The sequence below is a fragment of the Salvia hispanica genome, chromosome 3 (genome assembly GCF_029641045.1).
Source record: "Salvia hispanica isolate PSC_SH4W2 chromosome 3, Shi_PSC_v1, whole genome shotgun sequence".
Taxonomy (NCBI): domain Eukaryota; kingdom Viridiplantae; phylum Streptophyta; class Magnoliopsida; order Lamiales; family Lamiaceae; genus Salvia; species Salvia hispanica.
Window position 1 is genome coordinate 28,912,754 of NC_142694.1, and position 221,722 is coordinate 29,134,475.

Genomic DNA, 221,722 nt, shown 5'->3' on the forward strand with positions numbered 1-221,722 from the left:
ATAAATTAAAAAGGCTCAAGTCAAAAACGACGAGCAAGCAAGACCAGAGTACAAAACTCCCGAACTAAAGAAGCGCCAAACAACAATTGTCTACCCGACAGACCATCAAAATAAAACACGTCAACGGCCAAAAAACCAACACACCCGCCCAAGCAACCGAAAAACTAAAAAGAACCCACAACCAAAAGACTAATACATAATAAGAGCATCTGCATCAGTGCTCTTAGCTAAGAACAGACATCATGCAGTCGGCACGGCGAGTACCCTGCTCGCCGCTGTGCTCTTGCGAACGACACGGCCCTGCTCTTAGCTAAGAGCACCGCCGTACTAAAGAGCAGGCCTACGCGGCGCCTCCAGATTAGCTCTTTTTTATTTCGTTAAATTTATTTTTTCTTAAATTCATAAAAAATCAAAAATAATCCAGAAAAAAGAAAAAAATAATTTGGATTCCCAAAAATATAGCTGTTTTTTACCCCTTTTTCAATTTTTTTTAATCTCAAAATCATCTATAATACCCACATTCATCATCCATTCTTTACATCAAATTATCTTTCATACATTGCTTCAATTTTTTTTATTATGAATTTAATTATATAATTTTAATTTTTTGGATTTTAATTGTATAATTTTTTAGTAATTTGTAATAGTATTACGGGTACTTTAAATTTATTTTAATATTGTGGAAATATTTTTAGTAAATGAAGTATTTAAATTGAATAATAGAATAGTGAGACCTTGAGCATGCTCTTGCGGAAGAGCATAGATCAGGGTGTTGTGCTCTTACAAAAGAGTGGAGAATAAAAAAATGAATAAAAGTGGATCCGAGCCCACATCGATCCATAGATAGGAATGCTCTAATAATATTTAATAGTATAAAAGACTAATAATTATATAGGCATTGTATTATGCTTTAATGGACTTCTATCAGTTGTTACACAATTTTTTATGGGGTTCAATTCTAGCTATACATAAAAGGTGTATTCTAATTTAATAACTAATAAGCATTGTCATTTGATTTTTCATAAACTTTCATTGATTCTTGTCTTGATTCTTGTTTTTTAATTAAATCTCCTTTCTAACACTCCATCTCAAATTGAGAATCGAGTATTTCGATACTAACTCACTATAATATTCAGTTCGATTATTTATACTTGTATTCAAGAATTGTTCATTTTTTTTTATTAGGCGTATAGGCTCAAATATAATCAAGAATTTTTTCAATTTTCTCTGTTGACAATTATCTCTCCATTATTACACAATGATCAGAGTGAAAACCAGTATGTCCCTCTCAAAAGTGCGAATAATGCTATGTGGCCATAATGTGGCCAGCCGCACAATGGCATTTTTGTAAATAATTATAAAGGTCAATGCAATAAATTAATAGTAATAGTTAGTGCTAAGATAATTTTACTTATTTACCCTTTTCTCAATTTTTTACTTCAAATTTAAGTTTACAACATTCTCTCCATAATAATTTATGCACAATTTATGATATAATTACGCACAATTTTCGTCAAATTATATGTAAGTTGTATTGGAAATAATCATATCATACCTATTAGATAAATTGTGGTAATAGGAGTATATTTTATGATAAATTAATCTTAAACATAATGTTACTCCTAGCTATTCTAATTTGGTAATCAATTTTCATGAATGTGCAAAATTATATAATTGTATTGCATATCATATAAAGTATGCTTATATACTGTATTAGAATTGTGTCTATGTCTTCTAAACTGTAAATATAAGTCACATATTAATATTATAAATTATTGCGTATTTTAGATACTACTGTATTATGTAAAATAATTTCATTTGTTACATTGCAAAATAACTATATTATATAATTATCATATTATTGCAAAAATAACTATTATATGACATAATACAACTTACACAACAATAACTAAACTTGCTAATAATACTAATAATAACATATAATAGTAATAATATTGACTTGTATAGATAACATGGATAAATTTTAAATGCAAAATACATTTAAGGGTCATTGTACTAAACTACTTATAGGAGTTTGGCCGTAATGGTATATTAGTAGCTTTATTTCATTATTATATACTATATTATGATACCATTTAACATTTCGTTACAAGAAGGTTATATTGACAATACCAATAATAATAACAAATATTAAAAATTATAAATACAACTTCATATTAATATATTGTTGCTAATATACTATTACAACATGGAGTCATGTAATATTATGAGTTATTATTGTTATTGTCGCAATTATCCGATAATTATAGGTTTTAGCTAATCAGATATTAATCAAATTATAGGTTTTAATATATTTAAATTTTGATTTATATAAATGAATTAGATATTAATCAAAATTTGATCTTAAATTCAAGAACAATTAAAATTAACATTAAAAATTTACATTTGAATCAGTATCAATTGGACCCCAAATGAGTTGAATAATCTAATAATATTATTGCAAACGTGTAAATGACACAACCTAGGTTTTCAAATTATTATAATGATCATTATATTTTTATAAATAATTGAATTATAAACGGTTAATTCGTCTCAATGTACCTAAATAGAGATATTTTCATATATTTTTCTATTTACATTATCATGTTAGTATATTGTAACGAGCTATGCTAGTTCTATTGATTCCAGTTAATCGGTTATATATTTTCGCTCTCTATTATCGAAGTCACAATTGAATCTTAATCGATTCCTACACTAATTTATCAGTTGAAAACAAACTGATTAGTATAGAAATCAAAATAACCAAAATCAAGTAGTAATATTCAATTAACACTTAGAATTCAATAATATACTATGGAATACTAATATGGAATAATCCACACCTAAAAAATTAAAATAAATCAATAGAAATTAGGAATAAATCCAAGATCATATAAAAATTACAATCTCATGGATGATTAATTGAGATCACCAATTGAATTAAAGATCAATCAAAGACTAGCCATCGATTCTTAAAAAATTTAAAAAGTATACTCCATCCATCCCAACTTAAGTAATTGAGTTATTTTTGACACGCATTTTAGAAAAATGATAATAAATGGTTTAAGTGGATAGAAAGTAAAGTAAGAAAGAGAATAATGTAGAGGAAGTTATTCTCCTTCTTAATTTACTTTCTCTCTGCTATAAGTATTGAGGAGTATCATTTTTTCCAAACACCAAAAGAGAAATCTATCACATAAGTTGGGATGGAGGGAGTACTTGAATTAATTTTCACGTGCAAATATCATTTATCTTTGATTCAGTTTTTGTAATCATGAATTTCAATGTATAATAGTATTATATTATAGATTCAATTGTATATAATATTGTATTATTGAGTTTGTTTATAATAATAAAAATTTGTTGCTTTGTAGGAGCGCTTATTGTATCATTTATATCTTTAATTCACTTGGTACAATTTACTATGCCATTCTCCCATAATAGATGTACACTTTCCTTTATAGTTTGTCCCACAAAAGATGTCATATTTCTTTTTTTGAAAAAAATTCCTTTCACATTAATATAAAAATACTATTTAGTTCTCTCTCACATTAATATAAAAAAGTTTTCTCTTCACTCAACACATAAAACAACATCTCCTAAAATTCCGTGACATTTCCCAAGTATGTCATTTATTATGGGACAGAGGGAGTACTAGAACCGCCTAATGCTATTAGCATTTTTCTTTTTCATCTCGTCTCAAACTACTTGCACTATTTATATTCTAATAAAAGTTGATTAAGTATTTTCTTATTAAATGTCCCATATTACTTAAATACGATTTTATTTCATTTAATCTCCAACCATCAATTTTATAGTATATTATTGTATATAAAATAATTTTATTGTATAATGTTTACATTTATTCTATTTAAAAGTTATTTAAATATTAATGTTAAATATAATAAAATTTAAATTTTTTCATTTGTAAGTGAACCTAAATACATAATGAATTTTAATATCAGGAAGATATTTATATTCTAATTTAAAAGTAGTTATATATTAAAAATTAAATAATAATAATAATAATAATAATATATAAAACATGAACAAAAGTAAAAAGAAGAAAGAAAAACCGGAAAGAAATATGACACAAATAAACGTACACATACACATTTCAATATTTCCAAGATTATTTAGTATTAATTGTACTCTACTCTCTATTTATGCAGAAGGATATATTAGTCTTAAAAAATTTATACTTTTAAGATGACCTGATTTCAAGTAAATTAGCATTTAATATACAAATTTTTATTAATATTTTATTTTTATGGCCGGCCATATTATGGCCATTTAGCATCACTCCAAAAGTGCATAGGTATAGACATTCATTCATTAATTAAAATAATTACTACTATATATTAATTTTATTTAATAGGTTTTAGTTATAATAAATTAATAATCTACTCTAGCCCAAACCTGTGCATAATAGACTTCCGCCTCTCCAAAATATTACCACCAAAAAGCCCACACTTTACTCTGCACTATTCAATAAATGCCTCATTTTGGAATTTTTGTGCATGCAAGAGCATCCACAATAGTGAGGGATTTGGGCGGACGATCCGCGATTATCGTCCTCGGGCGAGATCGTCCAACCATTGCAGGAGGACGATGCATTGGGCGCCCGAGTGGGACGACCGAACTGGGTCGGTCGTCCGATGCGTCGAGCGATGCATCGGGCACCCTTTGCAAGGCGTCGGACGAGGACGCCCGAGGATGAGTGCGACATTTTTAATTTTGTTTCTTTTTTTTATTCCAAACTCTATAAATACTCCTTTCCTCATTTACTTTTTTTCACACAATACTCCCTCTTTTACTCCCTTTCTCTTCTCTTTTCACTATTAAGTATGGATCCGAGCGAAGAAGATGATATGAGCAAGAAGTTAGATTTAGATGACTAATTTATGTTTTTTTAAATTAAGTGTGATGTAGCTTTTTTTAGTTAAGTATGATGTACTAGTTTTTTTTTTAATAAGTAATGTAGTTGTTTTTTAAAATTTGTGGTGTTTAATACTCTATAATATATTTTGGTATTTTAGTAATTAAAAACAAAAATAAAAAACAATAATATTAAGAATTAAATGAAAATTGAGTTTAATTGATAGGGCGAAACCATTGCCGAAAGAAGGGCCGGACTAAAAAATGCTGATGTGACAACCATAGAGCGCCCACTAGGGCATCCAAACATGCTCTAAGACCTCTTATTGTGAAGACCTTAATACATCCATTAATTTAATTCCTTAAAAGGCGTTGAGAATTATGAAGAAAAATTGATAAAAACAAAAATTAATACTCCCCCGTCCCAACTAAGTTCAGTCGTATTTCTTTTTGGGATGTCCGAATTAAGTTGAGTCATTTTTCTTTTTAATAAAAAACAAAACATTTAATCACTCTTACTTTATTGCATCACCTACTTTATCTTTCCTATTTTATCATTTCTCCTACTTTTCAACACAATTTCTTTATCTCCTTGCCCAAAAGTTTTACTCAACTTTATTGGGACGGAGAGAGGATAATTTATGTTCCATTTTTCTATTTTAATTTTACAATACCATTTTAATTCCTCGTTGAGAATTATGAAGAAAATTTGATAAAAATAAATAGTAAAGTTTTAGTTCCATTTTTATATTATAATTTTATAATATTAGTACGATGAGTTGGTGGATAACAGAAAAAATAAATGAAATTTTTATTACAGTGTACCAAAATAATAAAATAAGATATTTTTATCTCGGATAGAAAATATACAATTATAATAATGTTTTGTTTTAAAGCTTTTTTTACTTACACCTCACGCACATACACCTAGGTGACTCGACCGAGTCACATAACCAGCTCAAATCGAGTTATGCTTGGTCATCTTGCTTACAACTTAATGACATTTTCATTTTGAGATGTTCGCTCGAAATGATAAGTTTCTAAAAAAGGAAAATTGTAACAGCTCGCCTTCCTAGGGTACAATAAATGCGGCGGCTGCTACCCAAACGGACTTTAAAGAAGTTTAAAGTAAACATAGGCTAGAGTTTCATTCAAAGAGTGTTGACCAAAAGATTTAAAAGAACTATCAGAGTATTTAAAACAATAACTTAACCTAGAAGCTTAAATGAGAAAGAGAGAGGGGTATCTTAAATAACGATCAAAAACTCAAGAGTACGACATAATATCCAAGATAAAAATCACAAGAAAAGGGCTAAGGCCTCAAATCGAAGGCAAGATGCAAATATCCCAAAAATAAATCCTAAAATGTATCAAAATTCAGCGGAAGGCGACCAAGAGAAAGAATAGCTATGTATGAAGACACAACTACACTTGAAGTTCAACATTTCCATATTAATTAGTAATCATGCTCAACACCCGCCACCGCTCGTCATCGTTCAACCTGTACATAAGGAAAACACATGCAGGGCTGAGTATTTTGAAATACTCAGTGAGCTCATTGCCAAAACACTTTATAAGTTATGCCACCCTTACCAAGTGAACTCGAGTTTTAAGCAGTTAAAAGAGAATATCACGAGTATCACAAAATATATTTTCCATAGACTGGCCAGTCAAAATAACTCCCCATTTTCCTCAACAAAAATAACAATCACAATCATTCCATGGTGCGACGAAAGTGTGGCCACACTTTTCGCCCACAAGACCGGCCGACTAGTAAGGACGGCTCTCGATCCCCTCGTGTACACGGCCTGGTAGGGCTTGCGGCCCATACTCAGACCCGAATTCGTATAAGCATATCCAACATCACATTTAAACAAACATAGGCATGGCATAACAGTTAAACCACCCTTATAACACCAAGCAATATTTTTGACAAAATAAAAAGAGAGTTTTAAGAGTAAAGCCCACCTCGACTGCTTAGTTTTCAAGTAGTTTCGCTTTTCCGTTATCCGGCTTCGCAACCAAAGTTTCACCTTTTAATCACATAGGCACATATCACAAATTAGGTTCAATACTACTCTTACTCATGCATGTCTCAATATTTTTTTCTTCCTTTTCACATTGATTTATCTTATCATTACTAATTAATCAAGATCATGTTTATCTCACAAGATTATTTAGCCATCAAATACACACACACCACACACACATACACGACACACACACCACACACACACGCACGCCACACACACACACCCACATGAACATATTCCCACATCCCTTTTATCCCTCTTTCACTCAACCAAGATGCATGAGGGTTCAAGAAGACCGATTAATCGGTTAGAAGAAGAAAAAGAAGAAGAAAAAGAAGAATAAGAAGAACTCATAAACAAAATACCTTTTTAGAGAAAAACAATCGGAAGAAACAAAGTAGAGACTTGGTTCTTCAAGTATCTTGGCGTTCAAACTCTAATTCTTCTCAAAGGATGACAAAATATTGGAGTGTGGAAGAAGAAAATTTGAGAGAGTGAGGGGGGGAGGATTTCGAAAATTATGGGGGCTACGGTTGGGGTTTTGGTTCTTATTTATAGAGTCCAACGAGATCTTTAGAATATTTGGTAAGATTTTATTCTCCAAAATTAAATAAATAAATATTGTGAAGTAGGGAAGAAGAATTAACAAAAATAGATCCTAGGGCAAATCTCCTAGTTTTCGAAAATTATGCTTCTAAGATGGCCAAGATTTTGTTTTGGTATATTTTACGGAGTAGAATAAAATATCACGGAGCAAAATAAAAATAAGAATTCTCCCAATCTTGGAGTAAAAAGTGGCGTCCCTATGCCTTTTAAATAAGGCATGGATTTTTAAATATTGTCTAGAATAAGTTAAGGCAAGATCTCTTGAAGTATGGAAAGATTTGGTAGAATATTTAAATTCTAGGTATGGAAGGAAATCAAATAAGGGATTAACTAAAATAAAATAATTCCTTCCTTCCCACAATAGGTGATTTTCGAAAATCACCAAAAACAAAGGGGCTCGATTTTTCTCTCTTCAAAAGGAAAATAATTGGGTCTTGGACTTAATTTGGATACATATCTCAAGAATTAAATTAAATCCGGAAAAATAGAATTCCCTCTCCAAAAGTCCAAGGGGTTCGAAATTCTCAACAATTAGGTGGCTAGTATTTATGAAAATTTTCTCTAATATTCTCACTCACCCTTAGGCAATTAATTTACCACATAAATCTCATAATTTAATAAATCACATGGCACATCATAAAATCAATAAGTTTGACTTTTCAAACTTTCAACGCAAACCCTAGACTCAACTCGGCCATAGCATCACATGCAATAAATGCATTCACGACTCCACGTCATCAATAATAAATTCTAGGGCTCTAAAATTAGGGTTCTAAATTCCGATATGTTACAAAAACTTTACACTTTTTTACTTTTTTCTCTTTTCGCTTAACTAACTTAATATTAGTAGATGTATTTTTTTTCATTACATAATTTTAAAAATAATTATTTAAACGAGTTAAGTAAAAGAAGAACAAAGCAGAAATAAAAGGAAAAAGATAGAGATGAGAAAGACTAAGAGAGCAAAGTAAGAGAAAAAAGGTGTATTGTTATTTCTAAAAAAGGAAACGATTCAGCTACTGAGACAACCAAAAATGAAATACGACTCAACTTTCTTTGAGATAGGGAGTACATAAAATATTGCGAGAACGACTAATTTGGACTAGAGAGAGCACTATACTTGAAAGTACACGCGCATTAACACAATTAAAATAAGAAATTTGGCATGCTCTTTTCTCCTTATAAGACATGTATTCCTTCCCCCCATTTTTTAGGCACCCACTCTAAAAAAATGCAACCCATTCCCTCTTAAAAACTCCTCCACACTCCGCCATGATCAGCCCCCACAAATTAATCTTCCTCATAGCGGCGGTCTACGCCACTGCCGCGGCCGCCGAAGACCGCGCTGAAGCCGAGGCGCAAGGCAACAAGAGCGAAGCCCTTAAGCTCAAACTGGTTGCCATCGCCTCCATTCTCACCGCCGGCAGCCTCGGCGCCAGCTTCCCCCTCCTCGGCCGGAAGCTGGCCGCCCTCCGCCCCGAAAACGACATATTCCTCATGGTCAAGGCCTTCGCCGGCGGCGTAGTGCTCGCCACCGGCTTCGTCCACATCCTCCCCGACGCATTCCGGAGCCTGACCTCTCCCAAATTCCCCTTCTCCGGATTCATCGCCATGGCTGCCGCCATCGCGACCCTCGTGGTCGACACGGTCGCCACCTCCTTCTACGGGAGCGTGCACTCGAGCAAGGACGAGGAGGCGGCCGGCGACGCCGACTCTGCCTCCGGTCCCAATGGGACCACGCAGTCGGATATTATCCGACAGCGCATAATATCACAAGTACGTTTGTTCAGCGTACATTTAACCTTGATGTTCTTGATTCCATAGTGTTTTTATTTTTTTTTTTCTTTTTTCTTCTTGTCTTCCAAATTTGAATGATGATGAAGGTGTTGGAGGTGGGAATGGTGGTGCACTCGGTGGTCATCGGGATATCGCTGGGGGCGGCTCGGAGCGCCGCCACGATAAAGCCGCTGCTGATTGCGCTGTGTTTTCACCAATTCTTCGAAGGGATGGGGCTTGGAGGATGCATCTCACAGGTATTTATATACGTAGATAAATACTCTCCAACAATATTTTGTAGAATCATCGAATTTGGAATAATGCATATGTTGACATAATGTTGTTGGTGAGAAATTATATGAAGTCATGATGCTAGAAAAGTTATTCTCGTCCCCACCGTGAATATGTGAAGAACAATTCTGATTCATTGAGGCCACCAATTAAATTTTAGACCCCTAAATTTTGTCGTTGTATGTCAATTTGAAAATCTGAAATTCTAAACCATTATGTCGGTTGATAAATTTTAATTTTGATCCTATATGGCAAGAATTTCATTTTTCTTAGAGTCCACGATAGGTGGAACAGCAACGCCATAAAAATACTTGTTTGCCTAGTCATCAACAACCATAAAAACTTTTAATATTTTTATATTTAATGTATTTTGTTATATATAGAGTTTATTTTATCATTCATTAAATTGAATATATTTTATATATTATTATATAATTTGTAATAGTAAAATAACAGTGGTTCATTCGGTTGGACCGATTGAACCATGAACCAGTTTGGTTCACTCACCGATCCGATTTTTAAAACATTAGTTTGAAGTTTATATTACTCCATTAGGGAGTTTTGGGGTTGGTTATCCTACAATCCCTACATAGCGAATTCGTTACTTACTTAGAATCAAAAACAATAAATTCTTTATGAAATTTTATGAATTTATGCCCTTGGGGAGGGTGTGTTCCAATTGATAATCGGGATTCAATCGACAAAAAACTAGACAAGACCATCTCTAGATAATATAGTTTCAATGATAATGCAAAACTCATTCTATTTTGAATTTTTGAATAAGATATATGCGCTTTTGAGCTTACATTATAATAAATCCAAATATTTTTTAGATTTTATGAATATAAAAAGGAAATGGATAGATAATATTCTTTTAAATATGATTATGATGTAAATGGTTTGAGTGAAATTACTATTCCCTAACATAATTTGTGTTTGATATAAATAATTGAATACTGATCTAAGTAGCTTTGCAACATTTATCAACATGTAACCAATATTTTTATTACATGAGGCCCTCATCAGTTTTCTTTGCTTGGACATAATTAATGTAGTTAAGAACTCATTCAATAAACTTTGGGTGTTATATTTTGATACTATAATGGAGTATACGATTGTGTATTTTTATCTCCTAGTGTGAGCCCTTCAAAATTATTTCATAATATAAAAATTATGAAGGGTTTCGATATTCCAAAGTTCCAATTCATCTGAATAATTTGAATAAGCAGGCGAGATTCAAGTGGCTTAAAACTGTGGTTATGACGGTATTCTTCTCGGTGACGGCCCCAGTGGGGATCGGGATTGGAATCGGGATTAGTACCGTCGGAGTGACAGTTGAGGGCGTGTTCGAGTCAGCATCGGCCGGGATATTGATATACATGGCCCTCGTCGATCTATTAGCAGCCGATTTCATGAGCCCCAGGATGCAAAACAATGTCAAGCTTCAATTGGGAGCACATATTTCTCTTCTTCTTGGTGCAGGATCTATGTCCTTTCTAGCTATGTGGGCTTGATCACTATTTCCATCATCACCCTTTTGTAAACTTTGGGACTTACTACGTCAAAACAGTATTGTTATACTAGTTTGTATTTGTGGATATATGTTAATTAATTTTAGTAAACTTTTTCTATAACTTCTCAATCTGAGGATATGGGGCTGAGAACTATTTGTCTCATTTAAATATCAAGGTAGATCTCCTATTTCATATACTATCATATATGGATGGATGTAGTGATTTAGCTGGATTTTTACTCAATGGCCAAAATGCATTCACTTTACCACACAATTAGGGGTGGCAAAATGGGTAGCGGGTTATGGGTAATTCCCATCTCATCCCGCTACCCGCCAGGTATTGGGTATCCGTTATCCGACGATAACGGAAAACGGGGCGGGATCGGGTAGAGTGTTTTAGAGTTTTGCAGGTAGCGGGTATTTTGCGGATAGCGGGTATACCCGCTAGTATTAGTATTAGTCATATTTCATCTTTTAATACTTCCTCCGTTCCATATTAATAAAAGTGTTTCAAATAGTTAAAGTGGAGAAAAAAAGGTAAATAGTTAAATTATAATAGTCATATATGCACTCATTTTGAAAAATTAAAAATAAATAGTTAGAACAGAGAAAAAATAAAGTAAGAGAGATAATAATGTAGAGAAGATTATATATATTATTATTTTTCCAAAATGAGTGAAGAAAATGAAATGCCAAGGTGGAACGGTGAGAGTACTTTATATAATCTAAGATTTCATTTATAATATTTTTATATTCCAACAAACATACAATTGAAAACTCATTGGAACTAGTTATAGAGTGTCCCCTCACTTTTATTCTTAATCTATTTACCGTTTACCATCGATATTAATAAAGTAATATAGGGAACATTGACGGTTATTATGGTTTTCAATTTTTTTACTATGATTTCGGGTCGGGTACGGGTACCCGCAATGTCGGGTACGGAATACCCGACACGGGTATCGGGTAATCCCGGTATATCGCGGGGCGGGTATTGGGACAACAAATTTGGCTAAAATCGGGTACGGGTACTCAACTTGTCGGGTGCGGATACCCGCAGATAACCTGTTTCGCCACCCCTACACACAACTAAAAGTACTATGGAGAACTTCATTTATCAGTGTTCACTTAATTTAATTCATATAATTTGCAATTATGTATATATTTATCATTACACAAATTCATATTTAAATAGCAGAAAATTAGAGATTCATTAAAACTAAAAGTATACTATAATTTAAAAACATAAAAAAACTATATGACTTAAATAAAAATGCATAATTAAAATAAAATAGAGGGAAAATCTTTTTGGTCCACGAACTTTGCCAAAGTATCATTTTAGGTCCGTCAACTTTGAAAATATCATTTGAGGTCTGCCAACTATGGGTTAATATCAATTGAAGTACTTTTTTACAAGTTTTTCTGGACGAAAGTACCCTCAATATCTTTAAGGGTATATATTTTTAATAAACTTATCATATACTCATATTTTTTATAAATATCTTTACTATATATTTTTGATGATTTTTCTAAATATAATTTGACCTTCAATATTATCACTTAATTTTGTGACATGCAAGAAAAGATCCTTGTTCAATTTTTTATTATTAAAGAAAAGTTCTTTATTCAATTTTAAATTTCTTTAATATAAAAAATTGAAGAAACAATTTTACTTGCATGTCGCAAAATTAAGTGATAATATTGGAGGTCAAATTATATTTAGAAAATTCGTCAAAAATATATTGTAAAGATATCTATAAAAAATATGAGTATATGATAAGTTTATTAAAAATATATACCTTTTAAGGTATCGAGGGTATTTTCATCTAGAAAAACTTGGAAATATTAAAAAGAGGGAACTTGTTTTTTGGTCCACGAACTTTGACAAAGTATCATTTTAGGTCCGTGAACTTTGAAAATATCATTTGAGGTCCATCAACTATGTGATAATATCATTTGAAGTACTCTTTTACTATTTCCAAGTTTTTCTGGACGAAAATACCCTCAATACCTTAAAGGGTATATATTTTTAATAAACTTATCATATACTTATTTTTTTATAAATATCTTTACAATATATTTTTTACGATTTTTCTAAATATAATTTGACCTTTAATATTATCACTTAATTTTGTGACATGCAAGTTAAATTTCTTCTTCAATTATTTATATCAAAAAATTTTAAAATTGAATATAGAACTTCTTTAATAGTAAAAAAAATTGAATAAGGATTATTTCTTGCATGTCACAAAATTAAGTGATAATATTGAAGGTCAAATTATATTTAGAAAATTCATCAAAAATATATAGTAAAGATATTTATAAAAAATATGAGTATATCATAAGTTTACTAAAAATATATACCCTTACAAATATTGAGGGTATTTTCGTCCAAAAAAACTTGGAAATAGTAAAAAAGTACTTAAAATGATATTACTCCTTAGTTGATGGACCTCAAATGATATTTTCAAAGTTTACGGACCTAAAATGATACTTTGGCAAAGTTCGTGGACCAAAAATGATGTTCCCTCTAGTAAAAAAGTACTTCAAATGATATTAACACATAATTGATAGGCCTGAAATGATATTTTCAAAGTTCACAGACCTAAAATGATATTTTGGCAAAGTTCGTGGACCAAAAAAGATGTTCCCTCGATAAAACAAAACCATTATTTTTTTCACACCCATAAATCACTCTTATCCTCAGTTTTCTATCTAAATTCTCTTTAAAAATTTTGTTCACTATAGTCAGCTAGAACAACCACCCATGGTCTCAATCAGGGACGGATCCAGAAATTCTGTATAGGTGGGGCAAAATTCCATACAAAGACATTTTAAGGATTTTAGAAGGGGCATTTATAATGGTATTTCAAAAAAATTTTAAAAATAATGATCAATATAGCACTAATGAATTTTTTTGAGGTGGGGCATTTGCCCCTTGTATGTTGCATGTACATCCGTCCCTGGTCTCAATTTTATTCCAACATGTCGAATTTTCTGATGTTGGCAGGAACCCTCGGAGCTCAAGATGTGTACATCTCTCATATGTCACACATGCCTCGAGACACAGTCGTTGGATGGCATCCAAACCACAAACGATCAAGCCAATGCTCGTGTTGCCTTCACCCAATAAGAGGAAACTAGAAAGTTGTTCGATGTGTGAGTCGACTTTTCGGAGGATCTGATAGTCGAAATTTCCTACAAGGCAAAGATGTTTTGGGAGAGAATTGTCGAGACGTAGAAAATGTCACAGCCCCAAGGGGCTCCCCCACGGTCCAACAAGAAGTTCGGGCTCATTTAGAACGAGTGAGCTCTGAAGTTCAAAAGTTCTATGCCATTTTCAACAACGACGAAAAGCGATGTGAGTACGGGACGTCCCAATCGGATATTTTGGCTCATAATCTATCAAGAAGACGAAAGAAGTTTTTTCATAGTTGTCTTACCCTGGATAAAGGTTAAGCACATCGACAAGTGGGTTGGTGCCTAATGGTATAACGTCGAGTTTGAGGTCGGCTCTGAACGATCATACAAGCATTGCGACCCCGACACACGAAATGGTTGAAATGAATAGAGGCTTTTTATTTAACTTATTGGATAACAACTTAAAGCGAGACACTAGCCAAATGTCTGAGCAAGCATTGGAGTCCCACTGGAATTTTGTTTTAAGGACTCGAAAACGAGCTTATGCTCTAAATCATACTCCCTTCGTTCCAAAGCAATAGTCTCATTTTTGACATTTTGATTCATCCGATAAAATTAGTCTACTTCTATTTTTGGCAAAGTTTTTCTCTCTTACGTGGTAAACTTCATTCTCCACTAATAATATTCCACTCACTTTTTCTTTCTCTCTCGTACTGTTTTAATCACGCATTAAAACACCAATGTCATCTCTCTTAGGGAACTGATGAAGTTATATTTTTTATCACTTTCAGTAATATAGTATAGGAGTATAATTTTAATACTTAAATTATGTATTTTTTGAATTCCAATATAATGTTAATTTTAGAATTTTATGAATTTCAAATTTTAATCAAATTTAAATAAATAAATTACAAAATAAAAAAATATAGAAAAAAACAAATCAAGTGGGACCATAAATAGTGAAGAGGGAAGATGAGCTGTGAAAGTTGTTTCTTAACTAAAAAACTGTACTCCTGTAATTAGTGATTAATGCTGGTGAAGGAATTATTCGTGACAATTATGATTGACCTTAACTATAGACTCTCTTCCTTTCCCTTGTTTGGTCTTTACTTGAATGATGAGATATTACCCTATTTTTGTAGTGTTTGGCCTGCCTGCCCCACAACTTTCATATAGTAAAAAAGTAAATCGATTTATACAGAGTAGTAAACTTAGACGAACATATCTATCCTCTCTCTCACACACACTCTGCGTTCATCTCCAACCAGAAAATGATACAAGAGCTTTGTTTTTCCATCCAATATAAACAGCATCATTGGCCTCTGCTACACCATAACTGGGGCTATACTCTTTCAACATATCCCTCACAGCAGTAGTAACAGATGGAGTGATTCGAATTTGTGAAAATCCAGCCATTGATAGTCTCCACCTCCATTTACCAAAGACCTCGTGTCTCTCCATCCGCTCGTTCCCCTCGCAAGCTATTATGCTGACGACATCCTTCGCCACACAATGCTCCTCTGCGTTAATCCGTTGCATGTCGTCTCTTGCCAAGGCTGCTGCATCTATGCACTCGAACATTGCTGCATAGTAATCCAGAGTCTCACGAAATCGTTGGGAGAAAGTAGCAGTGTTGGTGTTGGATTCCTGCTCAACAAGGGTCATGACCTTGGGAGACAAGCTCTTCACCAGCCTGAGGAGCCGGTCTCGATGATTGCTAGTGCTCACGCTTTCATCCGGTATGTGATGCAGTACGTAAGGGAAGTTTACAGCCACTGCTTCCCCGTGCTGTACGTTGAGATTCTCCAGTTGTACATCACACACTGATGTTGCAGCGCCATGGAATTCGAAAGGTACTCCACACGACTCGGCTAATTGGGCTAACCTCTGACCAACTAACTCCAACCCTCCACCTCGAGCATGAGCTGATTCCGAATCATCTACACCTGTGATGCGAACATATGGTGGACCACCAGGCCGCTGAGCGACAGCCTGAATGAAAGACAACCATTGACTGCCCTGTGCAATCTGAAAATCGATGATGTGGATTCTTTTTTCGTTTTCCATGGCTTCTCCAATGACAACGCTGGCAGACGTATAAGCAAATCTGTAGAATGGCAATATTTGAGCAAGCAACTGCATATGAGACATCAAGTCGGGACCTGACGGTTCATCGCATTTCAACTTTTTGCAGATTAAGCTTCCTGACGAAAGCAACCTTGCCCTGAGCGCTTCCAACATGTACGCACCTAATCTCTGTAAAGGTTCGCCTGATACCGAAACCCTTTCCTGTATCATGTCCAGCAGAGTTTCCGCAGCTGATGCTGCGATCTTTCTCTCAGAGAAAGAGATGATATCAGCTTCAGATATTACTTCAGCACAGGCTATGAGCAGTTGTTTCAAGTCCATATTCGAGGCCATCTCTATGATTCTATGGTACCTAGTGGAGTAACAAGGCTGCGCCGATTCATCAGTTGAGGATCCATTATACATACTGCCACATTCAGGTCCCATGGACTCATTACTCAACAGCCATAGTGAATCAAAAGAGTCATTCAAAGATGAACTATTATCCGATGAGTGATGGATATCTGACACATAAGAATGAGAAAGTAGCGGAGAGAAGGGACTCTTATTGGAAGAGACGCTCGTAACTGTAGGTGAACTGAAGACAGCGGAACCAGTCACTGGTGTTGATTCCAGAGTGTAGAATGGTTCAGCATAGGCCTGAAAAGAAAGTTCAGTATCCTGGCTTTTACTCGGTAGAATGTGAGAACTGTGGACGCTTGAACATGCTAGAGCTTCCTGGGATGCCTTCTGCATCACAAGAATCGATACAATAAACTACTTTTCCAGGAAGTTGACTAGAAACCTTCTTTCGGGATCAACCTTCTTCTGACTATAAAGTCGCAAATGGCAGCAAGGTACTCTTCACAAATAACAAGAAGGGCGTAGATCTACGAGCTCAGGAAGATTGCAACTATATCAACCTAGCATTCAATGGAAAAAAAAGGTAATGCATTTCGACAATAGAAAGTCTTAGTATTAAAATAAACTAAGAGCCTTACAAAGATGTCAAAAAAAGTAAGGGACATCCAATACATGTAACTTTGCACACATATTTTCCTGCCAAACTGAATTAATTAAGAAGCATATAATCCAATTCACAGAGTCAGCTCTGCCGATCCAAACAAGTAAATAGAAGAAAAAGGTTTCAAATATTTATAAACTACTCATGCTTCCCTTCAACAGAAACAATGAAACTCCCACAAAGTTTTCAAGTTTGAAATTTTTATTATTGAGGCATTTTATGCTTCACACCTTGTTTTAAACTCCACTATGAAAGAAATAATAAAGCTTACAGATAAAAAACTGAATGCATGCATACAATACACTTAGCGGGACTTTTCTATTCAAGATTAATAGTAATATACAACATGATTGAGCACTAGAATATCTCTAAACACTTAAAAAAATTGTTATAATTGTCAAAGTTCCAACTGTCGCATATTCGTAAACATCATATTAGAGCATATTATTTTCATCTATCTAGGCTCCTTACTAGAAAACGCCCTCTAACTGCATCTTTGGGATGAATTTAGCATTTTTCTTAAACTTATTGCCCCTTTTAGTGCTTTCTTTTTGAAGGGAAAAAGGATATTGTTCTTATTGTCAGGCAGCTAGCAGATCCTTTACTTTTATGAATCTATATTGGAGCTCAACTTCTACAATAGCAAAGGGTTACAGGAAATTACATTCAAGTTAGTAAGTTACATCTTTTCGTCCTTGTTTCTTACTACAATCTAAACGCAATTTCAGTAGATTCAATTTCATGGTCAAAAAGAAGCTAAGATTAACTTTCTAGATGAGCATAACCTATGTTCCAAGGAGTTCTGGACCTGTAAAACTACAACAGTAAAACTAAAGAAAGCAACATATGGTGAGAATCAATATAGAGACTACTAGCATATTACCCATTAATTTGTCAAATTTAAATTACTTCCGGAGTTCAAGCCAAACAAATCTAACGATCTATATACCTATATTGGACTGAAAATGAATGCAATCGCCTGAAAACAAAAGGTATAATCCAAATTTTGACCACACAAATTTATGTTAGAAAGCTGAAATAACTCAACGGAAAGGCGGAATAACTTCCTCCAATCCAATATATGACCACCAAGTATAAGAATCAGTAATAAGATGCTAAAAAGATACTGTAAAAATACGAAAGACAAAAAAATTTGCACAAACAAAATCATCTTCAACCTAGAGTAGTACTATTTTAGATTATAAACTAGGAAGGATAAGAGAACATATAAAACAGAGAAGAGACTGCGTAGGTAGAACATACCTCGAGATAAAAGAAAATTGTGGAATATTGTTTTTGATTCGAGATTAGTCAAACACAGAGAGAGAGGAGTATATTTTGTTCAGATCATGTGAAATTGAAGAGAGAGAGAGAAGTGGTCGAAAAGCGTGGACAACTAAAGTAGAAAAAGCAACAGCCATCACGTGGTGATATTATTATGATTTATGGTCTTCTGCTCTCCACTTTACAAGTACTTCCAATAACTCAGACTCACTTCCGTAAAGTAATGATACTTACAGTATTATACTCCCTTTGTCCCAGAGAAGTCGACACACTTTTTTTTTTTAGTTTATCCCATAAAAGATGTCACATTTCTCTTTTTAGAAAAAGTTCTCTCTCACGTGAATATAAAAATTATATTTTCTCTCTCTATTTAACACACAAAACAAAACTTCTTAAAATCCCATGCCATTTTCAAAGTATGCCAACTTCTTTGGGACTGAGGGAGTAACAAAGGCATGGATCACCTGCCTTGGCAAAATACCTGCTGTGCTCATCTCTGATCTACACTAATCCAAACCACACGAAATGAAAATAAAGGAAATTAATGAAGGAAGGATGTAGTTGGGCACAGCTGTGATTTTGCTATTACACTATCATAAATTAGTCTAACTTTTTATCTAAACAAGTCTCGTCCTTGGGAGAGTCTTATTTTACCATTTTTATTCGTAGTCTCGGTTAAAGAATTTCATCTAGAATTTATTATATTTGAACATAAAATTTAACCTCATTGTTGATTTACACTCAAATGTCATTACTTTATATTTTTTTAATGCATTTTGTACTATTGTTTATGTTTATATTTCATTTTTTGAGAAGGTATATAGATGAAATACCTCTTTTATTTACCATTCCTTGTTGGAGATGCTCTTATACGGTTGATCTAAATTGAAGGAGATGATTAAAATTTTTCCAATTAGGACATAGATAGATCAGACCATTCACAATATCTCCGATTCCTCGTACTTTATCAATAGTATATTAACACTCGGAGGAAGAATAAAATGAGATTAAAAATACAAAAAATATTTTTATACACTAAAGAGGTGTTCGGTTTGCAAGATTGTATCCGAAATTAAATTAAATTTGTAGTGTGTTTGGTTCATGAGATTTAACCCCAAAACTCAATTCTAGATGAATAATCATGGGATTATTTTATCTTGAAAATTAAACACCACCCAATTAGATCATTTTAAGACCGTTTTAGTTATATGAATAGTTTGAACCCTTATAAATCAAAACGATCTAAAAATAATCCTCCTTTTTGTGAACTAAATTGATCTAAAAACAATTTAATTGATATTTAAAAATGACTTCCATGTTTGATTATTCATTAGGTTTTCATTATTTTTTTAATCGGATTGTTGAGTTTACATGTTTATATCTATTACTATATGTATAAAAGCAGAATATTTTTAAAAATATTAAAAAATATTATTATGAAAATTGTACTCCCTCCGTCCTTAAAGAATATGCATTTAGAAACGACACGAGTTTTAATATAAAATTAGTAAAACAGGAGATATGTAGAGAGAAAAGGTAAGAAAAATATTGTTAATGGGAAATGAGTCTCACCTTATTAGAGAGAAGAGACTTTCCAAAATTAAAAAGTGCATGTTCTTGTGAAACGGAGGGAGTAATAAAATTTAGAAAGCGAAGAATTTTTTACATCATAATATAGATTTAACCATATTTTTTCTATTTTCTCTTCTATTCTCAATAATATTCTTTGAAATTCAAAATAGTATAATAAAAAAGAATAAATTTTTGATATTATTCGCGTTATATAAATACTATAAATATAAAAACATAAGACAATTTAATTAAAAAATATATTTAAATAAATGTATATAATGATATGATTATGGTAATTATAGCAACAAAGATTTATAGTAGTTATAATAGTACTAGTACTTGAAAGTTTAAACTTATGGCAATAAAGATTTATAACCATAGTAAATTTACTATAAATTTATAAATTCATAAATTTTAGTAAAATATTTATTTATCAGTATATATCTTTATTATATATTTTATGGTTATGATTATGGGGAAATAATATATTTGCCAATTCAATACTTAATTATTAACTACAATTAAATAATAGCCATTAGATATTCAAATCAAGGGCCTAGATCAACAGCCCCGGAATGTCAATACGATAAAAAAACGTCAATAAGGGTATTAAGGTCAATTTACAATAAATTAGTTGTAACTAACTTTTGAAAAATATCCCATAACTTTAAAATGAATATAACTTTATCGATTTAAATTATTTTTTTCGCACAACATATATCAAATTAAAGATAATTTCATTAGGATTCTAATGAGATCTCACTTGCATATGTTCCAATGTCAAAATTTGAAAAATATTTCAAAAAATTTCATAAATTTTTTTAACAAAATTGTATTAACAAAATTTCATAAATATTTCATAAATTTCATAATATGTTAATAGGAAATTGTATTGACATTGTGTTTCTTTTTCTAAATTTGTTAGTTGCTAGTATTATTTTTTTAATATTAAAAAATGAAAAACAAAATTGCACATGGCAAATTGTAGACCACAAGATTTTTAAAATCATGTGGTCTTAAATTAATTGTAGTTAGGAATTAAATAATGAGTTAGCAATTTATCACTTCCCCTATGTTTATGTTTAGTATAACTTTTAATAGTTTTATTTAATTATATCGTAAGAGCATCCCCATCCGTGCTCTTAAGAGCACGGGGGTGGGTCCGGATCCACTTTTACTCCTTGTCCTTAGCTAAGAGCACAACACCCACATCCGTGCTCTTCTGCAAGGACAAGCTCAAGGGTCCCACCATTCTATTATTCAATTTAAATACTTCAATTAGTAAAAACATTTCTAATTTATAAAAATACAATAAAAAATAAAAATTATATAATTAAAATCCTAAAAAATAAAAATACATAATTAAAATCCTAGAAAATAAAAAAATATATAACTAAAATCCTACAAATTAAAAATTATATAATTAAAGACTAAAAAATACACACGTGGAAGACTAGTCCTCTATCCCCAATATTCTAATTGAGACTCTGTATCATTCCCACATGTGTTGCAAGTTGGTCGGGAGTCATGTTAGACGTATCGTTCATATATAGTTGACCCAAGAGGGCCTGCAACGAGTTGTTCGGAGGTGGAGGAGGCACAAAGGGAGCGGGAGTGGGGACGGATGGAGTCGGGGCGCGACGGCGGGTGGCCGTCGCCTTCTTCCTTCCTTGCGGCCGGCGGGAACTGCTCGGCCTAGCGTCGGGGCTACCCAAGTCAGTGGCGTATCCGGGGGGTATTTGGGGGTACAACTGTACCCCCAAAAATCAGAATATTAATACTATTTTCAGGAAATTAATTTAGTCACACTACCTTCCTTGTGGGCTGAGTTCGAACCCCAATAAGCTCAAGTATTCAATATTATTTTCTTTTTCATTATTTTCTGGTATATGTTAAGCATTTGTATTTATTTTCGTGCAAACTCGCACCCCCATATCAAAAACTCTGGATACGCCATTGACCCAAGTTAGTTTCGTCAAGCTGGGTAACCACATCATTGGAGGCGCCGTCGGATAGGGCTACCGACCTCGACCGTTTGCTAGAGGAGCTGGAGGAGTATGCTACTACGCCGCCCCTATACTTCGGATGTTGGCGCCCCTCTTGCTAATAACTAAGGTACTTGAACAATTTCAACTCCATGCGTTGGTAGGTCGCCAAGGCGGCACTGATGATGTCGAGCTCGCTCGAGTTGCTCCCCGCCGACCGCTCTTCCGAGAGGTAATACCTCTGGAACTTACCGATTGTCTCGTTGCATCTGAAGATGCAATCGAGTCGGAGTCGAACCAATCGTGGTTCCAACCGCGATTGCCGGAGGGGTGATTGCCGGAGCCGGACATTGTGTAGTGTGGTGGGAATTTAGATGAGAGAATAAGAGAAAAAAGATGAGAGAATGTAGATGATAGAATAGATGAGAATGTGATTATTTTTTTTTTGTTGAAGTGGGGATATTTATAGATGAAAATGTGAATTTTGGGGAAAAAATTGCAAAATAAATTAAAAGTGGGTAGAAAACGGATATAATTTTTTGGGAAATGGGAAAATATTTTTTTTTATTTAAAAATGTTTTTTTAAATTAATTTCAAATTTTTTTAAAAAAATTGAATATGCCAACGGCTAAGCCGTTGGCCAATCAGACAACACCACGTAAGGGTGTTCAACGGCATGGACGTGCTTTTAGCTAAGAGCAGCGCAGTGCCGCTGGCACGGACGGACGGCTTGCAGCGGCGGACGAGCTCGTCCTTATTAGTATGATGAGAATTACTATTTGAATATGGTGGGCTAATGTAATGACTTGTGATATATGATAAAGGATTAGAAAACTGAGTAGAAAATTGGAAAAAGGAGTAAAACAAATGTATTTTGAGTGTTCTGCATAGTAGAAAAATGAGATGGAGATTAAAACATATCCTTAGTGTTTCTTATCTCATACCAGTGCAGAACTTAGTTTTCGACATATTTTAAGATGCATCTATTAATTAAGATTACTCTTCCAAAAGGTCTTTCAGTTTTCCATTTCATAATATGCTTGCACTAAATGTGTATTTGTACTAGTTATGTATTGTTGACAGATTGAATGTTTATTTGCTAATTCAGGCTCGGCATAACAAAGCAATTTCTCGTGATACCTGGTCACAGCTTTTGGAATTTGCAAGGGTAGTTAATGAATACAAACTCTCTCTTGCATACCTTCATGCATATCTTCCTATTTCCCTCCCCTCTTTAATATGTTACAGTTGTGTACTCATTGAGTCATTGCTCGCCTAATCCCAATTTGAATTTTGACCAATTTGTCTTCACTATTTGCATTTCCACCTGCAAATAATAATGGAAGAAAGTGATCTAATATTCGCAACCTGTATATGCTCTTCATTTTACTTCCATGGAACCCGTAATTTGTGATCTAATCACTGGGTGAATTCTATTCCACCCTTTGAGGTACAACCTTTTCCCCAGTGATGTCTTAATATCCTCAGCTTGATATCAACTTTTCTCTTTAGTTTGAAATCCATGTGACACAGGATATATGTAAAAAATACCAGCAGCTCTGGGTAGAATTCCACTAAATAATACTGGCTGTTCTGGATTTTTTTGCTCTATAAATGCAGATAGTGGACCCTGCATTATCAAACTATGATCAAGAAGGGGCTTGGCCATATCTGATTGATGAATTTGTTGACTATTTGAATGAATGTGGTATAATTCAGGAGGACAAGTTGAGTGATTGGTGCTTCAAACTTTGAATGCTTAGTTGTGTATTAATTTATTTCTGTGTTTCACCTTAAATTGATGATGTAAAATTGAGAGAAAGAACTAATACAATTGTGGGTTATACTGTGGGTCTTGTTCGATATCACACATTGATATCCTATTTGAAATTGGTTTGGTTACTTTGATTGCTAGCGTGTGCTGGAAATATGTTGTGGAAAAATGTATTCAGTGGCCTTTGATTCTAATGCATTTATGACTTGTTTTTGCTCTTCCGAATATGATCGTATGAAATGTCTTTTTTTTTACAAAGATAGTTGCTTTCTCATTATCACAACTTATTACCTGGGGTACATATTTTGGTAAAAGATGACATGCAATATGCAAAACTATATAGTGTAGTAGGACATGCGACTAGCATTACAGGAATGCGGGAGATCAAAGCATCAGTGAGAAAGCATGGTAAATGGGAAATACGAACATGGCAAAATGGTCACACATGTATGGGAAATACAATTCTAGAGGACATGCAAATATTTCTTATGCAAAACTTGCTTTATGTGTTAGACATTAAATGGAAAATGATGTTGATTGTAAGTCATCAACCATTAGAAAGGATGTTTGTGATAAATACCACATGAAAATCTATACTAATACTATAATGGGACAGTTCTAAAATAATTTACAAAACTTCCACTAAACACTACTTGGGTGGGAAAATAATTAGATAGATTTGCATTGTTTCACTATTTTTCTCTGATAAATTGTCAAACTCTCTCCAAAGAGATTGTAGTTTCATAGGAATTACCTTGTCATTGCCGTGATCCTTCCTTCAATATATTCGTTGGACACCATGGATCCTTGGATATAGTATGAATTTGATAAGCCCCTGTTGAATGAATATCAATGTGTTTGCATCTCACTTCACATTATTCTTAAAGTCATTTTGCTGATTTTGACTACATGCCTCAGTTAGGGTGCTTCTGCATGTACCCATACATCGCCCTCACCAAACTAAATGCATCCGACCACCCTCGCCACCGCTGTCAGTCACCGCCGCTCTATTCCTACCCAACGGACTCCCGCCAATTCTCGCCGCTCCCCCGCTATCAGAGTCTTCGTTGTCTCCGACGGGCATGACTATGCTGCCGTGACCTCCGGGGAAACATAGTCTTGTCCGTCGAAGACAATGAAGCCACCGGCAGCGAGGGTGCGACGAGAATAGGCAGGAGTCCATTGGGTAGGAATAGAGCGGTGGCAACTGACGAGCGGAGAGATTAGTCGGATGTACCACTGCAATGTCTGGAATAAGGCATTTAGTTTGGCGATGGTGGTGTTTGGGCACATGCAGAAGCACCCGGGCTAAGACATGTAGTCAGAATCAACAAAATGACTTCAAGAATAATGTGAAGTGAGATGCAAACTGTTATACCAAATTTTTGTTGAGTATGTGAATCAGTAATAGTGCTATGACACTTAGATAATTAAAAGAGAATATGAAATAGATATATTTGACTGTATAATGAATATGATTTTGATTGAATGAACGAAATAGTAGAGATTTCAATGGTATATATAGATGTCTCTAAATATGAATCTAGCCTAATACATGAGTCATCAACAAGGTACATGAATCTTCATTAAATACATGAATGAATTCATGCATAAATTGACCCAACTTAATAATTGTGCAAGTTACTTTTTCAACAACATATATACATTAATTTCGAAACTAATTATAGTTTTAAGATTCAAATCAAGCCCCATCGAACTCGACAGTTCCTCCTCGCGATCATCGCCCCCAGTCCACAGCTCTCTCTCTTCCCGGTTTGCGCAGGAAGGCGTGGGGCTGGACGCTGAGGGATCTTGACATGGAATCTCGGAAGTATCTGACCAAACCCCTCTCCCTCTTGTGAGCATTCTGGTGGCCGCCTAAGGGCTTGTAGCTTTATTAATTTATGATTTGTACAGATGTATAGTATTAATTGTTTTAGAAAAAATTAGATGTTTGGTAATTTATAGCTAGATTATTTAGATGACGCTCGGTTCGTTAACGAGGTACAATATGCAATAAGTTATACTTCCTCCGTCCCGCTTTAGCAGTCCCATTGACTTTTCTGCACTCGTTTTGTAAAAATGATAATAAATAGTTAAAGTGGAGAAATAATAAAGTAAAAAAGAGAATAATATAGAGAAGAGTAATATATACTTTCTCCGTTCCATAATTATAAAAATATGGGCATATAATATGACACGAAAATTAACATAAAATTAGTAAAGTAAGAAAAATGAGAGGAAGAGTAGTTACAGTAGTGTTAGTAGATATTAAGACGCCATTATTATTAGTCTTTAATAGTGATATAAGTCGTAAATAACTTGATGTATATGGATAATAAATTAGGATAACTTTTCATAAATGGAAATGCCTATATTTTTATGGAACTGACAAAATTTGTTGAAAGTACACGTATTCTTATGGAACGGATGGAATATTGTTTAGAACTAAATTAGTCATAGGGTAATGATGAGATTATATATCATAAGATACAATTTAATCTTTGTATTATGAAGGTGGACTAATCTTGAAACGCAATCAAATAAGAGATAGATTAATTACTATATTTAATTACAAATAACTGCAGGTGAGGCGTTTAATTAATAACCTACAGAAGAACAATGACGTATATTTATTATTAGTAATTTTTTTCTTTGCATTCAGTTTTTGAAGTTTTGTTCTTGTTAACAAGTGCTAACAAGCGCTTATCATACTATCAAACTATAGCAAATAATAATACTTCCTCCGTCCCACAAAATTATGGACATTTGGGACGGCTCGAAAATTAATCCACAATTAGTAAAGTAAGAGAGAGATAGAAAGAAAAAGTAATTATAGTATTGTTAGAGAAGAATATGACTCATCTTATTAGGGAGAAAAAAGTTAGCAAAAATAGAAAGATGTCCTTTTATGGGACGTTCTAAAATGGAAAATGTCAATTTTTATGGGATGGAGATAAGTACTAATTTTTAGCATTTCTCCATTGATCCATCGTCACATTAGTTAGTCACCTCCATCCCCCTACTCCTTCAAGAATCTAATGGATTCTCTTCAAAAATCTATTAGAGTCATTCAAGAGTCTTTTGAGATAATCAAGCTCTGTATAACTGCGATGGCCAGTATCTCATCGTCGGAATAGTCGAGAGGAAGGCACGCGCAACCACTAGTAACGTGTTGAGGAGGACATCAATAGCAGAAGTAGAATATTAAAGTACACTATTTTTCTATTAGTAAGATCTAGATGTATTTTCTTGGAAGTATATGAATAGAATGATGCACTTCCATTACTTGGAGGTTAAGCAAGTTATTTTTGGTTTTTGTTTATTTCCTAAGTTAGTAGAATTAGTAGATGGAAAAATACTAATTGTTTTTCCCTCTATTAAATTAGGATTTCCTTTTTATTTATTTCCTTTCAGTTACTATCTCCATGCCCCAAATTTTGACACACTTGGACTCGGCACGAGTTTTAAAAAATGTAATGGAAAGTGAGTTGAAAAAATTGGTGGGATGTGGATCCTACTTTTAAAGTATTACTCCCTCCGTCCGCGATTAGGAGTCCCAGTCACTTTTGCACACTCATTTTATAAAAATCATAAAAAATAGTTAAAGTGGAGAAATGGTAAAGTAAGAGAGAGAATAATGTTGACAAGAGTCTTATCAACATTATTCTTTTTTTTACTTTATCATTTCTCAACTTTAACTATTTTTTATCATTTTTATAAAATGGTTGCTCAAAATTGACCGAGACTCCTAATCGCGGACGAAGGGAGTAGTTTAATAATAAAATGTGAGTAGGAATGAGTTAGTGGAATATGAGGTCCACTACTAAAAACGGTAAAAGGTGAAGTTGTCAAATTTTCAGGGACGGACCGAAATAGTAAACTGTGTCAAAATTTGGGGGACGGAGGTAGTATTTCCTTTTAGTTATTTCCTTCTAGTTTTATTTTCCATAAGTTTAGGATTTCCCTTTGCCTATATAAAAGCCTCATTGTTGAACTTAAAAGACAGACTTGATTATTAATTTTACATTGAGTTTTATACTCTGAAGTTCTCAATTCTTTGAATTCTTTTTACCAGTTCAGTCACTCTCTATACGTTTCTGCATCATAGAACTAATTTGTATTTGTTGAAGAATAATTAGATAGTTAAATTATACAACAATAATAGTGTCTGAGGAAACACTAAAAGCAACTTTATCTAATTGAGTTATCAAATTAACTTACTTCTATCACTAATTGGTGTTAGGATAAAAACATAACAGGATGTGATCAGTTTTCCCTCCACATATTAGATAAATGTTCTAAAAAATGAGATCGTACGGTTTATGGAATGAAAACTCACCGAGATATGATTAGTTTTCCCCTCACATATCAGGTATGTTTCAATTAACAAGATTGTACTTGCAGGGATACTGTGCAAATAATCGATGTTGTATATATTGAAATTAGTCAAGCTAGATATCGTATATAAGAAGAGTAGCCTAGCTAAATATCGTACAAACAGAGATTACCCGCTAGAGCTAGCTAGCTAGCAATAATGGCGAAAAGGAAATAAGGAAAAAGAAAACGATGGGTGCGCGTGCATTATAAATAGTTTTAGTTAAGATGATCGCTTGTTGAAACATCAATTCTAAGAGCCTAAGAGGGGCATCCTTTTATAATTATAGTCATGTTCACGTGATGTAGGGCACCCAATTGTTCAATACTAGATCTCCAAATATGATGGTAGTGCGGTTAACGTTAAATTCTTTGAAGTTTTTTGTCCGAAGAATCTTTCTTTCCATTTAAACCTTTTTTCTAATATAGTATCTTTTAGGACCAAGACTTTTTTGACATGAACAAAACGACCGTACTTTTGTCTTGTTGTTAGTGAGTTTTTATACAAATTTCATGTTGATTCCCAAAAATTTTTTGTTACAAAAGAGGGCAGAGAGCCCTTAGACTCAGAGCATTAGCAATGGTCCAGACTAGTGTCCGGATTAGCGGCCGCCACATTACCATTTCTTAGTCCGAACCTTCCTCCTGCAGTGGTGCTGACTAGTTGCCGGATTAGTGTTCGTCCTTTCAATTTTATATTTAATTTTTTTTTTGTTTTCAAATTATAAATAACAAAATAATATATAAAACAAAGCGAATTTAAATAAAACACCTACATTACTTAATTTAAATAAAAACTACTCTCTCCATTTTTTAAAAATAGCTACTATTTCCATTTTGGGTTCTTCCTTGAAAATATAAATTTTAGAATATTTCTATTTTAGGACATGGACCCTACAATCCACTAACTCTATTTTCACTATTTTTTCTCTTCCTCACTCTTGCTTTACTCATTTTTCTTTCATCTCTTACTTTACCAATTCTTTTCACTTACTTTATCAATTGTGCATTAAAAATCATGCCGTTTCAAATGTTTCTATTTTTTGAATAAGGAGGGAATACGTTACTTAATTCTTTATAAAAATTATATTAATTAATTTTTTTGAAAAAGAACTACATTACTTAATTTTAAAACAACCTACACTCTTACTCTAATGTAAACCCAACTTCTTCGTGATGATCTCAATCATGTCTTCATACATCTGTCGTGTGGCCGGGTCGGAGGTGCAGCCACGAGCGGAGGTCATGTCAAGTGGCAAGTAAAAAAATGAGGGAGTGAATATAGAAAGTGAAAAAAAAGAAAAACGCATGAACTCGCCCGTTGGCCTGCAGTGGTCGGACGAGGCACCGTCCACGGGCGAGGAGCTCGTCCGCCACCGTGCAGTGGGAAGATGAGGGCGGATGAGGCGACGGACGAGGCATCGTCCAAACGATCTCGATGCTATTGTGAATGCTCTTACGCAAATATTACAAACTATCCAGCTCGAACATGTGCAATTCCGAAGCGATCGCTCAAAAACAACAATACCTAAAAACTTGTGACCAAAAAAAATACTCCCTCCGTTCCAAAAAATGAGATTTTATTTAGTGTTGTTATGTGAATAAAGTGAATAAAATAAAGTAAGAGAGAAGGAAAAAGTAGAGATAGTAATGTTTTCATATTTAGAAAAGTGTCATTTAGAGTAGGACATCCTAAAAAGAAATATATGCTACTTACAATTGGACGAAAGGAGTATGCCGCATGTAATGGGACGGAAGGAGTATGTCACATGTAACCGGACAGAGGGAGTACTTTATTCTTTCTCTTACTTTACTCTCCACTTTAATTTTTAACACCAATTTCTTAAATCTCGTGCCTAAAAGAAATGTCTCAACTATTTTGGGATGTATGGAGTACATATATTTATGTAACGTCAGCTATAAATACTCCGTTTAGGATGTGATTGCAAACTCATCCCTTAAGTGCTAACTATAATTAATTTAAGATCATAGGATTTTAGAGATCAAATGGTCTATAAGTTGTCTTTTGCAATTTCGTTTTTCATTTTTTTATATTAAAAAGATAATAAAAACTATCAGTTTAGGATTTAAGAACACAATATCAATATAGTGCATTAAATATATCAACACGAAGACATGGGAATGTCAACACAATTTCATATTGACATTGTACAAGCACTGTATTGACATATTATGTAAGTGTATTGATATAAAATTTCTTTACAAAATTTATGAATATTTATGAAAATTTTATTAAATTTTGACATTGAAACATAGCGTTGGAATCCTTATAAAATTATATTTAATATATGTTGTGAAAAAAATAATTTAAATTGAGAAAGTTATATGCATTTAAAGTTTTGAGATATTTTTCAAAAGTTAATTATAACTAATTTGTTGTTAATTGACATTAATACCTTCGTAATCTAGTTGATCTTGACCCTTAATTTAAAGATGTAAGAGCATCCACAATAGTATACTAGCGCGCGGACTAGCGACCGGCGAGCTGCTCGTCCATCGCGCTAGTCCACTACTGCAACCGGCGATGAAACGGACGACCTCTTGTCCGTCGGATAAAGCGGTCGTCCGTCCTCTCGTCCATCGGCTAGTCCGCTATTGTGGGATCCCAACGGACTAGTGTTTTTTTCGATATTTTTTTTTTCAAAACTCTATATATACGGCTCGTTGCACTTCATTTTCATTTGCACCACTTGTATTAACGAGTTTCTCTTCTTTCTCTTTACATTTCTCTCTACATCCTGAATGGCTGATGCGGGTGGTAGTGGTGCGGGTGCTGATGAAGTACGCCGATGAATTAACGAAGAGTTGCAGGCCTATACGTCCGCGGAGATAAATCGCCTGATACAGGCGGTCCTACAGCAACAGCAGCCGGCGGTACCTCACGCCATCCAGCATCGAGCTGTAGTTGAATAGGCGTTGGTCCGACCATCAGTTTCGCCGCTAACGGCAACAACACAATTAGAGGTACTATTTGGCGGATGTGATATACCCTAGGTGACCCGTCTTTGTGAAGACGAGATCCAAAGAAGATCTACTTTGCGCAACGACAAGAGTCAACGCGCAAGGATGTGAAGCGGACATTTGGCGTGCTCCAGGCTCAATGGGCGGCGGTGAAGGGTCCAACACGGTTATGTATGACGACTGCATTGCTGATGTTATGTGCGCGTGTATTATCATACACAACATGATCGTCAAACAAGAAGGTCTAGAACTGACTGATTGAGCCAATGAAGATGCTGATGTTGTCAGTCCAAGTCACGGCGTGGTCACCGCCAATGAACTAATGAGGATACCTCACAGGGACGCTGATTGGGTCCGTGCATTTGCCGACATGCGCCAATAAAAATCCATATTCGACTCCAGTAGGATATAATTGAAGAGTTGTGGGCGCGGAGGAGTGCACGTTGATATTTATAATATAATTTGTGGAAATCATTGTTTTTTTGGTTGATTTGTACTTTTTCAATTGTTTTTTTATTTAATAAAATTATGATTGCATTTTCTCCGTATTCGTGTCGAAATTTTAATTCCGTATTTGTGTGAATTTGTAAATTTGTTTGTTGGGATGTCCTAGTACTTGTCCACTATTATGCAGTGAGATTTTGTAGTGATGTGGCAGTGCAGTAGAATGTCCTAGTGACGTGGCATGAGATGTTTTTTACTAGTCCTATGCTAGTCCACAGATGCTCTTAAACCTATATTATTTAGTAGTATTATCAATTTACAGGGTGAATTAGAATATAAAACACTCCTACTACTTATATCCATTTGCCAATTGAAAATAAAAAAAAAATAAAGTAGAAACAATATAACAATAAATTGATCGAAGAGAAGAGATCTCTCTACTCCAAAACCCCTCAACAGAATGAGAAGAAGCATCTCCAAAATCCCTTATCGCCCTTCGATTTCCGCCGCTCTCTCCACCTCATCAGGCGGCGGAGGTAGAGGCCGCGGCGCTCCTTCACATTTCCAGTTCACCGTCGACACCCCACCGGAAGACGAATCCAAAAATTCCAACCGCGACGCCGCTTCTCCGCCGCCGCACGGCCATGGTCGCGGCAGAGGTATTCCTCCTTCGTTCTCTTCCTTCGTCAACAATGAATCAAACCCCTCCACATTCGGCCGGGGCCGCGGCATTGGTTTTGTTCCCCCAAATTCCTTCTCGCCGCGGCGAGAAGAATCTGCAATTCAATCGCCGCAACAACCTAATCCCAAAATGTCGTTCCTGTCGAAGTACGAAGAAGCAGAATTGGATTCCGCTGGATCAGAAGCTCCTCCTGCCCCAATCAAGTCGGTTCCATCGAGTATCTTCAATGTTTTGTCGGGTGCTGGTCGGGGGAAGCCCGACACACCCCCTGCGTCGCAACCGGAGAAGCCGAAACCCCGTGCTTCGGAGCAGCGCCGGTCATCTAATGAGGGCACTGCTCGAGTGCAGTTGAGTGAAGAGGAGAAAGTGAAAAAGGCGATGGGAATATTGTCAAAAAGAGACGTAGGTGGAGGGGGAGCTGGCCCCGAAGTTAGAGCTGAAAGATGGGGAGGAGGGAGAGGAAGTGGACGAGGAGGAGGAGGCCGGGGAAGAGGAAGAGGGATGGCGAGAGGAAGAGGAGGAAGGGGAGGATACGGTGGAAGAGGAAGCCGAGATGATAGATATGGGGATGCAGAAGATGAACCTGCTGAGTTTTTGGGGGACCCGGCTGCTGAGGAGAAAGTGGCTAAGAGACTGGGGCCGGAGGTTATGAGCAAACTGTCAGAAGAGTTTGAGGAAATGTCGAGCAGAGTGTTGCCGTCTCCTATGGACGAAGCTCTTCTGGAAGCATACGAAACGAACATAATGGTAATCTGGTTTGTTTTTTATTTAGATCGGATGCCTGAGATTAGTAAACTGGTTGCTTATGTTGGGGTTTGTTATGCAGATTGAATGTGAGCCGGAGTACTTCATGGAAGAGTTTGGCACGAGCCCCGATATTGATGAGAAAGCTCCTATTCCTCTTCGTGATGCACTTGAGAAGATGAAGCCATTCCTTATGGCATATGAAGGGATTCAGAGTCAAGAAGAGTGGGAGGTAAAACTTGTACCTACTTATGGTTCCTGTCAATTTAAATATATAATTGGTTCCTTTAAGCTTTTATTATGTGTCCTAAATTAAGTAGGGCACCTGATGATTTTTCATTTGAATTCTGAAACTTAAATGTATAAGTTTGTCCAGAGAATTGAACTTTCTATGTTGGTGGTGTGCGGGGTAATTTATATAGGTCACATATATTTAGTACTCCCTCAGTCCCTCGCTAAGCGAGGCTCTCTTTTTTGCACTCTTTTTGAAAAAATAATATCCAATAGTTAAAGTCGAGAGAAAATAAAGTAAAAGAGGAAATAATGTAGAGAAGACTCTTCTTTACATTATTCTCTCTCTTACAATATTAAAGAACTCTTTCAAGTCCTGGGAAATCAGAACTCGATGTTAGTAATTGTGATTCTGTTCTTAAAATGGCAGAGGTAAGTAGCAGGATGTTATTTTAGGGGAAAAGCTTGCAGGAGACTGAAAAAAGCTCCTTTTCTGCTATAATGCCCTTTTTGTGACCATTCTGTACACCTTTTGCATTTGTCTTGTGGGGTTTTTAGTAGCCCCCATTTTGCATATATTACCTCATTATTCGACTTAGAAATCACACAGTGTCTGTGTCCACAAATAAGTGAGGTTTGTGAGTGAGAAAGATTGGATGGCTTTGTGCTTCAAATTTGGAGGGTCCCTGGTCATGGTAATCAGTACAAGACGGCTCCATGGTGGTGGAAAAATTGAAAGATATACAAGATAAAATAAAAAAGTAGATGAAAATTGTAATTTTGGTTTCTGCTTTCCTGAGTGGTACAGAATATCTGCATGTGTTGTTGATTTAAAGCTAGTATTGGTCTTAAACCCTAAACCTATTTTTCTCTTTTTCCTTTTATTTTTGGGTCAGGTTTTGTAGTTTCAATATGTTTTGTCTCTAGCCTGTACTGGAACAAACTGGAGATTATGAAATCTGAATGACTCATTTTGAATACTCGGCATTATTTAGGAAGGTTCTGAAGTTGGTTAGTGCATCTATTATTGGTTTTATGATTCTTACAACTTCATTTCTTAACAGTGCACACAAATAACATATGTAGTACTCCCTCCGTCCCGCCATAAGCGAGGAGTTTCTTTTGGGCACGAGATTTAAGAAAATGTATTTAAAGAGTTAAGTGAATAGAATGAAATAGAGAAGTCAAGAGAAGAATTAAGTAGGTGAGAGAATAAAGTAAGAGATAGGAAATGTGTTGCTTTTTGCTAAAAAGGAAATGCTTCATTTTAGGTGGGATGTCCCAAAAAGCAATGTGAATCGCTTATGGTGGGATGGAGGGGGAATAATTTGGTTTCATTACAAGTTTTTTCACTTCATTATTATTGTCATTGACTTAGTGAAAACATCCTGAATAAGCAAACACTGGTTTAATACTAATATTATTAATGAGATACTAAAAATGAATAGCTTCTCCTGCTGCTTTAGCATATTTGATAGGAAGAAAACGCTAATGCCTCATATATAATCAAATTCAGGACACTGATTAATTTTCTGTTGAAGTTTTATTATATTATTATTATTATTATTGTTATATTATTACCATAAATATTCTAGCTGGAGAAAGCATGTAAATTATTTTACGTTTGCCTTGTTTTGCATCAAATTACGTTCTCTGAGAGAGGAACAAAGAATGAGATGGCTTGGTTTGTTTTGTTTTAATTCTGCCTTGGATATGGTGATGGTCATATTGTTTTATGAAGTATTCCGTAATTTGTTTTAACAATTTATGCATTTTTAGTTACTCTATGAAGGCATGTTTCGATTCTTATTGCAAGCATGTTGCTCTGATGCGTTTCTCACTCTTGTATTCTCTTATTCCATGAGATTAGGATGTTCATACTACATCCTTTGCATTAGTAACTTTACTGGTTTGACTTATATTCTATCTAGGAAATTATGGAAGAAACAATGAAGAGGGTTCCTCTTATGAAATCAATTTTAGACCATTATGCTGGTCCAGATAGAGTGACTGCGAAGCAACAACTAGGAGAGCTTGAACGAGTGGCTGAAACTCTCCCAGCTAGCACACCTGCTTCTGTGAAACGTTTTACTGACCGTGCTGTTCTCTCGTTGCAGGTAAAAACTCTGGCATCTTGAATGTATTAGCATGTAGGTGGCCCCTTGATTTGGGTGTAGCATGTTTTGGATGACTTCTTAACTTGGGTTGAGCTATAATGAGAGGCTCACTGGATAATGATCTTGTTGCCAGCTGTTGATAAATGATTAAATTGATAGACTTGGGGTGAATTTATTTAGACAAGAAACAATTAGAAATTTAATTCAACACCTCACACAAGGAGTAACTGGAAAACTCCTGCCATAGTGTAGCTATTCTTGAACCAATGATAAACCAGAATTAATAACCCTAGATGAAAAACAAAATATAACATACTAAGCCCAGCAACATTTTTATCCATCCCAAGCCAAACTTCCATACATTTGTTTTTCTGGTTGTCTATATTTTGTTATTCTATGTGTCTCATTTCAATGATAATCTAGAGTTCAATATCTTTTATTCTCGTAGTAGTTTTGTCTGACATTCAAGCTTTGATTCATTGGAAATTTGAATGTTTTAAAGGGGCACTGTTTCTGTGTATGATATTTCATAGTATCTCATTGTTATCTCGTCTTTTTTGTATTTAACCAATTGGAATTATACAGAGCAATCCAGGATGGGGATTTGACAAGAAATGCCAATTCATGGATAAGCTGATAATGGAAGTTTCTCAACAGTACAAGTGAGCTTTGGATCCTCGTATATATTCTGCTTAAAATGAAACTTGATTCTTCCAATGATTGAAGAAGGGCTGTCACTCGGTTTTGTCCTTTTAAAGTTGATCGCAGATCAAGGTTGTCGGATTATCTTTTTGGATATTCTTCGTGTAGGAGATTTTGTCCTGAGCACTCTTGGATTAGTTGGTACGTTTCATTTCATAAGCATATGCCAAATCCAACATTTATCACAGAGCATCAAATTGGTCAGAGAAAGGATATATGTTTTGAACCTCAAGTTGGTGCTTAGCAAATTTATTTGAGTTTTTGGCATTGGGTTTGTGATCTGATCGATTTAATCATTTCTTTGTATTTATCATATGCTAGTGTCTTGCCACTTGAGGATCATAGGGCTAAGTTATAGACTGATTTGCTGGGTAGGAACGAGTCCCTAAACTCAATGTTCCCAATTTTCTGCAATATTTCACCCTTTGAAAATGAGAGAGTAAACGAGAGTGAGTCGATCTACTTATCAGTGGATCACTGCATCTTGGCACATCAAAACAGGTGGGGTGGGTCTTGACACTTCTATTAAATTGAGGGAGGCTCCGTTTCTTTTCAATCATACAAATTTATTTCAATATCTCAAATAGATATTTAGAATTTCAAATATCCCACATAGGATTTCACTTTTCCATTTTTGAACAAAGTCGTCCTCATATTAACACCTATAAAAACTACTTTAATCTTTCTACTTAAAACACAAAACAAAACCTCTTAAAATATCGTGTAATCTCACAAGTATGACATCTTTTGTAGAACAGAGTATTATACTACTACTTTTTTCAATAGAGAAAAGTAAAGATGACTAATGTTTTTTATTACTAGTTTTGTACAATGCATATTGCAAGTTTGCACACAGATGAAAGTGAAAAGTATTTGACAAAAAGCTTCATATTTTACATCCCATATTCTGTTTTTCGAAGAAATTTTAGGCGAGGATTTGCTTAGTCTTGCACTTTTTAGCGGCAATTGACTGGTTCTATGTTCATTTTGGCCAATACTCAAAATTAATCATATTCGCGAATTAGTGATTTCTAATATTGAGGATTCTAACTAATTAAAAATACTTTTTCCAAAAAAAAAAAAATGTGACATCTTTTGTGGAACAAACTAAAAAGGAAAGTGTGACATCTTTTGTGGGATGGAGGGAGTAGTATATTGCAAGTGGACTGCGACGATCGTATAATTTTCGTTCATTACGAAATAAAAAAATGGCATTTTCTCAAGGAAAAAAAAGTACGCATGAAAACTTGACAACCACCAACTCTCTCTGAGTATTTTGTTTACCGTTATTTCATATTTGTATTATGGAAATTTTAGTTAATTTGACTTAAACCCAAACCTTATACTCCCTCCGTCCCATTGAAGATTACTCACTTTCCTTTTTGGTTTGTCCCAATCAAGATGACTCATTACTTAAAATGGAAACACTTTTATCTCTACTTTATTCCCTTTCTCTTACTTTACTCTCTCCTCTTACCACACAAAATATAACTGCATAAAATCTCGGGCCGCCCAAGGAAGGGGTCATCTTCCTTGGGACTGAGGGAGTACTATATATACGCCCCCTTCTTACTAAATCTGTCTCTGCCTCAAATTGTTGGATCAATTCTCCAAGAATGGGGCGCGGGAAATTAAAAATGGAGTTGGTTAAGAAGGAGAAAGCAAGATTGGCAGCTTTGAAGATGAGAAAGGGAGGCTTAGTGAAGAAAATTGAGCAACTCACCACTCTCTGCGACGTCCCCGCCTGCATGATCATCCACGACCCCTCCACCAACTCCTCCTTCATCTGGCCGGATGATTTCGCCCAAGTCCGCCGCCTCATCGACTCCTACAAGCCCAATCCCACCGCCGATTTCTTCAAAGGGCGGCAGAAGGAACTCGCCAAGACCAAATATGACGATAGCCTCGACCTCATGGACGAGTCCCAGTTGCTGGAATTGGGCCAGGCCGTGCGATCAAGAATCGACTTCTTGTCGATGGTGAAGAAGGAGATTGATGTGGTGTTGGATTTGGACGAGTTTGAGCACATTGATCAAGATGATATATTTTCTGCTGCTGATGATGTTATGGTGAAGGAGGAGAAGGATGTGCTTATTGATTTGGATGAGATTGAAGAAATTGATCAAGATCATATCTTTTCTGCTGCTGATGATGTTATGGCTGCAATGGTGAAGGAGGAGAATGATGTGTTTATTGATTTGGATGAGATTGAAGCAATTGATCAAGATGCTATCTTTTCTGCTACGAGCGCCAACACTCAACTTCCGGTGCCGGACTACTACTGCCCGCTGCCTCTGAATCAGCCGACGCCGTTCATGGATCACAATTATCTCGACTATGCGAATGAGAATGTGAATTGGTGTGCTGATCAAAATCTCAACTGTTCTTCAGTGGATGTGAATTGGTTTGCTGGGGATGGTGGTGGTGTCTTAGCTAGCTATCTCTGGCACTTGATGCTGCTGCTAATTGTGTATCCCCATTTTTTATTCTCTTTCCTTTTGTGGATCTTTGCCACTTCGGAATTTTGTCAACTTAACTGTATATGGTTGAGTTAGGCTATAAATTGTTAATATTCAAGAAGAGAATTGCACTGTGTTTTCCATTATCATTCAGTTACATAGTATAAAAAGATCCCACTTTTGAATTTTCGGTTTTACACAAGCTCTAAAGCAGAAATATTGATGATGATGACAAGAAAGGATAACGCTTTTTTTTTTAACAGGGGATCTTCAAAATTACATGCTACACAAAATTATACTATATCCAAACATAAGTTAATCAGACCCTCATATAGTATTTAGTTGTGGGTAAAAACTCAGAAAGCTTTGCAGAGATAGTAAAGCAAATCTATGTAGATTTTCAAGCATCTTCTTTTTGGCTCTTATCTGTCTGTAAACTCAGCCAATTGGTAGTCTGCAGCACCATTTTGTGCAAGCTCTTCTTCTATGACTTGAGCTGAACAGATATAAGAAGACTAACATAACTTCATCTCAGTATATCATTCATCTTCATCATATTCTTTCATCGATTGCCGAAACACCAGAAGCAAGGGCTGCTCTAGTCTCCCCACTGATATAAATTTGATTTAATATGGTGCTTAAATTACAATTTTAGTGTTTTTTTGGGTATGCTGTAAATAGTTTGGGCCTTGTAATATTTTGAATATGAATGCCTAAGTACATCAATTGCTGAACTACTATTAAATACTCCAAAGCTTTGACTACAATACTTGATCATGTTCTTCCATATTTTGGATTACATACATATGCAAAAATGCTTCTGGTTTTTAAATTTTTTACTATTGTTTCCAAACTGATTACACTTGTAAAATTTATCATCAAGAATTGAGCCTTGGATGTTTGCCTTGTCATTTGTTTTTTCACCTATGTTTTGCCTCAGTTCATAATCTATTTCAAGTTTCCTACATGGATGTGATGCTTTGAACATGTGTTGCGAAGATATTCACCCATTTGTTGTTTAATGTATATACTAAGTGCATGTTTGGTAGGGATAACGGTAAGATAGTTAAGTAATCATGGTTAAACTCGGTGTAGCTCACTTGGTAAAATATTTTCCCTCCATCTAATAGGTCGACGATTCGTGCCATCTGAGTGTGTGTGTCATGCGTTTGAACCCAATATAAACAGTATACTTAAACTCATTTCATACTTAGAATATGCCATATATATATGTATACACATACAAGAAGTGAAATTCACAAAGAAGGAACAACTAATGTATGTCCACATTATTCATAATTTTCATGCAAGCTAATTTTTTTTCAAATTTAATATGCAACTACTTTTATGATAGTTTTGTCATAAGCACCCATATATAGCGCAATCGCCTCCCTTATTTGCCACCCCCTCCGCCTCCATAGCCACCCCCGTGGCCACCGCCATAGCCACCTCCTCCGCCACCGCCATGGCCTCCCCCATAACCACCCCCATGGCCACCCCCATAGCCACCTCCTCCACCACCCCCATGGCCACCCCCATAACCACCTCCACCTCCATGGCCACCCCCATAGCCACCCCCATGACCACCCCCATGACCACTCCCTCCATAGCTTCTGTACCCTTCTTGGTTGACGATGGAACTTGTCTTCTCAGTATCTATAGCTGAGTAAATTCACATAGATCAAATATAGTTAGATTGAGTTACCAAATTTTTTTTTGGATTGAATAATAATATTTGAAAAACAACTTATATTTGATAAATCATACTACTACTTGATAATTACAAACAAATTGAAAATGAGAAAAAAAAAATAGCTAAATTCTTTAGGTAATTTACAATATTGATCATAATTTTAAAGAGAGTGTACAATTTAAGGGTATTTTTTTTTATATATAGTTTTCCTAATATTTGTTGGTTAAGAATTATTTTAGATGTACAAATCTACATATAGATGAAGTTCGAAGTTTATTGTTTCTTTTTAAATATAGAAAGTCGAATTTTGTTGTTAAATGGAAATGTTTGGTAATGTATTTATATACCATAATTAAAATATTAATTCTTTTACCGTTTATCCTCATATTGCACGTTTGTTTACAAGAAAGTACTAATAAATTGGGTTATTTCTCCTCTCATAAATTATATACGCTAATGGACTTGGTTATGCAATGTTTTATGGAATGGAGGAAGTATTAATGTTACAATACTTTTAAATGGATAAAATAAAATAAAATTTTTAACAGAGTTATCTAAATTGATCGTGTTCACACTTGATGCTACTCCTATTTAGTTGTGTATTAATTTGTAATTTATTATAATCATCAAATCAATTTGAAATTGAAAACTTTTAAAAAAAGTACTGTTCAAGCAATTTGCACCAGTGTGATCATACAACTCCTCTATTCCATTTAAATGGCCTATTATATTTAGTAATAAATGTTCATTAATGAGCTGTTCGATAAAATTAGAATGAGAAATCAGCTTTTTTTTGGGAGAACACGTTTTTGTGGGGTTTAATTTGGGGTGGGAATACGAGTATCTGTGGATACCCGACTCGAAAAAACCAGGTACCCATACCCTAAAATAATCTAAATGTCTATCCAAAACTCGACCCGATATATTTTCGGGTATTCCAATACCCGTCTCGGGTATCCATATCCGACGTATCGGGTACCCAAATACCCGACTCTTTACATGCGTTAATAACTAATAAAAAAATCAAATTTTATATATTAATATAATACGGAAATATTTAAATTGACTAATATTTTTAATGTTGCATTTATAAAACTAAAAAAAATGGTCACTTTTATTTTAAAGTATACGATTATATTTATGGGAATTGGTTATGCAATATGTAAGTAAAATAATAAAAGTTACACATTTAATTAAACTGTAGAAGCAACAGATAATATAATTCAAAAGTCAAAATAATTATTCCAAAGGATGAATGCGAGGAGAGAGTTTGGAGAAACCGTGACCTAGAGTAAGAGAGATTGACTTATTTATATAAATTTAGAAAAAGTTAACTCAGTAAGTTGGAATTAATAAATAAATTAGTCCAACTCTTGAAGCCCAAAACGGCTAAACCTAATTTTTAAAAAAATTTAAATAATAAATTGGATATTCGGGTAATACAATACCCATTCGGGTTACCCAATACCCGATTTATCTTAAATTTCAATATCCAATCTCATACCCAATCCCATTAAATTGGATATTGGGTATCCAATACCCGGCGGATATCGGGTTGAGTACGGGTAAACCCAATACCCGATATTCGTATTCCCACCCCTAGGTTTAATTATATGTTGAGTTTCTGATTTGAATGGTGATGTAAACAAAGAGTATCAAACTTTTCCATAAAATTTCAATATTACCAATTAAATTATTTTTATGTGCACACTATTATTCATTCTATATATTTGTACTTGCTCTCAGTCTATGAGTTCCATTTTACTTTTGTACAGAGTTTTAATAAATGTAAAAGAAAATAGATTGTAAAGGTTAATCATGTAAAATGTGATATCTACTTATTATTTCTAATAAAAATGAAAATAGACTTTCCGTATGAAACGAACAGATTAATATTTATTGTTATAGAAAAGAAGCTTACATGGATTGACGACATCTGAACCAACTCTGTTACCATTATAGTCATCTCCACCGCCATAACCACCACCGCCTCCATAGCCGCTACCACCACCGCCTCCATTGCCAGAACCACCTCCATAGCCGCTACCACCACCACCTCCATTGCCAGAACCACCTCCATAGCCGCTACCACCACCACCTCCGTTGCCAGAACTACCCCCATAGCCACTACCACCACCACCACCTCCGTTGCCAGAACCACCTCCATAGCCACTACCAGAACCACCTCCATAGCCATTGCCACCACCTCCACCTTCTCCATAGCCACCCCCACCGCCTCTGCCTCCTCCGTCACCATAATCATTGTAACCGCCGCCACCTCCTCCTCCTCCTCCTCCTCCTCCTCCTCCTAGTCCGTATTCACCGTGTTTAAAACCTCTATGGTGTAATTTTCCAAAACATTTGGAATCATTTACAGCGGCCTCATTACTCCCTTTACCCTCATTACCTAAAAAAACGCGGAAATATAACATTTATCTTTATTCTATTCAAAATTTAGGTAAAAAAGTATTTAATTGCACATATAAATCATATAGAAATGATGCACATAGAGCTTACGTGGGACATCGATTGTGTTGGAAATGCGAGTCGAATCTGAGAAAACAAGAAGAAGCATAACACTCAAAATGGCAACACCAATATTAATTTTGAAACCCATTTTTGTAAAGTTTGCAAAAGAATTACACAAGTGATGATATTAGTTATATTTCTCTTGCCTATTTATAAGCAATTGATACATGTTTTATTGGATAATTTATGACGAGGCCAAAATTAGTTGGCTGTTGAAAACAAGAGTCACAAGACTAATCCAAGTCCAACCTATCTTAATTTAATTAGGTAAGAATAACTAAATGCTACTAACAATAGTGTTGGGACAATAATCTAATTTTACAATTATTACCTAGAATTCACTAATCCGAGTCAAATTTATTGTTCGTTTTGTATTTCATTTATAATTTTTGTGTTACAGAATCATTATTTGGGGTTGATCATTCCTAACGACAAGAATTTCATATTATAATATAATTAATTAAGATTGTATTATATAAGTAAAAATTTATTTTGGTATAATTATAATAATGAAATACAAATAATGTGACATAAATTTGCGACAATGGATCTCTTAAGTTGTTGTGACGCTTTTAGTCTTTTTATTTTGTTGACTTAGTGTCATTCAATGAAATGCAATCTACTAGTAACAACTTCAATAGCTATATACTATATTTGAATTTTGAGAAACTCTACATTGTTATTTTAGCTTCTTAAATGTAAATTTTGGTAAAGTATTTGTTACTATTAAATATTAATCAGCAGTTAGATATTAATGGAGAACTAGATATAGATATGTACGCCTGTCAAATTGGGCACTCGCGGATACCCGATCCGAAAATTTTGGGTACCCGTTCCCGAATTTTCAAGAATTTAATACCCGATACCCGACCCGAAAATGATTTCGGATACCCGACTCGGGTATCCAATCCCGATTTAAGATTTTTAGATTATTTTATTTTTATTTTTTTAAGAAAATAAGCTACAAACTTTTAAAAATACAAAGTTGTTCGAATTTGATACAAACTTAGAGTAGTTCAAATTTAAGAGAAAAAAAACTACTACAAATTTTTAGAAATAAAAAATTCATAAGTTTTAACACCCCTTATTCATCCATAATAAACATCTCAATTCATACATTAATCCAAAATATGACTTAAGAGTGAAGGATTTTGGGAGTACATTTAATTAATTAATTTGTAAATAATATAATAAATACATTTATATTAAATTTAAAAAATAAAATATAAAAAATAAGGTTTTTCGGGTAATTTGGTTATACCCGATCGGGTATCAGATTATCCGATACCCGATAATCCAAAAATCCTATACCTGAACCCGATTCCGAAACCCGAAAAATCGGGTATCGAGTATCCAATTACCCGATATTTCGGATTTGGATATTGGGTATCCAATTCCCGATATCCATTATTGCCTCAGAAGTCAGAACCCGTATGGTAATCTCCAGTTCTCCACATAATTTACAACTTAAATTCGGAAATGACAAGTAAATATTGAAAAATCGTCACAAACCTCCTTTTCTTTTCTTTTTTTCTATTGCAATTTCTAGATTATTATATGATAATTTTTTAACTTTCCATATATAGAAAAGAAATAGAAAGAACGTAATCGCTTAGTAAAACTTTTAACTGAGTGTTTACTAGATTCAAATATTCAATTACTTGGATTTTAGAGGTTACAATATACTTATTAGTTCTACAATTAAATTTTAAGCTTTACTTTTTTTTGCAAATTTAATGATTTTTTCAAATATTTGTAATTTACTGTGTTCTTTCCATTTCTAGCATTTCAAACTTTCAAAATCACACCGCTGTGTGTTGTCACAGTCTTAGACTACTAGTTACAATTAGAACTTTTTCAATTTCTTCTAAAAATGTTATGATATAAACATATGTCGTATTTCTAATTTGATATAAATATTAGTAGAATTTTTGGTAAATTCGATGACGAAAGATTGCTATGATTTTTATGGTCCAGATTTTTTCCACAAAAGATTCTAAAAATGAAAGAACACTCCTACAAGAATAACTTTGCTTACATTCAATATTTATTGTTATATTTTTAAATTTTTTTCTTCAATGTTAATATATATTGGCCAGTGTTTCTATTAATGTAAGTGTTACTTTAAATATATTGAGTTGAATTATTATATACTACAGTACTAATTATATATTTGTAGTACTATAAAAAAAAGTTTTCATCATGAAACATTATGGATCCCATATAAGATTATGTAGTCAGTGTGGATGAATCCTAAGAATAAATGCAATTTTATCATATCCATGGAATTTAATTAGATCTTGTTAGACTAACAATGAATTTTATTTGTGCGACATATACAGCTCATCTAAACGACTCCCTACATATGTGTATATTAATATACAGAATTACTTGTATCGTAACAAGGGGAGTGATCAATTGATAACTCATCATTTAATTGCTAACTACAATTAATTTAAAGTCATAGGATTTTAGAAAATGTATGGTCTACAATTTGCCACGTGTAATTTTCATTTTTATTAATAAAATAAAAAAAGACAAAAAAAAAAATCCAAATTAGGATTTTGGATGAAAATATCAATATAGTGTTTCGAAAATATCAACACAATGCTTTGAGAATGTCAACACAATGCTTTAAGAATGTTAACTCATTGCTTATATTGACATTCTACATGTTTTATATTGACATATTTTATATAGTATGTTAACATTTCTGCTGTACGAAAAAATTAAAAAATTTTGAATTTTTTTTAAAATTTTAACGTCGGAACATATGCATGTAGAATATCGTTGGAATTCTTATGAAATTATCTTTAATTTGATATATGTTATATGAATTTAAAGTTTTGAGATTTCTATTAAAAGTTAGTTATAACTAAACATGTAGTTAATTGACATTAATACTCCTATTAATATTTTTTGAAATTAATCCTATGGCTTTATTGACATTTTTCATTGATCGTATTGATATTTAGAGATTGATGATCTAAGCCCTTAATATGAATATTCAATAGCTATTATTTAATTGTAGTTAACAATAATATATACGTCATGAGTAATGATAACTTAATTATTACGTAATATATTTGGCTGACTAATTTAAAAATGAAATCGTCCATTTTCCTTAAATTAATGTTACTTTTCTACCACTCAAAAAACACTTAAAACGGAGTAATAAATTAAGTCAACTTTGACGAAACTTCTGTATTTTAGGCCTCTTGGATATTAATTTTGGCGGCTTGAATGTGGAAATAGTATTAGTAGGATGGAAATAGTATTAGTAGGAGCCCGACCTATTATTAATTGAATTAAGATAAGATAAAATTCCCTTTCTATACTCTCACCCTTAATATTTACTCCACAGTTTATGTACACACGAGTTTTGAAATGTCGAGGGATGGAAAATTATACCGAAATACTGGATTTATCGTACCGAAAATATCGATTTTTCGGTATACGTAATTTTTGGTACGGTATCATACCATACAGAAAGATTCGGTACAGTAACGGTATTAGATTTCCTATACCGCCGTATACCGGTATATATCGGTACCGATTGATTATTATACATATAAACATATATTTATGTTATATTTATACTAAAATTTAAAAAGAATAACTGTATAAACAAGATTTGATTGTGATGAAGTTTAATTGTTTTCAACCTTTTGAAGTAATTGAACACTAGAATTGTTTTTTTGAATATTTTGGGTATAATAGATTTTTTCTGGTATAACAGGTATAACGGTATGTCGTACCGCAGTTCGGTATCGCGAAAACACAGTATGATAACGGTATCAAAAACTACCATACCGAATTTTCGGTATACCAAACTCTGATATACAGAAAAATTCGGTACGGTATCGATATGTTATTTTGTCATACCGTAACTTTTGGTACGGTATACGGTATGACACTCATAGTATGATATACCGTACTGAACCACCCCTAATGTTGATGGTACTTTTTAGTATGGTAGCTACTAATTACGCAGTATTAATTATAACTAAACTAAAAAAGTTCCGAGTCCAAATTTATTTTTCTTTGAAAAAGTAAATAACCAAGTTTACCGAAACTTCCACGCATTAGTTAAAAACTTACTATCTGTATGCGACTAGAAGTCCCGATTTTCTATTTTTATCCGTCCATGAATAAGAGTCTCATTTCAAAATTACTACTATAAATAGCAAATTGGTCACATATTCCACTAACTCAATCCACTAACATATCATTTAAAACTAATGTATACAGGTTTCATATTCCATTAATTTTCTTTCATTCACTTTTTTTAGCATTAAAACTCGAGCTGAAAAAAATGGGACACCTATTGCGGACAAAGGGAGTACTATTATATTTATTTGATGAAAAATAACTTTGGCTAAATAAGAGTCGTGCTTAAATATAGCGTTTATATCATGCAGGTATAATATCTGTTTTCTTTTTATTTTTTTTACTTTTAATACTCATATTGTCACCAATGAGATTTTTTTTTTTTGAACGAAAGAAATATTATATTTTGCTAAAAAATTAAATGACTCACTTAAACAAGGCATCCTAAAACGGAATACAGACTCGCAAAATAGAGGGAGTAACTATTTAGAAACTCATTTGAATCAACTAGTAAAAACACATTTACCTCAATCCAAAGCGAAGATCGCATTTTTTTATAAGAAACTAGTATCATCCACGTGTGATGCATGATCCATTTTCTTTTATTTAAACTTATTTATAATGTAAAATGATTTTATAAATTCATAAAAATATCATTATATGAAATCTGAAAGGATAAATATATAAAATAAAAATAATTATTAAAAAATATAACACACAAATATATTGATAGGTGATTTTGGCAAAAAAAATATACATACATATTATTACTAACATTATGATATTTTAATTAAATTATTTATATCTATTTTATGATTAGTCAATCAATTCATAATCTTAATTGATTTTTGATTCATCTCATAAGTTATGGTAAGCTATGGAAGTAGGTAATTAAATCACCACTTTTATACATTTCTCAATCCCATCACAAAATTTTAATGAAATTTTATATTTAAGATCGGCAACTTGGTCCTAGAATTCCCTCAGCTGCCCCTTGTTAATACACCCGCGTGATGTTCCTCCGTGCGTCGAATAGCTCGCCGGCGAAATCGCTCGACTCCTTCTCCTTGTTAAATGCCTAATCACATATGCCAAAATAACTCGATTTATCAATGAAATTTAGTGGAAGGCAGTTAAGAAACAATATATTTTTAATACGTTGATATTCAGTTTTAAATTAATTAAATAAAATTAGAATCAATATTAACAATAAACAATGAGTAACAATTTTAGTTATATGAAAATAAAAAATCTATACAAATCAATATTGAAGCATAATAAATTTGAAACAAATCACACACTATAATGTTTAAATATTAAATCATGGAGTAGGAAGATAAAAATCTATCACAATAAAGAATTAAACAGATAATTACTCATTAGTTTTAAAACTTCTTTATACACTACATTAACTTTAAAATTAAAATCAATCTCATCATTATAAACTAAAAACTTCAATGCTTCACAGTTCGTCACTCTTCAACAGAACTCATAGGTAAAATAACTCGTTTATCATCTTTAAAGCCGCCCACCTCACCTAAAACTACAATAAAATAAGGAACAAAATCAATTTGCAATACACAAAATCAATAATCAATAGCAAAGCATAAGATGAGACCCATGAAAGTACACAATCGAACAATTTACACCACACACATTCGATGAAAGGACCAAAAATATTTTTATTAGAATTCTAATCAAACGTTTAAATCAAATTTAAATGACATAGTAAAACCTTCCACTTACTCCACTTAATCACACGTGATATAGTAAAATCCCCAACTCACTCCACTTAATCACACATTTAATTACAAGAATGTGTGTGAACCAAGTCAAGGAACACTACTTAAAATACCTCCTATTCGTAAATTTCACATTAAACACACACATATTCACACAGACACATATGTATAAGTACATTCAACATAGTAAATATAACATATGACTAAGGCCAAACCAAGTCAACAATTACTATTAAAACTCCCTTAATTCACTAATATTTCTTAAATTTCAACCTAAATATCCCATTCCAATACAGATCAAGAACACAGACACAATGTGTGTGATATAATGTATGATTACTGGCGAACCAACTCAAATATTACTCCTTAAACTCCTTTAATTCACTAAGCTTCCTTCAATTCCACACTAAATATCTCATCTCAATCCCACAATAAACTCACACAAGAGACAACACACACGCATATTTGTGGGCAACTGCACAAGCGCACCTAATTTTCACACTTCCTTCCCCAACATCCTGAGCTCTCAATCTCCCAATATCTCCAGCCATATACTCCATATCCGTCGCCGATTAAGGCCCCGAATAACTGCAAAAACATGAATTACTGATTTAAGTCATCATTCGCAGTCTTCTCTAACACTTTGCTACGCATAGGATCGTAAAATATACAAGAAGACATCTATGACATCCACCACTCCACTAATCTGGACTGCTTCATGAAGTACCAACATATTACCGATAAAATATTGAGATAATGTCCCATGTTTAATTTTTTTCATTAATATTACAAAATAATTAATTAAATTTAACACCATAGTCATGAATTAATTATAGAGAAACAAAATAAATTAGTTAAATTCCATCCCTACAATTATGGAATTCAAATTTACATTTACATCCATAAAATAATTCCATCCCTACAATTATGGAATTCAAATTTACATCTATATAATAATTTAGCTTCATACAAAATAATACAGGTAACGATTCTTTTAAAATGATTACAATTAAATTATAATTGATATACCTAAATTCCCCAAAATTCTACTTATTTTCCTAAATACTCCGAAAACTTACCTTTGTTGTATAGATTAGTAATAATCGTGCCTCTGTAAAAAATACAATTTTTCCATGGCAATATAAGATTATTCATTGATATCAAGAACAGTGTCTTTCGAAATTAGCCTATTCATATAAAACAACATATCCATGCACTTTTAATAGTACATTTTTGTGTACAACACAGGAACAACAACTGCAGCTAGAATCATCAAAAGGGACAAGCCAAGCAGCATCACTCTTTGATCACACTTCTTCACCAGAGCCACTGTTTGGTTAACTTTCTCCGACAATCCTGGCCATTCAATTTTGTTAGTAATTTGGACAACTAGTTACACCAATATTATGAGACCGGCATCATAAGATGCCGTCAATTGGAATCTGACGTGACATCGGAATTTTTAGGCGCTTTCATTGGCATCTAAAAATATGATGCCACGTCAGTTTTGTTGCGAAAATCGTCAAAGTTGATGTATTTATTCACAAATTTTATATGGGAAATGATTGGATTTAGGCCTTACTATCTATTGTGAATGATGATAGACCTTGCTTTGCTGCTGCTCCCTGCAAATGTAGCCAAATTCAAGTTGGAAACCATAAAGCAAAGCAACTGACAGTCATCTCATGACACAAATTTCTCCACTTACAGAAGATGTATCTTGCTCCAGCTTGCTCATCTTTGCAATCATACTGCCATAAAATTGTGCTTCTTTCCTGTTGTATTCCTTCACTTTCTCCATCAGAGTTTTGTATCCCAATTTCACATCCCTATCATTTTAGAGAGATTATAAATCTTTGCCAATTACCGTCTACGTCAACGCCAAACTTCAAAAAAGAAGGATAGAGGTTAAGGAAGGGTACCTATTGTTAGGATCTATCTCAAGTGCTTTCTTGATATCCTTTTTGGCCAATTCAAACTCAACCAGATTGATATATGCTTGTGCCCTCCTATAAAGTGCTTTAACATTGTTAGCATCAGCTTCTAGCACTTCACTGCATAGATTTTTCGCCTCCTTGTAATCCTTCAATTTCAGTTTGCAAGCTGCATTGTTGAGGTTGCACGAGGCTTTGAGCACTTTGGCCTGTTCCTTCTCTTCCTCACTGAAAGAGAGGTCATACACAATAAACCCCACAGCCTGATAGCAATCTTGTTAGATTATTATTTGGCCAGAATTCATGGAAATTAATTTCAAACAATTTATCACGAGCTTACCTTTTCGTATCTCTGAGATGCTCGCTCATATTTTCCTGCTCGGAACCATATGTTTCCCTCCTCCTTTTTCTTCCCTGAAGCTGCAATCTTTTCCTCGTTGTTCATATCCCAGGATTCCTTTTCCTACAAAGATGGGATGTTTTTCTAATGTGATGCCCGAAAACATAGCCAATGGGAAGCTGAATGATTAAGAGTACAGATTCCATAATATCACCAACCTTAACAAAGGAAACCATCTCAACTTCATAATGTACAGCAGAATTTCCGGGTACGACAGCGAGCTCCTGTGTAGAGCCCGATTGCCCAAATGCATATTCAGGTTGTATTATTACAAGGGAAACTTCTCCTTTCTTCATTGTCTTTACAGCTCTATCAAGACCCTCTATTACTTGGTCTGAGGTAGTATTTTTATAGGAAAATCACAACACTGATAAACCAAAAGAAAAAGAAAATGCTTCTAGAGTTGTAGCATGCTATTACCTTCATCCACCCTAAACTCAAATGGTGGCTCATCATCGTAACCTTTTCTCAAAAAAACCGTTCCATCAGGAAGCTTTCCAATTAATTTAACTGCCAAATCACAGAAATAAAGAATGTTAAGTATTGCAAATGTGCAGTGTCGTTTATCTTAGAATGAATTTGGCAAAGTTCAATGCTCTACGGCATTCATGAGGGACATTCTCAGCATGTGTGCTTAAAAGTCAGCCATAAACATAAATACAACTTATTGATCAGTAATATTCATTTCTTTCTAAATTAATCAAACCTTCACCATGATATCATTCACTAGTATGCTTTTTAATTTAAAAAATGTCAAAAATCACTCATGTACAGCTATGTCCTACTCAGCATCTCATGTTTGCCATCAATAAAATAAAGCTAACCACACTAGACTTTTACTATGTGCAGATATACATCTTACCGTGAACAGTGGTACCATCATTTGGACAATCGTAACCCTCTCCCTCCTTCAAAATCTTTTTAAGAATTTTCTGGTCTTTGGCAATATCAGTCACTGTTATCCAGGACACCAATTCCAAGTTAATTTGAAGAGACGCATTGGGTGGAATATTGCCTTCATCACTGCTGACTGTTTTTCCCTTTTCTCCGAATCCATCTGTTGAAGACAGATATAGTGTAAATCTAATTGAGCCTCTTCTAAGATAGCCTTATCAACTTTAAGTCACTTACATTGAGGCTTCACGGTCAGCAGTGCTTTTTCTCCTTTCTTCATCGTCTTCACAGCTTTGGAAAGGGCATCACAGAAATAACCTGCACATAACCCATATAATATCATAAATACATCCTGCTTCACAGCTCATGCTCAGAACAACAGTAAGGATGTTCAGTTAACAACACATACCGTCTTTCACTGTAAATTCCACCCCATCTTCTTTTGACACTACTGTACCATCTTCAAGCCGGGCTTCATATTTAACTGGAATAGGAGATAAAGAGCAGATGTCATTAAAAACTCTTTAGTGCAGAGATAGATATTTTAGAACACAAACCATATACTTCATCAAGGTCTTTAGGATTCTGCCAGCCCTCTCCTTCAGCCAATACTTTCTTGAAGATACCACCATCCTTGCATATGTCTTTAACACTCGTCCAAGAGAGCAACTCTACTTCGAACTGAAGGGTTGCATTGGGAGGTATGGTTGGAGGGGATCCAGACTCTCCATAGGCAAGCTCAGGAGGAATGGTAAAGAGAGCCTTTTCACCTTTCTTCATAGTCTTAATTCCTTCATCCCATCCTTTTATTACCTGGCCTGCATAAGAAAAAGAAAGACCCATTCTGATCAGAAATCTCTCAAATCTCAAGGCTGCCATGCATTCATTAAATGATAGATAATAATGAAGTTCAGAGTCGAACCATAATCATTCATTTCAAAACTGAAAATACTATGGCATGTCAAACTAATTATATCTAATTGCAAATGAAAAAACTTGTTTATGATATCAATATTGAGGAGAATCAATGATTGATATTCTTAATCAAAATAAAGTTTTTGACATTAGCTCTTATGTTTTTAACTTGCAATGAAGTTAATCATCAATATTTTACCTTAAATAGCATATAATCCAAAGTAAGGTTAGCTTAAAATAGATTTTCAGACAGGATTCAGACAAACAAGATAAAACCAGGATAATCTTTTAAGTAAAATCTCAGATCTACATCTGACAAATTGGAACTTCAAATAGCTATTATGTTTGAGCAATGAATACGCAGGTATATGGAAAACTTTTCAGTCTACGAGGCTTGTATTATCCACATTAGGATCCAATACATCCAGATCAAAGGATGTTATATAATCCTGTTATACATCCAGATTATATATCTTACATAAACCACTACAGTTTTATAGAGATTTCAAATTTAAATTTATCGTGATTCTAAGAAAACCAACAATATATCGAAAGATAGGTCAAAGGATGCACCGGACGATGCAAACTCGGACTTATTCAGTGTTCTATATATAATAAATCAATGTGGATAAACTGATAACATAGTGCCAAATATAGTAGTATGAAAGTGGAATATATTTTTCACCTTTGTCTCCTTCACAGTAAAATACATTTCTACTCAAATGTTTAAATTACGGCTACTCTGTTGAATCAATTAAAACGTAGGAATTATTTTCACTTGTTGCCTGCAATTTCTATGTATAATGTGGCTCTTTGAGTTCAACATATAGCTTATTTCAAATTGAGCAGGATTAGTACGAACTTTGAGCAGAGCAAGAACTATCTGCTTAAGATCAGTTGTTTGCAGCCAGTTATCGAAGCAGTATTTTTCACCTACATTGGAATCTAATGTTAATGATGCAAACAAATACAGTTTAGCCAGACAATAATCTCATTACCTAATTAACCTAATATACTGTAAAACCAAGAAAATTGATTGTATTGGAACATAATCCATAACATGTTGGATGTGGATTAAAAAATGCATGATCATAGTAAAAGACAGAAACCAGCATACCTTGGCCTAACTTAAATATGAATGGACTGCCACTGTCGACGCTGGAATCAAACTTAGTCCCATCCAGCAAAGTACCCACATAATGAACTGCATCATCAGATTAAACAACACCCCGTTAAATACACGACAAATGAAGAGAAACCATGACATCCCAAATAAAAAAAGTATTACCTTGGACATCATCACCGGATTTGGGATTCTCCCAGCCATCTCCGTCTTTGAGGAGCTTCTTCTTCAGACCGTTGCTGCCGATTTGTGTCTCTTCTCCCACTTTGAGAATCGGGTCTACCTCTGGAAGGTCAGCTGCCTCCATTTCATTGGTCCCAGCCGCTGGGAACTCAAAATCGTCATCCATATCGAAAGCCATCTATGCAAATAGTAGCAATATTTTATCACGCGGAGAGAAAAAAATAGATTGATCGCACCATCTAGAGAAGGGAGTTGGATATGTAAATGGGGGAGTGTTTCTAGAGACTTCTATGCTCTCTCGTCGCCTCATCGCCATAGTAGACTAGTAGTAGATGGGTGTTTACTCTAAACAATAGCCCAACAACTGTAGAATTTAAAAATACTGCTATTTAACTAATACTCGTCATTAAATATGAATTCATATTTGATCCAAATTTATTAACACTTCATGATGATTATATCAGGCAGTAGAAAATAGAAAATGTTTAAATTGTGAATATTTGCAGTACTTAATGTTTTGAGTTAAAATAAAAAAATTCAAAGCATCATTAGTACTACTACGAAACAAATAAATACTAGAAGTAGTAAGTGATAATTCTAATATTTGAAAAAAAAGAAAAGAAAAAACAATGAATAAAGTTACAAATGAAAATTTGGCAACCTTGGTTTGAGGGGACACGCTTATAATTAACACAAACTGACGAAGTTGCCTTTAAATTGTTAACCATTAATCCATTATGGTAGCTGATTCACTAACTAAATTCAAGAGTAAATAAAGAATTCGATGTTTTAACTACCTCGTTTATCCAAATTTGACTTGGTTAGCACTTGCATAAAGTTAAATTATACTTTCATGGACTTCATTCTCACTAGTCCATAATGATAATGAGCAACTTAGATAAGTATATGTTTCCCATTCATCCAATAAATTAGGAGTCCGAGTCCCCACAAATTAAATGAAAAATCATTATGGGTACTCAAATAGAACAAATAAGAAGTCATTTTTATATAAATCATTAAGCGAATCTCCAGGAAATTGTCAAAACACATCAGTCGATATCAGTAAAACTATCAACAGTTGGAAAAATGTGAATTACTAGCTGCTCAGATACTAGCAGATATCATATGAAACGGCACCATCCTATATACATGAAAAGCATCCTTAACCGGGTGATTGCCGCCCACGTCCAGTGCGGCCACCTCTTACACTACGGCCACGGATTGTTCGGCCACGACCTCTGGCTGGTGAAGAAGTAACCCCTCCCATGCCAGCCTGTCTCATTTGTGCTCGCTGTTTTGCTCTCTCCTGTAGATTAATGGTTGTTGAACCACTGTTCAAAGGCGACACGGGTGTTCCACCTGTGTCCTGTGGGGGAGTCGATCCAGCTTGATCGGAAGATCCAGCATCAACAGTAGAAACAGTAGTGCTAGTTGAAGCTTCCTCAGATGGAGGATTGGACGAACCAGGTGCCCTGTTGGTTTCTGCGGAAGAATCTGCACCATGGTTAAGCTTATCAGAACTGTCAGTTTCAGCTATGGTCTCATTTAAGTCACCTATCTTCTCTTCCTCAAGTGTCTGGGATGGATTAATCTCCTCATCTTCCATGCCCAATGGTTCAATACTAGGTGATTTCTCAGGATCAGTTGATTGTTCGCCTTGAAATTCTTCATTTCCTGGCCCTCCTGTCTCATTAATTGCACTGCTATCACCATCATTGTCAGTAAAATCTCTAACCAGCTGCTCCCCCTCTTCTTTCTCACCACCTGACTCTACAACTATGCGCTGAATATCTTGTTCGGTTTGATCTCTCAGTTGATCATCAGATATTATACTGTCAGTTGGTTTCTCCAAGTCTTCATCTGTGGCATCGACTGTTTCACTGAACTCTTCATCTGCTAATGGCTCATCAGTTTGATCTCCTCCAGTGTCAAGCTCATCCTTCTCAACAACTTCCTCACTTTGCTGAAGGTTTCCCATATCATCTGATGATTCTACAGAGATAACAGCTTCAGGAAGCTTTGTAGGAGCAGCAACTAGTTCATCACTTGCCACCTGTAGGCTATCTGGAGCTTTTGGCTTTTTAGGTAAAGGTGCTGGGACATCAGAGGCAGTTTCTTCTGAAGTGAGCATCTCCTCTTGCATGCGTTTACGTGCAGATGCTGTTGTGGGAGCAGTTTCAGTTCCTTGACTTTCTGTACTATGGGATGGTAATCCAGTATTAGATTCGTCTCCTTCTGTCATCTCCACATCCCCTTGAGGATCTTTGGGCTTTGTAATATTAGGACGCACCAGCTTCCTTCCCATTTTCAGGGTTGCCTTTGTCAAAGCAGGTCTTCTCTCTTTCACGTCAGCTCTAGCTGCAGGAACACTGGCAGCCGGAGGTTCAGGGGTTTGGAGTGATGGTACAGCTTGACCAGGGGGAACTGCACCAGATGTTGCATTATCAAGAGGTGGAGCATCGGTCGTGGTAGAATCAGGACCAGTACAAGCAGACTGTGCTAATTGTTCAAAATTATCTACAGCCTGGAAATAGGCGGAAGCAAAATCATCCAATATATTACTAGAGAAATGTTGGACCCCGGACGCATTCTCTGATTGACTGCTTCCGGGGTTCTTTATTTTTTCCACTTCATCTTGAAGAGCTTTCAAAGCTAATTTATGCTTTGTAAGATCATCTAAGAGTTTCGTCTTTTCTTGATTGACATTCCCACGAGAGTCAGATATTATTTTCCGGATGTTTTGAAATTTTTCTTTTTCTTTAAGATGATCTTTTTCTTTAAGATGGTCTTCTTTTTCTTTCTTCTGTTCATCTCTTTGCTTCTCCAGTATTCTTTCTAGTGTTTGAATCCTGGTATCTTTCGCCTTTTCCCTCAGCATATTTTCTCCTCCGGAATCAACAGTGGTTCGTTTTACAAGTTTAGCCTCCTCCAGTTGTTTCGACAAGGCCTGTCTAGCTTCCTCTAATTGTTTGGACAAAGACTGGACCTCTTTGCTCATCTCTTCTTTCTCCTTTTCAAGATTATCAACCTTCCTTTTAAAGTGATAATTTATCCGCTTAAATTTATCAGATTCAGATTTCAGAGAAGCTGCAGTTTGTGACACTTCATTAATCTTGTTCTCTCGTTCACTCACTTCAGTTTTGCTTCTAGCTAGGTCTCGCTCTAGAATTGATACTGTTTCCTGCTTTTCTGATAAATGTTTCTTAACCTCCTCCAACTGACTATCCTTTTCCCCTAAACTCATTTGAATCTGCTGGAAAGCTTCCTTCGACTGATTATATTCATTGACATCAATTTCCTTGCACTTCTGTACCAACTCATCTATTCTGTTTTCATGATGTGTTTTTTCTGCCTTGAAGATTTCAATTTCTTTTCTGTACGCTTCCAGCTCTCTGTCTCTGTTTTTAAGAAGCTTCTCCAAATTCTCAATTGCAATCTTAGCATTCTGAAATGTTTCACGAAGTTTCTGGCATTCTTCAAAATTATGCCGGTTTTCCTCTCTGAGTTGCACATTGCTTTCACGCAATAAAGTTAGCTCTCTGACCTGTAATTGAAGAGATTGGAATTCGTCCTGTGTATACAATGATGCCCGTGATTTCTCACGTTCTGTTTGAAGCAATGTCTGTACAGACTCAGCTGACTTCAAAGCGCTCTCTAACTGAGATTGCAAACGATGCTTTTCTTGTTTCAATAATGAGATTTCTGTTTCAGCTATTTCCTTTGACCGTCGGAGATAGCTCAAAACATTTTGCAACCCATCATCATCTCCAACGTTCTTGGAATTGCTTCCAGAAGCTATTCCTTTCTCCTTCTCAGCCAACTTAATGTGCAAGGCTTCAAGTCGACAGTGCAAAATCTTGTTCAGTTCATTTATTTCAGCATACGTCTTATCCGCTTCATTCCTGTATACTTCAATAGCTAACCTTTCCGTCTCCCACTTAGACTTCAGCTCCGCCTGCAAAGACACAATAATTAGAATCTCACAGACTGCATAAACCTCTTGCAAGAAGAAACAGCAGAACAATACTAGGATGGAATGCAGTCGAAGTAGCATAAACGACTTGCAGTGGACCCAAAAGTCAATAGCACATTGAGCCTATATACAATTTGCGATATTTGCTTAGTGTAAAGTTCAATGTAATAATTTATAGGTTCAGTGAAAGCGTTCTCACATATCTCAAACTATTCGAACCACTCCTTATACATATACACATACGATACCTAACTATGCCACAAGGAAAATACGAATTTTTTGTACTTCTCAACTTCATTTGTACAATCAACTACTATTATGCTTCCAAATTATTAACACCTATCAAAAGAATAAAAGGGAAAATCACATATGCAGTAGAAAGGGGTAATACATTTTCTGTTTTGAGCACATCCACCACTTTACGGAGCTCAAATGCCCCTTTTTGTGCAGAATCCAAGGCTTGTGAAGTTTTCGTCAGCTCTTGAATGGTTTCTGACTGTAGAATAACCTGGAAGAACAAACATAAAAAAGTATGGTGATATCTACCTTTTCAGAAAAACAGCTACTGGAAACAAAATATTGTAGATACATAAACAATAAAAATAAACCCGAAGCTCTTACATTGTTGTGGAACAATTTGTTTTATATAAGATAATTTTTATTACAAAATCAAAAAGAAGCATGAAACATATACGATGGCTAAACCTCAAATGGTGGAAATGGTTACAAATCAAAAATGTCATTGCAAGTACTCCCCCCATCCCGACTTAAACGATTACATTTCATTTCGGCACGGGAATTAAAAAGTGATCTTTAGTTAGTTATATGGGATGATAATAGAGTAGGAGAGAAAATAAAATAGAAGAGAAAAGAGAGAATAAAGAGAAACAATTAAGTATGAGAGAGACTAAGAGTTAATTTTTGCCAAATAAAAATAAAAAGAAATGTGTCACTAAGTTGAATACACATCACTTATCTTGGGACAAAGGGAGTTCGATGATATAATTCAGACATATTACACCTTTAATACACATTGTAACATAACAAACCTTATGATGACCATATAAAATATTAACACTAACAGAGAGCAAAGTGGCACAGAAGGAACCTGTCTCTCATAGTTGTCTTGAGCAGTTCGCCATTTCTTATGTTCTGACTCCAACTCTTCTTTCAATGCAGTGATTTGGGATTCCATTACCACAATCTGTGACCTGTCAAAGTACAGGAAAATTAAACTTGTTATTTAAGATAATTTGGCATGTAAGAAAATAGTAGTATATGATATTTACTCTTATCTTTTTTTACTAATTTTCTTTTGACCTAACCGCTAGTTTGCATATTCCTATTGTTTAATGATAATTGATAACTAAATTATTACATCATGCTTATGACTCTGGCCTTACATCTCAGTAGCAAAGAGTTCATTTTTTAAAGATAAGATACAACTTTTTTTAGAAAGACAAAAGTTAGAACTTATGAAGGGGTGACAAATTTTCCCATCTCAAACAGATAACACATAAAAGACAGTAAATCCCTGTCATTTAAGACACACCAAGCAATTATAATCTTCAATACACCTGCTCGCTCTACAGAAGCTTCTTATCCACAGAGCCCAACTATAAATCAGTAGCAACGATTTCAATGCTCTTTTGCCCAATTTTCTGTCACAGTGGGAGTTAAGAGTAATTTTGATTTGAAGCATCTTTATTCAGAAACACCAACAATATATCAGTATAAAACGTTGCAATTTTGGTTTTGCCTAATTCTGTCATGCTGAGACAATTCAGTAAATTTTAAAGTTATTTGAGCCCCACCAAGCAATTCAACACTTGACTACTCTAAAGCTCTTCATTATCAGCATAGACTAACTATACAACAGTAGCAAAGTTTGCAACGTTGCTTTGCCAAATTCTGTCATGAATTCATGATGGAATGGTATTACCATCACGCTATTAAAGCTACAAAAGAAAATTTGCAATTTAATCCAACATAATACACCAACTAGGTTTTGTTTTCCTAGTTTATTTGCATCATCTCATTTAATCAATTACTCTCTGCAAATTTCCCACATTACTGGAATCACTGGCCAGGTCCAACTGGACAGCTTAGTACATAAACTTTGCCTACTTTCCAGTATCACACACAAATTAATATACCTTGACATCAGCTTGTATGTTCTCAGACATTCAAAGAATACTGTAAATTACCCACCAACAGGGTGTCACATAGGGCATACGAAAGCTTACATTTTAACAGAATAGTCATCCTTCATACTGGCAATCTCGAACAAAGCACCAGCAAGAGCCTCTTCTTTCCCAGAATTTGCAGAAATAGCCTCTTCAGTTTTCAGTTTACATTCACTCTCAAGTTCACTAACATGCTCCCTGAGCAAATGAACCTCATTCTCTAGAGATCTCTTTAATTCATCAGCCTATAACACGAACACATAAATTGCATAGGAAAATGATGTCAACAAAGCACACAATTAAGGGAGAGTAAATGCAGCAATACCTCTTTCCTAAAATTCTCATGGGCCACCTCCAATTGTTTGAGGGCTTCTTCATTGACTTGAGCAATACTCTTGTACTGGTGGACAAATGAAACTAAGTACTTCTAACTAGGCAGAATGTAACCACCCAAACAGGACAAGAACATACCTGAAGCATGTGATTTTTGCTTGCCTCAGCTTCCTCCCTTAATTTCTGAATTTCATCCCGGAATTTCTCCAACATCTAAAACATGACCGTGAACAATACAGTTTTCAGTGTGTAAGAAAGATGTGTTCGTTACAGTCAAGTAAAGAAATCTAACAAACATTTACAACAATTAATTTTAGAGATTATTTTTAGCGTGGCTTATGATTATAGTATTTCTAATTTAATTAGATAACAATATTACAAGTTCAGTTCGAAGAGAAAGAATACAGGAGCTGAGATTTTGATTAATCAAGTGTAGGAGACTTTAGTCCACACAGATTCCTGGATGATCAATTATAGGTCAATCCTTCCATACAAACATGTTGGCAGAATCTTCTCAAAGAAAGATTCTTGAAGTGTTGCAAGCCCACGAGACGGTTATCAGAAACATAAAAATATACCAAAAACTGAAAGCAGTGATGTTACAAGGCTACAAGCTTACAGCATGGTACTACAGCTACAGTGCCTGACCGTAAATATTCCTAGACCAATGATGAAGCAGTTAAAACAGATGAGCTAAATCTCTGAATTCCTTCATTGTTATTCACGAAGTATTCAGTTTATTCGAGTACTCTTGTTTAAACAATCAGTGTTAGTTCTCCTTTTACAAAATTTTCCTTCCGGTTCCCTTTTATTCAGTCAAATTCATATTGGAACTTCAAAATTTTGTTACTTTTGTTGGTTCTTCTTTTACTCTAAGACTATCCATCCTTGACCCAGATTGCCCATACAAACTAAAAACGGAATAGGTGCAAACAGTAACTCCATGAAAGACTAGAAATAGTACCATGATTATCCAATATAAAAACTTTCAAACATATGGCATTTACACAGACAATCAATTTCAGCTAATGTATTCTCCAATTGATTAGGATATCTAAAAGTTAGTGTAAAACCATGATTTCAGAACCCAATTCCATAACCACTAGCATGAGGATTGACCAAGGAAAATCAATGTGTTTTTTGTCGTACTTATATGACTTTCCAAAGCCATATATAATTGCATGTTTTAGCATTTGCAGAGTGTAAAAGATGACGGCAATGATCACTGAAAGATGGGACACATGTTACAAAGTCAAAAACATTTATCTGCACCAAATTGTATAGGGTATTGTTGGCAATTGAAACATAAAATGAAAGTAACAATATCCTATATCGGTATACACGAAGAGCTTAATCCACTATATAAGTCTCATGGCCCCCTCCTCCTATCACCAATTGGTTTTAGGATGGAAAACATGGATTTCTACTCACCCCTTAAAAGGCCTTGTAAGGGGGAGGGTTATCCACACTTATATAGATTAGATGGGATCTTCACCACGTCGATGTGGGACAGGATTTAGAGAATTTAACACGCCCCCCCTCACGTGTGGGCCGGAAAGGACATCGGTCTTCCATCACGTGGGTAGGCAAGAGAAGAGATAAAGAGATAAATCCATCATCGGCTTGGGCCCGCTCTGATACCACATTAGAAATGGGCCACTCACCCCTTAAAAGGCCTTGTAAGGGGGAGGGTTATCCACACTTATATAGATTAGATGGGATCTTCACCAAGTCGATATGGGACAGAATTTAGAGAATTTAACAGGTATTATTCAAGTCAGCACACGAAAGACAAGATAAGAACAAATATCAGAAACCTGAATGTTGCAAGTACCTTTTCAGTAGAAGAAGAAGATAGTTGACTATCAACACCATCGGAATCCTGCAGTGTATAGAAAACTATGAAAAACAATATGGGAGAAACATATAGTGTCTTGAGATTAAAAAACCTCTATGACTCATCAACCATTTGATAATATTCATGTCGAAAAACTGAAGATGTGTCTTGAAAAGTGACAACATAGAGAGATTTCTGAAATTTTTTAACAGCTGTTTAATAATTAATTCAGAATTCACAGAATTTAATGGTATTTGAAATTTTCTGTAACTAATATTACCACAAAAAAAAAATTAACCGAGGAGAATATCTCACTAATCCTTTGAACTAGTTATGAGGGAGGAGAATATCTCACAAGAGTTCATAACATAGGGAAAAAAAACGCTTTCAGAATATAACTAATTACCAATTAGCATGATGAAAGAAATTGCAATTTCATTCATAAATCATAATGGGATTCCTTGTAAATGCCAGACACGTGAGCTGGCTCTTCATGTACATCATTAACTTCACAACATCATTCCAATTTCATTCCATTCTCACCTTATTCCATTCATGCATACCAATCAATCATCTAAATTCCATAGAACTCTTGAACTAGTAGCATAACTAATGAACTTGCATGCAAATGTGAATTATTATGAATGTCGATGCTAATAGCAGTTCATCACTAAAAATCTTTAATACTTTGATGTATATCATGCATGATTGTTTCCATACTATTTTCTGACTTTGTTATGTGGGAATGAGGCAAGACAGATCCAAAATGCCTAGGTCATACCTTTGTCCTTGTAGATTCCACAATCTTCCCCAGATCAGAATAACGAGCCTGGATAGCATATTCGGACCAGTCAATAAGACCATTGACAAAGAAAAGAGAAAAAAAAAGATGACAGCATAAATTCAATATAACAATCACTAAAAAAACTGAAGCACCTCTGCAATTGCTGCTCTAGATTCAGCATTTGCCACGGATCGCACAGCAGTAGCTAATTCTTTATTTAACTCATCAACTTGTTTTCGCGCATCCTTTAAACTACTATCATGCTCAAGAGAAAGGTTCCGAACAAGATCTCGTTGTTCCTGAAGTTCTCTTTTTGCCTCGGCCCATTCTCTCTGCGTAGAAAGTATTTTATAATGTGTAACCAACAAAAGGAGCTTTTTCATGTTGACAAACTTCAGAATTGAATCACAAGACTTGTATGCATGCTGGCAATGTTTGAGAAACCATGTTCCTGTCAACTGTCTCGATATGCAATAAATCACAGTAAAGAAGTACCTCAATTTTGTTTACATAATCTTCTTGTTTTCTCCTCTCAACACCTCTAGCCTCCTAAACAGTGAAGATGTATTAGTCACAACTGCTAACCATAAAGAGTAACAAGATGGCGATTAAATAGCTACCTCCCGCACTTCCTCAGCACTCTGCATGGTGTCCAGAGTAGCCTGAATAAAGATACAAGCACGGTTAAAATATTGTCATATCAAAAGTGCAGATTACATATATTCAATCATTTGAAAACAATGATGTCGAACTTGCTGAGTCCGGATACCCATGTAGGTATCTAAAATGAAGTCCTAGTTATATTGCATATTTTTAAATACAAGAGAAGCTGACCTGAAGCCAATGAACCCTCTCACTCAAACTACAAACTTCATCAGAAGCTCTTTTCTCAGAGTTCTGAAGCATTTCTTTTTCTTGCTTCAAAATTGATACCTAAACGAGCAAACAAAATTTGTAACCAATAAGAATTAGAGTTAACATGACTAAAGAGAGAGCTAAAAGGATACCTCCATTGTAAACTTCCTAGATAGTTCATTGGCAGCATCCAATGAGTCAGCACTTTCGCGGAATTTCCTTTGGTAGTCAACTATTATCTGAGAGAACTCAACATTTCTCGCTCTAATTCCATTATGCTCTTCCCTCTAGTGTAAATCATAAACCAAGCAGATGCATGTCACGCAACAGATAAAAAATTTACCCAACACTTACAAAATAGTCCAAGAAAATAATTTTCCAAAAACTTCCACAACTAAAAGAGTTAAGCCACTCATAAAGTTAAAGCTCCAAAAAAATAAACCTGTTGCTCAAACTCCTTCAGAAACCTGGCAAGTTTTTCTTCTGCAAAAGTTGCTACCATTTGCAATTTATCACGATCAGATCGCAATGATATGATATCATTCCTGAAGCATAAGAATAAATATACAAGCCAATTAGTATATAAAGCTAAGCTTAATGACCGAAATAACTGTTAATATATCCAAGAGTACAATTTAGTTAATGTGTTAAGTTAATACTCCCTCCGTCCCAACTAAGATGACACACTTTCCTTTTTAGTTTGTCTCAACCAAGATGACACATTTCTATCCAATTCATACACCCAACCACTTTTTTTTTCTCTCCAATTAAATATTCAACTCTCTTTCTCTCTCCATTTAATATTTACATCCACTCTTTTCTCTCTAATTAACCACATTAACCAACAACTCCTAAAATCCCGTGCCGGCTAAGAAATGTGTCATCTTAGCCGGGACAGAGGGAGTACTAGAAAGCATAGGAAGTCATCTTACTACCAGAAGCATCATCATGGGAATCATAAGAAAATGTTGTGAAAATCAACTAAAAACTTAATTTCCTCAGCATTCTCAATTCAATAGTGAAGATATTGGAATTACATTAATTTCTAAAGAATTGGTCTGAAATCAAATCCCATTAACTTCAAAGTCCATGTATCTTGTTTACCTATATGAATAACCAAGTTCATCAACTTCACAAAAAAGAAGTAACCTTCGTTCGCCTGTCCTCTCTGAGACAGATCGTCTTCATCAAGTTCCTAATAATACTATCAATTTGCTTCTGCTCTATCTAGTAAGGTATAGCAAAAATCTAGGAATTCCAATCAACAGTAGTGGGACATAGTCTTGGACAAGGTTTACTTCATTGCTAAAGTCTTATCTGAAATATCTATTAGAAAATAGAACTAATGAACTATACTCAAATATAACTGCATTGCCCCTGGTGGCATATTATGAATTACAGTTCTGCAGTTAAGAACTTTACAGTGTAAGTAGATGTTGATGAAATAACATATTGGTGTAACAAATTTTCTCAAACATTTAGCTTCATAGGTAGCACCAATCATATCAAAACAGGTATACATAATGAAGGTACAAAGTTCATACATAATGCTGCATTAAATTCCACACGTAACACCCAATTGGGGTCGGAATTCAGAAATCATACATCTTAGTAAATGAAGGAGCCATAATTTCTTAACAACCTAAAATACTGTAATACCACTCTAGGCATTAAGCCATTAACATTTTGTAAGTCGTCTCCATATTTGAAATTCCATTAACCAGTCAGAGAGAACATGCAAGACCCAAAGTAACAGTATATAGCTAATATACCAAGATCTGTTGATTGATAATCCAACCTGATGCTCTTCAGACATCAGAAAATGTCTTACTTGCCCAGGGTGACCTATAAATTTACTTACATTGTGCAAGACTGTAAGATCAATCATGCTTTACCTAAAGTTTACTTCACCACTATGGAGGTTGATAGTCATAGAGCCAAGAAACTTTCCATTAGCTTTAAAAGAAAAAAAGGGAAAAGGTGCAAAACTCATCTTACAGCCACAAAGTTACTGAAAAGAGTATCATAAACAAAACCAAAATTATGAGCAAGACAACATAAGTAAGAAGTAAGAAGTAAGAAGATAAAACACAAGCATATCATATGCTTACTTGGACTTTGCCAAATCTTCTTCCAGACTTCTCAGACGCTCTAACGTATGTTCATGCTTTCTTGATGTCTCCTATCAATTATCACATTATACAAATAAGGCTGAGGAATTCGAGAGAGAAGAACAAATGTATGTAATAATTATCCTAAGGAGATTTTCATGGAACCATACATGGATACTTTCTTTTATAGGTATAATCTCCCTGCTCCCTCGCTCTGCAAGATGAATATTGCTAATAAATCACCAATTCTTTAGACAGAAAATGTTGCCTTTGGAAACAATGGAAAAGGGAAAGCTTTTAAGAGACTGTTGTAGAAAACCCCAGAAAATGGACAAAAGCTCCAATAAAAAAGATAATGTATGATGCAGTGTTCATTAGTTAGAAAGAAGAGCCTAACAAAAAGGAAAAAGGTTATATATGCAATGTTGGGATATACAAATGCTGCAGATTTCATTTGAAACCCAGGTAAAGCTATTGTATAAGAAGCAACATAGAAGTTAGTTTGTCCAAATCCAATATTAGAAACATATATTCATAAAAAAGTATCCAACGCTTGTTCAAAACTTCTAGCTACATTGACTTCTAGTTTATTTTAAGAAGTCCTGGTAATAGACGATTCTAGTCCAAAAATTCATATGATGATAGCCCTCCTTCACTTTTCACTTTCTTTGTTGTCAGTATCTTCATGATTTTGTAATATCTGATAGTTTTAGTAAAAACACTTCCCAAATGTCCAATAACGTAACAAAATCCAAGACAGTCTAGTTATGAAAATTCAAGAAACCCTTGTAATAGACAAAGACACTTCTAGTCCATACATTCATATCCCTCCTTTCATTTGCCTTCTTTCTAGTCAGTATCTTCCCGGTTTCACGATAGTAAGCAACTTGTTAACATAGACAACTACACAGCATTTTCGGAATGCCGAATACGATAACAGAATCCAAGACACACTTAGCATTAATGGAAATTTACTAAAATTTGCAGGAAGTTAGTGGATGAATAAAGGACATGAGATTGAATACAGCAAAGAACATATAACAGAAAGAAGAACCTGGAACTGTTTCAAGCAGATGAATAGGATAAGCACGGAGTTTTTGCTCCTCTTCATACAGCTTCTTGTACATGGCCACCTATTTTCATATCAAAATAACTTGTACAATATAACTTCAACTCGCACAAAAAAATAGTACTACCTCCATCCACAAAAAATAAACAAAGTTGTAAGTGGCACAATTTTTAATGTGCAAAGAGAGAGAGAGAGAAACTGTGGTCAGCGTAGTACTCCCTCTGTCCCACTGAAGATGACCCGCTTTTACTTTTAATTTGTCCCACCCAAGATGACCCATTACTAAAAATGGAAACCCCTTTATCTCTACTTTATTCCATCTCTCTTATTTTGCTCTCTCCACCTAACACACAAAATAAAACTACATAAAATCTTGTGCCGCCCAAGGAAGGGATCATCTTCCTTGGGACGGAGGGAGTATTAGTGGATTGTTGGGTCCACATTATTAGTAGTGTTAGTAGTGTTTAAAACTTTCTATTTTTAGAATTAGTCTAATTTTGGTGGACGGCCCAAAATGGTAAGACTAGTCTATTTTTTTGTGGACGGAGGTAGTATGAGATTCACAACCTAGCATTTTAAAATTCTTACAGAGGTATGAAGTGACTCAATCATGCTCTCCTGTTCCTCTGCCCTTAACAATACCACATTAACTTTAGACGCAGTCTCTTCCATATGCATCTGAAGCTCCTTCCCATATTTTTCCTGCAAGTGTATCAAGATCCAAAGTTTAATATCCCAAAATAAACATGATATAGAAAATATAATACATCAGATAGGCTGCATATTGCCTTCAACTCTGCTCCATTATCTGCAATCTGATCAGATAAGTTGTGAACAAGACTGCGCAGCTGGACATTCTGTTCAACTAATCCATTGATGTCTTTGAAGGTTAACTGCAAAAGTAAAAAAGTTCAATGGCCATAAACTCCTCACTCAAATATGCAAGAAAAATGGACAACCATATACCAGGTGGTCTAATATGATGTTCTCAGCTCTAGATTCAGAACCCGCTGGCACAGAAAAATCACTAATGAGCTCATCATCTTGATAAGGGGTAACTGATCCACAACGCAACTGAACATCCCGACACTCTTTTAACAGTACAGCCACCTAAGACATCAGAACAAACAGGTAATGAATATAAGGGCTTTCAACTTCAACCATACATTACCTACTAAAGAAAGATACATTATCTGTGTACAAAGTTAAAAATTCAAAATATCTATTTTCAAAGTCTCATCGTATCAAAGTATTACCTATAATAAACCAATAAAATATTATTGTATCTGGAAAATGAAATCTTTCAGAACCAAACCTGTTGCTGGAGCTCAACGATCTCCTTCTGAGCAATCGCGTAGTCACGCTCCTGCCTCTTTAACTTAGCCTGAAATAGTAATTCGAACAGCAATAACGTAAAGAACAGTATCCAACAGAGCCAATGTGCTCAGCTAAAAACGTTTCGAAACAGACCAAAGGACAAACCTTGAGATCCTGAATGGTAATCTCCAGAGTAGAATGTCCAGATAGTGTCTGCTGCAGTTTCTGATCTAAAGCAGAGTAGGCCTCGACAAGTCTTTCATGTTCATCTACAAAAATAGCTTATTGCTTATGACTTTGACAAAGCGTATAAAATTTGAGGATGGACTAAAACTTAGAAAAAATGTGAAGCACTCCTTGATTGCATTAAAAGATTATATAGGCATTTCGATACATAAATATTATATTCAAGACGGTAAGAGAATACAAGAATAGAAGGTTAACACACAGGAAAGAAGGGAAGGACAGATTGACAGGCCAGAGTATATATAAGAATCAACTGGTGCTTATTAATTTATTAATGTGTCCATAACAAAGCATTTGATAAAAAACCAAAACTGCTTCATACAAGCATCGTATACCTCTTTCATCCATAATTATTCCAGCTTTTTCTTCTATTTCATAAAGTACCTAACAAACGAAATCAGAAGGTAAGGAAAGAGTAGTAATTCAAAAAATAAAATAGTATTAAAATTACTTCCAACAGCTGCAATAAAGCATTTATATTTCACTGAGATGACGGTTCAAAGAAATCATACACGCTCCAATATAGCTTGGGATTGCTTTCTCCCCAACTGTTCATGCCGTAGAGCGTCAACAGCCTCTTGATATTTGGCATATATTTTCCCCAGCTTCGGAAGGTACAGGAAGAACAATGTAAGGAAGGATCAAAAGAGTCAATCAATGAGCTAAAGTTAGCCCCACGAACTTTCTTTGTACAAAGTACTAAAGTGAATATTATACTGCTCTCTAAGATATACATAAACAAGAACCATAAAGACATAGTACTCACACTCCATCCATCCCTAAGAAGTGAAGCTGCCAATGCAGTTCCAGAAACTCCGGCAGGAATGCTAGGAATAATTGCTCGATCATCCAAAACCATTTCATCAGTATCAACTGAATTTGTCAATCTAAAAGAAAGAACATACAAACAGTCACTATCATTTTGGATTTAGTGCATGTTAGGTTCAGAGAAACGCAACCACACAAATTTGATTGCATGGTCAAAAACAGCTTTTCATCGATGATGTTATATGCAACCATTGTTATTATGGTCAAATAGACAAAGCGAATGGGTATAAGCTACATTATTTTTTCCTAAAGCAAGTAGCCAAATAGCAATACCAAATAGCAATAATAAGCAGGCATACTAAATTGCATTATCAAGTACTACCTAATAAATTCATACAGCAATGACCCTTCAGTTTAGATTGGTGAAGGAAATGACAGGCTGAAAATTCTAAAAGAAACAAAATAACCAAAAAATTGAGTATATACTCAGAATTATTGAAGGCTTGGATTGCAAAATCACACTCCATCCAGGGTCCGATTAAATTGAGGCAATCCTAGAATTATACATAATAATTTGTGTATCTCAAATGACTAAACTAATTTCGAGGAAACACATAATAAAAGTAAGCCAATCTGCAGAACGCAACTTCCAAATTAACTGCAACTATACTAGAAAGGTAAAACATAACAGAGTTATGAGCTATGTATATGAGCATAGATTTGTCCACCAAGCATATGTAGAACAATATCGCATAAATAAATCATATACCATAATGTAGTGGCATATTTCCCTCTTATACAGCGACTTTGACCAACTTAACTATGTACTAAATATTGGAATGAGGGTCAAGAGACTACAAAGGTGCCTGGTTGACCCGTTTGGAGACAAGGGAGTGGAAACGGAATAAAAAATGGTGGTTGATACAAGGAATTGGTTGATGATCAGTGATTTTTCATATCTCATTCATTTGAAATTAACCATACGTCCATACCACCCCCTATGTTAGGACTTAGGACTTAGGAGGCATTCCATCAATTTTATTGCCATTATATTTCCCATTTCCATTCCACCAATTTCATTAAGCACCAATTAAGAAGAAAATACTCCCTCCGTCCCCAAAGAACATGCACTTTGGGTTCGGCACGGGTTTTAATGCAAAATTGGTAAAGTATGAGAGAGGTAGAGAGAAAAAGTAATTAAAGTATTGTTAGTGGAAAAAGGGTCCCACCTCAGTAGAGAGAAAAAGAGTTTCCAAAATTAGAAAGTGCATATTCTTGTGGGATTGACTAAAAAGGAAAGAGTGCATTTTTTTGTGGGACGGAGGGGAGTACTATATATTGAGGATTCCGAATAAAGAAAGAGCCAAGAGCTGATCAACATATAACTAAGTCAAGAAACCTCCAAGCATCTGCTGTCTCACCATGAAAATTGGGGAACAAAACTAAAATAAGGGAAAGCACAAATATCAGCTTGTCAAATATGCACTTAAGTGCATTTAAAGGTCCAAAGCAACTCACAAGCCAGTTGTAAAACTACTCAGAGGAAGGTGTTGCAGCTCATTTCCTCTTTTTAACTTCTCCAATTCTGTTTGGCAACTTTCTAGCTGATATTTCAAATCAGTAGATTCCTACTCCAGCAAAAAGACAATGAATGCTTGTTAAATATGGCACAACCAGGAAAATTGAACAGGAAAACTAATGAAGAACTTGCTGACATACGTACCTTTTCCACTTCCTTCCTTGCAGACAATTCTTTGTCAAGCTTATCTTTATATTCAGTTTCAACTTGATTTAAGTGAGTCTGCATAGAAAAAGAAACATAAATTATAGCATCAATATGCATAAAATATTTAATGAAGCAAACTGGTTTAGAACATAATAGCTATAAGCAAAGCTCACTTCAAGAGCCTTGATGACTCCCTCAAGTTCTCCTGCCTTCTTGGACCATTCCTCCGAACTTTCTTTATACAAGTCAACAAGTTTGGTTACCTACAAAGATAATGGCCTTTAGACTGCATGGGTACAGCAAACTGATATGCATATGCATAGATGACTCTTTTCACTCACATCAATGTAAATTAAAACATAAGAAATACAGAATATTTAACACATTCGAGATCAAAATGTAATGACGATCTTTCCAGCCTAAACCTCTTCAGACTCTGGTAAAAATGATACATGCATCCATAACCAAGTTTTCTTCAATTTAGAAATTGAGCCAATCAGATAACTATCAAAAAGGGATAACACAAATCCTAGACTGACTGAGTGTCACAGTGTGCAAACATTTTTACTCAATGCATTGCTAATCTTTATATTACAAACAAATATCATAAACTGGGGTGACTAAAAGTATTTTCACCCAAATATAATCAATTTAGAAGAGATGAATGAAATTCATGCAGCAGGAAAGATAGGTGTCTGATTCAATCATTCAGATGAAATCATAAGCATGACTACAATGTGAAACTCACTGTTGAAATTTCAGCCAAGGAACGTTGCTCTGCGCCTGCAGCAGCATCTTTAGTTGACAACAACTCCTATACAAACAAGACAGATATTAATTTAACATTGATGTGACTGATAGAATTTGTAGATTAGATATGGAACAGGAAGTCGGGAACACACTCTTTCTACCGATGCCAGTTTCTCCTCCAACTCCCTCACTCTGTCTTTGTGAAATTTCAAAGAATTGGCACTCTCCTTCAATTTTAGCTCAAGCTGGAATAATAATAACAACTAAGGTAATGAAGCATATTCCAGAAAAATAAAATCACTATGCATGCTAAAACTATTGAATCATTCTTCCCTTTCTCAAGAGGTACAAGAGAAACTAAATCTTACATCTGCAAGTTTACCAGAAACATCAGCTTCACATTCTCCATATTCTTTCCGAACCTGGATCAGATTATTAACCTTAGTCGTCAGCTCCTCATTAAGCCATGAATTATGCCTCTCAAGAAGCTCCTTCTCCTGGCAGATCCAAATCAGATGATATTATTAGTACGACTACCAGTCTACCATACACCAAACTGAAGTCCACTAGGAAAGAAATATCAAGAGGCAATCTTTACAGGTCTAAGTATAGCAAGCATAGTATAGCAAAAAACATGGGAAAAAGAATTTTCAGAAATCAAATCAAAATATTCTCAATATGAGGGTCCACCAAGTACACATACTTTTGTAAAACATGTGCTAAATACATTTGACTTGTCCCACCTGTAAAATACGGTCTGATGTTGCATGAAATCGCCCCAATTCAGATTCTAGGTCTCTTATCCGTGCATCTTTTGATGCAGCATTTTCAGTCAAATCAAGCTTCACACCAAGACACTCAATAAATAAATATGCAAGACTTCTTGTTATTGATGGAGCTTGGAACTTGCTCAGCATTCTAAAGCAAATATTATCAAAAACATTCTTGTCGAAAATAAAATGAGAAATAGGTTACGGAGACTATAGGTCACAATTCAATGACCTGCACACATGGAGCAACATAGACTGAATGGCTGATCAATGTAGTCCACTAAAGCCCAATAAAAACATATAGAGGTAAAATCAATGAACTATGACTGCATACAATTTTATCAAGATAACTCTTTATTGTGGCATTTCTCTCGTTGATTTCCAAGTCCCTTTGTTCCACCAACTCCAACAGTTGCCTCTTCGATCGATGAAGCTCTGATGCTTCCCTCATCAGCCTCTCTAGCTCCCCATCTTTTTCAATCTAGTACCAAAACAGAAAGCAAACGCCAGTTAACAATGATCCAACCATCAACCAAACAAAAAAAGTAGAAACGAAGACTCACAGACTGAAGGAGAAATCGCTGCTTCTCGACTTTAAGCTCCGCAATTTCAGCATCGCGCTTTTCAAGCAAAGCATTTATCTCGGAGTTGTGCAGCAGGAGGGAGGAGTACTCCGCGGAAAGGGAGACATATTTCTGTTCGTTGAGAGCGCACGTCTGCTCGAGAGTAATGGAGGCGGCGTCGGCCTCCGCCTTCACCGTCTCTATTTGATTGAATAGTCCACGGATGAAATCGTCCGCCTTCTCCGTCAAAATCGCCGCATCGTGCGAGCACCGCCGGAATTCTTCGTCCGATACGAAAAGCGGCATCTTCGATTCAAACGGAAACCTCTTCAGAAATGTATCTCATTCAGATGGAAATCAACGACGACGGAAAACCCCTAGATTTCAAATTTGATTATGGGGATGTTTGCGTTTTGGCCTTTGGGTGAATGCTAGAAATGGAGGGATGCTGGTAACTATTCGAATTTAGTGAGTTTATACTAAGCCCAACAATATTAAATCAGCTTATGATTTGGGCTCTCAAATCACAATATAATTATAAATTATTATTTTGTACTAGTATATGATTAGGATAATTTTGTCATTTTCATAATTTCTGACAATTAAGAAATTTCCCTATTTTAATCTGATTTTCCTTTACATGATTACCCTATTTGAGTAAGGCATACTAGTAATATTTTTCAAATCCAATTTCAAAAAAGGAATATAGTCTACCTTTTCTTATATTTCCATAAATTAAAATATACTCCATAATTGAACATTGTGATTTGATTCGTAAATTTTATCAGAAACAAATCATATTACATATAAACTTCAAGGGAGGTGATCAATTGCTAACTAATTAGCAATCTAAAATTGAGACTAATTTTTAACCATTAAATTATGAGATCTTGTGATTGATATAATACCAAATGTAATATATTTTAAATTTAAATAATTATTAATCAAATTAAAAGGGTATTAATGTCAAATCCTATATGTATAACTAACTACTTTCTCTTTCCTCAAAATCATCTCAAATCTTTAAATTTACGTAACTCTCTCAATTTAAATTATTTTTTCGCAAAAAATATATCAAATTAAAGATAATTTAATAAGGATTCCAACGAGATCTCAAATGCATATGTTCCGACGATATTCGGGTGATGAAATTTGATAAATTATATTTCAATTTCGTACATGTTGATAAGCAGTTTTTATCAACAAATGCAACAAAAAATCTCAATATATTGTAGGCAAAATCTCAATATTATGCATATCCAGTCTCAATAAAAATGTGTTGATATTTTCTTGTCCTTGTATTGATATTCTAATGTTATATTGTTGATATTTGTAATACACAATGTTGATATAAAAAAAACACCCACGAAAATTATCATATGATAACATAATGACGATATTACCCTTTTATTGATATTTTGTCTACTATTTATTGAGATTTGTGAGCTTTAATCTCATCCACTCATTTTAAAATCCAAGAGTGGAGATTTAGTCTTGATTTTGAATTAGGGTGCTATAAGCATTAGAATAGGACCCTAAATTTCAAGGTCTAAATAATAATAATTATTATTATTATTATTATAATACCACAATTTTTAAGTTTAATATTTGTATAATTTTAAAATATTTTAAAATTTCTCTATTTCTTATGATAATATGGAGTACTACAGAATATGAAGTAGGAGTACTAATTAATTGTATTTAGTCTAACTTTTTTCACACAAAATTTCTCATAATTGTATTTAGTCTAACTTATTAGTGTATTAGGAATGGCAATTTTCATACTACCTTATCAAATTTATTCACTAGGCATACAATTATACTCACAAAGGATATGTCATTTTTTAATTAATACACAAATATATAATAGTATAAATTTTCAAATGATAGTAATTTGTTATATAATTTGTATTATTAATATCAGTTTTGTATAAGCTTAGCAATTTCAGCATTGATCATACATTTGAGGAATGTGTTATGAACGTCGATCCCACTTTGAGTGGTCATTATTATACATCACTACTAATCATATAGCACATTGAAGATTACAATTACAAAATTAATCCTCAAATAATTTTATAACAATTTAGTAGAGTATTATATAATTCAGACTTTGAATATCAATATATACACTAATTATACAATTGAATGTTGTATCACATGCATTGGATGCCACAACCTATGTCCTTTATACATCAAGTGGCCCAATCCATCCAGCACAAACAAGAAGGCCATTCCCGTTTGAGAAGTAGTCGAGCAGAAGTCGTCCCATGAGACCAATAGTTGGCATGATATGCTTGGATGGTCTGAAAATCCCTGTTCCTATTATAGGATAGTTTTAAAAAAGTATATTTGGTCACACAAAAATACTCTAAACTAGAACGCAATTAGACAGATAATGGATAGGATAGTTGAAATCCTAACTATACCTTAAATGGATCAAAAAATAGTACTCCTACTCCACTTTTTATATTGATCTTGATGACGGCTCGCAACTTTGTCAATCCACCAGTTGGATTCGAACCTTGAAAGCAAAAACCTAATTCCAAGCATGCCTTAGCCAAAAGCAAAATCCTCAATATGATAGAAATTGCGAAGGGGGCAATCCCAAAAACACGTTATCACTGAAACTAATATTACTCTCACCTAGAGACCAACGGATGAAGACATGTTGGGTGGGGGGTGGGAATTTGAAATATTTTATCGGTTTTGAACCTGTCGAAAGCAGATGTATCGTGATAGGAGATTGAGGAAGATATGGTCATGTAATGCCATAGAAAGAATTAAGTGACAAAACAAAAGATATGTATGATTGCGGCGGTTAAAAGTATCGTCAATAGTGAAAGAAATTTTAGTGACACTATTACCTAAGCATATAGTTTGTGAATAATAAGTTAGTGACACTAAATATACAGTTTCGTGAATAATAAGAATTTTTTCTCAAAAAAAATAGATTTCACAAAAAGAAAATATTAGTATAAAATATATTCAAAAATTATAAATAGAGTTAAATATTGAGCATTATGCTATAATAAACAACACATTCTTTGGACCTCACTTTACCATTGCTGGGGATTGGTGCCCCTTGCACGGCGGAAGTAATGCATTCACAGATAAATCATACATGTGAATCTATTTGACAGATTATGAGATCAATTTATCACATGTTAAACAATCAATTGCATGCTTTATCACATGTAATTCACAAATAAGGAATCAAAACCCTAATTCATGAATTCCTATGGATTAGGGTTACCGAACAGATTCTCCGAAAAATCGACAATTGCTTGCGCTTTCTCCATATGATGTTCTTCGTACTCAACCACGAATCTTCTAATTTGTATCCCGAATAATCTGACCTTTGGGTGGGCAAAGCTTGTCAGAATCAAAAGGACTTGACTAGAAAGAAGACTGAACTTCAGTTCCATGAAACTGAAAATTTCGTCCACTCCCTGGAAGAGGGGGGCACGAATTTTTAATTATTAACATTTATTAATTAGTCTTCTATTTAGTCTCCTTTTAATAGAGTTATGTTGGGTCAGATTAGGATCCATGAAGGTTGGACCTGGGTCAAACCTGTTGGTCTTTTACTAATTAAATTGAGCCTCAATTTAATACAAGCCCAAACAGAATATTATTATCATCCATTATGGGTCTTATTCTAATGCTTATAGCACCCTAATCCAAAATCAAGACTCCCTTGGATTTTAAAATGAGTGGATGAGATTAAAGCTCACAAATCTCAATAAATAGTAGACAAAATATCAACAAAAGACAAAAGGGTAATATCGTCATTATGTTATCATATGATAATTTTCGTGGGTGTTTTTTTATATCAACATTGTGTATTACAAATATCAACAATATGATATAAGAATATCAACATTAGTACAAGAAAATATCAACACATTATTATTGAGATTTTTACATGGTTTTATTGAAATTTTTTGATGTATTTGTTGATAAAAATCTGGGTATCAACATTTACGAAAACTAAAATAAAAAATATCAAATTTCATCATCCGAACGTCGTCGGAACATATGCAATTGAGATCTCGTTGGAATCCTTATTAAATTATCTTTAATTTGATATATTTTTTGCGAAAAAATAATTTAAATTGAGAGAGTTACGTAAATTTAAAGATTTGAGATGATTTTGAGGAGAGAGAAAGTAGTTAGTTATAATTACTACATGTAGGATTTGACATTAATATCCTTTTAATTTAATTAATAATTATTTAAATTTAAAATATATTACACCTGACATTATATTAACCACAAGATCTTCTAATCTAATGGTTGAAAATTGGTCTCAATTTGGGATTGGTAATTAGTTAGCAATTGATTACATTCCCATCCACTATAGTAGTATAATAATATTGACTTTCCGTCAAATCCCAAACTACGAGTAATCCGATTTTACCTCTTTAAGATATAAATATCCATTAATTAATTTAATTCTGCTATTTGACTTTAATTAATTAATATCTTTGTCCAAGAGTTGTCTAGTTCAAAATCTTTATTTATTATTCTGGAATAAATTACAACCGGCCGGGTTTCTGAATAATAAAACCTTTTTTCGAACACCTCTTGAGGATATTATCAAACTGGACTCACCCAGCACACGATTCATTGTAATAACAATACTAGCACCTCTAGACATTGATCACCACTACCCAAGATATCAGGATTCTTGGATTGCGAAAAATCCGCACCATTTGATAAATCAAAATAGTGCATAATCAATATCGTATGTTCAATGCTATATCTACAATGATTAAGAAATAACAATCACCGAGACCTCGTCTTTCGATAAATAGCAAGAAAGACTTATCTCAACTGTTAGATCCTTCAGTGCTATACCACACCGGTGTCGTTTATTTCCTAAGGTAGGGAAACATGCGGACTGACACTGCAACCTTTCACGATAGGTAGTCAAAGTCTATCTAGGTTGTGAAATTCTATTTCTCTTCTACAAAGGACCGACTGCGTCACCTTCTGTGAACATCGTTCACGACTAGTTTACTATGTAGAAGAATCAGACTTATTTGTTTCTTGTACATTTAAATGTTTGATAAACATCTTATAAATGTACAAACAAACATCAATGCGATAAAATTACTTCTTCTCGCCTTGGGTTAAAAGTGGATTATAGAATATATTGAATACAAGCAATTCTATCCGTGCAACATGCTCGAAATATGCTTTCCAATATACCAATCCTAACAACCATGCCCAATTTGTTGACCCCTAACGTTGATAGACTTGATATTTTTATTAGTTCAATTTGGCTTCCCAAGCTACCATGTAGCTTCACCAAAATTTGAATCCGAAAGCAGTCATCATCTCACAGGCAACGTGTGCCAGTGCCTAGGCCCCTCTCATCAATGGGAAGGCAAATATTGTGCAATGATGGATCCAAAAATTAATTATCATGTGATCGGACTTTACATCAACATTATCGAAAATCCATAATTATTTACTAAATTAATAAATTGGAAATGTGTGAATTACATTTATATTTCTCTATTTAAAAAATTACGAAACTACATGGAGTAGTATTTTATTAGATCTGTAGGGTCACATTAAAGATACTACGTAAATTGATGTAAAAAAAATAAGTCTAGAAAATTCTGAAAACCAAACTATTTATTTTACCATGAAATTGTATATTGTGTTTTACGACTACAATATAATAATATTAAATTTATAAATTAAATGCAGCAGTTATGAATCTACAAGGACCAACCAACAACCTTAGCTCCCTCGTTGAATATGAAAGCCAGCTCTTATAAAAAAGAAAACTTGCACCAAATTCATCATTCAATTATGCTACTCCAATTTCTCAATTTCGGCGGCGGCGGCGGCCTCCGCTTCCCCAACCTCCCAAACCCCAAAAATGCCCCCTCCGCCAAAACAACTCCCATCTCCTCCTCCCCATCTTCAATCCGCTGCGTCTCTCAACTCACCGGCAACGGCCTCCCCGCCCACGACATCGCCGCTATTTTGCACAACAAAGTTCGTCTCCTTCGCTTATAGCTTGGGTTTTTTGTTTCTTTTTATTTTTTGCAGTTTTTCAAAGGTGCTGCCTTTGTTCTTTCTTTCCAGGTTCTTGTATCAGCAGTTGCCTCTGCAGCAGTTGGGCAGCTCCTCAAACCGTTTGCTTCCACCGTTTTGTACGGCAAGAAATTTGATTTGAAGACTGCTTTATCATCTGGAGGATTCCCTTCTACACATTCTTCTGTAATTCCACTTTCTTTCCTTTTTTTACTTTGGTTTGGTGATTGGTTGAATTTCTATTAGTTTATTGCTAGTTGCTTTGATCTAACTAGGCTTTTATTTTTAATCCAGTCTGTTGTGGCGACGGCAACTTGTCTTGGCATGGAGAGGTAGTTATTGTTTGTAAAGATTCAGTTTTTATCTTCAGTTTTTGTTGAAATTGGTTCTTGATCAAATTTTTAGCATAAATTGATTTTTTTTATTTGATATGCAGAGGCTTTAAGGATGCACTTTTTGGTTTAGCTGTGATTTATGCTGGCCTTATAATGTATGATGCACAGGTTTGTTTCCATAGCTCACTACTTTCTATGTCCATTGATGCAAAAACTGGACCTAACTGAAATGCTGATATTGAAGCTTTGTGAAATCATAACTTTGAAATCTTGAAAATGGTGATGTTTAGTGGCCGTAAAGATAGTATCTTGCAAGTGGAATGGGGATGCTTAATGGGCTTAATGATAGTATCTTGCATGTGAACTGCTGGCTCGCTTTTTCTAAGTAATGGGGAAGAGGTTGGAAAGATGAAAATGGAAGATTATTTTGTTTTAGAGAGGAATGGGCCACTACTGTATTCTTTTGTTGAGTTAGGCAGGTTAGTTGGAAATTTAGTGTGGAGTATGAAATAGATCGGCTCTTTTTATTTTCGGAGTGCTACTGTGAATGTGGTCCTCAATTCTGTATTTTAGTCTTACTTCTTATCTCTGAATGTTGGACCTGGATATGCCTAACTTCCTGTCTATGTCAATTAATTATTCAATCCACCAACGAGATGCTCGTTTAGCAAAGTAGGGATGTCAAGAATGTACATCCATGTGTGGCCCTTTAGGTTGTTGGGTAAACTGTAGTTTAGATCATTGTATTCTCCTTTTGTATGATGGTCTGTGGATTGTGACTGTATATGGAGGCAACTTTTAGATGCAAAAGGGGTGATTGCGTCTAAATATAAGATGTTTTCTCAACTTCTACTTTTGCACAAACTGAATATTATGCCTCAAAATGCAAGACCTCCGAAGTATTGTTGAGGTGCAAGAAGTACCTATATGGCTTCAACGGCCTATGTACTAAGCGTTTTAGCTTGGTGTCTACGCAACTGCAAAACTGATATATTCCCCTCAAATCATCAAGAGAAATTTAGCCAAAAAAAGACTGTGATGCTGATTTTATGCACAAGTCCCTCAGATGTTTGTATTGCTATCATAAGCAGCTTAATTGTTTGTTTTATGAAAACATGCTACTTCAGCATCATGATTTTAACTGCAGGGAGTTAGAAGGGAAGTTGGATCTCATGCTAAACTGCTGAACAAAGTGGTGCCAAGAAGCAGATTCTACACGCCTTCCTCTACAGACGATGCAGATGGTGTAATAAATTCATATTCCAGAGACTCATCTCCAGACTTAGAGATCACTGATCCTGTTCTGTCAGAGGAGTATACCTCGTTGCAGAAAAAGCAAACGAGTTCTCTGTTGCTCGAGCCTGACAAGCGGAGGCGTGTAAGACCCTCGGGTGTAGTACCTGATGGGGAATCGGAAATTGTAGCATCTTTGTTGAAGGAATCGGTCGGCCATACAGAGGTTGAAGTTGCTGCCGGAGCCTTTGTAGGTTTGGTAGTGAGCTTAGTAGTGTGCTCCTACTTATAGTACTTGTTGGTTTAAGTTACACCATTCATGTACCAATAACATACATACATATGTTACATTTATCTCAATAAAATGCTATGCTCTTCTTATTGTATGGAAATTGATATTGTTCGGTTTATTCAGGGAATAAATAAAGAATTTCAGTAAGATTATTTTTATATCGCTAGTTCATTTGTTTTGATATCTAAAATGTTAAAACTACTGTATAATATCTGATGAAATAAAATAGCATATCTAAAATGACAGAAAGACAAGATTGAACTATCGCATTCATTCATCTGAACTAGACATACAACAAGGTGACAAAAGAAACATGCATCAGAATGGATTAATTGTCTCTATTGGTGACCCTAGTTTTTGCCTGCAATGGATAACCCGGATAAATGATCCGACTATTCTCTTGCCAAGAAATTAGAATCTTGCTCCTGATAAGGAGGGCTCGAGCTCGAGTCCAGCACTGAGTGGCTCAGAACCATTTCTTGTCAGTGCTCCCACGTTGCTTTTTCTCTGGTCTCTCGCTTGGGCTGGGAAGAGGTGAAGACACATGACAATTAGAATCAGGTGTCCGTGGCTCATTATGAGAGGAGGACTCGTCGACCGAAATGCTCTTGACTGGATTACATACTTTGGAAAGCTTGTCAGCAAACGGGGGCTCAGAAGTTGCAGCAGGGGTCCCTGGGTCAGTTTTGTTCTCAGAGTCGGGGAAAATTCCCTCCAAGGCAGGTGCTTCTGGGAGAGCTCCACTTAGGCGTTGTTGTTCTTCAATAATCTTTTTTAAATACTTTCCTTGAGCTTCTATCCGCAACTGCAGCTGCCTCTGCACCTGTAAGGTTCTCTAACAGTCATATATCGCATAGACACTAAAAGAAACAAGCATCTTTCGCAAAATTCATTGCTCCACCTGTCCCCCAAATTAGTAAAATAACAATACCATGCATCTTAGTTCATTAGCTAAGAAGACTTCTCTTTCAATTTGTTTTCCATGATGAAGTGTGAAATGAACATAAGTCACACAACAGGTCAGGAGCGTGATGTACATAGATAGCATCTATATGGAGCATATACGAAGAAAAAATCTACGAAAAAATAACAGTGTACCTCCAATTGCTCATGCAATCGCTTTTGTACCTCCATCTGCAGCTTCAGTGCTTCAGTTATTTGCATTCCCCTGCAACGAAAAAAAAAGTTCCTTTAGTGAACTGTCATAATATATTCACCATTAAGGAAGATACATCAATCAATAAGAATGACGGAGACTACAAAATTGAAATATACTACTATAAGGAAATACCAGAAAAGGGTAAAAAGGATATCAAATGAATAGTTTCCAAGTTATTTTAATGAGAAACTATAAAAATGTCCTAATTGTTTGATGCACTTACGATGAACTATCTAAGCCAGAAAACATGTCTCCAGAGTCTTTCTTTTCAGCTTTTGTTCCTTCGAAAGCATAGCATATATGAGTAAATATATTAGTTGACAACAACAATAACTTCTGCAAAAAAACCAAGGTATTATAGTTACTACCTGCGCATATAAACAATACAGTCAAGAAAATACCTACCATCAGAGGAAGAATCTGGAAGATAGTTGGCAAGCCGGTATTTCTGTGGGAGATTTTAGATTAGTGCTACACACTACACTGATGAACAACACTAGAGAGGGATCTGATGGTGTGCATACCTGTAAATGACTTTTTACATGGTAAATTGTTAGTCCTTGAACCCCCATAACTCTAAGAACGCCTTTAGGAGTAGCCCCTGAAACCAGTAGCAAAATATCAGAAGACGATTTCATCCAAACGGCTATAAGGGTGTCGGAGTAAGACTCTCCATTTAGGCCATCCCTTTAAAATATAAAGATGTTCAGCAATTTGGGATTTCTAACAAAGTCTGTTTTAGGGTGCGAGAAATAAAATTTACATACATGGCCAGTGAAAGTCACACGATAGTGCAATTTCTTACAGGTTTACAGCATATTATGATGTATGGAAACTCTTCTTACCCTCAACTATTACATGCCAAATTAAACTCTCTCCAGATTGATGGAACAATGTATCTCCAGCTAAGCTAGCAACAATTTTTGGCTTCTTCTTATGCTCTTTTAATTGGGATACTGATTTGTTAATCTTTTCCTATTGTTACTAATCCATACTATTTCAGTCCCAATAGTAACTGCAAATGTGGCTTGATCCAGAAACACTTACTATCTGGTCCACCGAGTTGTGCGACAGCATCAACAAACTGCTCATGAAGCTCATGGGTCCAACGAAGCCGGTGCTTTGACGCCAAATTGGCATTGCTGGTCACATTGTTACCTCCACCCATAGAATCCATCATGCCCGTACAGCAGTCTAGCAGCTTATTTTGAATTACTGCATCTCCCCGACCTAAATTTGACCTAGAAAAAATACGAGCCAATAAACCCCCAAATTAGCATGAAAAATACTAGTCAGCCACACACTAGAGCATGAGAATCCCTACACTAGAGCATGAAAATCCCTTATTCGTAGCTCAAATCTCAAAACATGCACTAAAAATAGTTCTTATCATCGTTATTATGAGCATACTGCTATGTTTAACATAGTTAATATGCAATCTATAGATTAAAGAGAAAAAAATCATATTGCTTCAATTAAAATAGTGTCGAAATGACAAAAGCACAGCTTCAATGTTGCAACCTCCAACAAATTAACCAGAATTTAGCATATAGCATCAGAAATCAGCATTCAGAAAAAAATTAAGAGTTGACCAAAAACATGGAACCCACAAAAAACAAAAATAGTTCCAGATAATCGGGCTTAAGTTTCCACATCAAAATTTAAGAAATAGAGAGAAAATTCTCACACAGATCTGCAGAATTCCACGGCGCAGCAACGAATCAGTGGGGTGGGCAATACTGCATAAAGCAGCGATGAGCTAAGAGAGATATTGGCTTTGGCTCTGACACCAGGAAATTTTTTGACTGGACTTGCTATTTTTATCAGTTTTTGGCGAATATTAGTGTGTGAGTACTTATTTACTTCATATAGTAATAACAAAATTTGTGAAATTTTTGAATAAATATGTGCACGCCTGTACATAAATTTCTTCTGGCAAGATAATTTCTAAATAAGTATTGAAACACATGAAATTCGAAAAGAAATTGTAATTAAAACAAATGCGTATAAAGAATTAATTTATAAACACAATTTATTAGAATAAAGAAGTAAATATAAAGACTAAATTAATAAATTGAAATGAGAAATAAACTACTGTTGACCTCAATGTTTATTTATTTAATTTTAGTTGTGATTGTAATTGTTGGTGTATTGCTATCTGCCTATCTCTATCTTTTTACTGAGATGATGGCTGCTATAATTTTTGAAAACTTTGTAACGGGGAGATTATGAACCTTCTATTTTACTAATATATTTTACTCTAATACTTTGTTAATGTGAAGACTATAAACTTTCTATGTTATTATTTTATTTTAAGGCGAGACTTATTTTCTATTAACAAACTTCAATTATTTTTTTTTCTTTTTCACTTTACTTCATAATCAACAACTATCTCTTCTAAGTTTCATATTTGACCGGCCAATTGTGGAGACCTTGTGGCAGATGAATGGTGAAGCTAGAATTTGATAAGAAATGACTAAGCAATTTTTTCTAAAAGCTTGACGTCGAGTAAATGCACTTCAAACTCGTAGGCACTAGCAAACTTGACGTCGAGTTGAGGACTGAGCAAAACAATGTTAAAATGCAAGCTAAGATGCTACATTACAATTATATAAGTGACCGAGAATAAAGAAATACTTTGAGTTATCATGTGATATCCATCCGTACCTCATACCTTTTCTTGACACAAGTCGAGGATGTGAAGAATCATAAAATTAAATCACCATTTAAAACAACCATTATGCTAATGGTAGTTTAAAAAATGGCAAACAAAAATATGAAATATAAAATTAAAAATTAATTATATAAAAGTAACTATCTTGTTTTTGGATTAATCTAGCCTCCAAATATGGGCATAATGACTTAATAATGCAATTGATGTAGCAAAGTGGTAGGTATGTAACCAATGGTGATGTCTTTTCTAGTTTCATGTTTTCTTTCTCCTCAAAATGATACAAATACAATACAACTTAGCTTTCTCCCTAAGATGACGGCGTTTCTAGTTTCATGTCTTCTTTCTTTATATACAACTAACCATACATTCAAGAAATGCAGCCTCTTAATTCTACCTTAGCAATTGAAACCACACTGGCCTTGCACAGCCCTCTTCGAGGCGTCCGACGTGTGGGGGTTAATGCGGACCAATAACAACGACACGATGGAGGCAAGGAGGACTGACCAGACAATGATGATGGTCGGGGTGCAATTCTGTCGTCCGAGGAGACCCATGAGGAAGGGGTACAAGTGGAAGATCACCCAGATGGCGAAGAAGAGCTTCCCAAAGAGCGGGTCCCACGACTGGTACCCCAATTGATGGCTTACGAGACATTGGCCACAATCTCGACGATGTTGAACATGAGGACCGTGGTCAGGGGGGATGAGGAGGGTCGTCCACTTGAACACGTAAAGCTCCGTGAAGTAGTCGTCCTCGTTGAACGCCTTCAACGTGACCGACATGACCGTGAAGTTGGTGTCGATCCCGGCCAGCACCTTTAGAAGACCTTAGAAGACGACGAAAAAATACGCGGATGTCCTGTCGGTCATCCAAAACTGCTTGTTCCTCCACCAGTCCTCGATGCTGAATCTGCTCCACCTCATCTCGAGTATGCCCATGGTGAAAATCGAGATGAAGAGGAGAATAAACCACATGCTAGCGAAGTTGCTTATCTACACAAGGATATCAATTCGGAGTTAGATATTGGATATTCATCCCCACGAGATGAGAATACCGATCATAATTGTGTTCATTAATAACCTCGAGAATGATAGATTTGTTTGTAAGATGACATATAGAAAGAAGAAAACAGTAAGCGAACAACTGAATCTAAGTGAGTGGAAACGACGGTGTTAACATAGGTGAGCCTCTCCAAGAGCTGCAGTTTTCCATTGTGGTCGTACTATATATAGGAAATACCTGCTAAGCATAATCTTAATGGAGCCCAGAGCCCAACGAGGCACCTGGTTGAGACGAGCAGAAGGATTGATAAATGTTGGGCGAGGAGGCATGCAGTAGATGGAAATCCATCTGTGAGCATGCATCTTAAACCCGGTCAAAATATCTTCTATTACGAAACCATAGATACGCCCGTTCTGATTAAGAGATAAATATTTATCAAGAACTCATCTTTCAGTAGATAGCATAAAGACACGTCTTGCTGTTAGATCCGTTCAATGCTATACCACACCAATGTCATCTTATTTCAGTAAGGCTTAGAAATATGCAGACTGACATTGCAACCTTTCACCATAGGTAGTTTAAGCCTATTTAGTTTGTGAAATTCTTCTTTTTCTTTGTTCATAACTGACCGTGTTACCTTAAAGTGGACGTCGTCCATAACCGGTCTACTAAAACAAAGACTTAGACTTTGTTAAGTTTCTTATACATTTAAATATGTAATCTAACAACCATTAAATGTAAAGCATAACAACATTATAACAAAAATAATCTGTTTTATTCGTTGGAAAATAAAATAAGAGTTTTTACACTATTCAATCATTTGAAAGATGATTTCTAGCATACAAACTCTAACATGCACCTCACCAAGAGTGAACTCCACGCAATGCAGAGCTTCCAAATAGTGCTTAGGCAAGTGGTCAACACCATCTTCTCGTGGAAACACCATAGCAATGTCAATTTGAAAAATATTAGGGTTGTTAATGTGTTGGAGCATCAAATCCATGTAGCTATTAGGTTGCAACATAGTGATAAACGAGAATTTGTTTTTACCATCGTTCAGGAGCACCAGTCTACATATCCCTGTAGCTACTCAAACTTCCCATGGAAATACCGGAACAATGCCATCTTGAAAAAATTGGAGTTGTTGAAGTGTTTGAGCATCAAATCAGTGTAGTATTTATATCGCCACAAAGTGATAAGTTAAAAAGAAATTTGATTTCCCATCATGACTACGTGATGATGAATGCATATCAGTCCAAATGAACCAAGATGACGATTGATGTGCGAAGTAGTTTCATCATAACTTTGCATGTAGCATACAAGAAGACAAGCTCCCCTCAATATCCTCGCAACCACTTCATCATCACCGATGCGTTCTAGAGGTCTGGCATAGAAACTATGGATTTCGGCTATCCGGTTGAGAATCTGCCCCAAACTTCCGTCTTTGTGACTGTGTGGTTAGAATTGAAAATTTTGAAATTATAGAGTTTGAAGGAGTTGTCCCGCCATCGGTTGGAGCTGCGGGAAATATGGGATGAGGTTAAACAATAACATTATTTTTCATGCTTGTATTTAACCGGTGGAATGAGATGTTAGTGATGTGGGGTGAGAAGATGTGATGAAGACGTTGAAGATGCGAATTAAACTCTTTAGTGTGAGGGAATTGGACAAAATCCAAAAGTTGACTTTTATCACTTGCTAGTTGTCTTGTCTTCCTTCATTTACTTTTTATGCCGATTTGGGTTGATCTATTTGAAATGTGTTTGTTGAAATACTATCCCAGTCTCACAATAGGAGTCGCATTGGTGTGGGCACAAGTTTTAAGAAATATAAAGAAAAGTGGGTTGAATAAGGTAGTGGACTATGGGTCCCACTTACATATATTAGTTTTAGAATAAAATGTGATTAAAATAAGTTGATGGAAGTTTGGCCTATTTACCATCTATGGTAAAAGTAAAATGTGACTCTTATTATGGGACAGACCGAAATGACAAAATGTAACTGTTATTGTGGAAAGGAGGTAGTACCTATTTAATTCCTTAGACCATGTGCAAGAGATTTGGAGTTGAGATATCAAACTTGTTGTTCGACTTGTTTTATTTGAGATATTATTAACTCGTTGGTACTAAACCCTAAACCCTCATCTTTAAAAAAAAAAAAAAATTAACTCCAATATGAAGGAGGAAATTACAAATAAACTCCTAAGGAAGGAGAAAATTACAACTGATGTCAAGAGGGCTTGAACTCGGCACCTCATACATTGATGTCTAAGCTCATTGCCGCTAGGACAAAGGCTCTGGACCACCGGAACAATATCATCTTGAAAAATATTGGGTTGCTGAAGTATTGGAGCAACAAATCTGTGAAGTTATTAGGTCGCAACAAAGTAATAAGCCAAAGGGTAATTTGATTTCACTTCCGTTGAGGTGCAGCAGTCCACAGATCTATGTCGCTACTCAATCTTCCCATGTAAACATTGGAGCAATGCCATCTTGAAAAATATTGACTTGTTAAAGTATTGGAGCAGCAAATCCGTGCAGCTATTAGGTCGCAACAAAGTAACAAGCCAAAAGGAAATTTGATTTCCCATCATGACTATATCACGATGCATGCAAACTAGTCCAAACAAACCAAGCTGGCAAAAAAAGGACACTTCCACGAATCTATACATATATAAAGCCACAGTTTTGGCTGGCCCACTTTTCCCCTCCAACTTTAATAAAATTTGGATTTATCATATTAGATAACTTTTTGACTCATATTTTATCTAAATATATTACATGCTCTCATTGTTTTGGCACATGTAAAACAATTTTAGGTTATTAAAAGACATTTGAAAGATGTGTAAATGTGCAAAACCATTCTTAAGGGTGTCTCCAATGGCGCCCTTCCCACTCGCCCGTCGGCGACGTCCGACCGGACGGGCGCCATTGTGGGCGGGAAGGGCGCCCACGCCCGTCCCGAGTGACCCTGTGATGGCCTCGCCCCTCCCGTCGATGGGCGAGTGGGACGGGCGCCACTGTGGCGAAGGTCGCCCGTCCCACTCGGACGTCCGACATTTCAATTTTTTTTTTAATTAATAAATAATAAACTCTATAAATAGGGCTCCCCCAAATTCATTTCATTCACCCCACTTGTGTTAACAAGTTTCTCTCTCTCTACACATTTCATTTCTACTACAATGGAGTACAACAGAAACTCCCCCACCACGAGCGGAGGGAACACACCCTCGATTCCCATCGGCGCGGAGGGAAATTTTGCGGGGATGAATCCCCAGATGGCGGGGATGGGCGGTATGCCGACGATGACTCCCCAAATGTTCTACAATATATACACGTGGATGAGTCAAATGGGTCAGATGATGCCGGGGGCAGCGGGTATGCCGACAAATATGTCGGGGATGGGTGGGACTGCGGGGATGGGCGGTATGCCGCCAAATATGGCGGGGATGGGTGTGACTATGCCAGGGGCAGCGGGCATGGGCGGTATGCCGCCAAATATGGCGGGGGTGGGAGGGATGGTGCCCGGGGCAGTGGGGATGGGCGGTACGCCGCCAAATATGTCGGTGAGTGGGTCGATGCAGCACAGGAGCCCGAGGACGCCTGGGGAATCTGTCTATCGGCCATATATAGATTTGTTGGCCGATGACTCCCCTTCTTCTGTTCCAGAGACTCAGTACGCCGGCATCGAGACTTTCTCTTTTGAGGATCTGGGGCTATCGCCGATCCGTGAGACTCCCCAGGAGGAGGCGGGGCCTGTAAGGGGCAGGAGAAAAAGCAAGGCCACGGCCAGGAGCGCGGGTAGGGGCAAGGGCAAAGTCCCGAGCTCTTCCTCACACACGGGGATGGGAGGGGAGGAGGGTGTGGATGAGACTGAGCGGAGGACGATCTGGACCGTGTGGGAAAATGCCGCGCTTGTGAAGGCATGGGTCGGTGTTGTAGAGGATCCCTACACCAGAGCGAACCAGTATGTTGAACGAATGTGGCATCGCATCAGTGCCGCCTACTACGCCAACAAACCGCCTGGGGCGAAGCCTCGCATCCCCGAGATATGCCGGAAACAGTGGCTCCGATTGAGGCCTAAGCTCAGTCGTTTTGCCGCAATCTACCAAAACAACATGCGCATGGTAAGCAACGGCATGTCTGAGGATGATGTGCGGAGACAATCCTTAGCCCAGTACCCCAGCAAAGACTCGGGGATCAAAGAGTTTGACCAGTGGGAGGCCTTTCTCGTGGTCAAGGATTCGCAAAAATTTGCTGTGGGTGTCGAATCGGGCTGGAAGTGGACGAAGATCAACTCTTCCGGTGAGTACAGCAGCAGTGCTAGTTCGCACGAGCTCCCCGAAGCCGAGGAAGTGGCCCCGCTACCACGAACGGACACTCGCCGTCGTCGTCGCCCGATGGGGCAACAGGTTGCGCAGCGGATGGCGAGGGGAAGCGGCAGCGGCAGCGGGTCCTACGAGGTCGAATCGGAGGTCCCCGCCGGAGAAGATGACGACAGCCTCGCCCGCGCGCAGCAAACGAAGACCCTGATGCAGATCACTTTGAAGTGGTATAACACGCACGATCCAGTCTTGAGAAGGCTGTGCAAGGAGATGGTCGACCGATGTCGGCGCGATTTAGGGATGCCACCCATTGATGATGATGGCGTCGAGATCGGGGGCGGGGACGTCGGAGGTGGCAGCGGCACGGGCGACGGGGACGAGGACGAGGAGGAGGAGTGAAAGCCGAGGGGATTATGTAATTTTATTTTTACTATGTTTTTTTTTAAATTATGTAATTTTTTTTAATTATGTAATTTTGTTTTTTAATGTAATTTTCGTATTTCCCGTTCGTATTCGTGTCGAATTTTATTTCCGTGAATTTACATTTTATTTCCGTGAATTTAAATTTTAATTGTGAATTAATTTAATTGTGGGAAGGGCTAGTGATGTGGCAGTGGAATGGGAGGGGCTAGTGCTGACGTGGCATGGGAAGGGCGAGTGGGAGGGGCGCCGCCGAAGACACTCTAAAAATTAGATAACTTTTTAGCTAATAGGTCAAATCATATGAACTGGTGTAAAGTAACCACGTGAAAATAAACCCCAAATGACAATGAAATTATGAAAATACAAGACTGTCAATAAACTTAAATAAACATTTGGGTGATACAAATTATATTTTTTTCTCAGTTTTTAGGCAATATTCACAATTGTCAGCTTCAATAAATTATCAGTTTTTAGGCAATATTTCTAAATTATCGTGCATTGTTGAGATATCCCAAAAACCATTGAATACTTCAATAAATTGGTGTATAATAATGTAAAATTTTCATTTTTTATTTTTTAACCACTGTGTAATAATGCATTTATTCTTTATACTAGAGAATCATATTTTGAATCAATCATGCAGAAAAAGTGGATGAACTGGTCCATTTTTAATTCAACTTTCAAAACTTAGAGACAAAAATCGAAGCCTTGCCTCTATAAATACCCTTTCCCACAATTGATGTTCAAGCAATTTCGAATTATAATATGTTTTGTATGTATTGATTTCATGCTTTTTTTCTCTGTATCTTTTCTATCATGCTTTCTTTCTTAGTTATGTTAATTCATTTTTCTATAGTTTGTTATCTTTCTCCAATTTGTTTATCTTTTTTTAGTTTTGTTACCATCTATTATATTAAATCTGAACACTGATAGCCACTCTCATGGTAGATGGGAAGATGAATCTATTTCTCTTGGCAAATGGGAAGATGAATCTATTTCTCTACTTTAGGAAACTACATGCCTCTTTCTGAAGAATCAGATGAAAGATGGAATTTATTCAACATATTTAAGTGTATAAACAAAATGGTAAGACAAAAAAGTATATAAAATTGGCAGATTATGCCACAAAAACAAAGCATATGAAAGAGACAACAGAGATGAAAAAGATGAAAGTATTTTCCAAGATTTTATCATCATATTACAATTTATTTTAAGAATTCGGACGGCAATTTCTTTACTTCCTTTTTGAGAATGTGGAGACAATGCGACCGAGTTGGTGTCGGGAGAATCTGTTGCAGTTTATAGAAAGTATAGAGGGAAAACATAGAGAGAAAAGATTCTCAAATAAGATGAGAGAAAATATATTTTCTCATTCATTCAATATGAAAAAGAGATGTCAGCCAGCTGCAATGTATTCCTGATATGCATAGGTTTGATGATTCCTTCCAAGTATTTCTCCCTCACTGTGTGGCAGTCTATCTCAATGTGCTTCGTACGCTCATGGAAGACCGGGTTGGAGCAAATATGCACAGCAGCTTGATTATCACAATATAAAGGAACAACTCTTTCTCATTTTATACCAAAATCTGCAAGGAGATTTGATGCCCACACCACTTCACAACTAGCTTGAGCCGTAGCTCTATACTTAGCTTGTGCTGAAGATCTTGAGATTTTATGTTGTTTCTTAGCTCTCCAAGATATCAAGGAAGATCCCAATAACAAACAATAACTAGTCATTGACCTACGGGTGTCAGGGCAAGCAGCCCAATCTGCATCAGAAAAGATACTCAACATTGGTTCTGTCCTTTTAGAATAGAAGAGGCCATGTCCAGGTGTTCCCTTGATATATCTGAGAATTTTCTCTGCAGCTAACCAGTGATCTTCACAAGGTTTAGAGACATATTGACTTAGTTTATGAACTTCAAAAGTCACATCTGGTCTAGTGATAAATAAGTACAAGAGTCTTCCAATTAATCTTCTATACTTGGATGGTTCTTCCATAGCTTTTCCTGCTTCTTGCCAACTGTTTGGTAGGACCCATGGGAACAGAAGAGGGTTTACATCCCAGCAAGCCAGCATCTCTCAGCAAGTCCATTGCATATTTCCTTTGTGAGACAAGAATTCCATCTATGCTTCTTGCAATTTCCAGACCAAGGAAATATTGGGGAATACCCAAATCTTTGAACTTAAAATGTTGAGCCAAGAACTCTTTGAACTTCTCTATTTCATCTTTGTCACTTGTGGCTATCAAAATATCACCAACATAGACAACAATGCCAAAGAAACCAGACTTGCTTCTTTTGTAGAAAAAGGAATGATCCGAGGCTGACTGTTGAAGTCCAAAACCGCTCAGAACTTCTGATAGCTTGAGATACCACTGCCTAGAAGTTGTTTTAATCCATATAAGGACTTCTTGAGCCTAAAAATAAGTTTGGTCCCTGGTTCTGATTCGACCCCCTCAACAGACAGCCCAAGAGGCAAGTTCATATAAATTTCTTCTTCTAAATCTCCATACAAGAATACATTATTTATGTCAAGATGCCATAGATCCCAATCATAAATTGCTGCTAGATCTAGCATGAACTTCACAGTAGTTAGCTTAGCCACATGAGAGAATGTATCTAGAAAGTTCACACCTTCTAGTTGAGTATATCCTTTTGCAACAAGCCTTGCTTTATATCTCTCAACTGTTCCATCAGCATGGAACTTTACCTTGAATACCCACTTGCAATCGATAGGAACTTTACCTGGTGGTAAGGCTGTAATGAAGGGGTTGGCAGCGGAAGCGTATGCATAAATCAATTACATAATAATCAGATCTCTATTTAGCGGATTATTTAGACAAATTCTATTCGCGTAATTATCTCACGTATCATGCTGATAACTCAAATAATAACATGCTTTAAATTAAATGAAACCTAAAACATGTTGTTCTAAGGTTTAGCCATTATACCTTGATGATTCTCCAAAGAATCGAAGATAGCTAGCGCCTTCTCCACGTGAAGATCTTCAGTACAAAACCACGGATCTTCTGACTGATTCCCGAACTGTGAACTGATATCAGGGTGGGCTGATCTCACCAGCGCACTAGGACTTAAATAGAGAAGACAGAAATCCTTTCCCACGGAGGAGAAAAATTCGACCTCTACTAGGAATAGAGAGGGCCGGAAATTTTGAGAGAAAAACAAGTCTATATTCTGTCTCATTTATTCTCCTATTTATAATAAGTCACATATTGGGCCCGGTCAGGGATCTATGGAAGGCTTTGGATATGGACTCCCCCAATTAGCTTTTTACTAATTAAATTAAACCCAATTTAATATAAGCTTAAAATTGGAATATTACGAGCAGCCACTACAGAAGTAATACTGCACTCCCCATCCAAATCCGAAATTACAAGTACTTCGGGTTTCCAATACTTTATATTTATTTCCCACGCTTAAGATAGAAACATCCATTAATTAATTATTGTCTGCTATGGACTTAATTAATTAATATCTTATTTATTCCAAGAGATGACTCAGCAAGAAAATCTTATTTATTATTCATAGAGTAATTAAACTCCAACTAGCTAGGTTCCGAATAATAAAACCTTATTTCAAGCTTCTCTTGAGGATGTTATCAAACGAGACTCATCTCGTGCACGATTCAACATAATAGCAATCCTAGCACCGCTAGATATTAATCACCACTACCCAATATACCAGGTTTATTGGGTTGCGAAAAACCCGCACCATTTGGTAAGTCAAAGTAGTGCATAATCAATACCGTATGCTCAATGCTAACGTACATTGATTGAGAAATAATTTACGAGACCTCGCCTTTCAGTAGATAGCATAAAGACTGTCTCGCTGTTAGATCAACCTTTCACGATAGGTAGTCTAAGCCTATCTAGGTTGTGAAATTATTCTTTTTCTTTGTTTAGAACTGACCGTGTTACCTTAAAGTGGACGACGCCCACAACCGGTCTACTAAAACAAAGACTTAGACTTTGTTAAGTTACTTATACATTTAAATATGCAATAAACATCCATTAAATGTAAAACATAACAACATTATGACAAAAATAATCTGTTTATTCATTTGGAAAATAAAATAAGAGTTTTAACAATATTCAATCACTCGAAAGGTAATTTCTAATATACAAACTCTAACATGTAATATACCAAGGGTTGGTTTTGTTTAGAGCAGACAATTCATCTTGAATGGCCATATGCCACTCTGGTATAAGAGCTGCTTGAGAATATGTGGCTGGCTCAAAGACTGCAGTCATCAAAATGATATATCAGAGGTATGATGTGGATAGATTTAAAAGTGTGAAGTATGAAGATATGGGATAAGGAGTTGCCGAAGAGACTGAATTACAAAGATAAACAGTCAAATGAGCTGGTGGACTGATCAACCTGCCAATCTGGTGGTGAGTGGCTGATTCTGATTATTTTCAGAAGATGTGGAAGAGAGGCTATTATTTTGTGAGGCTGAAGAGTCATTAGGAATGGTGACGAGAGAGTTATTTGGTGCGGCTGAATTATTTTGTGAGGCAGTGAGATTAGAGTCTAGAGTCTGGGAAAGTGGATGGAAGGTGATGGGAATATGGGAATATGGCTTCATGAAACACAACATTTCGAGTGATTATTTCCTGCATTATTTCTATGTTGAGGAGTTTATACCCTTTATAACCAGGAGGGTATCCCAAGAACAAACATTTTGAAGCTTTGGTGAGAATTTATCCCTGTTTCTATGTAAGGTTGAAGCATAGGATAGGCACCCAAAGACTTTTAAACGTGAATAGGAAGGCTGTTTATTGAACAATATCTGGAAAGGTGTGGTGTTTTGTGGGAGAACAGAAGAAGGTGTTCTGTTTATCAAGTAAGCTGCAACTGCAGTCACCCCAAAATTGCACAGGTAAATGTGATTGGAAAAGGAGGCTCCTAGCTACATTGAGGAGATGTTGATGTTTTCTCTCCACCCTAGCATTTTGTTGGGGTGTTTCAACACAAGAATGTTGCAAGATGGTGTCAAACTGAGTATATAAAGAGGGTATAGAAAACTCTGGGGCATTATCAGCTCTAAGAACTTTTATTTTCTTACTAAACTGTGTAAGAACTGAGTGAGGATATCATTCACATCAGATTTATGTTTCATCAGAAAAGTCCAGACGAACCTAGATGCATCATCAACTATGGTGAGGAAGTAATGAAATCCCTGAGTGGTGCAAGGGCTGAAAGGACCCCATACATCATAATGGATTAAATCAAAGGTTGGTTCTGCCATGGATTGAGAAGGGGTAAAAGCTAAACGTAAGATATCACATGTGCCAGATATCACAAACAGAGATATTTTTATTTGGCAAATGTAAGATATTAGAAATACATTTGAGTTTATTTAAGGAAGGATGACCTAGTCTCATGTGCCAAATGTCAACAGAGACTATAGAGTTTACAGCAGGAACAGATGATGAGGAATTAGAGGAAATACCAGAATCAACAATAAGGGTATAGATATTGCCAACACGTTTACCCTTCCCAATCAGAGTCCCCCGTGAAGTTTCCTGGATTGTGAGGGAATCATGATTAAAGTTCACAACACAAGGCAAGGAAGAAGTTAAGGAGCAGAGATTAGGTTAGAGGCGAAGGAAGGCACACAAAGCACAGAGGAAAGAGTAAGTGAAGGTGTTAGCTGTATATTGCCTATATGTGTCACCACAACTGTTCCACCAATGGTTAGATTAACAAAGGCATCATTTACAGGAGAGTATGAATCAAATAGAGATAAATTGTAGCAAACATGATGAGTAGCACCAGTATCTATCAGCCATGAAGGAGGGGAAGTAACAGTAGCAACAAAGGGTGTGAAAGAGATTGTACCAGTAAATTGAGGAGGTGTTATCTGAGATGATGAAGTGGATGAATGTATGAGAGCGGCAGAGACATTTTCTGGTGAAGGAGTTTGAATTTGGGGAGGTGAGGATATGCCAAGTTGAGACTGCAGGAGAGCCATAAGTTGTTGACATTTTTCCATAGTCGAAGTCAGAGAGCCTGCTGTAATGGAGGAATTTCCAGCCACATTTGAGGAGGTCTTATCACCATAATCAGCAGGTTATCATCCACTAAATTGACTGATTTCGGTTGTATGGAATCCTTAGACATAGGCTTCCCCCTGCCACGTCCAAAACTTGGTGGAAAACCATGCAAAACAAAACAACTATCAACAGTGTGATTATTTTTACCACAATGAGTACACAACCTCCCTCGGCCATAAGATGAGGAAGCAGCATTAACGGCGAACAACTGCTCGCTTGCAGAGTGAGGTGTAGATCCAAAATTGTGATCCAAACTTCTCTGCCTCTCCTCTTGTACAACCAGGGAGAAAGTCTTAGACAGAGACGGTAGAGAGGATGTTAGATCTGATTTGAGAGAATGAAGGATTGAGACTGATGAGGAATTGCATCGTGTAAGCTTCCTCTTGAGAAGCCTGCCACCTCCGTGCACTATAGCAACGGCAGGTAGAGCAAGTACACCAGGAAATTGACCGAAAATGTTTAAATTCATCCCATACAACCCTCATATTAGTAAAATAGGTGCTAACATCATTCTGACCTTGATTGAGATTCATTATTTGTTGTCGAAGCTGATAGGAACGTGCTGAATCAGATTGAGAGAAGCAATCGTGCAAATCTGTCCAGATTTCATTGGCGTTCCCCAAATACATCACGCTTGAACAAATATGCGGCAAAACCGAATTCCTGAGCCATGAAACGACCATACTGTTGCAGCGAATCCACTGCGGAAAGAGTAGATGATCTTCATCTGGCCGAAGCAAGCCACCATTGACAAATAGCAGCTTGTTTTTAGCCAACAAGGCGGTGTCGACCGATCTACTCCAGTTGAGATAATTTGAGCCGATGAGAACTTGTGAGAAACTAGCTGCAATCCTAGGACTATCGCTTAGATGAAGGTAGTAAGGACTGGAATTGTCCTCTAAACCACATTACCACCATTGCCGACATTATTTCTGGCAATATTTCCGGCATTATGTCCGGCATTACCACCTCGAGCCATCACACAATCAGAGAAAGAAGTGGAATTCAAAAAAATTTCACTGATACCATATAGAAAGCATAGAGAGAAAACATAGAGAGAAAACATAGAGAGAAAAGATTCTCAAATAAGATTAGAGAAAAGATATTTTCTCATTCATTCAATATGAAAAAGAGATACATGAGTAGCTGCTTATTTATACTATTAGATCATCTAGCTAACATGCAACACGCATGCACGCGGGTGCATGAGAACTGACCGCACAGAAAGAATTCTCTTCTAACTAACTTTAACTAATTCTCTTCTTATTTCACGAGCACACTCTTCCACTTTATTTATTATTTCAACTCTTATATTTCAACACAGTTCTACAATCTACACCCTGAAGCAAAGCTCCCTCCATTCCCTCATTGTAGGACGTCATCTTGTGCCTGAGCATGGACAAGGAGACCGGCAGGGGAAGGGTAATGGAGGAGCGGTGAGGCAGAGCGGAAGGCATGGCGGTGATGCAGGCTGGTGGGCTTGCCGGCGTGATTGAGAGAGAAAGAGGGAGAGGGAGAGTGCAGGCGCCGATTTGGGAGAGAGGGAGAGAGAATGAGACGCCGCTTTTTATTTAGGGTATTTTAATTTATGGAGTATAATTATTTGGGTTTATTTATATTAAAATTATAATTTATGGAGTATATTATTTGGGTTGTATATGTGTTGAATTTTATGATTTGAAAAATTTATAATATCGAGTTCTATATTGGGTGTTATGAACTTTGTATCATTATATTTATGTTTTAAAAATTAGATTTGATATTTGGGCTGTATATTTTTTAATTTAAATTCTTTTTTGTAATTATATTTATATACTGTTAGTCTTTAATTTGAGTAAAAATTGGAATTGAGCTAAAGAGTATAATTTGCCTTTACTTGGGTCAAAATTGAAGTTTTATTCACTATTGTAATACTTTTTAAAAATAAATTAATTCATAAGCTATATGAGAATACAAATATAAAATCTTTTCAATTTTCATCCTATATTTACTTCGCTAAAATATTTAAAATACATTTTAATTAGTCTTCTATGTACTCCATCTGTCCAAAAAAAATAGACCATATTGTGAATGGCATAGGTTTTGATATGGAATTGGTAAAATAAGAAAGAAGAAAAAAAGTAAGAGACATAATGTTAGTAGAATGTGGGGTCCATAATATTAGTAGTGTTTAATTATGTTAGGTAGCAAATGTGGGGTCATTTTTCAAACTTGGTCTATTTTTCGAGGACAACCAAAAATGGCAAATATATTCTATTTTTCGTAGACGGAGAAAGTAGTATTTTAGTTAGTCTCCAATTTATTGTATATAATTTTAATTGGTCTCTAATTAAATAAATACTACTACTACTTCCTACCTTAAGGGCGCGTTTGATTGCCCAGATATGATTTGTCTAGATATGATAGTATATGTGGATTTGTCGGATATGGCTGATAGAGCTTATCACACTCTCAACTTTGTTTGCCCTGATAAGGGTTTTAAGATAACATAAACTGCTTTTGATATGCATAATGGAAACTAATGATAAGGGCGCGTGATGAATGTCATATTTGTCCTCATTAAATTAGATTATTTCCATTATTGTCCTTGAAAACCTAGATTATTTTAGAGCGGCGCACAATTTTTTTTTCATCTCGCGCCATTAACAAAAATCTTCCGACTTATAATGCTGAAAACAAGCCAAGGTCTGCAACTTTGGTTGCTTACGGTTTGAAGACCCTAAATCCGACTATAACACATGTATGTAAATGCACACGACTTCATCGGTACACCTGAACTTATAGGCTTGCATTCCTTGATAGTAGATTGTTAATTACTGTCAATTATGTGTATAGGTTTACTTACAAGCATCAGTGTTAAGGTTAATGTGTTAAAATTGATTGACGGTGTTTTAGTCAAAATCCCAATTTTGCGGCATGTGGATCTAAATTTTCGCTTCCATAAATACTCCGACTATCGTGTGCCTACATATTTGAAGAGACCTACTAATTGCTTATTAATGGTTCCTAAAGCCGTGCCATTTCCGATTTCAGATAGCGTTTGCTTGATATGGCATCCCAACACATTGATGTTAGCGACGACGATGGTAGCCCGGAAGGTATAATTGAATTAATTTTTTTATAAAATATAAATTTTACACATTTCAACTGGATATTTTGATAGTCTTAGCAATTGGGTGTATTTTGTATGTGGTTGTAGGTAGCAATGATCTGGCAATGAACAGGAAAGCTGACCGGTCACGACGCATATGGTCGGTTCGTGAGGAAGAGATCCTAATGGCTACATTGAATGAGCTTACCGCTAATGGATGGAAGTCCGGCAATGGATTCCGCAATGGCTAACTCGTTCGCGCGAGGGAGGCGATAATGCGTGAATTTCCCAATACGGATATTTTACCGCACCCGCATATCTACTCAAAAATTACTACATGGAAGAGGAACTACGGATATTTTACCACACCCGCATATCTGCCCTCTTTCATGAAGAAGATCTTCGTTGATCACAGCTTGAACGAGTTGGTTAATCATTTCTGAATGCTTTGCTTTGCCTATCATGTTACCGCAGCATATCGCTTGTCTGTTCTAATTGAAATTTCTGCATAATTGTAGCGCATTCCACTGGAATTTGTGGCTCTTCATGGTGCGGATCTGTCGATTGACCGTCGTCTCACCACGGCCCACGGGAAGGTTTGGCCAGTAAGGCTATTGAAGATCGCTAGTGGTTGCCACTTCTACACGGGATGGTCTGACTTCCGCTGTATTTACAACATTGTACACGACGATGTGCTTACGTTTACTATGGTGGACGCGTGCGTATTCCATGTGAAGCGCTACGACCCGAGAACGGGATGCCCTCGTCTCGACGATGTACAAGGTAATATTTTGCAAACATCATGTATACCGTTGTGGATGGTTTTTTGCCTCTGAACTGTAACATATTTTCAATAATATTTGACTAGATCTACGATATAGAGATTCCGACCACAACGATGCCCCGGATGTTGACACATCCGCCGACTACGAGCCATCGGACACAGAAGTGCTAGTCTCCTCGGACGACAATGACTATGCACCGGAAAGAGTACTGGTAGATGTTGATGGATGCCGACTTTCACCATTACTCTAGACAGGTCAAACATCAACCGGACCTTGGAGATTCCAATGGCTTTCTGGCGCCGCCACATTCGAATGATTTCGCTTGAACATCCGGTTTACTTCAATGTGAATGGAGACACTTCGTTTGTGACTCTCGAGCATAGTGACACCAAGATTTGGGTGAAAAAGAGATGGAGACGCTTCAAATCTTTCCGCAAGCTGGTGGTCGGCGTGCAATGCCACTTCAAACTCATTGATGCGAGTGATGTTCAGTTCTATGTGTGGTTTGATCGTCCCTAAATCAGTTGAGGTCCATCTATTTGTATCTTTTAGTGTATGGTGTGTTATAGCTTGGTATTTGGTGATGGTAGATCACCCCATTTTCCTGATCGGCTGTGGACTATATTAGCGTGTTAGGAGGTTATGTAGAAGTTGGTGATTGTGATTATTTTGCTACATTCATCACAATCAGATTAATGTAATGTATGCATCGAGGTATTGATAATGTTTATTCACTATCGCCTTCTCAGATCATTCTTGACCGAAAAAGGCTTACTCACATGCCTTTTCTTTATATTTCAAACGAAACATGTGAAACGTCGATGGCTATGGTTAAACTCGACATTCATTCACCATGAAATAACTTAACCAAAATGCATAAACAAAACATCGATTATATATGCGGACAAATAATTTGTTCTCAATACAACAAAACTGCAAACATTAGACCAATGTGATAATACAACAAAGTAAAATGAGTCAGACCATAAAATAGAAACTAAAACGTTGCAGCATTACATAAACCAGTACTCGAGATCACTTATTCATCACACACGTCCCAGTTCATCCATGAGTTCTATCGACCCACATATCACGTGCAAGATCATCCCTTTTTTGGGTCCATATCGCTGATGCTTCCACGCTACTAATGTTGTCACACCCTAATAGAGGGTCATTTTCATTTTCCTCGTCGATGTCAGCCTCATTGGCTAGCTCAGCCTCAACGGGATCAACCACCATTTCACTACGGATGAAATTGTGTAGAAGAAAGCAAGCAATTATGAGGCCCGTTTAACTTCTATCGGATAAAAGCTTGCGGATCGGAGGATACCCCATCGCATCTTCAGCACCGCGAACGATCTTTCAATGACATTCCTAGCCTTGGCGTGTCTAAGGTTAAACAACTCCTCTGGTGTTTGGGGTGCTTGCCTCCCAACGCCCCATTCCTTAAGGTGGTAACAGACAGCTTTGTATGGCGTCATGAAACCATCAGCGTTGGGATATGCATTGTCACATAGGTAGTAGCATCCTAAAGAATGAAACGAAGATTGAATCAAATATTTGTATACTAAGATATTAACAATCTACTTAACATTCCCTTTAGGAACTTTAAGACCTAAGAGCCTGCTTATGGCGTCCCTTAAAATTCTAGAATCAGCTGCGGAGCCTTCACCAAAAATATGTCATGGAGTGTCAGGATGCCTCGTAGCACGGTGTGTATATATTTGGAGACGGTCTGGGATGATCTCATAAAATTGTGCCCTACTATGCGCGATCTCTTGTGGTGGGATAGAACACACAAGAACATAGCGACCTGTTCTTCCACAGTAACTACCCTTTGGTCGATTAAACCCACACGGTCTCGAAGTATACGACATAGTCGCCCAAATGTGTTCCTATCCATTCTTAAATTATCAATACATGCCTGATCTGACACCCGAACAAGCCTGTCCAGCTGGCGTACATGGGCCAGAATGGAGTCCAGAACCTCTGACTGGCCTAAACGATTCCAACGTCTTCGCTTGCGGGTTTGCGGGGTTATCAGTGTGATCATAAAAGATATGAGTAACAAGTTAAGTTGGTAGTTCCTTATTATCTCTTCAATCATAACCAGCATGGTAGTCATGTCTGTTTCTGGCCCGAAATCCTGATTCATATTGCAACTCAATAAAATACCAATCAAATATCTACAGAAAACTAAAGAGAACTCAATTCCAAATAACAACGATCTAACAAAAAGAGGCTTAATTTTTAACACATCGTACTAATAGGTCGGCCAACTGGGTGAAAAAAAAAAAAACAACATTCAAGATCTTATTGGCATACGCATTCTACTGTCAAAGTGCATCCAACTAAGTTCCATACATCTACCCAGATTAACTATCGACTACCAAGTAGCGCACTGCACCGAACACGGTGGAACAGACCAATGACGATATAAACAAATAACCAAACCAAAAGCATTAAACAGACTATGCACAAATGCAAGGCCAACCGTTCAGAAAATTAGTATCTATACATTCAAATCATTGGGAATTAGGTCCTGCTGAAGATTGCCTAACCTTTCTGATGTCTTCATCGCTAGCCATTGAGATCCGACTTGCAGATGCCCAATCTTATTAATTCGGTACAAGCAATATCGGAGACATTACAAAATATTTTTTGCGATTACAATTTGAGAAGAATGTTTGCAATTCAACATTATTAAAAATTGATACAAGAAAATGCACTTACAATCTGAAATCGGCTTGGGCAGACGGCCGGAGAAAAATAAATTGTAAAATAAAATAAATCGGCGGCGATATCCTCAAGCGCGGCTAGAATATTGAGGTACATATGAGAAAGGGTTATATGGGGATTTAATGGTATCCTCACTGTCGGGGTTTGCAGCACACCAGCTTATCGGAGTCGAAAACCGTGATAGGTATATACAGGAAAACATGGTTGGTATCTTAAATTCTTCCGGGTTGGAAGGTGTATGCCGGGTCATCGTGTAACAATATCAGGGCTACCAAAGCATAGATACGCCCTAGATAAGGACTCTTATCTTACCCTCTTCGGGCAATCAAACACGCCCTAATTAGAGATAAATGTGTTATGTGGAGAAAATAAAGTGAGAGAGATTAAATAAAATATAGATAAAGGTGTTTCTATTTTTAGTAGTAGGTCATCCTGGTTGAATAAACCAAAAAGAAAAATGAAACATCTTCGGTTGGACCAAAGGGGTATCAATTATGATATACTCCCTCCGTCCAGCAATAGCAGTCCCATTTCTAAAAGGCACGGGTTTTAAGAAAATTTTGGAGTGTGTAATAAATGGTGTGTGATAGTGGAATTTTGGGTCCACTTAAAATATTTAATTTATAAATTCATCTTTTATGGTGCAATAATTTTTTTATTTTAGTTTTTTTTATCACTATTTTTATTCCAAATTATCCCACAATCAAAGTAAACAAAATTCACTAATTGTAGTCACAATATGAAGATTTAAACACCAAGAACGGAGCCAAACCAAACCAAACCAGCTCAAGGCAATACACGCAGCAAAAACCACACTTTAAATCAAACCCAATCTGAATCGATTTCAAAAGATGAGATTAATGAATCAAATCTAGCACCAAACTTAAATCAAAGATCAAAAATCGCAGAAAGGCAAATTCCACTATTATTACGGAGGAATAATTCCTTCGTATTTATAGAAATTAGGGGGCATAATGCACATGGATATAGTAAGTCTCGCTTGTGCTGGTTTAATGGTAGTCTTTACATTTTCCCTTTCACTCGTAGTGTGGGGAAGAAGTGGACTTTAGAAAGGCAACAAGAACAGACTTTTCAAGAACAATTTTTTTTGAAATTAATACTCCAATACAACAATGTTTTGGATCTTTGTCCAAATCAGGCACAGAACCAGTCGAAAAAACCTAATTACACTTAACACAACAATTAATTTTAAGAAGAGGAAGGGGATTAGGGTTCGCTGAGAGAGAGAGATAAGGGACAATTTTTGGACTGTATTCCAGAGAGAAGGAGATGACCGATTATGGTTCGATATGGGGTGGAGGAGGCGGCGCGGTGGAGGCGGTGGGCGATGAGGAGACGGTGGAGGCGGCGTGGTACGGCGGCGTGGTAGAGGCAGCGTGGTGGAGGCGACGGACGATAAGGAGGCGATGGCGATGGCAGCGGCGCGGTGGAGGCAGCATGGTGGAGGCGGCGGTGGAGGCGGTGGAGGATTAAGTTTTCCGAGAGAGAATGGGAGAATGAGAGAGAGAATGGAAATTAGGGAATCAATTTGGGGGGTTTTTGGATGGCATTTTTGAAATTTAAGTGAATGAGTAGGGTAATTAGATTGTCCAAATATGGTAAGTAGAACCGGGACTCCTATTCCCGGACGTCCCAAAATGGAAAAACGGGACTTCTATTGCTGGACGGAGGAAGTACTATATACTTTGTATTCCCTTATTATTACTGTATTCTACATGTTGATAAACTTCTTCATTCTATCTATCATGAAACTTATTAAGTTATTGTTATTGGTCAGATAGTTTTGGACTTTGTGTAATAGTTATTTTTTATATTAAATTTCTTTTAATTTAAATATTTAAATTTATATCTATAAATAATATTTTTTATTCCAATTTAGTAGTATATAAAATTATTTAGCAGTTTATTAATTTATATAAAATTTTATTTATATTTAATATTCAAGTTATATAATATATAATTATATCTTTATTTAATTTACTAATGGTTTGTGGTTACTTCTAAATTTTTTATTTTTATGTATGCATACTTATGTTATGTATTGAAATATTTATTTATTATTATATGCTTTTTTTTCTTTTTGATCTTTAGTCGCATCCTTTATCTCATCTTTTATCTGTAAATCTTAGTCAAATTAACCCATACTCTTTAATCCTTAGTTGCTTATTTCCTCTTTATCGTTTTATTATTTTATTTTACTCCATTCATACCAGAAATTAAAATTGTATAAAATCGTTTATCAAATATGACATGTTCCATTTAGAGTGGAGTGTGAGACACATTTTTCTTTTTGTTATTGTTTATTGTATTTTTAACTTTTTATAGTGGTATGAATATTTATTTTAATTAACACATATTCTTAAGTATAAATATTATTATATTCTCTTTATTCTTTTTTAAAATCTACTTATCTTAAAACTTATTTTCATTATTTGAAAATCTTATATCTCGTGCATAGCACGAGTGATAATACTTGTTCTCAAAACATACTATCTTTTTTGTTATCCTGATAATGGACCCTTTTTGTATCCTTTCTTTTATAAATTATTGTTTGAACATTTCTCGGAATCTCGACCTCTCTAAATTTCTTCTTGCCTATAGTATACACTTCCTCCGTCAACTAATTGACATAGTATTTCTTATTTAATAAAAAAATTGATACAATTTTGTTTTGTTAATAGAGTAAAAAGAGAATAAAGTAAAAAAATATTTAAATTAAATAAAAAATGATGTCCTATATACTTTTGAAAATGTGTCTAAAGGTATTAAAGAAAAATGTATGACTTAAAATTAGACAAATAAAGTGTATATAAATCTTGTCCATATATTAATTGGCCAATTATTTTCTTCATCTTCTCATTCATCCATATCTAGCATTTAAAAATGCGGAGTGCCTTTACGATGACATAAAATATTTCTCAAAATTAATTTTCTTTCTTGTAAGATGGCAATATTTATTAATATAGAACAGAATATAAGTTCAAATTTGGTAGTAGTATAATTAATTAAAAATAGAAAATGTAATAATAGTAGTAAATTCATTCAGTGTTTGTGTCTGGTTACATGGTCTACGAACGATTCCAATTCAGCACGAGCAGCGCCGCCTGGCTGAGCACCCCGCCTTACAGCAGCGCCCAGCTCCTTCGCCCTCCGCCGCATCTCAACCCCTTCCTCCGACGTCATCAACTTCCTCACCACCTCCGCAATACTCCCCGCCTTCACAACCTCCTTCCTCTCTCTCCACTCTCTCACCGCAACTCCCACTCTCAACACTTGTGTAATCAGCTCAGTGTTCCTGGGCTGATCCGAATGCATAGGCCACGCCGCCATCGCCACTCCCGTCGTCACACTCTCGATGCACGAATTCCACCCACAGTGGCTCATAAACCCCCCTATCGCCGGATGCGCCAGGATCTGCGGCTGCGGCGCCCACCCTCTCTCCACCATCCCCACCCCTTCCACCCTCTCCTCGAACCCCTCCGGCACCCTAGCTCGCCGGATCTGGTCATCAAACACGTCGCCTCTATCGGCATCTCTCAGCACCCATAAGAATTTCACTCCGCTCTGCTCCAATCCGAAGGCGAGCTCCCTGATTTCATCGTCCGACATCGAAATCGTGGTGCCGAACGCAACGTAGATCACGGAATCCGGATCGTGTTGATCGAGCCAATCTAGGGTTCTGTGAGATTGATTTTCATCCGGCGGCGGCAGGATCGGAGCTATCGCCCAATTCCGCACCGACTGTTCTCTCTCTAGCATCTCCAGATACGGCGATTCGATCAATCTGCAGGTGTTGTACAGATCTCCGGATCTCAATTTCAGCGGCTCCTGTTGCAGCATCGTGAGATTTCGGATCTCCTCCGGCAATTCGTCCTCTTCGAAAGAGGATACCGCTTTCAATTCGTCTCTGGCGAAGTAGGAAGCGAGAGAGTAAGCAGAGATGCACCAGAGCGCGTAGGATTCGGCGTTAGGAATCGAGGCGACGTCCTGGACCGCGGCCGCCATCATCGAGTCGTGAACGACGACGATTCGCTTGAATTTCGCGGCGACGTCGGTGAGGAAGGCGGCGAGCGGTTCTCGGAGGGCTAAGGAGGCCGTCCAGGCGGGCTGGAGCTGCGTGGGGAATTTGATTGAGGAGTTAGGATCGGGGAGAGGAGAGGCGAAGGGAGGAGTGGGAAGGTCGTGGAAGTGGATTTGGGCGACGTTCAAGCCGTTGAGGCGAGCTCGGGCTTGGCGGTTGTGGATGGCGGCGGCGGCGTAGTAGACGGGGAGGCCGTGGGAGGAGAGGAGGGCGGAGATCTGAAGCAGCTGGTTGAGGTGGCCTTGCCCCGGAAATGGAACTGTGATCACTGCAATTTCATGCTTCTCCATTGAGGTAAGTAAGCTCTTTGATGATGCTTCTCACTTTTCATTTCTTATCGTCTTTATATACCTGAATTATATATCTCTTAGGCTCCAACCAATTGAAAACACCAAATTTGACTTCGCCACTGCAAAAACTCATCCACTATTTTTTGCATTTTCATAAAACTTTACATCGCTAATTTATTTTAATTATGTTTCATTATAAAATTTAAAGGGAATTACATATTTAGTCCTATATATTGTACTAATATTATCTGTGGTTTCTATTTTTTAAAAATATGACATATAGTATCGATGAAATGATTTTTGCGGTTGTTGATATTTTAAAAATAAAGTACTCGGTAAGAGCTTCAAATTCTTGAGTTAGAAAAAAATGGTTGAATATATATTTTAATAAGGAGAGAGTATACCTAACAGTAAAAGCTCCATGTTCTTGAATGAAAAAAATAGTTGAATATTTTAATAAGAAGAGAGGAGATAAATTTATTTCCTAATATAAAATAAAAGATGGACATTTTAAATGGGATGGGGGAAGTATTTATTTATATTTTTTTCATTAGAGAGACAATTATCACTTTGACACACTTGGTTCATGCATTCCTACTTTACTCTTCCTAGAAACTTCGTCAACATCGCGACACATACTTAAAGGAAAATGAATGAATCAAAGTGATAATTTCTCTCATGAAAAAGACATAAATAACCCTTAAGCCTTGATGATATTTTTGGTCAAAAATGCAAAACTCCCGTCGGTGATATTATATCAATCTCGATTGAAGGTCTAGTGATATTTTTGAAAAATACGAATCCAAAGATGACATTAATACAATGCCAATAGACTAAAAATATAGTTCTCTCTAAAATTAATATACTAATAGAAAAAATTAAGATTTGCATTTTTTTTTTTTTTAACTCTGTATTATTTCTTAAAATCGTGTGAGAAAGGTGTGCTTCATGTTGGTGGATATCATGCAGTACAGTGTGTTGGCCCTTGGATTTGGGTTGATTTATATTTTGTAGATGCTTGCTTGATTTCCAAGAATATCTTGGAGAAAAAGTTCAAAAACGTGGGGAGCAAGAATGTTCTTTTGAGAGATTTTTGGCTTTTTGAGGTGGGTCAAAGTATATTCAATTATACAATTAGGCCTATAAAAATCGAATTTTAGCATTCATCCATCTCATATCCATAGTCCGATTTGGTTGCGACTCATTCATCCATAAATTTATCATATAGATTTACAGATTTATATAATTCTTTTGATTTAAATTAATTTTTCTAAAACTATACTCCATTTAAATTTTTACGATTATTGACATTAGAGGATGTCTGTTGACGTAGTGGTGTTGACATTTTATACAATAACTATTGACATAGTAGTAGGGTATGGTCATTATATGTTTATCTCTTCGTCAAGTTTGCACGAAAACGCCTTAGGCAGCCCCTTCCGTATATTTTGAAACCTTCACCCTAATTAATATTGATGTCGTCATCGTCGTCTCCTCTTAATCAAGGACGGAGGGAGTAGTTTATAAGTAATGCGTAGTTATTCAATTAAATACGGTATTTGATTATGTATATTAATGTTTTTTGTCCTCAAAATTAGATTACACACAACTAATAATGTGGACCCCACATTTTACTAACACTACTTACAATACTTTTCTTCATTTCTTACTTTTTCTCTTATCTTTCTCTTACTTATACTATTTGCATATTAAAACTTGTATCTTTTATAAGTTTGACTATGTTTTAGGACGGAGAGAACATCAAATTAAAGATTATTTTATAAGGTCTCTAATGAGATCCTAATTGCATATGTTCAGATAGATAGATATTGATGAAAATTAAAAAATTTTATTTGAATTTTTGTATAATTCAATAAAAAATTTAATATCAACTTATCTATCTCAATATAATACATAAACAATAATCATAATACTTTTTTGAGTAAAGGCCAAAACTGGTCTTGAACATATGCTCATTTTATGATTTTGGTCTTATACTTTATCTTTTGAATTCTTGCATCCTGAACATTTCAACTCGGATCACAATTGGTCCTACACTAACAATTCCGTTAATTTTAAAATAGTTTTAACCCAATTTTGACCGATTTTTAAAGGGTTTTAACCCGAATGGGACCGTTAAAAAAACATCAAAATTGGTCAAAATCGGGGTAAAACCGTTTAAAAATTGACGGAAGACCAATTGTGATTCAAGCTGAAATGTTGCAAAAATTCAAAAGATGAAGTACAGGACCAAAATCATAAAATGGGTATATGTTCAGGACTACTTTTGGCCTTTACTCTACTTTTTTATTAATATACTTTCTATTTCAAATTTTTTTGAAGGTATCTTTAGCCCTCATCAAATTAATGTCTTTAATGTTTAAATTGCTGGAGGTTTAACTCTTTAAGGGAAAGAAGGGCTGGAATTTAAAATCGGAGAGAAAAAAACTTACAACAAGAGCGATATGGAGTTGGGAAGAAGTTGAATTAACAAAAGTTGTTGAATTAATACAATTATAATAAAATTGGAAAAGTCATTCTCCTCCTACCTGTATAAAAATGTGTAGCAGTTTTTTGTGTTTATAAGAATAGTAGAAAGTGTCAGAATATTAAAACTTGAAGTTATCATCTTTTTTTAAAAATAATTAGTCATAAATTTGATAAGTATGCATTTTTTTTTATGATATATATAATATACTCCCTCCATATCAAATTAATTTATGTATTCCCTCCGGTCACGTAGTAAAAGAATTTTATTTTGAACACTTATTTTAAAAAAATAAAGAGTAACAAATAATTAAAGAGGAGAGAAAATAAAGTAAGAGAAACAATAATGTAGAGAAAATTCTTCCCTACATTATTGTCAGTATTCTCTAGATTATTGTCTCTCTTACTTTACTCTTTCCACTTCAACTATTTATTACTCCTTATTATTTTTTAAAACGAGTGCTCAAAACGAAACGCCTCAATAAGACGGATGGAGTATTTCTTTCGGGCACGGGATTTAAAGCATTCATATCCGCCGTCCCTTATCCATCCTGCTCTTAACTAATCATGAATCTCACACTACTTTTTACCCCATCCCTTCTTTAAAAGACAATACTTGCAAACATTTTACCTTAACCATTCTCTCCTTTCACTATTCATGGTTCCACTACTTCATTTACAATTTAAAAATGCAATTAATAATAAAATATACTTTAACAAAACTTCACGAAAAAAACTGAAATTTACATTACAATTTGCTAAATATAAAAAAATACATAAATAAATTGCTTTATCTTTTGTAGTGATATTAATTTATCATCTTCTGATTTTTTTTATAAACTAATTTAATTCTTCATTTTTAACAGCATTTAAAAATTGTCTTTCAACCCTCGGCTTTAATAAATGTGTGTGTCTAGGCATGGATCACCTGATACACTTCCTATTCCGTTTGTAATACACCGTTTAAAAGTGGACAAATGGAACCTATATTAATAAAAAATCCATTCCCTGTACAACCTCTCTCCTCTCTATTTTCTTTTTTACTATTCCAACCGTCCAATAATAAGAGTCATATTTGGTTTAGACGAGTTTTAAGAAATGTAAAGAAAAGTATTTGGTTTGAACGAGTTTTAAGAAAGGTAAAAAAAGTGGATTGAATAAGTTAGTGGAGGTAAATCCCACTTATACATATTAGTTTTTTTTTTTTTTAAAGTGAGTGGAATAAGTAGGTGGATGTGAGGCTTATTTAATATTTATGGACTCTTATTGTAGGATGGACGAAAATGGTAAAATATAATTCTTATTATGAGATGGAGGGAGTATTTTTAATATAATTAATTGCATAAAAAATGTAATAGTAAGTTAATTAGCTTTACCAAAAATTTGAACGTGGAAAACGTGAATTTTTTCTAGAAGTATTCTTCTTTTCGAAAAATGTAAATTTTTTGTACTCTAAACAACCAAAGCATATTGACTTTAAAGTGAAAAACCCAAATTTTAATTCTCCAATAAGTTATGCATTTTGTTATTTTTTTTAGGAATCATATTAACATTTATATTCTATTTTATATATTAAGCTAATATAGTCCTTTAAATTATAGTCAAATTTACTTCAAAAATACAAAAAATAAGATTTAAAACAAATCAGAAAAACTTATACGGAGTACTACCGTTTTATATTTTTAAACGATCAAATACATTATACTTGCATCCTAAATATAATCAATCCTTTTCAAATAAGTAAAAATTTGACTTTAAAATTGGATCAAGTCTAAATTTTGACTCATAAACCCCACAATACACTAATACTAGTAGTACCTTTTTTTTTCTCTCTTTTACTTTTTTCCATTTCTCTTATTTTATCAATTGGACATTAAATACTTACAAGTTTATCTATTTTTTTAGGACAGAGGAAATACACAATGGACAAGTGAACCCTCGACTATATAAAGTGCATATTTACACAAAACCAAAATCCCTCTTCTTCATCTTTTTCCTTAATACACTTGTGAATAGTCATGGAAACTGAAATAAATTGGAAAAGAAGAGAACATTAGCCACCCTTGCCAAAAGAGATATGCCAGCATCCTTGGCTTTCTTCGATAGAGTAGCTTGATGAAAACAAATTCTATCTTCAACAAGATCAGTCATTTGCAACAATTATCAACATGGCTAAGCATGTATAGAATTCAAAGCTCATTCCATAATAATTTCATACTTGAATGGTTGAGCATTACGCTGCCAAGATCTGTGTTGAAATGCTGCTCCAATAGAAATAAAAATGATCTTTGTCAAATGGTGAATACTTTATTTATAGCTTTGTGTCAATGGATCCCTAGCAGGTTTATACTATCATAGAAGCCGTACATCAAAGATTTCAACTACAGCTGGATTCAATCAGCAATCATCCTGTCAAGGTGACTTCCAAATGCTCTCCAAAGACCACCAATGGATTCATCTTTGAAAGAGCTTCGCGTGAGTATCTCACGCGCCTCAATCGGTGCATGAATGAATTTAAATATTTACAAGTTTTAGGTTAATTTTGAATATTTATAACTTTTAGGCATAACTATTTTAATTCATATAATTATAAAGGCATGACCATTTTAATGCAGATTCTTTTTAACATTAAATTTTAGGGTTTTTGGCTTTAAAAATCAAAAACTTTCACTGAATTCCGGTTTTTCCCACGAACTATGAGATTGGTTTTTAAAACCACGAACTTTCACATCGTTTGCTATTTTCCAACCCGACTCGAATAACACATTTCCGGTGCAGAAGCTGTCCAACGTGGACAGTCGCAAAAATGAGATGGACGTCGGTTTTATGACCCTTAAATGACGTTGTTTTACCCTCAATCACAATTAAAACACTTAAATGATCAAAATCAATCAAAATCTCGTAAACCCTAAACGAAATCGTCAGATTCGAATTCAGTCAGATTTTGTTCATCTTCATTTCGAATTCAGTCGTTCCTCAGGTAGGCGAATCAATTTTGGGTGTTAGGGTTTCATCTTCAGAATCGTCATCACAAATCGTCCGCACAAATCGTTCTCAAATGTGCTATTCGGGTCGGGTTGGAAAATAGCAAACGATGTGAAAGTTCGTGGTTTTAAAAACCAATCTCATAGTTCGTGGGAAAAACCAAAATTCGGTGAAAGTTTTTGGATTTTAAATCCAAAAACCCTAAATTTTATATCAATATTTAATGTACTAGTAAAGTAACTGAAAATTTGTGAGATGATGCTTAGTGGCCGAAATTGCTCCCAATTAATTTTCAAATTTTATTATTAATATAATAGTGTAAATAATGGAACGTCCAACTTTATTATGCATTTAATATCCAAAATTTATGTAAATTAAATTGTAAGATTTGGAGTACAATAGTCAATGTTTAAATTTAATAGTAGTAATAACATGTTGATATAAAATTTAAAACTGTCATTGTGGGGTTTTAATATTGAGGAAATTAAAAGTTGTTACTCCATCCGTTCCACTTTAGCAGTCCCAGTTATTTTTGATATATTTAAAAGTTACGAGATGAATTTGAATACTTATAAAATATTTAATAATAGTTATAGCGTGGAATTTGTATTGAGGTGGCTGTTATAATTTCATCCCATTATCTATACATATATAAAAGGGGAGTTTTGGGGGTATTTATGGAATTAACAAGGGACTTTTGGGGGTATTTATGTAATCACAATTCTTGACACTAGAATGAAATTCTCACGAAAATTAATTAGCTTCTGCCACATGAAAAGGTGCTATAATTTCTTATATTCTTTGACATAAATGACATTTTTTAATTCTTAGTTTGCTTAGTTTCGTTCAGAATGTGTAGTAATAATAGTTCGCTCTTTTTAATTATCATTTCATTTTCTATTTGTGGTCATTATTAATTTTAATGGTTAATTCTGATTTATTGTAATAAGCAACACATTTTTATTAAATTTGTGGTAATTCATGTATTTTGTTTAAATAATACACTTCTATCTATCTATACACATATAAAAAGGAAGTTTTGAAAATATTTACAAAAACTGCCTAACTAATTTTAAAATTATAATCTAATTAAAACTATTCTTTGTTAATGAATTTAAGGGAGTTAATGGATACAAATAAATGCCGTAGTATTATTAAACATCACGTTTATTGAGAGAGAAACAGTTTTTCTGTTTCAAAAACTCCATGAATTCCATTCTCTTCTACTTCCCACACATTTATGCCATTAATTTTCTATGCTTCTTTCAACTTCTTTTCTCCTGTAAATTCTGGTATAGATGATGATAATGGATATGGATGGATGAGGTTTTTTGAAGCTGCGCGACAGCAATGGGGAAGAGAACCGGGAGTTTCGGAAAGAGGAGGAACAAGACACACACACATACAACTGGAGTGTGAAGGCCATCCGTAGAAAGACCACCGGAACTGGTCGCACGAGGTACCTCCGCAATGTACCCCTTAGATTCAAGACCAATTTCAGAGAAGGTACCAAGGCTGCACCAAGGAAGAAGGCCGCAGCTGTCTCTGCTTAAGGTCAAGGGTGCATTTGTTCCTGCTTATCTTTATTTCGATCTTAGATAGGGATGTCAATGTAGCCTGCAACCCGTGAGCTGGTCTGAATAGCCCGCCAAATTTATAGGATTAGGGTTGAACTTTTATAACCCGAAAGAAATCACAACCCGACAAGCCCGCACCCGATTAACCCGCAACCCGTTAGGGCCAGACCCGAAAACCCGATGAGCTGGCCCGGAAACCCGATAAATTTTTTATTATTGCAATTTTTACTCCTAATTCGACATTTCATTGATTGATTTTATAATTATAGATAACTAAAAAAAGCAACTTTCAATTTTTATATTAAATATATAAATTATATATTGAATTTTTATTAATATAATAATTGATAAATAAACTAAAAACTTTAAATTCACTAAAAAATTATTTAAATTTCTAAAATATGCATTAAAATTTTACGAAATATCTCAAATATTAGTATTTGATCATGTTTATGATTGAGTTTAAGCATATATCTCACGTTTATCATTATTAAATATTTTACATTTTATGAATATAACTAATTTTCATCATTATTTATGGGATTGATCGCATGTTAATCTTATCGGTAGCAACCCGATTAACCCGCTGCACTAGCCCGAAACCCGAGCTTTTAGGGTTAGGGTCGAACTTTTATAACCCGAAAGAAATCACAACCCGACTAGCCCGTACCCGATTGACCCGTAACCCGAATAGGGTTGGCCCGAAACCCGGTGGGCTGACCCGATTGACATCCCTAATCTTAGAGGACAGTTTGATTTTTGGGATTGACATTTCAGCACCTTTTTTTATATAAGTTGTTACATTTTGTTGGTTAAAAAAAATAAAATAATGGATATGGATGAGCGCTTGCAAGATCTCTTGTAATCTGCCGAGAAAGGCTCTCGAGTCTCGAAGTGCTATGCGAATGCGAGCGCAAGAATGGATTTGATATTGATCTTTATTTCGATCTTAGAGGACAATTTGATTTTTGGGATTAACATACTAATTACTAGACATGGACGGTTTCAAGCTTTGAGAGCATGTCAACCTGGAGATGGATCTTGCAATCTGGCGAGCGAGGCTCTCGAGTCTCGAGTCTTGATTTGCTACGCGAGCGCAAGGATGAGTTTGATATTGTGTATTTTCATTATATTGTTTACTATAAATGTTTACAGCCTCTTACTTATAGAAACAAGTAAGGCATACAAATAAAGCTCTATAGAACTATTTTTGGTTGCAATATAAATCTAATATTGAATTATTTCCTTTCCTTTTTTTCTGTGAATTGTTTCCTACTTTGACATATTCTTGACTAAAAAATCGATGTCAATATCACAATGATCAACAAATTCTTTAGTTAGCTTTGTATTTTTATTTTTTCATGAATTAATTAAAACGTTAGAGAAATATAATATAGATGATGGTCACTTTTTAACATTATGAGTTAGTAAAAATTGAAAAAAAACAAAAAGTTTTTAAAACAAAATAACATAAATGATATTGGCTTATCAAATCTTAAAAATTAATATTGACGATGGTCATTTATTTAAGACAATTTGCTAGTTACATATTTACAGCCAAGCTTTAGGTAAAAAAAAACTCTACTATCAATAAGGATTATCAAATAGGCCGACTAAGTGTAAAATATCGAATATCGAATACAGATCTAAAACCCCCAAAATAGAATAAGTGATCAACAGAGTAAAATTGAAGTGGGACAAAGGGAGAATTTTATTGATATTTGGCTCATTTGTTGGTCATGATGAGTACTCCCTCCGTCCCGGATAATTCGGGTCACTTTGACTGGGCACGGGTTTTAAGAATTGTAATGAAAAGTGGGTTGAAAAAGTTAGTGAAATGTGAGTTCTACCTTTATATATTAGTTTTATAATGAAATGTGAGTAGGAATGGGTGAAGTGGGACAAATTATGTGGGACGGACCGAAATGAAAAACTGGGACGAATTATCCGGGACGGAGGGAGTATATTTTAAAGTTAAGGGTTTAGGATTTAGGTTTCAGGGTTTGGGTTTTTAGTGTATAGGGTCACTAGATTAAAATGAAATGAAGCACGACCAAGAAGTGTCTCACCAGTGCAATCTTAAATTATAGCTCTTGATAAACAATATCTTAAATTAATTTTACATTTCATATGCTACAAAGTTGGGGATTTTCAGTTTTTCGGTAGTATATTTTAGTCATTTACAAAAAAATGTTCTTATTTTTGAAATAATTTTATAAAATAATTATTATTGTTGGATATTTAGAATATATCTATCTATATATACATATATAAAATGGTAGTTTTGGAAAATTTTAAAATAATGTTGTTTTAATTAAAAATTATCTATCAATTAAAATTATTTTTATTATTTGAAAGGTCAAATAATTATAACTCCATATATAAAATGGGCCAAATATCAATAAATAAGAGGCTGTAAATATCAATGATAAATGCAGTTTCATCATTTAATTTAAAATTAAAAATTAATATTTTAAAAATATATTAATCTGTGTATAGCACAGACGTGATACTAGTAATAGTTAGAGTGGAAGTTTTACTTATAAATGTTTATGAATTTGTATTAGGTGGCTTTTACAATTGTGATTGACCCTTCTTAGTTTGACAACGTGTGATGCAGTTAGAATGTGCATCAGATGACTCCATAGAATGTAATCCTTCCATCTGCGAATAGGAGTCTCGTTTTGTCATTTTGGTCCGTCCGCGAAGCTGAAATTTTGGTCCGTCCACGAATAGGAGACTGAAATATGAGTAGGGATCTCAATAGATCAATCACAAAAGTATATCACCAAGAGGAGTCATTATCTCCTCCAACCAACCAATATGAGAGCAGAAGCTGCACATCCAGTAAGCATTTGATTCATTATCCCGGTCCGCGAAGAGTTTGGAAGAGTTCCGGAAGATGCGCATTGGTAAGCTTGGTCCTCTTGCTGATCTCGTGCTTCTTCTTCTTCGTCTTGGGCTTGGGAGGCATGCCATGAATCTCTGCAGCAGCCCTCCTCTTAGCGGTGTTCGTAGCAGGTTTCATCCCATTCTTCTGAAGATCCCTCTCGATATCGAGCATGTCGCGAGGGAGTTCGATCCCCTGGAACAATTGCTTCAAATCATCATCCACCGTGATGGAAGCTCTAGGATCATTTGGGTATGCTATGTCCTCTAGTGAATCGGACAGCAACCAAATTTCGCCAGAACCTTTCAGAGCCTACAAAATGCTAATGATCAGTAGGCCTTCGTTGAGTTTTCAACAAAGAGAGGAATACGCAGTTTAGAAGAGGAACACAGTGTGATGCATGAAAAATGTAACCCAAAGCAGCTCAAATCCCTAGCATGATTTGAAGTTCCTGCAATTAAGGTTACCTGTAGATCATCAATTACAGCTGTGTACGAATCCTCAAGATCTTTAACAGCAATGCCCTCTGGACGCGTCCGGATCAATTGAAGAAGATCAGTCTTAGTTTGCAACTGATGTTTGGACTGCAAATGAATTTTTTGAATAAAGATAAAGGTCAGGTGCTGAGAAAAAGGTGTGATTTGACCAAGGGCATACAAATATATGTGACCTCACCTTATAGACGAACCGCTCTCCATCATAATGCACTTTTGGATTGTTCCTTAAACTGTCAAACACGGCTTTATTCCCTTTTACATCCACATAGCACTCTTTATTTATTTGATCAGGAGTCAAGGCATCCCTCCTCTGAACATGAATTGTTTAAGTTAGATGTACTAAACTACTTTTGACCAGCACCACTTTTTAACAGTAAATAAACTGCAATGAAACTCTAAGGTGTAAAGGAACAGATAAACTGATTGTAAATAACTACAAAGTAGTTTGTTAAGAAAAACAACAAAGGTGCTGAAGGAAGTTCTACAACTAGTCAAATGAGCAAAAGTTATGAATCTATTCTCAGTATTATCATCAGATTCATGCCAGAAAATAAGAAGAATGCAAGTTTAAGAATTGTGGACAAAACAGTTCAACCAAGATTCATTTATAATGTAGTCTGCAAAACTATAAGCACAAAGCCACAAACATATCACTACATTTCCTAGTTCCTAGATGGGTTACTTAATGCCAAACATATCGACATTATTAACTGTTTACACCAATACAAGTGAACAAACATCTTATCAAAGCACTAACCAAACAAAAAGATATTGCAAATCATTTACGTATATGTTTTGAATCATAGGCACATTTTTTATGGGAGAACATTTGTAGTTGCAGAATGGAGCTCTAGGTATTGCCAGATAGTACATACTATTTATAGATTGCTAGCTTCTATAACAAAACAGAAATAGGACAGAGCTAGGATGAAAGAGGTAGATACTCTCCTATCGCATAAAAAATACTTATACTCAATCACTAGCAAGTATATATGTTGTTGTGACTAATTGATGAGACAATGACAAAGGTACATAACTGAAGCAGAATGATTTCTTTGCATGTATTAACATATTATATGGAAAGCTGAAAAAATTACTATGAGATATCACTGTTATTTGGTTGCATACAAATACTATACCTTAAAGAGCAAGTTGATAACACGTCTCATCTGGGCCCCTACAGGAGCTTTCCTTATGTTATTTATTTCTTGAAGATGTTCTGTATTTTCCGAGAACTTGGTTGGAGCTACAGCAGACTTTGTATTTGCATAATTTGGCGTGCTTAAGGGCATAGACCGTGCTTTAGTATTTCCTGCTCTAGCTGCTGTGTTACCAAGCGTTGCTTGAGATTTCTCTGGCTGTTTCAGATATTTCGAAGACGCCATCTAAAGGAAAACAAGTATGCACATAACTGTCGAATGTCAAAATATGTAACACAGCAATCATAAAACATAGCCAACAATATTCAACTCTACTACTCAATCCACTAAAAAAGTGTCATTGGATGAAGAAACCAAATCTATATCTATGTACTACAATGAAACCACTGCCGCTCTTTTTCCCCCAAAAATATGTAAGTTTATTTTCATCAAATAAACACACGCAATACGAACAGGCATACATGAGAAAATAAAATTATCTAGGTTTTCATCGATTGATTGATCACGAGGTGTAAAATCAATTAAACAAAATAGGAAACAATATTGCAGAGAATGGATCGTCAATTGCAATACGGATCGAAATTTATACATATATATGCAAAAAATTGTATATACACAAGATATAGATTGAAAAGCAAAATTGGAAAGGGTGAACCTCCGAAGTAGAATCTATTTGTCGGCGGCACTGGAGAAATATTGGGAGGCACCGTAGGAGGAAGTGGGGCGACGGTGTGAGAGCTACGGCGGCGATGTGAGTCGGAAGTTTGTATCGAGAGAAAGGCGTTATTAGAAGAGGCGAGAGAATAATGAGATCAGATTTTGAGAAATATATGACTCTCCACATATATTTATAAATGTGGAAATATAAAACACTAATCATATAACTATGGAAATAATCAATAGTTTCTATCTACATACTTAAATATAGGCATGATTTGATTTTTATTTCTTTTTTACATTAAACTACTGAATAAATATATAATGATTTTTTTTACATTAACCTACTGAATAAATATATAATCGTTTATATCGTTTTGGAAAAAAAGATAGAAAAATAAAATTATGGTCATGCTTTTATTTTGTTTACAAGGATTTGTTTATTCATTTTACTAAGTTCTAGTATCATTTTTTTTATAGATTTTAACCACAATAATAATATTGTGGAAGGTACTAATTTTATTATACTACTTTTTTAGTATATTTTTATCGTTGTACCAATTATCCGATTTATCAAATACGTGAAATTAAAGTGGATGCAATTCCCCAACCTTGAACCCGCCCGCGCCTTATAATTGCGGGTATCAGGTTGGGTCAGGCTGAAATACTCAAAAACCGGTTTGTCATCTAGCACAAAAAATATACTCCCTCCATTCCTTCATAGTTGAGTCATTTTTCCATTTCGGAAAGTTCCCTCATAGTTGAGTCATTCCATATATAGTAACTTTTTCTTCTTTCTTACTTTACTCTCTCTTATTTTATTCTCTCTACTTTATTCACTTTTTACTTTATTCTCTCTACCTTTTTCTCTTTCTTATTTTTTAATCTATTTATTTAACACACTAAACATTCATTTCTTAAACTCCGTGCCGAAAAATTCCACCTCAACTATGAGGGAACGGTTACTTTCATTTCAACATGATCCAGAAAAGTACAATTAAAAAGGTAAACTTCAATAATCATGTCCGTAGTCTTGGATGCATCTTTTGTTGCAACATTGCTCATCGCAGTCTTCACAAAGCCCATCTTGAAGTGTACATCTTTTTGCAAATGCCTATTCATACCTCGAAAAAAAAACATAAAAATAGACATTTAATTAATGACCAAACACCCAAAAAAATCTACATATATTGTATTTTAAACTCATGTTTGAATATAAGTAATATCCGTATGCCATAAACATAATACTATAAAACAGATAAAACAACAATGTAGCCGTATACGGTATAATGAAAAATTGAGTAAATTTACAAATGATACCATACACTACATGTAGTATGTGATAATAAACCTGAAATTAAATTAAAATATGTTTATCAATTTTAGAAATGTTAGAAATATAACAAAAATGAATTATTAACATAAAAAAACATTCGCATAAACATATAAAAGTGAGTTATCAATATAATAATTATCCATCAATAGAAGATAGAAAATACTTCCCTCGTTCCAGTCTAAGTGACACATTTATTTTTTCGCACTTCTTTTGTGAAAATAATAAAAAATAGTTAGAGTGAAGGAAAATAACGTAAGAGAGAGTATAAATTATACTCCCTCCGTCCCACGTTACTTGAAACATTTTTTTCGACACAGAATTTAAGAAAGTTTTATTTAGTGAGTTAAATAAAGTAGAAAATTGAATAAAGTAATAGAGAGGAGAGATGGTAAAGTAAAAGAAAGAATAAAGTAAAGTGTGATTATGATGTTTTGTTTTTAGCCGAAAAGAGAAATGACTCAAGTAATTTGGGACAATCCAAAATAAAATACGACTCAAGTAACTTGAGACGAAGAAAGTAGTAGTTACTCTATTTATAATTAAATTGATCATTTAGTATTCATTTAAATCTATACAATTAGATTGTTACCACTCTAACATATAATAAAATTAAAAATCTAAACACTAAATCATAAACTTAAAATCATTTTAACTTCCCTTCACTTATGACGTGTTTTTATTACCATTATATGACATTTATGATAATTTCCCTCAAAACTCCCATTCTATTTAAGTATCAAATTATTAGCAGAAAACATAAAATAAAAAATTATTTATTAAAATTAACACATAAATATTGATTAAAATATTTTGGATATCCAATACATAATATGTAATCACATTACACGAATAATTAAGCATATGCAAGTTCAAAAGTGATACACCATCAAAAAAACTGAAAAAACGTAAATAAAATTCCGTATGAAAATTAATACAAAACATTAATTTATAAGTTTCGGAGAATATTCCTTGAAAAAGAAGCATGTTTTACTTTGTAAAATATTACATGGATGTCACAATTAGATTGAAATTTATAGATGATTTTGTGGCTTTTGGTATTATCAAAATGGCTTTTAGTGTTCCAAATCCTAATATCGGCTATTATAAATTAAATGCCTCAGTAATTATTTGGACCATTTAAATAGGATTGGTTGATTAAATAAAAGGATTAGTAACCGATGAAACGCAACTTCATAAAAGGGACGAAAATCAAGAATATGATAATAACAATTTCATTAACAAAAGCAAGTTTAATTAAATTATAATTCAAAATTTAAAGTGGCAGTTTAATAAATAACTCTAAACATACTTTTTGTGGATCCTTGATTGTGTGCCAATGGATAATATTAGTATGGTGTAAGTTTGCTTTAAGCTTTTTCCATCAATGATATTATCTTCACTTCTTTGTTCTTCCTTTCCTAATCTTCATCTATTCCCTTTTAGATCTAATTTTTATAGTTAGATCTACTTTATCCTTTTGTTTCCTTTTTGAATTGAAAATCAAATTGCTAGACCAAACACTAATTTGGAATTAATCTTGGGTTAATGGATAACATGGATCCATATCAAGGTTAATTTTAATAAAAAAAAATTTGTTAACCCAATGTTAATCAATTTGAGGAAATTGATATGTTTTATAGGTCAGATTCAAATGCAAATTTGACCCAAATATTCAACCACTGAATATGACCAAATATTCAACCATTGGTGAATTTGATCCAAATATTCAACCAGTGAATTAGACTTAAATATTTTTCTGTGATCGATTTGTGTGTCTAGAACCAACTTTAGGCATATCACGCGGTCACAATTATTACTTTGTGTATAATCTAATGCTACATAAGCCAATTCAAATGATTGATTCAATTTAAAATAAGTTAGTGAAATGAGATGAGTTACGATAAGTTGTGAAATGAGATGAGTTACGATAAGTTGTGAAATAAAATAAATAAAGTTGAGCGGCGGGAATATGAAACAACGCAAAAAAATTGTAGCTTCTCGGCGGACTCCATGGTCTAGCAGAAACTCCCTTTGACCTTGCCTCGTCCTAGAAGAGACTCACATAGAATCGCATTGCCCTCAATAGGGCATCTTCAACCTGAAGATATTCTGGAATATGGTACATTTTTCTCGTCATCGTACTGAGCAAATTGTGGAAGTCAGCGACGGATGAAAGGGCTTGTGGCGGAAAGTTGGATGGAGGATAGGTTGGGCTTTAGGGACAGGTAGTTGGCCATCTATGACCTCTTCTGCATCTATCACTTTCGCATCATTGCTTGCTTGATCTTCGCCAGGGCCAATGTGGCTGCCGTGATCGGACAGTGGCTCTTCATTGTTGCTATGGATGCCAATTAATCCCCTCCATCATCCTAGGTTCTATGGATGTTGGTGCTCTCTCCACTGAGACTCCAACATCAACGTTGGAATCTGTGTTTGATCGTCTTGATGAGCTTGGATCGTCGAGTTTGGATTCGGGTTCGGACATACCACCTCAGCTCCCGGGGATTGTATCGTCGAGTTAGGGTTTGGATTCTTGTCTGGGTTCATGTATGGGCTTACCACCTCAGTTCCCGTTTGAATTGATTATGTTTTGTGTTTACTAGTACTATTTTGTGGAAATGAATTGTGTTTTTGTTTGAAGGGGAATTGAACAAGGATTTGGTGAGATTATGGTGGCATATGACTTGAGGTTATAAAAGAATAAAATACAACTCCATATACAAACAAGATTTAATAAAGCATTTCTTGAAAAATTCAATATTTAATTTATTTTCTTTGGATCATTATAAGATACATATTGATATGTTTTATGAGTAAAATTCACCATTGAACATTCCACCGGTGCCAATGAATTTAACCCAAATATTTATAGGAGCGTAACACTCGATTGAACTTCAAAATAAGTTGGCGAAAATAATGGGATGCACTTATACTTAAATTTTTATTTTTAAGAGGTGATTTAAATAGTTTATACATATGAATTCGTCCTCGAAATTGAACTATAAATAAATAAATAATAATAATAAAATTAATTTTCTTCTATATATTTTCAAAATTAATAGTCTTTATTCTTCTAGGTAAAATTAAATAAGACATAATTTGAAAAAGATCATAATATTTATAATCAAAGGTTTTTTTTTTTTAAATCTACTGTAAAATTATATATGAATCTGATACTCCCTCCATCCCTAATAATTCGTCACTATTTGACCCGGTACGAGTTTTAAGAAATATAATAGAAAGTGAGTTGAGAAAAGTTGGTGACATATGAGTCCTACTTTCATGTAATAGTTTTATAGTAATAAAATGTGAGTGAGAATGAGTTAGTGGAATACGAGGTCCACTACCAAAAGTGGTAAAAATGAAAGGTGACAAATTTTAGGGACACGCGAAAACGAAAATAAGTGAAAAAAATTTCAGGGACGGAGAAAGTGTCAATCAAAAATTTCAGAATTATAAAATAACTCGACTAGCTAATGAAATTTGAAATTAAATATATAGAGAAAAAATAACATGAAAATTTTAGACAAATTGAGTTTCTAGTCTTGAGCTTTGCTGTTAGTCTCAAGTTGCGTTTGGGAACGTAGGAAACAGATAAACTTTTCCTCTAAGAAATGGATGGTTGTGTTTAGATAATCATGTTTATCAAAATTTTGATATTTTTTTAACTAAATGGATTATTCGATATAAATATCTTGTTCCTTACTTATTTGATCTTTTTTCTCATGTAGAGTTTCTAAGTCAAGTTTTTATGAGAAAAACGAACTCCACTTTTATAGGATAAGAGCATCTCCAACGGCGCCCTTCCCGTCGGACGTTGGAGAGGCTTCCGGGAATGGCGTGTGGGACGTCCGCCATTGGGGCGGCGAGGGGCGGACGCGGACGTCCCTTAAGGACACGGGAGGGGCGCGATCGTCGGTGGAAGGGCGTGTGGAAGGGCGACGCGACGTCCGCCATTGTGGCGAGTCGCGGACGTCCGGCGCGGACTTCCCAATTTTTATTTTTTTAAAAACTCTATATATACGGCTCGTTGCTTCATGTCGAAATTTTAATTCCGCAACGTAAATTGCATATTTGTGAACTTGTGAATTTTTTTTATTGCGGAAAGTCCGCGCGTGAAGGGCGATGAGAAGTCCAGATTGTGCAGTGGAAAGTCCTTGTGACGTGGCAGAAAGGTGGGAAGTCTTTGTGACGTGGCAGGAGGTGTTTTTGGGAAGTCCGACAGAAAGAGCGATGGGAAGAGCGTAGCATTGGAGATGCTCTAAGGAACTTATGTTGAGGAGGCAATGACGAATCCAAAATACCGAATTTGTGGCGTTGAGAAATAGTTAATAATATAATAATATTTAAATGATTATTGTTTATATTAGTAAAATTTGAATATTGCTTTATTGTTTGGCAAGGTAATTAATTAATGCGAGTATTCATATTTTTAAAAATAGAAAAATCACTTAAAAGCATTATAAAATTTAATTGTTTGGACGGTTATAATTTTTTTAATGTTTTTGTTTCATATCATTATATCATTCTAAATATGTGTTTGTTAACTTCTAAGTATACTATTTTGTTTATTTGTAATTTTGTAAATATTATTATTATTATTATTATTATTATTAACTACAGATAAAACTAAAATTAAAACTAAAACTAAAAATTAAATCTAATTAATCATACTAATTGAGTAGTAATTGACAGGGTCATATTCTAATACTTATAGCACCCTATCAAAATCAAAATCAAATTTTCATCCTTAGATTTTAAAATGAGTGGATGAAATTAAATCTTACGAATCTCAATAAATAGTAGACAAAATATCAACAAAAAGGTAATATCGTCATTATGTTATCATATGATAATTTTCGGATCGGGTTCGGGTATTGAGAATTTTGGAATTTAAATTATTTTTTCTTAATAAATTATATATTTTTATGATTTCAAATTTAAGTAATTAAAATATTAAATGTAATTTAGTTAACTGTTAGTTAATACTATTTCTTATACGCCCTCCGTTCCAAGGAAGATGACCCCTTCCTTATACGTAGGGATGTTAATGCAACCATAATCCGTGGGCTGACCCGAATAGCCCGCCAAATTTATAGAGTTTGGGTTGAAAATTTATCCCAAAAAAATTGCAACCCGATTAGCCCGCAACCCGTTAGGGCCAGACCCAAAAATCCGATAAATTTTCTATTGTTCAATTTGTTTTACTCCTAATTGGAAACTTTCATCGATTATTTTTACAATATAGATAACTAAAAAAATAACTTTCAATTTTATATTAAATATACAAATTATATATTAAATTTTTATTACTATAATAATAAATATATAACTTAGAAACTTTAAATTCATTGAAAAATATTTAAATTTCTAAAATATACTTTAAAATATTTAAATTTATGTTTTATTTTACACAAATCTCAAATATTAGTGTTTGATTATGTTTTTGTTCGAGTTTAAGTATATATCTCAAATTTGTCTTAGTTAAATATTTCATATATTCTATAAATATAACTAATTATCGTCATTATTTATTGGATTGATCGTATGTTAATTTTATCAGTATCAACCCGATTAACCCGCTGGGCTAGCCCGAAACCCGAGCTTTTAGGGCGAGGGTTGAATTTTTATAACCCGAAAATATCACAACCTGATTAGCCCGCACCCGATTGACCCACAACCCGAGTAGGGTTGGCCCGAAACCCGATGGGTCGGCCCGATTGACATCCCTACTTAGACGACACAGGATTTTATGCAGCTTTATTTAATGGGACGAATGTAGTACTAAGTTACTGTAGTCCTAAATTAAAAAAACAATAGTGAACTATAAAAATGGTCTCTAAACTATGAGTTTATCTCGCCCATAGTCCCTAGACTTTAGAAATATCACCAGAAGGTTTATCTCAAATTTGGCCCTTTTGCCATTTTTTGATACGAAAATACCCTTTTGAGCATTTGGGCGATTTGGTCTTTTTACACTTTTTACATTTTAAATCTAATATTATGTCAGTGATGTACTAAATCGGATATTCTTTCAAAATTATCATTCTTCTTTCCTTTTGTCATCATGCACTTTGTTTCTTTATTTCAATATTTGATTTAATTTTATAAAATTAACAAAAATAATAGTTTTAATCAATATTTGATAGTGTCTAATATTTAATCAATAAGGTATAACGACGCCTTAGTTTTAATCATAAATAGATCATATAACACGATTTATTTTGAAATAAATATGCATCTAATATAAGACTAATATAATTTTCGTTTATTAATCTGAAAACAATCATAATTAACTAGAAAATTTCAACAAACATATTCCTATATAAAATTTTTAGTAGTATCAAATTTTTAGTCAACTTCATAATATTTAATCACAAGCAATTATAACAACCGAACGAAGGCTAAATAGAATAGCTCTTATTTTTAATTCATGATTAATATTATTTTTCTATACTTGTTCAATTCAGCTGAATATTATTAAATAACAAAAATTAATAATTTTAATCAATATTTATAATGTCCATGAATTAATAGTTTTAATTACAAAAAAATTATTGATAGTTAAAAGTTAAAATTTAAAGTTTAATTTTATAAAATTAAATCTAATATAGAAATAAAGAAACAAAGTGAAGAATGACAAAAGGAAAGAAAGATAATAATTTTGAAATAATATCAGATTTAATATATCACTGAAATGCGGTGTGATCAATTGCTAACTCACTCCTTAAATTTAAAAAAAATAAAAGACCTATTAAATTTAGGGTTTTGGATCAAAATATCAATATAGTGTATTAAACATATCAATGTGATACTTGGAATATGTCAACATAATTTCGAATTGACATTTTATATGGATTATATTGACATATTTTATTAGTTATGTTTACATTAATCTGGCACTACAAAAATACGAAAACTCAATAATATTTTCTAAATTTTGACATTGGAACGTATGTAAGTAATATCTCGTTAGAATCTTTATAAAATTATCTTTAATTTGATATATGTTGTGTGAAAATTAATTTAAATTGAGATGGTTATATGCATTTAACTTTTGAGATGTTTTTAAAAAGTTAGTTATAACTACTTTATTGTTAATTGACATAAATACCTTAATTGACATTTTTTGTTGGATACAATGATACTCGAAAATGATAGATATTGGTCATTGATTTGAAGATTTAATGTCTATTTAGTTGTAGTTAGCAATTTAAATAGGTGTTAGCAATATAACACACCCCTTACTGAAATAATATCAGATTTAAAATGTTAAAAGTGTAAAAATATTAAATTGCTCAAATGCTTAAAAGGGTACTCCCTCCGTCCCAGATAATTCGACCCAATATTCCATTTCAGGCCGTCCCACATAATTTGTCCCACTTCACTTTTACCGCTTTTGGTAGTGGACCCCAAATTCCACTAACTCATTTCTACTCACATTTTATTATAAAACTAATACTTTAAAAGTAGGACCCACATCCCCCAATTTTTTCAACTCACTTTCCATTAGATTTCTTAAAATCCGTGCCGGGTCAGAGTATCCCAAATTATCTGGGACGGAGTGAGTATTTTCGTATAAGAAAATAGCAAAAGACTCAAATTTGAGATAAATCCTCGGACTAAGAAAGTCTAGCGACCAGGGACTATGGCGAGATAAATCCATAGTTCAATGTCGGGCGACCAGGGACTATGTCAAGATAAATCCCTACTGCATGGATATTTTTGTACTAGTTTAAAGAAACAAAAATATCATCGCCTCCCTCCCGAAATTAAAAAATCTCTCGCCTGCGCCTCCCTCCGCCGCCCCCACCGCCGCAGCGCCGTCTCCCAGCGCTGGCACTCTCTTATCCCAGCGATTCAGATCAGCGCTCTGCTCTCCCAGCGAACGACAGTCACTCCCTCTCCTCATTTATTCTCTTCATTGAAACTATTTCATCTCCCCTAATCACTATTCTTCTAATTCTCCTCCTTTCTCTTCCATAAAGAATTATATTTAAAAGCTTGAAGCTCCACATCCTTGCGAAAAATTGGTAAGAATTTTTTATGCATATCTTATTCCTCGAATTGAAAGATTAAAGTGGAAGAAAGTTGTTTTTGAATTGAGCTGGCAAAGGGGGGCGAGAATTTATGACTTTGAATTGGGGTTATTTCATTGTAATTTGGACTTCTCCAGATATTATGAGCTCGAATTGGGATTGAATTATGTAATGCTCAAACTTGTCTGCAAGAGTTCATTGACTATAAAATTGTGCAAGAGTTCGAACTGTGACTTCTCCAAATATTCATGACTATAAATTCCTGCAATGCCTAAATGGCAACGCATCAACTTCTTTTGTCTTTACTCACCGGATAAAATATTCCCGCCTAAATGGCAAATAACATAATTTTTCCCAAAACTTGCTTTTTGTATTGATAGATTGTTGGGTTTGCTATGTTTTCTTAATTAAGCATATTTAGCTGCCTAGATGTTGATGTAGAAGGTTATGGTTTGATTCTCACATACATTTAGATATAGGTATTGGTATATATATCTGTTATGATGCAAAAAGGGAGAAAAAAACTGAATTGCAGCAATATCCTTTGCTACTTGTGAATATCCTAAAAGGAATTCTTTGGAGAATTCCATATGCTGCAATTGCTGCATTCTATAATATAGAAGCAACTTGTTTCTTTACTGCACATACACACATGCATATATACTTATATTTTATGTATTATATAGTATGCAATCATGGTTGGTTTCTACTAACTTGGAGATGATTGAATTGAGAAACTTAAAAATCCCTGCCAATATATCAATTTATCATCTAGATTATCTGATTATGTCAAAATAAGATGAATTCAAGTTTGACTTGTATGAGTGTATCCTTAGTCATGACTAAATCTGAATGTTCGACCAATTGGAAGATAATCCACCTATAGAGATCATGGCATGTTCAAGTGTTAAATTTTAATGTGGATTGAAAGTTTAAATTTTGGATTGTTGGGATTATAATTTAAACTATTTTTAGAACTCATATTTATACGTTGCTGACTATCTTCTATACAAGATGAAATTTACACTACGAAGTGCTTAGTTCCGGAGACAGGTACGGGTGGTCTGTGCGGCACCCTCTCGAGGGAAATAGCCATGTCTATATTTGCATATTTTCTGGTCTGCATACCCATGTCTGTCACTAAGCAAGCACGATAAGGGGATATATGTTTTATTATATGTGAATGTGTGAAACCTTTGTTTTAACTCTGAGGCCTTGATACATGAAACAGAATATTGTTGTGTGTGTTTCTGCTGAGTTCTGATATAAGTACTTGAATATTGAAAAATTGAGACTTGCTGATGTGATTTGGTGGCATGTGTGTAGTGTTATACTAGTGATACCCAACGCCACCTAAGACAGCTTCTTGCGAGTGGCTAACCAATAATGCTGGGTCACGATGAGGGTGGAGATGACCTCTATGTCTCAATTCCGCTTGGTGGTCCAATATATGTCACTGATCTTGTTGGTCCTCTCACAAGAGTCCCGGACTTCGAAACTAGTGTCAATGAAGAACTTGAGGTATGCTATTAATTTTCTTCTCACGTCTTTCATGTATTCATTAGCTTCTGTCTCATTTGAGTGTATTGCTAGCATTTTCTATTAAATTTTGTGCAATGTTTTTTGCACGATTCATGCAGAGTTTGAAAGAAGAGGTATATGGAGACGTGGCACAGGTGTGCGATGAAGATACATCGTAAGTATTCTTTATTTCCATAATCCTTATTAAAAACATTGAGATCCAATGGCTTAGATGCAGTTGGCTATGCAGTTATCTTCTTGATATTATGAAAAATGTCTAATGCCTGACCATATTTAGCATCTAAGCGTCCCCATTGCAACAATTTGTGTGCTAATGAAAGAACTCTAGGAAAGAGAGCGATAAGCTGTCAGAATGTATTCTAAATTTCTAGTTGTCAGAACTCCTTTTAACTGATTCACGTTGAGGTATCTTAATATCTTATAAATTTTTGTTTAAGTTGTGGTTCGAAGATAAGTAATGCATATACAACTTCTATAATTCAGTTCATACTGTATTCTGTGAATTTCATGTTGGTTTAAAAGCGGCTACTTAAGTTAAAAAACCGTCGGTTATAGTATTACTTTATATTTTTTTTTACCTTATTAATTATGACTTTGTTAGAGTAAAAAGGAGATGGAAGTCTAGCAACGAATAATTGGAACAGACGGAAAATATATTTGATATATAAATGGTAAGAAAACAAAAGATAATACTCTTGCGAGGCCACTCCTCTCATGAGGCCCTATGGTGTAATACCGTCCTTTTACTAAATTCAAGACTTGACATTCTTCTCAAATCTACAGGGACTTTTCTATAGGACCCCAAAATACTAAAGAAATAAAGATGACATTTAGAGATAGACTTATTGACTTATATTTAAGGATAAGACTTCTAATAAATGAAGACAAACTTATGGGCTTCTAACTTCCAAACTCTTGATGCGTATCAGACTTTCTTGTGGTTTTTCAATGCGACTTTTATGTTTTGTTCTGTTTAATTATTTTGGCCAATCAGTACTGTTCATTACTGACTTCTACTTTAATATTCAATCTTGTGCACTTTACATTTTAAAAGGGTGGATGAACTCAAAATAATTCAGGAGGATGAGTTAGTCAGTAAAGCATTTGAAGAAGCTTTCAAGGTAATTGCTCTGAAACTTATTCGAAAAAACCAATGCTTAAATTAGCATTCAGAACCTGATAATCTCCGTTTTGTGTATATTAACAGGTCGATGAACTGGCCGGAGGTGCTCCAAATGATAACTTTGCACTTGGCATTGAGCAGAACTGTTTGCAAAATACAGAAGAGAATAAGAAGGCTATTGTCTTAAGTGAATCAAACAAAAACCCACCTGGGAAGAGGAAGAAGGGGAAGGGTGTTAGCAAAAAGAATGACTATTTTGATGTGCTTACTAGTGACCTCTTTATCTGTACTGTTTCTTATTACATTTGTGTTTGCTGTTCTGGTTTACATTTTGTAATTGTGTTCCATAAATTTTCCTTCCTTCCAGGAGAGCTATATGGTAAAGGTGGAGCAGCTAGCTAGAATTAAGTCAAAACAAGAAGAAGACAAAGCATGTGTTAGATTGCATTCCTTCAAGTAAGCATCTCTAAAGTGGCTCATTGTTTTTCATCTATTTTATCACAAGTGGCATTTATAATTTATTCTTGTTCCGTCTTCACATCATCCCTCTAGTAATTCCATGGTGCCTGGACATGGAGTTAATGCAAAAGCTGAAAAAATAAATCATCTGAAATCAGGCAGTGTGTCAAAAAAGGTTTGTCATTCTCTTCCTCCCATATTCATATATTATTTATATAGACTGATTAGCATGACTAATTTAAATCTAATTTTCTGCATAATGCGCACTCCTTGGCCTTAACTATTTTTTTGTGGCATTCAATATTGTATGTGGTCCAATTCTTTTTAAATTTCTTTGAGTTCATGAGCCAAAAGTGATTTAGTCAATATCAGGATTCAGAAATACTCGGTTTTAGTGTATCACATGACTTAATGCTTTTAACTTTACATGATCTTAGATGTTTAAGAGAAGCATATGTTATCACCACAATTTTAGCTTTTTATGATGCAAATGGCAAATTGTGATAGTCCTACTGCTTGGACTTCAAGTTTAATATTGAACATTTATTTATTTTGTGGGTGGTATGATCTGCTATGATGGTAGCTTTTTTCTTTTTGGTTTTGTTTTTGTAACTCATAAGCATGCAGTGATATTAGTCTACATTCATCTCATGGCTATTTTCCTAACATGCAATTTAGCAAGAATGCTCACCTCACCATTTCTTCGAACATTATTCGACTTGATGGAGAAAGTTACTCCCTCCGTCCACCAAAATTTGTCCCATTTTTCCATTTCCGTCCGTCCCCCAAAATTTGTCCCATTTCACTTTTACCATTTTTGTTAGTGGACCCCATATTCCACTAACTCATTCCTATTCACATTTTATTATAAAACTAATATATAAAAGTAGGACCCACAATCCACTAACTTTTTCAACTCACTTTCCATTACATTTCTTAAAACCCGTGCCCGGTCAAACCGGGACGAAATTTCATGGACGGAGGGAGTAATATACAAACACAATATAAAATAATTACCATCTGTTCATTGATGTGAATGTGAGTCCCATGCTGTGTAGCACTAGTTGGATCACATGTCAGTGAGATAGAGTAACGAATCTATTACTATCCATGTTGAGCCCTTTAGCATCTCATATCAAATATGTGTTAACCAAGGATAAATTTTATTAACTAAAAAAATACTATGAATTCTAATTTAAAAGGGGCAAATTTTCAAATAACTAGGTTTTGGGGTATACTCATAAATATAACATGTGCATTATTTAAAGTGCACTGGTTATCCTCCCATGGGGGGTTTAAAAGTGTTGGATTGTTTTTTACTCTTGATACATAATTAGCTAAACCAATTTGTTTAAGTATCTAATGAAATTTTTAAAACCATAGCAGGTGAAAGCCTCGAGTAGTTACGGTGACGTTCCGGTCCAATATCCTGAGACTGTTCTCTCTTTTGAGGTTTACCATAATAGAAAGACAGGGTCGAAGGTATTTTTCTCTTATGTAGTAGTACCTTAAAAGAAGGCTATATGTTTGCTTTTGTGCTACATATTAGATAATCATTTATGATAGAATCTAGTGGATCATTTGTTCCATATGTAGTGTAAGCCTATTTATCTTTCATACAATCTCCAAGGATAAATGCGACTTTATGCCTCGACTTTTGAATGTTTTTTTATTTCATACATATAAGGGTAAATTCTACTCTACCCTGAGCTTTATGTGCTTTCCTGAAAATGTCCAAACTTTCAAATAACTACAGTAATACCCTGGCATTCAACATTTCACAAATGTATCCTGTGCTTAGCTTTTTGGCACTTGTGCTCCATTGATTTATCTTTCTTAAAACCCCTTATTTGTCTCTCTACTGTTGACTATTTTATCCAGTTAGGGAATACTATTAGATAGTATAACTTGCTGTCTATTAGTGCGGCATACTTGAGGATAATAACATAGTAATTGATATTGTGCTTCCAATTTCACTAGATAAGAATAATATTTGGTTGTATTTGATTTTAATATATTGTTTGGAATGGTTTCGTAATTCTTTTAACTTGGGAAAGTGGTGAATCCTTGAGCTAATTGTTTGTAAACAAGTTCTCAGTTTCCTCTTCCTGGTATTGACTGGTTATTCCATGGTACTCCCTCCGTCCCGGATAATTCGTCCCAGTTTTCCATTTCGGTCCGTCCCACATAATTTGTCCCATTTCACTTTTACCATTTTTGGTAGTGGACCTCATATTCCACTAACTCATTCCTACACATTTTATTATAAAACTATTATATAAAGGTAGGACCCACTTTCTACTAACTTTTTCAACCCACTTTTCATTACAATTCTTAAAACCCGTGCCCAGTCAAAGTGACCCGAATTATCCGGGACGGAGGGAGTAATATTTTCTTCTTGTTCCGTGCAATCTTTTTCTATTGATTTTTACGTGTCATATCTTTGCAACTAATGATTTTTGTTTTTCAAAAAAATGTAGACTCAAGAGTTCCTGGTTCTGGGCCGACAATTTTTGACTGAAGTTAAAGACAAAATATATTGTTTGACGGATGAGATAATGAGGAGGGCTGGGAAGTATGATCCTTCTGGATACTTTCTAATTGAAGTAAGTTTTCTCACTGGCAAGAGAGGACGTAATGACAAAAAGAAATCCTTGTGTTGTTGATTCATCCTGATACTTTTGTTTGTAGGATGTTTTTTGTAATGACATGAGAGAGGCCTCGAATGTGGACTATAGCAAAACTATTCTTGATTGGCTCAAAAACTCCAAGAATGATGCACTTGAAAAGTGGGAATTCATTGTTGCTGGTGAGGTGCGCCAGAAACAAAAGGCCATTTTGGGCACTGAAAATAAGCAGCAGTTGCCAAGATTCAAATCTCTTTACATGCAGAGTACAAGGTTCTGTGACTTACGTTTCCACCTCGGTGCTGGGTATCTTTACTGTCATCAGGTATCCGTTTCTAATGACTCTCGTTTGGATTGTCACGCAACACTCATTATCTCATATCGTGTGTGAACATGTGTTCCTCTATGCCTAACTTCACCAGCTTGGACTGATGCTATTGCTCTAAACTTTTCCAAGCAAATAAATGGTTTAAGTGACTTGACCATATAAATTACATAACTTCCTAAACTTGAACTAGTTGATTGTTTTAGCCTCATCCTATTAAAAAGATGTCCGGCCATTGCTTATGAAGGTGTGATAGAGAAAAAGAATGCGATGATACTAAACAGAACCATTGTTGTTAGGCGCGCGCCTGGGGTGCGAGGCGCACGAGGTGCGGCTGGGGGAGCAGGGGGCACTGTGACATCTGTATCCTATTGAGAAAATTGCTATTATGGAGCTTTTTTAAAAATGAGATGAAGAATGAAAATACACACTTATTTGTTGAAGTATTATTGATGAGAGTGTGTCGGGGGAGGGCTTGGAGGGTGGTGAGACAGATGATAGAACAATGGCTTACATATTTTACCTTTTCCAGTTTTCCTTTTGAAGCCAATTTTCTTATAAAGCAACTGTCCTATTGTTGAGATTGCCAATATTTTCATATTGCATTTTAAAATACTCTTTGCATGTATATTGTTGTTTGTCTTTTGCCAACGGATACAAGCTTGCACTTTCAATTTTTTCTTCTTTCATTCAAATACTTCTCTCATCATTTTTGTGTAGTGCCGTTTTAGCATGAAATTAATTATATTAATATTAGTATTTTGATGTTGTTTCACCAGGGGAACTGCAGGCATCTAATCGTATTACGGGACATGAGGCTTATACATCCGGAGGACATACAGAACCGATCGGCTTATCCACTTATCACGTATCAGCCAAAGCTGGCGTTCAAGAAATGCTCCGTTTGCAAAATTTACAGGGCAGATAAAGTGACTGTGGATGATAAGTGGGCCTCAGAAAATCCCTGTTATTTCTGTGATATTTGTTATTATATGCTTCACTATGAAGGTGGGTCTTTGCTTTATAGTGACTTCATTGTCTATGACTATCATCATGAGTAATTGTTATTATATGCTTCACTATGTAATGAGTATTTTATTTATGCAGTACTAGTTTTCGTTTACTTGTCAGTCATTGTTGATTTAATCTGTGAAAGCATTTTTGAAAAGCCACAAATTTCATGATACATATTACTAGTATACAACCACTTGTAATGCATATAATGAGTTCATTGAGTTGGGTTTATACTAAAATCAATGTCTTTGTCATTCATGGGAAATAATACTTGGCTCATTTGAGCATTTAACTAACATATGTTTGGATTATTTATACTCTGTCTCATAGAAATAGGCTAATTAAAAATGACACAAGTTTTAATACGTAATTGATAAAATAAGAGTATTATAAAAATTAGTTGAAATAATCTAGTTGATGGTGCGACCCATAAATATTCCACAAATTCTACCACAAATTCTATAGCAGAGGGAGTATGTTTCATTTTTTTTAATAACTGAGCATTTGATTCATAACATACATTTTATAAGATCAAGGCAAGATCTTTCATTTGGTATACTCCCTCCGTTCCAATTAAGTTGAGTCAAAACTTTGGGTACGAAGATTAAGAATTTGTGTTGAAAAATAAGAGAGAGAATGAAGTAAAAAAAAATAAAGATAGAGTAAAATAGGTGATACAGTAAAGTAAAAGTGATTGGAAGTTTTGTGTTTTGTCAAAAAGGAAATGACTCAACTTAATTTGTGACATCCCAAAAAGGAATATGACTCACATTAGTTGGGACGGAAGCAATATGATTTTTCAAAATGGACGTGAAATTTATGGTCAATTAATGAATGATATAGAACATACTTTTACAGTAGTAAACTTTAATTTTTTTTTTTAATTCGGGTATTTTTGTTTCTATAGAAGATGGAGCTCTAAACTTTCAGCGGTTTTATTGGATAATTGTTTTTTTTCTTTTAATAATTATTTGTAATTTAAATATAATTTTCAATCATACTCTTTAATTTCTACTCCTATTTAAAAAAATTCGGAATATAGAGTATGATCATCAGGGGAATGTTATATTGCTAACTCAATACTTAATTGCTAACTACAACTAAATAATAGTCATTAGATATTCAAATTAAAGGCCTAGATCATGAACCCCGAAATTTCAATACAATCAACAAAAAATGTCAATAAGGTCATAGGATTAATTACAAAAAATATCAATAGGGGTATTAATGTCAATTAACTACATGTGTAGTTATAACTAACTTTTAAAAGAAATCCCAAAACTTATATAAAATATGTCAATATGATACATGTAGAATGTCAATATAAACAATGAGTTAACATTCTTAAAACATTGTGTTGATATTTTCGAAACACTATATTGACATTTTCATCTAAAACCCTAATTTAGAGTTTTTTTAAAATCTTTTTTGATTTTATTAATAAAAGCAAAAATTACACGTGGCAAATTATAGACCACACGTTTTCTAAAATCCTATGGCCTTAAATTAGTTGTAGTTAACAATTCAATGATGAGTTAGCAATTGATCACTCCCTAGATTGTATATAACTTAATAAATTTTTATTTAATTAAAATTGCATAGCTATGATTAGAATACGCATAAATTGTCTTTTTGTATTCTACGTATTCTAATCAACAGAAGATGACTTAACAAACACCCATCGATAATGAAATTGTTCATTGTTGTTTTAAGTTAAAATTACTAGGCGATATTGAAATTACTGCTGATTTAAGTTGGATCACATAGAGAGTAAATCACAGAACATGAATATTAATAGAAACAATATGTATGGGTAGTAGCCTAGCTGGCATCTCTATATTGTAAAGAAATTCTAGTTCATATGCCTGAAAAAAAAAGTAGTTGCACCAACAGCTATATAGGGCCGAGACATTACCGATCACCATCAATGAACTGAAACAAATAAAAGCAGAAAGAAATAGTATGCTGCATCATTTATATACATGTTCATTTGCTCTACATAAATCCGACTAAACTGGTATATACTACAAACAAATACACCTACACAGCTTATGCTTCAGTTTCGAAAAGTTAAGACCATCAGAAAGTAGCACGGACCTGGGATATGTACTGCCATGGCAATCCAGAATGACATCACGATGTGGAATTTTGCATTTTAAGGGGTGATGTTGCACTCGCGCAAGTATAGCTGATCATAGTCCACAAACTTTGCCCAGTAGTTTCGGAACTTTGGGATGGCAATCTCAAGCCATGGTTTTAAGTTTCCGTTGTAATGTATAACTGCTGCTCGTTCAATATCCTTTTGAGGTATATTTGGATTATAACCAAGTCCCAATATATGCCAAGATCTTTCAAGAGCGTGGGTGTGATTCTGAAAGGTTATCAAACCTGGTGGCAGAGTTCCTAGTTTCCATAAGAGTCTATCCCGATTCTGCACATAAATAACACTTATCTTGAGATTTCAGGAGAGCTAAGTTTGAAAAAATATATAGGCGCATTTAGTAAAGTTCAGGCTTCCTTCAGTATCAGACATATTAATTTAAGAATTAATGTTCAAAGGAGCAAACATGATGGAATAGATTAATAACGAAATTAGATAGAATAGCCATTTCATAGAAACCTCAGGAGTATATCGATATGCTTATGCAATTGAAAGAATTTTCCAACTATGCTGACAATTTACTTTAGACATATACTCAGATACAATTCTCCATTTTCATACACTACATGTTTATATTTACTGTTTTTTTGATAACCAATGGGATCGATCTGCCTAAGCTTTCGTTTATATTCAAGTTTTTTGTAAGACTTAGAAACTGGTGAAGAATATATGACAAACCTTAAACAGTAGACATCCTAAATTTAGTATATTTACTATGCTATAAGTTGACATGCAATACTTGTGGCCAACTAATGAATATATCCCTAGTGAAAGAGTTCCCAGCTGACAAGTAAATGATAACCTTACCAGGTTCTGCCATTTGTGGTACACATCGGTGATATTTTGTTTCCTCCACTCATTCAGATCAACGATATTCATGCCAAACGCCCATCCACAAGCTCGTGGGTCAAAACTCTTTGAGATAATAGGATTTGAAAAATTAAGGTAGCGGTCAAACCGGTGAAAGCTTTCTCCACATGTTTCAACAACACCTATGACTTTACCCTTTAGATCAGTAGACCACAGGCCAGTAAGATCCTTCTGCACCACAATATCATCATCTAAGAACAAAACCTTGTCCAGCTTCGGAAAGATCTGTGGAAGGTAAAAGCGCAGATGATTCATGATTGAGAGGTATTTTGGATTTCTATATCTAAGGCCCGAATCAGATTCAGCATGGCGGCCTTTGAAGTAATAATTTGTGGATGATGAGCCCAGCTGCCTAAGAATTGGACTGTAACTTGAATTAAACCATGTGAACTCCTCAACATTCTGAACCTGTATTGTTGCTTTGCTAGGGGGATTTGCTATAAACCACATGTTCATTGCAGCATAGTTTAGCCTATCAGTGACAATGTGGAAGACATGTTTTGAAGGATCCTGGATCATGACAAAGAAAATTTTAACAGTGGAATTTAAAGAACGTAATCAAATAGGATTATACTCCCTCTGCCCCCACAAAAATAGTCCCTTTTTGCCATTTTGGTCACTCCCCCAAAAAGTAGTCCATTTTTCATTTTTGGATATTTTTTCACCACAAATTCCACTACTAATGATGTGGGTCCCACTATCCACTACTTCAACTACTTTTGTCTTTCTCCCTCATACTTTATGAATATCGCATTAACACTTGTGTGACCTCCCCAAAAATCGCTATTATTATGGGACAGAGGGAGTCATAGCATATTAAAAACAGATAAATCAAATCAACATACTCAACACAATAAGATCCTGACCTCTGCATGGGTTATTGTGGAGTTCACAACAACTGCCGCAGCCAGTATATTATCCGAAAACAAGGCATAGTGGTATAACTTGGGGTCATCTAATATTTCCTTGTCAGGGAAATGCATTTGAGATGAGTTCAACAAGAAATATTCTGACGAAAGGCGCAAAGGAAGACAATGAAGTCCTTTAGGAGTTGTCTTTGCAGTTAAGTGCGTCAAAAACAAGGCCTGTTTCTTCTGGACACGAAGCTGCTCCTCAGACAAATGAAGCATTGCACGGAGTCTCTTTATCATAGCAGCACAATCATTTTGTATCTGTTTCCCTTTTAACAGAGTTTGCTCCATTGCTTTCAATTTCTCATGAGCACTACAATGCAAAATCATAACAAATGAGACTGATAAAAAACATGAGGATATGAGCTACTCCAATTACTTCCTAGGCCAAACGGGATGGTGTTATGTTCTATATTCAGAGTTAGCTATATTATATTAATTAAGTTATTTTAAGGTAATAATAAAGGGATTGGAACAACTGTATTTCTGGATCCACAGTTCCTTTAGTTATTTAAGATGTAGAGTTTTGTCAGTTAGGGGACAGAAAAATTATTGTTGAAGTTTAAATCAGTGAATTGTTGCAGCAAGACAGGCATCGGCTGTGAACTTGCACTTTCAAGGTATAACTCAGTTTGTTCCTTAACTCTATCAATAAATCTGACCTGCCTTCCTGTTCATGATGATTCAGGAACAAAGCATTGAACGATAGGGAAGGTGGTTGCTGACATGAGAATATGATATTTAGAGTCTGTGGAGCACAATCAATATCTGGCATTTGCAACTCACTCTTTATACTTGCTGCAGTGCAACCTGTGTATCTCTATGAGGGTGACACTGTGTCTACTTGAGGGGAGGGGTGGGGGGGGATGTTGCAACACATAGTGTCTACTTAAAGTCAAGACTTGGGATATCTTTGGAAATTGAGTTAGGTATGAACCAGGCTTAGGGATTGATTCGGCATATGTTTCAGGAGCCCAAAATCTTATTGTCATTAGTAGAGTGTAGTCATTTAAGGGATTAGAATAATAATTGTTGAAGTTTAGATCAGCAATTTGGCTAAGGCAGCTATTGCCTGTGAACTTGTATTTTTGAGGTGGTTTTCTATTTGATTCCAGTTTGTTCCTTAATTCCTTTAGTGTCACCTCAACTACATCTATAGCAAGCACTAGTATATCTTTTGCATCAAAATATTCAAATCCTATGGCAGTATTAATAGAGTGAATAAAACTTACTTCTTCGGCAGCTCGGAATCGTTGGTGGAATCCCCAATTGTGCGTCGAACTTCCTTGATGCGCAACCGCAGCTCCTTAATAAACTGAGCATTATTTCTAGTTGCTGGGAGGGAAAGATAAATCCTTCCCTGCATAAGTTGATCCTTAAGCAGGCGGAGACGTGCATCTGGAAGAACTGTTCGTTCATTCTGTTTCACAGTCTCAGTGTTCACTTTTTCTCTAGGACCCTTTAGATGTTTCATTTCCTAGAAGATGCAGCAGAATAAAGAGAGATAAGTTAGATCAATTTTAAAAAGTTGTGTGTGACTCATGTCTACGGCTAAGAAACTATCACAGGATTCAGAATCTACATGAAAACATAAGATATTTGCATCCATCAAACAATAAATGCTCAGGGGTAAAACTACTCTATGGTAAAACCAACTGCATTATTATGTATGAGATTTACAGAATATCTAGGGTCCAGTCGATAGACAATGTTCGCATTAGGATGAATACTGAGACTCCTCCAAATGCACCGTGAAGCCAATTTGTCACCAGCATAATAACAAGAGCTTTACACATAAAATAAATGTTGAAATACTAAGACTTAAAAACCATAGAAGAAAGATCACAATTTGAAAAAAAGTTAAGTTGAAAGCTTGATTAGAGAAAACTAAAGGTATAGCAATCTCACCTTTCTCTCTAAAGACTTTTCTGTTGTGCCATCAGAATGGAGGGAATGAATCTCTTCATTCTCCCTCGATTTAATTTTATCCGACGTTCCCTTCCCTGTCACAACCTGAGTCTCATGCACATTATCTATCACCTGTCTTATGGCATTCCCATCCAAGGACTGCTTGTTGCTGCCATGGCTCAAAGTGGATTTTTCAGTTTCATCTTCTGCTGAATCTGTAAAAAAAATCAATCACTTTATATGATTCACAAGTGAGTTTGAGCTCATTTCAACTGCGAGAAGGTAAACCTTCAGTTAGCTGTCTTGTAATGCGAGTAATCTCTCCGGATGATGCTCTAGTGTAAGATGTGCGCAGTGGTTCTTTCAGTGGTACTGATAATTCCTGTTCTTGAAACAAAAGTCACCATAAACCAGATAAAGAAACATCTGAAATTTCCATAAAAACAGCACACCAAAATCAAATGCAAGTAGAAATAAACGCAAAATCGCGTGCAATTCAATCCAATTTAGATTCATCAATCCCCAATTAGAGTGTACGGAACCCCTAATTAGGGTTTATTGTTCACCAATTAGGATTTATTAATTAAAATTAGGATCTAAGTAGGACGGATTCCAGATGTGCCCAGACCTGGGGTAGAACACTCGAAATTCAACATCTAAGCTCGACAGAAGACAAATAGAAACCGCATTACAACTGAGCAGATATGATTAACATATAAACAAAACTTACAAATGCGGAAACATCTTCTACGAACTCATTCCTAGCTGCAAATATCAGAAAATGTGAGGATCTGACATCAATGAACATCCTTCAAAAACAACTAGAGATCGAAAACATACAAGTAGAGGAAGGGAAGTAGAATTGAAGAGTGTCGGTGCAGAGAAGAATTGGAGCAACAAACGTCAGCGGCAGAAAGAGAAGTAAAAACTTCCTCAGCTTCATTTTCATCTTTCCCTTCCTTGTTTTGTTCTTCCACGGCCAATCTTCGACTTCACCCCTCGCAGAAATCAGTGATTCTACACGCCATCATACAAAAAACGACAAACCAATTGCGAAGAAAATTCAATCAAAGTTATAATGAAACAAATGTAAAAATGGATTACACTCTGATTCAGTGAAGAAATGGAGAAGAAGATAAGCTGTGCATAAACTGACAACAGCATCTAAAACGCAGAAATAAATGAATGAAACGCAACTTTGGTTAATTTTTTTTCGATTTTTTGTAGTATGTATTTTTGTTTTTATTGTTCTTATGGATTAATTTACTCAACACATAAATTACTTTAATGAAAATCAGATAATTTACTCAACACATAAATTACTTTAATGAAAATCAGATTATTTTCTGTTTTTCAGCATAGCAGCATTGAATTAACATTTATGAATTCTGATTATTTTTGTAATCTTACTAATTACTATTATTGTGGATTAATTGAAATGCCCACTGAAATGCTGCTGGGGTTTTTCCCCTCTATTACTATGTTAATATTAGTTTTTTCACTCTAATTTAAATCCTTCGAAGACCGTTATTTTGATGGATTTGGTATTTTTATATTACTAAAGTATATTTAATTTTGTTGATCTTAGTGTGTACTAACAATAATTAAAAAAAACATACAAAAAGAAGAAAGTGACCAGATATGCGATTTATTCATTTTTATTAGTCTATAAATCCTGCTTAAAGTTTGAATCATTTGTTTTCATGGATTTTTTGGTAGGCGTTGTTTTTATAGTTAAATAAAGAGTGAATAATATAAAAATCAATAATGTGATGTTTTCATTTCGTATAATTTTAAATGGGACCGTCCCTAAGTCATAAATAAGATAGTCATTTTATTCCGTTTAAATTACTATGTAGGTCTTGCTTAAAAACGTTTTCTATTGACATTAAATTTTAAATTTTATGTAAAGTTGTTTTATGAGTTAATTACAGAAGAAATAAAATAAAATCGAGAATGTGATATTTTCATTTCGTATAACTTCAAATAGGATGTTCCAAAAATGAGTTATTTTAAATTAGATGGAGAGAATAATATTTTAAAAAGTATTAGGACCATTCAGTTAGCATGTTTAATTGTTATTAAAGGTTATGTCTAATTTTATCTCTTGTTGAATTGTCTTTTTCTTAAAATTTTAACACGCGAAAATGTATCTTAGTCCGCTTACATAACGTCAAGTTCTCATGACTCACCTCCACCCTTACTATTTTTATGCGTAGAATATGACAATTATCTACAAAAATCTTTGGCAAACTTTAACTTTTCGTTATATATTAGAATATATGACAATACGATAACACTAGCAACACAGTTGATCAGATGGTGCACCATTATTGATTCTCTTTAATTAAAGAAAGAAAAAGCATTAGCAGCCTAGAGAAACCTATTTAATGCAAGAAAATAAGTATTTTAAGGAAACTAATAGTTGCCTTGAATAAGAAAAGGCAAGGCCTCATGCATGAATTATTCAAAGCTCCATCACACGAAATTATTTATGGCCAATAATCAACATAATTAAAACCGTGGTTACCTCAGATTGCGGTTTAAAGGCATAGTATAAGTGATGTGAAATTTTATATATGAAATAAGAGAGAGAATTTATGTGATTTTGCATACAATGTAACATATCCCTATTAATATTACTCCGTCCACAAGAATATGCATTTTTGTTTTTTTAATCCGTCTCAGAAGAATATGCACTTTTAAATTTGAAAACTTTTTTCTTTGAAATGAGATGAGACTCATTCTCCACTAACAATATTTTAATTACTTTTTCATTCTGCTTCTATCTTATTTTATCAATTGTGCATTAAAATCCGTGCCCAACTAAAAAGACATATTCTTGTGCGGCGAAGGAAGTACTATATGAGCATAGTTTTACAAATTAAAATAAGTACTCTATTTTTTATGACCAGAAAGTAACAAGTATAACAAGAATTTACTTGAATATACACTACAAAACATGGAGTAATAATGAAATAGTACTAATTTAAAACTAAAAAAGACAAAGTGGAAACAAGTGAAAATTAGTTGAAGCAGCAAATCTATGAGAAGAAGAGTCTTGTATGAGACCTTCATACCCAAATAAATCAGCAATAGAATAAATAATCCAAGTCATAAATTATATACTAGTACAGAGCTCAAGCAAATTAAGAACTGTACAACTTGGATGATTTACTACAACTATAACAATAGTTAATATTTGCTGCAGTATTTTTGAAGAATTGTAAAGAAAAAATGGATCTCAATGATGAATATCTATCTCCCATGAAGTTGTTCCAATTGGAACAATAACTGTCAAAAAGTGCTCTTCACTGCTAAAGTTAAACTGTACCTCTTCCATGTTCACATAGCAAACCTTAGGTTCCGAACTCATATAGGCTCCGAAAACACCTTCTCCTCTTCCTCTGATTCGTATTTTGTTGAACGAAGGGTCGTTGATAGCCTCAACTGCATCAATGGCCCCTCCTGAGTTGTACATGTTTATCAAACCAAGTGGGGCGAACTGGAGATCTTCATTGTACGACTGTAGAGAGTTAAAGGCTAGTCGTTATGAATGTGAGTTCGTTTGAATGCCACCGACACGAAGATGCTGCTTAGGAGTAGTGAAACTACCTTGATTGGAGACACTGTGAATACATCACATTGCAAGGTTTTCAGCTTCATAGTCAGCTTTCCATGGAGTGAAACTCGAAAGAGGAAACCTGAAGATTTTAATAAACAGTCAAATCTCGAAGAATTTCATCTCACATTAAAGCAGGAATACTCAACCTGATTTGAAAGAAAAGACTGCAAAGTCTCCAGTCTGTGGCTGCAGATCGATTTCTGTGAGATACTCTATATCGGCTGGAGATATGTCCCCAGTCAGCTCGAGGCCATCTCGTTGAACGGTGTTTTCCAGACCAGGCCAGGCTCCTGCTCCTTGGCAGTTGAACACAGCAAGCACTCCACAAAATTTGTTGTGGTTCCATATCTTCATAAGGCTTTTATGAGTGGGCAAGAAAAAAGGCGTTGAGTTTAAAAGGTAACGATGATCAGAAACTTTAATCTTACGACAAATACCTTTTCCCATCCATAACAGGATCGACAAATAAGCAGTCACGGGAAGGCCTTCCAGGATACTTCGCCCTCAACACACCTCCATCAGGCAGCACAAGCCTTTTTAGTATCTCGAAATCATGCTTTCCAGGTTTGTCACTGGCTCCGGCATAACAAAGAAGCCTCAGATTATTGGCATATTATGTTTTTATCATCTCGGAGAATAGAAAGTAGATTTAACTTTTACTGTATGTTTTTTGTGCATACGCAAATCGACTTAGCCTGCATATACCTCACATAGACACCACAACCACCAACCGCACGAGCAATTGCATGAAACTCAGCTGAATCATGGAGGCTCTGAACACAATCAAAATCAACATTAAATTGCAGGTTGAGTTCTGTCAGATGTTATAACTATTCATATTCAGAAAGAGCATCTCATACATAGAACATATCCCAATCTGGGACGAATACTTCACCAAAGAGTAAACTGTTGAAAGCTACAGCAGCTATATGCAGTGTCTGTGTAGTCGGGTTATTGGGGTAATAATCATCCGATGCACGGGTAATGGCACTCGTATTTGCACTGCCAAACATAAATAGTTTATCAAGCTATTGTTATTTTTCCATCTGAATATTGTGTTAACAGCACCACCAAACCCGTAGTGCGAGTGACTACATTCAAAAAAACATAAGTTATTAAACTACATCCAGGTTAAGAGTTTAGTACCTGTAAAGAGAATCGTTACTCTGAGCCATGCAACATATTATACTATTGTCTTGGAAGTTGTTAGATATGGACTTCTCGAGAGATTGATGAAAAATTCTAGCAAGCGAAACTCGACCTCCTGAACCCGTGGCTAGTGTTTCCAGTATATTTTGCACATCCACCTTAACTCCATCCACGTCCTGTGACACGAGATAGCTGTGCAGGTCGTCATAAAACTCAAATATCCTTTCTGGATCAACCATACCAACACCATACTCCTCCATACGGTCCATGGCTATATCCCTGCGATGTGCAAGATTTCCTATCGATTGCTTTGGGAACTTTACTGTCGGATTGTATTTCTGAGTTCCGGGACAATTTGGATGAAGTCCACCCCAGTATCCCATTAATGCGTGCCATACATATACATACCTGGAAGAAGAAACAAATGCATAATTAATGAGAACAGAAAAGCTAAGCTATCTATGAAAAAATTTACTGTGCTTCCGGAAAGCCTATCATGTACAGACGGTGGTGATCAAGAATATTACTATATCGCACTTGAATCCTTGTGCTTTTACTCAATGTGGTAATATTATAAATTTATAGACAAGAGGAGGAAAGAAGGAATAAAAACAGCATACTTGAGGCCAAAAGTTTCCTTTATATCAGAAACAAAGTCCTTTAAACTACGCGGCTTGCTGCTTGAATCATAATTTGATGCCTTCCTAAACTTCTCATTTTCTCTTATACTCATCAACCTTGCACCAAACCTGCATTTCAAGTACTGGCCCTGTTATATTACATATGAATTCTCCAACTTAAATGTCAAAGGGAGGAACAGTGAACTCACTGTGACCCTTCTCGGAGAGGCTCTCCCAACTTTTGGAACTCATTGGCTGTATCTTGCCATCCATCATCAATGATTAAAAACCTCGCTGGAGTGCCACCCTCAGATAAGCTGAGAGAAAAACAGAATAGGCAAGAGACAATGAGATCATTTTAACTGAAAGCTTTGGAAGAAGGCCAAGAAGAATGCTGCCGGTTCAAAATATTCTCAAGATTTATGTTTGGAATTTGGATATGCATCTACAAGTCATGGGAGACACTCAAATTGCTGACTGTAAATACAGAAATAGAATCACTAATGCGCAACTTTCTCCGCCTAAAATTGATGAAGAGCTGAAGTTTTGTGAGAACACGTAGAAATACTTTGACAACCAGGAGTCAAAATCTTCTGCTCGCAAAACATGTTAAATAATACATACATCAGAGATAAGAATAAACAGCAATGACATTGAACTTCGAAGCATATTGCCACTTCTTTTTCAACAAAACATTATCAGAACAACAATGATGTTCCAAGTATATGAATAGAAGTTGAATAATGAGGATTTGGGGAAAGTGCAACAATCATATTATCAAGCCAGTATAAACCTTTTCAGCCCATCTCTGATTCCTTGGGGATTTACATCTTGATAAAAAGCATCCCAAGTGCACCAACCAAACCAATCAAGCATCCCAGGCAACTGTAACAAAAAATATACTTATATATTACAGAAGGGGGTGGGGTTCATTTCTCTAGATAACAAGTTCTTAGTTTCAAGATAGCACGAGAGTATTTCGAAGGACATGCCTGCTTAGTCTCTCTAAGAGCAAATGTTCCACTGTACTTTTGCAGAATCCTGTGCATTGTCAAATGTCACCAAAACCATTATCTATGAAACAAAGATTGCCAAAATACCATGTGCTATTGAAATTAGTAAGTGTACTTCTGCGCTTTCATACTATCAGTGAAACAAAATCCTCTACAAAGCCATTCGATCAAATCTAGTCATGGAATTCACAACCTCTTTTGAGGCCCACCTACTTCATAGATTCCTTGATTAATTCGAAGGGGTTGCTTCCATAGTTCACTAAAACTGCTCTGGAAGCCCCAGGTCCATTTTTGGTAGAGTCGCCTGCAGAATCATGAGAAACTCACTTCAGAGCACACAAACTACAAGTTAGTAATTTATGCAATATAGGAAGTGGAAAACAAGACCACCATTGATTAAATTGTGTGGAGCAGAGTTCCTGAGGTGTCAAAATTATACCAGCTTTCTGTCCAGGAGAGAAGTTTTTATGCAAGATGACACAAACCAAGATCCATCCAAAAATATTTAGCATGACATTGTAGATATACACTCTTTGGAGATATGAGCACTTCAAAGGCAATTAACACTGAACAACCTGAAAATCTCATACCAGTTTCGACACAAACTTCTAGCTCATTAGCTAAGTTCCCCTGCAGGCTGCTCCTGAATTCTCCATCTAATATAGGCAGAAACAGCACATAAGCTGTATTTCCATCAGGATCTGCAACATTTGGCTCTTCCCTTGCCTCCAGCAGCAACATCTGCGTTTCAGCAGGAATGTCCTTTCCTGAACTCCCCACTCGCGGTATCATCCACCATATCTTGAACCTAAACAGAGACAACAATCTCGCTTCTCTGCATTCAGCACATACATCACACCACTTGACAATGTAGGTAGATATCTTATCTCTTGCGTGAAAAAAATAGCATAAGGCATTAAGGATAGCACAAGAAGCTAGAAGGGAGGGATCAGAGGAAAAAAAGTTAAGAGTAAAATCAAACATAATTACAACAAAATTTCAACATCACATTTCGACACTTGCTCTATTACTTTTTTTGCAGTGATGAGTCTAATCATAGAAAGCGTATTGAATTACAAATTTTTCTCTAAAACGGGACAATTATACTTAAATAAACATTCCCCTTCCAGTTAAGAGTATAAAGCAATGGATGGATCAGCTGCAATGTCTTCAGATACAAGGCTACTAATGAGAACCAGGTTCTGATAACATATTTACAATTACAATGTGACCTTTCTGAATGATAAAGTAGAACTGCAGGAGTAGATGTACATGCAACAACCACCGAAAACTTGTGTACCTACCTCTCTAACCTATGGTCTGCAGATTGAGCAAGCAAATAATCACTTAAAAGAAGCTTCAAACTTTTGGTCTACCAAAGTTAAAATTGCATCGCAAGACTTCATTTCACACAGCCTAAGGAGATGGTTTCATGTTTCTTATAATCATATCATAATGTCAGGATCTTTTAGTAAATAATATGTAACTTATCCAATAATGCCCCACTTCTGGAACAAAGAACAGATAAAGTAAGAAAATGAAAACAACAAAAAAATGTGATGATATAAATATAGAGAGAAAGCAGTAGCTAAATCCAAGAATCAAAACAATGAGTAAACCCCCAAAATGAGCTTACTGAATAAGACCGAGCTTGAAGACATGTCTAGAGGTGGTCTGAGAGGAAAGGGCGCCCAAGAAGGCGGCTGAATCAGAGCAAGGCGTGAGCAGGACATTCTCCGGCACGCCCAGAAGCGTGTCCCTGCCGTTGAAGGTCAAGACTCCATCTTTGAGAGCGGGGGGAGTCTTGACGAACATGGACCATCTGGCGGCGCCGCAGCGTGAGGTTGTGCGCAGGCGTAGGAAGCCATTTGCCGGCGAAATTGGAGAGAGGTTGTTGAATTTGAATCGCAGAGTCCTGAGAGAAGTGGAAGACACCGCGGTGGCCATGAATAAAGCATTATTGCAAAAACGGATAATTATATATATACATGTGTGTAGTGTGTTGGAGTAAATCCGTGGACCACATAGGAGAGGAGAGGAGACGGAGAATTCATGAAGAGCAATCTTTTCCAAAACGGAAACAACGTCCACCTAAATCTAAAATGTCTAAATATCTCTATGGACCCTACTACAATTCTACAATTGATGCAACACTTTTTATTTTTGTTCTGTCTCATAAAATTTATCTTATTTTTCTTTATGAAAATTCTCTAATACTCACTATTTTATTAACTATCCATTAATTTATGCTTCGTTCCAAATGTTCTTATTTTTTTAAAAGGGGGAGTATTTTTTTTATTTTGTTGTTAAGAGTCATGACCAATTTATATCAGGTGATACAGACTCTAGCGGTAGAGAAAGAAAATAATTTGTATATTTAATTAATGTTAAATATAAATATAAATAATATACAGTAAAAGTAAATATTATTTTCAAATAATATTATTTAATTCAATTTCTAAATAAAGTAGAGAGAAAATGGACGAGGGAAGGTGAAGAGAGAGGTAGTGTTGGGAGTGGGCTTTTTTTTCCAAATGAAATCCATTTGACCATTTTTAAGAGAGGTGTATTAGAGCATCTCCAATGTAAATAGGCCAGTCATAGGTCAATCACTCTCTCTCCTTGCTATGTCAGTAGCACTAAAAATTCACCTGCCACATCAGATTTAGGCTAGCCATAGGCCAGGCGCAATAAAAATAATTCAAAAAATACTATATTTACGGAATTAAACACAAAATACGGAATTAAATTTACGATACATATACGGAAAAAATTCGTTAATTTTATTTAAATAAAAAAAAGTACATTAACTAAAAATCAAAAAAATTTACATAATAAAAAAAAATTCGGGCTTCCACACTCTACTCCTCACTAATTTATTAAAAAAATACATTAAAAAATGTTAGTATGCCTGGAAACCGTTATAGTTTGCCGCTAGCCGAACGGGGGTCTCGCCGTGTGCCTATTTAAAAATTACATAATTAAAAAAAATTCATAAAAAAATACATTAAAAATGCAATAAATAAAAAAATTGCACAAAAAAACACATTAAAAAAATACATCAAAAATAAAAAATAAAGAATAGCGTTGGCCGATCGCTGGCCGATCGGCACGCCACAATGGCGGCCAGCGCATCGGCCAGTGTCAGACGACCGGCTAGCCCACGCCGCTTTTTTCGCCGATTTCGGGCTGGCCTGCTGCAATGGTTCGGCTAGCCAACCGGCTAGCGACGCGAATCGGCTAGCCTGCATTGGAGATGCTCTTAGGAGATGTTTAGTAAAGAGGATCCATTTTCGTCCATCTCTCATCCTCACACTTTTAAATATATTAAAAATATAGATATCTTATACACAATTAATAAATATAGGGCATGTTTGATAGATTGGTTGAGATATAATAAGATATGTAACTTTTGATAAGAAACACGGGCCAAAATCAAGTTAATGACAAGATAATATTTTTGTGATAGATGTTTGGTATATGAAATAGTGTTTGAAGTTGTTTTATAGATACGATGTGAAAAGATAAAATTCCTCTTGTTATCAATATTGTGTGTTTTACTACATTGGAGAGAGGAGATGTAATTGGTGATTAAATTAGTAAGTATTGCAGGAACTAAGAAATGCTTGAATAATTTTAATTGAGTTTATATCAATTAAGAAAGATGAATTCAACAAATATGTTGAAAAGGAAACAAAATTGAGCAAGAACATATGATTTCTTTTGGTGAATAAATATAAGTTCTCATGAAACATTCTCAAAAAATTTGTAAAACATATTACCTTAAATTGAGGCAAAATGAGATTTGGGTGAAGATGTGTTCTCCCGAAGAAAATGAAACTTCATATGAAGATGAAGACATGGAAGTTGCATCAATGGTGGGATAGAGATTACCAAATTGAACAAGAATAGATAACAATAGAACAATTTATACTATCATCAATAGACATACCACAATTGAAATGGTTAAGAATCAAAATAATCCAAAGTCAATTAGAGAAATAAGAAATTTTTGAAAAAAATAAGGTCAGATCTGACAACATTCATCACAGCCTCGAGTCGACACCTCTGATCGAACCAGAGCGGCACGTCGGCCGTGGAGTTCGGTCCGGTCGGATCCGACCGAACTATACTGTCGCAAGCAATCACTATCGCCGGCTGCCATTGTGTCGAGGGAAAGAGAAAGACCTGCTGTTAGGATGCCTTGAATCATTACTGTTTGCCGCTAGCCCTTGCCTTGGGGGTCCGGAGGCGCGGAGTGGCCCCGGGCCCGACGGTATGATATGTTTTCTGTTTGGGCCTTAATTGTAGTATTAGGCCCAGTTCGTCGTTTGTACCTATTTAAATAGAAGTAGGGTACGAAATCATTGTATCTGAAAACCGCAGTCATAATACAATTTGTTCTCCGTTCTTGCCCGTGGATGCAGCCAACACAACGTTGGTGAACCACGTAAATTCTGTGTATATTTACGTTCCTTTTGTTTCTCGATTCACAATTGCCCTATTTGTCATAACAAACTGGTATTCCTTGGTTTTCGAACTAGGGTTTTGAATTCCGCTGCGAGGGTTTTGTCTGGTAAATCGAGATGTCTGCTCTGAACGTGAAGGTTGAGGGTGTTCACCGGGAGAAATAGTTTTTGGTTTATGGCAAATCAAAATGCGATTCTTGCTGAAGCAACAGGGTTTGTGGGAGTCTCTCAGAACAAAGAAGGCTACGGAGGATGATAAGGAGTGGATAACCTTAGACGAAAAGGCCCATTCGACCATCATGTTGAGTCTGTCTGTCGATGTTATCATCGAAGTTGCGGATCAGGAGACGACTGCTGCTCTTTGGGCGAAGTTGGAGAGTCTATACATGACGAAGTTTCTAACCAACAAGTTGCTCTTGAAGCAACGTTTGTTTCGGTTACGCATGCAGGAAGGTACGCCCCTTCGGGATCATCTGGAAAATTTGAATAAAATTTTGCTAGATTTGCGTAATGTTGAAGTTAAAGTAGAAGATGAGGATGCTGCTTTAATTTTGCTTGTGTCTTTGCCTGAATCTTACGAAAATTTTGTCGAGTCTTTTATGATTGACAAGGAAACTCTTTCGTTGGAGGATGTTCAATCTGCTCTCCACATTAGAGAGGATTGTCAACAGGCAACGAGTTCAGCCACAGAAGATCTGTCATCGGGATTATCTATTACGGGTAAAGGACAGAAGAAATTTGGACAGAAGAAGCAGAACTCAAAAGGTTCAAAAGGTCCTAAAGGCCCTAAGCCAGATGCTATCTGCAGATATTGTAAAGAACCAGGGCATTGGAAGGCTGATTGTCCAAGGATAAAGAAGAAATTGGGCAAGAAGGAAGATGCTAACGGTTATGCGACGCAAATTCGGAAGAAGAACTGGCCTTGGTTGCGGATGAACAACCACACTGTAATGATGTGTGGATTTTGAATTCAGGAGCATCGTATCATCTCTGTCCTCACAGGGAGTATTTCACCACTTATGAGAGATAGATGGAGGTAATGCTACTATGGCCAACAGTGCTGTCTGCAAGGTGGTTGGCATCAGCTCAATCAGGATTAGGACACATGATGAGGTCTTCTACACCTTGAACGATGTTAGGCATGTTCCACAGATGACGAAGAATCTGATATCCCTGAGTACTTTTGACAGTAAGGGGTTCAGTTTCAAAGGTGAAGGTGGAGTAATGCGTATTTTGAAAGGTTCGAAGGTGGTTCTGAAAACTTTGAAACATGGTACCTTGTATAGTTGTATGTTTTGATAGGTTCCATCGTGGCCAATTATGCTGATATTGCATCGTCCGATGTTGCAACCAAGGATATGACCAAACTGTGGCATATGAGGGTCGGTCACATGGGAGAACGTGGTATGAGAATCATGTCGAATCGTGATTTTCTTTTTGGGAATAAGGTGCAGAAACTTGATTTCTGCGAACACTGTGTGCTGGGGAAGCTTCATCGCAGCAAGTTTCCAAAGAAGGGTGTTCATCGAACGAAGGGGACACTTGACTACATTCATATGAATTGTTGGGGTCCCTCACGTGTTGAGTCTGTTGGAGGACGCAAGTATTTTGTGTCGATGATTGATGACTACTTGAGAATGACTTAGGTGTTTATGATGAAACATAAAGGTGAGGCATTCAAGAAGTTCAAAGAGTGGAAGACTCTAATTGAAAACCAGTATGGGAAGAAGATCAAGCAATTGAGAACAGATAACAGATAACAGTCTGGAATTTTGTTCGTTTGAGTTCGATGAGTTTTGTAGGAGTGAAGGGATCGTTCGCCATCATACCGTTAGACATACACCATAGCAGAATGATGTGGCAGAATGCATGAATCAGACGTTGTTAGAGAGAGCTGATGTATGCTCTTTCAAGCTGGTTTGACTAGGAAGTTTTGGGCAGAGGCAGTAAACACGGCTTGTTACCTGATCAACCATGGACCTCACACTGGCATTGACTGCAAGACACCGTACGAGGTATGATCTGGTTCACCTGCAGATTACTCCATGTTGAGAGTTTTTGGGAGTACTGTTTACTATCATGTAAGTGAGGGTAAATTGGAGCCAAGAGCTAAGAAGGGGGTATTTTTTGGTTATGGAGAAGGAGTTAAGGGGTATAGAATCTGGTCATCTTCAGAGAACAATTATTCTCTGTCGGAATGTGGTCTTAGATGAAAACTCTATGCTTAACTCTACTGTGAAGTCTATTGTCGCAGAGGATTTGGGAGGTGTTGATGAACAGGTGGAGCTGCAAGTCACTCACGATGTGAGTGAATCACAACTCCAAGGTGGAGAAGATAAACACACTACTGCTGAAGCCGCCGATACTTCTAGTTCAGATGTTCATCCACAAGCTTGTCAGAGAAGCATTGCTATTGACAGAACTAGGAGGACATATGTGAAGCCTCCGTTGAGGTATGGTTTTGAGGATATGATGGCATATGCATTGCAGGTTGCCAATGAGGTCGAAGATGAGCCTTCGGCAGATGAACCACCTACCTACAAGGAAGCTGTTTCGGGCACTAAGCGTGCCAAGTGGCTCGCTGCAATGGAAGAAGAGATAGAATCACTTTTGAAGAACCTGACTTGGGAATTGGTTCCACGGCCCAAGGGGAGAAATATTGTCACTTGCAAATGGATTTTCAAGAAGAAGAAAGACACTACACCAGATGAGGGCATTAGATACAAGGCTCGTCTAGTTGCAAGAGGGTTCACGCAGAAAGAGGGGGTTGACTATAATGAGATATTCTCACCTGTGGTCAGACACATTTCCATCAGAGTGTTACTTGCGATAGTTGCACATTATGATTTGGAGCTTGAGCAACTAGATGTGAAGACGACATTTCTACACAGATTACTTGAGGAAGATATCTACATGACTCAACTAGAGGGATTTGTGGTTCCGGGCAAGGAAGATTATGTGTGCAAGTTGAAGAAGTCCTTGTATGGACTAAAGCAGTCTCCGAGGCAGTGGTATAAGAGGTTTGACAGCTACATGATCAAGCTGGAATTTAGCAGGAGTCCGTATGATTATTGTGTGTATCACAACAAAGCTGATGATGGTTCTATGGTCTATCTTGTTCTATATGTGGATGATATGCTCATAGCTGCGAAGTCAAAGTCTGAAGTACAGAAGTTGAAAGCTCATCTTAGTGCTGAGTTTGATATGAAGGATTTGGGTGTTGCGAAGAAAATTCTGGGCATGGAGATTTGTAGAGATAGAGAAAAGAAGAAGCTTTTTCTGTCACAGAAGAGCTGCATTGAGAAGATTTTATCAAATTTGGGATGTCTGCATCTAAGGCTATTGATACTCCAACTGCCACAAACATTCATTTGTCATCTAATCATGCACCGAAATCTGAAGTTGAGGTGGAGTACATGTCTCGAGTCCCGTACTCTAATGCAGTAGGGAGTTTGATGTACGCCATGGTCTGTACTAGGCCAGATATAGCGAATGCTGTCAGCGTTGTTAGCAGGTTCATCAGAAATCCTGGAAAGGAGCATTGGCAGGCTGTGAAGAAGATCTTTCGTTACTTGATAGGTACGTCTGATGTTGGTCTCATTTATGGAGGTGATACTCACTGTTTAGTGACTGGTTATTCAGATTCTAACTACGCTAGAGATGTCGATAGTAGAAGATCTATGACCGGTTATGTTTTCACTCTTAGTGGTACTGTTGTTAGTTGGAAAACAACTTTCCAGGTTGCAGTTACTTTGTCTACTACTGAAGCAGAGTATATGGCGTTGAAAGAAGCTGCTAAAGAGGGAATATGGTTGCAAGGGCTAGTTGGTGATCTTGGTTTACATCAAGATCAAGCTGTTGTGTTCTGTGACAGTCATAGCGCTATTTGTTTAGCCAAGGATCAAGTCTATCATGAGAGGACTAAGCATATTGATGTGAGGTATCATTTTCTAAGAGATGAGAAGAGAATTGGGGTGAAGAAAGTAGGTATTGCTGATATGTTCACCAAGTCGGTCCCGCAGAGCAAGTTTCAACACTGTTTGGACTTGCTTAATGTTATGAGCTGTTAGTTGCCCGTGGAGGGAAAATTTGAGGCAAGGTGGAGAAGTTTGTTCGTTTGGTATTATGATGATGCATTTGGAAGAAGGATTCAAGTCAAGGTGGAGATTTGTTAGGATGCCTTGAATCATTACTGTTTGCCCCGGGCCCGACGGTATGATATGTTTTCTGTTTGGGCCTTAATTGTAGTATTAGGCCCAGTTCGTCGTTTGTACCTATTTAAATAGAAGTAGGGTACGAAATCATTGTATCTGAAAACCGCAGTCATAATACAATTTGTTCTCCGTTCTTGCCAGTGGACGTAGCCAACACCAACGTAAATTCTGTGTCTATTTACGTTCCTTTTGTTTCTCGATTCACAATTGCCCTATTTTTCATAACACCTGCAATGACAGAGCGGGGTTGGTGGTGGTGCCGGAAAACGAGAGTCTATGGAGAGGGGTGAAGAAAGGAGTAGTGGAGAAGGGTAGGACATGGAAAACTGATGTTAACAGTTTATTATCTCACGAATTTTTGTAAGATACCAAAATGGACCCAACAGTGAATTTTGCACACTGTTCATACGGGTCGAGATAGGCTTTCAGTGGCCCGACGGGCTTTGAATCTTGCTAACATTGATATCAAACACATGTTTTTTACCAGATAAGAACCATTACCTTGGCATATCAAGGGTATCAAACGAGCCCATAGTATACATAAAAATAAAACTTTTTAGATAAATGAACTAATTTGACTCAATAAGATAGGGCATAGGGCATAGGTTGTTTAATTATAAAGAAAAATTAGTGATAAAAATAAAGATTTGATACCCAGACTGATGTTAAATGAACTAATTTGACTCAATAAGATAGGGCATAGGGCATAGGTTGTTTAATTATAAAGAAAAATTAGTGATAAAAATAAAGATTTGATACCCAGACTGATGTTATGTTTCAAAATGCAGCGAAGTGAAAACAAGAAATATAAATACAAATAAAAAATGTTGTGTAAAAATAATTTATATATTTTTTACAATATTTTCAACTTTTAAATAAATTAAGTAATAATAGTATTTTTTTATTAAAGTGAGAGAGAAAATAAGAAAGAAACAGTGGTGGAGGAGAGAGGTTATTTTGGAAAATGTTTTTATTTTCCAAATGGGATCTATTTGTTCCTAAGTCATGTATTTGGAGATGTTGTAGCATATGTTAGAGCATCCACAATGGCAATAGGCCAGCCATAGACAAGCCATAGGCTAGCCACAAACTCCTCCTGCCACATCATCAGCACTAAAATTCCTCCTGTCACATCATCAGGACAAGCAACTAGACAAGCAATAGGCTAGCCACATCATTAGCACTATTAAAAAAATAACTAAATTTACAGAATTAAACACAAAATACGGAATTAAATTTACGACACATATACGGGAAAATTCGTTAATTTTATTTAAATAAAAAAAGTACATTAACTAAAAAAAAATTACATAATAAAAAAAAATTTGGGCTTCCACACACGAGCCTCCGCCCCACTCTACTCCTCGCGCCGTCTCCGTCGCCGCCGTCCTTGCCACCACCCGGGACCCCGGCATCTGAGCCCGCGTCTGATCCCCCCAACTGTGCCGCGGCGGTATCCAAATCGACCCGCATACTCTCGAGCATTGAGTGAAGAAACCTCTTCTCCATGGGGTTAGTTGCCTCCCTCCATTCAACTAAGATCTTGTGCATCTATTTACGCGTTTGTTGATGCGCGTAGAAGGCGAGCTCGGCTGGCGACTTGCTAGCAGGGGGGATGCCGACTGGACCTCCTGGGACCCTGGGCGACTCCCCTCGCAGCCCGTTGCGCCCTCCTTTAACCAATCGGGCGAGTGCGGCGACCGAAGGATGGAGGGGACGGGAACTCCTGAACATCCTCGGGGAGGTCGTGGGAACCACCGCTGCTGCTGCTGTAATCACCGGCATAGTTCAGCCGCTGCTTCTTTGGCCAGCCAGCATCGACACCCGCCCGGAACTTCTCGGAATCCATCAGCACCAGATAGCAGTTCCAGTAGGTGAATTCCTTATACAGCCCCGGCACGGAGAAGGCTTTCTCCGCTATCCTCCTGCAATCCTCGTTAGTCTGGCCACTGGTCTTTATGCGGAGGGCGTTGGTGTACAAGCCCGCAAATCGGGAGACCGCAGCCCTGATTCGCTCCCACCCCTTCCGGCACTCCTCCCTGGTGTATGCCTTCCCATGCGGGCAATTCCTCTTGTAGGCTGCTGTAATTTTAGCCCACATGTTGACGATCCTCTGATTGTTCGAAACGAGGGGATCATCACAAATAGACACCCAAGCCTTGGATAGCGCGACGTTCTCATCATCCGTCCACTTCCTCCGTACACTGTCGTCATCAGCCAGTTGCGACGACTCGCCTACCACCTTTTTGCCCTTCTTCTTCTTCTTCTTCGGTGCGCCCCGACCCTACTCCCGCCCCTGACCGACTCCCCCTATATCCCTGGGAGTGGCATCGTATCGATCGACTTGTTCCAACAACTCATCTAAGGAGAAAGTCTCATCTCCAGTGAATTGAGTCTCCACTGGGGTCGATGTGTGGGAAGACGCAGTAAAAAAATCAAGAGTGGGGCGATAGACATTGTCCTCTCCCCCCCCCCCCCCCCCCGCGTCCCCTGCATGACGGGCTGCACCCCCGCCTGCCACCCCGACATCATCTGCGACATCATCTGCATCCCGGCTCCCAAACCGGGCATCATCTGCTGCCAAGGGTACATGTTGTAGTACCCGCCGCCCATCTGCCCCCATCCCGCTCCCGCGGATACCGTGAGAGTTTGAGTCCCGCTCGTCGCTGGAGTAAACTCGTTGTTGTTATCCATTTCGCGATGTTGCTGTTGTTATCCATTTCGTGTTGTTGCTCTTGTACAGAAATTAAGAGAGAGAGAAAACTCGTTAAAACAAGTGGTGCGAATGAAAATGACATGAAAATCGCGTATGTATAGTGTTTCAAAAATTTAATTAAAAAAATGCGATGGCTGATCGCTCGCCGATCGCCAGCCTACAATGCCGGCGAGCGGATCGGCGAGCGCATCGACCAACGCCCGGGAATCGGCGAGCGCTCGCCGATTCCACGCTCACTGATTGCAATGGTTCGACGAGCGGACCGACCAGCGCCGAGAATCGGCTAGCCGGTCGCTCGCCGACCATTGTGGATGATGCTCTTATAGGTGATCTCTTCCGAGTCTCTAGTAATATTATAAATATTATTCTTGAGGTTTAATCAGATTTCAATGCGAAAGAAATATTCTATTTTTATATATTAGTTTATAATATAATGTGAGTTTAATGAATTAGTGAAAAATAAAATTTGTTTATACATAATAGAAATAAGTAGATAATAATTTATGATGGATCAAAAATATGGACAATATTTAATGGATGGAAGAAGTATTTTTTAAAAGATCAAACTATATATTAGATTTGTAAACAATTGAGTTATAATCCTTTTGGATTTATGATGAATCTTAATATTAGGGATAACTAGTATATCCCCTGCGCGTTGCGCAGCTGAGAAAATTCGTAGTAAATCATATAATTCGTGCGAGATATGAATAAAGGAAATTATTTAACACATTTTGTGCCCAAAAGTTTTGTACCAACTTAATTGGGACAAAGAGAGTACAATATTTAAGAATACAATATTTAAGAATACATATTTTCTTATAAATTTATAAGAAAAACATACTCTCTCTAGTCAAGACTAAGAAGATTATTTTAAGATTTCATACCAAAAAATTATGTACCAACTTAGTTTGTACAAACAAAGTACAATAATTAAGAGAATCTAAAGTGTTAGTGCATCCCCCAGCGCGTGGCGCAGCTGACGACATTCGTAGTTAATTACGTATTCATCTAATTACAATTGTAATTAGTTACTGAGTTGTCAATGGAGAATGCATATGTATAAAATATTGAATACAATTTTAAATATTTATGTATATCCCTATAATTATGCTTAGTTTTCGGTCAAAAAGAAAATCTAAATTATCCCTATTGAAAATATGAGATGCACTTCATTATTGCGTATAATCTTAAAATATTATTTAACAACCCAAGTGCAAATGAAAGTAAATCTTATGCGTAATAATTGTGAAAATTTAGAGATAATATTGTATTTCCTTATCCATTCTCCCTCAGCCACTAAATCAATACAATTTTAAACTCTTCATTAATTATTTTCTTAAATACACTACAAAGAATTCAAATCCTTTTAACCTACCAATCCATAAAGGCAATAATCAACTTATACTAAAATCAAACAAAATACTTTAGCAATAACACATCTTTCAAGTTATATTACCCTATTAATAATTCCTCACAGAATTAAAACCATGATTCACAACTTTCCACATTAACGAAAGAAATAAATAAACACTACTCGCTCCGTCCCGGCTAAGATGACACATTCCTTAGCCGGCACATGATTTTATGAGTTGTTGGTTAATGTGTTTAATTGGAGAGAGAAAAGGTGGGTGAAAGTATTAAAATAGAGAGAGAAAGAAAGATGAATATTTTAATAGGGGTGAGAAAAAGTGGTTGGGTGTATTAATTGGAGAGAGAAAGTTTCCAAAAAAGGAAATGTGTCATCTTAGTTGGGACAAACTAAAAAGGAAAACGTGTCATCTTAAGTGGGACGAAGGGAGTACAATATAACGACTCTAAGAATATAAATCAAAAGCAGAAACTTAGCTTCAATAGATATGCAAATCATAATATACAAACACCAATAACATAATATCAGTTTAACAAATACATTTATCATCAACAGAAAACAAAAAAAATGCAGATATATATATTAAACATTAAATATCGACAAATAAATCCTATTATGTAAAACAAAATATAATAACCATATTGCATGTACTCATATTTTATTGCATAGATTAGAGCACAACATATTAACAATTATAGGAATCTCAGCAAAGGTAAAATAATACGATATCATTGTATAATGCAATTATAAATTATAGGTGTAGTAAATAAAATCCAAACAAACTTCGAACTAATTTAAAAAGTAATCTAGCATGCATTATCCTTTTTGACTATTATAAAAACTAATTTAAAAAGTAATACGGCATGCATTATGTGTATATACGTGTAGTTTATAAAATTGTACGTTTATCAATCACTTTTCTTTATTTTCACTCAGAAACAATTATACATACAGATGTGAAAACACAAGTTGAAGCATAATGTTATTGCACATATACTACACGTCTATTAGTCACTTTTATGAATATTTCCTTATATATCTATATAATAAAATGGAGTACTATATTATTTCCTCTTATTAAATTTACAGGAATGATGGCATTAATTTATAGTATTTTATTATGTACTTGAAAAGTTGAAATAAATAGAGAGACCATCTCATCGTATCTTTTAATGTTAGTAATATTAATTAGTGATAAATTTAGTTTTAATTTAATATATACTTCCAAAACCTATAGAATATTAATATACTCCATGTATACTTCCAAAAACTATAGAATATTAATATACTCCATGTATACTTCCAAAAACTATAGATTATTAATATGCTCCAAAATTATTATTACTAATTTTCATCTTTTTTAGCACCAATTGTGTATTTTCAATTTCATATTTCAATTACGGTAATTTATGCTGTTTATTTTATACAATTTTAGTCTATCATTTATCGTGCTTTTTATCAATTTTTAGTGTGCAATAATAAATTTACCATGTAATTTTTTATTATAAAATTTAACAAAAATAAATATATAATGGTGTGATTGGATAGTCACTAATAAATTACAAAAAAAGTATAGTTGAGTTTGTTGAATATTGAGCATATCTTAAAATATTATAATTTATTATTTTAGGTTCTCTTATACATATATGATGCAAAAAGTAAATTTCCCATTGATTGATTTAAACTCAATCAAAGATAATAAAAAAGTCCAAAAGTTACATAAATTATATAGCTTCTCTAAGAAGTTTTGAACACAAAATCTTAATAAAGTGCAAATGTATACTATGAGTCAATCTTTGTATGGTTTTATAAAATATGAGATAAAAATACACTATTGATTAATAACATAAAAAAATATTTTCTTCCAAATTGATAACAAAATTTTATATAATCCATATATCAGTATGTTGTACAATTCTTTCTTTGCACAAATGAAAGGAAAAGTTGAATTAGCAATTTATGATAGTGGAATAGGAATAGCCGTTATAGCCTCTACAGTGTGAATTGGGAATATGAGAATGCATTGAGAATAGAGAAATTTTTTGGAATATGCTTCATATGGATAAAGCACCATTGTACTTTGTATAATGCACATACAAAACGTGAATGAGTGTTATTGATGTGATTATCAATCAATAAATCAATGTACCAAATGACACAATCTCATAGGTTGATAAATATTTTTTTAAAAAAATTTATATATCTTTTATCTATTATATTAAGTAATTATATAAATTATACCAAAATTTTCAATTTTTCATCCTCTATAAATATAGACCGCATTTGCTATATTTATTTTATCATAGAAAAATATCATCTTTTCTTCTCATATAATCCCTCTTTTTTGGTTGTAGTCTTCTTTGTTTTTACTATGAATGGTGGTGAGAGTAATATATTATATGATTCTCAAAATTACTACTATTACTAATTTCCATCTTATATTTTGAGCACCAATTGTGTATTTTTCAATTTCATATTTCAATTACTATAATTTATGTTGTTTATTTGTTTATCTTTCCATTTGTTGTGTTTTTTTTTTTTTATCAATTTTTGGTATGCAATAATAAATATTTCATCTAATAATATTATTATAAAAATAAGTATATAATTGTGTGGTTGAATAATCACAGATAAATCAATCATAAAAAAAAGGTATAGTTGAGTTGGTTGAATATTGAGCATATCTTAAAATATAATAATTTATTATTTGGGTTCTTTTATACATATATGATGCAAAAATTAAATTGTCCATTGTACAAAACAAAAGCTTAAAATTATAATTATCACTTTAAATGTAATTCTAAAACATTATACTATTATGGACATTTATTTACGTGGAAAGATTAAAATTATAAATAATCACTTTAAATGTATATTGTTAAAATATGGAGTACTTATCAATTATATCAACTAAATATCCATATTTTATCGAAAAATGATAAACCAAGAGCCGATGTAATCTATACATCTATATCTATATTCATACATATATAAATGTCAAGTTGTAAGAATTTTTATTTTCCCGCTCAGATTCATGAATTTTTTTGAGTATATTGTATACATCTTTTAGAATGTATTATATAAATTTATGTAAGATGCATGACTTGATAGATTGTCATTGAATAAAGCACCATTATACATTGCATAATACACATACAAAACTTGAATGAGTTTTATTGTGGTGATTAATAAGATACTACTCCATAAACCAATGGTCAATAAATAAATCAAATGACACAATCTCATTGGTTTATAAATATTTTTTTAAAAAAATTATATATCTTTTATCTACTATATTAAGTAATTATAAAAATTATACCAAAATTTACAAATTTTCATCCTCTATAAGTAGAGACCACATTTGCTATATTTTTTTTATCATAAAAAATATCATCTTTTTCTCTCATATAATCAGTCTTCTTTGGTTGTAGTCTTCTTTGTTGTTCACTATAAATGGTGATGAGAGTAACATATTCTTCGATTCTCAAAATTACTATTACTAATTTTCATCTTATGTTTTGAGCACCAATTATGTATTTCATATTTCAATTACTGTAATTTATGTTGTTTATTTGTTTATTTTATACAACTTTAGTCTATCATCTATTGTGTTTTTTATCAATTTTTATTATGCAATGTATAATATTTCATGTTATAATATTATTATAAAAAAATTAATAAAAATAAATATATAATGGTGTGGTTGGATAGTCATTGATAAATCAACAAAAAAGTATAGTTGAGTTGGATGAATATTAAGCATATCTTAAAATATCATAATTTATTATTTTTAATTCTTTTATACATATATGATGCAAAAGGTAAATTGTATAAAACAAAAGCTTGATTTATTGACTGATTCACAATCAGTCAAAGATAATAGTAAAAAGGCTCAAAAGTTACATCAATTCTTTAAGAAGCTTTGCACAAAACCTAAATAAAAGGCAAATATGTACACTGAGCCATTAACATGTCCAATATAAATAAACCATTGATTATTGACATAAAAAATATTAAAAAACACATTTTCATCAACTAATTTTAATTTTTCAATCTTACCTACATATTTATTAAACTACACATTAACCCAACAACACTATTAATAATTTACCATTATAAAACATTTTTGGACTGCATTGGGACACTCTCATAAATCTATATGTTATTCATTTGCTTACGTATCTAAATTCCACGTTTAATCTCACATCACACACGAAACATATTCTTTAACCAACACATATATCCAGAAGCAATATAAATAAAATATACATATGCATATGTCTCTCTATTCCTTTTTATTATTCTGTTACATATCAAGCCTGATATCTGTTCGGGATTCTTCTATGACCCGAAGGTCCCTCTGTAATTGGACTCATAGGCCCCTCTATAATTGGACATATAGGTCCTTCTGTATTTGACCGGAAGGTCCCTCTGTATTTGACCCGTAGGTCTCTCTGTAATATCGGATCCAGGGCAAGACCATCACAGATCCTCTTTAATCATATGATTCATGTACTTTAATCTAAAATAAAAAACATATCCATTTCTTCACATCATATTCCACCAAAGAATTCCAATATAGTTTATAAATATATCCATTGCACCAGTCCCACGCAGCCAGATCATATTCTATCATTAATAACAAACAACATATAATCATATTAGGTTCACATCATATTATATAATTAATCTCTTCACCAGAACTCAGAATAAAGAAGCATGTGAAACATGTAAAATTAAAAGTATGGTTTATACACACCTAAGTACTATAGATATTCTCATTGATTCTACCTCCGGCTGTGCAATCCTTTTCTTCACCAAACTGACTTCGTTATTAATTTGTTACTCTTTTTCAAAATATTATCGGACTATTGCTTCTTTCAATCCGTGGTTAGGATGACATGTGTATTATGGTGAAATATTATTTCGTAAGGCACATGTATGAATAGGATTTTGAAGCTGAAGTTTTGAGTATACAATTTTCTCATTCACTTTCTTAATAATAATATTCTATTAACTTTAATTACATATTTATAAACCAAAGAGTCGGTGTTAATATGACTAATTTCTCCAACTTATCATACGTGTTTGTCTATTGCATAAATTACTCACACGTATAACACTTCTAGCTATATGTCATGCGTATTCATATAATATTAATTATTAAACTATTAATATATATCCATTTGCCAACACTTTTCTATAATATTCCATACACCCACTCGTTAATTATACATATATGTATATTATTTATATAATTTCTCATGTATTTTACATCTCTTATATACACATACACACTTTGTGAATAGTTTAATAATTTTACTATCTATGTTATTTTTTTCGTATAATTATAAAAAATAATAACTATAGTTTATAATAAAATGAAGAGTGATATTAATGATCATGGTCAATCTAATAATAACTATATGTTATAATAAAATAAAGAGTGCTATTAAACTTTAGGGAAATTAGAAGTTAATATCGAATAATTTGATTTGGGCTTATAAAAGAATAAATAAATAGATGAAATATGAATTTTAGTATGAATAAATTAGAAGATGTTACAACTATACAATGAATTTTAGGTAATTAATTGTAGGTATAGTTATTGATATTTTAAATAATCTATTGAGTAATAGTCTGATATATTGAATAATTACTAAAAATTAGTATTTTATTATGATTGATGGTAAAAAGAAAATATAATTTTTGAAAATGCGAGAAGCACATGTTCTTAACTCATCTATTTAATATTTTAAATCTGTATAGTTAATATTTTATATTTCATATAGAATATTACATAGAAAAAAAGATATTGCAGAATGTTGTTAAATTGTAAACTATGTTACTAAGTCGGTACTACAACCTAACCCTATGGATTACTAAACCCTTTGGAGATGGATTTAACTTCGATCACATAGCGAACGCTATTTTATTGAGTTGGTACTATACCCTAACCTCATGTACTACTAAACCCTTGGATTGTTGGATTTACACTTCAGCCCCGGCGCGATGCGCAACTGACGATATTTTTAGTAATTAAATAAGTACATAATCATGTATTATTGATACATGTGAACTTTAGATTCGAATCGTTATATGCTCCATCCATCTAATGAAATATTGTCCAAATATTCAATCCCAGGACGATGCACTATTTTATTAATTGAATAAGTATATATTTAAGTATTGTTAATAACGTTACATTTTGATATCACTATATATTATTAAGATTAATTTTTTATCCACAAAAATAAACAATTAACGATTTAAATGAATAGAGAAAAAGAGCTCGATATTTTAATTGGAATGAGCTCGATTTAATTGAAGAAAGAAAGTTTTCAAAAAAGATAAAAGTATCATCTTATTTGGGGCAAACTAAAAAGAAAAATGTGTCATATTAAGTATGTGATAAAATTTACTAAAACTAATACTCCTACATGGCCATAATTAAAATTTTAAAACTAATACACCTACGTGGCCATAATTAAAACTTTAAAACTAATACCTTTAATTACTAAAACTAATATTCCTACATGACTATAATTAACATTTACTAAGACTAATACCTTCAATTTACTAAAACTAATACTTCTACCCGGCCACAAATTAAATTTAAAATTATCATTTATTAATTCAAGTGGGGTTTAGTTAATCCTTAATTATTTTTGGCCCAAAACATGTTAGCCTAGCCCAAATTCACTTTTAGGGTTGCATTATTCACTATATAAGTCCAACAACACTATTCAATTCCTCCCAACGGCACTTTTCAATTCCTCCAAGTGGTGCCTTTATTTCTTATTTATTTCTACCTCTTTCACGCCACAAATTTTACTCTAGATTTCTTGAATTTGTTTTGTTTACTAAGAATATGGAATGCATATGATGTGGAATGTTACTCCATGTTATAAAAAATAAACGAATATGGAATGCATATTATAAAAAGTAAATTTTCCATTGTACAAAACAAAAGTTTGATTGATTGACTGATTACTATCAATCAAAGACAATAAAAAAGTCCAAAAGTTACATCTATTATATAGCTCTTTAAAAAGATTTGAATAAAACCTAAATAAAATGCAAATGTATACATTGAGCCAAATTGATTAAATTTATAGGGAAATTGGTCTCTAATATCATGAACTTTGCACAAATTCTGGTTTTTCCCATGAACTTTCAAATTAGTACCATAAATCATGAACTTTCATATCTGTTTGGTATTTCCCCAACCCGACCCGAATCCTATTTTTCCGGTAACCTTATGCCAGCGTGTACAATCGGAAAATCTACGTGGACTCTATTTGAAACGACGTCGTTCCACCTCCAAATCTATAATTGAAACATTTTTTATATATTATTTCACAGCATCGTTTGTATCTCACCTCCCGCAAATTTTCGTTCTCTGAATCTGCAATTAACCTCTCAATTGCAACTTTTATCAGGGATCTTCGTCGATTTCGGACTCCATTTGGGTAATCTCGACTGCACACTTGAATAGGTTTCATTTTTTGTGAATTTCTTGTTCTTTTCTTCGAATTAATTTTCAAAATCAAAACCTTTGCTTTCTTCAAATCAACAATGGAGGCTGCTCAGATTGTGTTCCCTGCTCCACGTATTTTAACTGTTGTTTGGGACAAGTTTCTGCTTAGAATTGTTTGTTGGTGTAACTTGGTTTATTGCCTGAATAATCATTTTGTGCTCCATAAATATGCTTTCTGTAAGTAGGCATTTGTAACGAAAAATTACTAAATGGATTCAAAATGCATTTTATTTGTGAAAGAAGGTTGTTGATTTCACCATTTCAAATATTTACATAAATTGTTTCTATATCTTAACTGCATTTTCCAATTGTAGTTGCTTGTACTGATTATGGTAGTTCTAATGCCACTGCTGCTGCTACATAAAAAAGAAGAGCTAGTTTTTATGGTTCTTGCCTGTATCTCATTTTTCCAACAAATATTTATGAAATTTGTTTACTTTATTGCCAGAGAGGTTGCAGCAAATGAATCGAATGAGAGTGATGAAGAGTCAAAACGAAGCATTATGGTATGATGTGCTTCCTTGAGATATAATACTGCTTGCTAGCACTTGCAGGGAAAGAGGACGAGGACGGGGACGTGCCAGCAAAACTGCAGAGAGAGAAATCCTAAGACACGAGATTGAGCAACTTGTGTTCGTTTCAATTTGTCCTACAGAAGGGACCAGTTACTATCCATCTTATTTGTCTCAAAATAAAATGTATCATTCCTTGGGGTTCTAATTTGACCTCAGAAATTTGTTTCATTGTAAATTCTGAATCATATTCCGAAGAAATGCAGATATTCTATTAAAATCGCCTTTTGTTGGGTTTCTCTATTTCTTTCTCCTATTCCTTATGCATTTCACTCTCAGTGTATATAATTCATTCTCATTCATGTCCATCTTGTACTTGTAAAGATCTGTATTTCATAGTTGTATTTATGTCCTAAGTTATGGTGAGCGTCATGTTTCCACAACAGAATACTCAGTTTGGCCTCAACTACACTGCATTGAAACTATGATTGCTTGCCTAAAGAGTAAAGAGAACACACAGCAGTCATGTTTCCACAACAGAATACTCAGTTTGGCCTCAACTACACTGCATTGAAACTATGATTGCTTGCCTAAAGAGTAAAGAGAACACAGCAGTCATCTTTTCTCCCTAACACAAAAGCATTCAAATACAACCAATGTCATCTTGACCATAACAAAAGTTTTATATTGTCTCCACAACCAAATGTGTTCAATTCAGGGCAATACATCAAAATATGATCATTGAACATACATGTTCAAAGCTAAAAAAATATCCCATCAAAAACCAAATGTTTTTTCTCAAACTTGACTCTGTTGTGTTGCTAAACCAGATTGTGCTTCACCAGGTTGTACTTGTGCTTGTCGAACTTTTCGAGGCCGTCCTCTCTTTCCCTAATAAGAAGCAATATGAATATATTAAAATCAAACTCAAGTTCATAACACAAACTGCTCTATGAACATACTGATCCATACATCAATAAACTGATCCATACATCAATAAACTAACCTTCTCTTTAGTTGGCTTTGGAACAAGATCGTTTTTGCATGATCTACTGTTGTGCCCTTGTTGAAGGCATTTTTGACAGGTCATAACACATATTTTGCGAAGCTTGTGTGGTCTCTTTGGATCAATTTCCATTGGGTCTTTTTTCCTCATTTTTTTTGGTCGACCCGGCATCTTCTTCACATGAGGTGGCATGATACGGTAGCCTTGTGCTACACCCCACATCTTGTCACCATTCAAAGGTGGAATGCCATATGCATAAGCCATTTTGTACTTCTCCAAAGTGAAGTAGTCACTCACATAAGACTCAACCTTTTCGTTCAAGAAATTAATTACTGAACATGCATGCACACAAGGGATTCCAGTAATATCCCAAACTCTACACTCACAAGACCTCGAGGCTGGTGTTACCACAAACCTATTTTCATTTAAGCTCACCTCAAACTTACCACCCAATGCAGGCATAGTAACACAATATCGACTATTATACCTCAACTTCTCTACTTTTTTCCTGATTCTAGGACACAAGACATCAGTTTTCACATGTGCCTCATTCAATTTCTCATAATGCATCTTCATGAGTGAAGTTCTAATGTCTTCTAACATGTGTATGAGATGTTTACCTCTTGGAATCAAGACATACTTGTTAAAGCTTTCACACATATTATTCAAGATGGAATCACAACTTTGCATAGGAGTAATAAAAGCCTTACAAAATCTTGTGATGTTTCTTTCCATCAAATGAATATAAGCTTCAACATCTTCCTGTTCAAGTTCTTGGCATGCCTCATTGTATTGTTCCATGTAAGTACTCCTTACAATTTTCCAGAAAATGCTCTTTAGTTCTGGGCCTTTTGAGCCCTTGTGTGTCTTCTTCCAATTGTTATAAACATGCCTTGCACAATATCTATGCTCGGCCATAGGAATAAAAGCCTTAACTGCATTCTCCAGCCCCTATAATTATAATATAAATCAGTAACTACATCAATAAATTAGATCAATCAATAAAAAAAAATAGTACATACCTTTTGTTGGTCACTAATGATGGTGATTCCAACACCTTCTCCAAGATTCAAATCTTGAGCCATTATACCTATGAACCATTTCCAGTTAACTTCGTTTTCCACTTGAACAACCGCCCATGCTATTGGGAACATTTGGTTGTTCCCATCACTTCCAATTGCTGCAAGTAGTACATCCCCTAAATAAGTCTTCAAAAATGCACCATCCAGACCTATAACTCTCCTACAACCTCCCATGAAGCCCTTTCTCAACCCACTAAACCGTATATATATGCTCTTAAATACTGAACCAATTTCCACATCAATTTCAAATCTTCCTTCTTTATCTACCTTCATCAACTCAGATACGTAACTCCTAAGCTTTGCATAGTGGTCCTCCACAGAGCCCGTCAACAGCTCAATGATCTTTTTTTTCGCATTATACAGCTTCCACTTTGATGCATCATGTGCATACCTCTGCACTAAGTCCCTCCTCAACTCCTTAATAGTTGTATCAGGTTGAAGTCTGAATGTGTTCAGATACTTCTTAGCAATCCAGTTGGATGTAACTAATTTGCTTTTCATATTCCTAGAGCATGTGTGGACATCGTGCAAATTTTTTTATCTCAAAAGACCTATACTTATTGACCTTACTCGCATAACACTTCCACTTGCAAGGTTCTTTACAACCAGCTTCCACTTGGTCCTCATTAACCCTTTTGAAGTGTATTTCCCAGCCATTCTCTATTGCATTGTCAGTCAAAGCATCCCTAACTTGATATCCATTCACAAATCTCATTCCAAGTGTCAACTTCAATGTTTTATGATCACATCTGGGATTATACACACACCTTCTACGTCTTTTTGTTAGCCCAGCACTTTCATCCTCCTCATCGGTGGAATCAGAGACGACATCATCATCAGATTCCTCATTATCTGACCCGCCACGTTCAACTACAGCGTTGCTTTCTCCAAAATCACAAATAGCACCTGTAAACAACTCATTACTTATAACCCTAACATTTGCTTGTTTTAATTTCTCTCTTGCTTGTGTATACTCATCATCTGACACCAGCTCATCGTACATCTCATCATCCGTTTCATCTTCTTCATCACTAGATGGAATATAAATCATCTCATCATTTGACTCACCCTCCTCCTGCCCTGCTCCCTCATCCTGCCCTTGCCTATCTCTTGCTCCAGCACCCACTCCAAGATCTCCCACACTAAACTTCCCCACGCCAGGATCCCCTATAGTAAACTCCTCCACACCAGGATCCCCCACGGTAAGCTTCTTCATGCTAGGATCCCCCACAGTAAACTCCTCCATACTGGGATCCCCCACAGTAAACTCACCAACACCTTGATCCCTCACTCTAGGATCCTCCACGCCAAGCTTACCAACACCAGATTGTGTTCCATCAATAATATAAACATTCAAAATTCTTGTTCTAAGCTCAAGATGTGACAACATCACCATCACATCTTTGTCATCTCTAATGTCTACCATTTTCATAGACCTAGGTATCTTATATGTAAGTTTACTCCACTGATCATAGCCCAATTTCTTAACTTCATCAATTAAATCAAAATACCCAAATCTATCTTCGTCAAAATCAACCTTAGGAGTTATATCTCCACCTACATATAACTCCAAGCCACCATTTTTTACAATAGACCCGCCATGATGAAAATGTATATCAAATTCAATCCTGCAATTTTAAATCAAAATTTCAGTCAGCAACTAATTTGTGCAAACAATCAATCTGTAATCAAAATAATTTGTAGTCTAATTCATGGGGTTTATATACCTATTAAGTTATAATACATGAATAAACTTGTTGATTCATTATAATACTCAACTTGTTAAGTTAATCGTGTAATCTTTCTATATGTGGGGACCAATATAAACACAAACAAACAAGGGGAGCTGAAAAAGTATTCACCACCACCAAGATGGAAAAAACGACAGAAATTAAAAAAAAAATTGAAATCAGGGGGACCCACCTCATTGACATTGAGGGCGGTGTTCGAGATCACAAGCTGAAATAGACAACTAAAATTGTTGTTGCTTTGTTCTTTAACCAATAATCCAAGAATCTTTAAAGAAATTTCCTAAAATGTGTTTCTAGGGTTTGTGAAAGAGAACAAGGTTTTGTGTTTTGATTCTGTAGCGTAGCGCAAGTGTGTGGTTTTTTATTAAATTTGTTTTGTTTTTTTTTTTTGTTTTTAGAGTTGTATTTTGACAAATAAAAATAATATTGTGTTTAATATTCCACATAGATATGCCAATCTACATGCCACTTGTAAGAAATATGCCAAATAGGATTCAAAATGCCACATAAGCTAGCCGGATTTTACTCCTGACCCGCCGTGGGAAATACCAAACCGATATGAAAGTTCATGATTTATGGTACTAATTTGAAAGTTCATGGGAAAAACCAGAATTTGTGCAAAGTTCATGATTTTAGGGACCAATTTCCCAAATTTATATTATATTAGTATGTGGAACGATTTTTAATTTACATGACCATACCTGATATAAAGTACATAGCATTACACATAGTTTACAAATTTTTACTTGTTTTCTTAATTAATTTTTGACAAAATTTAATAAACTATTTAAACGATTAAAATCTAAAAAATAGTTTGATTAATACCATCATTATGATCTAACTAATGTATATTTTTTGGAGTATTTGATAATGCCATCAGTATTAATTACCTAATAATCTTATGTTTAATCGATTAATGTACACTAAACAATAATAAAATTATTAATGAAGGAGTGAGACGGTAGATCAGGCCAACAACATATATAACAGTATGGGTCTCATCCCAAGAATCCAATCTTCCTTACCTTTATCCCAAAAAAAGTCCAAAAGTTACATCAATTATATAGCTTCTTTAAGAAGCTTTGCATAAAACCTAAATAAAATGCAAATCTATACATTGTACCAAATTGATTAATTGGTGACAAATTATGCATTAAGAATAGAGAAAACTTTTGGAATATGCAAATGTATACAATGTGAATTGGGAATAGGAAAATATGCATTAAGAATATTACTTGCTAATCATATAAGCATTACTACATATATTTTGGAAACACTCTTATCTCTATTTTATTCTCTCTTACTTTACTCTCTTCACTTCACATACAAAATAAAATTATATAAAATTATTAATTTTAATTATGCAATAATAAATATTTCATGTAACATTATTATTATTATTATTATTATAAAAATTAATAAAAATAAATATATATAATGGTGAGAAATAAAATGCAAACATGCATTGAGCCAATCCATCATTTGTCATTATAGCCTCTGCAATATGAATTGGGAATAGGAAAATGCATTGAGAATAGAGAAAACTTTTTGAAATATGCATTATTGATATATGTGTGATTTGCTATTAGGAATATGGCATTAATTGAGTAGACAACACTAAAAATGGAAACACTCTTATCTCTATTTTATTCTTTCTCTTTTATTTTACTCTCTTAACTTCACACACAAAATAAAATTACATAAAAATATCAATTTTTATTATGCAATAATAAATATTTCACGTAATATTATTATCATAAAAAATTAATCAAAATAAATATATAATGGTGAGAAATAAAATGCAAATGAATACATTGAGCCAATCCATCATTGGCCATATATATGTGAGTGAATTAGTGAATATATGGTAATGCATATTATATGTGGGTGTGTAAAATTTTCATAAAATATATTATAGTGGGGCAATCATGTATGCTTTAGCTAGAGGTGGGTCCCTTTTGTATTTCCATTTAGCAAAATAATGTTGGTGGGACACATCACATCACATCACATCATATCATATTTCTATGGTGGTATCAATACGATAGCTATGAATTAATGCTACCTGTTTCAAGTTTAAATCCTATAAAATGAGCTCATTAGGTTGGACAGAAAATGTATATATTAGTAGTACCTATTAATATTATACTGCAGTAATTATTAATTGCTGATTTTTTTAAAAAATTTATTTACTTTACAAAAGTATAGAATTTTAACTTATGTAACCTGTTAAATGCATTAATTATTAATGGCTGAATTTGACTTTAAAGAACTGCATGTGAAGTAACTTACTTTTAATACTGCAGTCTACTCAATTAAAAAAAAATGGGAAGCAACTTGCACCCTTTGCACAATCCTCAATGTAGAAATGTAGAAATGAAGGTTTTCAATCTTTTCAGTCTTTTCATCTTTTACAAAGTAAAATGAAACAAAATAAATTTGTATGGTGGAAATCATTTGATGAATTAGAATTTTGGGATATTTAAATCCCTAAAAAATCTCCTACCTTTTATAAGCAGTACAACTGTAAATTTTGGTGGAAATATTTTTGGAATAAGAAAGATATAAAATAAAATCTATCAAAAATAGATTAAGTAGGAAGAGAAAATAATATATCAAAAGCATAATTAAATTGTGGAGTAATAAGAAATAGTACTAAATTTCCAACCCCTTTGACCCCCTCTGATTCTTTTAATCTCACCTCCACATCCTTGTTCTACTTTCTCTCTCTCGAGATATATATGAGCATACATATATAATATTAGCATTTATATAAAGTGTCCAGTTGGTCATCAATATTGTCCACCAATGAAGTACATTGGAACTTGCAATTACAAATTATGACAATATATATATATAGAGAGAGTTTTGATCTATGTAAAACTCATTCTTAATACAAAAATACAGAACCAAGCATACATATGTCATTTTTAGGTCATCGTAAGCTTATTTTTATGTCATTATAATAAGCATGACATAAAATGATCTTAATATGACCTCAAACCCAAATTTTATAATATGACCTAAAACTGCTTTATAATGACCCAATGTGTTTTTCTTTAATTATTGACCATTAGATTGAAAAATCTCATGGTCAGGATTTGGTCTGGATTTTGTATTGATCATTTTCCTATATATATATATATATGGTCAGGATTTGGTCAGGATTTTGTATTGATCATTTTCCTATATATATATATATATATATATATATATATAGGGTCTTGTTAGGTTGAGATTATTTAGCTAAATTGAGAAATGAGATGCAATATGGGCCACTAATCCACAAGATTAACAAAATGTCAACAAATACCACATTATGTCAACAAGGGGGTATAATTGTATTTTCATTAAATTGTGTTTGAAATCATTTTCTAAAATCCTCTCTAAAATTCTAGCTACAAAGTCTTCAAATCTTCAACATTCAAATATTCAAATCTTCAAATCTTCAACATTCAAATCTTCAAATCTTCAATATTCATATCTTCAAATCTTCAAATCTTCAACATTCATATTTTCAAATCTTCAAATCTTCAACATTCATATCTTCAAATCTTCAAATCTTTAACATTCAAATCTTCAAATCTTCAACATTCATATCTTCAAATCTTCGAATCTTCAAATCTTCAACATTCAAATTTTCAAATCTCTTCAATATTCAAACCATCAAATCTTCAAATCTTCAACATTCAATAAAATAACACTTATAATTCGCATATCAATACCGAGAATATCGAATGTCAACAACTCGTATTAAAATGTCAACAATTAACTTACAATTCACATATCAATACCGAGAATATCGAATGTCAACAACACGTATTAAAATGTCAACAACTAAAAAACAACACTTACAATTCAAATATCAATACTGAGAATATCGAATGTCAACAACTCGTATTAAAATGTCAACAACTAACAAATAACACTTACTATTCACATGTCAATATCGAGAATATCGAATGTCAACAACTCGTATTAAAATGTCAATAACTAACAAATAATACTTATAATTCACATATCAATAGCGAGAATATCGAATGTCAACAACTCGTATTAAAATGTCAACAACTAACAAATAACACTTATAATTCACATATCAATAGCGAGAATATCGAATGTCAACAACAAACATTATTTATGTCAACTACAATGTCAACAACAAACTTTATTTATGTCAACTACGATGTCAACAACAACTTTATTTATGTCAACTATTATGTCAACAACAAATATTTTCATGTCAACGACGTATATTATTTATGTCAACAGCAATGTTTTACTTATAATTCATGTCAACAATAATGTTTTACATATAATTTATGTCAACAACATTTTTCATAAAATTTATACCAACGATCTATATAATTCATGTCAACAACAAACGTTATTATGTCAACGAGCTATATAATTCATGTAAAAAATAAACATTTTCATGTCAACAACTTATATAATTTATGTCAACAATACTATTTTAGGCAATATCACAAACACCTTATCTACACAACTCAAAAATTCCAGCAACATAATCATGCATCCATATATTTCACAAAGTTCATCGTACAATTAAACACACGCAAATTTAAATCTACAAATATTGACAAACACCAAACCCAGCATGGCTCCGAACAAATACACAAAAAATACAACCTAAACTCAACCATTCTCACCATCACCCACAGCTCCATCTCATCCACAACTCCCACACCTTCCACAACATGACTCTCCACATCTTTCTCCACCACCAATCACACTATTTCTATTCAATTTTTACAGTGAACAAACACTTCATTTATTGCTCAACTATAAACACAACAATCACTTATTATCTCTTTGCATCATCAACAATCATATACACAATAATTAATGTCAACCACAAATATTTTCATGTCAACAACCTATATTATTTATGTCAACAACAACGTTTTACGAATATCAACAACAATGTTTTACATATAACTCATGTCAACAACATTTTTCATAAAATTTGTGTCAACGACTTATATAATTCATGTCAACAACAAACGTTATTATGTCAACGAGCAAATGCAAGTGATTTACGAAGCAGATTTGAGAGGCATAAATCGAATTAAATAAAAAATTGCAAGATCTGTGCTGAAGTCGCGAGATAAAAGCGAAATTCAGCATTGAAATGAGCAGAAATCAGTATTTTCAGATTTTTTCCCAAATGTTCAAGCATTTTGATGAAAACAGCGAAAATCGTGAAGATGAACCTCAAAATAGTCGACTTTTACACAGAGCTCCGACGAAAAAACAGAGGTAGCAATTTCTCTCACTAAAAATCAGTTCACATCCAACACAATTGATAATGCAAAGCTTAATACCTCCAAATCCATACTCGAATCAACAATTAAGCTTCCGGCGAAGCGACGGCGTGAGAAGCGAAGCTGTTCGGAGCTTCGTACAGCAGGAGCGGCGAAGCGCGGTGAACAGCGGCGGCGTTAAACCGCGCGTGCGAGAGAGGGGGCTTGTCTGGAGGCGTCGAGGATTTTCCTTTGATTGTATTTCGAGGATTTCCTTCGGATTGGATCCGGCGGAGCTGGATTTGTCGGCAGAATTCGGTCACCTCGCCTCCTCCTCTTCCCGCCACCGTCCACATCATGATCCTCCGCCTTCGCCGCGCCGATCTCTATCTCCAGTTTCGCCTTCTCCGCATCGTCTTCTCCGAGCTTCGATTTTAGCTCGCAGATATGCTCAATTCAACACAAATTCAAAAATTGAAGCTCAGTTTTCCCTGCCGCCGTCCAGATCCTGATCGTCCGCCTCCATCGCGCCGATCTTGATCTCCAGTTTCGCCTTCTCCGCATCGTCTTCTCCGAGCTTCGATTTCAGCTCGCGGATCTGCTCAATTCAACACAAATTCAAAAACTGAAGCTAAGGTTCGTGAGATGGAGATCTTCGTGTAATTGAGAAGAGGATGAATCTAAACCCCTTTCCTAACTAAAACATGGAATTACTATTCTACCCTTTCATAATAAATTAATCTAAAATTATTTTTTATGTGGCAAAATCTGGACCACTCATTTAATAAAAATGAGTGGCTGATATTGCATCTCATTTCTCAATTAGCATAAAAAATCTCAATTGATCACAATCCTATATATATATATATATCGGCTTCAACTAAAAATGGGTATCATTGCTCTTAATTAATGAAGTTTAAAATCTATTGCTTCACAATAATCATATGGCTACTAAACTTAATCTCAACTCTTTGTGCCACCTATTTCTAATTGTATCTCTCATTCTCTCTCTTCCTTGCAATATACTGTACGAAACCAATGGTGAAGAAATAGAGGATTCTATTTTATGTCTTAAAGTATATTAAAATAAAAGAAAATATATTATATTAAGACAAAAGAAAGAAATGACATTGATTTATTGATCAATAAAAATATATAATCATTTACATAGAGTATTGTTCAATAAAAGAAAAAAATGACATTGTAGATATTGTTTATTTTAGATAAGTTGATTTATTGATCTGTAAAAAAATGTACTCCATTTAATACTATTTGAAATTATTTGATTAGAATATATATTTAATGGACTTATGAGAATTAATACAAATAAATAGAGAAATAAAACTCAAAACCCATTTTACAGTTGAAACTAAGATATTTAATCCTCTATAATTATATAGTACTCTATTATATTACAAACTCATATTTTATGGAAAATGAAATACATTCCATTCTATTTTCTATGCAATTATTGCTCCACAATGTGTATACATTTATTGCCTATTAATCGAAAAATAAGTTATAGCCCAAGCCACAAAATAAATTAATATTTCATGTAATATTACTATTATAAAAATAAATATTTAATGGTGAGAAATAAAATGCAAATATATACATTGACCAATCCATCGTTGGTCATTATAGCCTTTGCAATGTAAAATGGGAATAGGAAAATGCGGTGGGAATAGAGAAAACTTTTTGGAATATGTATCATTGATATACGTGCGATATGCCATTAGGAAAATGACATTAACTTTGTTGACTTTTTTATACACCATCTTTGATAGTATTTGTTGATGTATATGGAAAAAATGTTTTGATAATTCTGAAATATAATAATATTATATTATTAACATATGTTTGAAAACCATTCTTGGTGTATTTTTTAGACTATACGTACGGTAATATGTCTTTTAGACATTATGTACAGTATATATCTTTGTTGGTGTATTTTTTAGACTATACGTCTTTTAGACTATATGTACGGTAACATGTCTTTCAAAATTTTGATTTCTTTAATTTCTTTTATACTTGAAAAGTACCGTCGAATCTCGTTAAAAAATTATAATATTCTTAACTCATCTATTTAACATATTTACGCTATATAATTAATATTTTCTTTTGTGATAAAGTAGATTTCCGCAATAATATGTTAAATATTAATTATATGGCTATATAATTAACATATTAAAGCTATATAATTAATTATATAATTACGGATCTACATAGCTAATAAAATTACTAATCTGCATAGCTAATTGAACATATTAAATCTACATAGCTATATAATTTAAGCTATATAATTACGGATCCGCATAGCTAATTAAATAATAATAATATAGCTACTTTAACATATTAAATCTACTATAATTACATTTTTCTAATTTGAATTCTCTCCCAACCAAGCCCATTCATATACCCTTGACTCAAAACCCTAGTTGCTAACCCTTTACTTATAAATAGTTCTCATTCTCTACATCCGACTCCACAATCACCACTCCAACGGCTCTATAGTCACTAATTGTTAATTCTTCTCGATTTTGTAGGAGGAGATATTTTGGTGTTAAGTGTGTTTTTGTCTTACCTTTGTTATACTTTTGCACTATTTCCGTTTTGCTCTCTCCATTTTTGTTTTTTTTTCACAACTCCAACGATTTTACCATGTTCGTCCTTCTAATGCATGTTTGAATATGATTTGAATTCGAAGGGGATATATCCATTGTTTTCTCAGTGATGCATTGGTTGATGGAAAACACACACAATATACTTTGGCATTTGATTTTCAATATTTTTCTTGTCTGTTTTCGCATAAAAATATTACTTGTTCCAAAGTTGTATATTCTAGTATATTCTATTGAATACAATATTGCCCCATGAGATAACATGGCGAGCTGTTTTAACTGTGGCGCTCATGTTCAGTTGTCGGCATATATAGATTAACAAAATTCTCTCCCATAGTTTAATCATTGATGAACTGCAGTTTTCTTTTTAACCTATTTTGATCGGCCGATCCAATGGGCACTTTACAATTATGCAATGTATGATTGTTCTATTTTACACGGCCTAAACTTATTTCGTACTTCATCAACCATTTCATACAGTATCTCCTCATGTAGTTAGTCATGGTCTATCTTTGTTGCATTACATTCAATAAAGGTATATTTATATACTCTCATAAATATAAAGGCATTTTTGTTTATGTATTATGCAAAATTTCCACGTGAATTATAGATATTATTGATTTTTTTTGAAATTCAAATTCTCCTATTTGTTTTCTTCAAATTCTCCTATTTATGTTCTTGATACACGTGCACTTTTTTTGTAATAATGGTTTCAGTGATTTCCAGTTTACCTCTTTAATTGTTGTGTGAATTGATTTTTTCTCTATTTTGTAAGCTTGTATTGTAGTTGTGATTGATTAGACACTGCAGTCAGCTTTAGTTGTTTGAGTTAAATATTATTTACTGCTAGGCAAAAATTTAAAATGATTTATCGATAAAAGATAATTTAAATGAAAAGTCTTTTTTCTACATTTCATGCTCTTTTCTTAATCTAATTTTTTATGATTTTCTCAACTGGAACTTTTCTTTTGCTGCATCTTCTCTTACAGACGCTAGAATTATATGCTTAAAATATAAGTGTAAAAATTAGGAACATTCTACCCTTGAATTCTCTTGCCCTTTTATGTATTATATTCCCTTAACTTAATATGTGGCTTGTATTAGGAAGTTAATAATTTGGCTAAATGTGTTTTAAAATCTGTGATTGAATGAATTGATTCCTGTTATTTTACTAAATGTTTTTAATAAATGTTTAAAGTTATTTTGTCTTATTTAATTGTCTGAAAGCATAGAAGATATTGTAATGATATTTCCATTTTGTGAAAGTATTTTATCTTTATTTTGATCTTTTGTTTACTGTTGTGATTGATTTAACACTATTGTGAGTTTTTTATGTGTTGGGTAATTATGTGAAAGCATTCTCTTTGATGTTGCTCTGTAAATGCAGTGAAGTGAAAGCATTCTCTTTGATGCAGCTTTGGAAATGAAGTGAAAGCATTCTGTTGGGTAAGCATTCTCTTTGATGAAGAAATTACACCATTAGAATGGAGAAGAAGTTTAAGTTCATGTCTAAAGTATCATTCAAAAAATGGTAATCTTCTTATATAAAAGTTAATAAATTGAAAATACATTTTGTACAGAATAATCATTTTGTTCATATTATTCATCTATCCTTGTTTTTATGCGTTTCCTCTAAAAATGGAACTGTTCATTCTCTCTTCTTCTTCTTATTCTTCTTCTCTAGTTTTGAAATTTACTCTTCTTCTTCTTCTTCTATTCTTTGGTAAACAGTAGTTCTTGTTAGTTATCTGCAAAATCCAAAAAAATGCTGGAGGAGATTAGATTTAAACGCGTGGCTTTGTTAAAGATTCTTGATGAATTACAGACTTTGTAGAAGAAAAAATTACTTTAGACCAATCATATGAAATGTACCTTTATTGCTCGTCTTCTACTGCATGTTGATTCTGCTGGAAGAGTAGGTAATATTGTTGAAGCTTGTTGATGAATATTCATAGAAAGTAAAATTGTTATTGCAACCACATAAAATTTACCTGTATTGCTGCTGTCCTCTCATTTTGATTTTCTTTTTGTTTTTCTTTGTGCAGTGTGAGAAGGAGTTGCAAGAGGGATGTATCTGTGTTAATTATTCCATGTATGTGTAATAGGTGCAATAATAAATAAATACAGCAATAAAAAGAAATAACAAACTAAAAAACAATAAAATGTAAGCTTTGTAGGTAAAAGTATTAGATATCATTCACATACCTTATTATCTGCAAAATAAAGATGGTAATAATTCGAAATAAAAGAAAATAAGAATATGAAAGCAGATATAAAAGCAACATTAAGAGTGTAGAGAGAGAAATAAGTACCTGCATTATTTGTGCTCCAATGCAACTGGTATTTATAGAGAGATGTCTCAAGTATTGCAAATTTGAAATCTGATTTCCCTCCTTTTTTTTTGGCTCCTTGAAAAACGCTCTTTTTTTAAGTGGGAAAACTCTCTCTTTCTTTTAGGGGGGAAAACCCTCTCTTTTTATTGGGGGGAAAACCCTCACTTTGCAATTGATGTGATATAATTAGATTTAAAAATAAGTAAAATGCTTTTGACCATAGGATTTAATGCAAAAAAGTGTGTACTGTCGTTTAAACTATTGGTTAATACATGGAAGTGTGTGTTGGCTGTTGGCATTTGCAAAATTCCCCCCAAATTGCAAATTTAAAAAAAAGGGGGAATTCCCTTTGATTTCCCCCAAAAAAGAACCCAGCTTTTAATGATAGTATAGATCCTTGACCTTGAACATAGGGGACCATGGATAATTGGGTGTTTATCCAAAAATCTCTCACAATTCAGAGCATTGATCTCCGTGGCGAGGTGACTCTTAATTCTTCATGGGTTCAAACCATTTTTAATCATTTTTTTATTACATTTCTTAACTAAAGAACCACACCCACAACAATTTATCCCTATCCCTCAAATATTCATGAGTTCTACTATTTTATTATTCAGTTTGAAAATAAAATTAATAAAAATACATTTCCTCAATAAAACTTCATCAAAACTCAAAAATAACTTTACAAATTCCTAAAACTAAAACTTATGGAGTATAATTTGAATCATAAAATTTTAAATTCCACTATCGTTTAATGAAAATAATCTGAAGAATGAGATATTTATAGACGAATTTGGGATGAATTGAAGGATAAAAAATATAAAAAAAGTAACATTGGGAAAGTGAGAAAATTTTACTATTAATTTTAACTTTTCTTGATTTGATTTTTTTTTTTAAATCAAATTTTAAATGGCCAAAGCGGCGCCCACTCACGGGGATGGTGAAGGGGCGTGACCGCGTGACCAGGGAACACCACATCGCCCTGAGCGTCGTCCCTTCAGAAAGGGCTGAGCTATGCATTACGGGACGCCTAGTGGAACGGGATGGTTGCAACAACATCCCTTAACCATTTCATCCCAGCGGGATGAACCAACTCTCCATCAATAGGACCGTTGCTTATGCTCTTAGATGATTACCATAGAGTGGTGTCGATTGTTTCGATTTTGAGAATATAATGCAATTTAATCTTCTTACATACATAGGTAATCTATCGAATAATATGGAGTAGTACTATATAATTGAACATTGAAAGAAATGGTTAGAACAATCTATCAAACGTTGCTGATTAATTTTTGTAAGGGTTGGGTTGGTGAAATTTTATTCATAAAATTGTCCGTAGATATGATAAAATTGGATCATAATCTTCATTTCATTTTGAAATGTAGACTTTTTGTTCATGAAATTTTTTCTCAAAGACTCCATCTGTCTCATAAAAATAGATTTTTTTTAATCATTTTGGACCGTCCCTTTAAATTAGATTTACTCTAATAAATTGTTAAACCACTCCACATTAATAATAATATGGATCTCACAATCTACTAACACTACTTCCATTATCTTTTCTCATTTTCTCTTACTTTATTAATTGCACCTTAAACCTAGTGTTATTTCAAGATGTGCTAATTTTATGGGACGAAATAGAACACTCCATACATTTCTAATTTTTGGGTTTGGGATTTTCGTGTTTCAGTGGATCGATTCACCGCACTCGTCATTTACCATTATTTGGGGCAAATAAAATTATGCCCTAATTAACTACTTACCAAAAATTAAATCAAATGATATGCAGGAAGAGAGATTTGAGAAGAAGAAAGAGAGATTTGGGAAGGATAGACTTTGGTTTATTGGGTTCTTATAAAGAAGATTTTATAATTTTGTTTAATTTTTGTTTTTTTATAATTAGATATGTAGGGGACATGTACATGATTCGACTGCCTCATCAACATTGGGTTCGCCGATTTCTTTTTATGAAAACGGAGGAATATTTTTGGACTAACGTTCCAACGATGAGACATTTTCACCACTATACCCTTTTATATATGAAGCTGTATACACATAAGAAAGAAAGATTTTGTGGATCTAAATGAAATGGCACGAGAAGAAGAATTATTTTGATTAAACATCATCCAAGGTAACAAAGCCATGATAGAAATTAAAATGACAATGAAACTAAAAGATGGGTTGGATAAGTTAACATGTGTACTTGCATGTACAAGTATCAATTATTAAACAGCGTCCCGAAGCATGCCTTCCATATTTTTTCTGACAATCACTCACGCATTTATTATCGTCACATAATTCCCCACTTGTGGAGGGAAGATCTTTGCTGCATCTTCCTGCCTTTATTCCTACATCTCTTGCATAAATCACTGCAAATTTAAATTTGTCAGAAAATATATTTAGGAATTTTTAAAGACAGTATTTATTCTAGTAATGAACTTGAAAAATTAATACATGGACACATAATCAGCATAATAAGAAGAGCTGCGAAAACGGGACGCTTCATTTCTGATTTCATTGCAAAGATTTTGAAATAGTGTAGAGAAACCCAAGTCTTCTGTGCTATATATACAACATGGAAGTTTACATTGGATAGTAATTAAAGAGACTTCATTACATTGTTTCCTTGATTTTAGTTCAGAAAAATTTTGACATTTTGTTTTATCTAGCAAGGTCAACTTTAGTCCCTGATTTTAGTTAAGAATAATCTTGAAATTTTGTTTTATCTAGCAATATCAACTTTGACAAAAATATAGTTAAGAATAATCTTTAAATTTTGTTTTACCGAGCAATGTCAACTTTGACAAAAATATACTCCATCCATGAAAAATAATAACATTTGTGGACGATATGAGTTTTAATGAGAAATTGGTAAAGTAAGAAGGAGTCGAGAAAAAGTAGATAAAATAGGAGAGGGAAGGAGATATATGTTGATGATGTATTGATTGTAGGATATGATGCAAACAATGTTTTAAAAATTGAACCGAAGAAGCTACTGGTTTATGGTTGAACCGGTTAGACCGGTTCAACTACTGGTCGAACCGTTTTATTATAGCAAATATATATAATTAAATATATAATACAATAATATATCTTATTAAATTTAGTAAATGATAAAATAATTAATTATATGTCTCAAAAAATGTTAAACCGTATAGATAATTAGTATGTAGTGAATATAATTAAATATACTCTCTTTGTTCCAACTAAGTTGAGTCACTTTTTTTTTGCACTTGTTTTGAAAAAATTGTAATAAATAGTTAAAGTGGATACATTGTAAAGTAAAAACAAGAATCATGGAGATTAGACTCTTATCTACATTATTCTCGCTTTTACTTTATTATATATCCACTTTAACTATTTATTACGATTTTTACTTTTATGTACATTAATCTCGCTTTTACTTTATTATATATCAATTTAGCTATTTATTATGATATTTTCAAAACGAATGTAAAAAATAAATGACTCAATTTAGTTGGGACGGATATGAAGTACACATTATTAGTTAATGTAGATGAAAATTATAATATTATATATATAAATAGATAAAGTTTATATTAAGTCAAGAAGAAATGTACGGGTAGAGTAATATTATACTAACAAATATATATAATTAAATACAAACTAGTACTATTATTTAGTTTAAATGAAAATATATTTCAATATCAATAGATAGGGTATATAAATTAATTTTATAATTTTTTTTAATATTTAGTAAATAGTATTAAACTATAACGAATAATTGTATATCAAAAAATATTATAAAAGTAATAAAATTAGTGACTAGTAGAGTAGAATTAAAATTAAGAGGAAGATAATTATGTATATGTATATATATAATGACTAACAATTACGTAAAAAAATATATAAAATTTGTGTGAATAATTTTTTTTTAATGATTTAGGTATAAGAATATTTAGTGTTTATATTTTCCCTGAGAGCCTTATGGTGGAGTGGTACAACTTTTATTAATTAGAGTGGAGGTCATGACTCCAAGCCCTTTTAACAACAATTATTCAAATTTTTGAAAAGTAAAAAAAAATGATTACCAGTTTACAGTTGGACCGGTCTGATCGGCCAGTTCAAGCGATTCTTAACGGTTCAACATCTCATTTCGGTCCAATTTTTAAAACATTGGATACAAATAATGAGATGTATAAGTTGAAAAATCAATTGTCTGAGTGATTCTCCATGAAAGATCTTAGATAGGCTAACCAGATTTTGAGCATGAGAATCGAGCGTGACAAGACAACAGAAAAATTTTACTTTCGCAAGCTACTTACATTGGTAAGACTTTGGAATGATTCAATATGGATGATTCGAAACCAGTAAATGTGCATTGGGCAGTCACTTTTAGCTGCCGAAAAAGAAGTTGCTGAGTACAAGAGAGGAACGCGCTGCAATGATGAAAGTTTCATATACTTCAGCAATTGGCAGTATTATGTATGCAATGGTGTGTATGAGGACTGATGTTGCACAAGCAAAGGGATTAGTGAGTTGTTGCACAAGCAAAGGGATTAGTGAGTCGGTCCATGGGTGATCCGGGTAAGCAACATGGGGAAGCAGTTAAATGGATCCTTCGATAATTAAGATGTACCACAAACAGAGTCTTATGTTCAATAGCAAGAATGTTAAGTTGACAGGTTATGTGAATGCGGACTTGGCGTCTAATGATCTTGATGGGAGAAGAAGCAGAACAAGGTATTTATTTACTTATAGTGGTACTACTATTTAGGGAATTCTAAGTAGCAGAAGATCGTTGATCTGCCTACTATGGAAGCTGAATATGTAGATGTGATGAAGGCAAGTAAGAGAATGTTGTGGTTGCAAAGTTTTTTAGATGAACTTGGGAAAGAGAACAAGAATAACATATTCTACATATTACTGTGATAGATCATATGCTATATTCTTGGCAAATAATCTAGCATTTCATTCTAGACAAATCAAGAAAGTATAGTTGCATGAAAGTTGTTCGCCTCCTAGTGGGAGATTGTTAATATGAAGCTTGTCTATTTTTTTTATAAATAGAGGTGTTTCCTCATGGTAGAATACATCTAGAGTTATATAGTAAAATCTCTAGCTTGACATCGCCCTAGACTTAGATACACGTTGTATCAAGTTGGATAAACAATTACATGTGTTTATCTATTTTATATTTGTGATTGTATGTGTTTATTTCTGAATAGTTAGATGGTCACAACAAGAGAACTTGCAAAAATAATCCACGAGCAGTGACGGACCCAGGTGGAGTCGAGTGGGGTCGGCCGACCCCACCGCCGGTCCGTGAATACCACCGAGTACCTCCCAAAATTAGCCGTCGACCCAGCTCTACATCAGCTCCGACCCCAGGCTATGGCTACTTCATCTCCATGGAAGAGAATTAGAAGAAGATAGATTAGGGGAGAGGTGAAATAAAGTTTCATGAGAAAATTGAAAAAGTAGAAAATTTGCAGAAATTTGGAAAAGATGATAACGAAGAAGAAAGAGGCGCAACGCAAGCTGTAATTTTGTTTTAGTAAACCTAGGGAGTTTTTGTTTAATACGGCAATATTTTGTTTATGCATTTAGTTGTAAACTTAAATACTCCATAGTACTATTAACATGTGTGTGTTTGATTTAATTAATATTGTATTAATAGTCCAAGTATACTTAAAAATGATATAAAATATTATAAATAATTGTCATTTAGTATGACTCATATTAATTTGATTTAATTTGACTTTTATATTTATTTGTAGTTAAATAACAATAATATTTGTAAAATTACAAATAAAATTAAATTATTGTATGATGTGTTTTTTTCATATCTTCCAAAAAATGATATGGCATTAAATAATTACTGTGCTTTGACAAAAATAATGCAATATTAAATTATATTAATATATAATAATTATTTAAATATTTATATATTATAAGTTATTTTTTGACCCCACGAGTTCGATTTTCTAGATCCGTCATTGTCCACGAGTGAAGACTTCTCTTGTTGACTCACAGCCTCGTGACTCACAGAGAAAAAAGGAAAGTAACATGCCTAAAACATCGAACGCGCGGCGACCCGAGATGTACTATCTCGTATGAATCCGCTTATTAATATGTGCTATTAATATTCATTGTCGCAGAGTAATCCAGATGTCACGAGCAACGTCCCAAGAGCTAGCAGAGAAAGGAATACATCCAACCCCAAAGGTGTGGTCGTCATCAATATTGAGTACTTAGATTGAATTCTGAAGAAAGAAAGTTTTTGGGTTTTGATTCTAATTAAAGTTTTTTTGCTTTTGATTTAGATTATATTCGAATATGTTTTGCGCTTTTTTGTCTGTGATTTCAGACTTTGTTGTGTACATGGAATGTGATTTCCGATCTATGTGACTACTTTGAATATGATTTAAAATTTAGATGGGTACTTCAATTGTGATTTTCGTTCTGTTGTGTACATCATTAATGCCAACAACTAGTGAATGCACATATATACTTATAGAATATAAATATATAATAAAATTAATAAAAATATACATAATACATATTATATAAAATATATTAAAATTAATATATATTATATAATATAGTATTGAATTAATAGAATAAATATATATTATTAAATTTAAAATATAATTCTGTTTTCGCTTTTTTTTTTCTCCCGAACCAAACCGAAAAACTGAATGTTTTTATTTTTAAAACCGAACCAAACCGAAAAACCGAACCGAATTTCAAAATTTCAGTTTGGTTCGGTTCGGATATTCGGTTTCCGATTTTTTTTCTCACCCTATGCACACATAACAACCAACTATCATCTTCCAAACTAGGGTTGGGGGAAAATACCGAAAAAATGATATATCGCTCGGATCGTATTGAAAAATATCGAAAAATTATCGAATTTTCGATATATCGTAATTTTCGATACGATACGATATCGTATCGTAAGTTTTCGATACGATAACGATATGAATTTCCTTATATCACGATATATCATTTTATATCGAAAATACGATATATATCGAAAATTTTCGATATATCGATATTTTCGATATATATCGATATATATCGAAATTTTCGATATGTATCGAAATTTAACGATATATCGAATTTCGGTACGATATATCGAAATATCGATACGATAACGATATGAAATTTTTTTATATCGAAAGTTCGATATATTGAAATTCGATATATCGAAACTTTCGATACGATAATGATATGAAATTCTTTCATATCGATATTTTCGATACGATACACGATACAATGTTTTCGATACGATATATCGTATCGACCCACCCCTATTCCAAACTACCTTCAGTAAATAGACTCCCTTTATATAGACAATGAATTGCTCACTTACTTTCATCTAGTTCAGTTACTTCACTACAAATTTATAGATGGAACATGATTTTAGACTTTGTTGTGTATATGGAATGTGATCTCCGATTTATCTAGGTACTTCAAATGTGATTTCAAAGTTAGATGGGTATTTAGAGCATCTTCAACCATTTACACTAAACTTAAATCCATTTTAGTGTAAATATCACATAAAATATGATTTTATTCCAACCATTTATGCTAAACTCAAACTTAAAAGAATATTCTCTATATTATGTCTTTTTTACTTAGAAAATTTGAAAAACTTTTAGGTTTTGGTTTAGTGTAAACCTAAAGATAGGTATTTTTTTTTCAAAAAAAAAAATGAGATTGGTTTTTGAGTACTATTGAAGCTAAATACCTATCATATTTTAGGTTTTAGTGTACCCTTCGAGATGGTCTTAACTTGGTAATTTTCGTTCTGACGTGTACATCATTAATGCCAACAACTAACAGCTAGTCAATGCTACCTTCAATAAATAGACTCCATGTATATAGACATAGAATTGCTCAATTATTTTCATCTCCTTCAATTATTCACTGCAAAGTTTTATAGATGAAAATCTTCAACTTTGATTCATCACAAATTGTTGTAGTTCTCAAAATCATATACTTGTCCAACAGTTATCCTTCGGTTCGGCGAGGAAGATATTAAAAAATAGTACTAGATGGTAATTTATGCAAGAATGAAGTATAAACAAATAGAAACTCATAATATAAGGTAAATTCGAACTAATAGCTTCAGGTAATTTCGTTATCAAATTTTAGATTCTAAAATGTTGAAAGGCACAAATATGTAATTTCGTTACAATCACCTACTTTACTAGAAAAATTTAAAAGGCCAAAAATGCAAAAATAATGCACCACAAGCAAACCAACAAAACCAAACCATCCTTAGGTCCATCTTTACGTTGATTTTGAATTTCATCATCCATTTCTGTCGCTTTTTGGCATTGAATTGCAAAATTATCGTCTTACCATTGGAAAATTGCACCCCACCCACCTTCCTTTTCTATTCACACGCAAAAAAGAGCATTCCATAACTCTCATGTCTTGAATCTGCAACTATTCTTAGGTATGCCCTTTCTTGACACCAACAATATTTGTATACGAATCTTAGCCACCTACAACCACTGACACTATTCGCATGCTCTCAAGTTGAGTAGCTTGTGATAGCTACCTTGAACTGAACAAAGCATTTCTTCTGTTCCATAGTAGTTGAGTTATTTTATTTTAAGTATTCGTTTTGAAAAAATATTACTAATAAATAGTTTAAGTGAAAAGAGATTAAAGCAAGAAACAAAATAATGTAGGGATGACTTTTCTTTATGTTATTCTCTCTTGTATTTTACTCTCTTTCGACTTTAACTATTTATTACTATATCGGTCCACTTAAGTTGAGTTAAAACTTTTGGGCACGGTCACAGACGGATCCAGGAATTCAATCCAAAAGGGGCAAAAGTACATATTATAAAGAAATTTTCCAAGTTTGAGGAGGGGCATATATGAAGGAAATCGATAAATTTAAAAAATTGAAGAATAAAATAGTTTAACAAAATATGTTGAGGAGGGGCAAATGCCCCGTATACTCTTCATATAGATCCGCTTCTGGGCACTTTAAAAAATTGTGTTGAAAAGTAGGAGAGATGTATAAAGTAGAAAGTAGAAAAGATAAAGACTGAGTAAAATGGAGGAGGGAATAAAGTAGAACTACCGTGAAATGAATGGAGAAATAAGTAACAGCGCATAAAAAGAAAATGATGTGACATATTGCATAGTATTGGTGGCGGCAGATTGAGGGATTTAGGGATGGATAAAAAATAGGAGAGGAAAAAAAAGTACTAGAAGAGATAAGAGAGAGTAAAGTGAATGATGAAATAAGATAAGAGTGTTTGAATGTTTTGATCTTTTGTCAAAAAAAGAAATGACTTAACTTTGTTGGAACATCCCAAAATGAAATACGACTCAACTTAGTTGAGACAGAGGGAGCATTTTTTTGCTAGGGGCTTGTGTGATAACCCCAAACCCTAGGGACTAAATTTTTAGTTCACTCTAATATATAAATAGTTGAAGGGAATATGCAACAAGCCTTATGTGAGCACCTTATTTAAGCATCATCCACGTTTGATTCATGTTTAGTTTTGTTTGTTTTTTTATATATTTAATTTAATTCTAATATATTAAAGAATGTAATTCACATTTTTAATTTTATAGAATTCCTAAAACTAAAAATTGATTTGTTATTTTAATAATTTATTTAAAATACACATTTACTCGGTACCTAAAAACCGAATAAATGATGTCACTACAAGCTCATTTTTCAAAAATGGACAAGGAAAAGTACTTCAAAAAAAATTCACTCAATTGAAATCATTACAGAAACATTCGAACACCTTGTTGGAAAAAGGCTCTGGCGCCTAAAAAACGAACACCCCGTGAAGAAATTAAGATAATTCAATTATTTGAAACCTATCAAATACTTCATTCGTTCTTTCTATTAAGTCTGAAACATTTTATTTTTCACGTGTTTTTGAGTAATTTGTTTGGTTTTTAATAATCACAAAAATTACATATCATATACGAACGCCACGTAGACTAGGGAACGTGTATTTTCGATAGCCACATCAACATTCCGTTCACCGGAAAATCGAAACAATATGTACTAAATGCTAGTGGTAATTACCTCCAAACATTAGAGACATTTTGGACCGTTTATCCTTTTATGAAGTTGTTCACGCGCAAAAAAGAAAAAGGGAATTTGTGGGTCTAAATAAAATTCATTAATCATCTCGATCTCGAAATACAACCCACGATAGAAATTGAAAATAGCATGACATAAATTGAAAATGGGTAATGTTTTAGCATATGTACTGACATGTACAAGTATCAATCATCAAACATCGTCCCGTAGCATGCCCTCCATGTTTTTTCTGACAATCTGTCACACATTTATTCTCGTCGCATAATTCGATTGTGGAGGGAAGATCTTCGTTGCATCTCCCTGCCTTCACTTCTATATCTCTTGCACAAATCACTGCAAATTTAAACTTGTCAGAATTTATATATCGGAATTTTCAAAATTAAGTATTTAGCCTGAAATTGAAATTTTGAAATTTAAAAAGAGTCATTACATGGACTCATAATAAGCATAATGAGAAGAGCTGCGAAAATGGAACTCTTCATTTCTGATTTGATTGATAGCTATGTAACCAAGTACTGTACTATAATGCTTTGAAATTGTGTTTAAAAACCAAAGTCTTTTGTGCTTTATATACAAAATGGCATTTTATTGCACAATGATAGACTTCATTACTTACTAAAAATATTACTTATATCCGAGATTTTAGGGAATAATCATAAAATTTGGTTTTATTTAGCGATTCCTACTTCACAGAAAAAATAAAAAAAGTAAGAAACGGAAAATAGTCTTAATTTTCATTTATTGCTAGGTGTGAAATGCTTTATTTGAAACAGTAGTCTTAAATATTTTTTCCCTAAAACAGGGAAGTAATTGAAAGGAAAAGATTTTGGTTAATTGATTGGTTAGCGCACGTCATTTATGAACATCAAATTAAGATATTATCAAATAAGAATAATGATTATATTTTGATTAGAGTAGGATTACACACGTCATTAATGGACATTAATTAAGATACTATATATTACTGATGATTATTAAGCTTTAATTAGAGAAATAAGAGTACTAATGAGTAGGGGTGGGTAGGTACGGTATACCTTACCGAAACCACCATACCGTATACCTTACCGTAAATACGGTAAGCGAAAAAGTCATACCTTTACCTTACCAAAGTTTTCGGTATACCGAACTTCGATATACCTTATTTTCGGTATGACGAATTTCCATACCAATACCGTATCTCATTTTCGGTATACCGTACCGAAGTTCGGTATACCTTACTTTTACAGTATACCTGACTTTCAACATCAATTAAAATAAAAAATTAAAGTTTCTAGAATATTATTTATATTTTATAATTTTAAAAATAAATTAAATATAATGTATTCATAATTATATTTATATTTTATGATAGATTTTATAATTTAAAAATATATAAAATATATTTTTATATATAATTGTGTTTATATTTTTGTGGTATATACCTTAGTTTACGGTATATACCTTAATTTACGGTATATACCGAATTTCGGTATGCAGCGGTATACCGCGGTATTTGAAAATTCATACCGTTACCTTACCGGAATCTTTCGGTAAGGTATCATACCGTACCGAAAGTCACGGTATACCGAAAATTCGGTATTTTCGGTATTTTTTCGATACGATAAGGCCGGTATTTCGGTATTTCGGTATTTTTCCCCAGCCCTACTAATGAGTGCATCCCAGAGAGTCTATCAATGAAAAACAATCATACATTTCAATATTAATTCTAGTTTGTAATAAGCGTTTAAATATATATGCCAATTCCAATTAACTCCAACATTTTTCGTAAATTGTTACTTGTATAATTATTTTTATTTAAAATAAGAAAAAGTTAGTATTTTTTATAAAATACTCACAAGTCACATCTACAGAAATGATATTAAAAGTATGATCTATCTATTGGTCATTAAATATTTTGTCATTTTGAAATAACCGTCATTATATGTTACATTTGACTATGAATTAAGGATGATTAATGCATCATAAAATGTAGCATGCATTCATAGTGGTGTTTGTTGAATCAAAGGACCTTTTTTTTAAGATACTAAATTAAAAAATAATGATTTTTGATTGCATAATTTTCGGATGTTGAATAGGAATGAATAAATAATTGATTTCATAATATTTTGTCATATTTGTATTTGATTTCACAATATTTTACAACATTTAATATCACAATATTTGACTATGGCATTATTTTACAATATTTAATTGAAATGAATAAATGTATATATAATTAATAAAGCCCATTATTCGGATGTATTAACTGTGATTTGGACTGTTAGATTTCAAGATCTGATGTTAACACATGACAAATAACGTCAACCGAAAATATCAACACAACGGCAACATTGTCAATTGATTGACACTGTGTTAACATTTTTTGTTGACGTTATTTTGTCATTTATTGGCACCAAATCTTAAAATCTAACGGTTTAAATCATACTCCCTCCGTCCCCCACTAAGAGTCACACTTTTCCATTTTGGTCCGTCCCCAATTAAGAGTCACACTTCATTTTTACCATAAATAGTAAGTAGGTCTCACATTCCACTAACTCAATTCACTCACATTTTATTATAAAACCAATATAAAAAAATGGGTCCCACATTCCACTAACTTTTTCAACCAACTTTTCTTTACATTTCTTATAACCCGTGCCAAGTCAAAGAGTGACTCCTAATAGGGGACGGAGGGAGTAGTTTATAATTTGTCGAAAAGATGCAATTTGCATTTTATAACTACCCGGCTACTATATGTATATATAATTAATAAAAACGACTACATGCATATATACTTAATTTCTTAGTGTTGTCATCAAAGGAAATACGAAATAATCATAGTCATTTGCATCCAAATATTTTTATTATTATATCATCTTTAAAATTCAAAATTGTAAAAGCGATTACACGTGTATATACTTCATTTCTTAACATTACCATCCAATAAAATAATAATAGTCATTTACATTCAATTAATATTTTAATATATAATTTTAATATATAATTGGTAAAGTAAGAGATGGAGAAAAAAAGTAAGAGAGAGTGAGGGAAAAGGTAGTGGAATGAGTGTTAGAGGATTGTGTGGTCCATATTATAAATTATGTGAACAATTATTATCTGTTGAAAACTTTCCATTTTTAAACTTAGCCTAATTTTAGTGAACATCTCAAATAGTAAAACTAGTCTATTTTTTATAGTCAGAGGAAGTAATTACTAAAATTCCAAGTTATAAAAACAACTATATGCATATATAATTAATTTTTTAGTGTTATTATCCAATGAAATACAAAATAATCATATTTATTCACATCCAATTATGTAATTATTGTTATTTTACTTGTATGTTTCATTAAACAATTATAATAATTTAAGCATGAAAAAGGGAATTTTCATCTCTCCATGCGTTATGGTTAAAAATAACTGTCACTTGTATAGGTAATCTATTTAGTACTCCCTCCGTCTCAGATAATTCGGGACATTTTGACCTGGCACGGGTTTTAAAAAATCTAATGGAAAGTGAGTTGAAAAAGTTGGTGGGATGTAGGTCCTACTTTTAAAGTATTAGTTTTATAATAAAATGTAAGTAGGAATGAGTCAGTGGAATATAGGGTCCACTACCAAAATTGGTAAAAGTAAAGTGAGACAAATTATATGGGACGGTCTGAAATGGAATACTGGATTGAATTATCTGGAACGGAGGGAGTATAGCTTAACAAAAATATTAATAGGAATATAGAATTAATTGGAAATAAATAAAGTTGTCCTATAAAAATAGACAATATTTCCATTTTCGTCTAGCCAATAAAATAGTCCACCTATATTTATGAAAAGTTTTGCACTTTAAAATAGTGATCTCATTTTCTACTAACAATACTCTAAGAATATCCACAATGGTCCGGACTAGTGGTCGAACTATAGTGCGCCACATTCGCATTTCATAGTCTGGACTAGCCTCCTGCAATGGGGCAAACTAGTGACCGACCTTTAATTTTATATTTAGTTTGAATGTTCTTCTGTCATGGCCTGTATTTGCAGAGCCTTGACTGAATGGGAGCCCCAGTGCGCGTGATCCTTGTTCAGCCATCTTTCTTTTGTAAGTAGTCTTATTATTGATTCATTTTCTCAAAGTGAGCTCGTATGATATACTCTTTCAGTTTTCTAAAAAACAGAAACATTTGAAAAGATATGTTTTAATGTAAAATTGGTAAAGAAGGAGAAAAAGAAAAAGTGCAATAGCAAAAAAGAGAGATTTTTTTTCTAAAATGGAAAGTTTGTATTTTTAAGTAAAAAAAAAAAAAGTTTTTATTTTTAAGAAATAGAGATTATCACTAATCTTGATTTATTTATGTTTGCAACAATTCCATGATGGTTTTTGCGAGATAAGAAAAATCAATGGATGTCTGCAAACCTTGATTCAAAATCACACATCCGCCAACTGAAATTTGGTCGATGTCTAAGTTGAGGCATCTCAGTTTGGTTTTGTTTATAACAATGCAAATCTTGCACAGGTTCAAGGCATTTTATTAGAAGTAAACCACTGTAATTAAATAATAGGCAACTAACCGGTATAATAACAAATATTTTGACTATTTGCTCGAGGTCAACACTGAGCTGGCTGCCAGAAATTTCAATTGATCAACAAGTTTGTTGCAGCTCTGATGGTGAGTTTCATCATTCCTTATTTGCAACAATCTTTCTTCCTTGCTGTGTTTTGTTTGGGAGAAAGAGATCTGAAACATGGCACACAATCTTCAATCACTCATGATCACCATCCTCCAACAATCACTTTGGAATGTTGATCGCAGCAAACCACAACTCCAATCCATGCTACAAAAAGCTGAATCTCTGCTGCACATTCTTGAAAAACCAATACACCATGTTTGGGGAGCCAAATCAGAGATGTTGCATATAAAGCAGAAGACATTATTGAATCACGCATGGTTTCTTTAAAACTCATGCAACACCTGCGTTCTAAGTTTGAGGTAGTGGTTTCCAACCGCGTGAGCTTGGCCTTTTCCACACCAGATCTGCAGCAAGTAACTCATGATCTGGATTTGGCAATGGAACAAGTGGTGAAGTTCATCCAGTGCCAGTGGTGCTTCTTTCTCGCATGGTGAAAAAGTGCAGCAAGCAGCCCAACAGCTTGAATCTGCAAACCTCATGGTGGTGGAGGTTGATGCAGATCTGTTGCAGTTGAAGGGTCGTCTTACAAATATGCAGAGCAAGTTGGAGATCATCCCCATTACTGGGATGGGTGGGATTGGTAAGTCCACTCTTGCTCGGAATCTTTATGATGATCCACTCATTATTACTCACTTTGATCATCGTGGCTGGGCCGCAATTTCACAACTTCCCAATATGAGAGAAATTCTATTAAGTCTTCTCGGTGGCCCAAATGAAAAGCTCAGTGATAAACTAATTCAGTGCAAAGATAATGAGTTGAAAGGTATATTGCATCAGAGATTGTTTGCCCGAAGATACATTATTGTATTAGATGATATACGGAGCACCAATTTCAGGGATGAAATACGCATGAATTTTCCAGACAACAATAATGGCAGTCGAATTGTGATCACCACTAGGGAGTCTAACGTAGCCCAATATATTATAAACTCCAAGAGTTTGCATCATAACCTGCAATTGCTTAACAAGTCTATAAGTTGGGATCTACTTCGCCAAATTGTGTTTGGAGAAGAGGATTGCCCTCTTGAATTGCAATGGATAGGAACTAAGATTGCGAGTGAATGCGGTGGGCTTCCTCTTGCCATTCATGTGATTGGTGGGCTATTGTCAAAGGTCGAAAGATCAATAGATGTGTGGGAGCATCTCTCAACAGATGTAAAAGCTTCCATTGTTGAATCAGAGGAGCGTTTCTCCAATATATTTTCCTAGAGTTATAACCACTTACCCATTTACTTGAAACCATGTTTCTTATATATGGGAGCTTTTCCAGAAGATAATTTGATTAAGGGATCTAGACTTATGAGGATTTGTGAAATCTAATGGTGATAATAGTTTGGAGGAAGAGGCTGAGGATTACTTAAAAGTTCTCGTTGAGAGGAATCTACTTTTGGTAACACGAAAAAAGTCCAATGGGAAAGCAATGAGTTACTCAATCCATGATCTTTTGAGGGATTTATGCATAAGGAAAGCGAATGAGGATAAGTTTTCTAACGTTAAGAATTCCATGCGGCGTGTAAGTGTTGAGTCATCGTATGAAATGGAAGATTTGTGTGCTTCACCACAATTAATGTCACTTGCTCGATCTTTTATATGCACTAATGGTAAGATTATATCTCCTATTTTTTGCATATTAAGATTGGTTAGGGTGCTAGATGTAATGAGCATGGTATTGGAGGAGTTCCCAAAAGAAATATTACAACTTGTCAACCTACGCTATTTAGCTTAGCTTTCAACTGCTGCTCAGGTTTACCTAATGGAATATCAAGATTACACAATCTGCAAACCTTGATTTGTCCACACTTTATGCCCTATGTGCCATCTGAATTATGGGATATATCTGAGCTAAGACATATTAATTTGGTGGAGACGGTAATCAAAGTCCAGAAGATAAACTTTGATCTTAAGAAGTTGCAGACGGTTTTCCATGTGTGGGTAACTCCTAAGCTAATTAGTAGTGGCTTTTTTGAAAGAATTCCAAATATCATAAAGTTGGGAATCTATTATGAAGACTCACCAAACATTGAAGTTGATCTTAGCCATCTTCACAAACTCGAAACATTAACTTGCCAATCTGAACTGGATAAAGATGGGAGCCGTTTTCTGCAAAAACTCAGATTTCCATGTAATCTCAGAAAGTTAACTCTTCTTAGCTGTGTACTGTTTGGGAGTTTGTTGACAACACTTTGTGCACTACCGAATCTGGAAGTGCTGGCAGTACTTAAATGTGTGTTTGAAAGAAAAAGGAGAGGCAGAGGAAAAGTGGGAGGCTACAGAAGGAAATGAATTTCACTCTCTGAAGTTTCTACATCTTGACTGCTTAAATCTGGTGCGTTGGAAAGCCGATGAGACAAACTTCCCTAGACTCCAGGTTCTGGTTGTAAGCAATTGCTATAAGCTAGAGGAAATCACTTGTGACATTGGAGATATCCCAACTCTCCAAAAAATTTATGTAGTTCAGTGTGGCGCTTCTGTAATGGCCTCGGCAAAACAAATTCAGAAGGTGCAGCAAGAAGAGTATGACAACTACGACCTCAAAGTTGTTATACATTAGAACCCAAAAGGTAAATATGATCCAACTCCTTATAATCTAAAACATGCTTCAGCTGTTAATATACAATTTATTCTTTAATATTCTCTCTCCCTTACATAGTTGGTATATTTTCCTTATTACATTGTCCTTTAAACTGATAGCAAATTGCTCGTGTTTTTCAGTTTCTGCTGTTGTTACATTGCTTGCAATATACTCCTAAACATCTCGTGGCGCTTCTATAGTGGCCTCAGCACAACAAGTTCAGAAGGTGCAGCAAGAGGAGTACGTCAACTATGACCTCGAAGTGCTTGTGGCAGATTAGAAGCCAAAAGGTAAAAATGTTGTACCCCGGGCAATCAAACACATACTCCATTTGTTAACATACAATCTATTCCTTTATATTCTTTTTCCCTTACATTATTGGTATATTTTCCTGATCATGAATTACGTTATTAGATAGTGCCTTTTGTTTCATGTAACAATTTCTGCAACTTGAGTATGTTGAACAACACACAAGAATCATTGTTGGTTTGAGCTATATTATGTAGTGTAACAAAGGTTATACTCCATGTTTAGTATTGTTTGTTTAGATTTGATATTCTCTAGGTCTACATTATGTCATTTGCCCCTTTACTTGATATAGCAAACTGCTCGTATTTTACAGCTCTTATGTCGCTCACAATATGCTCTTAAACATACATCTGGTGATCCCTTGGTTTCAGACAGGAGTCCTCCCCATTGCGGGCAATGTTTCTTGTCACTATTTATCAACTTGTGTTACAATTGTGTGTGATTTTTCATACTTGAACTTGTTGAGAGATTTGGTGCACATCTCTTTTTTGTTAGTTTCATTTTTTCATAGAAAAAGTTAGATTTGTGAAAAATATTTAATCATTTACTATCATAATACTATAACTCAAGTTCTAATAGTAGTACATGTTTAGGCAACATATTGATTTTCTCAAATGAGTTTCAGACACTTCAAGGAACAATGTTTTTTATGTTAGTATTCAAATGTTTCGATCTCATTTCAATTTAGAACGTTTCTACCTAATAGTTTAGAGGCAGAGAGAATTTTATCACTGCAATATGGATATACTTCACAAGTTTCCATCTCATTTCAATTTTGGACGGTCTACAACTACCCTAACAAAATTATAGCCAACCACCCTATATATTATTCAATAAAAATTACTACCTCTCCATCAATGAAAGTTTGACACAGTTTACCATTTCGGTCCATCTTTGAAAGTTTGACACACTTCACTTTTTACCATTTTTGGTAGTGGACCTCATATTCCATTAACTCATTCCTACTCACATTTTATTATAAAACTAATACTTTAAAATTAGGACCCACATCCCACCAACTTTTTCAACTCACTTTCCATTATATTTCTTAAAGTGTCTCTCAATAACGACTTGAGAGATATGCTATCACTATTATTTTACTTTTTCTTGTAAATATTTTAATTTATACTCCATGCGTCCCATAGAAATATCTCATACTTCATTTTTCGTCCGTCCAAAATCCAATAGAAATAGTTCATCTGTTAATGTATAACAACCTTTTTTTCTTCTTCTTTTACTTTATCATTTATGAGCTCCACCATCTACTACACAATTTCAACTATTCTTTCACATTATCTCTTACTTTACCAATTACGCATTAAAACTCGTGACAACCTTAAATGACTTATTTCTATGAGACGGAGGGAGTATCAAATTTATGTAAATTCTTATAAAAAAGCCACTAATCAGTGAGCTAAATTATACTCTCTCCATTCACAATTAATTAATACCAATTCCTTTTTTGTCCGTCCATGATTAATTAACATTCTTATTTTTTTACTACTCTTGGTAATAGACCCCACATTCCACTAACTTATCACACTCACATTTTAATATAAAATAAAACTAATATACTATTAAAAGTAGGACCTTCTTTTAACTAACTTTTTAAACCCTAATTTCGCTGTATTTCTTAAAATCCGAGGTGAATCAAACAGACTCAATTAATCATGGACAAAGGGAGTACATGATTATATTTCAAAATATTTTTTAAAAAAAATAGCCCCTATCAGTGAAGATTTCTGTGTCCGCCCCGTCCATAACTGATAGCCCGACATCCCGATATGGTTGGCCCAATTGACAACCCGCACGCCCCACCAACCCGCAAATGTGGATGCACTGTGATTCTGTAAATGCTCATAGTACATTATCCACCCATTAAGCATATTTTACTAACAAAGTTTTTTGAATTTTGTAGACAACATTACATTAGCCTCTAATAACATGTATATGGAGTTATCTATACATCACACATGGTATATTGGTATATATCATTGCATCATAATAATGGTAGACATTTTTGACATATATGTCTATGACTTTGCAATGTATTCCTTCTCCAATATGCTAAACACAAGCTTCACACGCTTCTTTAGAATCGAAGTGATATTTTTTGTGATTCGTTTCTGGTTTCTGGTGTATTTCAGCCATGCAACGCCGAGGTTCACTCGAACACTACACGCTGCATAATTCGCAGGGAGATCCTCGATGTAATACCTTAAGTGAAGCTGTAAATAAGCAAAGCAGCACATAATGGTTTAGAAGGGGGAGATAATGATAAATTGATAAACTTATAAAGCATGCGTCCGTACTGAAAAATTGTCACCGAGTGGGAGGCCTTGGAGATTCATGAGTTCGTTGATGAGCCAACCATTTTTAACAGAGAGGCGAAGCTTTTGCTGAGTACTCGCAACTTCCCCTTTGTAGAGAGGTATGCATTTTTCAAGCTTATAGTAAAGGTGTCGCTGATCCACGTCTGCCTTATACGATTCCCAAGGGCTGTGAGAGTAGTTAAGGCATCCTGCTCTCTCCATCACCCTCTCCTCAATTTCGCTTCCTCCGAACAATTCCATGCAGAAACTAATCTACAAGTAAACAATGGAGTATTAGATTTTGCACAAGCAAAGTGACTATGGCACAAAAAAAAAGTAAATAGGAGTACAAAACAACATTCACCATATGAAAAAGAGTGAAAGTTGAATGCCCTTATAAGTTTGAAGTACCATCTTCTAATATTTACATTCATGTACCAGTGAAATTGTACGGATCTAATTATTTTCCTTTTCCATATGTCATTAGTGATGTCTGGTGTGGGCGTGTGGGGGGAGTACATTTACTAACCGGAAGTGGTAGGATGGAAGAATAAACCGTGGACACATTAACATCATCAACTCCCAGAAAAGGAGCGGTCTCCTCAGTCGGGTGGATTTTAGCATCAGAGTCATTGTCTTCTATCAAATCGCAATGAACTTCAAGCTCCTCCTCTGCAGCTTGAATGGTTTCAGAGACAGACTCGTCTTCAGAAGCATGGACATCATTTGCTTCAGATTCTTTCTCTGGTATCATCTCCTCCTTCGGTTTAGGTGGCAAGGTTTTTGCCCTCCAGAGTGCCAACATTGTTCTGTTTAATACACACTAGGACGATGTGAAGAATTGATGTGTGTACATGCTATACGGAGTAACTATCTGACATGCACAAAAGGTTACATAAGAAATTAAATGAGAAGAGGTTGAAATATGCTAATGGAAAGATAGGTATTACAAATCACTTATAACATTCTTTCAAATAACCCACACATAATGAACTCATCCATTTATTGTCATTTAACTCACATTTATTGTAATGACTTTCATCAAATTTAGCTTCTCATTAGGCTTCTGTTTAAATAAATATAATTCTGAATTTTCTTGATGACAGATAAACAATTTTTGAACTCTTTATGACTGACTGGTCTTACTCAAATCTAGAACTATATCAAGAACTGTGCTGCAAAACCTTAGTTTTGATTATACTATTCAATAAAGGTTAATATCAATTCTCATTTCTGTAGTTAGATAAATAAAAGAAGTCCACTAATCATCTATGTGGATGCAATGGCATGGAGGATGTGAAAATAGAAACCCAATATCCTAGGCCTGAGAGTTATGAAAAAAGAATCAATCTGATGCAGTTTAAACTGTTAGATTCAGTATAAGGCAACTTGTCACACTCTCTAAGCAACAAAGCAAACAACTGACTCCGGAAAACACATCACAGGAGAAACAAAAATAAAACCAAGAACGGCACTGAGTGTAAAACATAATGGGGAAAGATAGCTGTTTATGCAGTAAGGATAGAAAAGAAACTAATAAGCTCACAGCTTGACAGCTGAAAACCAAAGGATAAACATGCAAAATCATTGCTAGAAGTAATCATGTACATATACTACATTAAAAGTTATATATGTGAATGTTACCTGTGGGCAACATTGAGAGATACAAAAGAATGAAAATGAAACCCCAGCCTGCCTTTTGCATCTAGTGACCGTGCTCCATGCCGTGCATCAGTTCCTCTTCCAGGCTTTAGAATCACGCTGATGACAGGGCTTCCCATTGATGATAGAGTGGGAGGGATGCGTTGAATATCTTCCACGTCTTCCCAGAGAAATAAGAACTTTGACTTCTGACCAAATATATCTCCATGGAACCCAACCGCTCTTGCTGAAAGAAACAGACGGCCCTGCCGCATGAAGTAATCAATTGGTCAAAGCACTGGCAGACACACACTAATCCACTGAGATAAATGACCCTCAACAAATATCATTAGTTTTACAGGATAATAGTAAAGCGTGTTCGTATTTTCCAATAAATGGTAAAAAAAATATTTGAATAAACATTTGAATCACCTACCTGGAGAGGAATTTTACGTCTCAGGTAGCAGGAGAAGTCATTGATGAGAAATTCCTCCGGGGGCAACCCAAAAAGCTTCTGGAATGTTGAATTTGTCTGAGGAGACCGTAATCTTATCTACAAGAATTTCATGAACCTGAGTGATCAGCTCAAAGAAATATATGGCGGAGAAAATTGTGAGGTTAAAGTGAAATGAAGCATAAACTAATAAAGAAGGTACCTTCTTGCCAACCTCCTTCTCCACCTTAGCTATATACTCCTGGAAACTATTAGTAGCCTTAGTACTGTTCAAGAAAATTCGTAAGTGTATCTTTGACTGACATGCTTGAGACAACTTTCCTTGTAGAGGTATCCAGACATCAGATAAGTCGGAAACACTAGTTTTCAGGAAATTAATTTCAGCATGCCCAAGAGATGAGGGTTCAACAAAAGGCCCATCGAAATCGAACACTTCCACGTCCAACCTAGATGGAGGCTCATTCATAGCATCAAACTCAAGGATTTCTGCAAGGAACCATCCATCTCAATGAAGAAGCTGATGACATACACATTGTAATTGTAGCTGCTTATTGCTTTAGTTAAGAACTACGATAATGTATGACAAGCTAGCAGCTAGCTAAAGGGGGAAAGCATATCATATATACCATTCCAAAGAGGTTCTGATTTTCGAAACTTGATAGAGCTGGTTCTTCTATTCCCGTTGCAAGTAAACACCACATAAGGATCAGATGACGGTGAAGTTGAGTTAGGTGCTTCCAAATTGCTTCCTTCAATTAAGGCAACCGTTAGCAACCACCCATCTCCTTTTCCTTTGATTCCATGATCACTTCCTATAGTGCACACCACAAAAACAAATTAAAAAAACAAATGGCCTCTTAGAAATAGTTGTATAAACTGGAAATAAAAATCTGATAAAATGACAGAAAAAGCATATATCTCGTTGAAGCCACTCTTTCTATCCCACATCAACTAGGTAAAAGATCACGTTTTATATATAAGATTGGAGTATCCTCTACCCATATAAGGCTTTTTAAGGGGAAGATGGACACATTTCTCAAATCGTATCATAGTAGGCCAAAGTTCGATGTTGATTTAGACATATAAAGGGGAAGATGGGCACATATATCATATATCTTAATCGGATACCTGTGCATACTAAAGTAATAAGTCACGTTATGCTTGAATTCATTTGAATAAAAATTAAAACAGTCCATCCATCATCAACTTGCCAATTTGAAATATTAGACTACCTTTCTGTGCTCTCGCTTGCATGAAGCGGGACACTAACTTCAGCACCTGTTTTCCTTGCAGAACCAACAAAATACTTACTATGATCTCACCAACGGAATCAGGCAAGTCTAAACCAACAAACTCAAGACCCTGAACTTTGCTAGGCATAACCATGCATAAGTGTGTGAGCAGATATAACCACGTGAAAATAGCCGAGACTACTGTGAAATTGGCGAAATATTGAACTGCCAATGTCCATTCAGAGTGATGCTCTACCTGAAGAGATGCCATAAGTTGGTCTTTCTCAGAACTTATATCTTTAAGATCAAGGGGCTTTACGCTGCAGGATAGTAACTTCTCATACTGATCAAAATTTTCTTTTATGCCTTGTCTTGCTCCATTTTCAATAATACTTTTCATCATGGTGCTCTGCGAGAAGTTAATTCTCCACGAAACAACCAGTTGGGAAGATTGCTCCCCTGATGGCTGCTCTAGACCAGGAGTTATGCAGTAAAGCAATTCTATCTTAAAAGTTTTGCCATATGGAGCATCCAGGGTGCTCACAACGACCAAAACAACAAAAGTCCCACCTTTAGCTTTCAAATATGTTTGCTCCTCTGTGGCTTTCAAAGCTTTAATCATTTTGGTTGGTGGCTTAATGTATGACACCAGCCGTTTTAGGCTCTCACCATTATTATCGAATTCCCATGCTTTTACTTGTAAATCAGTTGATCCTTGCATGTCCGCGAAAGATTTGAAAAAGCTTGAATCTGGAGAAAAGATTGTGGAGTTCAATTCTCGAGGAGTTATTGCATATAATTGATCAAGAACTACTCCTCCAGGTAAACAACTTGGAACTTCACCACTCTGTTCTCTCGTCTCCAAACTTCTCATTAGTTCTTCGAAATCAACTGATGACGAAGGTTCTACACACTTGCTCTCTAGACTCAACGAATCATTACTTTCAGCCTCTGATACATCACTAGTTTCAATAGAGCTAATGGCTGTTGGCTCTACATTCTTATTGAAATATTTTGCAATTCGACCAGCTAATGTTGGCGCGTTAACCTTTGCTTCTTTCAACGGGACTTCTTCCTCTAATCTCATAGGAGAAGATGCCACTGAGGAAGACATTGACATTGAGGGGGAATCATGCAGAGAATCAGCATATTTTCTTGACAACATTGCAGAATCACTGGTGGGTGGAAAGTCTAATGGCGTATTCTTTTGCAACAAATAAATGGTGAGAAGAATTTCACCTAGTAGAATAACAGAGTAGCGTCAATCTGGTGTAAACTAGCCATATCAAGACTTCAGCAATCCCAGAAATTAACAAAATAGCAATTACTATATGCATATGTATTCAACTTCACAGCAGTAAAGCCTCCAATTCTCTGATTTTGGAATAAATCTACAACAATCACAACTAAGCAAATGAAACTAGCTCAAAGAAACTAAAAAATTCAAGTACAGTATGTGCACAGAACAGCTAATTAGAATGCAAAACATGTACTGGCATTATATGCATAATGCATTCAAGTATAAATAGCATAAACCAACCACAATGTGCACACACACAACCACAACTAATTGACACGTTAATCTCTGCCACAACAAGAAGGAAAACGCCATACCACAATCCTTGTTCCTGGCATTATTGCTCTTGGGATGCAGAGTGTACCAAGAAGTGCCAAGGGATTGATCCTTCGCCTCGAAAACCCAAGCTACGGGCACTCTGATCTGCCCAACAAAATCATTATTGAAACACCTTTCTTCATCCAAAACAGACACAACAAGCTTCCTTTTCAAGTCGTCCACTTTAAATATGAATTCCTCGGACCACGACGGATTCAGGCATTTCTTCACAGCTTTGCTCCTGAACGCCTGCCGCCCCAATTCTAGCTTCACATACGGATTGGTAAAGCCGCTGGCCTCCATCGGAGGCAAATTTTTGGCTTCGCTTACGCGGACCAGAAGGTTCATATTTCAGCATGAAGAATGAATCCGAAATTGTTTGATTTTGTAGACGATCGAGCTTAAAAGGAAACAACCGCGAACAATCAACGAACATTAGGCAAAAACACAATCTAAAATTGAATTTGGGCGGAAACAAAATGACGAATGTATAACCGAAAAAAACGTAAATTAAAGAAAGGAAACGCATAGAATTGGTTAGCCTTCCAAAAACTCGTTGGAGAAAATGGATGAATTTCACGAATAAAATCGAATTTGAAAAGTGCAACCCAGGAGCAAAAATTAAATCAAAAGTGCGTGCAGAAAATGGAGTTAACGATCAAATCTTCGCTTCTCGTGATGAAGAAAGCGGATGGAAATCAAATTCGCAATGCTAAATTTAAGGAAATGATTTAGGGATATGAAGTTGCTGGGCATTGGAATTGATTTTGTTCTCATACGTAATTTAGAGAGTGGAGATGAGGAAATGCATGCGATTCCCTCTTCCTTTTTTTTTTTTTGTATTTTCTAGTAACTAAATTTCTCTGCTATTTACATTTACTGTTTCAGGCTGGTGGAGAGTAACTACCATCGTGATCGAATAATAATTATCATTGATTTCTGTTCTCAAATATTTTTATGGATCATAAATATAATCTCAAAATAGAATATCACAAATGCATGACAAAATTCACTAGATTTCCGTTTTGTATAAATTTTTAATCCACTAGATTTCCGTTGTTATCACCTTGTATAAATTGTTCAAATTTTATTATATATATATTTTTTTCTAATAAAATACTCGTCCGAAATTTTCTGTGTCAAAATAGTAACTATGTCGTAGACTTTTTGTACATTGGTAAATGGATTAGTATGCGCGGTTTGCCACATAGTATCACTCAAGGAGGATCGTAATTGTTTTTAAGTGCAAATATGATTAATAAAATTTTACTTTTAAGTTGTGTGGATAAAAAAATGCAGACTAACAATGTTATGTAGTATTTGTATCGTTTTCATTACCTCATATACTACCTTCGTCGCTTACAAATAAAATTTTTTAAAATAGTATACATTTTAATGCAAAGTTAGTAAAGGGAAGAATTAAAAAAAATTAATTATAATATTATTAGTGAAAAATAAGTCTCATCTATTAAAGTGAAAAAAAAAATTCTAAAATAAAAAAATATCTAATTTTAAAAGAAAACAAAGTGAAACTAATTTCTATTTCTAAGGACGGACTATATACATGTGTTTCTAATTATCAGTAATTTGTATTGAGTTTTTTTTTTTTTTTAAAGTTTATACTTAGCCTAGAGCAATGTACGTAGTTGTCCTTAATTCGTTATTATAATAATATTATCTAAGGAAATTGTTTATAATGTCATATATGAATTTTCATTACTTGATTGTCTCAATATGATAATTTTGTAAAATATTATTCCCTCCATTCGCCAATAGAAGTGATCATATTTTTTTCTATTTTGGTTCATAATTATTATAAATGGTAAAGAAGCATCATATTCGAATAACCCATTTCATTCACATATCATTTAAAACTAGTATATACAAATGCGACGCATATCCCGCTAACTTTGTTCCATCCACTTTTTTAACATACCTTAAAACCCGTGATGAAAAGAAATGAAACTCTTATTCGCGGACGGATGGATTACAACTTACTCCCACAATTTTTTTTAGTTTCACTAAATTTCAGTAGGGCTTGTAAGTGAATGATAATTTTACAAAAAATCCCCAAAATCTAGTATTATTTGAAATGTAATATATTTCCTTAAAAGTTTTTTATAGAATAAAATGTAAGCTGTGTATATTTTAAACTAGATTTTTATTTGTTAAAATCGGTGATTAGTTAGTCATGATAAAAATGCTAATCACGTTATTACTACAATAATCGTTATTCGTTACCAACTTACCATGCCCCTACTGTCCACTTGTGATGATAGCATGTATTCTTCCTCTAAAAATTAAAATGATGTTGGAAATGATGTTGCTTTAGGCCATGAGATTAAAGATATCTAGACTGCTAAATTCCCCATCATTGAAATTACTTCCTCCATGAATAATGATAGCTTGTCTGCAATAAATAAATCAAATTTACTAGTAGTATTACATTTTCTTGAAGCTCTGATCACTAATAACCCCTTTTCTCGTATTTAAATGAAAATTATAGCATGTTAGTCCACGGTTTTCTTGGAAATGACATGTCCAAGCGGAGTGCTACTTATAAAAGGTTACTTGTATTAATTAAATAAATAATAATGCTGGAAAAATTTTAAATTATTGTCTCTTTTTTTATACTTGGCGATTCCCTCGCTCCAAAGACTTCTCTATCCCGACTTGATAGAGTAGTGAGAGATTTAAATTTGGCTTTAATGAAAGGTAGTTTTAAGAAAATTTATATTTTTAGATGAATTAAATGTTTTACTAAATCACTAAATAATGAATTAATTTTGAAGAAAATTTATATTTAAATCCAATGACATTCATATTATGATTGAATGAATAACGTCATCATACCTAAATATCATAGCCTATTTTGAAGAAGATTAACTCTATTCGTTCGATAGTTTTCATAGTTTTGGGTTTAAATAATTAATTACAAATTACAATGTTTGAGTGCTTCAGAGCGATCAAATTAAGGAGAAAGGACATGATGATTTCATTTTCGATATTCACTAACATAATTTAATCTGCGTCTTGATTTAACGATCGTGAAAAGAAAGAAAAAGACACTAGTGGCACTCTAAAACTATTCTTTTGTTAAATTATGATGATTTTTTCTCTTTTTGGATAACTTTAATTGTAATTAATTCCACATTCTATAAGTTTCGTTAGCTTTACGACCATTTTTTTCCCTTTTATTTCAACAATTGATTCATGCATCCCAATTGAAAATGAAAAAGTAAAATATTAGGAAAAATTGGTATTGATTTGTGGTCAAATATGAAGAAATGGTACGAAAGTAGCATTATAGAATTGAAGCAAGAGACAGAGTAAATCTTATTGTCGGTCATGCATGTAATATCTTGTCTAAGTAGAATTGCTTTTCCCACATTATTAATCATATTGACTAAGCCCACATTCACATTTGATACACATTTTCCTTATAGCTTCACTTGCTTCCACAATGGCTTTCTCTCTCTATTATGATCAATCTCTAAACTCTTGAATCTGCTAATTTTGAGGTATGTTTGCAATTTTGATGCTTAAAGTCCCTAATTTGAAGTTTGGTCACTTGTAAACTGATAGGTAAAGCAAAGCAAGAATAAAGTAAAACAAAAGCAAACCTATTGCTACTAATTTGGGTAGCTACCATATTTATGTAACATAAGTTGATAGTGCTTTTCGAGAAATTATGTATGTTTGTGGTGTTTGGATCAAAATGTTAATGCATTAGTCATATATGGTTTCCTGCTTTTATTTTTGCCTCTCCTCATTTTCATGAAAAAGCAAGTTCCAGTTTTGTTTTGTTCAACAATACTTGATTTCTACCTACCACCATTTTTTCTCAACTTTTTTCAGGATTCCCATTTCCAAATAAGCTCAATGATTTGCAAAAGCCACTTTATCAAGTATTTTAGATCAAGAATTTGAGTTGATGTTTGAAGTGTGTGTGATAAATTATAGTAGTAATCTTGAATTTGCATTTTTCAATCTCGGTCCCTTTGAAGAAACATTTCACTAGCAACTGATTTTTGCTCTCAAAATCTTGTTGCAGAAATGAAGTTTATGAAACTTGGATTAAATCCAGACACCTTTTACACAGATGAGACAACGAGGTAGGCCCAAATTTGATTATATGTAAATGCTGTTTAATATATATAAGCTGTTACAGATAATAAATTTTGAAATTTTGATCAGGACTTTGCTATCAGATGTGCCAACTGACCTCACCATCAGGATAGATGGCATGACCTATCTTCTCCACAAGGTAAATTTTTTAGTTTAAATCCAATAATATAGAATGATCAAATTGGTAATGCTTGCTTTTGTGCCTAGCTCAGTCTTGTCTTGTTCCAAAATGTGGCCTATTGCAAAGGCTTTTCTCTGAGAGAGACGAAAACGGTGGGAGCATCTCCGTGGACCTACACGACATCCCGGGAGGTGAGGAGGCGTTCGAGCTATGTGCTAAGTTCTGTTATGGGATCACAATCAGCCTCAGTGCACACAACTTTGTGCCAGCCCTCTGTGCTGCTAGTTTCCTGCGTATGACCGAGAAATTCGAACACGGGAACTTCATTGCAAAGCTGGAGGCCTTCTTCTCGTCGTGCATCCTCCAAGCGTGGAAGGACACTCTCATCGCACTACAGAACGCTGAGAGATTGCACGAGTGGTGTGTGAATCTTGGCATTGTGAGACGTTGCGTTGAGTCCATCGTTGACAAGATTCTAACGCCTCCAACGAAGGTTAGGTGGTCTTACACGTATACAAGGCCGGGATACATCAGGAAACGGCGCAAATCAGTACCAAAGGACTGGTGGACAGAGGACTTATCCTGCCTAGGCATAAACATGTTTAGCAGCATAGTCACAACCGTCTCTTCAACCAGCATGCTGCAGCCGCAGCTCATTGGCGAGGCATTGCACGTCTACGCGCACTGCTGGCTGCTCAACTCCTCCCGTGAATCTCCCAACAGAAAACGGAAAATCCTTGAGACGATTGTGAAGCTCATTCCAGCGGAGAAAGGGTCTGTCTCGGTCAAATTCCTGCTGAGGCTCCTCAGCACCGCGAACACGCTTGGAGCGTCTCCAGTGTCGAAAGCAGAGCTCCTGAGGCTGTCCGGGCTGCAGCTACACGAGGCCACGCTTCCGGACTTGCTGCTTCCTAATGCAGGAACCTCACACGAGGTTGATCTGGTTAAGACGGTTGCATGGAGCTTCTTGAGGCAGTGGAAACGTCGCAGCTCAGCAGGCGAAAGGGAGTCGCTGCGAGAGATGCATAAGGTGGGGAAGCTCATTGATTCTTACCTGCAAGTAGTTGCAAAGGATGCAAGAATGCCAGCTCATAAAATGGTGGCTCTGATTGAAACTCTTCCAGCAACAGCAAGGCCTCAACATGACCATCTTTACAAAGCAATCAACATCTATCTCAAGGTATATTTATACATTTTTGAAAAAGCTTTTAATTCTATAAAATATATGGTTTGGGATATGATCAATTGATAACTATCTTATAAATTGATAATAATTGATAACTATGGCAACAACCTGCATTATTGAAGACATATGTATCAACAAAATGTAGTTGACATACGTATGCATTGTGTTGACATGTAATATAGATGTCAGGACAAGACATACGTATGTCAACTACATTTTGTTGGCATACAAATGTCTTCGTATTATATTTTGGTTAAATTTAAGATAGTCATTAATCTAACATGACCCTATGTGGTTTTATATTTCTTATACAACAAACAGGCACATCCTGATGTGAGCAAAGCAAATAAGAAACACCTCTGCAGCTTCTTAGACTGCCAAAAACTGTCACCAGAAGTGCGATCTCATGCTAGCAAGAACGAGCGGCTGCCACTAAGAACGGTCGTGCAAGTCCTCTTCTTCGAGCAGGAGAAAAGCAACACCACGGCTTCGAAGGTAAGTAGCACTGCAGCGGAGGAGCAAGGCAATGGTACCAGGCCTAAAGCGCCCGGAACAAACGGAGCGCAGCTCAGCAAAGAGTTGAGTTTTAAGGTGAAGGTGGAGACGGAGAAGGAGAAGAAGAGGGAGGTTGCGGGAGACGCTGCACCGCAGCTAAATCCTCATAGCAAAGCTCAAATGAGAAGTTTATCGAAGATGACATACATTAAACGTTGAAGAAAGATAGATCACAAGATTTTCTGTTAATTGAGTTGTTGTAGTGAGATTGTGAACATATCCTCTGCTAATGAAGAGGCAAGACAAAAAATATATACTCCAAGTATAAAGTTGTTGCATCATACTATGTAGAAAGAAATTTAGTTACTATTCTTGATGAATTTGAATAAATATGCTGCGGTAGTGCGGTAGACTAGAACTCGAAATCTTAGATTGACATTAACACAATACCACTCTATGCCAACACACACGTCTATGTTGCCCTCTTCTCTTTTTTTTTTCTGCTTGTGTTGGCTGTTGTTGTCCCATGTAATTTTTTTGCCAATTATCAAAGGTATCCATCGGCGGGCTCAGTGACTATTCCTCGTGCTGATTTGTAGGCACTTCGATAGATGAGACAGCTGACCCAATAGTTTAAAGTTGTTCCATACCCAAATACAGGTCCCTAACCATTTGATTAAGGATAGACGAGTAGTCTCACGTTAATTTTGGTTATACTCCATGTTTCATTCAGAAGTCAAATTTAGATGTTATTAGAATTAGTATCTCTTTCAATCAGAGGTTAGTCAAGCCTGTTTAGCATGGGCTTAATAGATTTGGATTTTATTTAAAGTAAGCAAAACTCATTTTAAGATTTTTGTACTACTATGCATTGGATGGTTTTGGGACCTTAACAATGTGAATAATCCTACTATGTTGGATATTTTTGTACTACTATGTTGGGTGGTTTTGTGTTAGTGTTAAATTTGACTGATTTTTTTTCATAATGCATTTAATTTTTTTTTTCTTTTTCATTCTTGAAAACAAATTATCTTAAATAATCCTAAAACAATTTCTCAAGAAGAATGACACACCTTGTAAAATTGAAATAATATATTTAAAATATACTATAAATCTAAGAACCTCCAATTCAATTAGTGGAAGCTATCCAAGTAATAATACTTAAAAATATAATCAATTTTCTTATATACTATACCATCTGTTCTAACTAAATTGTGTTGTATTCTACTCTGTAATAACTCAACTAAGTTGAGTTATTTTATTTTTTAACAAAAAATATAAACATCCAATTAATTTTACTTTATTCCATTATTTCCTATTTTTCAATATAATTTCTTAATCTCCGTATCCAAAAGTTTTGACTCAACTTAGTTAAGACGGGTGAGTACTAATTTTTTATTTTTTATTTATATACTAACGATATTGTTTACTCAAAAACATAGATTATACTCCCTCCGTCCCATAGAAATAGGCAATATTTCTTTTTTCGTCCGTCTCATATAAATAGCCACTACACATTTTCAACTATTTTTTTTCATTCTCTCTTACTTTATCAATTATGCATTAAAATCCAGGTATATATCAAAAGGTTTATTTGTATGTGACGGAGGGAGTAATTAGAAGCACAATCAAGATAAATAAAAAGTTTGACAAAGTCCACGTCACTATATTATTTATCAGTGTTAGAGCATTCACAATGGTAATAGCATATCTCCATTTCCCATCGACCAAGTTAGCATTTTTATCATCATCTCCCTGAAATGGTACAATCTATCTCGATTTTTATTTTTGCAATTCTTTGTTAATATGTTATCAAAAAAATTAATTAAAATATTAAAATAATATACTCCTTCTGTCCCATTAATTGTCTATTCTAATTTTTGCACAAGTTTCAAGAAATATAATGAAAAATGAGTTTAAAAAGTTAGTGGAACATGAGTTCCACGTTTATTTGTTGGTACTCCCTCCGTTTCACCATAGTTGAGGTGAAATTTTTTGGCACGAAATTTTGTAAATGAATATTGGGTGTGTTAAATGTGAAAGGTGAATGCTGAATTAGCTCAAGTCAATGTGGAACAACAACTCAAAACGCTTTGAGCCCGAGAAGCTACGGCAGCCGTGCGATGAAGACTTCTATGATAGATTGTTTCTCAGTCGTACGATTAGATTTTAGTAGCTGAGTATAGATACTTGTTTTTGAGCTACAGTTAGTAGTTGTAACATTTTTGCACATTCTCCTTTTGCGATTGAAATATACACCAGATTTCTCTCCCAAATTCTTCTTCTTCCACATTCAGTTTATACTTCAGAGTGTGTGTGTGTGCAATCGGTTCCTCTAGCCGTAATTCTTCCAACAAGTGGCGTCGTCCGTGTGGGAATTGTTAGGTTTGGTATACTGAAAAGCATGTTTCGAGCAGTTTCGCTCAAATAGAATCTTGCTTGTATACGTAAAACTCTATAATCCACTTTTAACCCGATTCAGTATTATTCGAGCAGTTTCGCACGAATAGAATCAGTATATTATTACATTGTGTTTGCTTGTGCATTTAGAAGATGTTTTATAAACATTTGAATGTATAAGAAGCAAACAAAGTCTAAGTCTTTTGCTTAGTAGACTGGTTGTGGGCGTCGTCCACTTTAAGGTAACACAGTCGGTTCTATGCAATACTTTGCAAAAGAAAAAGAAGAATTTCACAACCCAGATAGGCTTAGACTACCTATCGTGAAAGGTTGCAATTTCAGTCCGATTATTTCTAAGCCTTACTGAAATAAGATGACGTTGGTGTGGTATAGCACTGAATGGATCTAACAGCAAGACGTGTCTTTATGCTATCTACTGAAAGACTAGGTCTTGATAAAATACTATTTCCTAATCTACATACGTTAGCATTGAGCATACGGTATTGATTATGCACTACTTTGACTTATCAAATGGTGCGGGTTTTTCGCAACCCAATAATCCTGATATATTGGGTAGTGGTGATTAATATCTAGCGGTGCTAGGATTGCTATTATGTTGAATCGTGCGCGAGGTGAGTCTCGTTTGATAATGTCCTCAAGAGGAGCTTGAACAAGGTTTTATTATTCGGAAACTGGCCAGTTGGAGTTTTATTACTCTATGAATAATAAATAAGTGTTTCTTGCTAAGTCCACTCTTGGAATTAATAAGATGTTAATTAATTAAGTCCATAGCAGACTTCAATTAATTAATGGACATTTATATCTTAAGCGCGGGAAATAAATAATATATATAATGGAAACCCGGATTACTTGTAATTTCGAATTTGGATGGGGAGTGCAATATTACTTCTGTAGTGGCTGCTCGTAATATTCCAATATAAGCTTGTATTAAATTGTGGGTTCAATTTAATTAGTAAAAAGCTAATTGGGCGAGCCCATATCCAAAACCTTCCATAGATCCCTGTCTGGGCCCATAAAGAACTTAATATAAATAGGAGAATAAAGGAGACAGAAGAATCACAATTTCATTATTTGTAATTTTCGAAAATTTCAGCTTCCCCAGCTGTAGGAATTTTCGAATTCCACTCCTTTCCCCAAAAGGATTTCTTCTGTCTTCTTTATTCGAGTCCTAATATTTTGATAAGATCAGCCCACCCTGATATCGAGATACAGTTCGGGAACCAGTCAGAAGATCCGTGGTCTAGTATTGAAGATCATCACGTGGAGAAGGCGCGAGCAATCGACGATTCTTTGGAGAATCAAATCGGTAACTCTAAACCGTAGAATTCATGTTTTAGGATTTACTTTCTATAAGCATGAATTATTTGCGTTCTATCATGCAATTATCTGTTTAACATGTGAATTGATTAATCGCATAATCGGTCAAATAAATCCGTATCTGATTTATTTGTTTTGTACAAGTCTTCCGCTGTGCAAGGGGCACCAAACCCCAGCAGGAATCGCCGATCACCGATCAATTGAAGAGAAACTAGGGTGAAAATTTAGGGATCGATGGCCTCGCGATTTGAGGCGGAGAAATTTACAGGGAAGAACGATTTTGGTCTATGGCGTTTTAAGATGTGTGCTATGTTGATTCAGCAGGGTCTTGGAGAGGCGTTGCAGACCAAAGGGAAGGAATAAGCGGAGCAGGTAGTTCTTGATGCCAAAGCCACTGCGAAGAAGGATGAAGTCCTCGCGAAAGCTCATAGCACGGTTGTTTTGTGTCTGGGCGACAAAGTGCTGCGGGAGGTCTCTAAAGAGACTACGGCAGCTAGTATATTGGAGAAATTGGATGGACTCTACATGACGAAGTCTTTGGCCAATCGTCTCTTGATGAAGCAGAGGGTTTACGACTACAAGTTCTTGGAAGAAAAAGGGATAATCGAACAGCTCAAGGACTTCAACAAAGCGATAGATGATCTCGAAAATATAGATGTCACCCTAAGCGACAAAGACAGAGCGATTCTCCTCTTGAATGCTTTGCCAAAGTTGTATGATCAATTACGGGATGCGATAATGTATGGTAGAGAAGGAACTATCGCATTGGCTGAGGTGGAGTCTGCCCTAAGAGTGAAGGAGATGCAAAAAGGGGTGAATAAGACGCAAGATTCCAGTGTTGAGAGTCTGAACGTCAAGAAATTCAGAGGTAAAAAGGGATCCAAGAAAGATCGTGATGTTTTCAAGCCGAGCTCCATTGATCAAAAGGAGACTCGATCGTGCCACTGGTGTAAGAAGCCGGGGCACTTGAAGCGTGATTGTTTTGCCTAGAAGAGGAAGCGGGCAAGTGAGCAAACGCAGGGCAAGAACACAATTGATTGTGTTCAAGAAAATGAATCTCCAGAGAATTTGAATGTGATATAGGAGGGTGATAGGAGTTCTTGGATATTAGACTCTGGTTGTAGCCTGCATATGTGCCCAAATGCTCACTGGTTTGAAGAGATAAGGGAAGCATCGGGTTCTGTGGTCCTTGGTAACAATCAAATCTGTAGGATTGAGGGGGTTGGCAGTATATGGCTTAAGATGTATGATAACTCAGTTAAAATCATCAGTGTAGTCAGGTATATTCCTGACATAAAAAGGAATTTGATATCCCTTGGCCTACTTGAAAGAAATGGTTGCACTTTTGAGTCTGGTGGTGGTGAAATCTTGATCAAGAAGGATGGAAATGTATTGATGAAGGGTGAAAGAAAGAGAACTCTGCATTACTTTAATGCCACGGTGATAAAGGTTGGACATGATGAAGTTCATATTGTCAAGACAGAGTCATTAAAGACTTGGCATATGAGACTAGGGCATCTAGCAATTGGGAGCATCAAGGAGTTAGCAAAGAAAGAGGTGATCCCTGTAGCTGACATCTCCAACCAAGCTCAGTGTGAAGAGTGCATTTTTGTGAAATCAAAGAAACTGCCCTACCCTAAAGGTAAACACACCTCTGCCTCTCCACTTGATTATGCCCACAGCTATCTGTGGGGGCCTTCACCAGTTAATTCAGTTGGAGGTGGTAGGTATTACATGACTATAATCGATGACTACTCTAGGAAAACTTGGTTGTATGTTTTAAAGGAGAAGTCTGAGGCCTTTGTGTAAAATGGTGGAGTTAGAGAAGGGATGCACACTGAAATGTCTAAGGACTGACAATGGGCTTGAATTTCTGTCTATAGAATTTGAAAGTTTTTGCCATGATAGAGGTATTAAGAGGCATAGGACTGTTCCTTTAAACCCACAACAAAATGGGGTTGCAGAGAGACCAAATAGAACTATCCTGGAGAGAGTTAGAGCTATGTTGTTTGCTTCTGGAATGGAGAAACGTTTTTGGGCAGAGGCTGTGGCAACAACAGTCAAATTGATGAATATGTGCCCTTCATCTAACGTAGATGGTGACACACCAAACTTGAGATGGTATGGTCAGTATGGAGATTATTCTCAGCTTAGAATTTTTGGATGCAAAGCCTTTGAACATGTGAAGCAAAGTAAGCTTGATGCTAGGGCCCTAAGGTGTGTACTGCTGGGCTATCAGAGTGGGGTGAAGGGGTACAGGCTCTGGTATTTGGAGCCCAATAATCACAAGATCATTCTCAGTAGGGATGTATTGTTTGATAAGACAGTTATGCCTCTTAAACTGAAACCTGAAACTCAGAAGCATGATATGCAGAAGTTTATGGTGTCAGAAGAAAAGTCTGATTCTGAGATTGTGGTGGAGGAAGAGATGGTACATGAACCAGGCAATGAAGTGAGTTCTGAAATAGAAGAACCGGTTGAGGAACATGAGGATCTCAGTGACTATCAGCTAGCCTGGGATAGAGTCAGGAGAAGAAATATCAGGCCACCAACAAGGTATGAAGATTCTGAAATGATATATTTTGCACTTTGTGTGGCTGAGGAAATTGAATTCTCTGAGCCTAACTCCTACAAAGCAGCAATGGAAAGTAAGGAAAGAGATAGGTTGTTGAGGCCATAATTGATGAGATAGATTCATTAATCAAGAATGGGATCTGGATTCTTGTTGATAAAGTTGAAGGCAGAAAGATAGTAAGTTGCAAGTGGATCTTCAAGAAGAAGATCGAATCTGCTGACAATGAATTGATCAGGTTCAAAGCTAGGCTGGTAGCCAGAAGGTTCACACAAGAACAAGGTGTTGACTATAATGAGTTTTTTCACCAGTAGTCAAGCATGCTTCCATAAGAGTACTGCTGGCGGTGGTAGCTAGGATGGACTGGGAATTAGAGCAATTGGATGTGAAAACAGCCTTTTTGCATGGAGACTTAGAAGAAACGATTTATATGCATCAGCCCGAGGGTTTTGTCAGACCAGGGGATGAGGATAAGGTGTGCTTATTGAAGAAGAGCATATATGGGTTAAAACAAGCTAGTAGGCAATGGCACAAGAAATTTGATGATCATGTGCTTAAGTCTGGTTTCTGTAGATCTAAGTACGATGAGTGCGTGTATATCAAAAAGATGAAGGGTATTCCAATAGCCTACTCACTATTGTATGTGGACGATATATTGCTAGCATGGGCTTGTAAGGAAGAAATTCAAAAGG

At 34.7% G+C, this 221,722-nt stretch overlaps 13 protein-coding genes, 3 long non-coding RNA genes and 7 pseudogenes across 24 annotated transcripts; 6 read left to right on the forward strand and 17 right to left on the reverse strand.

The window, feature by feature from the left end:
• The first annotated feature begins 8,646 nt into the window (after window positions 1–8,646).
• LOC125212566 (zinc transporter 1-like) lies at window positions 8,647–11,292 on the forward strand. The gene is made up of 3 exons (XM_048112771.2): window positions 8,647–9,293; window positions 9,401–9,550; window positions 10,814–11,292. The coding sequence occupies exons 1-3, from the start codon at window positions 8,790–8,792 to the stop codon at window positions 11,096–11,098; spliced, it is 939 nt and encodes a 312-aa protein (XP_047968728.1). The 5' UTR covers window positions 8,647–8,789; the 3' UTR covers window positions 11,099–11,292.
• A 4,071-nt stretch (window positions 11,293–15,363) lies between these two features.
• LOC125215515 (scarecrow-like protein 21 pseudogene) lies at window positions 15,364–18,750 on the reverse strand (annotated as a pseudogene). 2 transcript variants are annotated; one of them, XR_016137353.1, is made up of 2 exons: window positions 18,593–18,750; window positions 15,364–17,228 (listed from the first exon to the last, which is right to left on the reverse strand). The product of XR_016137353.1 is annotated as a scarecrow-like protein 21 pseudogene, transcript variant X1 (transcript). The 2 variants fall into 2 exon arrangements; XR_016137354.1 differs by lacking the exon at window positions 18,593–18,750 and adding an exon at window positions 17,307–18,571.
• Window positions 18,751–32,157: 13,407 nt separating this feature from the next.
• LOC125214477 (uncharacterized) lies at window positions 32,158–36,499 on the forward strand. Its single transcript, XM_048115522.2, has 4 exons — window positions 32,158–33,176; window positions 33,256–33,405; window positions 35,336–35,521; window positions 36,107–36,499. Exons 1-4 carry the CDS (start codon window positions 32,208–32,210, stop codon window positions 36,185–36,187), a joined length of 1,386 nt encoding a protein of 461 aa, XP_047971479.1. The 5' UTR covers window positions 32,158–32,207; the 3' UTR covers window positions 36,188–36,499.
• Window positions 36,500–39,863: 3,364 nt separating this feature from the next.
• Window positions 39,864–43,046, reverse strand: LOC125212954 (uncharacterized). Its single transcript, XM_089067172.1, has 3 exons — window positions 42,893–43,046; window positions 42,297–42,782; window positions 39,864–40,344 (listed from the first exon to the last, which is right to left on the reverse strand). Exons 1-3 carry the CDS (start codon window positions 42,990–42,992, stop codon window positions 40,076–40,078), a joined length of 855 nt encoding a protein of 284 aa, XP_088923298.1. The 5' UTR covers window positions 42,993–43,046; the 3' UTR covers window positions 39,864–40,075.
• Window positions 43,047–49,868: 6,822 nt separating this feature from the next.
• On the reverse strand, window positions 49,869–54,552 carry LOC125215337 (peptidyl-prolyl cis-trans isomerase FKBP62-like). Its single transcript, XM_048116724.2, has 13 exons — window positions 54,188–54,552; window positions 54,017–54,103; window positions 52,542–52,802; window positions 52,394–52,468; window positions 52,222–52,302; window positions 51,953–52,147; window positions 51,511–51,600; window positions 51,249–51,424; window positions 51,031–51,153; window positions 50,679–50,953; window positions 50,465–50,585; window positions 50,339–50,381; window positions 49,869–50,112 (listed from the first exon to the last, which is right to left on the reverse strand). The coding sequence occupies exons 1-13, from the start codon at window positions 54,381–54,383 to the stop codon at window positions 49,976–49,978; spliced, it is 1,860 nt and encodes a 619-aa protein (XP_047972681.1). The 5' UTR covers window positions 54,384–54,552; the 3' UTR covers window positions 49,869–49,975.
• Window positions 54,553–55,187: 635 nt separating this feature from the next.
• LOC125213535 (nuclear-pore anchor-like) lies at window positions 55,188–73,936 on the reverse strand. 2 transcript variants are annotated; one of them, XM_048114136.2, is made up of 34 exons: window positions 73,494–73,936; window positions 73,265–73,411; window positions 72,904–73,002; window positions 72,529–72,657; window positions 72,313–72,405; window positions 72,159–72,224; window positions 71,584–71,673; window positions 71,408–71,485; window positions 71,203–71,312; window positions 69,683–69,803; window positions 69,429–69,521; window positions 69,252–69,300; window positions 68,836–68,939; window positions 68,669–68,737; window positions 68,320–68,463; window positions 68,142–68,246; window positions 67,942–68,055; window positions 67,339–67,417; window positions 66,455–66,498; window positions 66,285–66,355; window positions 64,616–64,718; window positions 64,326–64,460; window positions 64,153–64,251; window positions 63,939–63,980; window positions 63,814–63,867; window positions 63,471–63,650; window positions 63,316–63,363; window positions 62,532–62,579; window positions 60,836–60,910; window positions 60,690–60,764; window positions 60,425–60,609; window positions 59,287–59,389; window positions 58,570–58,686; window positions 55,188–58,160 (listed from the first exon to the last, which is right to left on the reverse strand). In XM_048114136.2, the coding sequence occupies exons 1-34, from the start codon at window positions 73,797–73,799 to the stop codon at window positions 55,368–55,370; spliced, it is 6,168 nt and encodes a 2,055-aa protein (XP_047970093.1). In that variant the 5' UTR covers window positions 73,800–73,936; the 3' UTR covers window positions 55,188–55,367. The 2 variants fall into 2 exon arrangements, with proteins under 2 accessions (XP_047970093.1, XP_088924728.1); XM_089068602.1 differs by lacking the exon at window positions 73,494–73,936 and having other exon boundaries at window positions 72,904–73,162; window positions 73,265–73,373.
• Window positions 73,937–75,567: 1,631 nt separating this feature from the next.
• LOC125211633 (uncharacterized) lies at window positions 75,568–76,259 on the reverse strand. The gene is made up of 2 exons (XR_016137162.1): window positions 75,923–76,259; window positions 75,568–75,815 (listed from the first exon to the last, which is right to left on the reverse strand). It is a non-coding gene; the product is annotated as an uncharacterized LOC125211633 (long non-coding RNA).
• A 2,988-nt stretch (window positions 76,260–79,247) lies between these two features.
• Window positions 79,248–81,510, forward strand: LOC125214130 (Acid phosphatase/vanadium-dependent haloperoxidase-related protein). The gene is made up of 5 exons (XM_048115029.2): window positions 79,248–79,511; window positions 79,602–79,736; window positions 79,845–79,882; window positions 79,987–80,053; window positions 81,033–81,510. The coding sequence occupies exons 1-5, from the start codon at window positions 79,269–79,271 to the stop codon at window positions 81,408–81,410; spliced, it is 861 nt and encodes a 286-aa protein (XP_047970986.1). The 5' UTR covers window positions 79,248–79,268; the 3' UTR covers window positions 81,411–81,510.
• Window positions 81,511–81,663: 153 nt separating this feature from the next.
• LOC125214131 (myb family transcription factor PHL7-like) lies at window positions 81,664–84,413 on the reverse strand (annotated as a pseudogene). Its single transcript, XR_016137161.1, has 7 exons — window positions 84,257–84,413; window positions 83,617–83,810; window positions 83,094–83,170; window positions 82,975–83,017; window positions 82,793–82,850; window positions 82,509–82,578; window positions 81,664–82,233 (listed from the first exon to the last, which is right to left on the reverse strand). The product of XR_016137161.1 is annotated as a myb family transcription factor PHL7-like (transcript).
• Window positions 84,414–85,638: 1,225 nt separating this feature from the next.
• On the reverse strand, window positions 85,639–87,191 carry LOC125209605 (putative cellulose synthase A catalytic subunit 1 [UDP-forming] pseudogene; annotated as a pseudogene).
• A 5,370-nt stretch (window positions 87,192–92,561) lies between these two features.
• LOC125209603 (uncharacterized) lies at window positions 92,562–98,531 on the reverse strand (annotated as a pseudogene).
• A 3,481-nt stretch (window positions 98,532–102,012) lies between these two features.
• On the reverse strand, window positions 102,013–103,538 carry LOC148930516 (uncharacterized; annotated as a pseudogene).
• Window positions 103,539–106,685: 3,147 nt separating this feature from the next.
• LOC125215823 (zeatin O-xylosyltransferase-like) lies at window positions 106,686–108,191 on the reverse strand. Its single transcript, XM_048117390.2, has one exon. It carries the CDS (start codon window positions 108,079–108,081, stop codon window positions 106,753–106,755), a length of 1,329 nt encoding a protein of 442 aa, XP_047973347.1. The 5' UTR covers window positions 108,082–108,191; the 3' UTR covers window positions 106,686–106,752.
• Window positions 108,192–117,664: 9,473 nt separating this feature from the next.
• LOC125211473 (uncharacterized) lies at window positions 117,665–120,498 on the reverse strand. Its single transcript, XM_048111285.2, has 5 exons — window positions 120,333–120,498; window positions 119,657–119,902; window positions 118,696–118,827; window positions 118,488–118,604; window positions 117,665–118,332 (listed from the first exon to the last, which is right to left on the reverse strand). Exons 2-5 carry the CDS (start codon window positions 119,900–119,902, stop codon window positions 117,994–117,996), a joined length of 834 nt encoding a protein of 277 aa, XP_047967242.1. The 5' UTR covers window positions 120,333–120,498; the 3' UTR covers window positions 117,665–117,993.
• An 8,916-nt stretch (window positions 120,499–129,414) lies between these two features.
• SRD2 (snRNA activating complex family protein) lies at window positions 129,415–136,908 on the forward strand. 2 transcript variants are annotated; one of them, XM_048109560.2, is made up of 11 exons: window positions 129,415–129,703; window positions 131,036–131,230; window positions 131,350–131,405; window positions 132,306–132,372; window positions 132,459–132,635; window positions 132,742–132,830; window positions 132,927–133,008; window positions 134,217–134,315; window positions 135,314–135,439; window positions 135,525–135,785; window positions 136,565–136,908. In XM_048109560.2, the coding sequence occupies exons 2-11, from the start codon at window positions 131,096–131,098 to the stop codon at window positions 136,844–136,846; spliced, it is 1,374 nt and encodes a 457-aa protein (XP_047965517.1). In that variant the 5' UTR covers window positions 129,415–129,703; window positions 131,036–131,095; the 3' UTR covers window positions 136,847–136,908. The 2 variants fall into 2 exon arrangements, with proteins under 2 accessions (XP_047965517.1, XP_047965518.1); XM_048109561.2 differs by having other exon boundaries at window positions 129,416–129,703; window positions 134,220–134,315.
• A 1,802-nt stretch (window positions 136,909–138,710) lies between these two features.
• Window positions 138,711–143,813, reverse strand: LOC125214245 (putative galacturonosyltransferase 4). Its single transcript, XM_048115181.2, has 8 exons — window positions 143,490–143,813; window positions 143,380–143,414; window positions 142,938–143,031; window positions 142,650–142,864; window positions 141,974–142,218; window positions 140,697–141,054; window positions 139,768–140,340; window positions 138,711–139,230 (listed from the first exon to the last, which is right to left on the reverse strand). The coding sequence occupies exons 1-8, from the start codon at window positions 143,596–143,598 to the stop codon at window positions 138,955–138,957; spliced, it is 1,905 nt and encodes a 634-aa protein (XP_047971138.1). The 5' UTR covers window positions 143,599–143,813; the 3' UTR covers window positions 138,711–138,954.
• A 1,913-nt stretch (window positions 143,814–145,726) lies between these two features.
• On the reverse strand, window positions 145,727–151,087 carry LOC125215258 (putative galactinol--sucrose galactosyltransferase 2). Of its 2 annotated transcripts, none has more exons than XM_048116626.2 (14): window positions 150,693–151,087; window positions 149,647–149,864; window positions 149,270–149,360; window positions 149,036–149,084; window positions 148,837–148,928; window positions 148,253–148,360; window positions 148,044–148,172; window positions 147,421–147,831; window positions 147,135–147,276; window positions 146,980–147,047; window positions 146,712–146,846; window positions 146,421–146,632; window positions 146,265–146,353; window positions 145,727–146,175 (listed from the first exon to the last, which is right to left on the reverse strand). In XM_048116626.2, the coding sequence occupies exons 1-14, from the start codon at window positions 151,001–151,003 to the stop codon at window positions 145,894–145,896; spliced, it is 2,337 nt and encodes a 778-aa protein (XP_047972583.1). In that variant the 5' UTR covers window positions 151,004–151,087; the 3' UTR covers window positions 145,727–145,893. The 2 variants fall into 2 exon arrangements, with proteins under 2 accessions (XP_047972583.1, XP_047972582.1); XM_048116625.2 differs by having other exon boundaries at window positions 149,647–149,891.
• Window positions 151,088–170,677: 19,590 nt separating this feature from the next.
• On the reverse strand, window positions 170,678–172,682 carry LOC148930517 (uncharacterized; annotated as a pseudogene).
• Window positions 172,683–183,123: 10,441 nt separating this feature from the next.
• On the reverse strand, window positions 183,124–183,876 carry LOC125211058 (uncharacterized). 2 transcript variants are annotated; one of them, XR_007174449.2, is made up of 3 exons: window positions 183,595–183,876; window positions 183,476–183,507; window positions 183,124–183,351 (listed from the first exon to the last, which is right to left on the reverse strand). It is a non-coding gene; the product is annotated as an uncharacterized LOC125211058 (long non-coding RNA). The 2 variants fall into 2 exon arrangements; XR_007174450.2 differs by having other exon boundaries at window positions 183,476–183,510.
• Window positions 183,877–186,020: 2,144 nt separating this feature from the next.
• On the reverse strand, window positions 186,021–186,464 carry LOC148930518 (uncharacterized). Its single transcript, XR_016136500.1, has 2 exons — window positions 186,391–186,464; window positions 186,021–186,305 (listed from the first exon to the last, which is right to left on the reverse strand). It is a non-coding gene; the product is annotated as an uncharacterized LOC148930518 (long non-coding RNA).
• Window positions 186,465–198,709: 12,245 nt separating this feature from the next.
• On the forward strand, window positions 198,710–201,206 carry LOC125209602 (putative late blight resistance protein homolog R1B-16; annotated as a pseudogene).
• A 2,204-nt stretch (window positions 201,207–203,410) lies between these two features.
• Window positions 203,411–209,596, reverse strand: LOC125212365 (C2 and GRAM domain-containing protein At1g03370-like). 2 transcript variants are annotated; one of them, XM_048112509.2, is made up of 9 exons: window positions 208,790–209,596; window positions 207,176–208,414; window positions 206,570–206,755; window positions 206,146–206,429; window positions 205,926–206,042; window positions 205,493–205,755; window positions 204,378–204,657; window positions 203,849–204,121; window positions 203,411–203,764 (listed from the first exon to the last, which is right to left on the reverse strand). In XM_048112509.2, exons 1-9 carry the CDS (start codon window positions 209,136–209,138, stop codon window positions 203,570–203,572), a joined length of 3,186 nt encoding a protein of 1,061 aa, XP_047968466.1. In that variant the 5' UTR covers window positions 209,139–209,596; the 3' UTR covers window positions 203,411–203,569. The 2 variants fall into 2 exon arrangements, with proteins under 2 accessions (XP_047968466.1, XP_047968467.1); XM_048112510.2 differs by lacking the exon at window positions 203,411–203,764 and having other exon boundaries at window positions 203,941–204,116.
• A 2,603-nt stretch (window positions 209,597–212,199) lies between these two features.
• On the forward strand, window positions 212,200–215,138 carry LOC125212989 (BTB/POZ domain-containing protein At5g47800-like). Its single transcript, XM_048113311.2, has 5 exons — window positions 212,200–212,311; window positions 212,845–212,905; window positions 212,988–213,057; window positions 213,131–214,219; window positions 214,547–215,138. The coding sequence occupies exons 2-5, from the start codon at window positions 212,847–212,849 to the stop codon at window positions 214,937–214,939; spliced, it is 1,611 nt and encodes a 536-aa protein (XP_047969268.1). The 5' UTR covers window positions 212,200–212,311; window positions 212,845–212,846; the 3' UTR covers window positions 214,940–215,138.
• The last annotated feature ends 6,584 nt before the right edge of the window (window positions 215,139–221,722 follow it).

What these genes read in the sequence shown, in the direction of transcription:
- LOC125214130 (XM_048115029.2), top strand. Translation starts at nt 79,269, where the DNA reads ATGAAAGCCAGCTCTTATAAAAAAGAAAACTTGCACCAAATTCATCAT. An exon ending in CCGCTATTTTGCACAACAAA is followed by an intron (nt 79,512 to 79,601) that starts GTTCGTCTCCTT and finishes CTTTCTTTCCAG; the next exon opens with GTTCTTGTATCAGCAGTTGC. An exon ending in TTATAATGTATGATGCACAG is followed by an intron (nt 80,054 to 81,032) that starts GTTTGTTTCCAT and finishes TTTTAACTGCAG; the next exon opens with GGAGTTAGAAGGGAAGTTGG.
- LOC125214477 (XM_048115522.2), top strand. Translation starts at nt 32,208, where the DNA reads ATGAGAAGAAGCATCTCCAAAATCCCTTATCGCCCTTCGATTTCCGCC. An exon ending in CATACGAAACGAACATAATG is followed by an intron (nt 33,177 to 33,255) that starts GTAATCTGGTTT and finishes TTTGTTATGCAG; the next exon opens with ATTGAATGTGAGCCGGAGTA. An exon ending in AGAGTCAAGAAGAGTGGGAG is followed by an intron (nt 33,406 to 35,335) that starts GTAAAACTTGTA and finishes TATTCTATCTAG; the next exon opens with GAAATTATGGAAGAAACAAT.
- LOC125213535 (XM_048114136.2), bottom strand. Translation starts at nt 73,799, where the DNA reads ATGCCGCTTTTCGTATCGGACGAAGAATTCCGGCGGTGCTCGCACGAT. An exon ending in CTATAAAAGAAAGTATCCAT is followed by an intron (nt 66,356 to 66,454) that starts GTATGGTTCCAT and finishes GATAATTGATAG; the next exon opens with GAGACATCAAGAAAGCATGA. An exon ending in TGAAGGAGTTTGAGCAACAG is followed by an intron (nt 64,461 to 64,615) that starts GTTTATTTTTTT and finishes GATTTACACTAG; the next exon opens with AGGGAAGAGCATAATGGAAT.
- LOC125212365 (XM_048112509.2), bottom strand. Translation starts at nt 209,138, where the DNA reads ATGAACCTTCTGGTCCGCGTAAGCGAAGCCAAAAATTTGCCTCCGATG. An exon ending in GCAAGCGAGAGCACAGAAAG is followed by an intron (nt 206,756 to 207,175) that starts GTAGTCTAATAT and finishes TGTGCACTATAG; the next exon opens with GAAGTGATCATGGAATCAAA. An exon ending in ATCAGAACCTCTTTGGAATG is followed by an intron (nt 206,430 to 206,569) that starts GTATATATGATA and finishes GGTTCCTTGCAG; the next exon opens with AAATCCTTGAGTTTGATGCT.
- LOC125215258 (XM_048116625.2), bottom strand. Translation starts at nt 151,003, where the DNA reads ATGGCCACCGCGGTGTCTTCCACTTCTCTCAGGACTCTGCGATTCAAA. An exon ending in TTCAAGCTCGGTCTTATTCA is followed by an intron (nt 149,892 to 150,692) that starts GTAAGCTCATTT and finishes TGCTGAATGCAG; the next exon opens with AGAAGCGAGATTGTTGTCTC. An exon ending in CCTGTTATGGATGGGAAAAG is followed by an intron (nt 146,633 to 146,711) that starts GTATTTGTCGTA and finishes CACTCATAAAAG; the next exon opens with CCTTATGAAGATATGGAACC.
- SRD2 (XM_048109560.2), top strand. Translation starts at nt 131,096, where the DNA reads ATGCTGGGTCACGATGAGGGTGGAGATGACCTCTATGTCTCAATTCCG. An exon ending in AAAAGAATGACTATTTTGAT is followed by an intron (nt 132,636 to 132,741) that starts GTGCTTACTAGT and finishes CCTTCCTTCCAG; the next exon opens with GAGAGCTATATGGTAAAGGT. An exon ending in CTGGATACTTTCTAATTGAA is followed by an intron (nt 135,440 to 135,524) that starts GTAAGTTTTCTC and finishes TTTTGTTTGTAG; the next exon opens with GATGTTTTTTGTAATGACAT.
- LOC125212954 (XM_089067172.1), bottom strand. Translation starts at nt 42,992, where the DNA reads ATGGGTTTCAAAATTAATATTGGTGTTGCCATTTTGAGTGTTATGCTT. An exon ending in CAACACAATCGATGTCCCAC is followed by an intron (nt 42,783 to 42,892) that starts GTAAGCTCTATG and finishes GCGTTTTTTTAG; the next exon opens with GTAATGAGGGTAAAGGGAGT. An exon ending in TTCAGATGTCGTCAATCCAT is followed by an intron (nt 40,345 to 42,296) that starts GTAAGCTTCTTT and finishes GAATTTACTCAG; the next exon opens with CTATAGATACTGAGAAGACA.
- LOC125214245 (XM_048115181.2), bottom strand. Translation starts at nt 143,598, where the DNA reads ATGAAAATGAAGCTGAGGAAGTTTTTACTTCTCTTTCTGCCGCTGACG. An exon ending in GATTCCGAGCTGCCGAAGAA is followed by an intron (nt 141,055 to 141,973) that starts GTAAGTTTTATT and finishes TTTGCATTGTAG; the next exon opens with TGCTCATGAGAAATTGAAAG. An exon ending in ACCACAAATGGCAGAACCTG is followed by an intron (nt 139,231 to 139,767) that starts GTAAGGTTATCA and finishes ATTTATGTGCAG; the next exon opens with AATCGGGATAGACTCTTATG.
- LOC125211473 (XM_048111285.2), bottom strand. Translation starts at nt 119,902, where the DNA reads ATGGCGTCTTCGAAATATCTGAAACAGCCAGAGAAATCTCAAGCAACG. An exon ending in TTATCAACTTGCTCTTTAAG is followed by an intron (nt 118,828 to 119,656) that starts GTATAGTATTTG and finishes ATTCATGTTCAG; the next exon opens with AGGAGGGATGCCTTGACTCC. An exon ending in CTGTAATTGATGATCTACAG is followed by an intron (nt 118,333 to 118,487) that starts GTAACCTTAATT and finishes AGCATTTTGTAG; the next exon opens with GCTCTGAAAGGTTCTGGCGA.
- LOC125212566 (XM_048112771.2), top strand. Translation starts at nt 8,790, where the DNA reads ATGATCAGCCCCCACAAATTAATCTTCCTCATAGCGGCGGTCTACGCC. An exon ending in GACAGCGCATAATATCACAA is followed by an intron (nt 9,294 to 9,400) that starts GTACGTTTGTTC and finishes ATGATGATGAAG; the next exon opens with GTGTTGGAGGTGGGAATGGT. An exon ending in TTGGAGGATGCATCTCACAG is followed by an intron (nt 9,551 to 10,813) that starts GTATTTATATAC and finishes TTGAATAAGCAG; the next exon opens with GCGAGATTCAAGTGGCTTAA.
- LOC125212989 (XM_048113311.2), top strand. Translation starts at nt 212,847, where the DNA reads ATGAAGTTTATGAAACTTGGATTAAATCCAGACACCTTTTACACAGAT. An exon ending in TACACAGATGAGACAACGAG is followed by an intron (nt 212,906 to 212,987) that starts GTAGGCCCAAAT and finishes AATTTTGATCAG; the next exon opens with GACTTTGCTATCAGATGTGC. An exon ending in TGACCTATCTTCTCCACAAG is followed by an intron (nt 213,058 to 213,130) that starts GTAAATTTTTTA and finishes TGCCTAGCTCAG; the next exon opens with TCTTGTCTTGTTCCAAAATG.
- LOC125215823 (XM_048117390.2), bottom strand. Translation starts at nt 108,081, where the DNA reads ATGGAGAAGCATGAAATTGCAGTGATCACAGTTCCATTTCCGGGGCAA.
- LOC125215337 (XM_048116724.2), bottom strand. Translation starts at nt 54,383, where the DNA reads ATGGCTTTCGATATGGATGACGATTTTGAGTTCCCAGCGGCTGGGACC. An exon ending in TGGAGCAAGATACATCTTCT is followed by an intron (nt 50,382 to 50,464) that starts GTAAGTGGAGAA and finishes CTACATTTGCAG; the next exon opens with GGAGCAGCAGCAAAGCAAGG. An exon ending in ATCATCATTCACAATAGATA is followed by an intron (nt 50,113 to 50,338) that starts GTAAGGCCTAAA and finishes TTGAATGGCCAG; the next exon opens with GATTGTCGGAGAAAGTTAAC.